This window comes from Camelus dromedarius, chromosome 23 (assembly GCF_036321535.1).
Source record: "Camelus dromedarius isolate mCamDro1 chromosome 23, mCamDro1.pat, whole genome shotgun sequence".
NCBI classification, from domain to species: Eukaryota; Metazoa; Chordata; class Mammalia; order Artiodactyla; family Camelidae; genus Camelus; species Camelus dromedarius.
This window is the reverse complement of record NC_087458.1, coordinates 7987633-8267997: the sequence shown is the minus strand read 5'-3', so window position 1 is coordinate 8267997 and position 280365 is coordinate 7987633. Positions and strand designations below refer to the sequence as shown.

General features: G+C 50.2%; 8 protein-coding genes across 22 annotated transcripts; 4 read left to right on the top strand and 4 right to left on the bottom strand.

Moving 5' to 3' along the window:
- Positions 1-17086: 17086 nt before the first annotated feature.
- ETV3L (ETS variant transcription factor 3 like) lies at positions 17087-23416 on the top strand. Its single transcript, XM_064478143.1, has 5 exons — positions 17087-17147; positions 17224-17461; positions 17711-17900; positions 18338-18458; positions 21754-23416. The coding sequence occupies exons 1-5, from the start codon at positions 17087-17089 to the stop codon at positions 22230-22232; spliced, it is 1089 nt and encodes a 362-aa protein (XP_064334213.1). The 3' UTR covers positions 22233-23416.
- A 20411-nt stretch (positions 23417-43827) lies between these two features.
- ARHGEF11 (Rho guanine nucleotide exchange factor 11) lies at positions 43828-140509 on the top strand. Of its 9 annotated transcripts, none has more exons than XM_031436031.2 (43): positions 43829-45374; positions 92039-92071; positions 93384-93398; positions 93729-93817; positions 94788-94886; positions 97893-97942; positions 98702-98759; positions 99330-99508; positions 100350-100421; positions 105510-105629; positions 107452-107497; positions 108097-108173; positions 109331-109468; positions 112047-112121; positions 112341-112442; positions 113506-113604; positions 114786-114828; positions 115976-116072; positions 116236-116358; positions 118861-118884; positions 120030-120174; positions 120449-120545; positions 121332-121361; positions 124231-124357; positions 127097-127276; positions 127365-127412; positions 127636-127823; positions 128136-128282; positions 128568-128647; positions 128755-128880; positions 129443-129560; positions 130446-130624; positions 131195-131270; positions 131602-131769; positions 132610-132700; positions 133442-133567; positions 134020-134081; positions 135057-135275; positions 135610-135972; positions 137033-137128; positions 138076-138323; positions 138562-138751; positions 139324-140509. In XM_031436031.2, exons 1-43 carry the CDS (start codon positions 45343-45345, stop codon positions 139380-139382), a joined length of 4734 nt encoding a protein of 1577 aa, XP_031291891.1. In that variant the 5' UTR covers positions 43829-45342; the 3' UTR covers positions 139383-140509. The 9 variants fall into 9 exon arrangements, with proteins under 9 accessions (XP_031291896.1, XP_031291891.1, XP_031291890.1 ...); XM_031436030.2 differs by having other exon boundaries at positions 120446-120545; XM_031436036.2 differs by lacking the exon at positions 137033-137128 and having other exon boundaries at positions 43828-45374; positions 120446-120545.
- Positions 140510-142175: 1666 nt separating this feature from the next.
- On the bottom strand, positions 142176-153521 carry LRRC71 (leucine rich repeat containing 71). Its single transcript, XM_031436051.2, has 15 exons — positions 153213-153521; positions 149704-149850; positions 149255-149380; positions 149073-149148; positions 148802-148879; positions 147200-147268; positions 146831-146990; positions 146664-146747; positions 146495-146584; positions 145689-145838; positions 145397-145490; positions 144956-145044; positions 143163-143277; positions 142647-142768; positions 142176-142380 (listed from the first exon to the last, which is right to left on the bottom strand). The coding sequence occupies exons 1-15, from the start codon at positions 153373-153375 to the stop codon at positions 142261-142263; spliced, it is 1683 nt and encodes a 560-aa protein (XP_031291911.2). The 5' UTR covers positions 153376-153521; the 3' UTR covers positions 142176-142260.
- A 994-nt stretch (positions 153522-154515) lies between these two features.
- PEAR1 (platelet endothelial aggregation receptor 1) lies at positions 154516-175279 on the bottom strand. 3 transcript variants are annotated; one of them, XM_064477868.1, is made up of 25 exons: positions 175157-175279; positions 168047-168150; positions 167304-167418; positions 165516-165691; positions 164735-164839; positions 164268-164371; positions 163353-163445; positions 162831-163074; positions 162002-162122; positions 161666-161802; positions 161357-161569; positions 160888-161062; positions 160681-160801; positions 159797-159960; positions 159603-159705; positions 159327-159473; positions 158983-159108; positions 157920-158048; positions 157676-157804; positions 157273-157485; positions 156974-157062; positions 156733-156868; positions 156493-156567; positions 156162-156410; positions 154516-155699 (listed from the first exon to the last, which is right to left on the bottom strand). In XM_064477868.1, exons 4-25 carry the CDS (start codon positions 165614-165616, stop codon positions 155548-155550), a joined length of 3126 nt encoding a protein of 1041 aa, XP_064333938.1. In that variant the 5' UTR covers positions 165617-165691; positions 167304-167418; positions 168047-168150; positions 175157-175279; the 3' UTR covers positions 154516-155547. The 3 variants fall into 3 exon arrangements, with proteins under 3 accessions (XP_064333938.1, XP_031291907.1, XP_064333939.1); XM_031436047.2 differs by having other exon boundaries at positions 165516-165675; XM_064477869.1 differs by having other exon boundaries at positions 165516-165625.
- Positions 175280-186353: 11074 nt separating this feature from the next.
- NTRK1 (neurotrophic receptor tyrosine kinase 1) lies at positions 186354-204283 on the bottom strand. Its single transcript, XM_031436053.2, has 17 exons — positions 204072-204283; positions 200840-200914; positions 200473-200544; positions 198796-198864; positions 197947-198092; positions 197564-197706; positions 195149-195281; positions 193486-193812; positions 193032-193049; positions 192808-192860; positions 192431-192533; positions 191782-191928; positions 191342-191472; positions 190966-191138; positions 188435-188675; positions 187917-188075; positions 186354-186608 (listed from the first exon to the last, which is right to left on the bottom strand). Exons 1-17 carry the CDS (start codon positions 204281-204283, stop codon positions 186423-186425), a joined length of 2388 nt encoding a protein of 795 aa, XP_031291913.2. The 3' UTR covers positions 186354-186422.
- Positions 204284-206192: 1909 nt separating this feature from the next.
- Positions 206193-222196, top strand: INSRR (insulin receptor related receptor). The gene is made up of 22 exons (XM_031436052.2): positions 206193-206676; positions 210083-210634; positions 211998-212301; positions 212396-212538; positions 212764-212908; positions 213790-214004; positions 214285-214411; positions 215790-216028; positions 216241-216408; positions 216500-216695; positions 216900-216941; positions 217019-217239; positions 217472-217608; positions 217698-217860; positions 218058-218163; positions 218829-218881; positions 219059-219288; positions 219782-219892; positions 220026-220185; positions 220489-220618; positions 220747-220881; positions 221134-222196. The coding sequence occupies exons 1-22, from the start codon at positions 206592-206594 to the stop codon at positions 221375-221377; spliced, it is 3906 nt and encodes a 1301-aa protein (XP_031291912.2). The 5' UTR covers positions 206193-206591; the 3' UTR covers positions 221378-222196.
- A 17442-nt stretch (positions 222197-239638) lies between these two features.
- Positions 239639-260587, top strand: SH2D2A (SH2 domain containing 2A). 5 transcript variants are annotated; one of them, XR_010377495.1, is made up of 10 exons: positions 239641-239783; positions 240115-240312; positions 240388-240548; positions 241343-241527; positions 242264-242353; positions 242607-242775; positions 245713-245862; positions 246069-246368; positions 248068-248463; positions 260525-260587. XR_010377495.1 is itself a non-coding variant. In XM_064477867.1 (9 exons), exons 1-9 carry the CDS (start codon positions 239750-239752, stop codon positions 248233-248235), a joined length of 1455 nt encoding a protein of 484 aa, XP_064333937.1. In that variant the 5' UTR covers positions 239641-239749; the 3' UTR covers positions 248236-252183. The 5 variants fall into 5 exon arrangements, 2 of the variants coding, with proteins under 2 accessions (XP_010997739.2, XP_064333937.1); XR_010377496.1 differs by lacking the exon at positions 260525-260587 and adding an exon at positions 254450-255229; XR_010377494.1 differs by lacking the exon at positions 260525-260587 and adding an exon at positions 251226-252183.
- On the bottom strand, positions 253843-274865 carry PRCC (proline rich mitotic checkpoint control factor). Its single transcript, XM_010999438.3, has 7 exons — positions 274123-274865; positions 265130-265177; positions 262287-262853; positions 259850-259945; positions 257870-258013; positions 255751-255816; positions 253843-254287 (listed from the first exon to the last, which is right to left on the bottom strand). The coding sequence occupies exons 1-7, from the start codon at positions 274588-274590 to the stop codon at positions 254201-254203; spliced, it is 1476 nt and encodes a 491-aa protein (XP_010997740.2). The 5' UTR covers positions 274591-274865; the 3' UTR covers positions 253843-254200.
- Between the last annotated feature and the right edge of the window lie 5500 nt (positions 274866-280365).

The window sequence follows — 280365 nt, the reverse complement described above, 5'->3', positions numbered from 1 at the left end:
ATCTTATCCTTCAGAATTCAACTCAGATGTTATTGCCTCCAGGGGCCTTTCCTGGGCACCTGTCTGTGTTCTGCTGCCTGCGTTTACCTCTGTACCACCACCCTCACACACTCTTGTCAGTGCTCTGCTGGTCTGGGTTTCACAGGATGGTCCAGAAGCCGAGGGCTGGTGCAGGGGTCGGCTGTTTCTCTTCAACGCCCAGCACACTGCCTGGAGCCTGAAGGTGCTTGATGAATGTTGGATAAACAAATAAGAAATCTGTGAAGGAGGTTTGATTGTTGGGATAGAAGATGCCAGTGATAATGAAGACAGGAGGAGGACTGCTGTCCCAAGCATCCCCCACTCCACCACCCCTGCCCCACAGCACAGCTTCTGCTCCCCTCCTCTCTCAGGAGCTGGGTGTGTTGACTCCCTGAGGAAGGAAGATAAACTGGAGCTGGCTCTAATCCCATAGTCCCACCCCTGCCATTTTACTGGCTGTGGGTCCTTGGGCAGATTATGGAAACTCTCTATGCCTCTATTTCCCTATGCTACAGGATTGTTGTGAGGATTCAATGATGCATATAAAGCATTTAGTGTGCAAAACCCTTTCCTAAACGAAGTGACCAAGCTATGTTCGCCTGCACTCTTTCTGCACAGGGCCTGTGCCTTTACATCACTTCCGCTGGTGCCTCTCAAGAGGAGATAAAATACTATGATCCCTGTTTCACAGAGGAGAAAAATGAGGCCCAAAAAGAGGGTACAGCTCAGTGGTAGAGTGCCTGCCTAGCATGCACAAGATCTTGGGTTCAATCCCCAGTACCTCCATTAAAAATAAATAAATAAATAAATAAATAAATAAATAAATAAATAAATAAATAAATAAATAAATAAATAAATAAATAAATAAATAAATGAAAACCTAGTTGCCTCCTGACCTGCCCTACTGATTCAAACCCATCTCCTGACTCTGAATTCCATATTTTCCCCACTCATGGTCTTGGATCTCTGAGGCAAGGGTGAAGACACTTCTTCCTCCCAGCCTCTGAGAATCAGGCACACAGAGTTAGGGGCAGTGCAGGGGACCCCAACCTTAACATTCCTCCAGGAGTCAGGCCTTGTGTCCCAGCCTGGAGTGCAGGAGGAAAGCCAGCACCTGAGGCAGCCCTAGAGGAGGGGGACTTAGCTCCGAACCAACAGGCTCCTGGGGCTGGGCTGTGAGGACTGACCAAAGAGGGATGAAGAGCAAAGATTAAAGCCTTCCCAGAGTGCCAGCGAGCCTCACCCTGACTCCCAGGACCCGGGTGGAGGGGAGGAGGAGCCCCACATCTCCAACCCTGGGCTCCAGGACCTGGGGATCTGGCCTAGGCTGACAATGGGGAGGGTACAGCGCAACAATGGGCTGAGATGGGAGGCGAAGGTTTAGAGCCAAGAGGCAGGAGGCCTCTGCTCCAGCCTCACTGACCCTTGCCTCGTTGTCAGCTGTTTGCTCCACCCCTGCTTCTGCCCAAAGACTGCTCTAGCAGAACAGTCAGTGCCTCCCAGTCTTGGTCCCAAAGAGCCAAGGGCCAGCGAGGGAGGCAGTCTCTGGCCTCTCACCCGGAGTCCTACAGGGACCTGACCAGGGAGGGAAGGAACAAGAGAAAAGGATGGAGGCAGAGTTCAGGCTTGAAAACACGATTCTGGCTGCAGGGCTCTTTGTTCCAGCATGTCTTTAAGACTTCCTCCTGTGTGTTTTTTTCCCCCAAAATTCCTCAAAGGGCAATTGAAACAGGCAGAGGGTGGGGAATCAGCCATAATCTGGTGTTTTGAGATGTAAGAGTCTTCTTTGTAATGACTTTTGACCTCCAGGCAAGTAACTGGAAGGAAAAGGGAGGGGAAACTGAGGTATGTATTGTAGGTCTATCTTCAGAACCTGTTACCTGTGATAACAGGTAGAGGAAGTTTGCTTTTGTTCCTCCACTCCTGGCCCAGCTGGGGAAAATCTTTATCTGCACCTGTTGAAATTTTGGTCTTCTGCTGACCAACCCCCATGCTGAGGATGACAGAGAGCATATCTGCACATTCTTGCCACTGGCTGTAACTTCCTTGATCCACAAAATTGCCCTCTGTGGATTATTATTACTATTATTAGCCCCATTTTGCAGATGAAGAAAACAAAGGTCAACACAGCTGGTGAGTAACCAAACCAGGACTCACCCAGAGTTTCTGACTCCAAAGTCCACGTTTTTTTCTCAAACACCTCCCTGCCTCTCAGTGATAACACACAGGGGCTGGAAGGAAGAGGCCGGGAATTGTGTTGCTTTAAAGAGACCTGTGATTTCTCTACGGGAACCTTGCGGAATCATTGCCGGTGTGAGCTCCCCTAGAACGACCTCCAGGCCAGAGAGGGAGAGGCACACATGCATTCAGTCCGTCATCTCATTCCTGAAACTAACATGGCAGAACACGTGCCCGGAGACACCCCGGTCCCTGCTCCCTAGAGACTCACAGGGACTCAGTTCACCGGGGGAAACAAGACAACATGATGAACTGAAATGAAAGTCAGATTGTGGCTAGGTGACAAGAGTCTTTCATTGCTTCAGCATCATTTCCTGAGTGCCTGCTAGATGGCAGGCTTTCTCTTGGGGTTTCACAGTCAAATAAAGACACTCCTCACCCCCACAGGAGCCTCCAGCCCGAAGATGGGTAATGAGGAGGCTCCGGCTCCCACTCCAAGGCTCTCCCCGCAATGCCACAGCCTTTCCCTTCATGCCATAGAGAGCTGGGATTTTCCTGGTTATCAGAGGATTTTCAACACTGACTTAGGCAGGCAGGAAGTCAAGTGCCTGCACAATACTGGATGAGTTCTCACTCTCCTCTAAGCTCCTTCTGAAAAAAAAGGAAAAAAAAAAAAAAAACAGAGCCCCAAGACTTCTTCTAAACACATGCATCCCAGATGGATGGGTGCCCTTCTGGTCAGCACTCATACCACCACCTTTGGATCAGCAGGAATCAGGGTCCCCATCCCATCTCCTGCCCCTAGAGTCCAGCTCAGCCAGCGACTAGCACATAAGGAGTGCCCATAGGTGGAGTAGGTGTAGGGAGGTTGTACTGCCAATAACAGGGAAGCAGGAGGCACAGCTCCCTCCTCAGTTGGGTCAGGCTGATGAGGGAAGAATTAGTCCCTGAAAACCTAGTTCTAGTCCTTAGAGAACTCCTACCTGATGGAGGGAGGGGTACCACTTACCTGCACTTGCCTTCAGGACACAAATGTGGGCAGCTGCTAGCCAACTGGCTTGGGCTGTGGCCCCCAGTGAGGGGGAAAGGGTGTTGGGGTGGGGAAGATGGAGAGAGAGAGGGAGGCATCAACCTGGAAGGGCTGTTGAGAGTAGATCAGTTTGGGAAGGGAGGAGAGGGGATGGGTGAGGGAAGACAAGACGAAGAGGGAATCCTGGGCGGGGTGGCAGCCTGAACACAGGTCGGGAGCCGGGAGGGGCAGGGGGTGATACTTTAGGGGACAGGGTGCAGAGGCAGAGGTGGAAGGCAGATCTAGAGATGAATTCCCAAGGAGGTGGAGGGACTGAAGCAAGTGGCTGGGGGCTGCAGCAGGGGTGGGCAGGGGAGCTGGGCTGAGAGCAGGGAGCGCCCCCCACCAACCTCCTGCCCGGGGTATTGATCTGCTAGATTACTCAATTTCACCCATATTGATCAGGTAATTGCTTTATCTCGGGTCTCATTTGAGCTCTGCATTCTCCTGGCTTCCCCTTCTCTCTCCCTCGTGTTTTTCCTAACAGCCTGACACATGGCCTTAACACAGAAAAAAAAAAAAAATATATATATATATATATATATATATATATATATATATATATATATATATATATATATATATATATATATATATAAAGGTTTGATTAGCCTGCCCCAGGTTGTTGCTTGGGGTGGGGGACAAGGGTAGACAGAGGCAGGTGAGATCAGCCTCCCCTCGGGACCCCTAAGTTCTCTCTCAAGAAATTCTTCCTGGCTCCACATGGTAGAAATGTCTGCCCATCCCAGGTTGTCTGAAGTCCAGGAAAGAGCTAGGGGAAATAGACCCCATAGGCCTTGGCCTCAATCTGTCTCTTCTCTCCACCCCACCCATCCTGCTCCCCTAACTGCAAGACCTAGAGTCCCCCAGATCCTCATCCAGGCTCTTGGACATCCCTTCACTAAGTCTTCAGAGTCTTGCCTCTGTCTCTCTGGCTGCTCATAACTACGCGCCCTGCCAGTCTGTCCCGTGTCCTCTCTGTAGCCCAACGCATGTGTCCTTCCTGCCCATCTTCCTCATGTTCCCACACTCTCCCCGTCCTTGTCTCAGGGCTCAGGCCACCCACCTGGCCTCCAGCTGGAGAAAGGAAAACTAGGGAAGGAGACAGCCACACCCCCAGCGAGTCCACAGACTGAGGGAGATGATACAGTTCCCCTAGGGAGCCCCTCATCTGAGAAGCAGCAGCTCCTGGCTTCCTGAAGTCTCCAGTCGGAGAGGAGGGACAAGACCCACACAAAAGACAAAAAGACATGACCCAGAGGGGAGTAACTACTGTAAGATCCTGGACAAGATTCATCTCTCTCACCATCTTCCAACGCTCAGCCCCAGATCAGCTCACAGACCAGCTGGGCAGAGGGGCCGCGGACGCTGAGATTGTCATTTTCCAGCAGTAGCACCTCAAATCTGAGCGCAGAGTACGAGGAGCCAAGGGGACACGTCCACCTGCAGCCAGGTCCCTCCCTCTAATGCAGGCTCTGGGTCCTGGAACCCTGGGATTCCCTGCACAAGTGGCTGGAGCGATGTCCAGGCATGCGTGGGCCCCGTCCCGGGCGCGCCTCCTGGGCATGGGCAGAGGGAGCAGCTGTCCACGTGCACTCCTGCACAGGCACCTGCGAATGTCAACAACAGGCCGGCAGTGCGAGGATTCTTAGCACTGGAGCTCTTTTTCCAAAAAGCTCCACTGAGACTATGTGCCAGGCACTGGGGTAGGAACTGGGGATTTCACGGTGAACACGACAGATGAGGCTCAGACTCTCCCCATGGAGTGTGGCGATATTAGGACTTTATAAGCCAGCTCTCCCTCAAATAGTCCCCTGACCCTCTACCTGACTCATGCACATCACCCAGGGCCTTGCAGGCTCACAACTGCCCCTTTGAGGAAGGGAGCCCCTGGGGCAGAAACAGCAAAGGATTCAAAGCAGGGCATTGGCACACACTGCGCTGGGATGGGGGGGGTCCCATTTCTGAGCCCCACACACTCATCCCCACCCAGGGAGGAGCCGGAGGAAGCAGTGGTGCTGTGCAGGAAGGTGGAAGCCCTGACAGGGCCCATCTGGCTACATCCTATGGGACAAGCTCATCCTACCTGAGCTGACAGGCACCTTGATTCTGCCAAGTTCCTCCACAGAGCCCAACACAACTCTTCACCAGAGCTTCCCAGAGCAGAAGACCGCCAATCCTTTTTCCCTCCTGTCTTAGTTCCCAGAGTTACAGCTCTGTGCTCTGGGAAAGTTCCTCCTTGAGTCTAACTAGCATGCTTCCTACTGCTTCCACAGTCTTTTTTTCCCCTCTGGTCCCCCTTCCATTCAAACCCCTTGACTTTCTCTCATCCTTCCTTCCCGGATACTTGCACTGCCATTCACTTTGGCCTCGTTGTGTTCAGGCTTGGAAGATGCGTGACCACCTGCCCTGGTTTGTCTGAGGCTCTCCTAGTTTTAGAACTGGAAGTCCCATGTTTGGGGAGACCTCTCTGTCCCAGGGACATGGGGCACCCTACCTGGAAGGTAGGATACTGGATGTGGCCCAGCTCAAGAAGACAGATGGGAGCAGGATTTGGATGCAGATACTAAGAGGCCACCAACATTTTCCCATATGTACACAAAGACAGACACAGAAACAACCACACACATAAACACACACACACACAGGTACACACACACACACAGACATCCCCAGTCTCCAAAACAAAAACACACCCAGAAGCAGACGCCCACAGAAACACAGACATGCACACTCAGATTCACGCAGAGACAAACCCAGCCTCACACACCCACGTTCCCAGAGGCAGGTGTGTGTGGACACAGAGACACACACACAGTACGCAGACGACACACAGGGGAAACACAAAAACTGACAAACACCTACGCACAAAAACACACGGTCATAGAGACCGACATCCGCAGAGACACACACTCATTTTACGACTCCTCAGAGACACACAGACACATTCAGACACCCACACAGAGGCACAAAGGAGACCCAAGAGCACAAAGCCACCTTCACCTGTGCCCACGGGCTGAGCCTATCAGCAAATTCCAGAGCCTTTCCCTGTTCCGCCTTGGAAATGCCCACAGGGTTTGGGAGGTGGGCCCAGCTCCTCCTCACCCCCAGAGGAGAAGGTGGGCCCAGCCTGAAGGTCTCAGTGGACCCCGGGCCTGAGCCTCACAGAACCAGAGAACACACACCCCACCCCACTGAAGACACCTCCTGCTTGGGCCCCTTCCTACCCGGTGCCAGGGCTGGGGACAGTTCCGCAAGCAGCCTCTCTGGAGAGGGGGTCGGGAGTGGGAAGCCCTGGCTCCCCCTCTTGGGGTCGGGCGGCGGGGGTGGAGAAGTGTGAGTGAAATAGGTTTATTACTGGGAGTCTGTTGCCTCGATTGGTATCGATCCCCACATGTCACCTTCCATTGCCACTAATGGGACATGAAGAGTCGCCACCGCCACCACAGCCCCCGGCTGCACACACTCACCCGCGGCTCCCCTCCCCCGCCCCCCCCCCCACCCCGCCCCGTCCCAAAGCTGCATCCCGGGCTGCCTCAGCCTCGCCTCCTCCTGCATCCCCAGCCTCTCCCCTTCCCTCCACCTCAACTCCTCCTCTTCCTCTCCTTCTGCCTCTTCTTTGTCTCCCTGAGTCTGAGTCCAGAAGCTTACCCGGCACCTCCTTTCCTTTCCCTTTTCTTTACAGCCACCTGGGGAACTTACCCTTCTATTCAGTGCCCCTTTCCCCTCCCCTCCCTTTCTTTCTTCTTCCTCTGAGTCAAGTCTCAGTCACCACCACTCCCCTGATGGGGGTGCATTGGGCCCCACCCAGTCTTGGGGAGCAGATGTGGATTCAAGAGAATGGGCCAGTGGGAACGACCCCTCTTTCACCAACAGCTGCCAAGGGGTGCTTATCAAGGGATGTTCTCACACCTGGGCTGGCCAGACAGACCCTCCTGGAATCAGCCAAGTCCCCCACCTGCACTCCAGGGCCGCCACGCCCCCAGGCCGGATGCTGGCCGGAAGAGCAAGGAGAGAGGAGGGAAAAGGAGCCTTCTTTTCCTTCTTCCGGCTCCTCGGGAGGAGATGAACCACCTCCTCACCTCCACCCCGCCCAGCAACCCCTGCATCCTCTGCAGTGTCTTCCCAGGGTCTGACCCCATCCCTGCGCCTCCGTCCGGCCCATGTTAACGTCAGATGGTGACAGAGGCACAAGAGAGACCTGAGAGGACCCATTCAGGGTGGTGAGGGCTTGATACAAAGTATGTCAGGCAGTGTCCATGGGCTGGGAGTTTAGCCTATCGTGCTGGTTACTCAAGTATGAAAAAAAGTCACTAACTAGAACAGGAAGCGTCTACTTGAGGGTCAAAGAGAGCATCCTTTGCTCTGCTGCATGACAGCACTCTACGGGCACAGACTCAGGGGGCTGGCAGGGGAGCTGAGGAGAGCGGCTCCTCCCAGCCCCGTCCTGGGCCCCACTCAGCCCTGAGACTCCTCCAAGTGGGCCCTGGAGACACCCAGAGCCAGCTCTAAGCCCCACAGTGGGAAGGGCTGCCTCCTGCTGACTCCTGTCTCCAGGCAGGGATGGGGTCTCCACCCCACCTCACTTGACCCCATCACTGTGTCAGCATTATTTAGGAGGCTGGATCAGGCCAGGTGCACTTACTAGATACGAAGTTGGGGGGCTGAAGCAGTTTGAAATGTGTTGCGGCTGCCTGTTGCAAGTCACAGTGGTTGGATTGTCTAGAGTGTGGGGAGCTGGTTGAGGGAACTTTTGGTTTACTCACTTGGCAATCCTTGGTAGAGCAGCCCCCATGTGCAGGCACTGTGCCAGGCACTGGATGCTCTCAGAGATGCTCCAAAGAGCAAAGGAATGGGCTGGATTTGGTCAGAGGACCCCCTCTCCAAAGGGCACTAGGCCATTTGCCTGTGTCTTGGAGAAGAAACAGAGGCCCAGTGTCCCACTCCAGGAGCCAATGTCTGTGCCAAGTGCCCAGCTTCCTAATCCTACACCCAGCCTCCTCTGCAAAGGCCCACAACCAAAATGTGAATTGGACAGAAGGGGCGGGGGCCCGTGGGGTGCTGCTTTGATCAGGTTTACGGGAATATGAGAGGAAGTGGGTAAGGAGAGCATGTGGAGCAGCAGAAGAGGTGAAACCCTAATCGTCTCAGAAGCAGCTGCTCTGGTTCTCGCAAGGGCTTGCAGTTAGCAATGTGAGGGACTTTCCTGGGAGCTGGGACGGTGGCAGGAAGTGGGAAAGCAGAAGGGCCGTGAGCCTTCTTCCCTGGAGGCCCATCACAGGTTGCCCTCCCAGGAGAGCCCGTGGAGGCAGCCGGTGGGCTGAGGGACCCAGGGAGTCTAGGCCTATGGAGCTCGTCCCAGGGCTCCGGCTTCAGATCCTGTTATGGCCTGCTCTTCAAATGAGGCCCTCATGGGGGAGGGCGGGGGGAAGTTTCCTCCTCCCTGCAATCCTCTCCTTGGCCTTCCTGCTCTGAACTCAAATGGTCCTGAGTTAAATGAGGGAGATAGGATGCAGTGAAGGTGAGCGTGGGGCAGGGCCAGCTCCTCAGGTGAGAAAACACAGTGACACCAGTGACACCTAAGAGAAATACCTGGGGTAACATGTCCTGGCGCTAACTTCAGTCTTCCTGCGTGTAGCTCTCTGTCCTCTATGGAGATCAAGTTTGCCTGAACGTGGCTAACATTCCTCCTTTCTCCCTGCATCCAACTCCTGGGAACAGTGTTCTGGACCATCCCTCCCTTTGTAGCCTCCTTCCTCTCCGCCCTCACTGGGCTCAGAGCCCTGTCTTCCTGCCTCCCCTGCAACAAGGACCCTCTCTCTGTGGCCCCTAGCCTGTCTCTTCCATCAGTCAGCCTGTCTCTCTCACCTTTCCATCATGTTAGCTTCGGTTGATTTAACCAGAAAACAACCCCCAGAATTTAATTCCATGGCCCTCCATTCCCATCTCGATCAGCTCAGGGCTGGGAGGGGCTGTGTAATGATGGGGGAGACGGGGGAGTGAGAGAAACTTGGCCTCCCAGAGTCAGAGAGGGAAAAAAAAAGAAAATCATATTGATTCCCCAGTGACAGCCATCAATCTTTTCCTCCCCGCTAGGGATTGGGGAGATTGGACGCAGACCCGACAGGCTCCAGGCTCCCTTGTTCCCCAGGACTTTAAAAACAGAGGCTTTGTTCTTGGACATCCACCCTCCTCTAGTTTCCCCTGAGGTCAGTTACCTGAATCCTCCATGTCCTCCCCAGTGTGTTCTGGAATCCTGCCGCTTTATGTTGTTCCTGCTGTTTCTTTAGCAGGGTATCTGATGCCCCTGCAGTCACTGTCTCCTGTCTGGTTTATGTTAGTTGTAAGTTCTTCTTGCTGTCTAACTTTGAGTTATGTTTATAAAGAAAAAGAAAATTCTATTTTCTAGAACTCTAGAACCCTAAGAGGAAAGAGACATAATAAGAAGTGCTTTAAAAACCTTAGAGAAAAGGTGATTGGGTAAATGATTAATATTAGTTTGGTACTTGAGACTAAGAGGAAAGTTACAAATTGTGAGGGTTCAACACCTGTATGTGAGCAGAGGTGGGGCCTGGGACTCAGAGGAAAAGACAGGGAGCAAGTGAGGTGTGTTAAGAGTCGGAGACTGTGAAGGTGGGATTCTTTTCCAGGCCCAGATTCTATCTGCACAGGACGTTCCATGAGAGAAGGGCTGACTCACTGTGGGAAGGGTAGACAGCTGGAAGGACTTCCTGGCCATTCAGCATCTCTTTCCCTAAAACTGAAGCAGAGGTAGCCCTCTCACGGGTCTCCCTGTTGGCCAGATGTGTTAGGAGCCATCTGCCCCAAGGGTAGGCTCTGGATGCAAAGGACCCAGTGACAGACACTCCCTCACCACCCCCTACAGAGGTGGAGGGGGCACAGGTCCGTGGTGCCACCGGCCCCCAAAGGGTTAATGCTATTGTCTGAAAACCACATCACCTCCCCTGGGAGCTTGGAGATCCCACTCTCATTTGAAGTAACCCTAACTCAGCGTGTGATGAGCGAGGGGTCGCCTGGCGAGGAGCGCGCCAGAAGGAGCCGCTGGACGGAGCCCGGACCGGCTGCCGCTCAGAGGTAAGGGGCTCTGGTGGCAGGTTTGCGGCCGGAGCTGGACAAGGGGACGGCCCTTCTCCGCCCCTGCCCCCACCTCAGCTGTGGAGCCAGTTATGGGGCAACTGGGAAGGGGAGAAGAAAGGAGGCACAGGCACCAGGTGAAGATGTGAGTCCAAGGGCCACACTGAAGCCCTCTGTGCGGTGGCTGGGCTCTTCCACCCAGGTGAGGGAAACCTCGTAAAGACAGTAGGTCTGATGTGGCAGTAGGCTCTTCTCCCAGATGGGGCACAGCTGGGGTCAGATGTTGGCTCACTGGGGCAGACAAGACTCCTGGGACATACCGGGTCAAGTCGGGCTCCAGGGACTGAATGAATGGTGGTCTCAGCTAACCCTACACACTGTGGTCTGTACCTGCCAGGAGTTCTGCATCTCAGTGAGCTCACTGCTGCCATCCGTGTGGCCAAGACTGAAGGGCAGTGGGTGAGGACTGACGCTGACAGTGTGGGCATCACAGCGCGGGCATGAGAAAGAGCAAGGGTGGTCCCAGGGAGGGCGGAGTTCAGGTTGTGCTCCCATCTGAGTCAGGCTGGGATGAAGTGACATCTCTGATGGGGTAAGGGGATTCTGCCCTGCCCACCTGCTTCCCTCGCTTCCTCAGACTCCTGGCTTCTTCCCAAAGAATTAGGTCCAAGAAGCCTGGAATCTGAGAGATTGGTTGTCCCTTATCAGGAGCAGCTGTGTGACGCTGGGGGCCGACGTGAGCTATGTGAGGCTGCAGAGGCACACAAGGTGATGCTCCTATGACAGAGAAGTCCTGCTCCTCTCCCCAACCCCTTCCCAGTGCACAGGAGGAGAAGGACTGGGAAGAGAGTGGTGCCGCTGCCACGTCACCCCCACCCCCTTTCTGGCTCTGCTCAAAGGACCAGGGCACATGGATGGAGTCGCAGGTTGGGACTGGGGCTTAGTGGAAGTTGAAGTCAGGGTTCACGTCAAGATTAGGGATGAGCGCAAGGGTTGAGGTGGAGGCTGGAAGTGGACACGGCACTGAGGGCTGGGGACTAAGTCAGGAGGCGCCAGAGGCCCCCAGTGGGTGAGAATACCCCGGAGGCCTGCTACCCTCTGCATTCCTGGTATCTGTTACACAGCCCCATGCAGGCCTGCCAGCTCATCCCAGCTCAGCATTTGGCCGAGAGCTTTCACTTCCTCTGGCTGGCCTGGCTCCTCAGCGCCTACCGGAGGGGATTTCTTGTCCCCTGGGTTGGGGGGGACACTGGGGGTGTCCAGGCAGGGGCATCCCCTGGGGCCCAGCTGATGGGAATGAGATGAAAGAAACCAACCCTGAGAGTGCCGCTGGGGGAGAGGGCAAGGGGCCCTGGGGGAGGGGGGAAGGGGAGGAGGGAGAAGGTGGGAAAAGGGGAAGGGGGGCTTTAAGAGCCAGGGCTGGGAAGCTGGGGGGCCTGGGTTCGGTTTCCAGCTCTGAAGCGTGGATGAGAGACAGGCGGGCAGGAGAAAGACAGAAAGAGATAAGGAACAGAAAGTGACAAGGAGAGACAGTAAAAGTCTGTGCAACAGAGGACAGGCCATGTGAGAGGTGACCCGGCCTGGGGGAGGCAGGACAGACAGACCCCATGATTCACAGACACCAGTTGTAAAGCCAGAGATGGAGAGACTGAGAGAAACTGAAACATAAAAGGGTGGACAACCGGGAGAAGTCAAAGTGGATGGAGCTGGGGAAGTAAGAGAGAGAAGGCTGATGGGCAGCAAGTGGAAAGAAGGAGGAAGAATGAGCCTTGAGAGGGGAAAGGGTAGAAACCATAATGAACGGGAAACGAGCTGAAGATTAAAGGTCAAACAAAGTGAAACAGAGACTTGGAGAAGCAAGACCAAGGGAGGGGTGGATATGGGCTGGAAGCTGGTCTCCTGACACCCCAATTCCCATCCTCCAGCCCCTGGGTCCCCCAGGGATCTGTGACTTTCCCCGTGACTTTCAGCTGCCCTTCCTGACAGGTCTGGGAGTGGAGCACGGGGGTGTCTGGGTTTGGATTCCTACTCCACGGAGTTACACAAACCTTTTAAATCCCACGGCCCCCAGGTACGCAGAGACAAGAGTCAGAGGCATGTCTGCAAGAGTCTGGGGTGGGGTGGGGGGGATGGTAAAGATCTGACACCCAGTGGGAGGACCTGGCAATGGGAGCAGGTTGAGAGGGAGCCTGGGCAGGAGGAAGGAGGGTGGACCCTGCTGGGGCAGCGGCAGGGAGGGAGGAGCCTCTCCCAGGTGTGGGCTGATGGCAGGAAGGGCTGGGGCAGCAGGACAGAAAGATGGGGATCAGCTGGCCAGCCTCCCAGCCAGGGAGCATCAAGAAGTGGTCCTCTCTGCCCTGGGTTCTCTGGGTTTGGCAGAAGGAGGGACAAGATGCCCTTGGTGTCTCAGTGAAGAAGGACATCTATCCCTGCCCCTCCCCCAAGTTCCTCCAGGAGAAAGGTGTTGGCTTTGCCCTTCCCAGGCCCCTGCCGCACTTGCCCTCCCACCTAAGCCGCTTTGGCTAATAGCATTAGGGAGGTTTCAGGACTAACCACTCTCCACTTGGGGCTGAGATCAAGGGGAGAGACCAGAGGCTTCTAATCAGATTGGGGATTTGGCGGAGGCGTAGGGGATGCACAGTTTACTCAAAGCTAACAAGCAGAAAATACCCCCCAACCCCCGCCAGAGACCACCATCTCTGTGTTCCCCTCTGAGCCAACTTCTCCACTCCGGTCTTTCAGTCTCCAGGGCCAGGCCGTATCTGGACCTCACCTATTCCACAGCACCTGATTTCCATGAGGCCATTTCTCTCTCGTGTGTTCTCTGATTCATTCTCTTCCTCGATGACTCTCTTGCCCTCCCTTTCAGCTGCCTTTGTATTTGTAAACAGTCCTGTTTTCCCACTGCAATCAAGCAGTCACTGAGAAGACGTGGTAGTATCCAATCAATCAGATTACAAGGGCAAGCCGCCTGAGCCGCTTAGAAGGACAAACAACAAAAGTGATTTTGATGCAAGTTCCTACTTTGCATAGATGCAGTCTTGATCTTGAACTCTGACTTCTTTTTTTCCTGGGTGTGTTCCTGTCTTTCGGATCCTCTCTGTATTCCACTCTGTCCATCTGACTGTCCTCTGGCTTCCTGTCTCCCCACACCCTCTCCATCCTTGTCATTTTTTTGGCCAAGAGCCCACCTCTTAGGTTTAGACTGGAGCGCCTCCTTCAGGACCCAGGGCCTCCTGCCAGCCTCACCTCTGCTTCCAAGTTTCATCCTCAACTTTTCTGCCCTGATTGACTGATTATAGCTCAGGGCCCGGAGTCAGACAGACCTGTTTCCATCCGGCTCTACCACTTGCCCTGGGATCTTATGCAAGTCTCCTAATCTTTTGAACCTCAATTTCCTCAGCTTGCAAAACGGAGATAATGATACCCACCACCACGAAGGGTTATTGTGAAGATTCAGTGAGGCAACATAAGGAAAAATAAATGTCAAGCACAATGCTGGGTGCATGATAGGGGCCCAACTCTTCTTAAAGAAACTCTTTAAAAGGTAAAATCCGCTCTGGACATTTCCTTTGGCTCCAAGCCCTAGCTTAAGGCTTACTCTCTACTTTATCATCATTATCTCTATTGCTTTTTTAAAATAATGACCTAAAACCTACATGTGTTGTAATGAGCGCTTGTGTTGGCCAAGGGGATTAATCATATTATTAGTAATCAGAATGATGGTACTGATGACAATAATAATTGCTCGCTGCTGTAACCCTCCAAGAAACACAAAGTGCTTAAGAGCAGGCTCCCTGATCATTCAAGATTGGGTTATGATCCTATGTGATTTATGGTTCTCAGTAATTGTCCTCTTCGGCCACTGCGCTGATCCTGCGGCGGGGGCCAGAGGGGCTGTGCAGAGCCTGTGAGAGCCGCCCACAGCACAAGTGGGGGGTATTGGGGGGGGGGCTAGGAGATGGCGGGAGTGCGACAGAGTGGGGCCACCTCCCCCAGCCTTGGGAGCGTCTCCAGCAGCATGTGGGTTACAATGATGCACAAGGAATTACGGTGAAACACCGAGAGCAGTTCTTGGACGTGAAGGTAGAACTGAAACCTGCTTCTCTCTGAGGGTTCCCCACAGCCAGCTGGGGGGCTCCAGCAGAAAAGGATGGAATTGAGGCCAGACATTAGGCAGGACTTACCAGCAGTGAGGATTTCCACATTTAGAACCAGCAAGCTCCTCAGAGACTTGAGGATGCAGGAGGGACTCTCACAAACATGGGAGAGGTTAGGGAGGAGGCTGCGGCACTCAGGAAACCTGAAGCTTGACCCACTTTGGTTTTGTATTTTGGTTTTTTTTTTTCTTTTGATGGTCAGAGGGAGGGTGTTAGTAGCTGACCTAGGTGGCTCAATATTATAAATCTTGAATTAAGGTCTTGCTTTCACTTAAGAGCTGTGTGACCTTAGAGAAGTTACTCAACCCCTCTGAGCTCCATCTCGTCTGATACTTCCTGTGAGGTTCAGGGTGTGCCAATTCCTCAGCACAGAGCAGGGTGCCCTGAGTGTCTGCTCCACAGTAGGTTTATCATTCTCTTCTTGCTAGATCCTAAATCTACCCTGAGGGCTCAAACCCCCAGACCAGGAAACATCACCAGATCCAGCAGGCACCTCCGCCCTAGGAATTCTATCAGATTCCACCAAAAAAAAGTCCTCCTTTGAAATCTCACCTCTGCACCCCCTACTTCCCAACCCATTTTCATGAAATGAGGGGGAAGAGATCCCAATCGGTTCGAGATTAGACAAAGGAGGAACTTCCCAACGGAAGGAGCAGGAAAGGAGGATGGGAGGGGAGTAGGGGCATCTGCTTCAGGGGAGGAAAGGCAGGGGAGAAGGTCCCAGAATACCAGCTATCGGTTTAGAGACAGGTGGGTGGGTGGGAAGACCTATTCATCCCGATTCAGAGTGGGCACAGACCTGCTCACAGCCCCATCTGCCTTAATTTCCAGAGATGCTCTCTGCTCAGGTCAGACACGGGTACCTCCAGGCACACCTGCCCACGACAGGCTGTCAGTTTGTCGGCCTGGAACTGAATGTTCCCTGAAAGAAGGAGAGAAAGAGACCCAGTGACCTCTTGGTGTTGGGGTGGAGAGGCAGGGACAGGATGCTTTGACTTTCTAACCCTCACAGCTCCTTTATGCTGTTTCCTTGGGGTTCTTCCCACTCAAAGTACAATCCCCGGACCTGCAGCATTGGCATCACCTAGGAGCTTGTTAGAAATGCAGAATCTCAGGTTCCACCAAGTCCCACTGCCTTAGAATCTGCATTTTAAAGAGATCCTCAGGTGATTCTTATGCACGTTAGAGTTTGAGAAGCGCTGCTGTAGATGACTTGTTTTAAGTCCTAAGGCAGCAAGGTATGCGAAAGTGCTCGATTAGGAGTGGGGGATGGGGCTGATACATCGAGTGTCAAGTCACTTTCCCTCTGTGAGCCGCATCTGGAAAGTGAGGAGACGCCTCCAGATAAGCCCTCACACGCCTCCAGACCTGGCCCCTAATGAGTTCTGGGTGAGAACAGCCCTCGCCTCCCACCAACTACCTCAGTGATGGAGACTCAGAGCCCGGTGGTGGAGCCAGTCCCCTGTTTACATGTAGACCTAACCGCCCCGGTGACGCCCCCGTGCCCCAGCCCAACCCCAGGAGCAGGCCCCACGCGTCTCCCATCACTCCTCCGTCATCCTCCCTCCTATCGCTTCATCTTCCACTAGCGACAGGGGAAGCCAGCCCTTGGCACCAGGCTCAGTTCCACCTGGAAGGCTTTGGGAGTTAGACGTTTCCTCCCCTGCCCCTGCCTGCGTCAGGCAGGTTTATCTTCTTGGCGCTCGCTGCCTGCTCTTCTCCCCATCTCACTGCCCGCCCCTACGCCTCCCTCGTCAAACTGGGAACCAGCAAGATTCCATCCTCCTTGCCCATGGTTCTTTCATTCAACAGATATTTTCAGAGCACCTGTGAGTACAAGGCCCTGGGCTCAGATGGGACTTGAGGAGCCAGCAATGACTAAGACAGCCAGGGCTCCTGACCACAGGGAGCTGACCCCCTGAGGGGGTGACAGATATTAAACACGTAGTGACACCCTTGATAAATTCATTACCATTCATTGATTCTACCAACAATCATTTCTTAGACACCCAAGATATGGCCGGCACTCTGCAAGGCCCTGGAGACTCCTCGGTGAAAAAACAGACAAAAATCCCTGCTCCTCTCAAATGTAAAATCAGTCTAAATTCTATAAAGGTATGGGTTTGTGTAACTGCCTCTTCCTCCCGCTCAAGGTTTAGAAAGAGCCACCGATTAATTACATTTTCTCTTGTCTTCTTGGGAAAAACCCCAATCCTGTTAAGCCCTGAGAAGAGATCTCATTCTCTGTCTAAATCCCCCAGCGGGGGCAGGACCTAGGACCCTTTGCATACCTATCCATCTATATAAGCCACTCAGCCCCAAGCCTCAGGTCCTGGGTCAGCCCCTGGCCAGTGAGGAGGTCCCCAGCGGAGGCTGGGCAGGGCCTGGCCGTGGGGGAGCTTCCTACCTGACTCCACTTCCCTGACTCAGTGTCCCTTTCCTCCCCTAGGCTCTTCCTTCTTCTCTCTTTCCTTCCTCTTTCACCTCCTTCTCCCCTGCCCTCCTAAGAGGTGACATTTCCTCCCAAGGCCCAGACACAGCCCTGGCACCCCCGGCGTGGACCATGCACTGCAGCTGCTTGGCCGAGGGCATCCCTGCCATTGCCAGCAACTCCTGGATCTCAGGTGAGCCTCTGCCAGTGTCCCCTCCACGCTCCAGCGGCACCCCGCAGTGCGGCTCTCACTCCCCTCTCCGCCCCAGGCCTGGCCTTCCCTGACTGGGCCTACAAAGCCGAGTCGTCCCCGGGCTCCCGGCAGATCCAGCTGTGGCACTTCATCCTGGAGCTGCTGCAGAAGGAGGAGTTCCGCCATGTCATCGCCTGGCAGCAGGGAGAGTACGGGGAATTTGTCATCAAGGATCCAGATGAGGTAGCCCGCCTCTGGGGCCGCAGGAAGTGCAAACCACAGATGAATTACGACAAGCTGAGCCGGGCCCTCAGGTGAGAGGAGGCAGCCAACATGGCCAGAGAGGGCAGAGTTCAAAGAAAAGAGCTGTGGTTTCTGGCACCCCTGTAGGATTCCTGCCCTTCCAAGGCTTACGAAACGCTCTGGAGTGTGGTCAGGTGTCTCGTGGTCATCCGGGAACCGCTCGGGGTTAGCCTTACTGGCCAAGGGAGGGGGACTGTGGCTGAGTGACTGTGTTCCCTGCCGCTGGGCCAACCCTCTGTTCCTAACCTTGGAATCTCCAGATATTACTACAATAAGAGGATCCTGCACAAGACCAAAGGCAAACGATTCACATACAAGTTCAACTTCAGCAAGCTCATCGTAGTCAACTACCCTCTGTGGGAGGTGCGAGGACCGCCATCCCCCAACTTGCTGCTGGGGGCGCCTGCTCTGTTTCGACCAGCTCTGGTGCCCATGGGTGTGCACAGTGAGGTAGGTGTGAAGGCAGCCCCTGGCCCCAGGACTCCACTAGGCCTGGGTCTCTGTCCAGGAAGCCCCCAGCCCTCTTCTCTGCCTCGGGGACCCATCAGCTTTCAATGTTCTTCTTCCCCTGCAACCTAGTCCCTGAGTGCCCCAGGGGCGGGTTGACACTCTAAATCACCCCTACATGTTTAACAGTCCATATGGTACAGCACCTGTCTATGACAGAGGGCAACTTCTTCCAGGCCAGACATGACTCCTTTAGTGTCAGATGACAGGGATGGGGTGGGGGTCTCACGGGAGGGTCCAGGACATGTGCACAGTGGTAATTTAACAATCATTATGAGAGTATTTCATTGTTTGAAGGACTGGTCATTAAAACAATGTGTACTCATACATGTCAGGAAGGGCTCATTCCACCCCCTCGCCTGCTTCTCCTCACCCCCCAGCTCCTGCACAGCATGCTGTTCACCCATCGCGCCATGGCGGAGCAGCTGGCTGGACAGCAGACCCCTCAAGGGCCACCAGAGGCCTCTGGGGACAAGAAGGGGAACAGCAGCAGTATACACCGTGAGTGCCTGGGACCAGGGAATCTTAAGCAGAGGAGGGGAGGACCCTCTTGACTGAGCACATGGCTCAGTCAAGGGATGATATGTCATGTATTCATTCAACAAACATTTATTGCACACCAGCTATTTACTAGGTGTGAGGGTTCAGAGATGAAAGATGGCCCTCAAGATGCTCAGAGACCAGTGCAGAGCAGAGATGGGAGGATGACCAGTGAATGACTGGTGCTGAGACTCAGGGAAGCACAAGGTGTCAGGGAAATGCAGCAAAGCTGGGGCTTCCCGGAGAGGCTACAACTGAGCAGGTGAAGAAGGTGGAGAAAGATGCTGGCCAGAGGGAACTGCATTCGTAAAAGAAAAGGCTGTGAGTGAGTGTGGTGAATCTGCAGATCTGCTGGCAGCTTGCACAATCAGAGTAAGGTATGTGATGGCAGTGGGGACAAGGAGGTGGGTGAGAGACAAGGCTGGCCAGGCAAGCAGGCATCTGGTTATGGAGGGCCCCGGGAGCCACACTGAGTGGGGTGGACTTCATCCTCTGGGCAGGAGGGACCATGGAGGGAGAGGCAGGCCCAGATGTTCATTTTACAAAGATGACTCGGGTTGTATGTAGAGTTTGGGGTGGAGGAGGTGTAGAGCTGGTGTTGGGAGGCTTTTGAAGATAATCTAGGTAGAGGACAATGGGGCCAGAACAAAGGCAAGGGCCGTGGGTAAGAAAGATGCCCAATTGAAGACAGATTGGGAAGATAAAGTTCACTCATTCATTCCCTTGTTCACTCATTTCTTCTTTCAACAGATAGTTCATAGGCTCCCATTGAATGTGCCAGACCCTGTCCTAGGGCCGGGGGTGCCTTGATAGAGCTTGTAGGCAAGAGCGGTTTGCGGACTTCAGTTAATGATCCAACAAATAGACAAGTAATTTTAACTGTGCTAACTGCTGCAGAGAAGTTCAGGGTGCAGAGAGCATCTGGGAAGAATTCCTGGACAAAGTGATATTTGAGCTGAGACCCAAAACATAAATAGGTGTCAGCTTAGTTCAGAGGGAAGGAGGAGAGCTTGGCAAGCAGTGAGAACAAGGTGTGCAAAGGTCCTGGGGCAGGAAAGGAACTAGGAGCAGGCCAGTGTAGCAGCACATGGTGACAGAGGTGGAAATGCAGGCAGAGAATAGTTCTTCCAGGGCTATAAGCTGGGATGAGGCAAAATTAGATCTTCTGTGAAAAAGATCACAGAGACACTTGATGAACCCAAGGCTCTTCAGCAGAGGCCCAAGACCTATTCCTCTGCTCCAGGCAATGTCATGAAATAAAGAGCCTTGGCCTTAGCCCCACCCCAGTGCAGCTGGGGGCCCAGAGGTCCCAGCTCCCAGAGAATACCGGGCGCCTGGCTCTGGGCCCTGATGAGTGCAGCCGAGGCTGTGGGCGTGGGGCGGCCCAGGGCCTGCTGGGACTCGCAAGGCCACAGCTCTGGCAGCCTGGAGCAAGACAGCACCTGACAGCCCTCCCTGTTCTTCTACCTTCACCCACCCCTTTCCAGCTCTGGGAATGCCTTGGGCACAGAGCTTCTCTCTTTGGGAAACTATGAGGGGAAAAAAAAAAAGTGTTCCCTGGCGAGCCCCAGCTTGGAGAGAGTTATTTGCACCTCCCTGCCCTGCACTGCCTGTGCTCGGGCCCTGAGGCACACGGAGCAGGTTTAGGTCACCAGAAGGCTAGTAGCAGCCACATGCCCCACTTCTGGACTGCGATTCCAGGAGGCCGTGCCAGCCCCTCACTTCGCCTTCACTCAGGGCGCCGCTCTGAGAGAGGAAGCTGCCTCTGGGCAGAAGAGGAGCCAGGATTACCAACCCAGGGTCAGGAAGCCACAGCGCTGGAGCTGGCGGGGGCGGGGAGAGGCAGGAGGACTCTTTATCTTTCTTTCTTTCTTTCTTTCATTTTTGATAGGAGGTGTTAATTAGTTTCTTATTTACGTATATATTTTAATGGAGGTACTTGGGATTGGATCCAGGACCTCCTGCGTGCTAAGCGTGTAATCTACCACCGAGCTAGACCCTCCCCTCCGCCTCCACCAGCAGCAGGAAAATTCTTAGAACGACCTTCTCCACATGCTTACTTGGTGTGGGTCTGTGAGAGGAGACACTGTCTTGACCTCCGGGGCCCCCAGGGACACAACCTTCCTAGGGAAAAACAGCAGCCTTCACCTCATCTGAGGATCCAAGGAAAAGGACAGTGACCCACAAGAGGGGACACTCTGGCAAGGGTAGCCACACTTTTTCTTATGAAGGATTTTTTTTTAATTATTTTCCCCTTTCATAGATCTGACATCAGAAATATTGTTCCTACCAAATAAACTGGATGCATAATTAACAACTAAATTGTTTTTCCAGTTTTTACTAACTATAGCCCCACTGATGTCATCACATTGGGTTCATACATGGCCTCGCTAAGAAAAATGTGAAACTAGAATGAGGTTTTTGAAATAGAGTAAGGGGTGTGAAGGTCTGTATAATCATCCCCAGAGACCCCAAACTAAGGGGCCCTATTGTAAGGGCCTGAGGAAAGAGGGCAGATTTGGGAGGAATGGAAGGAGGGAGGGCTTCTTGGAGGAAGAGGGCTATAGGCCAGAGCCAGCCAGAGAAGGGGAAGGGTGGGGCTCACCCTGCTCGAGCTGGCCTCACAGCTCTGCGGGCTCTTTCTTACCGATGATGCGGCTTGATCTTAACTAGGAGAGGGGATTTTTTTGGATGAAGAAATTGAGGCCTGAGAATTTAAACCAGTTTTGACCCAACTGGGATAGAACCAGAGCCCTTCACTACAGGAACAAGGAGAGTGACGACTAGATCCATTGAGTTGTGGCCAAGAGCATCTTCCTTCCTTCACCCAATGCTTTTTTATTGAGAACTTAATATGCACCAGGCTGGGTTGGATCCCAGTATCCAGAAAAAAACAGCCTCAGCGCCTGCCCCACAGTGTTGGGGACACAGATGTGAAGTAGTCACACAAATGACTCCTGATTCCCGCTGAGGACGGGCCCTGGAGGGGAGGTACTGGGAGGGACGAAGGGGTACCTAGGGGCTCTCACCCAGGCTGGGGAGGCTTGTGAGGCTGCCCAGGGAAAAGACATTTACAATGAGATCTGAGGCAAAGGGAAAAGGAAGGCACATGGGGAGAGAAAGTTTCAAGCAGGAGCAAAAAGAAGTGGGAAATGGAAAGAGAAAGGGGGCATGTGGAGCGGTGGGCACTCACTGACCCTTTCTTGCGTTCTCGCTCTCTTTCTCTCTCTCTCTCTCTCTCTCTCTCTCTCTCCAGGACCTGGCTCTGCTCCAGCCCCTTGCCGGCTTGGCCCTTGCTGCCATTTGGGGAGCCCCCAAAACGAGCTGCCCAGTTTTGCCTCCTTCACCCCTTCCCTGCCACCTCCTATCCCATCTGACTGGCCCCGACTCTCAGGACCCTTCCTGCCCCCTCTCCCCCCGGAACCACACTTCCCTGGGTCCCCCACGCCAGACACCTTGATCCCAGGACCCCTGTGCCCCTCAGTGGCCGGACATTTTCCGGGGCTTCCTCTGTTGGCCGGGCTGGCACAGGGGGCTGGGGAGAGGCTCCGGCTCTTGTCCCTGAGGCCTGAGCGGCTGGAGGTCAAGCCCGATCCCACACTGGGGGCAAAAGGGAACCTGGAGCCCAGGGAGGGCTTCTCCTCAGAGAGGCAGGGCCCCAAAGCTAGAGAGGAAAGCCCTGTGTCCCCCAGTCTGGAGAATTTCAAAGCAGTGTGGCCCTTGGATCCTCCTTAACTGGGGAGGAAGATGTCAAGCAGGGGTCCCGGAACTCCACCTCTCCTCTTGTCTACCTCCCTTTTGGCTTTGCAACTTCCCCTGGCTGGAAACAGCTTTAAACTGCAGGAGGACTTGAAGGGGTGGAGTTGGACCCAAGGGGTGAGGGGCATTGCAGGCAAGGAGCATTTGTGGGGATGGGGAGAACTGAGCCAGGGTGCCCTTGCCCATCAAACTGCCAATCAGATTAAGGAGACACTCGTCTCAACTTTTTTTTGAAGGGGATGAGAATGAGGTTTCGATCATCTGAAGGACCCCATGCCTGCCCACATAAGGGGGCAAATTGAGTCTAAGCTGGGGAGGGGTCAAGAGTTGTTTTGTTCCCTGAGTCTCAGGGCAACTCCTTTCTTCTCTGGGCCCCAAGTCTCTCATCCAGGCTAAGATCTCCCAACTCTCTCCTGCCCTTCCATGTACCTCTCTCCGGCCCCTCTGATTTCTGTGACGCTGGGAGCTCCTGTCCCCTCCTTTCCCCAAGAACCAAGGCAAATGGGGTCAGGAGGGACTGGCCTCCTCAGCTCTGTAACACCCCACTGCAATGCCCTTGGCAAACTGCCCTCTTGGCTGACCATGCCCTGCTGCATTCCTGCTGCCCTCTGATCTGATGTGGAGCTAAAAGCCACCCAGGATTCCTGATGGGAAAGAGTTGGGGGTGGGGGTTGGGGAGGAGACGGCTCTGACACCTGGAGCAGCAGTGGGAATCAAGCCAGCCAGTCTCCTCCCTTCTGCTGCCGTGTCTCCCAGAGAGAAAGGCTGAAACCCTAGCTGGAGTTGCCGCGTTGCCACCTGGGGCCAGGGGGAAACTAGCCTCGAGGAAAAAACAGAGCAGGGGTCTTTACAGAATGACCCTCCGATCCCTGCCCAGGACCTCTGAGCAGAGCTCTTCTTTTTTTTTTTTTTTTTTTTTAACTTTTTTTTATTGAGTTATAGTCATTTTGCAATGTTGTGTCAAATGAGCAGAGTTCTTAAGGGGCTGGGGATGCAGGGGGGCATTGGACCCCTATGTGCCCTCTACCCAACCCCTCTTCCCTTCAGTGGTTCATGATTGCTGTGACCCCGACTTTTCAGGCAATGAAAAATGCTTTGTGGTCATTTTTCCAAAATATCTTTTTGGGAGTTGGTGAACCCAGGAGAATAAAAGCTCCACTCCAGATGACATAAATTTCCAGGCTGGGCTCTCTGTGTTTTAGACAACAGATTCAAGCACAGCAGAGTTTCTCAAACTCGGCACTATTGACATTTTGGGCTACAAAATTCTTTATTGTGTGAGGAGCTGTCTTATGCATTCCAGGATATTCAGTGCATCCTTGGTCTCTAGATACCAGTTGCACCCTCCCCCAACCTCCTCTTCTAGACCTTGTGAAATGTCCCCCCGCGGGGGGAAGAAATCGTCCCTGGTTGAGAATCACTTAAGAATGGCTTGAGCAAGTCCAGATGTTCAGGCAAAGAGGGGACCTAGGCTCCACCAATGCAGAGAGAACTGTAGGCTTTCACACTGCAGGAGTGCCCCCTGGTGGCCAGAGTCATCACCAGCGATCAAAAGCGCTCAGAGCTCCAGACCAGGCTGGGTGGGTAGAGCCCAAAGGTGGGGGGGGGGGGGGGGGGGGGGCGGGCGCTGTTTGAGGTGAAGGGCAATGGGCACCTTGGAGTCTTCTGAGGGAAGGAAGGGAGTTGCAGGATCAAAATATTTCATGAGAACCCTCCTATTTCAAACCCCATTTGCAAATAATGGACTGTTCACCTAAGGATTCTGAGGTTGAATGGGAAAATGGCAGATTGTCAGTTCCTCTGGTACAACTGGGTGCAGCCATCAGCCTTAAACATCACACGCTCTGGTCCTCTGTGGTTGTCAGCCTCCCCCCGAAGAGCACAGAGCAGAGAATCAGCCTTCTTCCAGGCAGGGTGGAAACCAGGACAAGACACAGCCAAGTGAGCTCACCAACCACCCCTGCTCCTAGGCCCTGGGCTCTGTCACACCAAAGGCAGGGACAGAAGCACTTGTGGGTTCAAGCAGACTTTTAGACTCCCACGCTTCATGAATCTTAGAGACATTAGAGGCCAGAAGGGGCCTTTGAGATCATCAAGTTCAACCCCCTAATTTTACAGGCCCGGAGAGAGGAAGGGACTTGTTCGAAATCATGCATGTAGAAGAGCCCAAATTGAGAAGAGACATTTCCTAATCATCAGTTAAGGTTCTTTCCATCTCGCTGGAACCACTTTGATACAGACTTGAAGAGGGACTTAAAATTCCTTAGAAATAAGAGGATATTATTGAGATTGAGAGGGAAATCTTTAAACTTATTCCAGGGGGATTTTTAATTAGACCAAAGCAGCAAACATTGTCCTTTCTGTGTGCATTTTGGCACCGGTTACACATCTGTGCCGTCCTCTAATTGTCTGACGTGCATTAATATTGTGTCCCCGTAAAGCTGGTGTTCTCAGGGCGGTGCCACACACACTTGTTAATTGGAAGATGTTTTGTCACTAGAACACTTGATTAGCCTTTGGAGGAGGCCTCAGGATTTCAAAACAATAACAAAAGCAAAGTATTTACCGTCCGAAACTGTTTCTGGCAGTGAGGAGAACCCCTACCTTCTCTCTCTTTTTTTTCCCCTAATGAGAACCCTGATCAAGAGGGGAGAACAAATTCAAGTACTATATGTGTTTTACGTGCACACACACACACGAACACACACACACACATATATACTTCAACAAACATTTCTTAAATGCCTACCATGTGCCAAACACTCTGCTGCCAGGTTCTGAGGTGCCCTTAAGACACTTTCATCTGAGAAATGGGTGGCAGGAGTCAGTGCCTCATGTGGCAGGTGGATGGCTGGCACAGGAGATGAGGGTGGGGTGGTGGTGCCCAGGCTTGGCAGTCACAGCAGGCGAATGAGTACCAAGTACTTGTGAGGCAAGGTTTCCGCATACATGCTCGACACCTAATTTAAACATAAGTTTTGTTTAGTAATCAGCCTACTTGAAAATACCTCTTAAGAAGTCTTTCTAATCCTCAAACACAGAGAGCCAGGCAATCTGTGCTGATTGTTTATAAAGTTATCAAAACAGATATACCATCTGTATAATGCAGGGAACTATATTCAACTTCTTGTAATAACATATAATAGAAAAGAATCTGAAAAGAAAAAATATATATGTATATATATATATGTATAACTGAATCACTTTGCTGTACACCTGAAACTAACATTGTAAATCAACTACACTTCATCAAAAACCTTAAAAAAAAAAGATACACAATTCTGTGATCGCTTTTTTAATCAAACAGTACTCCATAAACACTTCCCTATGCATTTGTTTTATTTTTAATACCTTTATTGTGGTGTGGTTCCTGTAAACTACACATATTTCAGATGTACAGTTTGATGCGTTTTGATAGATGTACACATCCCTATGAATTTATAGTTAATGTTGATCATCTTAACCAGGACAGACTATTCTGTCCTGTTGATAAGGCATATATTTAACCATTACCCTTTTGATTATTTTTTGTGATTTGCTTTGTAAATAAAATAATTTCAAAGCCTTTGTCCATAGTTATCTTTTTTTTTACCTTTCCTTGAGATTCATTCCCAGGAGTGAAATAACTAGGTCAAAAATTATGACATTTTAATGGTTTTAGATACATATTGCTTAATTGTCCTCCAAAAGGATTACAATATTTCAAAAAGCACATTTACACACTACTTACTGTAAGAGCTTTACATACATCAGCTCATCCAGTACCCACTTTAGGAAGTAGGCACTATTATCATCCCATTTTACAGATGAGGACACTGAGGCATAGAGAGATAAAACAACCTGCTTAAAGCCACTTTCCTGGCAAGTGTCAGAGCCAGGTTCAAACCCAAGCAGTCGGGCTCCATAGTCCTGCCTCAGGTGCTGGCCTATGATGCCAACAGCCAAGGACATGCTCTCCTGGGCCCTCAGCAGCTGGGACCTCTCCCCACCTCTCCTGACTCTTATTAAGAGTAAACTATTGTCTTTAGTATGTGGTAGGGGAAACTGACCATTTTTATGCTTGTGTGCTATTTACAACTTTGGACTCTTCTGCTTTAAACCTGGGAACAAAGGCTACCTCGCTAATACAATATTTAAAAGATAGTTTTAATTCATATTATGGCCCGCTAAGTTTGAAAGGGGGAAATAAGAATGGGTGAAGAAAGAGGAAGCCAAAAAGAGAGTTTTCAGAAGGTTTTGAGGAAAGGGGAGAAGAAAGTGCTCTGGGCACCAGACTGAACATCACTTACTTCATTTAGAGTTAATTACTTATTACAGTTATATTTACTTATAAAAGTAATTTATCTGGTCACTTGACTGAGAGCTATTAACTCCACTTGAAATGTTAATACTATAGCTAATTAATACTGTTTATCATTCCTTCATTGCTTCATCCTTAACCTTCCAGAGGCACTGCAGCAGTCACCTGGAGGGTTCAGCCAGAGGAAAGCAAGCAATGGGTGAGATACGGTCTTTGGACTTTTGCATCCAAATGGAATGAGACCTAAATAGCACAGTTACCATGGACCATTTTGGGAAACTTGGAAAGGAAGCCAGAGATATCATCAGTGTAACCCATCTGTGTTTTAGTTGAGGGTTCAAAGGTCCCCAAGAATAAGCTATCCTGGGTCACTGGGAACAGCACATCCTGTGTATCAATCCTATGTAATCAACCCCATTCACTTTTCCTAGCCTCAATTTGTCATGGGCTGATGGAGGAAATCCCACCACACAGGACATGACGTTACCATGAAACTGTCCTGTCCAGTCTCATCCGGGTCCTCACAAGTCTTTTGCTGATCCCAGGCCAGCTCTCCGCATCTGCTCTAAACCTGTTCTTACCTCTGTTTTCTCCCTTCCTCTCGCAGTCTACTTCACTTCCCACTAGGGCTTCCCTCCTCTGCCCTGGTCCCTTTTTCCAGTCCTAGAAGTGGATTGTCTTCCCCATGATGTAACCCTCACACCTGTACCAAACAAGGAAGGTCAGGCAGGTGTCAAATCTCGTGCCAACTCCAATTAATTGACTGGGGCCACAATTACGAAGCACTTAGTTGAGAAAGATTCCAAGGTTGTGTTGGGGCATAGGAAGGGGAGTGGCACCATGTTTTTCCCGTGACTTCCATATTACCATATCCGCAACCACATTTTGGCCCTTATCTTATTCAGCCTCTCCCCTGCATGCAACATTGTTGACAATGCTTTGTTCCATTAGTTGCTAAGATCCACCCTCTCCCAGCTTTCCTATCCCTGAGCCTGTTGCTTTCAGACTCCTTTTCCGATCTTCCCTCTGCACCCCCACCTTCAACGTTCTCCAGAACAATGGCCATAGCTTCCTCGATGGTTTCAGTTTTTATTTTCTTGCCTTGCCTTAAACACCACCACATCTGCACGGGTGGCACTGACCTCTGACTCAAGCTTCAGATTCCTTGGTCCAGGTGCCCACTGAGCATCTCTGCCTGGCGGTCCCACAGGCAGCTCAAACATATTATGTCCCACATGGAATACTTTGTTTCAACACCCAGTGTTGCTCCGCAGGCCCCTTCCTCTCGGTTTCGAGCTTTAGTTAATGACACCACAATATATCCAATCTCACCCAATTCATCCAATTTCAAGTAGAAACTAGCATGCCAGGCCATGCTGTCTTCTCACCTCCTACACCCAGTCAGTCACCAAATCCTACCAGTTTCCCCTCCTAAACATTTTTTGAATCTGATCTTTTCTGAACAACTCTACGCTGACCTACTTTAGGTTGTCAGTAGCCTCTTAGAGAATCTAAGCTTGTCCCTTTCCAATCCACAGTCCACACTGCCAGGCTGTTCTGTTTAAAATGCCAGTCTGATCATGTGACTTAAAAGCCTTCGGTGGCTCCCCTAAAAGAAAAAAAGGTCTCTGTACCCCCAGTGATGGTAATTTATTTTGTATCATAACCTCATTTAAGTAGATATCGGCATAAAACTAGGTATAAATATATACTTAGGGCACATAAAACTATAAAAGCAATGGCTATTTACCAATTAAATAGAAACGAAACTATAAAGCCAATACGTTTCTAAATAATAACATTAATTTATTGTGACAGATGATGTTTGCTGAAACTAATTACTGCACAAAATGTGATCGTGGAACTGATCCCCCCAGAGCAGGGTCTCTGGAGTTTGGCAGGCGTGTGATGACTCACGGCTCCCACCGCTTTTCTCTATTGGAACTTGTGCTCACCCTTTGTTCACTCAGCCTGCTGGGAGGACATTTGGCCTCCTGGAGGCACAAACGCATCATTTACATACTGAGTCCTCCTCTGTTCTCTTCGCATTAGCTGAGACAATTAAAGCAGCGCTACTTGGTGCCAACTCATCACAAAGACAAAGGCAAATAAATGCAGACACTGAAATCATCTGGTAACGTAGCTTATAAAACGCCACCCAGATGATCCAAAACAGGATTGTCTCCCTTGTTTTTTATATCATCATTAAAAGTGAGACACAGAAGTTAACCTTCCCACAGAAATTCCACTGACTTCATGAAGAACCAAGTCCAAGTTCCATTTAGCACAGGATCCAGGAACTCAGCACTGCACCCGCCCAAACACTCAGAGATGCCTCTGCAGCCACCTCCCACCACCCACGTGACATCCTGGTGGTCCCCAACCACTTGCGCCTCTGCTGGGCTCTGGGTGCCTGCTCCTCCCACTGACTGAAAGGTCCTGTCTTGCCCACTGCTTAAGCGAACTCCTCCCCTATCCTTTAGGATTTCCCTCAGAAGCTCATCTAGAACTCCTCAGCACGGTCAGTCAGGGCCCCACCCATCTGTACAGTGTCGCCACCTAAGCAAGACCTGGCTGTGGCCCCGGGAAACAATGGCTCCATGTTGCAGTGGAGGGAAACTCTCCCTGTGGCTGGGCTGTAGAACCTGCTTCAGTGATCACTTGGGACCTTGGAAATGTCATTTCATCACCTTGAACCTCAGCTGTTCCAACTATGAAACAAGGACAATATGGATAAACTGGCAAAGGTGCAAAATTACAAGGATATTCGGTGCAGCATGGTCTCAAAAGCAAAATCTTGGAAGCAACCAGAATGTCCACCTTGTACTGGTTGAACAGATGATGGTACATTCATACGATGGAACACTACGGATGGACAAAAAGAAACGGAAGCACTTTGTGAACCAATGTTGAAATACCTCTAAGATTTGTTTCAAGAGAAAAAGCAGGTTCATAGTAGTGTGCATGGGATGTTACCATTTGTCTCAAAATGGGGAAAATACATATTCATGTTTACTTGATTATGCATTTGTGAAAAATTAATGAACAGAAACCTCAATTAAATACAGCAGGGAGACCAGGAGGGGGAGTCCTCTTCCCTGGAAAGAACTTAGCCAACAAAAACTATGGACTTTTTGCTTACTAAAGCCCTTCCAACTTCCTTCTCCCCTCTGTAGAAAGTGGCAGGGTGGTTTGCACATGGTTCACCAAGGTTGCGGACCCCAAATCACAATTCTTTGTTGATCCCAAATAAATCCATCTTTGCTGGAAAAATATCTGGCAGTCTATTTGTTTTAGGTCAACCCACTTAAGTATCTGGAAAAATAAACAAGAACTAATAATAGAGGTTACCTACTGGGGAGAAGGAAATGCGTGGATGGGAGAACAGATGTAAAAATAGATTTTTCACTGCCAATATTTTGTACTTGTGATCTTTTTTTGTACTTGAGATTTTTAAGCTACAAGACCATATCACTTATATAAAAATTAAATAAATTTTAAAGTAAATAATATCACCTGCCGTAACTACATCACAGGATCACGTAGGAAGATCGAATAAAAATTGTAAAGACCCAGAATTGCCAAAGCAGTCCTGAGGAAAATGAACAAAGCTGGAGACATAGCCCTCCCAGCCTTCAGACAATACTACAGAGCTACAGTAATCAAAATAGCACGGTACTGGCAGATTAAACAGACACATGGCTTAAAGGAACAGAAGAGGGAACCCCAAATAAACCCACACACCTGTCAACTAATCTTCGACAAAGGCGGCAAGGATATACGATGGAGAAAAGATACCCTCTTCAGCAAGTCGTGTTGGGAAAGCTGGATAGTCTCATGTAAATCAATGAAGTTAGAACACTCCCTCACATCATACAAAAAAGTAAACTGAAAATGGCTTAAAGACTTAAATATAAGACATAAACCATGAAACTCCTAGAAAAGAACAGGCAAAACATTCTCTCACATAAAGCATAGCAATGTTTTCTTAGTTCAGTCCTCCAAGGCATTAGAAATAAAAGCAAAAATAAATAAATGGGACCTAATCAAACTTACAAGCTTTTGCACAGTAAAGGAAACCATAAACAAATGATGGGACAAACTACAGACTGGGATAAAATATTTGCAACTGATGCAACTGACAAGGGCTTAATTTCCAAAATATACAAATAGCTCATACACTCAGTATCAAAAAATACAAAAAACGACCCAATCAAAAAATGGGCAGAAAACCTAAAGACAATTCTCCAAACAAGACATCCAGATGGCCAACAGGCACATGAAAAGATGTTCAACATTGCTAATTACCAGAGAAATGCAAATCAAAACTACAATGAGGTATCACCTCACATCAGTGAGAACGGCCATCACCAAAAAGTCTACAGATAATAAATGCTGGAGAGGGTGTGGAGAAAAGGGAACCCTCTGTTGGTGGGAATATAAATTGGTGCAGCCACTATGGAGAACAGTATGGAGGTTACTTCAAAAACTAAAAATAAAGTTACCATATGATTGGTCCAGCAATCCTACTCCTAGGTGTATATCTGGAAGAAAACACTAATTCAAAAAGGCACATGAACCCCAATGTTCATAGAAGCACTATTTACAATAGTCAAGACATGGAGTGTCACCAACAGAGGAATGGATAAAGAAGATGTGATATATATATACAATGAGCTGGCCATAAAAAAGAATGAAATAATGCCATTTACAGCAACATGGATGGACCTAGAGCTTATCATCCTGAGTGAAATAAGTCAGACATATATGTCATATGATATCACTTATATGTGGAATCTAAAATAATGATACAAATAAACTTATTTACAAAACAGAAGCAAACTCACAGACATAGAAAACAATCCTATGTTTACCAAAGGGAAAAGGGGTCGGGGGGGAGAGATAAATGAGGAGTTTGGGATTAATAAATACACACTATTGCACATAAAATAGATAAACAACAAGGTTCTACTGTATAGCACAGGGAACTATATTCAATACCTTGTAATAACCTATAATGGAAAAGAATTTGAAAACAGTATATATATATATTTTTTCTTATATTTTATATCAATCACTTTGCTATACACCTAAAACTAACACAACACTGAAAATCAACTAACCTCCCTCTTTCTTCCCCTGGTAACCACAAGTTTGTTTTCTGTGTCTATGAGTCTATTTCTGTTTTGTAAATAAGTTCATTTACTCTGATGTGTTTCAAAGTGGTTCTTCTTACCCCCACTGACTCCCCACCCTCTGCCAGCAACACAAGGGAATTTTTTTTCCGGTATTCATTGTGAGGACCCAATAGACCTCCTAGAGGAAAAACTCACAGAAACGGGTGCCCCTCGCCCACCCCGTGACTGGGTCTCCCTGGAGTTTTTAACTTTTAGACTTGTCCACACTGAGCCTCCAGCAATGTGTCAATTACAGGTCAGGTTTTCCTACCCCAGCGCTGGTTCCCATGGAGGTCTCTGTTCATGGGTTTCTGCTCTGGTAAGATGTGATTCTCTGTATCAGCCTATCTGTTTCTCCAGTTTGGGAGAGCAGTAGTTTGTCCTGGGACCTCACTTACATGGTGGATTTAAGAATTGTTGATTTTGCATTTTGTTTGGATTTTACTTTTTATTAGGATGGAGTGGTGACTTCTAAGTTCCTCACATGCCAGACTGGAAACCAGAACTCAACCCTCTTTTAAAATTTTTCATAAAACAAGAGTGAGAAGAGATATGGTGGGGAACACCTGAGGTAAGTGGGGAGATTTACAACAGTTGCTACAGAGAAGAGAAGAGTTGATATATCTCAGAGGTTCACAGGATCAAAGGAATTCACGGTAAGAGACCATGGATTTGTACTGGTGTTAAATTCCATGGCTGGGTGACTCTCCAGTAGTCCTCAGCAGCACAGATGTAGGCTCAGAAATGGAGGACAGATGTGCTGCTGCTTGCTTAAAGTTTACAAAAGAGCAATGGATTTGGGAATATTGACGAGTGAGTTACTGGTGTGATAGATCATAGATCTAATCCAACAGACTGGAGAAATTGGAGGGATGGTAGGGTAGAAATTTGTAGCCATGGATATTGGACTTAAAGTGAAGAATCACGTGATGATAAGGCCCATGACACAGCCATAAGACCAAGTGGATGATGTAAGTAAAAGGAATTAGACATAAGGTCAAAGCACATAAAGAACTCAAACATTGGATTGCTATTGATTTTGACCCTGAAACTGCAAGATGATGGTAGCATCCACAAGACATAGAAAAACTATGAGCAAGAGTCTAGAATCTTAGACGTGACCAGTTCCTTGTATGTCAATTCCTCATGTAATAAATACGAGGACATGGTCATGTAGCTAGGTGGTAAGAGTCTTAAAGAGGATGGAAGAGTTATGATCATCTCTCTGGGCTTCCATTTTCTCTTCTGGGAAAAAATTGGGGGGAGTATTAAATTGGGTCATCTCTGGGAAATTTCACAGCTCTAAAAATCTACAACCCCCCGTCTAGAGGATGACAGTCTAGAGGTTGCTCTCAACCCTCTGGTATGGTACTCCTTACCTTTGCTGCCCACACTCTGCTAGGACTCCTGCATATCAGTGCTCAGCTGTTCTGCACTCCTCAGTCAAGACCATGTGTTTCCCTGTGGGCTGAGCTCTACCACCTAAATTCCATAGACTCAACCTGGGTGCTTCTCATTGTCTGTGAGTCTAGTTCTGGCTTACCTAGCTTGGTCCATCTAATTAGCACATAGGAGCTCTATTAACTATCCGTCTTTGTACCCATAGCCTCCATATCTGTCATTCACTCAGCTCCGCTCAGATAACTGGTTCTCTGATGACTCCTTTCTGTTTCTCACTGCCACCACCATCATGAAGACATGTAACACCCAAAAGGAAAACTCTGTGCTACCAAGGGCCTCTCCCTCTCCTATCTAAGAACCCCAGGACTGCCTCTAGATTGATTAGACTTGCCCCTTTCAGCCAATCCCCTTTTTTACCCCATTTAATTTCTACTCCTCCATCGTCACTCATTTTAGAACTGAATTTTTGCTTGCCCCATACATTCATTTTAGGACTTCCAGTTCTGCCTAACCTTCACCCTGTCCCACAACCCACCCCTCCAGCCTTTCATTTCGATCCTTAATTCTAACCTACTTTTCAGAAAAGTCCAGGTCTCTCCCCTTCTTGGAGTCTTTACGATCTTGATAGAGAATCTCTCCAGTCTAACTGCTATGTGCTTGCCAGCTGTGAGGATTAGTGAGGCATCAGAATAATCTAGCAGCCATGCTGGGCTCCCCCTGCAGCTGTCACGCATGCTTCCAGATACCAGCAAGCAGGGAGCCCACCCTGCCAGCAAAGAGCTGCAGGCTGCAGCAGCTCCTTGTGACAGCCCTCTCAACATGCAGATGGGAAAGGTCATTACGTGTGCAAGTCCTTGCGCAGGACTCCCCAAAAGCGTTGGTGAAACTCACTCAAGTGTATAAAGAAATGGTCATCAGAATATCTGGGTCTTGACTCATGCCACTTTACATACTGCTGCTAGAATTAAACAGCATTTAACCTTTTCCTTCTCCATCATATAGTCTTGCTGGCTCTCTGCTGTCCTATATTAAAATTAAAATAACTTTTAAAACATGTTAGATGCTTTTATTATTAGATTAATACAGATTATTGCAGAAAACTTGGAAGAATCAGAGGAGTATAAAAAAGATAGAAATCAACTGTGTGATATTGTGATTTATAATAACAAATGCATATTTGATCTCTGCCCAATTTCTGGCACAGAGCTCCTAAAACTCTTGAAATTTCAGTAAGTGTGCGTTTTGTTATGTTAAAGAGGTGACTTTGGGACTCACACCTAAGGATGGGGGCTGGTTGTCAGTGGGGCAAATCATATGATTAGAGGGCTGGAACTTTCAGGCTCCCCATTTGGCTCCCACCACCTCCAGGGAGGGGAGAGTGATCAGAGATGATTGAGCTCAATCGCCAAAGGCCAGTGACTTAATCAATTATGTCTATGTAATGAAGCCTCCATAAAAACCCTAAAGACCAGAGTTTGGAGAGCCTCTGGGTTGGTGAACACGTGGAGGTTTGGGGAGCATGGCGTTCAGAGAGCATGGAAGCTCCAAGGCCCTTCCCACATACCTTGCCCTATGCATCTCTTAAGTCTGGCTCTTATCTAGTAAGTAAATTGTTTCCCTGAGTTCAGTGAGCTGCTCTAGCAAATTAATAGAACCCAAGCAAGGGGTCATGGGAATCTCTGATTTCTAGCCAGAAGCACAGGTGACAGCCCAGACTTGGGCAATTTGCATCTAAAGTGAAGGACGGTCTTCTGAGACTAAGCCTTAACCTGCGGAATCTGACTCTATCTCCAGGTAGATAGTATCAGAATTGAATTGAATTATGGGACATCCGACTGGTATTAGATGATTACTTGGTGTGTGGAACTCCCACCCCAAATTGGAATTGGGTGAAGAAAGATAACCAGTTATTCCATCACCTAGAAATAATATTAATATTTTGGACAGTCATGTGTGTGTAGAAATATTTTTCTGTTTCTTGTGTTGTTTTACAAAATTAGGATACCTAATAATATTCCAGGATATAGCTGGTGTGTAATTCAATTAACTGCTTCATATCCTCAGGCATTTTTCCAATTGTTCTTTACTGTAAACAATGCTGCTGCAATGAATATCCTTGAGGAATTACTGGATCAAAAGATATGAGCATTACAATGGAATATCACTCAGTCATTAAAAAGAGGGAAATTCTGCCATTTGTGACAGCATGGATGAAACTCGAGGGAATTATGCTAAGTGAAATAAATCAGATAGAGAAAGACAAAAACTGGATGATCCCATTTATATATGGAATCTAAAAACATTGAAGTCATAGAAACAGAGAGTAGAATGGTGGTTATCAGGAGCTGGGAGGGTGGGAGAAATGGACAGATGTTGGTCAAAGGGTACAAATTTTCAGATATAAGATACATACATTCCAAGGATCTAATGTATAGCATCATGACCGTAGTGAACAACAGTGTATCACATACTAGAACAATTCTACGAGAATAGAGCTTTTACATTCTTACCATAACAATAAAATGGTAATTGTGTGAGTTAAAGATTGGGTTAACTGACCTTGTTGTGGTAAACATTTCACTATATATACATGTATCACACTATGTATGTATGTATTGTAGGCATCACATACAAGTCATGACATTGTACACCTTAAATTTACACAATTTATATATGTAAATTATATCTCAATAAAGTTGAGGAAAAAAACATATGTCCACTTTAAGGCTTTTTTATTCATTCTACCAAATTGTCCCCCAAAAAGTGAAAATTTATTTTTAGTTGATTCACTCAATGAGAGTTTTTATTTCATGGAAATCTTCTTGTCCATAATAGATAATTTCATTTTTCTAATGCTTTGCCAAGTTGATATTTTTAGGTAAACAGAATCTTATTTTAATGTGTACCCCTCTTTAGGAGTTGTACATTTTTCATGTGCTTATTGGTCTACCCTATCTCAACTAAACTCATTAGTCCAGCCTCACAGCATTATTCCACTGCACCCATCCACCTTACCAACCTCACTTCTCATGACTTCCCATCAATCTATATGCCACAAAAGCCAAGCTCATCTGATTGCACAAAGCTTGAACTCTTCATGTACATGAATAACTAACATGTAATAGTCAGCTGCACAGTGCTTTATAAGTATTAACTCATTTAATCTGCTTAACAACCTTATAAAGAATGTATTATTATTATATGCCTTTTAAAATGTGGATGCAGGCATACCTGAATGAATTCACATTCCTAAGGTCACACGCTTGAATCTTGAATCTTGAAGGATCCAAAATTCAAACCCAGAGAGTTGGCTCAAGGGCCCGCATCAGGCTGAAAAGTCTCCCTTCTAAAATGGTAGCATGACAAGCCTTCCTTTAAAACTTAATTCTACCAATGAGAAAACATTTCAAATTTTAAATACAGAGTTGGGGTTTAAGTTTGAAAATCAAGGGCAAGCCAGAATTTCCACTTCTGGCCCAGAAGGAACAACAGGGACTAAATTCAGTGATGTACACCTGAAACTAACATTGTAAATCAACTACACTTCAATAAAAAAGAAAGAAAAGAAAAGAAAAATACGCTGGATACAATTAACAGCAAAATAGACACAGCAGAAGAAAAGTTTAATGGAATTATAGAATAGCAATAGAACCATCCAAAATGAACATGAAGCCAAAAAAAGACTGAAAAAATGTAATCAGCCAGCTGCAACATATCTCAGCAGTCTATCCCAGGTCCATTCATGTTGCTGCAAATGGCATTATTTTATTTTTTATGGCTGAGTAGTATTCCATTCCACATCTTTATCCAGTCATCTATTGATGGATATTTAGGTTGTTTTCATTATAAATATTATATTATATTTAGTTATAAATATATTTATTTATATTATAAATATATTATAATATTATAAATAGTGCTGTTGTGAACATTGGTGTGCATATCTCTTTTTGAATTATATTTTTCTCCAGATATATGCCCAAGAGTGGGACTGCTGGATCATACAGTAAGTTTACTTTTAGTTTTTTAAAGGAACCTCCATACTGTTCTCCATGGTGGCTGCACCAATTTACATTCCCACCAACAGTGTAGGAGGGTTCCTTTTTTAAATGCTCTTCAGCATTTATCGTTTGTGGACTTTTTAATGTTGGCCATTCTGACTGGTATGAGGTGATACCTCACTGTAGTTTTGATTTGTATTTCTCTAACAATTAGCGATGCTGAGCATTTTTTCATGTGCCTGTTGGCCATCTGGATGTCTTCTTTGGAGAGACGTCTATTTAGGTCTTCTGCCCTTTTTTTATTGGGTTGCTTGGGTTTTTTTTATTTGTTTGTTTGTTTTTTGATATTAAGCTATATGAGCTGTTTGTATATTTTGGAAATTAGTCCCTTGTCAGTTGCATCATTTACAAATATTTTCTCCCATTCTGTAGATTGTCTTTTCATTTTGTGGATGGTATCCTTAGCTGTGCAAAAGCTTTTAAGTTTAATTAGGTCCTGTTTGTTTATTTTTGCTTTTATTTCCATTACTCTAGGAGCTTGTTTGAAAAAAAATGCTGCTGTGATTTATGTCAAAGAGAGTTCTACCTATGTTTTCCTCTAAGAGTTTTATAGTATCTGGTCTTACATTTAGGTCTTTAATCCATTTTGAGTTTATTTTAATGCAACATCTATTCTTGATTAAAAACTCAGCACTAGGAATAGAAAGGAAAGTCCACAACCTGTTAGGAGAGCATCTATAAAAAACGTACAGATAACATCATATGTAATGGTGAAAAAAACAATGCTTTACCTCCTAAGATCAGAAACAAAACATGGATGCCTGCTCTTATCAGTGCTATCAAATTGCACAGGAGTTTCTAGCTAGCACAACAAGACAAGAAGAAATAAAAAGAAGGCATATCAGAAAGGAAGGAGTAAACTTGTCCTTATCAGACAACATGATCATTTACACAGAAAAATCTGATGTAATCTACAAAATATCTATTAGAATTAATAAGTAAGATTGCAGGATAGAGGATCAATACACAAAAATAACCGTATTTCTATGTACCTGCAGTAAACAATCAAAAATTTAAATTTAAAAAATGCCATTCAGCAATAAATTGATAGACTCAACAACGTAAATGAATCTGAAAATAATTGTGCTGAGTGAAAAGACTTATATCAAAAACTTCACTTTCACTTGTATAAAATTTCACTTATATAAAATTCTAGAAAATGCAAACTAATCTATAGGGGAAAAAAGCAGATCCAAGATTGGCCAGGGACTAGGCCGGGCCAGGGAGTCCAATTGGAAGCAATGGGAAGGAAGAATTAGAAAGGAGCAAAAGTAAGCTTTGACATAGTAAATACGTTTATTATTTTGATTGTGGTGATTGTTTCACATGTGTCAAAACTTATCAAGTTGTACATTTTAAATATGTGTAATTTAGTGTCTGCCAATAAAATTTTTAAAGGACTTTCTTGGTTTGTTTTTAAAGCAGGCTTTGGGCAGTTTTTGTTGGGGGGTGGTTTTGGGGTTGGGGGGATTTGGTTTTTTCTTTCTTTTTTTTTTTTTTTTTTTGTTAATTATATTCCTCTTGGTATCTCACCTTTTCCGTATCTCACATTTGATCCTGGGTACTTTTTCTTATTGGGAGGAAAAAAAAATAACCCACATACACAGCCAACTTCCGAAAATATTAGCCTTCCTCCTAAAACTGGTTTTCTTTCACACATTTTCCTTTACAATTTATCTTGGCACCTTCCCTGTTATTCAATTCATCTCAGCTACTAGGGGTGTTGATGGGAGGGAGCTGGTTTCTAAGGTAACAACAGATGGAAGCAGGTACCAGCTTGGGAGGCTGGAGTACACACCTGAGAGGTGATGCTGATGCCGCAGACCACGCAGAACTCCCCTCAGTGGGAGTTAAGGTGAGAAGTCCTTTCTCCACTGAACGCCTTGAGATCCTCAAAAGTGATGAGGGAGCAAATTTCTGGGGGTGATATCTCAGAGACACAGACAGGGGAGCCAAAGAAGTGATGCCCAAAGGTAAAATCTGCTGGTCACTGAACCATGGGAAAAATAACTCTCCGGAGGGCTGAGGGGTTAAACCACTGAACTCTACTTCCAGCTCTACCCTCCCCAGTTTCTTTTCAATAAGCCCTGCACCCCTTTTGTCTTTCTGATAAGGTTTTGCCTATGCATTGTTCTTTGGTTTTGTTTTTTCACACTAGTGAGTGGCTGGCATAGTGCCTATGACATAAAGGCCATGTAGTTGACAGGTAAGCACAGACTCTGGGACCAGACTGCCTGGGTTCTTGGTTCTGTGACCCTGAGCAAGTGATTTTCACCTCTCTGAGCCTGTTTCTCATCTGAAAACAAGGATAATAATAACCACCTCAAAAGGTTGCTGAGACGATCTAATGATTAACACTTGCAGTTTGTTTAGAACAGTATTTACTTACTAAGCACTATGTATGTTTTGGGTATTATTATTTCTTCATATTAAAGTTTTATTGGGAATTCAATAGGTTGAATGATCAGAATATTCTGAGTGACAATGAAATGACGTCTACAACAGATTTAATGTTGGTTATTCTGGGTACCCAGAAGTATCCTAGAGAAATCTAAATCAGTTAAGAAATAAACCATAAAATTTCCTCACCCTTAGGACTCAACAATACCTTAATTAAGCAAGCCTCTGCACATCATCTTTCCAATTGATAAAGGTTGAAGAGAGATAAAAGATCTCCAATAAACACTGTCCCTCCAGTGGTGACTTTAATTGGCTAGTCCTGCTCCTAACAGCAGCCCAGTAGAAGGACTGAAACCTGGAGTCTGGCTCTCTAGAAGATACACCTGGTTTGGGCTGAGAATGTCTGCACATGAATGACAAGTTGCTTTTCTAGAACTCACCCTGTGAACCATTCAAATTTCTCCATCGCAGCTCTCCCTCAGCTATTCAATTAAATATTAAGTTTCCAGAGACCCTCTCAGCAAATAAAAGTTCTCTCCTTTGCTTCTCATGGTGGGAAAAATGTGTTACAGCTCGGTGTTACAGCTCAGTTGTGACAGCAACCTGGATCTGGGCGAGAGACCAAGCAGCACTCGGAGAGTTGGAGAACTCAGGTTTACTACGCCAGTGGCCCCAAAAGAGTTAACACTTCAAGCTCTGGACCCTGTAGGTTTACACAGGCCTTTCAGAGGCTGCCAGTTTTACACTTTGCAACATTATATGCAAATAAAGTATAACAGAAGTTGACCAACCACGAATAAGCTTTGTAGAAATAGACCAATCAGGAGTGAGAGAAATAACCAATCAGGAGTGAGCTCCATGCAAATGAAGTACCACACATGGACCAGCCAGAAATTAGGGAAGTGGACCAATCAGAAGTGAGAGTAATAACCAATCAGGAGTGAAGGAAATAACCAATCAGAAATGAACTCAGGGAACCAATAGACTTTTAGGTGTAAGTTAGCCACTTCAGAGGCAAAAAGTGAGATAGAGCCTCTGAGGCAGGGAACCAGACGGTGCTGGGAGGAGAGCAGCAGCCCTGCCTACGGGTCCTGCTGGTCTTTTTATGGGGCTTCCCGCCTCACTCACACCTAAAAATGAGAAGGTATGAATTCAAATCTCAATCTATCAAACTAATTTCATGCAAATTAATTTCATGCAAATCACCTAAAACCTCTCTGTGCCATAGTTTCCTTAAGTGTAAACAAGCTTACCAGAACGAATGAACAGAACAATGAATGCCCTACCTATCCCAAAGAATGCTGGGCGGAGGAGGGTGTTCATTTATGAAGAGTTCTTGGAAAAAAGTTAAAAGGACTCTGTTGATTCAAGATATCACTCTTCTTAACTGGTTTATCCTGATTTTCCTCCTATGCTTGACCTTACTTATTAATTCTTACAACCTGCAACAGCAGGTCCCAAAGCTAGGAAGGGATCCAGCCCCAAACAAACCCAGTTCTTTGGGTTCCTAGTCTAGCGCTCTTTTCATTAACCAGCAGCTGCTATCAGGTTCCTACAACCTAGTCTATCTTGGGCACAATCTAATTTTTTTTTTTTTTTTAACCCCTGAACTGAGACTGGCAGTTCACTTAAATGGCCAGCTAATTTCAGGGAGGTCTGTCCTGCTAAAGCCACCCTCATCCCCATAGTCTTCAAAGTGGAGTGTATAAAGAGATGCACTGCTGTGCAAGATGAAAATATTTAAGAACGCATTCACAATAGCATTTAACTATATAGTGAAAATAACTATTTAAGCTTTATTAATACTTATTCGAACACGCGGACTGACCAATCACTCTCACCGGGTCATTACTTCAGAAGTCATCTGTCATGTGCAGTATGTGAGATGTTTCCAGGAACCAACGGTAATGCCACACACAGTTCAGACATTCAGTTTCTTTATAATGTATGCCACCCGCTGGATAAAAATAAGCTTCTTAATTGCTACAAACTTTATAATTCTTAGTAAAGACAGGGAGAATGAGCGTGAAATTTTTTTCTTCTGCAGAGATTCACTGGTTATGTCCTGGGAAAGGCCTAAATAGAGATATTGAACGTAACAGGGATACATGTTTTTATTTTACAAGGCTTGCTAGAGTATACTATCTAGCACCTATTTTCAAACACAGAAGCAAACAACAAAAATCCACTTAATCTGTCCCTTTAAGGTGAAGATGACAGTCTATTAATGAGTGAGGAAGTTGTTGCTTTTCCAAAGAAATTCATACTTATGAAGAAAGCATTTTGAAAACGCCTGACTGGAAATGGTTCCAAAATTATTTTTTTAATTACCAAAAACAACGTGTTTTATGTACAAAACTTTACACTTGAAAAACTAAGAAATAAGATTTTACAATCTGTCTTAAAGATCTAAATGAGGCTTCCAAGGGGGTTTGAACCCATTTTTTTAAAAACATAAAATCTAAAATCTTCCAGTCATTCAAGAAGGATTGATTGACTTAAGATGCAGATTTACTAGTTGAATTTCAGTTAAAAGCCTTTGCATCACGGTGCATGGGATTGGAAAATGAGTATCATAGTTTAATAAGTACAACCAAGGATGCACTCCTGCTGCTTGAACCTACCTCTTTGACAAGTATCTTTTCCAGTTATGACAGCCATTAACTTTCACTAAAAAGTATGATTTTAACATGTACTTCATCTTTATCTCAGTCTTTTTATATTTCTACACTAGGGCATGTCTTATATAGTATGTAATAAAATACATGTAAATAACTGTTTAAAAATATTACACGGATTGAGAAAGAATGAGAGGAAAAATGTTTGGTGACCACTGGTCTATCACCACAGAGGAAGTGTCCACTTTTGAGAACATCATTTTTTGTAGGTAGTATAGGAAGGAAGTAAACAACAAGGTCAGTAACAATTTGAACTGTGGTGCCTCAGATTCCCCACAGACCACTTGTCTTTGGGGGTTCTGGCCTAGGGGTTGGTAGAGATGGGGTGGAAGGTCTTTATTTACCAACTGTTACCTGGTATAATTCAGAGGAAGCTCCTGGTTCATTCTGAGTCCTCAGCGGATGCTTATTAGTTTATTTTTCCTCCTGCTATTTGCAAACTCATCCCTTCTAACACTCCTGGGGTCACTCAGCTTCCTCTATGACTGCTTAGGGATGTGTGTGGGTAAACATACATATACAAGTATTTTCCCCAAGAACAATCAAGGTGGTGTGGAAGGGAGAGAAATATGCAAACACACTACTGCCCGCAGGACATTTTACAAAAGCTTTTACCTAGGCGAGAAGACGAAGTTCACTTCCCAGTCCTAATGAAAAGGTTCCTTTTATCTTAATTATTTTTAACCATAACGCTTGGGACCTTCTGACTAATGTCATATTACTTGGAAAGACTTAGAAACTGTGATTCTGTGAGAGGGGGGTTATGAAAATAGAGCTGTCCTTGAAAGGCTTTTCCATCGAGTTCAAAAACACCTTACACAGCCTAGTATTAAGATGCCCAAAACAACCAAAGGGGGAGAGGAGAAGGGTCTCTTCCCCCAATGTTCGTGAGGAGGGCCACAGAAACGGGAGGAAACTGTTGAAAGGGCTCCTGGCACCCGCGACAAATTTTTGAAAAATGAGAAAAAAGGTGGAGCGAGGGTGAGCAGTGGCGGTGGGAAAGCAGGGGTGATGATGGTGAACGCAAAAACCGGCACACGTGGGGCGGGGGTCTGGGGGCGCTGGGCACCGCAGCAGGGGGTGAAGGGGGGAAGAAACAAAGGTTGGGTCTTGAGCGCAGGGCAGTAAAAGAGGGAAGGGCACCCAAGGGAAAACGGCGAGAAGGCGGCAGTGGTGGTGACGGCGGCGGAGGCGGCGCGCGGTGCCTCGCGTGGTCCGGGCCGGGGTCGCCGGCGGGCCAGGCCGGGAAAAGCCGGGGATCCGGTTAAACCCGGGACCGACTAGGCCGCACCGAGAGGCCGAGCCGGGACTGTGGGGCCGCGGAGGGGACCGGCCGAGGAGCGGCGGCGAGGGGTCGCGGCGGGATAGAGCGCGCAGGGAGGCCTGGAAAGAGGCCGGCGGGGCGGGAGCCGCGGCCGCGGGACCCGAGGAAGGGAAAGGCGGTCGGCTTCCCGCCCCCGCCCCCCGGCCGCGGCGTGAGGGGAAAGGCCGGCGGGCAGCGCCGGGAGGAGGAGGAGCCTGCGGCCCCGCCCCCGCCGGAGCGAGGGAAGGAGAAAGGCTCGCGGGGAAGAAGGAAGAGGAGGAGGAGGGAGGGCAGCGCGGGGAGGGGGCGGCCGGCCGGGCCTGCGCCCGAGCGAGCGGCGAGCCGGGGGGGAAGGGGCCCGGAAGGAGGCGAGCGCGGCCGCGACGCCGGGAGCCGGACGCCCGCCCGTGCCGGCCTGCCGCCGCCGCCTTCCCTGCCTGCGCCGGAGCCTGGACCCCCGCGGCCACCGAGGCCGGAGCGCGGCGGTCGGGCGTGGGGCGAGCGGGCGAGCGGGGCCGGGAGCTGGAGGCCGTCGGCGCTCCTGCGCGAGGCTCGGTGGGCTCCTGCCTGCGAGATTAGGCGAGGGGCGGAAAGGGAGGAAAAAGGCCGAGAGAGAGAAGCCAGGCGATCGGATTGTCCGGGAGGCTGGTGTGGAGGAATATCCCACCCCGAACTCAAATCCACAATAATAATCCAAACTATTAATAATAAGGGAGCAGATTTTCTGGCCAGGCTAGAGGGAGAGCTGGGGGAACGGGAGGAAGCGAAATCTCCGTTTCATGGAGGCTGAGGCAAGAGAAATTTTCGGAGCCTGGATGTGGAGAAGCAAAACAGAACTAACTCAGGAAATTGTCTTTCAGAAAAAGGCCGAACCTAGGCTGGGAATCAGGCTGGGGTAGGTGGAGAAACCTGCAAGTTTAAAGGAAAAGGAGAGAATATTTTCAGAGATTTTTCTCTGGTTTGTGGTATTGCTACCATTTTAAAGGTAAAAAGCATTGCATTTCAGGTGTTCTTTGATTTTTTTTTTCTTTTTTGGTGCAATTGGCTCATTTAAAAATTTCAAAACCTTTAATGTAAAAGCTTTTTTTTTTTAAAGGAAATTCGTAATTTTGGTTCCCAGGGTTGCACTGGACTTGGAAGGAGTGCAGTTGTGTACATACTATTGTATGGTTCTATTTATTTTTTTTTAACTGTTTAAATCAGCTGAAAGATTTTTTTCCAAGTGCCAATTTGGATTTATTCCTCTTTTTTTTTTTTTGGTCCCTCAATATATCTGTTGTCGTTTTAAGCATTGGAGACCAGAGAATTATTTTCCCCCCTTTGGAGCTTGAGGCTCTCTTGCCAACAGAAGGACAGCTGGGAAAACTGGATTAAAAGGATGGTTTTTATCTGTATTTTGCAGTTGAGACTGATATTTTGAAGGCACATTCTTTCTGATTCATTTTTTTTAAGCCCATAGCGCTAACCTTGAAGAGATTTGTGGTTGGGTTTTTGGTTTCTAAGAAGGTCATAGTTTTTTCTCTCTCTTTTTTTTTTTTTTTTCTAAGAGAGGGGAGGGGAAAGGGGGGCTAAGAAAGGAGACCATGTTAACTGGTAGAAGTAGAATGGAGCTTCAGTTACCAGGATCCTGAGAGCTGGAGGAAAAAGGATTCAACCTTCAAGTTGGGAGGCCCTCCTCTTACCTTTCTTAAAAATTGCAAGCAATTCAGTCCTGATCAAGACATCAAGACTACAGGATTCTGGAACCGTGGAGACACTGAGAAACCATGAGTGTAAGGTTACCCCAGAGCATAGACAGGTAGGTTTGCTAATAATGTGGTCTTTCAACACTTACTTAAGGAAAGACTGGGAGGGAAGGTGTTGCATTTTGATAAAAGGATGCAGAAGAAGGGGCTGACTGGGCTCTGGAATCTGGTAGGGTAGAAGCATTGGTCTTTGGGGACTGTCTGGGCATGTGTGTTTATGTTCCCTCTGTGTGTGTCCATGTTCAGAACCGATCCTCTGATTCAGTGTTTTTAAAATATAAGCAGTAGACACTGGTGCCAGCAGTGGGGAAAGGGGGAAATGCTTCCAGCTGCCTTTGACTTTTGCCAGGCCAGAGGCTGAATTTGAGTCCCTAACTTGCCAGCCTAGGGGTGGGAGGCGGGCACAAGCCTGGTCACGTGAGCCCCCAAGGGTGGATTGGTACTGGCTTTAGGTGTTGGAGCTGCTGGGGGAAGGGCCCTGGCAGGGGCGTGGGCCTCCACGGGGCTGGTTGTTGTGGAATGGTGGGGCTTGGTGATGGCGTGGATCCCATTTCTAGAATGAGGAGGATGTTCTTGGCCTGAATGATGGGACAGAAACACCCTTTGTACCCATACAGGTCTGGATTTTTACCAGTGGCTGCTAATGGCCCTCAAATGCATAGGTCACACTAGAATTTCTTCCTCTCCAAGCTTAGGGTTTAAATTGAAATCTGCCAACAAGCTGATGCTCTAGGTTTAATCTTACAAGCCGTTTTTAATAAGCTTGACTCTGCAAAATGGGCCTTGCCTCTGCCTAGAGCTGGAAGGAGTTGTTTTGGGCTCTTAGGCCTGATGAGCAGAGGCAGTGGCCCTTAGAGTCTGAGCACAGGATGTCCCTCCCATCCCCCACCCCCCACCCCGAAGAGTCTGCCCAGCCTCCTCATCTCCTGCAACACTGCAGTTTACAACTTTGTAAGGTGTCTGCCTTTTCCTTTCCTCCCCTTCTCCTCCTCAGCCCTTTCTCCTTGAGAATCTTGAGAGAGGGTTGTTTTGTAGGTGCTGCATACTTCCTAAATGGATGGACCTGGGGAAAAAATTAACTGGAGAGATAGGGAGGAATATTTGCAAGGGAGCAATTGCTTTCTCCTTGTCCAGTTAACCTTTGATTTTCCATGCTAATAATAATTTCTTTTAGGCTGTGGAATGTGGCCTAAAATGCATATAATCTCTCTCTCTCCCAAACACTAATCTCTCTATTGCCTCCGAATCCCATTTAGATTAGTTCAGCAGTCCCCAGACGGGGACCTGACTTGGCAGTGGAGAGAAGGCAGACGGCCACAAAGGACAGAAAGTGTTTGTGGCGGGTTGAAACCTCCACCCCTTCCCCTTTTTGTTGGCTGCTCTTTGGTTTGACTCTTCTAAAGGAAGAACTGAGGCTTGTCAAGGCAAGGAGCTGAAATGGTTACACGGCTGCCCTTCTTCTCTTTTCATCCTCTTGGAATTTGGGAATTTGTGCACTTGCCTTTTGGAGATTTGAGGGTGAACTATTTCTTGGAATTCAGGGGTGCGAGAAGATGGAGGCCCAGGTGTTGGGTGGTGCAAGAACAAGGCGATAAGGGTTCTGGGCTGGTGTGAGATGCTCCTCTGGGAGTTTGCATGTCCTCAGTCTTCTCAGGATTTGTACAGCATGGTTCATTTTTCAGAGTGCGTTCATAGGAACATATCTCACTTGAGCCTCACAGTATTTCCATGAGGCAGACATATCAGGGGTTATTATTCCCATTTTACAGAAGGGGTAATTGAGGCTTAGAGAGGAGACCTGCTAGCCCAAGGCCATCCTCCCTGACTAGTGGCAGAATCTGGACCCCAACACAGGTCTTCTGATTCTGAAGCCATGGCTCTGCTCTTTTTGTTGCCCCACCCTGTCTAAGTGGGTTTGTGTACTGGACCTGTGGAATTGGATGGGGGGCACTGTTTCATTCTCTCCTTCTGGGAGGAAGGTACGATGCTCTTCAGCATTCCCTTGCACTCTTCTTTTTAACTGTCTTGGGGCTCGCACCTGTAATTTCTGTGGTTAAAGGACCCTCTTCTTCTGTGGGATGATGCAACTTTGCAGAGTGAGCGCACTCCTCACCTCTACCCCCACCCCGATTCTCTCCCCTGTTAGAGGGTCAGTTCCGGGGCCTGGGACCCCTTCAAAGTATCTCCAGTTAGCTTCATTCTATGGGACCTTTGACATCTCAGGTTCAAGACCATGTGGATTTGAAATAATCCACAATTTTACACTATAGTAGAGGAATGGAGTGACAGGAAGTGCCTCAGATTATGGATGGAGTCAGGGATTCTCTTTTAGTTTATCCATTTGCTTTGCAGAGAGCCTAGTGTAAGGTGCTGAGCTCCGAGAGTGTTTTAGAAAATTTAAGTATACGCTTCTGGCTTACAAAGAGCATGCAGACTACTTGGGAAGCTAGGAAAGGTGTAAGACTCCTGAAGACCACGTAGAAGCAACACTGGACCAGGAGCTCTGTAGAGGCAGGGGCTGGGTTGGGTTTGCTCAGTTATATCCTGCGTGCTTAGCTTAGTGCCTTGCATGGAGTGAGTGCTGAATATTTGACAAATTGGTGTTGGAATGAATGAACATGTCAGCACATATAAATTCTTCCATTTCAGATTTTCTTTACATTTGTTAATTTCAAATGTAGTCAAAGCAAGGTCGATTAAAGAAGGCTTCCTGGGTGATGCGTATTTTCTTGGAGATAAGCAACACGATGGAGGGCCATGTCTATGGAAAGGGATTGTGGCTTAAAGTATAGAAGACTTTGGGATATTTATTCAGCAGTCTTCAGTCCCCTCTTGGGGAGTGACTCCTGGGTCCAAAGAAACATGTAGTATTTGCAACTAATCTTTATCTTGTAGTATTAATCTGTTGTTACTGGAAGATGGGCTTAAATTGTAGCTGTGTTCCCTTCGGTCTTTGTCCATGGACGATTTGTTGCCTGTTAATGTATGTTCTTCTCAAAAGTTTCTAAAAATGAGTTTGATATGGCAAGCAGAGATAATGATACTGAATTACATTTATAGGAATGATAATGAGTCTTGCTAAGCCATCTATATCCATTTGCCTAGTTCCCCATGGCAAATATTTTTGAGATGGCCAGATGGGTTAGGAGTTTGCATCCACAAAATAGCTTTTCTCTGGGCAGAGTTAGAGAAAACTCATGTGAGGACCAAAGCAGATGGAGAAGTACTAGATTTAAGCCGAAAGTTCTTGGTTTGATCCCTGGCATTCCCCTTAACTATGTGACCTTGGGCAAATCACATGCCTGCTGTGGTTTCCTCATATGTAAAGCAGTAGCTCATTTATATGAAATGCTTTCTGGTTCACAGACATTGTCACATAATATGTCATTTGAGGATTATAACATTTATTGCATCTTTCTCACAGTGCCGTTGAAAGGAGCAAATCCAATAAGATAAAATATTTCAAATTGCTTTTTAAATTGTAAAAGTCTGTATAAATTTTAGATGATAAACTCATGGATTTGATTTAGCTTCATGCACTGCTTTCTGAACTAGCCCAAAACAAATCACGAGTGACTAAAAGATCTTTCCATTGCTTTGAAGAATTTAACCAGAGTGAACGGGCTTTTTTGTTGCAGAAGTGCAGGGGTTAGAAAGAAGGAATACTTTTCCAGTGGTCAGGGTTGGGTGATAATACTAGAATATGGGAAAAGGATGATTATGGAAGCTCCTTCCCAGGAATTTTGGTGAGTGGGAGGGGCTTGAGCTACCTTGGCTTCCTTAGATGGGGACAGAAAGGGTTTGTTTTATGATCTCTGGCTGTTCCTTGTTTTAGAAGCATATGACTCTCCTAATTCAAAATAAACCCGGACCCAGCAACTGTTCCTTATCAGGGATCTGAGACTGAATGTAACTTTTCCCCAGTCTGTAGCCTTTTTTTCTAGAAGAGGCAGAATCTCACATGAGATGTATGGAGGAAGCGGCAGGAAGAGGCAGAGGAGAGCGGGAGACAGTAGATAGGCCTGTCCTAGGAGAGAGCCTTCACGTGGAGGGGAAAGTCTGTAGAGATGAGAAGCTGGTAGCCTTGGCTGAGGGGACTGGGCTTGTCTGAGGAGGGGGTGGGGACCCCCAGAACTCTTCCCACCTCAGGTCCCCATCCCGCTTCAGGTCCTTACTGAGCCTGAGACCAAGAAATCCCCAGACATTCAGCTGAGTTTCTACGTAGTTTAGAAGGTTGGCCTCCCAGAACAGTGACAGGGATCCAGAGCTACAAATAGTAAGTCCCCTGAAAGGCTGAGTCTTCTCCACAACGTGCCCTTGTGCTCTCTGGGCGGAAGAGAAGGGATGGCAGTAGATTCGCAGATGGAATATTAGGCTAAGCTTACCTTCAGACACTCAGAAACATTTCTGAAAGAGCACCCTTTGATTAACAAATCTATTTCACCTTTTTTTTTTTAATAGTCAGAATACTGTCAGAGTCCCTGTCATTCCATGTAGGAGAGTAGACAAAATATGTGAAAAGTTAAAATGACAATATGAGTTCATCAGAAATAAAGAAGATTCTGTGAAGGGCACATGGCTAATCCCCAAATTAATATAAAGACAAAGGAGTTCTGGAAGCTCATAACCTCCATGGAATAGAGTTTGGAAACTTTTGGATAGGGTCCCTTACTGCTTTAAAGACCTGGGATTCTGCTGTATGTGAAAGGGCTTTGTTAACACTGACATTCCATAAAACATAAGAGGAATGATTTTAAGCTATATTGATTGCATCTGCTTCACATCTTCATAGTGATACTGCCTTCAAAAATCCATGTTACTGGTTTGTTATTTTAAAAACTTACTTTCAAGATTTATCACATGGCTTGGAAACACTTCACCCCCACGGACTGTGCGTTCTTCCTTCTTTTCTTAATCACTAGATTGGGAAGAGACCCAAGCATAGACCTGCTAGTGGCATCCAAGGTCACTCCTTTGCCCCAAGAGTGGGGAAGCAGGACTAAAGGCTTTGCAGATTCTGGTCTCAAAAGAAAAAAGTAATCATTGCTTTATTAAAAATTGTGTTAGTTCTCCTGCGAGAGGAGGTTTGCAGTTCTGAAGGAAGAACACCAGCATCTGAGTAAATAAATGTGTGAATTAGGGTAGCTAACCTCTAAGATTTGATTCCTCCTAGCTGTTACGTTCTTTGAGCCTCTGAAAACACGATGCCTATGTCCTTTCTTTCAGTGAGCCAGGACTTTTTTCAGGAATCCTATCTGCCTTCCTGAAAACCAGTAAAAACGAAACTTTGAAATAGCTGGGGGACAGAGCTGTCTGATGAACTGGGAGAGGAAAGTGGAAGAAGTGCAGGGATGTGGAAGCCTGGGGAGGGACTGGGAAATCTGTGGCCCCCAGCTGAATTGGAGTAGGATTTGGAAGGTGTATTCAAGGCCTGGAGGAACACCTAGATTTGTGGGACCAAAACAATTGGACAGTTTTCAGGGAAAAATCACAGAAGTCTTAAGTCTTAGGGGATCATCTTCCCTGTCCTCTCGACTCCAAATAGGGCATCTCTGGAGCTGGTTATGACAGTTGAGGGACTTCCATTTTCAGGAATCCCTTGTGGTTCCGTGAATTGAATAGTTGGAAATTCTTTTGCATACCAAACTTTCCTTTTCTACACGTTAAGTGTATCTTAGAGTCTTTTACTTTATCCTAAAGTCACTAGTATCGCTCCATCATCTTTATTGACTTCTTCATGATTCTCCCCGTTCTAAAGAATAGCAAAATAAGACATAAATGTGTGAGAAAGGGGCTTTGAAAAGTTAGAGTGAAGTGCCTTCAGTCTTGATTGCCAGCACTTTCTCCTCCAGCGTTTAAAGCTACCATAAAATGGTGCGATGGGATCTAAGTCACCGGTCATGGCCTGGCATCAGATCATAGATGGAACTGGACCAATCTGGCAACCTTCCAGATGATGAACCGTGATCTGTGGCTCTTGCAATCAGTCGGTTGGATGGCAAATATTTATCAAATAGCTGCATGCGCAGCTCAGTTCTTAGTGGTCTAGTAGATAATTTGCAAGAATGTGGAGCTTACATTCTTGTTGGGAAATGTAATTAATGAAACAACACAAAACAATAAAAAAAAAAATAGTTCATTATAGCTGAATCTTGATGTATGCCAAAAAGGTACATTCAGAGAAGAGTAGAAAGTTGGGGCTAGTGAGAATAGCCAGGGGAGGGGTAGTTAGAAATTATTTGGGTCAAAGAAAGAGAGGAGGCCATTTCCTACAAGGGGAACATCAGCACAGGTTCTGGGACAGACCAAGCATGGGGTGGTCTTCGTAGACCAGAGGGAAATTAGGTGGTCAGAGTGCGTATGGTGAGAGGGTGGGGGGATAAATATGTTCAGACTGGATGTAGTAGGCAAAAGGGAACCAGTGAGATTTGTGTTAATATATGATGGTAAAAGGAGTGTTTAAAGAAAGAATTCTGATATTAATATGTAGATGGGAAGAGAGAAAAAGATGATGTGGGAACAAAGAAGAGGGTCAGGATTTGAAAGACATTTTGGAAGGAAGATCAGCAAGGTATGTATGTTAAGGCTGAATCAGGTTTGCTTCCCGAGTTTTGGAGACTGGCCCACTGGAGGGGTAGTTCTGTTGCTAGAGAGAAAAGAACCATCATTAAAAGTCAGTTCGTCTCCCATTGGTACCCCGCAGTTTACTGAACACAGCATATCAAGTGATACTTAAACCTTGCTAAGGCCCTTAGGTTAGGCCATTTCTACCAAATAGTTTTATTAGAGTTCTTCACTGCAGTCTTTTAAAGGGAGATCCCTTAGGAAATTGGGTCATGATTTGAGGACATTCACATATATTTGATAGATCCTGATTAATTAATCATACCCCTCCCACTCAGCAGGCCACACTCCAGGGATAAAGGGAAATCTGTGCGGAACCCATCCTAGGAGCATAATGATAAAGAGTATAGGACTTGAAGCTAGAAGAGCTTTTTATGAGCCCCAGCTCGGCCTCTGACAGCTGTGTTGTGCGATCAGGGTGATTTGTGTAAAAGCATTATGTGAATCCTATAGTGCCAAATACATGGTGAGTGCTGTTGAGGCATTTGGTTTGGCAAGGACCCCAGATTGGCCTGAACTCTCCTCAGCTGCCACTAGAAGACCTGTGCTTGGGTGCTCAGGCCTCTGCTGATTCTCAACTAAGGACTGACAGGCGTCGCTCTGGGAGCATATGGAACCGACACAGGACAGTAGTAGTTAAAAATCAGGTGTGAAAGATCTTGTCCTAAGGCCATCCTTCTTTGCTGGAAACCCACGGTGTCTTTCCTTTCCAGCCCAGACTCCCCAGCTTGGGCTCTGTGTCTCATTCCTTCAGGCCAGCCCACATCTCACTAACTGTAGGTCTTATTACTGTCTCCCACCATCCCGCTTCGAGCAGACCAGCCTGTTGCCGAGGCCCACATCGTGCCGTACCTTTATGTGACTGCTCTCTTTCTCTCCCCAGCTCCCGCTAGTCTTATTTCCTTCAGGGAGATCTTTTCTGGTTAATGTCATCAAACTCTTTAGTACGTTTATATTATTCAGCATTCTTTTTGCACCTCCATATTCCAATTGGACTCTTATTATCTTTTGTTTGTATAAAATAATGTATGTAAAAGTTCTACAGAATCTCTCGCACATGGTGAACTATTAGAAATAAATGTTGGTGTTCTTCCATTCTTTGCATGTTTTACGTTGGTTATTGTGTCTCATCCTGTTTCTCAGGGTTCAAAAATGATGTCTCTTCATTTTTCTAGATTGTCTTCTAGTGCCCGGTTGAGTTCTATATGATGTACACTCCTACCTGCAGTTACCTGGCTTCAACTGTAGTTCATTCTTGACATTTCTAATTCCCTCCGTGCCTACCCGAGGGATTTCAAGAAAGCAGCTCTCATCATTGCTGCCAGAAACAGAAACCAAGGATTTGCCTCGTTCTTATTGGGTGCTAGGTCTTGGGCACTTGGCATTTCTTCTAGGGACAGAGCAGCCTTGTTGGGGTTGCTTGCCTTCAGCTTCTCCCAGTTCTCGGGGGTTTTCCCCATTGGCGGCCTGGTTTCCGGGCTGCTGTCCCTGCAGGGGTCTGACAGGCATGGGGCCCGCCCTGCTATTGTCCTGCCTGCCCCAGGCTGGCCCCATTCATTTCCCAGAGCACAGCCCTCAGAAGCTTCCCTCCAAGAGACTGCTACTGCAGAGAAAGGCCACTGTTGTTCTGGGGGGAGGTGGCTGGAGAGAGTGTAGTAAATAGCTTTGTGAATGGGACCTTGTATGAGGCTAAAACCGAAGACCCTTTTCTCCTCAGAGCCCTAGGGATGGGGGCAAAAAACCACTAGGGCGTCAGCGTCTTCACAGGAACAGGGTCTGAGGTTTAGGAATATTCACGCGATCCCTCAAATTGGGGGATTGGTCCCTTTAACAAATCTTCACTGGCTGTTGCCCCTCCAGCCACCAGGATTCAGCATGAAGTCGCTTACCCTGCCCTCTAGGAGCCTGTGGTTTTGCTGGGGGAGACACAGGTAAGTAGGAGTCGTGTGGTAGCACCTGAACTCTTCCTTGATGTAGCCGAAGTACATGGGAGGGACAATAGAGAAGCTTTCCTGGAGGAAGTGACCTTTAATCGAGGCCTGAAAATGAGAACCAGGCTTGCAGGAGGGAAAGTCCAGGCAGGAGCAACAGCGTGGACAGAAGACAGAAGGCAAGGAAGGGCATGGTGTGGTGGAAACCGAAAGTGGCTGTGGTCTGTAGTGAGACCTTAGCACAATTCATTAAATGAACCGGGAGAATAGGAGCTAGAGCCGGGGGGCCATGTCATCCTCCTCGTTAGGGGTTTTGGACTCTATCCTGAGGGCAGTGGAGGACCACTGCAAGACAAGGAGGGAGTGACATGGTCAGATATGCTTTTAGAAAAACAGGATCACCCCGGCTGCAGTGTGGCTATTTAAATTGAAAGAATGAAAGAGTAGGGAGAGGGAAGACAAATCAGGAACCCATCATAGAAAGTCCACCAGGGCAGGAGGTGAGGGTGGCCTCCACTAGGGAGGTGACAATGGGATGGAGGAAAATGAAGGATTAGAAACTAAGTAGTTGATTATGTGGAGGGAGGGGAGTAAAGGGGAGTGTGGGGCACTGGGCTGCTGGGTGGTGCTATTCAATTAAAAGGGGGAACCCACGAGGAAGAGCATGATTGAGGGAAGGAGTCCCTTTTGGACATGATGAGTTTGAAGTGCCTGTGGCAGATCCCAGGGAAGACGTTGAGCAGGCAGGCAGCTGGTTATACAGGTACTGGGATAGACAATCACATTTGTGGGTCGTCGATACCTAGACAGGATGGTGGAAGTGTGAGACTGTCCAGGGACAGGGCATAGAGTGGGAGCGCCTTGGACAGAATGGGAGGGGCACTGCATTCAAAGGTGAGGCAAAGAAAGAGGATCCCACACAGGAGACTGGTAGGGAGTGGCAGAAAAACAGGAGCCAGGGCAGTGTGGAATCTCAGAAATGAAGGGAGGGAGTGGTCAACGGTGTCAAATGCTCCCAAGAGGCAAAGGATGGAAAGGATACAGAAGTGTCTGGTTTTAGTAACTGGAGGATTTTCATGGCCTTGGGGGGTTGGAGGAAGAGCCAGTTTGCAGTGGGTTTAAGAGGGAAGAGGAGGTGAGGAAAGTCTGGTCAATGCTTTTATGAAGTTTGGTCAGAAAGAAGAGAAAAAAATGTAACTCCTTTATGAAGTTTGGTCAGAAAAAAGAGGAGAAGAAATGTAGCTCCCCATCAGTAGAACTGTGAGTTTATTTTTTCAAGGTGGGACTAGGTTGCCTTAAGTCAGCGGTTACAACCTTGGGCATACATCAGAATCATAATTGCCATGGGAGAGGGAGTGGGGAGATGTGACATAGGATTAAAGGAAAGGTTAGAGCCAAGAGAAGTCAGTTTTTAAAGGAGGGGAGGACACAATTGACAGGGAAAGGACGATGGAAGTTTTAGGACCAAGATAAGAGTGCAATAATGGTGGTGCTCCTTTGTACTTCTGTGGTACGATATGCAGTTTCTAAAGCATTTTTGATCTGTTACCACGTTGAGATAATCCAGGCAAGTATTTGCATCCCCATATCATAGATGGGGAAACCTGCTCAGGGAGGCTTTAGTGTTTTACCTAAGGTTTGTAAACTAGTGAGTGATGGAATTGGGATTTAAGAAAAATCTGTCCCTACTGAGCCCTAGTCTAGTTCTGTTTCCATTTTCCTGTCCCCCTGGCCAGCCTTAGTGGTAAAAACATGTAAGTCTTGTGAGGGAGCCAGACATCAGGTTTGTTTGACACCAGTGAAAGGTGCCCTCCGGGAGAAGAGATTAGTAAATCAGGGATCAAGCCTCTTCAGTTTTTAATCTCTTCCCTATAAGATCTCCTGTAGGACCTGAGGCTTGCATTCACTACCCAAGAGGAAGAGAACCTCCCTCCCTCTCTGCCTTCTGGTTGGTTAATGATGGGGAAAGAGTGGCACTCTGAGGCCAGGTAAGTTTAGTGACATTGGCAAGAATAAAATCTCAGAAGTGACTCAGCACTCTTCCGCTAAGCCGTGCGGCACCTGTAAGCTACTCAGGGGCCTTATCTTTGTGTACCCGGTGGTGCCTAGGACTGTGTAGCGGATGGGTGCTCAATAAAGTTTTACTAAATGAATGGGTACAGTTTTTTAATTAACAGCTTTATTGAGATATAATTCACATACCATAAAATTCACCACTTTAGAGCATACAGTTCAGTAGTTTTTAGTATATTCACAGAGTTGTGCAACCATCTGTACTATCTAACTCTCGAAAATTTTCATCACCCCAAAAGAAACCTTGTACCTGTTGGCAGTCACCCCGCATTGCCCCTTCCTCCCAGCCCCAGGCAACCATGAATCTACTTTCTGTCTCTATAAGTTTGCCTCTTCTGGTTATCTCCTATACATGGAATCATGCAATATGTGGCCTTTTGTGCCTGACTTCTTTCACTTAGCATGATACTTTTCAAGGTTCATTAATGTTGTAGCATGTATCAGTACTTTATTCCTTTTTATGGTCAAATAATATTCCATTGTATGGATATACTGCCTTCTGTTTATCCATTCATCAGTTGATGGGCATTTGGTTTGTTTCCATTGCTCGGCTATTATGAATAATGCTGCTATGGACATTTGTGTACAATTTTTTGTATGGATATATGTTTTCTTATATATTTAGGGTGGGAATTGCTGGATCATATGGTATCTCTGTGTTTAGCATTTTGAGGAACTGCCAAGCTGTTTTCTAAAGTGGTTGCACTGTTTTACATTCCCACCAGCAAACTGTGAGAATCCAGTTTTTCCACATCTTCACCAATGCTTGTTTTGTTGTCTGCCTTTTTGATTATAGCCATTTTAGTAGGGGTAAAGTGGTATCTCGTGATTTTGATTTGCATCCCCTTAATGACTAATGATGCTGAGCATCTTTTCTTGTGCTTATTGGCAATTTGCATATCTTTAGAGAAATGTCTATTCAGATCCTTTGCTCATATTTTTATTTGTCTTTTTATTGTTGAGAAATGGATACAGTTTTAAGCTAAGGCACTTAAACTCTCTAGGTCCTAGTTTCATTGGTCATAAAATGGGAAAGTTGGATTTGATCTCTGAGATCCATCCAACTCTAATGTTATTGAATCTGTGGAACTCTGGTCACTCCTTTAAGATTCTACGCATCACCATGTTGCTGTACAGCTTAGTTGTTAGGACTAAGACTTTTGTGTCAAATAGACCTGGGTTTCCTATTACTCAATCTCTCTAAGCCTCAGTTTCTCCCTTTGGAAACTAAGGAAGAGTATCTCTCTCATAGAGTTCTTGAAAAGATGAAGTAAAAATAATGCATGTGAAGTGCTTAGCAAAGTACCTGACATAGTTAAGAGTTCAACAAATGCTAGCTGTGATTATTATCTCATTATTACCTCATATCTTGTCGTCTCCAGATGGATGAGCCAAGTCTCCATTCCTGGTGTGACTTACCTGTCCTGATCATTGAGGCTTTGCACAGATCAGTATTGTTCAAGTTATCCATTGCTGTGTAACAAACCACCCCGAATAGTGACTTAACATAATACTAATTATTTATTTTGCTCACAATTCTGGGGGTTGAGCTCAGCAGTTGTTCTCAATTGGGATCTCTCACGCAGGTGCAGGTATACAGGGGCAGACCTGGCCTGGGTTTCAAAGGCTTCTTCACTGTAGCCTCTGTGTTGGGAAGACTCAGCTGGGAGCTCCCCCTCTCTCTTCTCTTTTCTCTCCTCTCTCTCTTCTCTCTCTCTCTCGGGAATCTCCAGATTGTCTTTCCACATGGTGGGGTCAGGGTAGCTGGACTCCTTACAGGGTGGCTGAAGTTTCCCAGGCCGAGCATCCCAAGACATTTGCAGAAGCTGCATCACCCTTTATGAGCTGGCCTTTGAGGTCACATTGTGTCACTTTGGCCTTACTCTTATTAGTTGAGGGAGTCACAAAGGCCTGGCCAGGATCAGGGAGGGGATATGGACTCCACTTCCTAATGGGAAGTGGCAAGGCTCTGGAAGAGCATGAAGGCTGGGAAATATTGTTGCGGTTGCTTTTGGAAAATTCAACTTGCCACAGTTACTTAGATTTTTATGGTTCATTTTTGGCCCTCTTCTCCTTCAAATACCAGTTGAAAACTTACTTTCTAATGAAGTCTTACCTGATTAACTCCTTGATTCAGGTTTCTTCCCTTTTTTTGCCTCTCACCACGTAGATCCCTGTTGATTTTTATATGACACCTGCTTATCTTTTCCTGTGGCTCTTTCATCTGTAATACTCCCATGCTGCCTACAGCTAGGCTCTGTACTCTTTAAATAGTAGTGTCAGCTAGTGCCCTGAAATAGTAAACTAAAACCGCCAATAAGGGTTTTTCCAATAAGTTTAATCACCTAGTGTTCAAATGTTGACTGGTTCTCCCTTAGGTAATGGTTCCAGCAATTTTTTAGATTTACCAATCCCTAACCCTAATCCATCTGGCACTTTAGGGAAACCCAAGTCCTACACCCTTCCGTTCTCTCACATGATATTACATCCAGCCATAAAAGCTCATGGAAGTAAGGGTGAATGGGGGAGATGCACAATAACTATTAGCATTGGTCCAGCACATCACTGTGTGTTTGGAAAGTGCTTTAGCAGTCATTCTGATTTTTCTTATTGCAATTACTGTTCTCCTTTACAAATGAGAAGACTGAGGCTCACAAGAGTTGAGGCTTGAAATCACAGCTGTGGTGAACCTAGGTCCCCTGGCTCTAAATCCTGGGCTCCCCTCCTTGCTTGAGAAGGGCATCTGGTTTGCTCCAGTTTAACATTCTTAATCACCCAGAGCTCCAGGAAGTCTCACAGCACTGATCTCAGAAACCTCTTTCCACCTCCTAGTCTTTGCTGAAGAAGGTAAACCCGGATGAAATCATCTTCTGCCTTTCTCACCCTGCCTTTTCTGTAACAGTCATCCAGTGATCTGGGGCTCTGAGCTTTGTTTTCCTCCTATGGTGTTGCCTCTGCCACTTTGAGTCTTTACACCAGAGATTGAGTTGTTTGGGAGCCCTGTGAGCTTGGTTACTTTGGAAAAGGACATTCCCAACTGGGGAACGTGCGCGCGCGCGCATGCGTGTTCCGGTCTGAGAAATAATGCTCAATAGGGTAGGAAGCACAGAATGAGCAAAAGGATGGGAGCGTAGCTAGAGAAGGTAGAGAAAAGAACCTTCCGAGTTCTCTTGTCTCCAGCTGAGAAGAGTTCAGTCAGATGCAGAACTGATGCTCTCTCTGCATCTGACCCTGCTGGTGACCTGCCACTGCCTCCAAATTGATACTTATGTCATCAGGGGCCCTTCCGTGAGAGTCAGCTTCATTTCATTTCCTGCCTTGGTGATCAAATGCTTGGGGAGTTTTATTAGGGTGCTGTTGGAAGAAGTAGGACACAAACCAGGCAAAGAATAAGAACCACTTAATACAATAATCTTGGCAGTACCAGGCATTTACACAGTGCTTTTACTCCTCAAGCACTTTCCGTCTGTGGTTGGGCTTTAACCTTACTGTATACTTGTGAGGAAGAGCCTAGGGCATGAGGAGGGCGGCATCTCTCTTCAGTTGACTTAGCTTCTCTTTCCTCCTCTCCCTCCCTGGAGCTGGGTTCCCCCAGAACACATTGTTTTGATAGCTCTTTGCAGCTTTTGGAATCACCCTGCTTCTGATACAACTTAGCTTCTCCGTCTTTCCCATGAATGGGGTGCCTTCCCTCCCTGGTGGTAATTATCAGGGGAGCCGGCTCATCTGCGTGGCCACCCTGTCTGTCATCATCAATCTCATGAAGAGCCTTTTCTATGAAAGCTATGAGATTAGAAAATAAATTGGCTGAGGCAGAAGGATTAGCGACTCAGAGGCTAGGAACCCACAGCTTCAGGAAGGCATGGAGCGGGGGCAGCGAGGAGGGAAGGATGAGAGAACTAGCTGGCAGCGTGAATCCTACTGGAATCTGAGGTACTTCCTCCCTCTCTACCGACTTATCCCCTGTCGCTTCTGGCTCCCACTGTCTCTACCTGCATCTACTCCTGCACTGTAGTATGTGCTCCTCTCTCTTCTGGATGCCTTGGGGAAGATAATGGAGAAAAGTGGTCCCTGACTTTAGGGAACCTAAAGGCTTGTTGGGAAGGCACCTGCAAAAGACCTAAGAGCCTTTAAGTAGCATAGGGTTCTATTGGAAGGGTAGCCTGAAGGCGCCACAGCCCACACCCGGGGCGGTTATGTCAGCTTGGGAGAGAGAAGCAGTCTCCTGCTCTCTGATTTTACTTTCAGGTCTTGTTTGGCAATTAATTGACTTCAACAAGAAAGGTTTATTGATCCACAGTTGATATGCCAGCCCTGTGCTTGAGGTTATGGGTATTTAATATTCATAAGCAGATACTTAACCTGCGATATGTATTCAAAAATATGAAATTAATAAAGGAATAGTCACTCAAGATGCCAGAGAAGTGACATATCTGACACAGCTTTTAAAAGAGTTTCTCTGGTATTAAGAATAGACTAGGAGTCCGAGAGAAAAGCAGGAAGGACTGTTAAACTATTGCAGTAATCTAGGCAGGAGATGATGGGCGTAATTACTGAGCTAAATCTCTGTTTTTACTATGGCACGGGTACAGGCATCTTTTTCCCCCTTAACAAAACACACTGTGCTTTTATTTTTTAATTGAGGCAAAATTCACAGAATATAAAATTAACTATTTAAAATGTGCAGTTCAGTGGCATTAAGTCCATTCGCAGCATTGTAAAACCATCACCTCCATCTAGTTCCCAAACATTTCATCTCCCCAAAGGGAAACCCGTACCGATTAGCAGTCATCCCCCATTGTCCACTCTCCTACCCCTACAGATGTCTTAAACTTGGGAACAGGATAGGTTTCCATGGGGTTTTGTTCCATTCCCCCGTATATCTTATCTTTAATATATCTTTATTGATCAGAGATGAAAGGGGAATTGTTAGAAATGTACCCTAAAGTCTACATATTAATATATTAGGTGTAAAATACATAGCAGGCTGGGCATCTCCCATACCTGCAGACAAGATTTTTGAGGATTAGTGAATTGGCTGATTTAATTGCTACTTTGTCAAACCTTCATGACTTCACAGTCCACAGCCGTTTATTTGTATCGTAATCATCCCTTGTGTTTGTGCATTACTTTGCAGTTTTACAGTTTGAGTGTTTTCACATACATATTTTTTGTAGCAGCTTTATTGAAATATAATTCACATGCCATAAAATTCACCCTTGAGGTGTGCAGCCATCACCAGTCTAATTTCAGACATTTTCATCACCCCAGAAAGAAACTTCATACCATGAGCAGTCACTTGCCATTCCCCTCTCCCACAGCCTCAAGCAACCACTAATCTACTTTCTGTCTCTGTAGATTTGCCTATTCTGGACGTGCTAGACAAATGGAATCATACAGTATTTGTTCTTTTGTGTCTGGCTTATTTCACTTAGTATATTTTCATATTTCATCTATGTTGTAGCATGTATCAGACTTATTCCTGTTTATGTCTGAATAATATTCTATTTTGTACCATCTTCTGTTTATCTGTTCATCTGCTGATGGACACTTGGGTTGATTCTACATTTTGCCAATTTATGAATAATACTGCTGTTAACATTGGCGTACAGGTGTATGTTTGAGTCCCTGTTTGCAGCTCTCTAGGGTATATACCTTACAGGAGAATGACCAGATCATATGATAGCTCTGTGTTTAGCGTTTTGAGGAGCTGCCAAACTGTTTTCCAAAGTGGCTGCACCGTTTTACATTCCTACCAGCAATCTATGAGGGTTTCTATTTCTCCACAACCTCTCCAACTCTTGTCTTTATTTGTGTTTTTTATTAAAGTGGGTGTAAAGTAGTATCTCATTGTTTTGATTTGCATTTCCTTAATGACAAGTGATGTTGAGCATCTTTTCATGTGCTTCTTGGTCATTGTATATCTTCTTTCGAGAAAGGTCTTAGGTTAAACCAATCTTGCATTCGGGCAGTAAATCCCACTTGGTCATGGTATATAATCCTTTTTACATGTTGCTGGATTCAGTACACTAGTATTTTGGTGATAATTTTTGTGCATATAGTCTTATTTAATCTTTAGAACAACGCTATGAGATTAGGGTTCTCATGAAAAACAAGCATAAATTAAGCAGTTGGCTGGTGACTGCGCAGTGTCAGGACTAGAACAGAAATGCACGACTTTTGAATTTAGTCTAATGTTATTTCCACTGCTTCACTTTGTGCCTCTTTTTAGCATAGATAACCAACAGTTGGTTTCATTTATTTGGGTTGTTTTCCTTTTTTGAAATCCTATTATTATTGCTGAGATTTAAAACTCTCATAACATGGCCACACAATCAAGACTTAATATTAGATGCATTTTGAATGATAATGAAATTTATATCCTTTATGGTTATTAATTTGATTTTAAATGTGCCATTGTCACTGTCTCTTTTTTGAATGAGGAGCATTACAGAGAAAGGACATACATGTGATTCTTCTTTCTTTTTTTAGTGCTCAGCATTTGCTGTGCCCAAATCAATACTTAATAATGGCTTTAGGATTGAAAGGATGCATCTCTATAATGCTCACCTGAAGGCATCTGAGAACAGAGTATTCTACTGGCCTGAAATCCCAGTGTCCTTCTCTTGAACAGCTCACTTCTACCTGAACTGTGCACCCCATCACACCTGTCTCTCTGGCTCCTTCCTAAATAGCAGCTGGTTCATCAGAGACTGTAATTGCTGAGAATTTACTGACAGAATCTCGGCATTAAATCTTTGACTTTTTCCACCTTTTCTTAGGTGTGCATAGGCCAGCTATAACACATTTCACATTGAGGTATAGCATTTAGAGACCCAGAAAAGCTCTTTGGGACAGCTCTGGAGAGTGATTGGGAAGCACATGGGCAGACATTTACCTGTAAGTGTATAACATTGGTGGATATGTATGAATGCTTTTGAATTCTCATTGTCTACATGTAAACTCAATTGCTTTATCCATGTCAGCATTGTAATTTATCCTTGCTGTCTGTGAACTCCTTAGCTCCTGCTGTAGTTTAAAATATGGGGGAAAAACATTTATTTTAATGTTAGTCAAAGCCCACCATCCCTAAGAATATATGTTCTACAAAACAAAACCACATATTAAATTATAAACCTGGGGAGAGGGTATAGCTCAAGTGGTAGAGCTCATACTCAGCATGCATGAGGTCCTGGGTTCAATCCCCAGCACCTCCTCTAAAAATAAATAAATAAACCTAACCCCCCAGATTTTTTTAAATTATAAAGGCAAATGAAAATGTTTTTTGGATTATATGTTTTTGCTGATTATTTGTGCCGCCTCTCCATTAATGTAGGTATCTGGCACTTGCCTGTGAATTAATTAATTAAATAATCATTTGTATGTGCAGACAGACAGAATGCAAGAATATATGTCCACGTTGTGATTTTCTCCTGTTTAAATCCAAAGCCTTTGCCTTGTTTTATGATCTAGCAGCACTCTGCCCTTGCTAATAAACAGAATGTCTTGGGACAGACTTGTGTTACTAGTTAAAAGAGTCTGCCTGCATCTCTGTAATTGAGAAGGGCAATGTTTAGTTAGTAGTGTGGACCCAGAATATTTTTCCCCGTAATGCATTTTTTTCTTTTAATAGTTTTATTATGGTATATTTGATCTACAATCAGTGTATATACATTTAAAGTATATAATTTGATGCACTTTGACATTGTGTACATCTGTGACACTATCCCCTCAATCAAGATAAGGAACATACCCATCACCCCAAAAAGTTTCCTCATGCCCTTTGCAATCTCTCCCTCTCTCTTCTCTTCTTTCCCATCCCCAGGAAACTGTCCTTGGGGACTTCCTTTCCATCACTGAGACCATTTCACATTTTTATAATTCTGTGTAAGTGGAATTAAACCCTATGTCCTTTTTTCTTGTCTGACTTCTTTCACTCAGCACAATTATTTGAGGTTAATCCATGTTGTATGTATCAGTGTCATTCTTTTTTTATTGCTGAGTTGTATTCCATTTTATGGATAATGTGTATATCCATTCTCCTGTTGGTGGACATTTGGGCTACCACAAATGAAGCTGCTATGAACATTTATGTACAAGTCTTTGTGTGGACACATGTTTTCATTTTTCTTAGGTAAACCCTAGGAGAGGAATGGCTGGGTCATATGGTAAAGTGTATGTTTAACATTATAAGAAATTGCCAAATTGTTTTCCAAAGTGGGTTTACAATTTTACATCCCCACGAACAATGTAATAAACTTCCAGTTGTTCTACATTTTGGCCAACACTTGGTATGGTCAGTCTTTTTAATTTTAACCATATTAGTGTGTGTGTAGTAAATCTTATTGTGGCTTTAATTTGCATATCCCTGATGACTCATGATGCTGAACATTTTTTCTGTGCCTGTTTGCCATGAGCACGTCCCCTTTGTTGAAGTATTTGTTCAGGTCTTTTGTCCATTTTTTAATTGGGCATAATTGCTTAGTATTAACTCAGTTATTAAATTATAAGCGTTCTTTGTGTATTCCAGATACAATTTCTCTGTCAGATTATTTTTGCAACTATTTTCTCCCAGTGAGGTGCCTTTTCATTTTTGTAACAATGTCTTTTAAAACTTGTTTCAAATTTGCATGCAGTAAAACACAGTGTCTTTTGAAGAGCGAAAGTTCTTAATTTTGATGAAATCCAATAAATCATTTTTTCTTTTATAGTCTGCACTCTTTGTATTTATTAAATAAATCTTTGCCAAATTCAAAGTAGGATTTTTCTCCTATGTTTTCTCCTAGTTTTATGGTTCTAGCTCTTACATTAGATCTGTACCTTATGTATAGTCACTTCTTGTATAGGGTGTGAAGGATTGAGAGTATTTGTCTATTTTGGTTTAATGGGATGTCCAGTTGTCCTAACACCATTTATTGAAAAGAGAATTCTTTCCTCATTGAATTGCATTGGTACTTTTGCTGAAAATCAGTTGATCATATATATGTGGTCTGGACTCTACTTTGTTCCATTTATCTGTGCCAGTGACATACTGATTTGGTTATTGTAACTTTATAAGTCTTGAAATCAAATAATGCAAGTTTTCTAGCGTTGTTCTTTTGTTTTCAGAATTGGTTTATTTATTCTAGGTCCTTTTCATTTTCATATAAATTTTAAAATCAGTTTGTAAATTTTTACAAAAATACCTTTTGGGGTTACAGTTGAGATTGTGTTGAATCCATGGATCAGTTTGGAGAGAGTTGATACCTTAATAATACACAGTCTTCTGATCTATGAACACTGTATGTTTCTCCATTTATTTAAGTCTTTAATTTCTTTAAGCAGTTTTTTTAGTTTTTACTGTACAGGTCTTACACATCTTCTGTCAGATTTATCCCTAAATATTTCATATTTTGATGATGTTTTAAATGGTAGTTTTTAAATACTGATTTTCAGTAATTTTTTATCAGTATGTGTAGATACAATTAATTTTTGAATATTTACCTTGTATTCTTCTACCTTGCTAAGCACACTTAATGGTTCTCATAGCTTTTTTGGTAATTCTCTAAGGTTTTAGAATTAGAGTGCCTGAGTCTGTCATGCTGATTGTAAATAATGAGTTTTACCTCTTCATTTCCAATCTGTGTATTTTTTGAGTTTTGGAGAAACTTCAGGATTTTAGAACTTTTGCTAGACATGTGCAGCAGATGTTGGATTCTCCCTCACTAGGAACTCTTTAAAAACAAAAAGAAAGAAGACTATTAAATCCTTCTACCCATCCCTTTATTCATTCAGTGAACATTTAGTATCCACTGTGTGTCAGTCACTATCTAGTGACTAACGGAAGAGACAGACATATAAACAAGCAATTTTAATTTAACAGTAAGTACAGTAAGTGCTGTAATAGGTACGATGCAGAGTACGTTGGGAGCTGAGGGGCAGGGTGAGGGGAGAGAATGAAATGATCTCTGCAGGCCCTGCTGCCCTGGATGGGTGTGATCGACAAAGGAACACTCAGGGATTATTGATTGGAAAGTGTTTGCACTACACCATTCAGAGAAATTCTCTATCCTCCCCATCCTGAGTGTTCATTGCAGTCGGCCCCCTGTATCCATCGGTTTTGTATCCATGGATTCAACCATCCGCAGATCAAAAATATTCAGAGAAAATAAAAATTCCAGGAAGTTCCAAAAAGCAAAACTTGAATTTGCTGTGCACCAGCAACTATTTACATGGCATATACATTGTATTAGGTATTATAAGTAATGTAAAGATGATTTAAAGTATATGGGAGGATGTTGGGGGTTATATGCAAACATGATATCAGGGGCGTGAGCATCTGTGGATTTTAGTATCTGCGGGGGAAGGTGGGTGGGAGGTCTTGGAATTAATCCTCCACAGATACTGAGGTACAACTGTATTTACTTTATTATTACTGAGAGTCTGAAAGGACTATGTCTTTATCTCTACTTCTTTTTCTCTTTCCTAACTTTTAAAAAATCTTACATGATACGGCAACAGCCTTTGCTTCTAGCCTTAAATCTCACTGACCAGAGGCCAAGAGCAATGGGAACAGAGATATTTGATATCATGTTATTCTTAATTCTAAATTATATGGCTGTTCTCTTAAGAACCCTATGAGTTCAGTATTATTGTCCCCATTTCTGCAGTTTTGTTCTGTTTTTTATAAAGCACTTTAACACATAGCCTGTTATTTTTTTATTCTCATATCCAGCCTGAGGTCTTTACATTTCTCCTGTCATGTACGTTGAGGGGAAAGCATGCGTCTGACTTTGTAGCCTCAGCATATTTCCCAGAATCTGGTGAGTGGGAGGTGCTAAATAGACATTAACGTGTGTGTATTGGTATAATTTCTCTTTAGCCTAGTTGTCATGCTTGGTGTTCCTCTAAATAACGTAGGATCATTCCCATTTTACAGATCAGGAGATTTCTCCAGGCCACCAGAGAGTAAGTGATTGTAGGTGCTTTTTTTTTTTTTTTTTTTTAGTAGAGAGTTTAGTATTTTATTGGTTTGTAAAATAGTATAATTTAAGAAACACTAATCTAGAGCATCACTTCCTTTTAGAGGTGAGGAATCTTGCTTGCTATCGTAGAGGAATAGCTTAAAACAGCAATCTTAGAAGTAGCTACATTTCACTGACTGTTTATCAGCCATGTACCAGGCCTGTAACAGGTGCTGTGGGCACATGACCCCATTCAGCCCACACAAGCCCGTGTGGCGTAGGCCTTATGTGTGAGCGGCTAGGTTGGTCGTGGCCGTGACAAACATATTTGCTACTGACCCAACTCTAAGAACCTGATCTGAGACTTTTCCTTTGTTGTTTCATTAGTGACTGAAGACTTAGAGTTATCCACAGTCACTTGTCTGAAACCTCGGTAGTCATGACCTCACTCTTCCCATCACCCTGTTGCAAAAGGAGTCTCTCACTTTCCTGAATTGAGAATTCCCAGAGGGCAAGGACCAACATAAGAAAGTGACTGGCACATGGTAACAATTGAGTAAACATTCTTGACCCAGTGAGTGAGTATATGCAGCTCACCGTGGGAAACAAGCCCATTGGACCAGTGTGCTAAGAATCTGGTGGCCAGTTTTCCATCCTAATGCTTCTTCCTCTTTCAGGGGTAAGAAGAGCTGAGCTGTATCTACCTGTGCTGCATGTGTTAAGGCCCTCTGTGACCTTATGATCACTAACAGACATGCCCTACACATTACAGAGTGCTAGAGTACATGTGTGACAGCAGACCTCCAGGCTGTAAGAACAGATAAGGCGGTCCCTGCCTCAGGTAACTTCAGTGCACGGTGAGGCAGTGATGGGGATATGCACTGTGAGCCAGGGGCCCAGAGTAAACATCACTGACCCAGTCAGGGGAGTGAAGAGAGGTTAATAAAAACTAACACGGTGTTTGCTATGTACCAGTCACAGTTCTAAGCAGTTTGCACATACTAACTCCTATAATCCTCCTATCAGCCCGGCGAGTTAGATACTGTTAGTGTCCCCATTTCACACTGAAGATAATGAGGTGTAGAGAGTTAAGGTCACGCAGCTGGTAACCAGTGGGACGGGCACGGCTCTAGAGTCTGCGGTCTTAACCCCGTGCCATTCAGTCTCTTCTAAGTCCTGAAGTAGAGGGAAAAAATTGAGACATACAAATGTTTGTATCAAATTGACAGCATTTACTGTTTAATTGGCTGTGTGGTTAGAGAGAAAGAAGAGTCGAGATGTGTGTGAATGCTGATTGAGGAGCTCACAAGTAGAAATAGGAAAGTGAAGAAGAAAATGCCTGAGGACTCTCGCTATTTCAGTGAGGTAAGAGGCAAGACAGTCTAATGAGAGAGAGAGCGTGCTTTAAATATGGAACTTGAGGAGAGCCATAAATGTTTGGAGTAGTGATGGAGAGGGTGTGGAAAGAGAATTGACCAAGGCTAATAGCGCCCTGATGGGAGGCACTGAAGGCCTGACAAAGACTGGAGACCTGGGATCTGCGCACTGGCTTGCGTGGCAGTGTGGTTTCCCCCAGCAGAGTTCACCTAACTGGTGGTAGGAGCAGAGGCTGCAGATGGGAGTTTGCTGCAGTGCTGGTTTGCTGGACAGACCTGATGGAGGGTTAGGGGTATAAAGAAATCAGGACCGCTACCTTAGGTGGTCAGCCACAAAAGAGAAGCCAAGAGGGGACTGACACCTGGAAGGAAGATAGAAGAGTCTGGTGAGGTCACTTACCGGTGGAAGAGCAGATGTGGCAGGACTGCGTGTGAGTGAGAGCGAGGGGGTTGGAGTTTGTGTCTTTGAAGGTGCAAGTATTCTGAGCAATGTTGGGATCCAGAGTGTGTAGTTCTGGGAGTGAGTGGTGGAGGTGAAAATCATAGGGATTAAAGGATTCAAAGAAAATATATTCAAGGAATTCAAAGTGGGTTGTAAGAGACTCATAAACAGAAATTTGCTATACAGAAGAAGAGATGCTATAAATGAGGAGGGAGGGTGTGAGCAGCTGTGCTGGGGAAGAAGGAGGGAAATGCTTCAACAAGGTATTAATATGTTTGATCTGAAACCTGAGGAAGGAACAGGAGTTTGCTACGCATTCAAGGAACAGGAGTTTGCTAGGCATTCAAGGAACAGGAGTTTGCTAGGCATTCAAGGAACAGGAGTTTGTTAGGCATTCAAGGAGTAAGCATGGCAAAGCTTGTCTGTGCTACTTAAAGAAAGACAGGGAAAACCAAAATGCCTTTGAAATAAACTCACCTATTGAACAAGGCTCTTGATGTGTGTGGGTTGGGATGGGAGATGCAAGGAGTTGGGAATCAACCCAAGTACAGATGGTGGAAGGGAAATGGAATTCAGCCCTAGAAATAAACCAGGTTTCTCCAGGGTAGAGCAACCATGGCCAACGGTCCAGGCATGTAGTCAGTTATAGGTGTTCAAGACTAGACAACAGAGCATAAGATGAAGACTCCACATGAATATTAGTCTGTCATCTCCATGAACCCACTCCTATATCACTGCCCCATCAGCCCCTCAAAACAGCACCCTTGTCTAAAGACCTTCAGTAACTTTGCACCAGACGAGGAAGGAGAATCTGACTTGTGTCTTATTTTACTTTTTTCCATGAAACCTAGCAGTGCTTCTTCATACTCACTAGACACTCAATAAATTTTGTTGAATGAATGAATAGAAAATGATGATGATGGTGATAATGATGACGATAGTAACTAAAGCTTATATAGCATTTACTGTATACCAAGCACTGTTCTAAATATTGTTTAATACTCAAGAGCAATGAAGTAGGTTCTCCTTTTATCCAGATTCAACATAGATGACTTGGCAATATCATAGATGATATTAAACTAATATCTAGAGAGAGAAACTTTTTCTTTGATAGATGAGGGATAGATAATCTGTCTGGAATATGAGGAAAGTAGTCATATGAGAGTTCTAGGAAAGAACTTTTCTTCCAGTCAGTAAAACCCGGAAAGTGTGACGGAGGGTGGCTATTTGTTTTTTGTTTATTTTGGGGTGTTTTTTTTTTTACAGCTTTATTGAGATACACTTTGCATACCATAAAATTCACCCTTTAAAGTATACAGTTAAGTGGTTTTTTAGTGTATTCACAGAGTTGTAAGACCATCACCACAGTCTAATTTTAGAATTTTTCAGTATCCTCAAAAGCACCCCCGTATTCACTAGCAGTCATTCCCTTCTCCTCCTTCCCATCCTTCACCCCAGCTCCAGGAAGCCATGAATCTACTTTCTGTCTGTATGAATTTACCCAATCTGAACATTTCACAAAAATGGAGTCATACAACATGAGGTCTTTGTGACTGGTCCCTTTTCACTTAGCATGTTTTCAAGGTTCATCTGTGTTGCAGCATGTATCAGTGCTTCATTCCTTTTTTATTGCTGGCTAGTATCTCACTACCTTTGTTTTTGTTAATATACCACCTTTGTTTATCTGTTTGTTTATCTGTTTTGTTAATATACTAGTCTTGTTTATCTGTTCATCAGTTGATGGACATTTAGGTTGTTTCCCTTTTTTGGCTTTTATGAATACTGCTGCAATGAACGTTCATGTACAACTTGTGTGTAAACACATGTTTTCAGTTCTCTTGGTTATATACACATAGAAGTGGAATTGCTGGGTCCTGTGATATTTCTGTGTTTAATATTTTGAGGAGCTGCCAAATGGTTTACCAAAGTGGCTGCACTGTTTTGCATTCTCACCAGCAATATCTGAGGGTTCCAATTTCCCCACATCCTCACCAACACTTGTTATTTAGAATTGTTTTGGTCCTGGCCATCCTGCTGGGTATGAAGTGGTATCTCATTGTGGTTTTGATGTGCATTTCCCTAATGACTAATGATATTGAACATTTTTTCATGTGCTTATTGGCCATTTGTATATCTTCTTCAGAGAAGTCTATTAACATCTTTTGCCCATTTTTAAAATTGGGTTGCTTGGGTTTTTATTGTTGAATTGTAAGAGTTGTTTTTTAAAATACATTCCGGTTACAAGTCCCTTATCAGATATATGATTTTGCAAGTATTTTCTCCCATTGTGTAGATTGCCGTTTTACTTTCTTGGTGTCCTTTGAAGCACAAAAGTTTTTAATTTTGATGAAGACAAGTTTATGTTTTTTTCTTTTGTCACATATGCTTTCAGCTTTATATCTAAGAAACCATTGCCTAATTCAGGATCACAAAGATTTACTCCTGTTTTCTTCTAAGAGTGTTATAGTTTTAGCTCCTGTGTTTCAGTCAGTGATCCATTCTGTGTTAATTTTTGTGTTTGATGTGAGGTAGAGGTCCAACTTCATTCTTTTGCATATGGATTTCCAGTTGTTCCAGCATCGTTTATTGAAAAGACTGTTCTTTCATCTTTGAATTGTTGTGGCATCCTTTTCAAAAACCAGTCAACTGTAAATGTGCAGATTATTTCTGGATTCTCTATTTTGTTCAAGATTGTTTTAGCTATTTATTTTCATATGAATTTTAGGATCGGCTTGTCAATTTCTGCCAAAAAAAAAGAAAAGAAAAAAGCCTGGGATTTTGATAGAGGTTTTATCCAATCTATACATCAATTTGTGGAGTGTTGCCATTTTAACAATTTTAAATCTTGTAACCCACGAATGTGGGTATCTTTCCACTTAATTTCTTTTCTTTCAATGATGTTTTATAGTTTTCACTATATAAGTTTTCCACTTCTTTTGTTAAATTTATTCCTAAGTATTTTATTTTTTTGCTGCTATTAAAACAGGATTGTTTTCTTAATTTCATTTTTGTATTGTTCATTGCTAGTGTATAGAGTTTTTTTCTATATCAACCTTGTTCCTATGACCAGTTATTAGTTCTAATAGTTTTTTGTGGATTCTGTAGGATTGTCTATATACAGGATCATGTCATCTGTGAAGGGATGTGGTTTTACTTCTTCCTTACCAATCTGGATGCCTTTTATTTCTTTTTCTTACCTAATTGTCCTGGCGAGAACCCCTAGTTCAGTGTTGAAAAGAAGTGGGGAGAAAAGACATCCTTGTCTTGTGCCTGATCTTAGTTCTTGATCAGTCATTCACCTTTGAGTATGATGTTAGCTGTGGGTTATTTATTTGCTTTTGAGGGAAGAGTGAGATAGAATTTGATAGGTACTCCAGGCAGCAAGTTCATGTTGAGAGAAGGCAAGAGAGGTTCAGAATGAGATTCAGCCACTGAATTTTGAACTAGGGGGGTGGGGTGCTTTTATAACGGAACGAAGTGGCTCAGAGCTGGACTACTTAGTGTGTTGAGGACTTTGCAGTCAGGTAGACTAGCTTTACCCTCTGTAGAAGTTTTCTCCCAGCTAGCTTAGACTAGCTAATTAATTGCGTTGATAAGGAGTCCCCGTGTGTTTAGGTCAAATCATGGTTCACTTGAGTTTAGAAGCAAGGAGAAATAAAAGAAGGGTGTTTAACCCTTTTGGCTACCCTTTTAGAGCTTGTACAGTACCACTGACCTCAGGATTGCTGTTCTTGGAGAGCCCCATCTTCTGATTAAGATCTTTGTTACTCAGTTCTGTATACATTTGGCCCTTAAACTTCTCTTTTTATACATTGCACAAACTTAAGTCTCTTTTGCCTGTGTCTCCTAACTCAAGATTTTAAATTTCCCGAGGACAAGAATCATGCCTATGCCTTAATATATGCCTCAAATGTTTAAATCACGTCTGTGTACCCATAAATAGTCATTAACTATTGAGAAAGGTAAATGTGATCATAAATACAGAGATTTCTGAATCATTTGCGAAACGTATAAATCCATATTGTACTTGATAAGCAGACTTTTAGTAGAGATGAAAGAGATCACCTGAAAGTCATGATTTTAAAGCGTAATATGGAAACACTTCAGGTTTTAAACGTGTGCAGGAGTGTTAGTTCTACACTGCCCTTAGATTTTATTTCAGTCCATTCTTACTTACCTACAGGTGACGTACCAGGCAATCCGACTTTTCCCCTCCTGTGGACTTGGTCTTTACTAACTCCCACTCCTGAGTGCAGCCTGTGACTCAGCAACAGCTAAGAGGAAAAGCCTTTGAAAGCAAAGCTGAGCCCTGCCTTTTGTTCCTCTCCCCACCTTGTGAAGGAATGAAGCAGGACTTGGGAGAGTAGCTGCCTTTGCATCTCTCTCAGAGGTGTAGCCAGGGGCTCCAAGTATAGAGTGAGAGGCGCTGGGTAGTTGAATAAAGGCTGAGATAGAGATGCTGAACCCATTTTTCCAGCTTCTTCCAGTGTTATCTCCAAAATGGCCAACACCCCTACACAGTGTGCAAATACGTCCCAAGGCCTTGGTGTAATTGAAAGCTCACCAGCCTGGGACGGGAGCCCTGGCTTCTAGTTCTCACCTTGCCATCAGAGGACGCTGAAAAATTACTTAAAGGCCATCTTACTCAGCATAGACTGCCATAACAAATACCATAGACTGGGTGGCGTAAGCAACAGAAATTGTTTTTGCTCACAGTTCTGGAGGCTGGAAGTCTGAGACCAGGTTGCCACCATGGTTGGGCTCTGGTGAGGGATCGCTCCCTGGCTTGCAGACAGCCGCCATCTCACTGTGTGGCCTTTCCTCGGTGTGTGCCCACGGGGGCAGGGGCAAGTCTCTGGTGTCTTTTCTCATAGGGCACAAATGCCATCAGGAGGGCCCCACCCTCATGACCTCATTCAACCCTCTTTACCTCCCAAAGGAGCATGTCTAAGTACCATTACATTGATTATTACAACTTCAACATAATGACTTGGTGGGGAATGCAAACATTCAGTCCGTAACAAAAGCTCTGATCCTCAGTTTCTTTGTCTATGAAATGAGGATGTTGATTCTTTGTAGCTCTTAACGTTTTTCCTTTGTAGCTCTTAACGTTTTTCATTCAGTGAGAAGTGCACTTGCATTATTTTCTATTTTAAGTTCTATGTAATGGTCCCCTACGTTCTCTTAGGCAGCTGAGAATTGAATCGGTTTAGATGTAAATGAAGTTAGGTTTATTCTTTAGTATTTTTTGAGCATCTGCGCATCTCCTTTATGCCAGGAACTATGGTACACACTGAGGCTATAGCAATGAACAAAAGAGACCAAGATCCTTGCCTTCCTGGAGCTTACATTCTAGGTGGTTTAAATAAGAAATAAAATGATAGTATGTTAGGTAATAATTTCTAAAGAGACAAAATGGGAAGTATCAGGAATGTGGAGTTGCAGTTTTAGATACGGTGGTCAGAGAAGACCAGCTTAGCTGTATTTGAGTCAAGGGGGGAGAGAGCGTGTTTAATTTTGCATGGCCAGACTGGGGACTGAGACCCTGCAAGGGAAGCTCCTTAATCCAGAAATCCTACAGCAAACCTGGTTCTTGCTTGCCAACGGCCCACTTCTCTCTCCTAACCATTCTCCCCACCACCCCGTCATCCTGTTTTGTGCCAGACACTCTGTACTAATTAATGATTTCACAGCCCTTTTATATATCTCAACCCAAAGTCTGTAATAAGAAGTTCCATTTAACACCCCTGCTGTCAGAGTCTAGGAGAAGCTGGCTGGCTTAGAATCTGTACTAACTCTTGAGATGGTCGAATGTTTAAATAGTTCTGTAACTCCCTTCTCTCCCCTTTTGAATGCTTTTTTCTTTTGCCCTAATTTCCCCTCTCCTTTCTCCTCATCTTTCCATGTAGCCCTCCATCCCAAATCGTTTTCTTCTGTCATTCTCTTTCTTTACTCTCCCTTTTCTGTTGTAACTTCCCTACTTCCTCCGCGTCTTGCTTTGTTCATCTCACATCTGCATTTATTCCATCTCTGACTCTTGCCTTCTGCCCTGTATTCCTTTCGTTCCTTTCCATCCTCGCACCTTCTGTGCCGGATGATGTATGTGGAGAACAGGGCTAACACAGGTGAGGAGCGCTCTCCTTTCCCAGAGAGTAAGCCACATCTTGGCCTCTCTCCTGTCTTCCCTTAACTGCTGCCTCGGCACACAGAACCTCTTAGGGGAGAGATTCTAACACAAGTTGGTTTTAAAGGGCTGCTAATCTCGTCCAGCATGGCCCTGCAGGAACCCTGTCCTCACTAGGCCTGCGGCGTAGGGCTCATGCTACAGATCTTGGGTTGCCACTTCATCCTCTGGCTCAGGCCCTTGGCACATTTACAGTTAGTGAATTATGGGGATGGTATCACGTATCAGGCAAATCATTAAAGGTTCAGCATGATCCAGGGAAGGGGGTGCCAGCAGGCGGTGAAACCATTCATCAGTCACTGCCATCTTCTCACTGCCTTTCTGACCTGACCCCTGTCCAAGTGTCCGGAAAGTCAGAGCCTCTTGACCAACCCTGGTGTTTTCAAGAACCAGAGTGCTGAGTCCCATTCCAGAGCAGCCTTCTGCACCAGAGAGCAAGCAGGATTAGAGAGGAGTCCTCTTCTTGCCCTCAGAACCCTTTTTTTCTAAGCCCTGGAAAGAGTGAGAAAGAAACCAGATTCTACCATATCTACCCTGTGATTATAGTGCTTATCTTGATGGGATACATCCTTGCTCCCGCCTCCCGCCCTCAGTCCTATTCTGTTGTCAAACCAGAATCAGCCTCAGGATTGGAAGGAATCTTGGCAGTCATCTAATTAATCCGACCCTCTGACTCTTAGCCCATGTGGTTGTGTGGCTCCATCTTGAATGTCTCTAGTTTTTCTTTGTCTGGTCAAAGCAGAGCAGTCATCAGAGCTAAACTGAGCAAATCCACCATTTAAGCAACAGACAGTGACGCTGGAAGAAAGAGGGAAGGTATTGCTTAAAGCATCCTCGTGCTGGGAGTTTGAGATAATCAGACCATCAGTCCCATGTTTCCGGATAGAAGAGCAGCATATTTAGAAAAGAGGGCAAGGTCCGGCCTTCCTTCCAAGCCAAGATCAGGAGGAGCTGTGGGAGGGATAGATTTCCTACAGGACCCCTCCAGGACCTTGGAGTTGAAGAGTTAGAGTTCTGGGTCCATTTGGCCTTCTAGATGTCATCTTTTCCCCGTTTCATCTCCAGCCAAGATTGTTCTCTGTCTGGAGAAATAGGAGAGATTGAGGTTGCTGTTTCCTATTCCACAAGATCCTTCCATTTTCACATTTGAAGGGGTCTCACCCACAGAACTCCCTCCAGGCGTCATCTTTGTGGGAAATGAGGGATGGAATGAGGGGAGGGGCCGCAAGAATGCTTCTCTTTCTGTGAAAAGTTACTTTCAGTTCTTGCTGCCATTCAGCATTAGTTATATCCATGAGATAGCTTCTTTCCCCCCTCACCCCACCCTTCTTCAGTTTCCTGGAAATGGAGCAGGGCTGGAAGAGAGGAAGGATGGAAATTCCCATTGCATCTCTCTCCACTGGGCAGTGGTTGAGATGGAGTTTGTGTGCGGGGGATGGGAGAGGTAGGGAGATGGAGTCAGCCCTGGAGGGAGAGGCCAGGAGACTGCTGAGCCGATGGGATGGGCCTAATTACTCCTCTGCCTTGAGCTTGCCTGTAATTGTGGTTTCTGGGAGCCAGCGCGTCCTGGAAATCTGCTGGAACAGCAGAGATTTGGGGTTTCCGCCTGGGATGGAGTTGAATTTTCCACTTGGAACAGCTTGCCCAGCACCCATTTTTAGTTGGGGGGCAGGGTGAATCCCAAAAGCTCTAAAGGGGTGATTAGGATAGCTTTCCTTTTGAAACTGAATGAGAGGTTGTATTCCCTGAAATTCTGGGCATCTTTGAAAAGCTGAGAGGGGTGGCAGGTAGCCGGATCTGGTGAAGAGTTGTGCACTGAAACTTAGGAGAGCAGCTCTCTTCCTGACCTTGGGTAAGGGACTTAATGCCTCTAGACCTTGGTTTCCCTGCCTGTCAGGGAACATCTGATTTGAGCATCTGTCTGTTTTGAACATCTGTCTGTTTTACAGGGCTCTTCCTAAATACTAGATGAGGAAATGCTAGATTAATATAAGGGAACAAACTCAGGTCCCTTTTCCCATAGTGGTGATAATAGTAGTAGCTAATACACATTTTGAGTATTTATTGTGTGCCCTGTGCTAAATGCTTGAGTGAATGGCACCATTTAATCTCATAACAATCCAGTGAAGTAGTTACTAACCTCTGCTACAGATGGGAAAACCTGAGGCCAAGATGAAATATCTTGCCTGAGGTCCCAGAGCCAGTGTCGTTGTCAGGATTACCACCCTAGGGATCTGATTGCAGAGCCTGTGCATTTGCCCAGCAGATGTGTAAATGGTGATCTGCATTGTGTTTTACACTCATGCCAGGAAAAACCCAGAGCCAGACAGGCTTAGTGAGGACTGGCTACAGACTTGGTTAGGGGATCTGAGTTCCAGTCCTGGCAGAAGCTGTCACTAACCCTGGGACCTCAGGCGAGTCCTTTGCCTTTTCTAAACTGCAGCTTCCTCATCTATAAAAGAGATATGTTCAGAGTTGTTCTGAGGAGCAAATGAAATTCTGCATAGCACTACACCTGCCACCCTGCAGATGCTTTATAAATGTTAGCAGAATCTAAGTTCCTGTGTGAGTTAATATGCAGACAATCTCTGTCATCTTTAATTTGTGATCTGAGATTTCAAGGGGACACTGAAGTAAGTTAAGGATGGATCTATGGCAAAGTAAAATACATGGTGAGGACTGTCTCTAACTAGAGGGCAAGATGTTAGCAGAGAAAGGATTCTGAAGTTAAACTGGTTGGGTTCAAATACCAGTTCCATCCCACTCACTGGATGCGTGAAATTTAAACAGGTTACTTAACCTCTCTGTGCCTCAGCTTCCTACTATACTATAAAACCACCACAAGAGTAGTACCAGTTCGGGGAGTGGTTGTGAGGATTAAATAAAATAAATAAGAATGACTAATATTTATTGATTATCATTACTGAGACCAGGCCGTGGCCTAAGCATTTTATTGTTACGTGTTTTAGGTAGTTCAGTCCTAACAACAATTCCATGAGATGGGTACTATTACGATCCCCATTTTAAGAAAGAGGAGGTTGAGACACAGGGAGGTTAAGTAACTTGTCTGAGGTCACATTGCTAATAAGTGGCAGGACCAGCATTTGTATCTGGAAGAGGGGCTCAGGAGTCTACACTCTTAATCATATGTCTTATGTCAGTAAGTGCTTCAGAAACATGCTAGCTCTCATCATTATAGTCATCATTGGAATCCCATCCGTCAGTTACTTCACACTCAGCATTTACTAAGAGCACACACTTAGCACTGTGCTGGTTATTGTGTGCTCCATCAACAAAGAATGTTACAGGAGTTCTGCTCTTAACTTTATTGTCTGTTTGGAGGGAAACATGATCAATATGGATGAAATAATTTGAAAACAGTCAAGTGCTAAGTGATACACTGTGGACTCAAAATGCAACAGAAATTAATTTAGTAACTAAAGAGGTCATTGGAGAAGTTGCACTATTTAAGAAAGCCTCCTAGATAAGGTAGTACTTGGGTTCAGCCATGGAAAATGGGGCCGAAGTGCAAGGGTGAGCTATTTGGAGCACTGGAGTTTGGGAAGAGTTAGAATTTCAAGGTTGGTCATTCACCATTCAGCCCATCTTCACTGAGTATATAATGTGTGTCCGAGTAAGACCATTACTGTGTGCTCAGCTGCCATTGTTTCTCTCCTGGTCAATCCAGATTGGATTCCTAAAGATTATGTTTTGGAGACAGGCAATTTCCAAGTTGAAATACTGTTATTGCCCTGCTCCAGGTGGCCCCTTGTTGACATAAAACCTCATTATAATATGATTTGTGCCTGGGTAGAAGAAGAGTATTTTTTCCAGGTACCTGGAAAGGAGCTGCAGGGACCATCTGGTTCATCCATTCCTCTCCCCATCACTCCCCTCTGCACATTGCAAGTGCACACACATACACACACACAAACGCCACCACACTCTTTGCTTATAAGGAAAATAAGGCATAAAACTAAGATTATAACGCAGAGCTTCAAAGCCCTAAGACACTTTATTTAAACTACCCTGTACTGCCTGATAGTAAACTCTGAGTCAAATCGAGCACTCTTAAGATGTAACTGCATAGGGCAGATTCTTCTCATTTCTGTTTACCTACAGAGAAGGTTATAGTTCCATCTCCCAGCACCAACAACTTTTGTCTTCTTAATATCTTTTTCACTGCTGTGCAGCTGCTGACCCCTGCCCCCATGTGAAAGATTTAATTCTGTGAGAGAAGGTATAAGAGTCAGCAGCACTTGCTGGAAGTGGTAGCAGCCATTGCTCTAAAAGCCCTTGTCTTCCCACAAAATGGCCTGGCTTCTCCCCCGACAGTGAAGGCAGGAGCTGGTGCCCTCTCTTTACACATGTGTAAGCTAGATCTACAGACTCAGGAAGTACCCAGCTAGGCAGAGTCAATGGAGCATTCTTTTGGTTTGTGGCCTGCCCATTCTGCCCCCTATCAGGCAGGCATATATCTCGGCTGGTTGCTTGGAGTGGTCTTAGGCCAAGTTTATGTTTTAATAACAGTGGCTTGTCCAGCAGTCCCAGTGCCATCAGTCAACATGAGGGGAGGGAGTAAGGGTCAGAGAGGTCCAAAGTGGATCACTTGGTGATGAAACTGCGATGAGAGCTACAGGGATCTGGTTACTAGGGAAGATGATTCAGATTTTCTTTGGCTGGCCTTCTGTCGGCTTCCTAACCAACTACATCTGTAAAGCATCCTTTGTAGAGCTCAGGTTATTGGTTGGGGGGCTCAGGTCAGGTGGCTGGAGATGCAGATGCTGAAGAAATACAAAAATAGAAGGCAGTATTTTATTAGACAAAACACCAAATACTGGAGTTCCCTTTTAAAGTAATATGGAGGCAAAGATAATATGTGTTTATAGCACAAGTCAAATGCTTAAGGGCTAGCAGGATGCGAAGAATAGGAGTAGTCTTCATCAGAGAGTTAACTGAAGAAAGCTTCCAGGAGGAGGGCATTTCCGGGCAATTTTTAGAAGGATGGAGCAGGAATTTGTAGGGAGCCTGTTGCAGGCTGGAGAAGAAACTCCCTCACCACCCTTCGTCTCTCCACTTGCGAGGGCTTCCTGAAGTCACTAGCTGAGAATGCTGGAGCGTAGGGACACTCAGCCAGTGGTGTTCTGGGTCCCCTCCGCCATTACAGTTGGTAGCTTAGATGCTGTGACTAGATTTGCAACTGCATGCAGTTACCTCAGCTGAAGAAAAATGTCCCACCTCCCTGAGGTAGGAAAGGGATTGCCAAGAAGAGCAGACGCCCTACTGTCAACTCATGTCAACTCAGGTTACCTCCATGAGTTACTCATTTTCTGGTTTAACCTCAGCTGTGTTAAAATCAAAGACTTTCTTCTGCCACCAAGCACTTCTTTGTCGATGCTGGTATGAACTCAGGGAAATGAAACCACTAATTTAAAATCCGCCTTCACAAATCAGAAAGGTGAATATTCTGAGCCAAATGACAAACGTTTTTAAAAGCAAAATGGAAACTTCTTGGATTGGCCATTATTCTGGATTATTTGCTCTACAGTTTGTCCTTTATTTGTGCTGATAATCAAATTTGACCTGATTAACAATTCTGTTTATACAGAGTATAAAGCAGGATATGCCTTCAGGAGGATTTACTTCAGAACACATTTACTTACTTTTCCAGAAAAACTTTGGATAAAACAAGATATACCAGTAGACTGATTTGGGTTTACAAATAAGTTAGTTATCACAGCGCCTGGTGAGAAGTACAAGGTGTGGTCTTCCCATGTTGTCAACACGAAAGCTGAAACTTAGAGATGTTGTGTGTCACGCAGTGGGCGTGATGTAGGCAGGGAAGAAACCCCGTTCCACAGATGGAGGCCCTTTCCACTCCACCCTCCTAAGCCTTGGGCCCTGTGACAGATGCTTATTTATCTTAGGCTTTGCTTCATATTCCTCTGCTTTTGTTAAAACTGGAAAATGAATAAAAATATCCTTAGCCGTCTTGTGGGCCTCACCGGTGCAGACCCTGAAGTGCTTCTGCATTATTGTTGCTGAGGGTGTCTACCCTTTTTCCCTAGTCAGATGAATTTAGTTCTACCTGAGCCCCCTCTGGGTACAAAGACCTGATACGCCAAAGAAACACTGTGAAGGACAAAGGATCCTGCAGTGTTAGCACAAGAAAGCACGTGAGATAATGTGGACCAGCCCCTTCCTTGCAGGATGATGAAGTCAGGGTGCTGAGAAGGGAAGCCTGCACTTTGGTCAGGCCAACTTAAACTCATGCCCTGGCTCTACCATTTAATAGCTTTGTGTCCTTGGGCAAATTATTTAACTCTCTGAATCTCATATTCTTTGTTACGGAAAATAACAGTGTCTACCTCACCAGGTTATTGTGAGAATTAAATGAATGCCTGTAACATATTAGGCGCTTATTCTATATAATTTTCTTCTCCTTTTTCAAGGGTGTTCAAAAAACTAGGGGCAGAGTTGGTCTAGAACCCAGATGTCTAGACTGTCAGTCCTCCCCTCTCCCCACCTCGGCCTGCCTGCCCTCTCCCTGCTGCTGTGGCAGCCTCGGTGATTTCCCTTCCTATGTGCACCCCACCCCCAGCTGGATCTTCCTGAAACTTGCTCTGATTACTGCGTCTGGAGTTACACAGCTAGTGAACAGCAGCGTTAGCACCAGTGTCCAGGCCTCCTGGTCTCCTCCTGCTGTCCTGAAGCACATTATTTTCATCCAAGGTAACAGTTTGATGGAGGATACTTAGAAAGAAGCAAATGGGTATGGACTAAATATACTAGTTAGCAGTAGGTTGTTTGCTACGGAGATCTGTGAGATGGTTGCATCTGTATTGGATAACTCAGAATGTGTTTATTTTGTGTTGCGAGACAGCATATGATGGCTTCGACAGTAGGTACTCATTATGTTTGACTGAGGGTTGTATAAATAACAAGAATAGCTGTCATTTTTTGAGCGTTGCAGTGCACCAGGCGTCGTGCTAGAGACTTCACTTACGTTACACCAGTTCTTACAACAGCCCTGCAGGATAGAGAGCTGGTGTTCCAATTTTGTAGATGAGAAAACTGAGGTTCATAGAAAGCAATTTTCCCTGTGCCACACAAATGATCAGAGACAGCCAGGATGCAAACGCAGTCCATCTAACTCCACAGTCCACCACACCACTCCACAATATCAGTTTGAATGCCTGGGGATAGCCCAGGCGTTGAGCTTTTTCTGAGGGATGTGTGACAAGTTAGAGAAATCAGATGTGCGTTTATACCTGTGCTGGTAGAGCCTGGGAGACTAGTGGGGTGTCGGGTTCTGAGTGAAGAGAAGGGTGCAGAGCCAGGGTCGTGTGGAGTTCTTCTCTGCTAAGCACTGCAGATGGCCCCCCTCAGAGCAGGGCTCAGTGCTTCCTCCCTGGGGATACAGAGATGATTTGGCATGCCTTCAGGAGCTCAGAGTCCAGCAAACAAGGAAGGTCGGCATCCGTGTAGGAGGTGCTTTGGCAGAAATGTGTACCAGGTGCTCTGGGAAACAAGAAAAGCTGTTGGGAGAAGTGACTCTGAGCTGGCTCCTCGTTTCCTTCTGGTCTAAAAGGCAGGAGGCCCTGCCATGGGAGTGAGAGAAGGCACAGTCTGCTCCAGCTGTGGCCAGAGGTGGCCAGACCAGCACCGTCCAATAGGAATAGAATGCAAGCCAGGTGTGTAGTTGAAAATTGCCTAGTAGCCATTAAAAATAGTAAAGAAACAGGTGCATTAATTTTAATGTATATTTCATTTAACTCAGTGTGTTCACACTATAGTTATTTCAAAATGTAATCAATATAAAAAGTTATTAATATTTTACATTCCTTTTTTTCTGTATATTTCTCTGAAATCTTGTGTGTATTTTGTACTTGACAGTATCTCAGTTCAAACTAGCCACATTTCTGGTGCGCCGTAGCCGCACGTGACTCACGGCCACCCTTGCCCTTTCATACCAGCAGCAGGGCTCTCATCCAGGTGCACATCATCTCTGCCCCACCTGGTCTCTGGGCCTCCAGCCTTCCCTCTTCTCATCCACTCTGGTTACCACAGTCAGACCTGTCTTTTTAAAGGCTAGATCTGATCCTCTTACTCCTTCTAGAAAACCTTCAACAGCTCCCCTCTGTCAAGAATAAAATCCATAACCTGCCCTAAGCTTTTCCTTCTGTCCTTATTCTTCCTAACATTGATAGGTTGTTTTAGTTTCCAAGCCTCTGATATTCCTTATTTCATTTAATTCTCACAGCAGCTCTGTGAGATAGGTAGAGCAGGGCAGGTGAATTATCCACAGTTTTTAGGTGGAGAAACTGAGACTCAGAGAGTTTAAGAGAGTTTCTTAAGGTCCACCAGCTATCCAATGGCAGAATCAAGATGGGAACCCATGTCTTTTCAGTTTTCTCTCTTGTCTGGCCCTTCCCTCTCTTCTCCCCTGTGTTGCATTGACAGCCTCACCAGGGTTGCTCTGTTCTCTGCCTCCTTCTGCACCTCAACTTATGTTATTTCCTCTCCCTAGAATGTCCTTGCACAACAAAGCTTCCCATCAGATTTCTGTCCTTCCTCTCAAGCTCTGGCTAAAGTCTGTCTCCTCTCCGGTTCCTCCTTTGGTCATCCCCTCAACCAAACCCACTTTGTAGTTACCAACACATTTTAACATGCAGTTCCTTGTTTGGTGGATGCTTTGCTGCTTTGTGTATAGAATTGAATTCTAGAAATCTGGGAGATGGAAGACTTTAGGAGCTTAAACAGCTCTTACAGCCAGGTTGGTGTCACTCCCTGATGTGAGTCCATGGAGAGGCTAACACCTTCCCACTGCATTTGGTCTTTGTTATAACTGTGAAACTCTGAATTTAACCCTAATGTACATGCATTGTGAGGTCACTCAGAATTATTCCTTTTGATGATAAGTGTGTGCTTACAATATTTTGATGTCTATAGAATTCTTTTGCATTAGTTACCTAATTTCATTTTTCAACATATATTTATTGGATGTCTACCATGTACTGTGTTCTGGAGCTGCTGTGTGCTCAAAAAAATAAGAGACAATGAAGCTTATCATAAAATGAGGAAAGTAGGCATTAAACAATAAAAAAAAAACACCCCAAATAATTAGTTACTATTGCGTTAGGTGCTACAAAGGAAAATTTCAGGGGAAATCCAGCTTACTGGGTGTCAGAGAAGGCGTCACTGAGGAAGAGGCGTTTACACCGAACTCTGAAGAATGAGTGAGTGGGTCTGGCCGAGGTGGAGAGAAGGCCCCTGGGGTTGGAAGAGAGAGCAAAGGTGGTGGTGACAAGAGGTGAGGACTTCACAGAGGACCTGCTAGGCCATGCTAAGGATTTGAAACTTTATACAAACTTCATACAAAGTGGGAAACCTCTGAAGGGTGGCATATGTTCCAGTTTATCTTTTTAAGAAGTCATTCTGTGCATAGAGAATGGATGGATTCTAGAGGAGAGGAGGCTGGAGTCGATGTGAGGAGACCAGTTGTTCTAGGTGACAGATGATGGTGTCTTACACCAGTGTGGGATGGGAAGGGGCAAAAGTAGGTAGGTTCCAAAAATAACGGTAGGTAATATCAATAAGATTTGAGAAGGTGTCAACGTTAACTCTCTGGCATGGGTGACTGTGTGGCACTGTTTCCTGAGGAGGAACTATTTGCTCAGGATCCAGGGTTAGGTTTGGGCTGGGGAGAGTGATATCAGTTTGAACATTTTAGCTTGGAGGTGTTGGTGAAGGTGATTTGATCCGCCCAGTCATCCTTTGAGGAAAATGGAATTATCCACATTTGTCATTAAGAAACAGGCTCGGAGAGCTCAGGTGACCTGCCTGAGACTACAGCAGGACAAGGCTGAGCCTGGGCCCGTTCCCTACCCCTAAAGCTGTGCGTTCCAAACCTACCACATGGGCTGCGTGTGAATATTAAATGTTGAACCAGGCTAGCCAACCCAGTCCAATGCCAGTTCGCTGCCTCCCTCCCCCTCACTCACCTGTCTGCCAAGTTGCTCTGATCTTCGAACAAGTCCTAAAATCTCTTGTTCTCCAAGAGACCTTCATGGAAGTAGAAAGGAGAGCTTTCCTGGCCCTGCCCTACCTAGAATTCAAACACATCAGGGGTCATTCTTGTTTTTCCATTTGTTGTTCACTCACTCATTCTTGTCCATTTCCCCTCATCTCTGACACCTATTGAGTGTGGGTCACCTAATCGGGACCTGGACAAGACTTCAGAAAACACAATAAAGCCATTTGCATAGGACTTTATACTTACAAAGAGCTTAAATACCACCCCTTTGATCCTCACCTCAGCTCTGGGAGGAAGAAAGGACATGTGCTTTCCTTCAGCAGACATTTTGGAGCAGGTGCCAACCATGCACCAGACACTGTGCTGGACCTCGGCTGGCGATACGAGGATGAGTAAGATGACATCCCTGTTCTCAGCGGGTCTGACGGGGAAAACTGGTGATAGACTCAGATGTTAAGGGTCTTGTTCTGAGAGGTCTTCAGAGTTATGGTCCTGAATAAGGACTCACTTGGGCTGTTTGGTAAAACAGATAGAGCATCCACACCATGGACCTGCTGAGCTGGACCCCCGGGGTTGGAGCCCCAGGTGGTTCCTGTGTTGCCCTACAGCTAGTAAGTGATCCACTTGAGATGGGAGCCTTTCCTGGCTGCTTTGCCAGAGACTCTTCCACCCCATTTTTCTGCCCTCTGCTTTTACAGATGAAAGAATTGGCACACATAGAAGTCGAGTGGGTGGTGGCCCAAGGGCCCACCATGAATTAGAGACAGAACTGGGATTAGCACCTGAATGTCCCTGATTTCCAAACCCAGCCCTTTTATGCAACACCATGTAAAGTGTTAGCTTTGCGCTCTGGTTCTAATTGAAATTGCTTTTATTTGATCTGTACCCTTCTCTCTCTCTCTCTCTCTCTCTCTCTCTCTCTCTCTCTCTCTCTCTCTCTCTCTCTCTCTAAATGTCTTCAATTATGTAAGCTCTTAGGGAACATTTGTGTCGTATTCTGTTGGCAACGGTTGTCTGCAAACAGGCCTCTTTCCTTTACCATAGCAATGTGCAGGCCTCAGAGGCCTCAGACCATACGGGAAATTCTACCCAGAGGCAGAATCCTTGGAAAGTTAGGGTGCCAGGAGGCTGCTTAAAGCTCCACCCTGGTAGATAAGGGAAACCAGACCAGTAAGACTGGGTCAGGGTTCAGTGAGTGTGGACTTTATCTAGAACTAAGGTCCTGGCAGGGCGGCTCTTTCCTGATTCACTGCTCCTGGCTTTGGGGAGGGATTCAAGAACATTACTTTACCCCAGACTCAGAAACCTTAGGTCAGCCTATGTATAGTGTGCTTTTTATATCTGTCTAGCATGTGTTATATACTTTTTAATTTTTTAATTTTTAATATATATTTTTATATATACATATTACATATATATTATGTATCTGTATCTCAAGTATGTGTCATATATATGACATGTGAGTGCACGTGAGCTGTATAATTATACATGTATGTGCAGTGTGTGTATGTGTGTATGTAAAAAAAACAGAAAATCCAGTAAAGACCAGTTAGATCTACATATGGACACAGGTCATATAACTTTTTGTTTGGGAGCATTGACCTTAAGGTCAGACCAACTTTATTCACATTTTAACTCCACTTACTTAACCTCTCTGTTCACTCATCCGAAAATGGGGATGTACTACCTACCTTACCAGGCTCTTGTGATGGTTAAATAAGATAATGTATGTCAAATGTTTAGTAGGGTACCTGGTAGGGAGTAAGAACTTAAAATCTATTATCACAGAGCAGGGATATTCTAGGCCGTTTCCTCATTTACACATGGGTGGTGGGGCAGGGATTAAGATGAGGAGACCAGGAATCTCCCAGTGAAGGGGCTGATACCACCCAGCTTAAGCCAGTTGTCATTGTGTGAGGCTAAAGCCCCAGTGATGCCAAAACTTCTGCTTTTTCAAGAGAAACCAGAAACCTGTATTTTTTAATGTCAAATGGCCTGATTTTCAAAATTTTTAACAACTAATTTTAAATATGCGTATATACACACAAACGTACCATAGGGCAACAGGAGGGCTATGTGGGCTGGTTACCACTCTTCAGCTGTGCTGTCTGGAAGGTCACCAGACCTTTCCGTGCTTCATCACACACCCTCTTGGTGAGGAGGCTGTTTTCCCCGTGTATTTGCAGAGTGCCTACTCTGTGCCTGGTGCTGGAGAGCACACGGGAGGGACACGCTGTAACCTTGCTTTCTGGCAGAGGGGCAGGACCAACACACCAGAAGATAGGGAGCAGCGTAGGAGGGAGGAACATTTGTGTCAGAATGTAGGCTACATTGTAAAGAAAAGGATGAGGAAACAGAAGATTTCTGTGAACTAATACGGATTTTTGAGGGTATATTAAATGAAAAAAGGCAAAGGGTAAGAAGTATAGGATACTACATGTTGTGTTGGCAAGAAAGGAAAATGAGAATATTTATATGTGTTTGCTTAGTTTTTACAATAAGAAACAGAAAGAAAACCAAAAATCAGTGAAAGTGATTTGGGAAGGAGTGAGATGAAGGGCTAGGGACACTTCTGAATGTACCTCTAAAAATTGCATTTTGAGTTTTCAGCCATTTAATGTTTAACAAATTCAAAAAATAAGATTAAAGAAGCCTGAAAAAAGCAAATTCTAAAATTAAGTACAAATATAAAAAAGAAACCTAAATGCATTTCAAATTGATAACATAAAAAAGAATCCAAGTAACTTTCACACACAATACTGTGCATACCTGTAGTCTAAGGACAAAAAGAATTGCAAGGAACTTTATTTAGTGAGTGCGTTGTTGCCAGTGTTGTTGGTGTAGTAACTCTGGAAACCATCTGGTTGTGTTATAGAAGAGAGCAAATGAGTAAATGTATTGCTATTGTTTGCGAACAGGATTCTCATTATGGGAAAAGGAAGGTAAAATATGGAATTGGGAAAGAGGAGGAATAACCCTGTAGTGTAGTAGTCAAAGAGAGAGATTTCATGGTGAACTCACAATTTCTTACTGTTTCCTGGCTCTATCTATTGAAAGGACCTAGAAGCAGTGATGCTTAGCAGCAATGAGCACCTACCACCTAAATCTTGTTTCTAAATACTAAAAGGGACCTGGACTCCTTAGAGAAATGTTTGAGTCCAGGTCTGGCATAGGAAAAGTACAGGGTGAGCCTGGAGTATTTTTTTTGTGCCAGAAAGCAAGGATGCACTCAAAGACAGATGGTGACACTTTAAAAGGACACAGGAGCTGGCTTGTAGAAACTCCCACCAGAGATTGGGAGAACTTCAACATTTTTTTTAAACAATAATGGACTATAATGCTTTCTTTGCATTGGGGGAGGGGGAATTCATGAGTTCATAGCACTACTCCAGAAAAGGGATAAAATGACCTTCTTCACAAGACTGCCTGCTAATAGATGTAGAAGGAATGATGCAATTAGCAGAGGGCCATCTTGCAACCACCACTGCAGTAAGTGGTTCAGGCAAGGGTCACCAACGGATAGTAAAACTATGGGTGAGAAGCTGTTGGACAACAGGGTATTCATACTGTCTCCGCACAGATTTCCCACTAATTCAAATGGGAAGATATGCTTTTACCACTGAGAAATCTTAGGAGCACCATCTTACCAAGGTAATCAAACCCAGCGTCATGAGAAATGGGCAAGCTGTACAACATCACTTGTATAATATTCTTTTTATATTTTTATTTTTATTAATTTTTTAAATTGAGACATAGTTTTATTTATTTATTTTTATTGAGGTATAGTTCCCTCCTTGTGCTGTACAGTAGGACTTTGTTGTTTATCTATTTTATATATAATAGTCTGTATCTCCAAGTCCTGAACTCCCAATTTATCCCTCCCCATCCCCTTTCCCCCTATAGTATTCTTCTAAAATGAAAATAAATAAAAAATCTGAATCTAATCCTGAGGAGACAGACAAATCTATAGCAGGCCATTCAATAGGACAGTTAGCCTGAACTCTTCTACATGGCAGTGCTAAGAGAGACCAAGAAAAGTGGGTGGGGCAGGGGGACAGTATTCTAGAGTAAATGAATCTGAAAGAACCATGAATAAATGCAATTTGAGATCTATGATTGGATCCTGGATTGAGGCAGTTGGGGAACAGCTACATAGCCGGTTAATGAAACAATTGGGGAAATTTGAATATGGACTATATATTAGATAATATTATTGTATCAGCATTAAACTCACTGGCTGTGCTGATGGCATTGTGGTTATATTCCAAGGGTTTTGGGGACATACACTGAAGTATTTGGGAGGTAAAATGTCATGATGTCTGCAATTTTCAAATGGGGAAAAAAAAGTGTATAATCATAGAAAGATAAAGCAAATGTGACAAATGTTAATTGGTAGGTCTAGATGAAGGATATATAGGTATTGATCATGCTGCTCCTTCAACTTTAATATAGGTTTGACATTTTCCCAAAAAAATGTTGGGGTAAAAGAAATGCAAGCTGTAGGGAGGGCTTCGTGGAATCAATGCCATTTGACCAGAACCTTGAAAAAGGAGTAAGAGAGGGATAGAGAGAAGGGATAGAGGCCATCATAGGGCCGAGGTGAGAATGAGCGCAGCATCTCTTGGGTTCCAGCAGAGGTGGGAAACAGTGAGCAAGTAATAAGAGTGAATCTGAAAAGGTACTTGGACCCACTTGATGAAAGGCCTTTAATACCAGATAATTGTGTGCACATCTGCTCGTATAGATAGTAAGAAGGGAAATCATAGGTTCTTGATCAGGGAGGGCTCAAAGAAATAGTGTTTAGGAAAGTTAGTCTGAAGGGACTGGAGAGTGGAAATGAGGTTTTTTTCAGACATCCAGACTTGAGGCGATGAACGTGTGGCTGAAAGTGAAGGATATCAACAGTAATATAAAGGAAGGAGCCACTCTGGGAAAACATAAAAGGACTTACCAGTCTCCATAACTGACTGGGTGTACGTGGGGGTTACTGGGAAGCTGGGTCAGAAAGTCTGTCTCAGTGATGCCATTTAGGGGGAACTTCTCTACTCCTGGGCCTTCTCCATACCCATCAGGTTTATTTAGGCTGATTGGAATCTGATCCTGCTGCCAAATTTTGACGGGAATTCATCAGGAAGAGGGAGAGCCCACCACTGAAGTCTTTTTTTACCTGATAATCCCTATTTCATGCCAAACTATCTTCTTCTGTCATTGCTGTCTTCCTTTGTTTTCTCAGATTTTAACCTTGCCATGGTCTTCTTCCCAAATCTCTGTTCAGACTCAGGCTCAAACCCCAGCTGACCCAAAAGCCCATCAGTTGTTTCCATCCACCAGATCTGCTGATACAGGTGTTTCTTCCACCTCTGATTCAGTCATAGTTTTTCCTCCTTTAAGCTCTTAAGGAGAAAAACAATTTTTTTGCCTCTGTTCCAATTATACTTCTGTTGTAATCCCCCTCGTCCTCCACTGTCCCTGGTGTAGCCTGTGATTTTTTTTTTTTAAGAAGAACTTTCAGTGGCTGCTGAAATGATCCCTGTCCGTGCCCCTAACAGTCCTCTTCAGCCAAGTGCATGAACCTTGGGCTTCATGTGCCTTCAGCTATGTTCACAACCCAGCTCAAATGCAAAACCAAACCAGGGTAAGTTACCAGGCCATTCCTTCTAGGCTTTACTATGGGCATAGGAAAACAGTTTCCTGCAGGGTCAAACAGAGCAAGGCAAGGGGGAGGCCCGTGCTGTTCCGAGATAAAATGGGCTTTCTCCCAAAGTGGTGAGGAGGGAGGAGTTGAAGCCCATCCTGGGTAACCCAGTGGTAGGGTGTTGTGGATCTGACCAAAGGCGGTAAATGAGCAGCTGGAATACAAGACCTTCAAAGTCCATTCTGAGAACCCCTCACCAATTGGGGGGCATGCAGCTGTTGCCCCTCAGTGTTTATACTAAAGTCCTGTGTATTTACCTCATCCAATACCTTCAAGTGACTGTCTCATTCATTTTTATATCTGCTAGTGCCTGGCATAGTACCTAGAGGAGCACTGTCCAGTAGAGCTTTCTGCGGTGATGGAAATGATTTATTCCACGCTGTCAAGTGGTAGCCACTAGTCATAGTACAACTGAGAAATTGGATTTAAAATTTTGTTTTAAATTTAAATAGCCACCTGTGTCTAGGAGCTATTGTAATTAGATGGCACACGTCTAGGTTCTAGAATTTTTTTTTCCATTTTATTGAAATGTTATTTCAGTACTGCCTAAGTTTAAGATGCATAACATAGTGACTTGACATACATATACTGCAAAGTGATTACCACAGTAAATTTAGTTATCTTCCATAGATTCTAGAACATTTATTAAATGATGAACTAAGTTAAATCTTTACCTTAGATGGGGGGGGTGGGCAGGGCATGATGGAATAGGGTGATTTGAAGAAAGTCAGAAGTTGTAGCTTCTGGAAGTTTACCTTCTCGTCTGGCTGATAGATGCAAAAGTAGGGAGCAGAGTAGGAAGGGCACTAGGAAGAAGGAACAATATGGGCGAAGACAGGAGCCGGAACCCATAGCAAGTGAAAGGAGAACAGTGAAGAGCGAAGACCAAGAAGAGGACAGAGCACTTATGTGTCAGGCGCAGGGGATGCTGATCAGCAAGACCTCCCTGACTCCGTGGACCTTACAGCCTCGTCTGTACAGCCCTGCAGACAAGCGGACCAGCAGGTCCATTGGGTATTCACAGTGCAGTAAGGAGAGGTACCAGGAGCTGGGGAAGACTCTGGAGGGGCGCTGAACCATAGGGCATCAGGCAGTACTCCATGTTCGTTGCCATGGCTAATGGCCTCAGCCTTTCTCCCGAGTACCATGGGGACACTCTAAAAGGTTTTAAGCGGCAAAATGGCACAGGTAAATTTGCATTTAGTAAGATCACTCTACTGCATTGTGGCCAGTTTCTGCCCCGGGTCCTTCTTAGCTCAGTTGTGGGTTTTGTTTGGAACCAACCATCTCCAGTGCCTTGTCTGGTTTATGTCTTGTTTTGTTTTTCTTCCTTTCTTCCTCCTTTCCTGCCTCGCTCTCTCCTGGGCCCCACGCTCTCTTGTTCCTTGATGTCCTTCTCTCTCTGATCCAAAGATCAGCCAGTAAAAAGCAGTCTCACCTGTCCAGGTAAGTGGGGCACCAGGGTGAGGGGGGAAGAAGACCCCCTCTTTTAAATTTAGAAGTTAATTATTTGTATTGTATTGTATTTATTATTTGAATAGTTAGCACCTTCACATGACTCAGAATTTAAATGGTACGAACCAAATTATAATGAAGATTCCAACTCCATCCTTTTGCCCCAAGCACAGTTTTCTTCCTCAGGGGCAACCAGTGCTATATGTTTCTTCTGTACCCTTCTTGGTATTTTATATTTTGGGTATATGTAAACAAATAGGAAAACATATATAAATAACTAATTTCCTCTCTCTTACTGTCTGCGTAAGTCTGCATCTTGCTTTTTTCTCTCAGCAGTGTGTCTTGGAGACCATTCTTTATTGCACATAAAGAGCCTCCTCATTCTTTTATACGGCTGAGTACTGTGTCATCATGTTGCTCTAGTGCAGTGTATTTAACCAGTCACCCACTGTGAACACTTAGATCCTTTGCAGTGTTTTGCCACCGCACGCAGGGTTTCCATGCAGAATCCTCTACATGGTCATTTGCTACAGATGTGAATAGGGGATGCCCTTTCGAGGGGCAGCGACTGTTGTTAGGAACAGGCAAATTGTACACTGTTCTAAAAAGGAGAGGCATAGCAACGATCTGAGCTTCTCCTTTTCCTGCAGGAGTCCTATTAAAGAGGCGAGCAGGCGATAAGCCTTCTGGTTTGGTGATCTGTGGTACCTTGAGGTTTTAGGGTTTTCATAGTTTCTCCCCCCCCCCCCCCCCCGGTTTCATTTTTATTATGTTGATCATAGGCACTACATGTAAAATAGTGTCAGATGACATTGCCCAACAAATGATGCTTCCTAGGGAGGGTTTTAATAGTTTCTAAGCAGGGTGCCTTAAGCTGGCTGCAGGACTGGGACTGAACATGGATTTGGAATCCTGCCACCAAACAGACCAGAATCCTGTTCTCCCATGGTACACACAAAATAAATGGAGTTTCTGAGACTCGGGCCATCGTTGTACCTCTCCTTTCTAGAGAAGTCTACAAGTAGCCAGTCACCCAAGAGGTTAGTACCAAAGACGCAGTTACCCTGGTAGAGACAATGGTTTTGGAGAGGGACGAAGAGACAAAGCTAAAGTGAGGGAGAGTGTCTGCTCCAGCCACCGCAGTCCTCTGCCGTGTGCGTGCGGGCGTCCGTGTTGTTGACCCACCCATCCTTGCCTTGCAGTCTCCCCTTCCTGCAAACCCATCGCCTGAAACTAACTAGCTGTTTTTTCCTGTCTTTTTCTCGCATTCATTTTCTCTGCTGCCTCCGTTCTGTTCCATCAGCCCCATTGCAGCCTGGTAAGACCCAACAAGCGTGTGTTATTTGTGCACACCCTGTTCTTGCTATTGTCTCTTTGTCTCCTGACTCCAGGAAGGGCTATTTCCCTTCACGCCTTGCTGGGTAATAAAGAGATCGTGCTTTCCCTGCCAGCCTAGGATTCCAAATAGGTGGTGTTGCCAGTGGTATAGACATGGCTGATCTCCCACCAAGACTGAGCCGGTTACAGGGCAAGAGGGTCGGTCTAGTTACCTAAGACTGAGGGCCCCTTTTGACAGAGCTTCCTTCTGCTACAAGACTGTTCCCTCCCTGCCCAGTTCATTGATGTGCTTTTCTTACTCCTTCCCCAGGTTAAGTAGCCTGTCTTTGGGAGATTCAGCACCTGAACGCAAGTCCCCTTCCCACCACCGCCAACCCTCTGACACCTCTGAGACAACAGGTAACCTTCTTGGGGCACGAGCACACAGACAGAGGTGTTCACCCATACAGACAGATCTCTTGGTCTTTATATTGAGCTCATACTGTGTACTAGGCAATGTGTTATATGTTTATTCAAATTGCCTTATTCAGACTTTTTATCAACTGGAGAAAGTAGATTTCATTATCCCTATTTTACAGATGAGGAAGCTGAGGCACAGAGGGGTTCAGAACTTTGCCAAGTAAGCAGACTAGTAGGAGTCAAAACTAGGTCCTAAACCAGTTGGGTTTTAACTCTAGAACTCGAGATTCATCCATTACAGAAAGCAGTCCCGCACACCCGCACCGGTGCCCGATGCCTGGTACACACGGATGGAGACAGTGGGGAGTTACATGGTCTGTCATGCTTTTTCCTACGTACTGTATATGGTTGTACATGTGGAAAGGGGAGTTTTCTCTTGTCATTTTTCCTTCCCTGGATTTGGCAAGGGGCCAGCCCTGAGTCACCCTGCACGAGTTACCCAGCTCCGCAGAGAGTCAACAAGCACTGGTGTCCCACCTGCTGTATGCATTGGACTAATTTGATGGAAAACTTCCAGTCTCACTTAGGCTTCAATCCCAGGGCTGCTGCTCTGCAATGTGAGTCTTCAGCCTGGAGTGGGCCCTGCCCCTTCTTTGGCCAGTCTCACCCAAACAGGCCTAAAGAGATAGACATGCACAAGAGAGACAAACATCTCATCACCTCAGAGAAGGGAATTTCTCGCATGGAATACAAAGTAGGTTACAGGTTTTTTGTCAGTCACTGAGGAAGCCATACGCTGAAGTAGTGTGTTTGGACAGGATAAGTCTGAAGGATCTGGTTAGCCTGGAAAGGCTTTCTAGAGGGAGGAACGCACGAGGGCTTTCCTGGATTGGTCTTGGCCTGTGTGCACTAACCTTCCAGTGGCAGCTCCTACCAAACCCCCTTCTTTCTCCTTCTCACCCCTCACCAGGTCTTGTTCAACGCTGTGTCATCATCCAGAAGGACCAGCATGGCTTCGGCTTCACAGTCAGCGGGGACCGCATCGTTCTGGTGCAGTCTGTGCGGCCCGGTGAGTGTTGCGTCCCTCCTGTCTGGACAGTTCTTACAGAGCCACTGTGTATGTGACAGTGCCTATGACTTGGAGAACTTGTATGTGCTTTCTCTGGAGGGCTGGGCGTCCTGGGGCATGAAAGAATTACTCTGGAACTGGTTCCCTGGGAGCATCTGGGGAAGTCTCCACAATGCTGAGCCTCCGGGCAGAATTTCTAGGGATCACACTCCATGCTCGTTTCCCCTGTTGGGAAGTGTGAAAATGGCAGAATAGCCCTCAGGCCATCAGGTAGGTGCCAGGTCGCCCTCCAGGGCAGCTCTTCACCCTGGGTCAGAGGGTGCCTGGAGGAATCCAAGACCCACTACTCACCTTCATGTGGCCTTGCGCGGTGCGCGGATGGTCACTGTGCTGCAGCAGGTCACAGTGGAGATGGGCACGCTGGCCCACATGTGTTTGTAGATGCAGTAACATTAAATAATAAATGACCGAAAGATAAATGATGTGTGTTGGACAGTTCATGGGAGGAAAGGGTATTTGGAAGTTTGTGTTTGGCTAGTTTGTGGTTTGAAGCATAGTCATTCCCCTTGTGATCAGTTTGGGAAAACCTTCTTAGAAGAAGTAGGATTTCAGGAGTACTTTGACTGTAAGCAAATTAATCAGGTATCCAATTATGTGTGAAAGCTTCAGATATTTCAAAGCACTGTCACATGCCAGGTGGTAGAATCATTGTTGTTAAGTGGCCCAGGCTGAAGATGATCAGGAAGGAGATGGGAGTGGGGGAGAGTATGAAGCAAGTATCCCCTAAAGGAGTGAACTTCAGGATAGCAAATGGGACTGGGCACATCGTAGGCTTAAAGAAGAATACAAGGAAAGAGATGGCGAGCAGGCCAGCGTTTTCCCACTAAATACCGTGCAAAATGGGAAGGAAATATACTTTACATAATTTGGGGGAAATATTTGGGATTTATTTATGGGGAAAGTGAAAAGAGAATTTCAAATTTATGACCAAAATGGGGTGTGTGGATCATACGAGGGTATAAATAATTACAGTTTCTTATGTTTGGGAGTTAACCTTTATCAGAGGGAGGATTGTTTTTCATATCCGAAGGTAGAGCTCTGAAAAGATACTTTTATTATTTGCTTCCGTATTGTCTCAAGGTTCCTGGGCTTGGGCGAGGCAGAGCTAGTGGGACGGCCTCTGCAGTCTGTTTGATACGGGGATCCCCTTGGGTGAAGTGGGAGTTCTGCAGTCCTCCCAGTTTTCCTCCTCTTCGGCCTGAGCAGAGTCAGACCCAGACAGGAAAGAACAAAAGGATGGCTTGCAGTAAAATATGAGTTTGGGAAAATATGTGTATGTATGTGTATTTTGGGCAGGAGAGAGGAAGAGACTTCATTTGGATTGGCATTGAAATCACAAGAGTAAAGAGAAATTACAAAGCAGTTGCTATTATCTTTTCCAGATTTTAGATTTCTCAGTTTCTCAAAGTGTAGCCTGTGTTCTACCAACATCAGAATCACCTCGGCACTGGGATGATTGAGATCCTCATTCCTGGGCCCAACCCCAGGAGCACTGTATCACTTTCTGGCAAGGGGCGAAGGAATATGTTTTTTAACAAATTCTCCTGATGAATCTCATGCTTACTGAAGTCTAGAACTTCTGCTCTAATTCCTTTAATCAGAAGAGTTTTTTTTTAATCACTAAGTTATTAGAAGTTACCTCATGTATTTCATACATTCAGGTAAGGGAGCTCTTTCCTCTCCACCTTTAGTTTCTAGATGACATTGTAAGAGTTTCAAGCTACTTGCACGTACTCTTCCATAAATAGCACACTTTACATGAGGGTAGTCTTGATCCCAATGCTGAAAAGCCAAATTGGAATGTAGTCATCACTGTAATTTCTCTTTTTAGACTAGAAACATCTAGATGTGCTTTGTGGGAGTTTTGTTTTGATCAGATGAATGCAACTTACAGATTTAATGATCATCTTGGGGCAAATTTACAAAAACTATAATTTTTATGCTTCTCATGAATTTGTTTTAACATTAGTGTGTCTTATGCTTCCTGGGTATAACTTAAACTAGGACTGTAACTCATCTAAAACTACATTTGGCCCTCCATATCCGTGGGATTTTTATCCGTGAATGCCACATGCGTGGATTCAACCAACTGTAGTTCACTGAATCCGCAGATACAAAACCCACGGATATATACTACGCCATTCTAAATAAGGAACTTGAGCATCTGCAAATTTTGGTATCTGTGGGAGGTCCTGGAACCATTCCCCAGTGGATACCCAGGGACAGCTCCACATGGTGGTCAAAACCACTGCAGCTCCAACTGAGTGATAACATGTAACAATTGAGGCACATTCTGGGCTCCCCTCAGTCACCGTATCGGAAGCTCTTCAATCTGGTCCATTTTCAAAGGAGAAACTGTAAATAGTCTAAAACAATTTTTAACAGAAAATAAAGCAGTTATTATTATCATCTTTAATGATATGACCCTCCAGAATATCTTTATGAACCTCTCAGGGCTTAGGGACCACAGTTTGAAAACTCCCATTGTAGTCCTTTTCTCCATATTCCTCTTAAAAATGATTACTATTTTAACAATTACATTTAATATAGTGAACTCATTCTTCCTACCGGATAGCAGAAATAACTCTTATTTGACCTTGGAACACATCTAGATACATGCAAATAACATACACATACTCTCCCCGGAGCCTGGCCCTGCCTCTCTGCCACCTTGGCCTGGCTCTCTGAAGAGAAGTCTGGCTTCTGAGCCAGGTGGAGAAAAGAGCAAGAGATGTGACCTTATATATTACACGGTCCACTCTAGCCCGAAGGTGGTTGTGTCACTGGAGCAGAATGAGATGTACACCCAGCATTTGCGTACTTAACACAGAGTGTTGAGCAAAAATTTGAGAGGGGAGGTGATCCGACAGGGTCTTTGGTGTAGATTCAGCAACTTCTGGGAGAGGTTGCTGAGCTCTGCTGACCAGGCCTTCTCCTTCCTCACAGGAGGCGCAGCCATGAAAGCCGGTGTGAAAGAGGGTGACCGGATCATCAAAGTGAGTGGCCTTCTCCCTCCACCCCCCAGAGGGCGCCCCTTGGCCCATCCTGCACACTTCTGTTTTGATGCCAGCTGTCAGTCAGCCACTGAGTAGGGGGATGGTACTGTGAGAGCAAGTAGTATAAGGTGACAGAGTATAAGCTAAAATAGCCGGGTTCCGTATTCCAAGCCCTTCTTGACTCTGACCAACTCTATAACAAGTTTTACTATTCCCGTTTCACAAATGACAAAAAATGGGAGGGAGAGATGGAGACTAGTGAACGGTCCCCCGCCTTCGGAGTCTCACGTTGATGGTCTCCCCTCCACACAATGCTAACTTGACGCCCTTGTTAGTTCTGAACTACTGTAACCTGCCTCCCCCGTTCATTCAGAGTCCTAGAAGCATCAGGGAAACCTCAGATGAGGAGACTTCTCGGCCCTCCAGTGAGGAGGAAGCACACTGGGTCGGCTGACATGTGTACAGGCTAATGGTTGAAAAAGTATTTACCAAAAATAAATAGCTGAGTGAATGAATGAACTGTTGAACGAATGAAGCTGCAAGTCTTCTCCCTGAAAACATACAGGCTAGCTGGGAAGACAGAACACGTGGCAGATGTGAACAGGAGCCAATTCCTAATGTGAATTTGAGTAAGCAGGTGACCAGAGGTAGCTAAAGAACATCGGGAAGTGCTCCCTAGGGGAGTGGCATTTGACCTAGTAGAAGGATCCCCAAGGTTTCCACCACCATTACTCAATAATGTCATTTGTCCCCCAACAGGTGAATGGCACCATGGTCACCGATAGGTCACATCTGGAGGTGGTGAAGCTTATCAAATGTGAGTTGGAGAGAGCTGAAAGTGAAAGAAAGTAGGGGAGCAGATGGGCTGGGAGGACGGAGGGGAGTGGGCCTGTTGACCCAAGAGACTTCCTTTGTAGATGTGGGAGGCAGCCAAAGTCACATCTTCAATCTTGGCATGACCATTTTAGACTGTCCCAGTTCCCTGCTGTCATTTCAAGTGGAGACCCTGTTAGTCTCTCATCAGGCATCTTTATTTTTCTACAGATCTTTGCACTGCCATTTAGATCATATTCTACTAAGACTGGTCTCACTCAAATACCGTTCACTCCCCTCTCCCAGTCCCAGGAAACAAGGGAGCAGGCAGCTCCCAGATAGTTATGGGTGGGATGTTGGTTGAGATCTCTACATGAGGAAAGAGAAGGAAGGAATCTTTGTGTTGATGCAGGAAAGGACAGAATTAGAGAATGGGCAGGGCATTAAGAGTGAAGAGAAATTTATCTGCAGAATTACAAGCTTGATGAAAGAAGGGAGAACCCCTTCCTTGTAGCTTGACGCCTGCTGTCCAGAGCAGTACCACTTGAGCAAGCCTCTCTTTGTCTTCCTCCAGCTGGTGCTTATGTTGCACTGACCCTCCTGGGCTCTTCGCCTTCATCCATTGGTGTCTCTGGATCCCAGCAGGACCCAGCCCCAGCAGGAACTCCCCGAGTCACTCCTGTGATCCCACCACCACCGCCTCCTCCACCTCTGCCACCTCCACAGCGCATCACAGGACCCAAACCTCTACAGGTGATAGTCCTCCTGCTCCTCTCCTCATTCTGGTATCCCTTTGAAGAGCCCCCTATGGGGGTGAAAGCAGGTTAAATTGAATGGCATGCTGGTAGGAAGAGACAAGCCAAAGAGCTCATATGAAGGCCATCAAAAAGTGGAGCAAAATGAGAGCTACATTAAAGAGTGTGCCTACCTTGGTGTCCTCTTTCCGTGTAAGTGCATGTGCAGATTTATCAGACAGCAGCATGCAGTGTGTTTCCTAAATGTGTGGAAGACTCTAAGGAGGCCCTTTGAGAATGACCCTCCCCATCGGGGAGAGGGCGCACACTTCCAGGCATGGTTCAGAGACATCTGTAAGGACTGTTGCCATTCATTGGTAGAAGGATATGGAACAAGTCAAGGAGTAGGGGAAAGGCTTCCTGGGGGGAAAAGCTGCTTGGAGGAATAAAATACGGAGCCCAGACTGCAACGGGAGAGAGTCGGGAAAGGACAAGAACAGTAGCGAGAGAAGCAAGGACCAGGGAAAACCTGTGTAGAAGTTAAAGCTGGACAAGGAGCAGATAGGAAATAGGGAACAGGATTTGCTGGTCAGAAAGGACGGACCAGCAAGTCTTGGGAGAGTTTAGAAAGCAGTTTGATACCAGAGGTGATAACAGGCAAGGTTTCAGGAAGTTTGGGGATGAAATCAAAATAAGATTTTATGTTTACTGAATTCTAGTGAGACAGTGTTAAACAAAATGTTCTTATGACCCAGGTTCTACTCTCATAGCTTTCCTTGCCCAGGAATCAGCAGGTAGAAGAGAATAAAATTATTGAGCTGGTCCCCATTGCTCACTACTGTCATATTTTCCATTCTTAGGATCCTGAATTTCAAAAACATGCCACCCAGATCCTCAGGAACATGCTGAGGCAGGAGGAAAAAGAGTTACAGGTAAGGACACTGCTGAGGATAGACTGGTTGTTACCTTAATGGAATAATACTTTATTAGAGCAATCTGCCAATATGTACACTTAATTTGCAGGTCATATCCTATCACAGTAAAACCTTGAAAAGTCACAGGACCCCTAATGAATTGTGATAGGCCAACAGGATTTATGAAAGCAGAATTTGACTGATAGACTGAATAGGGTAATAGAGCTCATGGATAGTAGGTTAGAATGCTGAATTCATAGACAAAAGTGATGAGACAGGTAGGATAAAGTGAGGGAACGTTAGAACTGAGGAAAATCAGTTGGAATTGATCTTGGAAGTTTCTGGAAAGGGAACGCTAAGAGGGAAGGTGGGGGTGGTAGGTGAATGCTGCGCCTGGCTGATTGAGATGGGGGCAGTGTTGGTGGAGGGGATGCAGAGAGATTTCCAGGCCTGGGGAATGAGGTGCAGAGAGAACAAGAAGGTTAATTTGGCTGGAGTGGAGTAACTAGATTCTTAAAACAGCCATGGCTTGCAGCAAGCTCCTTCTCACCCCTTCATTTCAATTCACCAAATTTCTGTAAGTGCCCAGTGTATGTAAAGCCTTGTTTTAGTTCCTGTGGTATACAGAGATTAAAAAGATTAGACAGTTCTTGCCCTCAGCATGTTTACAATCTAATGAGGAAAATTCATATTACAGTAAGAAAGAGAGTGGGAGGAACAAAGAGCTTGCAATAAGAGAATTAAAGAAGAGAACAATTAATGGGGGATGTGGGGAAACTTCACTGGGAGGACTATGTTTCAGCTGGGCGTTGAAGCATTGGACTTCAGTAGGCAAAAGAGATGGGGAAGGGAATGTTAGTGAATGGACAGCACAGGTCAGTGGCACAGAGACATGAAAATACCCTCATTTATTTAACAAACATTGAGTTCCTGCTGTGTGCTGGGTACCGTATGCGTCTTGCAGGAGAGGCAGGGACTGGTGATAGGGACAAAGGTTGGAATGGTTATAAAGATAAATGAGAGATGAACTTTTCTTTTAAGGAATTTATAATCCAGTAGAATATCAATGGATGAGTGAAGAAATAGTCCTATTATATTATAATAAGTGCTGATACTTGTATTTTGACAAATGTTATAGAATAATTCAGACATTGTGGTACTGGTATAAGAATAGACCTATAGAATTTAGAGTCCGGAAATTAACCCATGCATCTATGGTCAGTTGGTTTCTGACAAGGTGTCAACATAGTTCAGTGGAGAAAGAATAGTCTTTTCAACAAATGGTTCTGGGACACCTGTGTATCTCTGTGCAAAGAATGAATTTGGACTCTTACCTCACACAATATACAAAAGTTAACTAAAAATGGATCAAAACTTAAATGTAAGAGCTAAATTTATTTTTAAAAACTATAAAACTCTAGAAGAAAACAAGCAAGTAAATCTTTGACCTTGGATTAGGCAGTGTCATTCTTAGATATGACACTAAAAGCTCAAACAACCAAAAAAAGAAATTAGACTTCATCAAAATTAAAGGCTTTTGTGTATCAAAGGACACTGTCAAGAAAGTTAAAAGACAGCCACAGAATAGGAGAAAATATTTACAGCTCATATATCTGATTAGGGTCTAATACCAGAATATGCAATGAATGCTTAAAACTCGATGCAATTTAAAAATTGGCAAAGGATTTGAATGGACAGTCCAATAAAGAAGACATACAAGTGGCCAGTAAGCACATGAAAAGGTATTCGGCATCATTAGTCATTAGGGAGAGGCTAACCAAAACTATCAGACCAAAACTATGAGATACCACTTCACACCCTCCAGATGGTTAACGCCAAAATAAGAGTTGCTGGTGAAGTGGGGGAGGGTATAGCTCAAGTGGAACAGTGCGTGCTTGGCATGCACGAGGTCCTGGGTTCAGTCCTCAGTATCTCCTCTAAAAATAAATAGATAAACCAACCTAATTACCTCCCCTCAAAAACAGCAGCAACAACAAAAAACCAGTTACGGTGAGAATGTGGAGAAATCAGAGGAATACCTGTTTATATTTTGTCTACATATTCACAACCCTAATCTATTCCCACCATTGATGGTGAAAATATAAAATAGTGCAGCCAGTTTGGCAGTTCTTCAAAATATTAAACACAGAAATACAATCCCATCAGTTCCACTCCTAAGTCTATACCCGAGAGTACAAAACACAAAACCTGTACATGAACATTCATAATAGCATTGATCGATAGCATAATAGCCAACAAGTGGAACCAGCCTAAATTTCCATCAACTGATGAACAGATAAACAAAATATGTTGTATCCATAAAATGGGATATTATTCAGCCATAAAAAGGAATGAAGTACTGATATATGCTTTAACGTGGAAGAACCCTGAAAACGTACCAAGTGAAAGAAGCCAGAGAGAAAAGGCCATATTGTGTATGATTCCATTTATGTGAAAGTCCAGAATAGGTAAAAACATTAAGACAGAAAGTAAATTAGTGGTTGCTGGGGGAGAGGGAGAAATTGAGAGTGGCTGCTTTCTTGTTGGGTTGATGGAAATGTTCTGGAATTAGATAGTGAGAATAGCTGTACAACTCTGAATATACTGAAAATCACTGAATTATATTCTTCAAAATGGTAAAGTTTGTGTTATGTGAACTATATGTCAATAATAATTTTTAAAATGTTTGTAAACACCATTAAAGCTCAAAAGAAGGAATAATGAACTATGCAGTGATCAGAGAAGGCTTCCATGAGATGACACTTGAGTTAGGTTTAGTCTGTTTCACTCTGGAAAGTGCTTTGGGCCTTCAGTACCATGATAAGCTTGGAGTTTATTCTAAAGACGGCAGGAATTGATCAAAGGATTTGAGTAGGGAAGTGATCGTACCTTCAAATCAGTGTTCTTTAGAAAAGTGTGTTAAATGGATTGACAAATGAGGAAACCATCCAGAAGGCTGTTGCAGTTGATAGAAATGATGACAGATTTAACAAGAACAGTAGGAGTAAGAACAGAAAGACAGGGATGGCAATGGGAGACAACTGGAAGAGGGAGATGAAGGAGAAAAAAGAAGAGATGGCCCCAAGTTTGGGTGCCGGGATAGATGGTGATGCCTTTGATGGAGGGAGATGGAGGAGAGGAGCAGGGTTTAGGGGAAAGAAATGAAGGTCAGCTTTGGATGTACTGAGTTTAAGGTGCCCATGGGATGTTCAGATTAAAAGACCATCCACCAGGCACATGGAGATAATAAGGATGAACCCCAGGAGAAAAGACTGGGTTGGAATAGAGATTCAGGTATCCTGAGCATAAAGGTGGTAGTTGGAATTGGGGACTAGATGATATCACCAAGGGCGCCAGTGCAGGGAAGCAGAGAGAGCTGCGGGCAGAGTTTTGGGACTTCTGTGCTTCCCTAGCACACTGTACCAACCTCTGACGTCATGCCAGTTGCTGTTATATTTAAATTTTAATTATTTATTTGTCCTCCTCTGTTGGACTTGGTTCCTCAAAGACAGGGACCGTGTCTACATTGCGTATTCCTCCTGCCCAGCTGGCGTGGGGCCTGGAGTATTCAGCTCTCTGTAAACATCTGTGAAACTGAAGGCTCACCTAGATTTAAGGGAGGAGACAGGGATAAAGCTATAGCTGCGGGGAGGGGTGTGAGGCGACCCAAGACAAGTCGAGTTAAGAAGTCAAAAGAGGACAGTGTTTCAAGGAGGTGGGTATTTAAAGAGGTCTGAAGAGATAAGGACTAAGAGACCATTGGATTCAGCCATTAGGTCATTTCGCTCTTTGCAAGAGTGAAGTGCTGGGAGGAACTGGACTGTGTATTGGAAGGCTAAGAAGTCTGGTTTCTACATGTAGACTGCTGTGTGGAATCACGTGGCTGTGAAAGGAAGGAGAAAAGACAGAGGCAGTGGCTTGAGGAACCATCAGAGTTGATGGAAAGGGTTTTGGTGGAGTGGTTTGTTTTTAAGATGAGAAACTTGGGCATTTTTGAAGGATGAGGGAAAGGAGCCATTAGAAAGACATGTGAGCAATGCCCAAGAAGAGCCCAAGGTATTAACCTTGTAAAAGATTTAGACAGAATTTGTCTTCTGAGGCCGAAGGAAAGGATGGCTGCAGGCGCTTTGAAACAGAGTAAAGTTGGGAAAGTTCTTACCGGGTGATACTATCTGCAGAGAATAAGAGAATGGTTGGGGGCTTGATGGGCGTGGAGAAGATGAAGCAGTATGAGGAATTTGTGGAAGAGGTGATCAGGTAGCAGGGAGGCCCCCGCTGAGCTTAAGAACTATGTGTACCCAATGTCTTTATTTAATTATCTGTCCAGCCAGCTTTACTGAGCATTTCCTTTTGTAGTAAATCTTAATAGCTGCCATGGATTCAGTCAAGTAAGTACGCACCAGACCTTCTGCTAAAGCACCTTACATACATGATCTCATTCAGATCGTGCAGCCGTCCCAGGAGGCAGGTCCCGCCATCTCCATTTCATCAGTGAGGACGTAGTAAAGCTTGCCCAGGTCTCCACAGCTAGGAAGTGGAGGGGCCGGAATTCAGAGCCAGGCCTCCCTGACTGCAAAGCCCAAGCTCTAAAGGCGCATGCTGTGCTCTGCTGTGTGCTGCAAGGATGCTAGATCATTGTCAGAGCGGTTCCCACTGCAGGGCTGGGCACAGGGATACGGGCTTCCCTGGTCTGCACTTCTTCCTCTCATCTGCTGTGATTCTCACGCTGTGTGTGTGTGTGTTTCCTCCTTGGCACTTTTTGTGTGTGCTGGTCTGGCCAGTCACTTAAATGTCTGTCCCTTGAGCAGCAGTCAAGGAAGACCTCATTTAGGATGTTTGCCTTAAGAACAGGTCAGATTAGGACGGGCCTTTGTATTGTGTCTTCTTTCCCCAGTCGCTTCATGTGTTTTGTTTCTCACCATTTTTACCTCTTTCTGCTCCTCAGTGATGGTGAAATAACGTGCGTCTCCTAGGAGGCAGAGATCTCCTTTCTCTCCTCTTTGTTTTGGGATAACTGCCTACTCTCCCCACTGGTGAGACGTCTGTTCTCTACTAACCACTCCTCTGCCTTTTCCCTTCCTCCCTGTCCTCCTCGCCCCTCACCAGCGTATCTGTGAGGTGTATAGCCGGAACCCCGCCAGCCTGCTGGAAGAGCAGATCGAAGGCGCCCGGCGGCGAGTCACTCAGTTACAGCTGAAGATCCAGCAGGAGACTGGTGGCTTAGTGGTGAGTGATGGAAGCGTAGCTCTAGGAAGGGCAGCATGCACGTGGACTGAGGGAGAAATGAGGGAGAAGGCCAGAACAAAGGCTTCCTGAGTCACACAGGACCCCGGGGCTGAGCTAGGGCGTGGTTAGTGTTCTACAAAGAAACAGGTCAGCAGTCCTTTATTTGGCGCCACAGAAACTGAACGCTGTCCTGCCACTTGGGACCCCATAAGGAGGAATAGCCTATTTCTTGTCCTCCAGCAGCTTACAGTTGCAATGGAGACAAATAAATGTGGAATAAATCAGACTGTTGGCCTTAATCTCCTAATTATCCATTACTCTCTGGGTGGTTTCCTCGTAGGAGATATATCTTCCTGCACTGATTTTACTCAGTACTCATCTGGTGGCTTTCCCACCACCTCTCCCTCTGGTAATGGGTCTTATCACAGATATATGAGCACTTTTAAAAATCAGCCTAAGTAAAGGCTCCCCAGGCAGTTGAGAGGGCTCTGTACCAGCAGCTCACCACACTGTGAGGAAATCCCAGAGAGGAGACACTTCTTCATCTGTTCTAGTCAGGGACTTGACTCTTAGTCAAGACTTTTCTTCGTCAGGCCTTAATTCTTTGGGTAGATAAGAAGTAACTCTCCCAGAACTTCAAGATCTCCAAGAATAACATTTGCCAAAGCTGATAGAAATTATTGGTGGATTATCTACTTTCTTTTTTTAGAACATTCAGATCAAAAAAGTCTGGGAAGGGGGAGGGTATAGCTCAGTGGTAGAGTGCCTGCTTAGCATGCACGAGGTCCTGGGTTCAATCCTCAGTACCTCCGTTAAAATAAATAAATAAATAATTAAACCTCCACCCCTCCCCCACCAAAAAAAACAAGCCTGGGAAACAGGCTAATCAAATTTAAACTGTTTTATTGTCTGAAGGACTTCTCGGTATCACTTGGTTGATAGGATCTCAGGTTCTGGACTTAAGACCATCTGGATTCACATCCCAGCTATAGTGCGCACCAGCTTTAAGTCTCTTGGGCAAGTTACTTAACCCTTGGGAGCCTTGGTGTCCTCATTTATGAAATGGAGATACAGCAGGATCTGCCTGATAGTGTTACTGTCAGAATTAAAGGATGCCCTCAGCAAAGGGGCCAGTGCATGTTTGCCACCGCCGCCTCTGTGTTCATGTGCTCTGTGAGTGGTGAGTCTGAAACACTCAGCTTGGAGTCTGGAGGTCTGAGCGCCAACCCTGGCTTTAAAATGGTTTACCTGCTGTGTAGCTTGGGCAAGTTACTGAAGATCACTGGGCTTCTGTTCCTCATTTATAACGTGGGAGTACCATACCTGCCTCGGAGTTGTTAAAAAACTAAATGAGACAGAAAACAGTGCTTCATAAACAGTCAGGCACTAGTGACACAATTCCCTCTACAGTGGCTGGTCAGCCCCCGGCCAGCACCTGTCAGTCCTCAGAGATCTTCAGAGGCAGAGGTTCCCATCTGCCCTCAGTCACCTGTCTGAGTCTGTCATACCCCTTGATAGTTAGGAAGTTCCTTCTGTGTCCAGTCCCACTAAGGCTTTGAGGTCCAGGGTGAGAAATCGAGTTTTTAGAATTTTACTAATGGTAAAGCTCCCCTCCCACCATTAGGGGTCACCCTTCTCCTCAAACTGTCCAAATGAAGTGATAGCTCTTCTAACTGGGCATTTTTAAGGCAATGAAGCAGAAGAGAGCACTAACTGTCAGCAGATGTTACCTGCTGAGACTGAGGGAAGGGTTGATTGGAGGAAAACAGTAGGGGGGAGAGGTTCACAGAATTGGCCCACCCTCCGGACCTTTCTTTTTTAGGACATACTTCCACTATATGGTGATACCAGCCAGAGATCATCAGAAGGTGAGTGCCCTCATCACCTGTTTTGTCCCTGGCCCATCTCTAGTCCATGTTTCTTATCTATTGTCCCCTCCTCTTGGGGCAGATTTGGAGTGGGGGGAATATATCATCCCTGCCTCTGAGAAATAGGGTAATGAGAGAAAGCAGTACTAGTGACAGGGAAATTGGATACAATGTATTCAGTAGAAATGAGTGGATAACCAGTAGCCCTGGAGAGGTAAGTGCCAGGGAGACACTAGGATGATGGTGGTCCAGACAGCAGTGGGGCTACCAGCCCAGGCAGCTAGGAGCTCAAGAAATGCCGTCTTAAGAGGAAGTGGATGGGCCAGAGGAGGCTTGGGGTGAGCTGAGGGTGGGACTTATTGCGAGATAGAACTTGGAACATTATTTTAGGAGGCGACGCGGCCTGGGCACAGGTGTACAGGTGGGTAAAATCCAGGTATAGTGGGCCTCAGGGGTTGTGAAAGAGAGGAAGCCAAAGGGAAACTGGGAAAGAAAGGAAGGTGGCAGCTTCGCTTCCTGCCCTAGGCACAGGTTCCCAGAATAAAGGCTCTTTCCCCCAGGCCACAGCTGCTTCCTTGTGAAAACTGTTTTCTTCTCAGGTCGATTCTCTCTGGATTCCCAGGAGGGGGACAGTGGCTTGGACTCCGGCACAGAACGCTTTCCTTCCCTCAGCGAGGTGAGTGCCAGCCAGGGAGACTCCATTTAAAACCATGCCTCCAGTGTCCCTTCTCTACGCTCCTAAAGGTTCTCTGCTCACCATTTGCACCAAGGCCCCTGGCCCGTCATCTGCGGCACTCTGCTATAGCTCCAGTTTCAGTCAAGGGTTTCAGTCACTCTGCTCTGGGTTCCAAAAAGGGGGTTTCAAATGCATTCTACATGCAGGACCATCAAATCTGGCTTTTTTATTATAGCCAACTCTTACATGAAGAATAGGGTGGAGAGAGAGGCCGTGTCATTAACTGTAGCAAGCCTTTTTTGAGTATAAGGGAGCAGAGACAAAAATCCTCTGCAACAGTGGCTGGACCAAAACCACATTGCTCGCTGGCTGTGAACATCATCTTAGAGTGAAACAATGAGCCAGGCCTAATCAGAAGTGGCAGTCTCTCTTTGTCACAGATCTTTCTGCAGTTTGAAGAGCTTGTTTTGTCTGAAGTGGTCAAGAGAACTTCAGGCTTTGGCTTCAGAGGCTGTCTTCTAGGTATTTTCAGTCTGCATATGTTAATTGCTGATTTAAACTTACAGTAGAAAAATAAGAGTGAGTGAAAGAAGTAATAATGATGTTAGGAAAATATTAACTTAACCAGGTTAATTACATATGTGAATAATTAATTGAAAACATGTTTAAAACCTAAGTTTAAATAATAGTTGAAATTCTATTTCTTTACTTCTGTCTGTTCGTGGGAAGACGATGAATATATGTGGAAGGATCAGTAGGTTGGAAAGACACCAGGAAGGGGGAGGAGGATCCTAAATAATCCCCAGCTGACATCCTCCTGCAGACTCAACATCTGGAAGCAGTGCGGCCCACTGATGAAGGCTGCGGGCAGTGGGTTGAGACTGTCTGCGTTGCATGCAGAGAGTACCACTGTACCAGCTAGACCTCCAGCAAGTCCTGTAACCTCTCCAAGTCTTAGTTCCCTTGTGTGAGGAGTGGGGGGAGTAATAGCGTCTGCCTCAAAGGGCTGCTGTGAGCACTAAATGAGGTAATACGTAACCAAGGGCTTAGTGTAATGCCAAGCACAGAGTAAGTACGGGATTTTTATGAGCTGATGAGCTGAACCCCAAGGAGATTCTGGATGAGTGTCCTTCTCACAGAATTCTCCGTTCTTCTAGTCACTGATGAATCGGAACTCGGTACTGTCAGACCCCGGGCTGGACAGTCCTCGAACCTCCCCTGTGATCATGGCCCGGACGGTTCAGCACCACAGGCGGCAGGGCTCGGACGCACCAGTTCTCCCCAGCAGTGACCAGGTGAGTGATGGGGCCAGCCTGCAGTTCGCCTTTCCCTCTTTTCATGGCCTTGAATCATCAGGCTAAAGTCCTGTTTTGAGATAGGCCCCACCAGAGAACAAATAGTAAGGGGAGGGCATGGTAGAAGCAGATGCAGGAAAGTGAGGCTGTCTCAGCTTCTGTGTGAAGAGTCAGTGGATACATCCCTAGGGAGGCAATGTCTAAGGACCTTTCTTTTAATGTCTGTATGGAATAGGAAGCAGTATTGTTCAGTGTTCCTCCAGAATGCTAATTCTCAATCTTCTCGTTCTTTAGTCCCTTTCTTAAGCAAAACCTTATCACTTGGCACCCTAATATAGAAAACAAAAGCTCAGCTACCTGGGACCTTTCCTATTCAGCCTTCCCTTCCCTCTCAGGGGCACTTCCCTGGAGCCCTCAGGTTCTACAAAATCTGATTCGAGGGGGAGGGTATAGCTCAATGGTGAAGTGCATGCTTAGCATGCACAAGGTCCCGGTTTGAAACCCCAGTACCTCCATTAAAATATATACATACATATATATCTCACATGTGTTAAATTGCCTAGTGCACCAGCTGCTGTGCTAAATCCTTTAGGGAAAAATGTCATTTAATTCTCACCATCAGGAAAGGAGATAGGCATTAGAACCTTCATTCGGTGAGAAAATTGAGGCGAAGAAAGGCTAAGGGACCATTCAGGGACTCAGCTTGCTAATGGCAGTATCAGACTACAACTTAATTTTCCTGATTTTCCTGAGCCCCAAGCAGGGCTGCCCACTGTCCTGGCTGCTGTTTGACACCCCCCACCCCCCCACCCCCTCATAGCACTACAGAACCAAGGTCGGGCTGCCGAGTGAGGTCAGGGGCACATTGTGTTCTGAAGAGAGGTTTTCCCTTAGGTGGCTAATAGGAGCAGGTGTGGAGTAATTGGAGTCCTTTTCCTGCTCTGAATTTGTTCCAACTTCTGAAAAATATTTAAATTGCTATTTTTTATTTTTATTTTTTTTTTTACTTTTTTTATTGAGTGATAGTCATTTTACATTGTTGTGTCAAATTTAAATTGCTATTTTTGAGTGATAAGAGCAAATACAGTATAGTTCCAGTTTCTTAATAATAATCTATGTTAGTAAGAGCAGAGTTGGAAATCTAAACTATTCATGAAACTGTCAGCAGCTGGGGGTGGCATCATAGGGAACTCTCACTTTGTTAGGTAATTCTGCAGTATTTGTTGGGTTTTTTTATGATAAGCATGTTCTGCTTTTGCAATCAGAAAAACTATGTATTTGTAAAAAAAAAAATTTTTTAAACAAATCCTCTCTGCAAATAAGCAAAAACTTAGTGCTTTCAGGTTTCACTAGAGAGCCAAGTAGAGCCGGAAGTGGTCATCCAACACCCCTTGGGGATCCTGGATCCCATGGGATTCAGGGACTAGGGTGTTGGAGGAGAGGAGGATAGGAGTTGAGGATGTGTTCGAGAAATACAGATCCAGCACATCGGGCCTGACTGCAATTTTGAACATGCCATTCAGTCTCTCTGGGCCTCACTTTTTTCATTTATAAGTGAGTGCTGGACTCTGACCGCTGAGCTGCCTTCCGGGTCTCCCATGTTCTGTACTCGATCATTCTGAGCATACAGTCTGTAAATACCCAGAAGAACAAAAATGAGTGAGGAGTGTCAGGGAGGAACTGTCAGGAAAAGCCCCTGAAGAAGGTGGAGTAAGAGGGTGTCTCAGGCCTGGGAAAAAGTACTTACGAGTAATGCCTGCCCTAAGTAGGTTCCAGAACACAGCCCTTGTTGGGGAATCACTGAAAATGAGGTTGATCAAATTGAGTGAAAGGTGTAGTTGGTAGAAAAACTTTGAAAGCTCAAGGAAGCTTTAGGGGAAAGGTTTGTCCAGTGAAGTATCTGAAAAGTTTATACAGTGTGAAATCTCTCAACATGCCTAATCGATGGCATAAGGGGAATAGAGAGAAAAGCCAAGCTAAGAAGTTTGGATTTCAGACAGGTAATGGGGATCCACCATGGATTCTTGAGCAGACAGGGGAAGTGGTGACAATAGAGTGGGAGAAGGATCAGCTCCATCCCCTTTCGCTCAAGGAGGCAGAGCTGGACTACAGCAGAGGTCAGGGGCAGGGGTCGGGGCAGAGGTCAGGGGCACGCAGTAACTGTCGAGGAGCACTGTGGAAGGCCTAGATTGGGAGGGTGTGTGTTTGGGGTGGGGGCACTGCGGGAGGAGCCCAGCAGTCCAGCAGGAGCTCTAGGTCCTTACTTGCAGGCTGCCACTCCCTCCTCAGATCTTTCACAAACAGGAAGAGAGCACTTTCTCTCACTTCCCATCTTCATACGTCATGTGACAGGCTGCTCTGCGTCTGCCCTGCCCCACCCAGAAGCAGTTGCCTTCCTGCAAGTGGAAATCATCTTTTCTCTTCTCTGAGATTTGGGGGTGGTAGTGAGATGCCAGTGTCTACCAGGCCTGTGTGGCTTTCCTCGCTAGCGCTGACTCGTTACCAAACAGACTTCACTGATTGGCCTGGACCCCTACCCTCTAACCGCTCATCTCTACAACTTGACTCTCTCCCCTAGGGTGTAGATCAAAGCCCAAAGCCTTTAATTATTGGCCCAGAGGAAGATTATGACCCGGGTTATTTCAACAACGAGGTAACGGTTTCCTGATTTTTTCCTTTCATCATTCTCTGTCGCACCAGCTGCTCCAGACTAGAAGCGGTTGGACTGGCACCAGCTGTGCGGGAGCGCGGGGGAGGGGGCCGCGCTTAGCAGCCCTGGAGGGCGGAAGGCATGGGAGCTCAGCTGGGACAGGCGGTGCTGCTGTGCCCTTCCTCTGTGCCCCCCAGCCCTTCCCGTCCTTCTGCCTTCCAGAGCGACATCATATTCCAGGATTTTGAGAAACTTAAGTCACGGCCAGCTCACCTGGGGGTTTTTCTACGGTACATCTTCTCACAGGCAGACCCCAGCCCCCTGGTAAGTCACAAGTGTCTGCCTTGATTGAGTGCCTGCTTGTGCTTGGCCCTTGTCCCTGCTCTCTGGATGTCTTAGGTCAGGTCCATGGGTGCACTTAGGCATCTCAAGGACAGAGAGAAAACAGAGAAAAAGATGCAACCTAGGTGGAAGGGATGCTTCGCTGCTGACTACATAGATAGCTCAGGGAGGAGCAGGAAAAGCTAGGCCAAGAAAGCTGTCATTCTGGGTCAGCTTGGAGGAGATGGTCTTTCTAGGTTTTTTGAATGAAAGTGGATACAGACTGACTGTGTGGAGTTGTTACTACAAGAAAGCTTGGCAGAGGAGCAAGGTGATAAAAAGTCTTCAATCTGAAGGTGATGACAAGAAAGACAGTGAGGGGATGGAGGTCAGGGTACCCTGCAACACTGTCGGAGCCCGCAGGCTTACGAGTTTCTGTCATTCTGCTCGGCTGCTTAGAAAGAAAGGGAGATGAAAGGAGAGAGGCTGCTGTTGTGTTTTTCAGCATAAACTTCTTGCCCGAAGCATGCACTGCTCTTTCTCCTTTCTGGCGATACCACTGTTAAAAGCCAGAGTCAGCGTCCATTAGCTATTCATTGAACACCTGTGTATAAGTCCCAAGTGCTGGTGTCTCAGAAGCATTCCTGAAGACCAGGAACAGTGCAAGAGAAATAAAACACAAACCTTTAAAAACAGCAGATAAGCAGTACAAGACAAAATGCCAGATGTGGAGACGGTGCAGAGCTGGGGAGTGATTGTGTTGGCGGGGGTGGGTGCATGCGCAAAGGGGTGAGGATTATCTATCACAGGTTCCTGAAACGCTCTAAGCCAGGTTTCTCAGCCTCAGCGCCACTCACGCTTTGAGCCGTAGAATTCTTCATTGTGGGGGCTGTCAGGTGCATCACAGGGTCTTTAGCTGCATCACTGGACTCCACCCACTAGATGCCAGTAGCACCTCTGCAGATGTAACAATAAAAAACATCTCCAGACATTGCTGGTTGTCCCCCGGAGGGCACAGCCTTTCCGGGTTGAGAATCTCCGCTCTAACCCATTTTCTCTCTCCTAGCTTTTTTACTTGTGTGCAGAAGTCTATCAGCAGACAAACCCCAAGGATTCCCGAAGCTTGGGAAAAGACATCTGGAATATCTTCCTAGAGAAAAATGCGGTAAGGCAATCAGAAATTGGATTACAATTTTATTATATTGTTTGGACCACTCAGAGGCAGAGGGAGAACTAAGCAAGACATTCAGGCCAGATGGAGACAAGTTCTTACAGAGGATTCCTGGATTCTGTACTTAGCTGCGCTCTCTCAAGATTGATATCCTCTCTTATAGCTCCTTTGTTCCACATGTAGCAGGGTAGACTGCACGTTGCCTCTCTCTGATGTGTCTGGAGAAAGAACTTGGCACCAAATCCTAACCACTCTCCCCTGGATCAGTGTCCTGGTTCCCTTCAGCCCTCCTTGCTTTGCCCATCCCTGGGACAAAGAAATGGAGGCCCAGAGGCATCAGACGATAGAAATCCGTGGGCCATGACATGAGGCCAGATTTCTGAAGCTCAGCATGACTTGCTGTCACTGTCCAAAGGCAGCATTCAGAGGGAGGGCACCCTAGAGAACCTGGGGCCGGTTAGCACACTGCATCTGGACGTGGTTCCCAAGGATGTGTCCGGGATCCGGTGGCAACAGCACCTTGGCCTGCAGAGGGCAGTTCCCATCTCAGACTCCAATCTAATCAACTAAACTAATTCCAAAATGACTTTACTCATCTGGCAATCAGCTGCGAGGACTAATGAGATTGGGAAAGAAATTGGTTTTCCTCAGGATTTTCATTTTTGCCCCCTTCAGTGGGTCTTAAGTAAGGAGGCTGGAGCCACCAGTTGTTCCCTGTCGGTGGTTGTGGAACCAGCCCAGGATCCAGCTGTCAGGTACTCGTAAAGCCAAAGCCAGGCACGGCGCTCACTGGAGGACTTGGTGACGTAAGGCCAGCTTTCCCATGGGAGTCGAGGCGAGGGGAAGCCCATCAAATCGCCTCACAAGGATTTCTCCCTTGCTGCCGAATTGGCACCGGTTCACTTTTTGGAACCTTTCCATTCCACGCACCCTGATGTCCTTGAAATAAGAGTGGGGAAAACTGCATGTACCAGCCTCCGAATACAGTCCCAGCTTGCCTTGTAGCCTCAGATTCCATTCTCAAAATCCCCAACCTAGATTCAGTTGGAGAGCAGTGAGTGGAGGCTGGGGTAGCTGCAGGGGAAAGGGGAAAGGCGGTGTTCCAGAGCCCTCCTCGCCTCTGCACAGTACCTCCCACGTCCTCACCACTTCTGCCCTGCTCTTCTGTTTTTCAGCCTCTGAGAGTGAAGGTCCCGGAGATGCTACAGGCCGAAATTGGTAAGTTGGCTCCTTGGTCAGTTAGTCTCCTCTTGGTGCTCATCTTGCGTGGGGCCCTCAGGAGGCTCTAGGGAACAGAGAACATAGTCCCTGCCTTGGGCAGCCGTCCTCTGATCGGGGGAAATAGGGACAGTTCCTCCAGGACCCCTCACTGTAGCTTATGGACAAGCCCAGGCGGGACAGACTCTGCCTCTCCCTTGTCACGGGAGACACGACTTCGGAGGCAGGGGCTCATTTCTACCGATATTCTGTATGACCTCTCTGGGCCTTGGTTGGCTCATCTGTACAAAGAGAAGATGGGATTCCTAAGTCTGGTGACCAGCAGGATCCCTTGGAGACTGCTGCTTTAAAAATTCAGAAACCAGGGCCTCACTCCACCCCATCTGCAGAGTCAGAATCTCTGGAGTGTTTTTGTTCTTCTGCTTTTGTTTGTGTAAGCTCCTTACCTAATACACAGTGGGGACCCAGTGAGCCCGGTGACTGCTCTGCTCCCTTCTCATTCTCAAGTCATGAAAGTAGAAAGAAGAGCTGAGGGTGGCGGTCAAGAGGATGTCAGTCTGGGAGGCTGGTCACAGGAACTTCCTAGAGGTTAGACGTTCAAAGCTGCCTTCGAAAAGAGGTGCTTCACAGGCCTGGATGACAGGGAGGAAAGCTGAAGGGCACAGGGCTTGCTCCAAAGCAGAGTGAGGGGCAACCAGGGACTTGGCCTCCGCTGAGTGAAGCTAGACGCAGGGACAGGAGAGACACCTTGCAGTTTCTGATGGGGAGTGCTTGCCTTTTTCAGCCTTGTGAGCTGGGCCTGGGGTGATGGAGGGGGATGAGCCTCTTAGTTTGCATTTGATGTCCGAGGGCAGCATCTGGACACATCCAGAGAGGGGCCTTACTCTTTCCCCACTTAATGGAGCATAGAACGTCCCGAAAATGTTTTTGTCCTTGGTTTGGACTTGGACATCAGGATTCCAGTCCTGAATTCAGGAATGACCTGGTAGATCCAGGCCTCCTCCACTTCCTTTGGCTGACAGGAGGGCAGGGAGCCAGCCGCCCCTCCCGTGGCCACAGGGAGCTAGGCTTTGAGATGCTCAGCAGTTGTAACCTCCGCCTCCCCGACATCCCTCCCCTTTCTGTCTTCCCTCGGCTCCCACCACAGACCTGCGCCTGCGGAGCGGTGAGGACATCCGCGCTGTTCTCTGTGAGGCTCAGGAGGCGGCCATGCCGGAGATCCAGGAGCAGATCCACGACTACAGGTTGCCCAGAGCCCCACCCTCCTGCTCTGTCTCCCCTCTGCCTCCTCGCCCTTTGTCTTTCCCCCATGGTGTGTATGTCTACGTTATGTGTGTACGTACGTGTGCCTCACTCTGTCAAGCATTGATGTACATTTGTTTCTTTCTCTGTGTCTCTCTGGCTCAGAACAAAGCGCACCCTGGGGCTGGGCAGCCTGTATGGTGAGAATGACCTGCTGGACCTGGATGGGGACCCTCTCCGTGAGCGCCAAGTGGCCGAGAAGCAGCTGGCTGCCCTAGGAGATATCCTGTAAGTCTCCAGTCCCACTCCCACCCCTTGAACATGCTGAACAGATTGACATAGTTTGTGGGTCTGTTTCCCAGCCTTTCCCCCTCTTCCACTTCTTGCCTGGTTTTCCTCCTCGAAAGATGGGGAGAGTCTGGCCCTCCTGCTGCATTTCTCAGGCTGGGGCTGCAAGAATTTCAAGGGAGTTGCAGAGCCCGGGGCTCCTGACAGTAATTTGATTGTTATGACAAACCACTGGCTCTAGCAACGCTGTGAGCTTTCTGCCTCCCCTGCCTAGCCTCTTCCTGACCGTTCTCCCTTCCCGCCGCTAAGATCGTATCTGATGCTGACGGTGAGAGCCATGCTGTGTGTCACCAGTGGATGCCGTTCCTTCAGGAGACAAATAGAATGGACTGGTGAAAACTGAACCATTTTTAACTAATCACATCAGAGGACTAACCTAACTGAACTTCTTGAGAAGCTTCTGGCACAACTGCTGGCATTGCCTTTTTCCAGTCCTGTTTTTCTAAATTTTCCCAGGCACCTGGGATGACTCTGTGTTTTGTGGGAACCCTTCCAGATGTAGAGGTAGATTTTCACCCCAGCATTGCTTCTCCAAACAGTAGTTGTGTGACCTTGAACAAGCCATTTCATCTGCCTTGGTCTCATCTACAATAACAAAAGTTGGGCTCGACACTCTCTGTAGTCTCCACTAATGCTGGTTTTTCAATCCAGCACATATTTATGGTGTCCCCTCTGGTGCTGAGCACTGTACTAGGCTCCTTGGGTACATTAGTGAACAAACACCGATGCTTATGGAGCTTATGTTATCTTGGGAAGAGAAAGCAGTATATAATAAATGAGTGAATTTTATCATTCCTTGGAAAATACTAAGTGCTGGCAAGGAGGGAAATAGAGCAGGCCGAGGAGGGTCAGGAGCACGTGAGCCAGTGGGTTGCAATTTTAAATAAATAGAGTCTCATTGAGAAAGTCACATTTGGACAGCTGAGAAAGAGGGGGGTAGTGGTCATCCTTGGGAACATCTTGGGGGAAGAGCACCCCAGGCAGAGGGAACAGCCAGGGCAAAGTAAGAATGTGCTTTGAGAAGCAGTGGGAGACCAGTGGGGCCAGAGCAGGGTGACGGCAGAGAGCAGGAGGACCAGCCTCACAGAGCCCGTGACTGACTGTTGTTTTTTCTCTCAGCGCATGAGGAGGCATTGGAGCCTTGACAGACTCGTGTGGTGGAAGCTGGTGGGAGAGCAAGAGAGGGTTCCAGACAGGGAGGTCAGTTGCAGGAATCCATGCAGCAGGGGCTCGGACCAGAGCAGTGGCCATGGAGGTTGTGGAAAGAGGCCACCTCTAGGTATTTTTTGACAATAAAGCCAACAAGGGGATTTTCTAAAAATTGATGTATACAATGTGAGAGAAAGAAAAATGAAAGACGACTCCATAGTTTTTACCTGAATGACTAAAAGGACAAAAGTGCCATCAGTCGAGTTAGGAACAACTGTGTGTGGAGCAGTTTGTGGTAGAAAATAAGGGGCTCAGTTTCAGTCGTGTCAGAATCTAAGATCTTCTGTAGACGTCAAACTGGAGATTCGAGTAGGCAGCTGCATATATGAATCTGGCATTTGATAAGAGTTCCAATTTGGGACTGAGACTAGATGAGGTCACGCAGGGAGGGCACGGTCTTTGAAAACAACCCTCCCACTCAGCCAAGCCCTAAATCTTTCTGGGCCTTAGTTTCCCTAGTGGTCAGATGGCTGTAATCACCCCAACCACTCCAGGGATGGAGGCAAAACCTGACCGAGCCTATTCTGAGATCATAGGCACCACAGTGCTATACAGGATTATTATTGACAGCATAGACACTGCTTATAATGGCTTCTATGTAAAGGAATGAAGCTTCAGCCTCGTTAAATGGAGGTATAGTACGTACTCATGGATTATTCTAAGTGTAAATATTATACATGTAAATAGCTTGGAATGCTGCTTGGCCCATAGTGAACATGCAAATATGAATCGCTGCTCCCATTTACCTCTTTTCTTTTAAATAGGTTCCTCTGAATCAGGTCTCAAGGAGTGATCTCTGCTCTCTCACTTTTCCTTTTGCCTCAGTGTCAGCCCAGCCCAGCCCTTCTAATTTAGTTCTAGGTGAACACAAGGAGGAACCTTGTCCTCCATAATAACTTCAGAAGCTGAAACAGATACCAAGCAAGAAGCTCTGTTTGCCACATTCCACTTGCTTTTAGCTAGAAGGACATCATCTTCATCGTCCTCATCCTTGTCATCTCTCTGTGTGAACTGACTCCCTCAAGGAAGTGAGAGCCCTCACCTCCTGAGCCCCAAGCTGGCTCCAGAGCTGAGACCAAGAGTCTGAGTCTGACCTTTTATCATCCTCTTCCCTCCTCCCTCCCCGCCACCCCCCCTTTTCTGAGAGAGAACTTACCCTCCTCCCAGTCTCCACACGGCAGACGAGCCTCTGCCTTTGCAATCTGAGTCATCTGTTCTTTCTTTTTGTTCCAGGTCCAAATACGAGGAAGACAGGAGGTGAGTGAGTCTGTGGTGTGGTTTCAAGGTGGGCAGGAATGGGGTTGAGCTACTGGGCTTTGCATCTCTGCCCACCACGGGGGAGTCCCCAGTGTCATAGGATCATGGTCTGTCCAAGTTTAGTTCCCAAGTGTCTATGTAACCATAAAGAAAGGGGGTCGTGAGGTCCAGGCCCTGATGCTTGGGGACCACTGCCTGGGACATGGGTCTCCTCAGTGAGAAGACACCAAGCCACCAGCATTCCCAGCATTCCCGTTCCTGAGCTCCTCTCCACCCACATTAGCCCTGTGTCTGCCTCCCTGCTTCTTTCTCTTAAGCCACCTAGAGAAGTAGCAGTGACAGAATCAGCCTGTGTTAGCAGCACCTACAGAGGGAGCTGGGGTCCTACATGTTTCCTCTCTTGGCACATTCTTCTTTTTTTTTTTGCAGCCTATATGCATCTCTGTTTCTCAGCAGCCAGTGTTCAGATGAGTATGCATTCTTTGAGCATACACACACTTAATAAGGGAGAGAAGATGGGGTTAGAAGTCTGTTTCAGAGGAGAGGAAAGCCAGGGCCAAAGCATTTGCTTCATTGAATCCACAAAGTGGATAATCTGTCTGCTGAATTAAGAGCCAAATACATTTTTAAACACAGAGCTCTGGACAGTTTCATCTGTGGCAGTTGGAAGGTACCTGAGAGATCCTCTCCTCTTTTCCTCCCTGTACTGGGGCTGGGAGGTGGCAAACGCAGCTTACCTGTACTTACAGGGACGAACCAGTTGACATTTCTCCCCATCCCTTTGCCACCCCACCCCCCATGTATTATCTGTGGGCCTCAGCGGTCCTCCAGGCCTGCCCGTGGCTTGTCTGCTTGTTTTGGGGAACTGACATGTCCTTCCAGTGACCACTGTCCCCTGGTTAGGAAGAGCTCTCTGTAGGAAAAGAATATGGTTTTTCCGGGGAGTCGTGCCAGCCAAGGCTTTCGCCGGCTTCTGCCTGCTGTCCCATTTGAGTATTCCTGGCCTCCCTGAATGCCCTGGCCCTTCCCCACCCCACTGGGTGGCGGTGAGGAGACCCGGTGGAGCAGAGTTCTGGCCCTTCCTCCGGCTGGCAGGGACGTAACTCGCGCTTTCTGATTCACTGCCCTGGGTTCCTCCCTTACAGCGCCCCCATGGACTTCGCCCTCAATACCTACATGAGCCATGCGGGGATCCGTCTTCGAGAGCCACGACCTTCCAACACGACCGAGAAGGCCCAGTCTGCTCCTGACAAGGACAAGTGGCTTCCCTTCTTCCCAAAGACCAAAAAGGTGACAGAGCTTCCCTGAAAAGTCATCCTTTGGTGCAGTTACCTGCTTGTGCTGCTGCCTTTGGACGTGGAGTCGTTGAGAATCCCCAGACTAGAGCAGCTGTCCCTTCCTCCAGTCTCAGGCCAGAAGCAAATGTGCCAGTTTAGGGGACAAGCATGAGTGTGCTTTCCAGTTACTTGTTTAGGGACAGTCTTAGGGTCAGTCGCAGGGTGATTAGTGACCCAGGCTGGGTACTGGGACCTTCCTCAAACCCTAGTGTCTCTTGTTTCAGCAGAGCAGTAATTCCAAGAAAGAAAAGGATGCCTTGGAGGACAAGAAGCGAAACCCCATCCTCAAGTACATCGGGAAGCCCAAAAGCTCCTCCCAGAGCAGTGAGTATTTCAGGAACAACCACCTTGGGCAGGGGTTCGGCCCCTTCACAGGCCAGTATGTTGGCGGAGGGTCTTCCTGTGCTTTTGAGAGCCACAGGCCCAAACTCTGAGACTGCAGCTTCCTCTCAGTGCTAAAGCATCTCCCCTTGCCACACTCAGTGCCAGCTCAGGTGGTACAGATAAATTCTTCAGAGCCAAGGAGGCTGTGCCAGTCCCTGGGTCTAGGAACTCAGAGCCAGTCATAGATACTAAACAGCCTTTCAGAGGAGTATTTCCGCCTTGGTACGATTGCTCTGTTGACAGCCAATGCCCCCTTCACCCCAATGCTTGGTATTTGTATATCTGAGGGCCTGTGTGTTGAGAGCAATTATGGGCCCTTGATGGAGGGTTTGAGTTACTGTTAAGCAGAACTAGATGGAAAGGGGGCAGGTTTATGACCCAGAGGCTCCCCTCATGCCATCAGTAACCCACACCTGCCTTGATCCTGTCACCAATCTCTTCCCAGCTGTGTTTCATCTGTTTGGAAGTTGCTGCTGGCCCTCCCAGTTGTTACCTCAAGACCCCAGGATTAGTCTTGGGAATCTGGGAAGGGCCTTGGAGTGGGCCTGCTGCCTTTCCTGAGATTGCTGCCTTGGGGGACGGGGGGCAGGAGGGGACTCAGCTAGATCAGCCCTGATTTTTACCACTACCTTTCATTTTCCAGCTTGATGTAATTTTTATTTTGACTCTTGAAACATTGATTTGACTTTTCATGGTTTACTTTTGTTTTTGTTTGTTTTCTTTTAGCATTTCATATTCCCTTGTCCCCTGTGGAAGGTAAAAGGACCATTTTCTTTGGGTTTTTCTTTGCATTAGCATTGAGTTTCCATTTCCCAAGTCCTGTCTGCCCTTCTTCCCTCTCCTTCTTCACCTCCTCCTGTCCTGGCTCCTTCCCTTTCCTCACTCCATTCCTCTTACATGTTCCTCCATGCTGCTAAAGCTCTGTGTGACACACACCCCTGCCCAGGGTCTCCCACCCTCACGCTGGGTGCCGGCAGAGGCCAGCCTTCTAGGCCCTCTGAGACTGTTCCACAGCCCAAGGCCTTTCTCTTCCCTTCTGTCACCTCTCCGTGGGTGAGGCTCCCAAAGCCCAAGGCTCTCTGTAAATGAGGGAAACCTTCGCATGTTGAAATGTCCTGCCCAGGTTCCTCAGGTTTTTGTTTTCAATGGAAATAATGACAAAGATCCCCATTTTTGAAGGTTATTTGGGGGTTTCTTTGGTAAATAATGGGTCTCTAACAATTTTTCTTTGGGGTATTTTAATTTCTCTCATCTTCTTTGCTTGAGCCCTTCACTACAGTACCTCCCATCTCTTTTGACTCTTAACTTTGCCAGCACAGTCACTGCTTCAGTTGAAAAGAACAACCCTAACGTATGTACATTAGAGGACCTAATATCTTCTAGAATCCATGAATAAAAGTAAATACATCTAATACACACTACCCCAAAGAAAGTCAGAACCTAGAACTGAGCAGGTTCATTTCCCATCAGTGAGGTCCCCAGGCATACAATTAAGTGATTAATATTTTCTAGGTTCTATCATAAACCCAGGGGAGAGATAGCAGTGAGATGCGATCAGGAAATTAATCTGTTGCTGTAATTCATTTTACATAAAGTAACAATTTAAAATAATCTTCAAAAATTTTTTTCAAGTTAAATTCCTAGGCTTGTTACGATATTTTAAACAATAAAAATAAAGAATTATTGGAGGGAAATCTATATAAAACAACGGAAAAAATAAAAGAATGGCCTTGAAATCCAGGCCCTTAGTTCTTAACACATACTTCCGCCTGTCTGCCCTGCCCGAGGCAGGCGTGAGGCAAGCAGCAGCCCTGCCCAGGCTGCTGGCCTTGTGTCAGCCCGAGAGTAGACAGGAACACCCAGGGTGGAACTGCCAATCCCAAGAGCAGGATAAGGGTGCTGGGTAGTCACCGCCTCTTTGAGGTGGATCTTTCTATTGTAATTTCACGACTTGATTTGATGTTCTCAAGTTCTCAGGACATCAGGCAAATCTGTATCTATATCTGAAGACCAAACACCCACCAAAGCTAGAAAGCCTCAGTATTGAGAGCTTTGCCGTTTAGGATCAACAGCTATTGCCCTTGTTTCTTAGTGAAAGTGTTTGATTGTTAGTAACAGTGTATAATTCACTTTTATTTATTTAGTTTCATTGGAGCCTCAAGGAGAGCAAAGGCTACTGGTGAAAACTTTATTCTTTTTCAAAATGTGTTTCTTTCTACCTGTTTTTTCCCCCTGTTCCTCTGGGTTATTCAGTTATACCAAATCTCAGGGCCACACCTGCTTCTTGTCACAGCTAGGGTGTAACTATGTCCCAGGAACAACTGGGCATTTTCCAGGTGGCCCATGTCAGAGGGAACAGTAGGCTCCGCCTGGGGTGTTCCCAGACTCCCGCATCATCACCCAGCCAGGGATGCACAGGGCCATGGCTGCACAGCTGACCCTGGCTCCTGCAGTTGCCTCAAGGCCCAGATGCACATTCAGTCTGGGACAGGTAGATCTGACCCTGATCTCCAAAATGGGAGTGATGGTAACAACCTCTACTTCTAACACATACACACAGCCACCTGATTTGCAGTTTTAGAAAAACATTACCTGTCTAAAGGATGTGAGCCTTGAAGAAGCCAACTAAATGTTTCTCTGTTTCCTCTGGCTTGGAGATTTTCTCATGAATCTCCCGTTTAGAGACAGAGAGATTTGTAAGTTTGTGTTTGTTAATATTAGAATCTCTGGTTAGTGTGGTTAGGACCAGGGCCTGGTGCCCAGGGGTATTTTGCCTTCCTTCCCCGTCCCTCTTACCCTCCCTGTTGGCCCAGGCAGAGCAGCATCTCTAGCCCAGCTCCTGTGCTGATATCCTGGACCTGGAGCTGAGCTAATCGACTTTGAAGATGGGAGCCACTGAGCCCCTGGGCCTGAGCCTTCTTCTCCAGGGTCTCAACATGGCATCATCACCTGTGACTTTTTACTCTCTAACCTGCCCTTTCTGTTTCTTTGAACAAGAACAGCTCTCTTTTGTCTTAGCTTTGAAAAGCGTCTCCAATTTGAATGTCAGAGAGTGACATCTCTCCTCTGTTTCTTCTAAGACCCCCCTCACTGGTAATGAAGGGTGATTCTTTGATGATAGAGGCAGGGGTGGGGGTAGAAAGAACAGGAAGGAGAGTCAAGTTAAAAACAGAAATAGTGAACTCCAAAAGTAGTACAAATTTGAAAAATACTTGGTCTAATTTGGCAACATGACCAAATTCCAGGTAGTTGTGTTTTTGGTTTTCCTGGCTATTTTTTTTATGTATATATGGCTCTTGGGGAAAACCTGGTCAGGATTTTCAAGCATGAGAGTCATTGTAATAAAGAATGTGAGAGCCAGAAGAGATATCCACAGCAAATGTACTCCCAAACCCTCTCATTTTGCATCTGAGGGAAGAGTAGACCCAGAAAGGTGGGGGGACTGCCCGTGCCCTGCTGTGTAGTAGGGGAGCCAGGGCTCGACCCTGTCTCCCAACCCTCAGCCCCACGCTGTTCTCATCCATGCTTGCTCATCGCTGTCTTCTGGGCTAGAGGGGAGCGAGGGCCCTAAGAAGTCGTCCCCGAACAGGAAGCAGAGTGTCTCTCATTATCTTTCTGCTTCCAGTCAAACCAGGCAACGTGAGGAACATCATTCAGCACTTTGAGAACAATCAGCAGTACGACGCCCCAGAGCCTGGGACGCAGCGACTCTCCACAGGGAGCTTTCCCGAGGACCTGCTGGAGAGTGACAGGTAGCAGTGGCTGGACGGGGCCTGCCAGCTGCCCATGGAGGGAAGCGTGGGCTTGGAGCTTTGGAGCTAGGGTTTGATGCCAGCTACTTTACCCCCACCCCCACCCCCAGACTATAAGGCTCCCTCAACCTTCCCACCCAGGTATCTTCAGAAGAAGACATACTATATGTAGGTGATCAGGCCAGCCAAGGAGCGAGCAGGGCCCCTGACCTTCCAGTCTAAGAACCATATGCCTTTAAGCTTTCCTTTGGATTCACTCCCTAGTTACTCCAACGTCCCCACCCCAAGAATGAGCTAGACTATGTTATAAAGCAGCTAGTCGGAAAACCCTGAAGGACAAGGCTAGAGAAGACTACAGAGGGCCAAAGGGAAATCCTGGGAAGTAAGGAAGTCAGGCTAAAGCCGGTCTTCGGTGCCCATGAAGAAGCGAGCTAGAGATGAGATTCTGCTGGGTGCTTCAGAGGCAGACAATATAACCTGGGCATCTGATGTCCATCCTGGCAAAGAGATACAAAGGCCATTGATTCAAAACACGCTGCTCTTCTCCTTTCAAGAAGGAAAAGGGGAATTGAGGCTGTGGCATCTCTCATGTTCTCCATCTCTGGCCAGGTTCTAAGAGGAACCCTTCTTTGACATTGAAACATACTCTTGGACTTGTTCTTGATTGTGGCATGACAGCCATCAAGTCCTGTCTAAAATTCTACAGCCAGCACTTAAAGTGAAAACTGCCTGTAGTCAGAAACATCCTTGCAAATTCCTTAAGTCCCACCTGGTACAGTAAATGTGGCCTTATGTATACAAAAGTAGTTCTTGTGTGCACTCGCGTCTGATTGCTGCTGAGCTGGACTAAAGGCAGACACAAGTCAGTGTGTAGCAGCCCGGACAGGCAAAGCATTTCACCCCTGAAATAACTAGTTACCAAACTAGAAGTCAAACAGTCCTGTCTGTATGCACGGTTACTCCTTTCTGTTTATACTAAGCCTTTATAGGCTTAATATATATTAAAAGATTTTGCCATAGTGAGAATTAACAAAGGTTTAGGGAAGATAAAGGTTAGATTTGTGTGGGGGTGGGAGGTTAAGTTCTAATATTACTGGGTAAATTAAATACACAGATGATATGATTGCTGGGGTAGACATGATCCTACAGATGTGCAAACATACAATTATAAGATATCAACATTTGGAGAAAATATTTGACACCATTTGCAAACTTGTATTCTTGAAGTTGTTCAGTAAATTTGCCCTAAGACATTCATTAGGATCCTAAGTCTACTCTCAGCAGAAGCATTTGGATTTGATGATTATAAGCTCGCCGACAGTGTTAGGAGAAATGGCGTCAGCGGCAGGGAGGGTCAGAGGTTGTGGGAGAAATTAACCAAGGGTAACAGGCCCCCGAATCTAGATGGCAGTACTCTAGGCATTTTTGGTCAGAGGTGGGTTCTAAGCCTCCTTCCTTGGTGAGAGTGTTACTCACTTCTGGGTCCTTGAGAGAAGGTGCTTAGCCCTGCGGCCCTAGTAGCCTCATTGCACGAGGTTTGTTGCTCTGTGATGTGCCATGGGCACTGGGAAGGTGTTTTGAGTTAGCGTGTGTTGGAAATGTGCGAGCAGACTCTAGGGGGTGAGTTCAGTAGGTCATTAGCTGGCAGTGTAGTTTCTGACCCTGCAGACAAACCCTCAGGACCCAGGGGGAGCTGCATTTAGATCCTCCCGCAGTTCAGAGAGACTTGATGAATGGAGACCAAGCCATTTGGCTCCTTCGCTGCAGCAACCTGCTGTGCTATTAAGAGCCCTCCAGACTCTCCAGGCCTTCTGTGGTCCTAGAGGCAGAGCAGGATGCAGATTAGTAATAATGTCAGCAAAGATCCAGCCCAGCAGGGCCACGGGGGGGAGCCACCATCCTGGGGCAGCTAGGGGTCAGAGACGCCAGCTGTCAGAGTGCTGATGCACTGCAGGACTCAAAAAAGAGCGACTCCGAGTCGTCAGCACCTCATCAAGCCCCACAGACACTCAGTGGCCAAGCATGACAGGCCAGGGAGCAGGTTCCTGCCCATCGGTAAACAGGCCCCTGTAAGCACCCTCCCAAGCTGCCCTTCTCCCAAGAGGGGACTGGAAGCCTAGGAAGGATGCTGTCAGGATAAGAATGGAAGAAATCCACATCACAGCTGGAGGGCTGGGAATCCAACAGCAGATAGGATTTTCTGACAGGGAGAAAGCTAAAATGATGTGTGGACATAGCGCCCTGCTTCCCTCTTAGAAGATGTTGTAAAAGGAGAGCTCCACCTCAGGCAGAGTCTAGGACTGGAGCTGACCTGATCCAAAGCAGAGGGCAAGGTGGACTGGCCACGAGACAGCCCGGGGTCAGGGAGAATGGGGCCCGGTAGTCGCTGGAGTTTGGCGTCCACAGCTCTCCTGACAGGCACTCGGGGTCTTTGGTATTTGGACCCCCCACAAGTCTGATTCTGTTAGTCCCAGATTTCACCCTCCTGTTAGGATCCCTTCCTGACCAGTCATGAGGAAGGTGAGAGGCTCTGTCCGTCAAGCTGGGCTGGGGAGAGGGAGGAATCCAGAGCAGCAGAAGTGGCTTGTCTCTGAGCAGCATCTGCCGCCGGCTGTTTGGGTCCTCTGGGTTTGGTGTTTGGGGAGGAGAGCCTGCAGCACTGACGCACCCTTAATATGGGGCTGCAGGTAAAAGCTGGCCAGATGTAAGACCCCAAGGTCTCCTGCCCTTTCCCCTCAGTTCGCGCTCAGAAATCCGCCTGGGCCGCTCTGAGAGCCTGAAGGGCCGGGAGGAGATGAAGCGGTCCCGGAAGGCGGAGAATGTACCCCGCTCCCGCAGTGATGTGGACATGGACGCTGCTGCCGAGGCTGCCCGCCTCCACCAGTCAGCCTCGTCTTCTGCCTCCAGCCTCTCCACCAGGTGAGCGGGGCTCGAGGGGCTCAGCGCACTGATGTCCCGGGACCAGGCTGGGGCAGAGGGTTGCTGAGAGTTGACATTCTCTTCACAGGTCTCTTGAGAACCCAACCCCTCCCTTCACCCCCAAAATGGGCCGCAGGTGAGTAATGGGTGAGATGGTGCCTCTGTTAGGTATCCGTGTCCCAGCCATGCTCAGCTGCACCCCCCCCACCTTCCAGCGGCTGGTTGGTTGGGCAGCTCCCCTTCATGGCCCGCTGGTTTCCCATGGGCCTGGGGCAAGCAGGTTGGGCAGGAGAGGGAAAGACAAACACCGTGTTTGAGTTCTTCCTTTGAGTGATGCCAAGCTGCCTGTTTTCCCCCAGGAGCATTGAGTCCCCCAACTTGGGGTTCTGCACAGATGCCCTCCTCCCCCACCTCCTGGAAGATGATCTGGGCCAGCTGTCTGACCTGGAGCCAGAGCCAGATGCCCAAAACTGGCAGCATACAGTGGGCAAGGATGTGGTGGCTGGGCTAAGCCAGAGGGAGATTGACCGGCAGGAGGTCATTAACGGTGAGCACCGGCTCCACCTCCCCCGCTTGCACTCTGCCTTGTGTAGGAACGGGTGGAGAGCACCTCAGATGCAAAGGGTGGTAGAGAGAAAATAAGGTGGGGCCCTGGGGGCGGGACCAGTCCGAGTTGCAGCTCCTGTAAGGGCCACCTCAGTTCTGGCTCCTGGGGAGAGAAAAGTTGACACGCTATCTGAAACCAGCACTCAGTTCCCCCAAAAGTACAGTAGTTTGGGGGTCACAGTAGTGATTCCAGATCCTTGCTGATCGATCTCCTCCACGTCTTTCTGCCCTCCTTGACACTACCCCGGCTCAGAGCTGTTTGTGACAGAGGCTTCCCATCTGCGCACACTCCGGGTCCTGGACCTGATCTTCTACCAGCGAATGAAGAAGGAGGGCCTGCTGCCCCGGGAAGAGCTGGCTCGGCTCTTCCCCAACCTGCCCGAGCTCATCGAGATCCACAGTGAGGAGCCACCCTGCCTTCCATCCTCCCTTCCTGACCCCGTCCCCGGCCAGCCTTCAGGTTTCTGATCCAGTTTTGCCCACATGCCAGGCGCCCCGAGCAGATAGCCCTCACCAGTCCTCTCTGGCGGGAGAACCTGCTGTTCAGCCTGAAGCCAGCACTACAGCTCCCCACTGGGTGAAATGACTTTCAGACCCTTCCCCGTGGTCAGATCCCTCCTCTTGTCTCAAAGGGCCTGGCAGCATGGCTCAACCCCAGGCACTTCTGTCTTTTCTCCTTCTCCAGATTCCTGGTGTGAAGCCATGAAGAGGCTCCGGGAGGAGGGCCCCATCATCAAAGAAATCAGTGACCTCATGTTGGCTCGGGTATGGCTGCCCAGGGCCATAGGATGTGGCGGCGGAGGAGGTGGGGGGGAGCTGGCCTGGGCAGCGGTGTGAGCCCTGAGCCATATGCTGTCCGTTCTGCCCCTCAGTTCGACGGCCCTGCCCGGGAGGAGCTCCAGCAGGTGGCCGCGCAGTTCTGCTCCTACCAATCCATAGCCCTGGAGCTGATCAAGACCAGGCAGCGCAAGGAGAGCCGGTTCCAGCTCTTCATGCAGGTGTGTCCTCAGCCTCCCCTCAGCGCCACTAAGAGCAGCCAGATCGGTCACAGCTTGGTAAAGCTGAGGGGAGAGTTAACCGGTTCACCCAGGCTCTCCCGAACTCCCCTCCTGGCCCCCAGCTCCAGGCACCTTGACCCCTCCTCTCTACCAAGGAGGGTAACCCAGCAACTACCTGCACCATCCACATCCTCCCTCACGCCCCCTCTTCAGAAACACTGACACATACCCACTCTCAAGACAAGATGCGACTAGCCGTCAAAAAACCCGCTGACCTGCTAGTGCCTGTATGTGCTTAGATGGATCTCAGTTTCCTTATCTATGAAGGGGGAATAACACCTGCTCTATGTGGCTTGTTTGACTGTTTCCCTTTCCTGGGCTGTTGTCTCCCTTCCCCCACCAACCTTTGCCTAAATACGTAAGCAAGAAGCTGCCACCACCATTGCTGAGTGACCCTCTGGGAATAGGACCTATTTGGCATTTGCACACTCCCCGGGTCCTGAGCCCATAAGCCAGCTCCTCCCCCAGCTTGACATCTTCCTCTGTGCCTCCTTCCATCTAGGAGGCCGAGAGCCACCCTCAGTGCCGGCGGCTGCAGCTTAGAGACCTTATCATCTCCGAGATGCAGCGGCTCACCAAGTACCCGCTGCTGCTGGAGAGCATCATCAAGCACACGGAGGGTAGGGCTCGCACACAGCTGGCGGGGGGGGCTGCAGCCCACAGCGCACACCCTTCTTCTGGCACTGCCCTGCTTTGTGACCTTAGCAAGTCACTTGATCTCTCTGGTCTTCGGGGTCTCCATCTTTGAGTTGTTATCAGTCTCAAAGAAGATAACAATTGTAAATACGCATTGGCAAAAATAAGGTGCTCAGGAGCAGGAGGAGGTAAGGGCTGCCTCACCTGAGTGGGGCTTTTTTGTGCAGATGAGAGGAACGCATCTGAGAGGACACAGGTTGACACACGGGGGCACCTTGGCTTCTCCAGTGATCATGGTCCCACACCAGAGGCCATGTTTGGACTGTAGCCCTGTTCATCCCCGCTGCTGCACAGAGATAGATGTGCAGTGCACAAAAGATAGAGCTGTGCACGGCTACTCTGGAGGCATAGGGGGGCCATGCTCAATAGGGGGTCTCGCCCCAGGTGGTCCCTGACCCTGGGATCCTGAGCACCTTTCACGACCCTCAAATCTGGGACGTTGGAGTCAGGGTGTAGAAGTGGAAGAATCACAACCTGTTTTGACCAGGTGTCCCCAGAGGGAGGCAGCATCATTGCCATCACCCACAGTCCCTGTTCCTGTCCCCCACACCTGTAGAGCTGGCGGTGGGCTAGGCAGGAAGTCCTGGGAGCTATCAGTGTCTTCAAAGCAGTGGTCTGAAATTCAAGGACCCTCAGTATAAGCTAACCTTACACGTAAGGTCCAAGTTTGGCAAGGATGGCGTATCTACACCCATATCTGCTGGTTTGCCACAGGCCAGTCACCCTGGCTGTAAGTAGCCAGGCATTATCGGGCTCTGACAGACGTCTCAGGCTGGAGCCCCTAACCACTTCTCTACCCCAATTGGTAGGTGGCTCCTCTGAGCACGAGAAACTCTGCCGGGCCCGGGATCAGTGCCGGGAAATTCTCAAGTATGTGAATGAAGCAGTGAAGCAGACAGAGAACCGGCACCGTTTGGAGGGCTACCAGAAACGCCTGGACACCACCTCCCTGGAGAGGGCCAGCAACCCCCTGGCGGCGGAGTTCAAGGTAGGAGGCCGAGGCTGCAGCGCCAGCAGCCCCACACACACGTACGTGCTTTGTGGGCATCCTTAGGAGCAGAACTCTGGTCAGGACCTAGCGAGTGTTGGGGGCAGGAGACACGGGCCTGTCTGTGATCGAGTGGCCTGATGGGGCCCTGGAATACATACTGCCCCAGTTACTACTGCCACCCCATCCCCAGATAGACAAGGGTGGACAGCCCTGCCAACAAAGGCTAAATGTTAGAACTTAGCTTGAGAGAGCGGGGGATGGGAGTGAGGACTCAAGATAAAGACAAAGGTCATTTGGGAGGAAATAAAGCTGCACGGATGGGCTGGTGAAGCAGAGAGTGGTCAACGGAGGTGGAGAGACCCCAGCCAGAGCCATTGGTTTATCCCTCAGCACAGCACATGGCGCGTGACTTCATAGTTGTCTTTTTACTAGTCTGCGTCCCCCACAAGAGTGTGAGGACAAGGACTGTTCTTTGTTGACTGCTGATCCCAGCAGCTTAGCACAATGACCGGCACAGAGTAGGTTCTCAGATACTTGTTGAATAAATGGATGGTATCCCCTTAACAGAGCCTGGATCTTACAACCAGGAAGATGATCCATGAGGGGCCCCTGACCTGGAGGATCAGCAAGGATAAGACCTTGGGTAAGTGCCAGGGGGCTGGGGCTGAGAGGGAGCCTGGGGGACTTCCCCGGGGCTCTTCTTCTCTGGATCATAAACCCTGGAACCTGGTGCTCAAACGGGGCAGTAAGGTGGCCACCAGGGAGGCAGCTTGAAACATGACTGGGCGTGAGAGTTCAAGGCTCCTTAAGCACAGCATGGGGAAGGAGTACCAGAAACAAAGGAGTCAGAGGTCATCAGTTTCAAGGGCTTCCTAGACCCCGGGGATGGGCATCCAACAGCCTCTGGTACCGCGTGTGCCAATGAGGTATGAGTGGGCAATGGGGCACCCCTCACAAGCACAACACCCCTCCAGACCTCCACGTGCTGCTGCTGGAGGACCTCCTCGTGCTGCTGCAGAAACAGGACGAGAAGCTGCTGCTGAAGTGCCACAGCAAGACGGCTGTGGGAGCCGCGGACAGCAAGCAGACCTTCAGCCCCGTGCTCAAGCTCAATGCCGTGCTTGTCCGCTCTGTGGCCACAGGTACCCTTGAGGAGCCGGTCCCAGCTGGACCAGGCCCCAGGGCATGATCCCTGTTACTCGTGTCCAGTGAGCTCTGGGTGAGGCAGGGCCGATCTGGGGCCATACAGAACTTACCAGCCCACCTGTGTCCCTCCCCTCCTCCCCTGCCCCATCTAAGCAGGAGGATGTGGTCCAACGTGGGGGAGGGTGATAGGTAGGATGGGGACTAAGAGGAAGATAGACAACGTGGTGCAGGCATGATGGGATGTGGGCACCTAGGGTGGGCTGAGGATGTGTAAACAGGACTGGGAAGAACGAGATCAGGCAGAGAAGAGTCAGACAAGCCTTCCTGCTGCAAGAGTGACGGGCAGAGCCCGCTTGCAGAAGACGGAAGCACCCACAGTCCAGAACCCAGCGCAGTGCTCAGAGCGCTTCAGGGAGAAGCGGAGGGTGTACATGAAGGGCTCGGAGTAAGAGCCAGATGACCAAACTCTCTGGGCTTGCTTTCTTCATCTGTAACGTGGCAGGTGATACCAGCCTCGGGGGGAGATGGAAAGGGGTGACGGGTGACATAGTTTTATAAACCCTAAGCACCATACACCTGTCAGCCCTCACTGTTGGGAAAATGGGAGGTAATAGGGGTGCCTGTGAAGATGACATTAGGGGGCCCAGAATTGCCTCTGTCCTTTTTGTTAGTGGGTCCCGAGTGGTTCTGAAGATCCAAGTCTGTCTCGTGTTTCATCTTTCATCTTGTGTGTTAAGGGTCAGGGTGTCACGTCCACGCTCTGTCGCCCTGGCCCAGGCTGCAGTCACCCCTCCACCACCCACAGCACAGACTGTTCTACTTTCTCTCTTGCACAGATAAGCGGGCCTTCTTCATCATCTGTACCTCTGAGCTGGGCCCACCCCAGATCTATGAGCTGGTGGCATTGACATCATCAGACAAGAACACGTGAGAATTGCTTGAGGGGTCCTATGTAATTGCCGTCCCCTTGGGACCAGGGTGGTGTGTATGAGGGCGTGGACAGTGAGGCCAGGGTGGGGCCCCAGAGCAGTCACGGGACAGAGCACTGGCAGGGCAGCAGGAGATAAGATAGGCATAGAGAAGCTTACAGGGTCGCCATCCCCGACCCCAGAAACCAGCCTCGACAGCGAGAAGGGGATCCCAGCCATCTTCCAGCCACTTATCTGGCCCCACACCCTTCCGCTTGGGTTCCTCTTCCCTTCTCCCATCAAGTGTTTTAAATGCCTGCATTCTTCAAAGATGCTTGCCTCCAGGACCCTCATCCCCACCCAGGGCATCCACCCACCCACATTCCTGAAATTGGCCAGCCAGAGGTGATGTGGCGTCATGGCAGGAGACTGACAGTTTCTCAGACTCGGGGTTTTCATCTATAAAATGTGGATATTGTTACCACTTGAGAGTTACTTTGAGCAAGAGAACAGATATAGAAGGCTTAGCACAGAGCGTAACAGAGGGTTGGTGTCAGTAATCGGGAGCTGCAAGTCATATAACCCGAGGGAGCAGCCAGGCAGGACTGTGGGGGAGGTGGGGCTCCGCCGGGCGGAGGGCCTTCAGGGCAGGGTGTGGAGAGGGGCTTCACAGCTCTGGAGCAGTGGGGTTGGCAGGGGGAGATGCTGTGTGCTTTGGTCCTCTTCTCACCACCAGTCCTCTGTTCCTGCTGAGCAACAGATGGATGGAGCTCCTAGAGGAGGCCGTGCGGAATGCCACCAGGCACCCTGTAGCTGCCCCCACGTCCGTCCACCCTCCGCCCCCGGGCCCCCAGGAGCCAGCCCACCAGAGCCCCACACCCAGCAGGTGCTTACCCTCCAGGCCCCCTCGCCATCCCCACTCCAAGCCACTTGTTTGCTGCTTCTAAGCCCATCACCCCGGGGATGGGCCGCCTCAGCTGACAAATGTTAGCAGGCAGTTGGAGGAAGTACCCCCACCCCTCTGCCTCCTGTCCCTGTCTGCTTGCCCCCCACCATCCCCCACCCAGCTGGAATGGAGGCTGTGCCTGAAGTGGGGTGGGGAGTATAGAACTGGGACCAGGAGAAGCTTGGCCGGCACCCAGCCTCCTCTCCAGGTTGCCAGCCAGACGGCAGGTGCTGAAGTCTAAACCCCTCCCTTCTTGGACCCTCGTCCATCACGACCCTTTCTAACTCAGGAGGCCAGAGTGGAATTTCATGACGTGGCCACCGCCTAGCTGGCAGAGAGCCTTAACTCCCAGCAGGCGATCCTCTCTCACCCTTGGCTGTTTCTTCCCCCAGGGTAGGACTGGATGACTCAGAGGTGTTCCACAGTGGACCAGAGCCTGAGGTGCTGCCTGGAGGTGAGTCCCCAAACTGTCCTTGTGGGAGCCCAACCCAGGCCATTTTTGGTAGCACAGATACGGAGGTGGTCAGGTGTGCATGTAGGGGTGTTAGGAGAGAGCCATCAGGGTCAGAGGTGTGAAGTTTTGATAAGAACAGAAGAAACGGGGTGAGGAAGAGAGAGCCTGGAAGAACAAGGGGAACAGACTCAAGCGAGTGCAGACCAGCTCACCTGAACAGGGATCCCAACCCGGGTATTTAGCAGGGGAGGAAGAGAGGGGCCGTCGGGTAGAGTCCAGGGGCCTCTGCTTCCTCCTGCCGAGGGTTCCTTATGGAGAACAAGTTGCACCGAGAGGCTGGAGCACAGGCACCACCAGGGTCGGGGCATGGAACTCAAGGGCTGAAAACGCAACACTGGGATGGGATCAGCCCGGGCGAGAGGGCCCCAAACAGAATTCTCATTGAGTTTTTATGTGAAATCACATAAGGTCTTGGGTTTAGAAAGAAATCTCCCCGGAGGGGCAGGGCAGAGGCTCTCTGGCTGTGTCCCTTTTCTGTTTCCTTCTGCTTGGAATGCTCTTCCTCCAAACTCCCACACCCCCTTCAAGTCTCTGTGCCGATGTTGCTTTGCACTGACAGGCCTTCTTTGACACTCAGTTTAAGGCCAGCAGTCCTGATCCCATACCCTGCTCTATAGTTTCTTCTTTCCTGTAGAACTTCTCACCTTCTAATTTATTTAGGTAACTTACATATTTATTTTATTTTTCTCTGTGTCGGTCCACTAGAATTTAAGGTCCACAGGGCGGGGATCTTTGTGTTATTTACTGATGTTCGCCAGGAGCCTGGACAGTGCCTGGCCATGGTAGGTGCTCAGTAAACATCATGGAATAAATCAGCCAATGTTCTCGGCCTCTGGAACCCAAAGCTGGGCCTGGGATCAGCCTGTACATGCCTTCCCTCTTTCCCTGCCTTACACTAGCCTCCATCCAAAACAGGCACTGGGCCCCAGCAGAGGGTCAAAGGGGAGCACACAGTCCCACTAAAGGATCCCGAGCAGGAGGGCAGCACAGAGGAAGAGGAGCTGGGTGCCCTGCCTCACCCTTCTGCCTCCCTGGACGGAGAGAACAGGGGCAGCAGGTCAAGGAACCCCATCCTCCTGCCCCTCCCAGCACCTCTGTTCATGGAAGGACTTGCGGATGCAGCCCTGGAAGATGGTGAGTGCCCCGTGGAGCCTGCCATCAGCCCCCAGTGCCTCAGTAGCATGGCCAGACATCTTCACCCTCTCCCTGCGCAAAGGTCTCCGTGTTGTTCTTGGGAGAGGTGGATGCAGAGAGACACTCGTCACTCCTGTCCCATTTGCCCCCCATCCTACCCCCATCCCCAGCTGGTTGGCCAGAGTCCTCCAGCTCCACTCAGTGACTGAAGAGGTAGTCTCACCAGGTTGGGGGGTGGGAGGAGCAGCGACACTTCTACCACCCCTGCCCCGTCCCACCCCGGGCACGGTGTGCAGTCCTGTGTGGCGGAAGCCATCGCCCTGTTTCCCTCCAGTGGAGAACCTGCGGCACCTGATTGTTTGGAGCCTGCTGCCAGGTCAGCCCACCGACCCGCAGGCCGCTGGGGAGCCCGAGGACGACCTGACACCTACACCTTCTGTCGTCAGCATCACTTCTCACCCCTGGGACCCAGGCTCCCCAGGGCGAGCACCGACTGCAGGTGAAGGGGACTCCACCCAGCTCTCAGGGCCAGAGCGGGGCCAGCCAGGGCAGGAGGATGTGGCTCTCTGTTCTCTGGAGCACCTGCCCCCAAGGACCAGAAATTCTGGAATCTGGGAGTCTCCCGAGCTGGACAGGAATCCAGAGGAAGAAGCTTCAAGCACAGAGACAACAGGAAGTTACAAAGTTGTGAGAAAAGGTAAAATAAGTTGGGGTGTCCAATGGGGGGACAATTATCCAGTTTTGCTAGGGCAGTGGCAAGTCTTCCAAAGGGCTACTTCCTTCCCCACCTTTATTCTGGATACCGTGTGTTCAGAGGGTCGCACCGGATCCTGGGGGACAGACAGTCCACGTTGATATCATGCAAAGGCTCAGGGGTAAGACAGCTGAGGTGCAGAGCCCTAGCTCCGTCACTTAATGTCCATGTGACCTTAGACAAAATTCTGAATTATCTCTGGACTTCATTCTACAACATGAGAATATTACCTACTGCCTGGCTCAAATTAACTGTCAGCAGAAGTTTCTGCTAGCATTCTTCACTGCTTTTCCAGAACTAAGGGAAAAACATGGCTCTTCTTAGGAGCCTCACTCCCAGAAAGATGAGGGCAAATAGTCACCCAGATAGCAGTGATGAAGGTTTGAGGGTGCAGAATGGGATGGCCATGAGACTAGAGGCGGAGCCAAGAGGAGGGGCTGCAGAGCAAGGCTGGGAAGACATGTGGAGAGCTGAGTAGGCTGGTAGGGAGTGCCCCCAGCTTGTGGAATAGCTGGACGGCTCTAAGACAAGAAAAGCCAAGACTGGCTGGGATGGGGACAGGTTTGTCTGGCCAGAGCTCAGGGCAGGGAGGGAAGAATAAGCTGAAGAGGGGGAAGGCTGTCTGAGGTGTGCGGCCCAAAAGATGGAAGGCTTACCAGGGGTGGGAGGGGGTCACCTTTCCTCCCCAAGTGCCCAGCTCTGCCTCCTTTTCCAGGAGCATTTTTCTTTCAAACTGCCCAAGGTCTGCGCTCTCTCCTGGGTTTCTGGGACCTGCCCTTCCTTCTGTCTCCTCTGGTGAATTGGTGAATTGGCAGAATGGTTCTCTGCAGCTCCCTGGGGTGTCATCATGTGTGATCTCGTGTTCACTTTGTTCTTCCCTTTTTCTTTCTCCACCCCCACTCCCCTACCCCCAACCTTCCTTCTCTCTCTCCTTCCTACTCTCTCTCCCTTCCCTTTCCTTCTCTTTCGGTCTCTGCTCTCCCTGGTGGTGGTGTCGGTGCAGCCGAGGTGGCAGGCAGCAAAGTTGTCCCTGCACTACCAGAGAGTGGCCAGTCAGAGCCTGAGCCACCTGAAGTGGAAGGCGGAGCAAAGGCTGCGGGTAATGAACGTCTCCTTGGAGCCAGAGACAGGCCAGGGCGGAATGCGGGCCCATGGGGGCAGAGCCGGGCCTCAGGCGGTAGACCCCTGCCTGGGTCTCCTGGACACACACCCCCGTACACACTCCCTCAACTGCCTGGAATGGGTGAGGGGTAGGACGTGGGCCTAAAGACGGGGCCACAGACCCTGTGCCAGCCCCTTGTCGAGAGCCACACGAGCCCCCTTCAGAGCAGTGGGGTTAAGCAGCCTGTGCTTGGTCAGGAGAGGGAGTGGGCAAGCCTGGCCCAGTGCTCAGGGCCCAGCATCCTGAGCCCGACGTTCTGAGCCACCACTTCCCCCACACCAGCCACCATTCAGTGTCACTGTGGCAAAGGGCTTACATGGCCTCCCTCCCAGGTTCCTGGCTATTTAGCTGTGCTTAGTGCCCTGTCAGGGATCCTCCACGTCCTTCCTCCAGCTGTCCCTGGCTCCACTCTTATGAGTCAAGGCATCTCTTGGATCATGAACTAGTTGGCATGTGGGGCAGGGGCTGTGTTGAATCTCATCAGCAGAGCCTAAGATGAGGCAGAATGAAGGAGGCCCCGCCCACTCCTCTTCAGAAGGGCCTAACACCAGCCCACCCCCCTTTACCCTTCCTTCAAGGAATGGGAGCCACTCCCCTGATTCCCAGAGGAAACCCAACCACCCTGCCCCTTCTCTCTTAACTTCCACCACTGAGCATCTTCCCCTGGTGTGGGCCAGGCTGGGCAGAGTTGCTGCCTAGAAGGCTCTCTGGAGGGGAAAGGCTTTTAGGAGGCTGATGGGCAGCGTGAGGCCAGCCTGTTCTGAGCTCGTCTGCAGGACAGCGTCCCTGGCCCTGTCAGGCGGCATGGGGAACACTGGGGGAGCGGAGATGGCTTAGACTCCTCCTGTGTTGGCCTCCTAATCTCTTTGTCTTGCTGGGAACAGGGAACTGCTTTTACGTCAGCATGCCAGCAGGACCCCCAGACTCAAGCACCGACCCCTCAGGGGCACACACCAGCCCATCCCAGCCTGACGGCCTCCCTGCCTGGCACACGGAGCCTCGGCCCCTGCTACAGGGAGGCAGTGGAGGTCACAGATGTCCCGGCCGCTCTCCCCCCAGCCTGGCCCTCAGGGACGTGGGCACGATCTTCCGCACCATCGAGCAACTCACCCTCAAGCTCAACAGGCTCAAGGTGAGGGAGATGAGGCTTTGGGTCCCTGGAGGCCTTCCATCGCCCCGAGACCCATCACCCCCACGAGGGAGCTGCACAGTGTGTCTCTGCGGGAGCCCTAGATCCTGGCCTGGGGCCCTACGCTCAGCCCACCCAGCCATCCTCAAGCACAGGCCCATCCCTCCAGGCTTGGGAGATAAGAAGGTGTGCCCCTTCCCCAGGGGCCTCACGAACAGATGTCCCCCTGCAACTCTTCCAGGACATGGAGCTGGCCCACAGAGAGCTGCTCAGGTCCCTCGGGGGAGAGTCGTCTGGTGGCACCACACCTGTGGGTAGTTTCCACACAGAGGCGGCTAGAGGGATAGACAGCTCCCTGTCCCCTCCAGCCAAGGAGTCCCCAGCCTCTGAATCCCGGGACAGCAACGAACTGCGGCCCTGCCCTGAGAATGGTGAGTGAAGCCCCACGGGCTTGGTGTGGGGTGCAGGGAGAAGGCCTGCAGCTTGTGAGGGAATGTCACACGGTGTGAGGAGAGAGAAGCGAGTTCTGGAGGGAGTCTCATTTCCTCCCTGAGTATAATCCCTCAGCTTCAGAAAGAGGTCATTTTAGGGAAGCCCCACAGAAGCTCCCCTGAAAATTCCCCTCAGAACTGAACCCTCTTTTTCCTCAAGTTACGGAGATAGCAGACCAGGGGAAGCCTAGTCTCGGGTCTGAAACCTGTTCTTAATAAGTGGTCCAGAAGCAGGCAGAGTGGGCCAGGGCCATGGCTGTGTTCTAGTTCAGGAAGACAGTCCCATACCTCCCTGTGGGCTTTGGGGGCTGGCGAAACAGAAGTGGGGTTCAGTGGGCAGCCCTTTCCAGGTCCCACAAGGAACTCTAGGGTTTCTGGAGGAGGAAAATGCCTTGTCACAGAGGGATGGGGCTTAAGAGCTGCTCTCAGGAGCTCGAGGACTTTCTCGGTGAAACCCGGAGCAGGGTCCTCTCAGAAGCCGCTCCTCACTGCCATCCCTGCGTCCTCCGCAGGCCCCAACACCCCACTGGAAGACGGCGCGGCAGACGCAGCCACGTCCCCAGGACCATAGCTGTCCGAACCACCGAATCCTCTGTGTCCCCACTCCTCCTCTAGGGACTGGCCTGAGGCAGGGCATGGGGTGAGGAGACCCCAAACCTCCTCCCCGTAGTAGAGGCGGGGTTGAGGAGACGGCTCCAGCCCCCCAGCCAAGACCCGAGGTTGGGGAGATCCGCATGTTGCCTGGTCTGTTCAGATTGGAGTCAAGTTTCAGTGTCTTTTCCCCGCCCTTCAGCCTAACCCTTCAAGGCCTGTCTCCTAAGCATGCTGACTGCATCTGAAAGGCCCCCCTGGTCCCAAGAACATGCCCGTGCCTGTCTGCGAGGGTGCCCTCCGTGCACGAGGGCAGGGAGGTGGCTCCAGTGTAAATGCACTTTCTTCCTCCACCCCTTTCTCCACAGGACCCCAAGGCTGAGGTGGGTGCCTCCACCTCTCTCTTTGTCACTTTGGTTTCCTATAAATATGTATGTATTGTATGTGCATCTTTGCTATTGTAAATAACTTTGACCATTTTTGTTTCTGATCCTGGTGTGCTGGAGGCAGTTACAGAGGGACTGCTAAGGGGAGAGGAGATTCGTCTGTATCTCCTTGTTAGCAGCCCAGCTCGAGGATCAGGGCCCAAAGTGGAGCCAGCCCTGAGCACCCCAGTCCCCTGTGGGCGAGGCGGCCTCCAGGCTGTGGCCCATCTGGCCCCGGAGCCCAGCCTCTGCTGCTCGGTGCTGAGCCACTCCCTCCCTCCGAGGGCTTCTCATCTTCAGGGGAACTTCTTGCCTCACCTGTGTCCCCCCTTCCCCACCCTCTCCTTGTAGAAAACCAGTGTATCAGGTACGGAGCTGAAAACTGGGCCCCAGGAGGTGGGGGTAGGGGGTTTGAATGCTGGAGCCCCTAAACTAACCTAGGACCATCCCCAGGGGCCACTGCAGCATTGGCCCTTCTTACCACGTCCACTCCACTCCCCACTGACTAATAGAATATACACACTGTGCTAGGTGTATATATACATATATATATATAAATATATATATAATATATAAAATATAGATATGGAAATGACTTTTGCTGTTAAAATAATGTATACTCTTTTATTTTCTTCCTTTCATGGTTAAGATTTTTTTTTAAGAAAAGTTAAATATTCTTCAACTGTGGTGGTGTGTGTGTGATTCTTGGAACCGCTGTGATCAAAGATACCGTGGTTGTTCCCTCTGAGGCTGGTGAGAATTGGACAGAGGGAACAGAAGGCAGCCCCCAGACCCAGGCCTTGCCAGATTCGCTCCCAAAACTCCAGATGTGCTTTGCTTACTGGACTGTAGCTGGGCAAACTGACACAGCCCCCGTGACCAAAACACGAAAAGTCACTGAGCTCACTTAGTGTAAATACACACACAAAGGGGCAGTAGCAGCAGGGTCAACAGGCCTCCCGAGCTGCCCTCAGTGAGCTTCAGGACTAAAGGCAGCAGGCAGGGGAGGGTCATCTCAGAGGCCTGGCCAGTTGCTCTCTGTCGTTGGCCCTCTGTGTCCTCCCGCAGGCTCTGACGACCCCTGGAAGTGCCCGGCAGACATGGCCAGATCTCCAGGACTGTAACCATCTAAACCTCCTCTGTCTCTTTGCTGTCGTGGTTGGACTAAGGGAAAAATTCTCTTTTCCCCCAACTGTCTGACATTATCCCTCCTAAACGCAGCATAATGCCGACCTCAGGAGCCTACAGTCTAGTTGAGCCTCAGAATTAATAGACGTCGTTCTTACCTGATAAGTGTAGGGATGAGGACAAGGACGGTGAGGATTCGCAGAAGCTTTAGAAGGACTCAGGCAGGGATAACTGGAGAGGCTGGGGTGACTGATCATCACCGAGCCCCTGCACGTGCTCAGTGCTGGGAAGGCAGCTGATCTGTCTTCCCTGCAGAAGCTCAACAGCCGGCCGCCGAGAGGCTGAGCAGCCCAGGCGGTCAGAGGCAGAGAGAGGACCGTGAGAGCCACGGAGACTTGCGGAGGGGGAGTTCTGGGCAGGGAGAGCAAGTGACCAAGTGAATTGGGGTGCTTTTTGGGAAGCTCCCTGTGGAGTGGACATCAGCTCCCCAGAATCCAGCGCTGTGCTGTCTGTGCAGTCAGGTCACCTCAGTATCTCAGTGGAGGCAGTGCTGAAGGATGAAGAGTCAGGGTTCCCAGCTCTCCTAACTCCTCTGGCCCCTACACCATCTGGGTGGTCCTGGTTTCAGGTCGCTGACAGCAGCAGACAGTATTATTAGGGTTCATGTTTAGTGTTTGGCCTTTGCTGCATAGATGTTGAGAGACTTGGCACCCTTTCCACAGCAGCCCGCTAGCTCTGTACATTTTCATAAGCTGAGCCCTTGCCTCTCCTCCAAACCAGGCCAGACACCTGGGCCAGACAGAGCAGCAGAAGTGGGAGGGGCCCGGGAGGTTGGAATGATGGAGCCCATCCCTCTGCCCCACCCGCTCTTCCACTCCTCTTTTGCCTGTCCGTTACTGTCCCAAGTCTTTCCCTTCTGCCTCTGAGACCAGACAGTGCAAACCCTGGCGTATCACATGTCCTCTAAGGAGCACAGGGGGCGGGTGACTCCTGCCTGGGCTGGCAAGAACTCTGCCCTGAGGAGGCAGGAGAGCAACCCCCCTGACTGGCTGCTGCCAGAGGCTAAGGTCACCCGCTGCAGAACCGTAAAGCAATTTGACCATTTCTGGCCATGTATCATGAACAGGCTCAAAGTCCAGATGTTCGTAGTAGTTCTGGGACAAAGTTTTCAGACAACCTCAGGGAAAAAGTACATCAATAGAGTTTATTAATGATCCGAGATCTCCCCATGGAGGTCCAGTCCACACGTGGAAAGGAGATGCTTCCATGGCCCAGAATCTCCAGGAAGAAGGTGGGGGCCTGGGGCTAGGTGGAGGCAGTGGTGGCTGCCTCCTCCCTGTGCTTGGCCTTACTGTTGGGGTCGCTGGTCAGCGTCAGCTTCTGGATCATGAGGTACGCAGGACATTGTGGGGAGAAGCAGTTTTTCTGAAGGAGGAAAAGGAAGGCTGACAGCTAACAAAAGTGATAAAGATTAATTGTCTGGGGAGAAAAAAACGTCCTGGGACAGGGCAGGTTAGTGCTGAAGCACATGGAGAAAAGGCAAAAGGAGTGTGACTTCCAATCTTACAGCAAGAGGGGCGGAGGTTATGTTGTGATGAAAAGAATAAGGGAAACTACTGTCCTCTGTCTTGGCAATGGGGACACAGAAGCCCCTGCAGCAGCTGCAGCAGGCGAGGGTGCTGGGGACTCACCTCCAGGCACAGCCACAGCGGTCCCACAGGGCCCTTGGATGCTGTCTTGGACTTGAAGAACTGTGCCTGATACTGCACCGTGGCGAGGAAGGCCTCCAGCCCCACCTCCGTGATGCGGTTTCCTTGTGGAGGCAGATGAGGTGGCCTCTTAACACCACCCACCTCCTCCTCGCTCCCACCCTCACGGGGCACCTCTGCAACCCCCTCACTCCGCACTGGCCCCCCAGCTCACTTGCCCTGATCTGGCCCTTCACCCCAGCTCTCCTCTATTTCTCTGATGCCTCCTTCGTCTGACTTCCCTCAGCCTTTTGATCATCTCATTCCCCTCATTACTCTCCAGATGCCTGACCCAGAGCCCAGCTGCCCCGCACCCCAAAGCCCCATTTGACATCATGGTGCCCAGACATGGGAGAGCCAGGTTCTGCTCCGTGGATCCCGGGCAGGGACACCCGCGTGACCACGTGGGGCCTGGCTGGCCTCGGAGGGCGGGGGTGGGGGGGGGGTTGGCAGACGTACTGAGAAGGTTGAGGTGGGAAAGGACCTTGTTTCCAGGCATGAAAACTTTCCCATCTCGGTGCTCCACGGGTTCCAGGAGAGGGTTGACCATCTCAGTAGCTTCTAAGGCAGAATACTAATTGCAGCAGAGGAGAGGGGAGCTGGTCAACAAGCCAGTCATTCATTTATTCAACATACATGTTTTGAGGGCCGGCTACAGTCCAGGCTTTGTCCCAGGTGCTGGGGATACAAAGGTAAATAAGCCCATGCCCTCAAGGTGCAGCTGTGGGGGGGGGGGGGTGTAGCCAGAGAGCAAGGTGGTAATGTGGCACGGGGTCAGAGCTGGCAGAGGGATGCTCGGTACTGGGGAGTGCGGGGGACGGACAGCTAGCCAGTCTCGGGAGCCAGGAGCAGCCTCCTGGAGGAGGTGGCCTATAAGCTGAAGTCTGAATAGTAGGTGGGTGGCTGTTATCAGACGAAGATGTGGGGAAAGGTGTCAGCGGTGCAAAGGCTTGAAATAGTGTGTCAGCATTCCAGTTTGCTATTTCCTAAACAGTGAGAGCAAGGAGGGCAGTGGACTGGAGGGGATGATGCTAAAGGCAGGATGGGAAGAAAGTGGAACAATGCTGGTGAGAAGCAGCAGCCTGGCTCAAGCCCAGGGCAGGGACAGAGAAAACTGGCCCTGAGTGGCCATCCCCACCCGCTTTCTCCACCTGACTTTTCTCTTTTGTAAGATCTTGTCTTGGGTACCAGAGAAGACTCCTAAAGGGGGGGCGGGGGGGGGGCGCGGTCCTAGGGTGGGGGAGTCCTGCTGACAGAATGCAGGCATACTCGGAGATATCGCAGGTTTGGTTCCAGACTGCCACAATAAAGCTGATCACATGAGTTTTTTTGTTTCCAGGTGCATATAAAAGTTATGTTTACACTATACCGCAGCCTATTAAGTGTGCAAAAGCATTATGTCTAAAAAGAGCAATGTATATACCTTGATTTTAAAACATTGCAAAAAAAAAAGAAAGAAAGAAAAGCTAACCACCGTCTGAGCCTTCAGGGAATCGCAGCAGTAACATCAAAGATCACTGATCACAGATCACCGTAACAAACAATAATAATGAAAACCTTTAAAATATTGAGAGCATGATCAAAATGTGACCCAGAGACATGAAGTGAGCAAATGCTGAAGGAAAAAAAGGGCACGGAGAGACTTGCTTGATGCAAGGTTCCCATAAACCTTCAATTTGTGAAAAACGCAATATCCAAGAAGTGCAATACAACAAAGTCTGCCTATATACAGAGACAGACCCTCGGGCAGCCGACTCCACCAGCAGCTGGAGGGCTGGGAAGCCGGGGGCTATGGAGTCGGAAGTCCAGGAAGGTTTCCAAAGCAAGGAACAAGTTGGTCCAAGTTGAAAGAGGGCAAAGGACAGAGTCTCAAGTTGCGGGCTCCCAGGGTGGGGGCAGTACCATGACTGTGAAAACGCCCCACCTTCCTGGGGAGCTGTCAGAAGAGACAGGAGAATGTGCTTTATTCCCTGAGCAACTGTACAAGCAAGTGTGGATGCAGTGGTGATGAACCAATGGCCTTTTGGGGAGCAGACTCAGTTGTGGCAGAGGATCGAAAGTGTGGGCTCCTAATATGCAAGGAGAAGTAGTAGGGGAGAGGGCACTGAGCTCTGTTACCCCCAGCAAGCCCAGGTTGGGATGGGGAGGGGGCAGAAGTGAGGACACGTGCGAGTTGAAGTGGCTGCTGCCACAGTACAGGGCTGCCTGGACCCCAGGGACGTGCTCCCCACCCCACTTGTCCTGCAGCCTACCTCTGATTCCTGGAGGATGCTGCGCTTCTCTTTGCTCCCAGTCTTGGGTCCTTTTCCCTTGCTTACTTTCTGTTCAGGGATGGTTACCTCTGGAGTAGGAAGAGGAGCCAGAATACACAGTGCAGAGCTCGGCACCACCCAGTTTCCCTAGAGGGAACGGGCTGGAGCGAGGAAGGGGATTCCTCAAACTTTGGGTTTGGGTGCAACAGAAACAGAGCTGGAGGGGGTCCCTAGCTAGGTAGGCCTTGAGGGCAGGGCCACAGGGGTCCAGCCGAGGGAAACAAGGTGTGGAATGTGGCGGGTCGGGATGTGGAGCCGGCTGGGGCTTCCCGCAGCACTTCATCATCAGACTTGCTCACGGCAGGCCTCCTGCATCCTGCCTGGGGCTCCTTCCTCCTCCTCCGCACTGAGCGGGTGCCGCAGAGGGGTGCTAGCACTTACTCCCCTTGCCTGCCTTTGTGGAGTCTTCTTTCTTCGGGGTTCCTTGTATGGGGGACTGCCCAGACCCTGTCTTCTCCTCTTTCTTCACCACTTCCTGTGGAGGATATAAGAGAGATGAGAGTCCTACCTCCCTGGAGGATGGGGAGCAGGTATAGGAAGGGGTCAGCATCAGGACCCTGGGCCGGAGATGGACCTTCGAAGGCCTTCATCCGCCATCCCACCTGTGCATGGGAAGCTTCCTCCCCTGTTCCTCCTGTGCCCGGGGTTCTGTTGTTGCCCACAGCACACCTACCCCCGACTTCTCCTTTTTCTTGCCCAGGCCCCTGGGGGTCTTCGTTGTCTGTGTCTTGTCTGTCTTGTCCATCAGTGCAAAACTGCTGACCCCCATCAGCTGATTCTTCTCACGTTCTGTTTTGGAGTCCCCATGTCGAGAGCTGGAGGGCTGCATTCACAAATGGGAGGGGATGGAGGACGAAGCCAGCACCCCTTCCTCAGTGAGGGTTGAGGGGAAGCCCCACATCTGGGCGGCAGTCATACTGGCAGCACTCCCACTCCCATCTCCCTCCCTCAATGCTGACGTAATTTGTTTGGGACACCTCTAGGGCAGGTGCTGTTGGAAAGAAATGGCAGAGGGACCTGGGGGTAGGGGTGGGGGTGTGGCATTCAGACTCTTACATTGAGGGAGAAAAGAGCAGCTAACATTTTTTAACTAAGTGTCAAGCACTGTTCCTCATGCATTAGATGAATTAATTCATTTAATCCTCTCAACAATCCGGTGAGATAGGTACAGTTATCCCCAATTTACAAATCAGGAAACTGAGGCCCCAGAGGTTAAGTCACATGCCCAAGGTTCCAAGTTGTTTTGTAGAAGAGCCGGGTTTCCAGTCCCTGCAGTCTAAATCTGGTCCTTTTCCCCAGCCAATACCCTCCACCGTCCGTGGAGCGGTTCTGCAGTTAGAGCCCAAACGTTAGATTTGTGTAGAGGTCAGAGAGAAAAACAGCCAAGGCAGAGGGAGAGAGGACGGATGAGGACACGGCCAGCTTCCTGAAAAGCAGCCGGCCTGGGAAGTGGTGCGGGATGCTCCGGGCGCTCCTCACCGATCGCGATCGCTCCTGCGACCCTTTCTCCAGCAGGAGGCGCCGGCGCTGCACCACCTCGGCGTGCGTCAGCTCGAAGGGGCGCAGGACCTGGGGCCAGGCGACACCTTGTGATCAGACGCCCCGGGAACCGGGTCGCTCCCGGGACCCGCCCAGGCGGCACGCCCACCTCGGCCAGCTTCCGGGCGCCCTTGTCCTGGATGCGGTTGTGGGCCAGGGACAGCCAGCACAGGGAGCGGTTCAGCCGGAGGCCCTGCGGAGGCGGGGAGGGGCTCGTGAGCCGGCTGGACCGGGGCCGCCGCTGCTGGCCTGGGTCCCTACCCGCCGCGCACGCACGTCGGCGATGTAGCCCGCGCCCTCGTCCCCGATGTGGTTGAAGGCCAGGTTGAGCGACATCAGGGTGCGGTTGCAGCTATGCAGCGTGGCCAGAGCCTGGCCCAGGAGCTGCGCCCCGTAGTCGTCGATGTTGTTGTTCCGCAGAGACAGGTGCGCGATCCTGGGCAGCAGGAGGGAGAGCGCGGGCCGCTGGAAACACGGGGACCTGGGCGTTCGCCGGAACATCGGAAAACTTGGGGGCAGGGGGAGGGCCACTCGGTCTGAGGGTGAAGAGGCAGGAATTGAGGGTCCTTGGGGAGGTGCTAGAGGGGCAAAGAAGGGTGGGAACTAAGGACAGTCCCACAGAAAGGGTGTGAGGGAGAGTCTCACGTGCTGTCCACTGCCATAAGCTTGTGATAGGACTGCTCCGGCAACGGGTTCGCCTCCAGAGACACGTTCCTAGGGGTGGAGGAGGTCTGAGACCCAGGAGGCACCCCTGAGGTCAGATGAGGGAAGGGGACAAAGATGAAGGGTGGGGCTCTGGGGAGCAGCTTGGAAAGAGAAGCAAAGGATACTCCTCTCCCATTTAGGAAATTACATGTAAAAGTTCTCCAGGCTACAAATCCGGAAGTGTGCCATGTGAAGGGGCCACTCCCCAGAATTAGTGACCTGTGGTAAGCAGGCCTCTAAGATGACCCTCGTGATCCCTACTTCCTGGTATCCACGGCCCTGTGTAATCCTCTCTCCTTGAGTGTGGCTGGGCTAGCGGCTCACTTCTAGTGAATGGCATCCGACAAAAATGATGGGAAGTCACTTCCAAGTTCAGGTTATGAAAAGGCTGTGGCTTCCCACTTGGGTGCTCTCTGGCACCAGCTGCCTATGGAGAGGCTCTCGAGTGGAGATAGTGCAGCCAATCAACAGTTACATAAGTGAGCTTGGAAGCAGATGCTCCAGCCCCAGTCAAAATGATGGCAGCCCCAGCCAACAGCCTTACTGCAACCTCACCTGCCCCCAGCCAGAGGTGCTCCCCTAACCTAGACCCGGATTTATCTCACAGTAACTGTGAGATAATGTTTGTTGTCTTAGCCACTATATTTTGATGTAATTTGTTACACAGCAGTAAGTACCTAATACATGGCTCTTCCACAAGGCAGTGGCTTTTCCAACACTACTGAGCAAATGGAGGTCTTTTTCCAAGTCACAACAAAAACTGAATAGCTAGAATTTCTCTATTTAAAAAATTTCTCCCATGATTTATTGTATTTGCCCAACCTTTCAGGCTGGCTCATCTTGCATCTAAACTTGATTGCATTCATTTTAAATTGTTTTCATTATGTTGATCTGACCTATTTTTACATATTAAGATGGATTCTGTAGTTCTTTTCTGCTGGCTAAATTGTTTTCATTTCCTGTGATGGAATAAAATATGTGTTTCATGGTGTTCTATACGAAGAGCACCAAGGACCTCCAGCTGAAGAAGGCAAAGTCCCTCAAGAAGCATCCACAGGTCGAAGACTGCAGGCCAGTGAGGGTGCGTTCTGTGAAGCAGGAGAGGGCAAGGGTGCTGGGGGAACCTCAGCAAGGGCCACAGCAGTCCCCACACTGCCCTGACTTTATTCCTAAATCCTCCCTCCCTCACTGGACTGCCAGTCCTATAGGATAAGAACCAGTCCCTAGTACACCGTCAGGCCCCAGGCAGTGAGGAATCTCCAGGGAGAGAGTGGGTGTCTGTGGGACTGATGAAGAGGAGAGGGGATAAGGCCCCAAAGGTGGGCTCTTTAGGCACCTGTATAGGCAGGAAAGGGGAACCCACTGCTTGTCAGATGGGAGCTTCAAAACTCAACAGACACTAGCATAGCAGCACCTTCTCCCTACAGAGATGCCCACCCAGGCCACCACATCCTACTGCCTCCCCAGAGTGCTCCCCTCTGACCACCCAGCCAGCCAGGCCACCCAGGTGGCCTCCACCCTTGCCTGTTCCCCTCCACTGACCTGAGCGTGGATGAGCAGAGAGGCAGGAGGGCGATGAACATGGTCAGGGTCTTATCAGTCAGCCCCACCTTCCACAGGCTGGAGTTGGTGAGAAGCACAGAAGTGCAGCTGGAGCATCACCTCCTTTCCACGTAGTCCTCTCCAGCTGCTCTCACACCCCGGCCCCACCCTTCCTCATCCCTGCCTCCCCAATCCCCAGGCTCTTCCACACCCCTTGAGTTCTTTCTCCCAGGTCACCAAGAGCCCTTCCCCCACCGCCAAGCCCCCTCACTTAATGGCCTGCAGCTGGCTGAGAGAGGGCAGACACTTAGAGAAGATACCCAGGATCTGCTCCTCAAGCTTCCAGCCTGTTGGGGGAAAAGGGGGAAGACGCCTCAGGCCAAGGAGAGGGGTGGGGTGGGGTGGGGTAAGGGACTGCAGATGAGAGGAACAGTCGGGGCGGGGGTGCCTCACCGCGGATGTAGATTTCTGTCAAGGAGTTGTCTTCGTGATCCAGCTCCACCTGGATGGTGGGCCGGAAGAACACATATTTGCTCTCTAAGCTGTTGAGGCTGCAGGATCTCGACAGCAGCTGATCCTCTAGAAGGCAGGAGTGCGAGGAGACGGGATAAGAAAGGAGGGGGCAGGGCCACCGCCCCAGGTCCCACGCCCGGCCGGCCCACGGGTGCCCAAGAGGCCGGGATGGCTCCCACGGAGTGACAGGATGGGAGGGCTCTGCCAGTCCCGCGTCTGCGAGGATTTGGAAAGGGAGACGGGAGACTCCTCCATTTCCCCACCCGCCCCCTTGAATCCACCTCCGCACTCACACACACACTGCCCTGCTCCCCCGCCATTCAGCCCACCGTGAGGTGGGAGGCTGAGGATGAAAGCAGTGGTCCCCAGGGGACTCCACTGTCACTCACCTACGGTGGTCTTTGACGACACGGAGGAGGAGTCGGAGGGCGAGTGCGGGTAGGGCCGGATGACCACTTTGGGGAACTTCGTGTAGCCCGACCGCGTGCAGAGTTCGGTGAAGTCTGTCTCCAGGACGCCGGTGCACTGGTACTCCTCTGCGGGGGCGGAGAGGAGAGCGAGCGCGAGAAGCGCCGCGCAGAGGCCGCGGGCTGTAGCCGAAGGCCGCCACCAGAGGGCAGCAGAGACCACAGGGCGCCCCAACGGGCCCGGCGCCCCGCCCACCATGGAATCCGCGACCCGCGGCCGGACCCCGGGCTTCGGGCCTCAAGGCAGGCAAGGGCTCCGCCTCCGAGGCAGGCATCCTTACAGACATTTTTAACGTGTAAGATGCGTTGTAGAGACCTATACTGAAAATACTTGAAAGGAAACAGTGGGAAACCAAGACCTGAGAGAAAGGGGACTAAAGGGCATAGAATGTAGACCGTGAGGGCGCCTCTTCTATGTGCCGCTTCCACTCTCGCTCTCCGCTCCCTTGGGGGGCCTCCGCCTCCATAGGGTGTCCCCAGCCCCGCCTCCTCTCCTGTTCCTTCCTTGCTGGGACTGTGCAGGGTCACACGAAGAAAGAAATCCCAGGCCTGGTACAAGCAAAGGAAGGAACCCAGGAGGACGTCTCCCCCCATATCCCAACCCCAACCCCACCCCCATACACGGAGGCCCAACAGAGCGACAGGCTTTCATTTCTTTAGCAAACACTTATATAGCACTTACCCTGTGCCACGCTGTTCCAAATGTTTTGGAAATATTAACTCATTCAAGACTTTTATTAATTCCGACAGATGCCCACCACTTCCTATCCTGAGGTGTCTGAGTTCCTAGACACCCCTGCTCTCTCCTGCTCCTGGTTCCTGGAGAGGCCAAGGGGTGTCCCTGGTAAAGGGGAGAGCCTGGAGGCAAGTCTGCTCATGGTGCCAGGCTGCTCGTCCAGCGCTGGGCAACATCACCCAGGCCACAGGCAACAGGTGCTGCAGAGGCTGTGCCCGGGGCGGAGGGGTGGGGGGGAGGCGGGTACCGAGAGGACCTGTGCTTAGCACATGTGGGGGCAAGATGCAGAGAGGTTTGAGGATTCTGGTGGCAAAGGGGTGAGAGACACGTTTCTTCTGCACCCAGCCATCAGGGGGAACACAGACATCCAGGAGACATTAGCTGAATGGACAAGGCAGATGAGAGGAGGCACGGGGAGGCTAGGGCTAGGGCTAGCCCCTTGTACAGCTGACTCCTGCACACTGCTTCCCGGGCTCTGGTTAATCCTTTCTTACTTCCTTCACTCACACCATTTCCCCCTGAACAGAGATTCTCAAAATTTAACATTCGTCTGTGAGAATCACGTGGAGAGCCAGTTAAAACAGTTTCCTGGGCTCTGTCCCTCCTAAATTCTGATTCCACAGGCTGGGTGGAGTTCATGAATCTGCAATTCTAACAAGCTCATAGATGATGCCAAAGATGGTCTAAGGAGGGCTCGGTGTGAGCGGCTGCTCTAGAACAGCACTGCTGACAGAACATGATGGGATGATGGAAACGGTCCACATCTGGGCTTTAGCTAGTAGTGACCTGGTAGATGGCACAGCTCTAAAAGGGCCTTGCTCCTGCTCTCCTCCCCTGCCCTCTGCTCCCTCCTCATGCTCACTGATGACCTTGCCTAGTAGTTTCTTGAGAAATAGAAGCCACCGGATGGGATTTCCTACAAATCTATAAATCTTCCTACATCTGCCATCACTCTCTGCCCCATTTGAGCCCTGCCGCAGCACACAATGGCACCGGCTGGGGCTGCTGGGGCCTCTGTGTTGCCCTGTCCAGGGTCCCTGTGCAGCTATCACTCCCATTCTCTCCGACCTCACTGCCCAAGGGCAGATTAGGCTTCCCTGCCAGGTCCTCCTCCAAGATCTTTAAGGCTGAGCCCCTTCCGGTCTCTGGTTACACTCCCTCCCTCCCTAGGGGAATCTCATTTCCGGGGCTTAAACGCACCCAGACATCAGCAGCTCTCAAATTCACATCCCTGGTCCTAACCTCTTTTTGGTGCTCCAGACCCTTGTGTCCCATTACCCAGCTAACATCACCCCTTGGGGGGTCTTCTCTTACATGACCTTCCTTCAGGCCTGCCTATCTCCATGGACAGCACACTGATCCACCCCGTGCCCATGACAGAAACATTCTTGCTACCTCCCTCACTTTCCACCCCATTCAATACTTCACCAATTCTTTTTCTACACCTGAAGTATTTTTCCAGGGAGCCTAACCCTTTCTCCCTCACTATCTTATTCCAACTATCACTGTCCCTCACCTGGGCTATTGAAATGCCTCCTGACTCGTCCCTCTGCCTCCATTCTCTCCCCCTGCCACTCCTTTCTCCACACAGCAGCCAGAGTGGGGTGTGTGTGTGTGTGTGTGTGATGTAACTGGGTTCTTATCTATCAGAGATTTTATACTGTCTTGTCTTTCCTTCTGGAAAACGCTGTTTCTCTAGTTCCCACCCCCAGCCACCAGCAGTCACAAGGAGGTGGCTCCAGACCAAGGTCTGACAATCAGAGCCTTTTCTCATGTAGTTTTTCCATGAGAACAGAGACAGCAAGTTTCTGTCCCTCTTCCATGGCAAGGGTGGTGGATTTGAATCAAGAAGCCTTCCAATAAATTCCCTTTTTTGGATTAGTTTGGGTTGGGGTTCTAGCACTTGCAAAATAAGAGCCACACTCATACTCTTCCAATGGTTTTCTTTTCCTGGAGAATGTAAATTCCATTCCAGCTGGACTATGACCTTCTTGTTCTCTCTGTATTGGACCTGGCCACAGAGCAGGCATCCAAAAAAGTAATTGTTGAATAAATGAATGCCTACCTATAAACTCAAATCGGAGTCACCCCCTGGTAGTGCCCCCTGGGTCCTCCCGTCACTTCCTGGACCTTCTTCTCTCATACAAATTACCACATCTTATTGTATCTGTCAGCATCCCAAACCAGAGTGTGGGTTCTTTAAGATCAAGTTCAATTGAAACATCTGCCAAGCTGTTTCAGAAACTGTGCTGAGAGTAAAACTGTGATTCATATCCCAGAATGGAGCAGGGCACTTGGCGCACAGTGGGTGCACAATGTTTGCTTGTTGAGTGAATAAGTGAATTTGCAGTTTATAAAATACTTTCTCACCATCAACTCCATTGTTTCCCGCAGTCGGCAGGGCAGGACTCCTTACTACAAAGAAGTGCCTAATATAACGTGCACACCTAATAATGGTTACCACTTGGAACACTCTTACCATGAGCCAGGAGCTAGTTGCATTTACGTACTGAACTTCAGCCAGTGCCACCCTTTCCACATAGCAGTCCTTAGCACCAGAAATTCTATTATTATTCCCTGGCTCATCTGTCTCGCCCACCAGTGCCTGGCCCAACGCGGCTAACCAAGAGTGGCTGGTGGGAGCACGCAGAGCTGAAGCCTAGAGGCCTGAACCCCAACCCCGCCACCAGCCTACCAGGATTTTTGGGCTCTTCCTCGCACACTGGCGGCAGGGCGGTCGCCGGCTTCTCCTTGGTCCCGCGATCCCCCTTCTTGGTCACTGCACCAGACGACTTCTGGATCCCGGGACGCGGGGTCCTGGGTGAGGCTGAGGTTGGTGCTCTCGCCTCGGCGGACATGCTGGTGGCTTCCGCAGAGACTCTGTGGACTCTCACGCGGGCGAAGAGGCAGGATGGGACTCTGTGGGGCTCGCCTGGAGGTGGCTGAATCAAGGGTCTCTAGTCCGCGTCCACTAACGGGACCCGGCTGTCGTGGCGTTGCCTCGGCGTCCCTCTCCACGACAACCGCGCGAGGTGGGCGGGCCCGTGGGCAAGAGGCAACCGCAGAGCGCGCGGGAGGCCGACAGGGGGCACCACAGAGTCATCAGGGGGCGGGGATTGGGGCGGTACTCCGGAGGGCGGAGCCGCGGAGCTAGGGCAGGGGAGGCGGGTCCGGGGTGGAGAGGGCAGGATTGGGTGGCCCGGGGTCATAGGGGCAGGGGAGCCCTGGAAGGCGGGACCCTGCGGACCCTTTGCGAAGGGAAAAGCCCTAAGGCGGCCCAGGACCTGGGCGGAGCCGTGGCGGGGGCAGAAGAGCGGATCGCGGCCTGGATCGGAGGGAAGGGGCGGGGCTAGGGCAAGACTGGGACGGAGAGGCGGGGCTAGGGGGCGGGCAAGGCGCCATCCAAAGTCATTCGGGAAACTGAGCCCAGGAAAGTCAGCAGCTGACACTGCTTATTAGGGATAGCTGCAATCGAAGAATCTAGGAAAGCTGTCCTGGTGGGGACAGATCCACTCTCCGGGGTCCCCCTCCAATCCTGTGAGAAGAGGGCTCCTGATGGAAAAGACCCAGAGAGACCCACCGAGTAGGCGACTTGACCTGGCTCTGGGTGTATAATCTCGACCCCCTCTATTTAGCCTCCTGGGGTCTGGGGGCTTAGTTGATCCGCTAACGAGTTAAGAAGGCGGGTCACGCTTCCCAGGAATCTTGGATTCAAAGTCCTCAGGTGGTCTAGATCCTGCCAGGCCCCATCTGAGTATCCCTGCTCTCCTCTGCCTTCCTGGCTCCAGCCTCCCCACTCCACTCAGTTCCGTCCCCCACCGCCACTCCCAGACCTTCCTCCCCGCCTTTGCGTCTTTGTGCTGTTCCCCTGTACAGATGCCACCCTTTGGGGAAGGCTCCCACCTAGGCAGTCTTTTAGCTCAGAGCAGCAGTTTGCCCAATGATCCTAGCACTTGCCAGCACTTACAACTGGTATTTTTAAATCACTCGGCCACTCAGCCTTTGGAGGAACATTTATTGAGTGCCTACTATGTGCCAAGGGACTCCAATGTTGAACATAAACACAAGATTCCTGCTTTCAGGGAACTTACAGTCTGGCGGGGAGACAGAGATTAATCAAATAATCACATTAAAAAGCAACACATTACAGAGGTGCCCGGCACCCTGTAAGCCTTCTGCAGGTATCTGGTGCATGAACACATCTGTGATCAGTGCTATGAAAGAGAGGAGGGGATGTGACGGACAAGCAGAAGTAAACAAGTGAGTGGGAGAGGAAGAGCATTCCAGATGTGCAAAGTCCCTGTGGTAGGAAGAAGTGTGGCTGATAGGAGGACCTAGAGGCCAGTGTGGCTGGAGCAGAGTGACATGGAACACAGTTCAAGGGAGACTGAAGAGACAGATAAGCCGGGCCAGCAAAGCCTTTAAGGCCTTTGACAGTTTTGACTGTGACCCAGGAGCCATGGGGCACCCATGAAGACTTTCAGGCAGGGGTAAGCTAGCCAGCTTGTATTTTGAGCAGTTGGTTGGAAGGAGTACCAGGTGAATGCAGGGAGGCCAGTTAGGCTATTTCTAGAGTTAGCTGGGTTAGCCCCAGGACAGGATCTGTGCCTGGTACCCTTCTGAAACCACACACACACACACACACACACACACACACACACACACACACTCACAGAGCCTAGCCTGGGAGTGCACAGAAAATTTACTCAATATACATTTTTTACATCAATCTGAAATCAGAGGTATCCAGCAACATTCAACCCACCAGTTTATGTACATGGGGCCCTGGGGGCCTTGGGGAGCAGCTGGTTGGGGAAAAGGAACACAGACTTCCAGCTGACCAGTGTTTCCCACGATAGAACCTGGGAGCCAGGCTCCCGTCTCCTCTCCACTCGCATCCTCTATTAAACATGTTCCTGTTCACCACCTGCCAGTCTTCTCCCTGCTCCTGGCAGGGTACAATGGGCTCTGTCCTCAGCCTTTGGCAGCAAAGAACAGGTGTGCTGACCTCTGCACACCATCTTGGCTCCTCAACGGTCCTGGTGCCGAAGCGGGGGAGACGGAGGATGCCGTACTGGAGGCAAGTCATAGTGTCCAGGGATGTGGCTGTTCTTGGGTGAGTCATAGTGGCCGGGAGGCAGGCCCGGAGGCAGGGGGTGCTGGGAGCTCACAGAGTCTCGGTCTGGAGACAGGGAGGGGAGAAGATGAGAGGGAGGTGGATCCTCCCCTTCCCACCACTCTCCTCCCCTCTCCAGCCTCTTCTGCCCAAAGATGGCTGGATGGTGCCTGGCTTTAGGCCAGTTTGTGCAGCTCCTCAGCTGCCAGTGGGGGAGGCCACCTAGACCTGCCCACCTCACATGATATGAGAACACTTTGTCACCTGCCTGGTTTCCAGCTTTTCTGGGTACCAGCTCCACAACTCAGGTGCTGGAAAACCACTGTTTTAAACCCTCAGCCCTGTGAGGTAGGTACCAGCCCTCTTCACAGGCTTGAAGGGGTGTGACTTCCCAAACTTCAGCCCTGGTGTGAACCCAAGTCTGACCCCAATGCCACCTCCATAGTCTTTCCCTGTGTCCCTTCTCTTTTTCCATCTCCCTTGTCCCAGGTCTCTCTAGCCCCTATCCCATGGAGAAGGAGGGCTCACCATGGGTCAGAGGGCTGGGCTGCTCGTAGGTGCCACTGTCTCTCTGTGGTTGGGGGTGTCGCCGCCTCTGGCTGTCCGGGAGCTGAGGAGGCTGCCTGGCAGGAGACCCCAAGGGAGGGCCTTTCATCTCCACGTAGCTGCTCTCCCGGGGGCTCCCTAGCAGGCTGGGCAGGTCCCGGATGGTGGCATAGGGGTTCTCGCTGCTCAGGGAAGCCACGCTGGCCCCCAGCCCCTCTTCAGAGATGGGCCCTAAGGATAGGGAATGAAGTCAGGCTTGATGGAGGCTCCTAAACCCCAGCCCAGCCCCGTCCCTTGCCCCCTGTTCCCACACCTTTATTATAGAACGGGCCTGGGCCATTACTGTTGCTGTAGCTACAGCTGTAGCTTCGGTCCAGGCGGCTGCTACCTAAGGAGGAGGAAGCAATGTGCAATCAGACCCCTGGTCCCCTCCCCAGGGTCCCCCCTCCTCTAGATCTGGCGTCCAGAACCTCCTTCTGCAGACATACAGCACTCCGCATGCTAAACTGCACACATCCACCCTCCCCAGCTGCCTGAGCCTCCAGGCTCCTACCCCTGTCCAGAGGTGCTGGAAGGGGCTCCCGGCAGTGCTTCCAGTCAGCAGGCAGAGTGGCGTGGGTGTCGTGCCCATGGGCTCCAACTGGCCGCTCCTGGGCCTGGAGGCTGGCAAAGAGCTGACTGCCTGGAACCTGATGCGGAGGTGTGGGACAGGAATGTGCAAGGCTGGAGCTTTCCAGAGAACCAGGGCTGCGGCCCCAGTGCATCCACAGTGCATCCCCGCCCCCAGCACTGACCTTGTTTGGGGGTGGCGGGTTAGGTGAGCACTGTGACAGGGTGTGATAGCTGGGGTTGGAGTAGTAGTGACTGAAGCTGGAAGGGACATCTGCACAGGCAAGACACAGCGCAGGGCGACCTGCCCAGTTGGAGACAGACCTGGGCCCAGGCCGCACCCTCTCTGACCTCCCTTCCTCTCTCCAACTCCCCACTTCCCATCTCCCAGATCCAGGGAGGGACGCAGGAGCCCCGCACCCCATCTGCCCTGTGCCCAAGACACAGCCATTCATGTGTGTCCCCCGGCCCTAGGCCAGCTTACCTGGCATGACGTACTCAGAGCCGTCCAGTCGCCCACTGCTGTAGGCCACCGCCAGATGCTGGTGCTCCTTGCCTTTTTGCCAATGGCGGTAACCAATGAACAGTGCCACCAGGGCCACCACCAGGGAGCCCAGCACTGCGATGCCAATCACTGCCCCCAATGAGTTATAGGCCACCGGAGAGGTAGGCATCATAGTGAACGGCTCCTGGCTTCCTACGTGGGATGGGGTGGTCACTCAGGTCAGCATCTTGGCTCTGTTGGTGAGCTTGGGATGCATGTATGAAAGAGGCCCCAGTAGGGAGGCAGGGTGGTACAAGGGGACTAGGTCCTAGCAGAGACCTGAGCAGGTACTGTATCGTGGTTCCCTGAGGACAGTGGTGGGGGTGGGGGTTAGAGAACTCACCAATCCTGCAGGGGGCACCGCTGTGCCCTGGCGGACACACACAGGCCCCAGTCTCTGGGTGGCACCTCTCTCCAGAACCACACTGGCATGGTTGGGAGCAATTGGCACCAAACATCCCTGGAGAACAGCCTAGGAGAGAGCCGAGGAGACAGGCGGGCATCAGAGGGGCCAGGAAACGGCTGTCCCTCCTTGGACTAGGGCTGACTTGAGGGGCAGGGGCATGGAGTTCCCTTTCTGTTGGTACCTTCTGAGCAGAGATGTCCAGTCCAGCCTGGGGGACAGAAACAACTCCCATCCTGGGGGTGGCAGGTCCCGCCATGGCGACACTGGCAGAGCTGGGCACATTTGGCTCCCCAGTGTCCTAGAGGACACGCTGCGGGAGACAAGGTTGGAGCCTGTCTAGCAGGCAGGACCAGCCCCTCCTGGGTAAATTCTCAGCCCCCAGTATCACTGAAATCTTCCACTTAGCTCTGGTCTCCCCAGGGACACCAAGGCCTCGAACCATAAGTACACACCGATGACTCAAAATCACTCATCGGCAGCCCTGTCTCTGGCCTGAATTCCAGACCCATGTGCCCAGCTGCCCACTTAACTTCTGCACTTGGCTATCTAACAGCCTTTCAGAGTAACCTGGCCAGGGCCGGACAACCAAAGGCTTCCAAACTGCACTACATTGCTTAGCTCTGGGCTTTTTTTTTTTTAAACTTAAGAGAGAAGTGAATATCCAAACTACTTAAGGCATAATTTTTGTGTACCTGACACTAGCGAATAATCTAAAAGTAGTGAACTGAATCTATGCAAAAACTCTTCTCCAGGATCACTTCCTTCTACCCTGCCCACCTTTTTCATGGTAACAGCTTCTCATTTCCCCTTTCCAAAGGGGAAATGTTTTACAACTAATCTTTTCCATGATTTTCTTATATTTATGTGGGAAAGAGGCCATGTATAAATAAACAAAAATAAATTGGCCACGTGAAAGAAAAGAAAAGAACATGTCCAAAACTGAACTTAGGGTTCCTTCTCTCCCTGCGCCCCACCCCCCAACAAACACTGCTCCTTTCAGGCCTCCCATGGAGAAGGGGAGGGGATTTTTTTCCTGGCCTGTTCATTGCTGCATCCTGACACCTAGAACAGTACCCAAGATGTAGGCGATTCCCAATAAGTATTTGTTTATATTATTTGCATAAATGGCTGACTTGAGGTGGGTTCAGAGGTTTTTATACCCAGGAGCAGGGGAAAGGACGCCTCTGGCCCTCAGCCCACCCCCGGGCATGCGCATGCGCTCAGACACACAAGCCACCACATACGTTGGGAGCAGTCAGAGCCTGTCCAGCCGGCCAGGCAGTAGCAGGTCCCATTCGAGGGATGGCAGGAGGAGTGGTTGGCACACTTGCAGGGCACACAGCGTTTGCCATAGCGGCCGGGCTGACAGGCTAGAGGGAAGGGGCTCATGGTGACTGGGGGCAGGGGCCAACCCTCAGTCAGCCTTTGACCCCCTACTGTCTCCCTCCCTCCTTCCCACTGCGGTAACTGGCCCAAAAATGGAGTCAGCACAAGAGACCAAGATGGGTAGAGTGGGGGCTTCTGGCACCAGACACTGACTGCACTGAACACTCTTGCTGGTGGGTGGGGGGTGGGGAAAGAGCCTCACATCTCTGGCAGGAGGGGCCTCGGAACCCAGGTGCACACACACAACTGCCATTCTCACGGCTGCAGGTGCCCCCATTCTTGCAGGTGCAGGTGTTGCTACAGCTGGCTCCCCAGAGGCCCTCAGGGCAGGGCAGGTGGCAGCGGGTACCTGTGAGAGAGAGGGGTAGAATGAGCCTGGCCTGTGCTCCTCCTTCCATAGGGGTTCTTCTGGACCCATTTCCTGTGGGATGCAGCCCCCAACTCCCAGTAAGCCCTCCTGGACACCCAGAATGCTCACCCATCCAGCCAGCCTGGCACTGGCAGCGTCCATGAACAGGGTCGCAGCCATCAGAATGGTCACAGTCACAGTGACTGGCACAGCCTTCACCAAACTGCCCCTTCTTGGAGAAGGAGTGGAGGGCAGGACAGGTGAGTCCGCTGGGGGGTACTTTGTCCTCCCCTCCCCCAGATCAGCAGGTAGTGTGCACTTACTGGGCAGGGGAGCTGGCAGTGGGTCCCGTGCCACCCAGGAGTACAGGTACAGGCTCCAGTTTGGGGGCTGCAGGCTGCCTCGTGGGCACACTGGCAGCTGGCATTGCAACCGAAGCCCCAGGTTCCAGGTGGGCAGGGCACAGAGCAGTTACCACGCTGCCAACCTGGAAGAGGGGACCTGCAGGTCAGCCTGCAAGCTCCCTCCTTGAGCAAGCACACACTGTTCATTGGCTGTGCCTGGCTCCGAGCTCTGAGCTGGGGGTGGGGGTGCTCATGGCCCCTTAGGAGACAAGCATATAAACTGTTAGATGTTGGACAGAAGGCTGAATGACTCCTGGGGATGCACCACCCCTTCTGGTTCTTGATTACCTCTTCTGCAAAATGAATGGGGTTAGCAGCAAACACAAATGCCCCATCAGGTAACTAAATGTGTTCTCCGGCTCAGGGATAAGACAACAGGAAGGAGCCAGGACTGAAAACTGGACGTTTGTTACATATGATAGAAAGCTAGTCAAACAAAACAGATCTGTGTCAGAATCTAGCCTAAAGGTTGCCAACGTGCCATCCCTGGTAGCTCTGAGGCCCTTGCCGGCACTGCCATTGTGCTATTCTGTATGACTGAGGATGAGGAATATTCAGCCAAGAGATGCCTCTGGCTGGGCCTTTACGGGGCGAGTGGGATTTTTATGGTTGAAGAAAAGCAAAGTGAATATTTCAGGAAGGAAGTAGCTTGGCTACTTTCCCGCCATCCAGCTGCTGCCCAGTGGCTCCGCCCTGACCCCGCAGCCTCTCCCCTACCTTGGGCCTGCCTCTACCCTTGGCCTTTCCCTTCTTCCCATGGCCCCGCCCCCAAATCGCCCTTCCCGGAGACCCCACCCCGTTACCTTCCTTGCAGACGCAGGTGCCGTCGATGGGCGAGCAGGCGATGGCATTTTCACAGGAGCAGCGTGCAGAGCAGTTGACTCCATAAGTGTCAGAGGGGCAGAGGCTAGCGCAGTGCCGGCCCTGAAAGCGGGTGGGCGCACTAGTGAGAGGGGCCGGCGGGATCCCCGGCCTCTCTCCCCTGCCCCGCGCGGAGAGGCGCGCCTCACCGTGTAGCCGGGCGCGCACCGGCAGAGGCCGCTGTCGGGCTGGCAGACGCCACCGTGCAGGCAGAGGCAGTGCTCCTGGCAGCCAGGCCCGTGCGTGTCCTGCGGGCAGCTCTCGTTGCAGTGGAGGCCCGCCCAGCCCGGCAGGCACGAGCACTCCCCGCTCATCGGGTGGCAGCTGCGGGCAGAGACGGGGGCGCGGCGCGGTCTGAGCCGAGGTCCGCAGGCCGATCTCCCCGCCCCCTCCGCATGGTGGGAGCCGGGCATCGCCGAATTAGAAACATAAGGGAGGCCAGGTGCCGTTCCGAGAGCGGTCCCTCCCCTTCTCCGAGGCCCCTCCTCTTTCCCTTCTGTGACATCTGTCTGGCCCTTGAATATGTCCCTGATCGTTTTCGTGACGCCAGTGGCTTCAGCACCGAAGGCCTCTCCCACCGGCCCCCTGACCCCTTGACCACAGTGTCCCGCGGCCTACCTGAGGCTGTGCTCCGGGTCGCAGGTGCAGGGCGCCTGGCAGCTGAGGCCGTATAGGCCGTCGGGGCAAAGGCGTTCGGCGCAGCGATCCCCGGTGAAGCCGTGTTCGCACAGACACGCGCCGTTGGCCGGGAAACAGCGGGCGCCGGGGGCACAGTCGCACGTCTCAGCACAGTCCTGCCCGAATCGGCCCACGGGGCACTCCTCACTGCACCTGGGCGCCTAGCGGGAGTGAGCCTGACCGCGCGCGCCCACCTCCTCCTGGCCCGGCCCCCAGTAGCTCCTGCCCGCCCCCACCAACGCCACTCACCGATCCCCGGTGTAGCCCGGAGCGCAGCGGCACTGCCCAGTGAATCGGTCGCAGAGGCCTCCGTTGTGACAGCGACATTCCTGGGAGCAGTTGGGTCCATGGAAGCCCTCTGGGCAGGGCAGGGAGCAGATGGTGCCCTGTGGAGGGTGAGACGTTGACAAAGCCCCAGGTGCCCAGCCCCCTCCCCATGACCACAGGAGCCCTCAATACCCCTCTACCCCAAATCCTGAAACCTCTCCAGGGGCCACAGAGCCCACCCACCGCACTCATACCCTCCTCCCATCCCTGTAGAGAACCACCCACAGAATTCATACCCACAGGCCCCACCCTTCTTACCATCCAGCCAGGTGGGCAGCTGCAGGAGCCTTGAGAGTTCTGGAAAACACCCTCATTGTGGCAAGGAGGGGTACTGGGGCAGGAGAAGCCAACAGTGCCCTGTAAACAGGACACCTCACAGCTGTTGGGCAGAGGGTGGAGGTCTGTGTGTAAACAAGGAGTACCTGCCTCCCCTTTGCCTCCAACGGCTGGCCAACCACACACAGACCCTCCCCAGTAAGAAGGCCTGACCCTAGGACTCAGTGAGTCACCCTGCCCTTCTAGTCTTCCCTGTTGGGTACTGCAGGACCGAAACAGCAGTGACACCCAGCCCCATCAGGATACACTGAAGTGCCCTGGGTGGCATTATCTCCTCTTCACATGCCCTCTGCTCCACTTGGGCCTTTGCTGGTCCCTCTGGGGGAACACCTCTGTCTTCCGTGGTTTTCTATCATGATGGCTCACCTCCGGAGCCCCTCCATGAAGCTCCTTGATCTCCAACTAGATGAACATTCTCCCTCCTGTGACTCCCGAGCTCTCCCTGCACCTAGCCGTACAACAGGGCTTTCTGTGTCCCTGTCGCAGCCCCACTTTGTGACATGCTTTCACACGCGTGCTAGCTCATGTTATCTTCATGGCAACCCTTCTAGGTGGACAACACTGCTCCCATTTCACAGACAACATACAAGCTGAGGATTTGCTTGAGCTTGCTCAACCAGCGAAAAGCAAAGCTGGGACCAAGATCTTGGCCTCCTGACTCCATCCCCACGTTTGAGCTCCTGTATCCCCATGCTTGCCTGTACATCTTGTGTCTGCAACCCCCATAGTGTGTGTTCCTCCCGTTAGGTACCTGGGCCCAGTTCGGTCTGGGGGGCAGAGGCAGGCTCCAGTCTGAGGGTCACAGGGTGCCCCATGGCACTGGCAGCTGAACTGGCAGGCAGGGCCATAGTGGCCAGGGGAGCAAGGCTGAAGGCAGTGCGGGGGCTGCAGGCCAGAGGGACAGGAGCATGCCCCACTCTTGGGGTCACAGGAGCTGCTGTTGCCGCAGTTACAGGGCCTGTCACACTGTTGCCCCCACACTCCTGGGGCACAGTCTGCAGGATGGGGAGGGGAGAAGAGGGTTACCAGGGGTCTTACCCTTCCCCAGCCTCCAGCTAGTCCTTGTCTCTGTCTCCCAGCCCTGACATGCACCCCCGTCTGGCTCTGGCCTATCCCCTGTACCATATCTCTGGAATAGGCAGCTGCAGTGGGGCTCTGATGGGTAGTTGCCCTGGGGTCCTAAACACGTGTGCCCTGGTAGGAAGAGTGTGCCCAAGGGTCCTGCATCCCTGAAGGCACAAGAGGCTACGCCCTGCAGTCACCAGCCACTCACCACTGGAGCAGTCGTCGCCCCGCCAGTCTTGTGCACATTGGCACTGGTTGGGAGCCACGCAGCGACCATGGACACACTCCTGAGCACAAAGCGCTGGGGCAGAGGTGGGGGTGGGGTGAGAAGATGCTTCCATCCCTGCCCTTCCCATGTTTTATCCCCGAAGCCTAACCCAGCTTCCTTCCACACCTGGAGTTCACTAAGGAGCAATTCTGCCTCTAAGATGCAGAAAGACTGAGAGTAAGCAACTCAAGTCAGAGCTTGTCTAGACCTCAGGATTCTGGGCTCCCCAGCTCCCTTCTGTGAAATTCTTAAAGCACTTTGTTGGGGAAATAGGGGAGGGGTGTTCCTCATGTAGGGACTAGACAAGTATGCTGTCCAGAGAGAGGGTAGGGGTCGGGTGCAGGGTCGGGGGCATGCGTCAGGCTGGGCAGGAGTCTCTGTAGGGGCTGGTGATGGTCCAGGGCTAAGGGGAGGGGAGAGAGCGACAGAGTAGCTCCACTTTAGGGGTTTCAGGGTGCCGGGGGAGGGCGACAGGAGAGACTGGACAGCAACAAGTCAAGACAGATAGCAACAGAGAGATAGGACAGGAAGAGTCAGAGAGAGAGCTGGACACTGAGGCCTGAGACACAGTGACAGAGAGAAGAACAGCCTAGAGACAGAAAGAGAACTCTGGACAGATAGAGGTGCAGAGACAGGGACTGCTGAGGGACATCCAGAAGGGGTGGGAGAGACATGGGGCCCCTAGAGACAGGTTTGAAGGGGCAACAAGACCCAGGGAGGGAGAAGGCAGAGGAGTACCCCACCCTGCTGGAGGCAGGGAGGGACTAGAAGGGTGGGCTAGGCCCCTTCCATTCCACGGCCCCGCCCCCGCCCCGCCCCGCCCCGCCCCGCCCCCTGGCCCTGCCCAGGACTCACGAACACAAGCCCCACTGCTGCTCTCATAGAATCCTCGGCAGCACTGCCGGCGCCTTCGGTGCTCCATCTTCACCACCTGGCGGTACACGGTCCGGTAGACAACCCTGGGGGAGACCTGGAAGGTGGCCCTCCATCCTCCCTGCTGAGGCCCCCGGCTTCCCCCCCTTCCCACAGTGTGGCACTAGGGGAGGCCTGGGGCCCTGCCCAACACTCTGGGCTGGGGGAGCCTAGAAAGAACGTTCCGTCCTTGCCCTCCACCCAGCCACACACATACACACCATACACCACGCCCACACCCCCCAAAACACACCCCGACACACACACCATGCCTTGAGTACCTTGAGATCGGATGCTTCTTCTAAACTGTAAAGTTTCTAAGAAAAGGACGAGGGTACAGAGGGCCAGGGCCTTGGCCAAGGCAGCTACCTAAGGAGCCCGTCCGCCCAAGGAGAGGGCTGGGCACTCACGTGGGCTGGGGACAGATGTGTGGGTTCTCCCAGGGTCGGTCGCAGGGCTCGGAGGGGAGCAGGCTGAAGGGGCGCAAGTGAGACTCCTTGGTGGTGGTGGTGAAGCTGTAAGACAGGGAACAGGGTCAGGGGACCAGGGCAGCAAGGGGCCAGAGCTGGCACAGGGAAGTGGGGGCATGAGGGCTTGGCCACAGAGGGGAATATTTAGGCTTGCTCCCCAAGCCTAGGATAGACCCCCATCCTGTCCTCCTTCAATCTGGAGGGATCCTCTCAGAGTTGTAATATTCCTGGGACGCCCCCCATCAGAGCCTCTTTCTCACCATGTGGGACCACAGCCTTCCATCTACTACCTGCCCTCCTCATCCCTATAAGGGGAGACTAAGCTAGAACTGATTTCTGGGCCCAACTGATGGAGACGGGTTAAAGCACCTGTGACCAAATTTTGCCCTGGGCTTTGTTCCTCCACCCTGTCCCCCTTGCTTTCCCTGGGCCAGCCCCTCTGCTTGCTCCACAGTGAATAGATCCTACCCTGTGCTTGGTCCTGCAGCAAGGACCAAGGGACGGTGGTAAAGAAAGGACAAAGTCGGAGCTGGGTTGAAGACTGAGACAAGGCCAGAAATGGGGATGGAGTCAGAGGCAACCCAAGGAAGGGAGCAGAGAGAGTAGAAGCAGGAGTAGGAGGGAGGTGAGGGCTGGAGAGGGAGGGAGGCAAGGGAGGGAACCGGTAAGAGGAGCCCCAGTGGGGAGGATGGGGAGCTGAGGGCTTGGAGCTCTCTCTCACCTTTCCCAGACGCTACAGGTGTTGGGGTCCTTGGGGTTGAGGGTTCCAGCCAGCCCCAGGCCCAGGGCCAGGAAAAGGAGGGAGCACAGACGTGGTGACATTGCGGAGGCCTGTGATAGGGCCAGGTGCAGGGCAGGTGAAGGGCACTGCAGCCACAAACCTGGAAGACCAAATCTCTGCAGAGACAGGGCAGGGGTGGCAGAAGAGATGAGGCTGCTGCCTCTGGTCCTCTGGCCCATGCTCCCTGGCTCCAGGTCTTCTCCCCAGCAAGGTGGTACATGGCCATGCCCCTGAGCCTTTCTCACACTGTTTCCTCCATCTGGACGTCCTCACCGATTCTTCACCTTGAGTACTCACCTCTCAAGGTCTAGCTCAAGTGTCCCCGTCCTTCCCTGCCCTGCTCCCCAACCCCCATTGGCAGACTGCCCCCACCCATCCTTTCTGGGACCCCCAGCACCAGTCATCCACATACCACTCTTCTGTGCCTGTTCCCTGACCATGTCCCATAGAGGCAGGGACCTATGCATGAATCTCCAGCTCCCAGCCCAGCCCCTACCCCAGGGCCCTTTGGTATTACACCAAGGTGTGAAAGTGGAGCCCTTGAAGGGAAGTTACGAGGGAAGCTGACTTGGGCTCAGTTAAAGGAAGAACTCTCTAACAGTCAAAGCAGTCCTGTAATGGAATCAGCGACCTCGGTGGGTGGGAGCGGAGTGAGCTCCCTATCACTGGATGTATGCAGGCAGAGGCCCAAACCACCCTGATGCAGCTGGGGCTTCCTGCTCTATGGGGTGGGTGTAGGGCTGGGTCCAGGTGGCCTTGAAGGAGGGGCTGCCAGCCCAAAGCAAATCCTTCCCAACCATGTGCCCTGAAACAGCTCGTACTGACTCCCAAGAGCCAATCGTGACTTCTCTTCCCTACTCCTTATTCAGTGTTGTCACATTAGTAGCTTGAAACCAAGCGTGGGGATATTATTTACACCGTGGAAATCGGCAAACACCACAAACCAGAGCCACACCACCACCACCATCAAAGCCGGTTGTTAAAGACTTGCCAGCACACCATTGCACTCAATTCTAGGCGCCATCGCCGGGAGGTCCCCAATCTGGCCTCAGGCTTAAGGAGAAGCCCCCACCTCCCTCTGACCACCCCCCAGCCATCTGGAAATGGGCCCCTCCCCCCTCCTCCATCCCTGGCCTCACCCTGTGGGTGGGAGGCAGGTCAGGACCTCAAAGAAGTCTGTTCTGGCTCCTGAGCTCAGGAGCAGCTGAGCCCCTCCAGTGCCCGCCCCCGCGGCCGGTTTCAGATTCTCTGTTCTGTGTTCCTAAATCTCGCCCTGGCTCCCTCCTCTATGCCTCCCTGAGGCGCCTACATCTGCTTGTAATTTTCCCAGAGAAGAGAGAAAGGTCGTGGTAGTTGGCCCCCTACCCCCCTGAGTATCTCTGGAATGCCTGCTGCCGGGCCCCACCCCAGGCCCCCACCCACACACTCCCAGGGTCCCCATGGCCGCTCTCAGATCCCCTAGGGGCAATGCTCAGAGGGATGCTCCCTAATTTAAACCCATCCCCCCAGCGTTGTGTCCCACCAGTAGACCCTCCAGCAGTCTGCTCACCACCCTCTGAGTGCTGGGCTGGCCCACCTCTCCTTCCCAGGGTCCCTCCCACCCACTGCAAACTTCAACCCACCCCTCTCCAGGCTTGCAAAGCAGTGATGGCTGCCTAGATTCTGGGCCAAATCTCCACCTATAGTCTTGTGTTCCTCCCATCCATCCTCCGACTCCAGGTAACTCACCAGGCCTCTACGGCATCCTGGAGCCTGAGAAACTCAGGTGAGCTGAGGGAAGGGCCCCAGGGCCTGGAGGGGTCAGAGAGTGTCCTGGGGGATCCCAGATCTCAGGATATGGAGCCTGAAAACAGGAAATAGAGCCTGGCTAGATTGTGTGTACTCGGGGAGGGTAGCAGGGGGTCTGGAGGGGCTTCATCTTCCCACCCACCCCTGAACACAGAAGGTAGGAGGGAGAGCGGGGAAGGGTCAGAACCCTCTTTCCTGTGGTTTGACTCCTGAGCTGAGCACTGCGGCTCACCCTGAGGGGGTGAGGGAGGAACCCAGCCTGTCCCCAGGGAGCCAGGCCACAGTCAGGAGTGTCCTCAGGATGATCCCCACGGTCTGTCCCAGCGCACCACCTCCACGGCATCCCCCGCACGTCCCCCATCCCCCTTCCCGACAGAGTTGGCTCTTTCTCCCAATGTCCCAAAACTATGCTTTCTGCCCCAGCCCTGCTCTGGCCACCTTCCCAGGCCCAGTGACCACCTCCAGGGTTCGCCCTGTCTGGTCCCACCTGACCTCCCCATTCCCCTCAAGTGTGCTTGGCAGCAGGGCCACGGGCAGCAAGGCCCGAGCCATCCACACATCTCCACTTCTTCATCCCTCAGTCTTGTCCACACTCCCGTCTTCCTGGAGCCCCCTCTGTGGCCCTGGCATGGAGGTCCTGTCCTCAGATTGGATCTCAGTTGGTCTGGATCCAGGGTCATCACCTTGTCCTTGGGTGAACCTCATCTCCAGCCACTCAGGGACCCCCAGGCTTCTGCTGGCCTGGATCTGTCCCCAGAACTCCAGGATCCAGTGAGGTGAACAAAACCTGGAACAGGAAAGCCTGGAGTGAGGCACAGCAGGGAGGGGCTGCCAGCCCAAAGCAAGTACTGCCTCTCATCTGCATCAGCCCCCTCCCACCAGCCACCTCCTCTTAACCAAATTCTAGAAGAAATGGTTCACAGAGGGGCTTTGAGAGGGATCTTGAGGTGGGCAAGGAGCTCAAGGATGGCCTGACCCTAATCCAAGGGGCTTGACTCTAATAAATAGCGGGGTGGGGAGATTCTGTTTTCCCAAAGGGCCTCAGGGTAGGACTGGAGTGCAGAGGAGTCCTCAGCTAGTCTGTGGTGGGGCTGGAAGCCAGGGTTGGGTGGGTGAGATCAGTGGGTGGTCCACAGGGAGGGGACAGAGGAGATGGGGAACCTGGCAGGGAGAGGCAGGGTTTGGCCTGACCAGACTTGGTCCCTGAGCTCGGAGCCCCAGCCTGGCCCCCCAGGCTTGTTCCCATCAGAGCCTTTGTCCCTGAGGGGCTAGGGAACCCAAAGCCCTGGCCCACCCTCCCCAGCACCCCCAGCCCCAGCAGCATTAGGGCCCCTTCAAGAGTTGAAATCAGACAACCACTGGCCTCCCACCCAACCCAGGGGCCACTGTAGGCTTGCTTCTCCTCCTTCCCATCCAGATGCCGCCTCTCTTTTCCCTGCTCAGCCCCTTTCCTCACTGCATCTCTGGACTGAGGGACCCACACACCTTCCCTCACAATAAGAATAATCATCTGACCCCATGTATCATTTATGAGGCTGGCACAGGCCGAGTGCTGAATGATTTACATGGATCATCTCATGTAAAGCTTATGTCAACGCACTGTGGTATATATCATTATTCATTTTACAGATGAGGAAACAGACAAGCGGGGGGGTAAGTCCCCTGCTGAAGGCCACACAGCCAGTGATCTCAGAGCTGGGATCCAAACCCAGACCAGCAGAGCCCTCCCTGAGATTCCAGGAAAAGCCTGAGCCCAGGCGGGAATCCCAGGGGCTTTGCATCTCTTTTTAATAGCCTCAGTTATGGGGAAAGGGGAGCCTGGCAGGGGGCTGGACAGGCGAAGGGGATGGGGGTGGGGGCCAACGCAAGAACTTGATCAGAGGCGTGGGAACCGGCATGTGTTTACAGTCAAGAATGAACTGACACTTCACTCTCCTCCACCTCGAGATGCAAAGCAGCTGGGCTCCTGGCCAGGCAAACCCCCACCCCTCCCCGTTAGTCCCCAGTCCCGCCTACACAGCCCCCAGCATCCCTGCCCTCTCCACTTCCAAGCCCACACAGGGCCCAACCCAGCTCTTCTGTTCAGCCTGATTCCCTCTGGTAGGGAGCCCCCCTACCCTGCACTCCAGCCCCTCCTAGGAGAAGGGAGATGAGTCTGGGGCCTCTGGGTGGGGAGTAGTGCTCCTAGTGGACAGAAGATGGTCCATTTCTACCAAAGGCAGAGAGCAAGAGTGGGGATAAGGGAAGTGAGACAGCAAGAGGGACTTCCCCGCCAGCTCCCTTCCAGCCTCTCTTCTGTGGGAGGTGGTGTAGCAAAGGATACCCTCTGAGCTCTGTGTCCCCTCCCACCCCCTGGGTGTGAATCCCAGTTCTCAGTTCCCTCATCCCTAAAATGGGGATGGTAATAGTACTTCCCTGTATAGGGTTGTTATGCAGATGAATAAATGAGTTAAATACAGATAAAGTGCTTAGAGACCCTTGTAATAAGCTCAGTGAACGTCAGCTGTCTCCATGACAGCATCCTCAGTCCCACTCCTGCACCCCGCTCGGCCCCTTCCCCACTCCCCTTGACACCGTCATACCCTTTGAGTATTAATTCCAGGAAATACTGTTTCTTTCTTTCTTTTTTTTTCCTGAAGAACCCCCAGGATGATCCGGGAATGGGAATGGGGCCTTAGATGCTGACAGAGAGAAAGGAAGTGGGGAGGGGAGGGGACCCGGCTCCCCCGAGAACTTGATCCCCCAGAACGATGGGCTGCCCGCCAGGTACATCTTCAAGCCAAAGGCGGTTGATGAGGCAGGACGCCTGAATTCTGCTTCCCCTAGCTCTCAGCCTGAGCACCAACTCCAGATCCTTGCTTGGTTCCACTGGCCCCTCCTCTCTCCTCTGTCTCTCTCTGTCTCTCTTCTCTTTCCATCTTGGAGTCCAAAGTTTCTAGTCCTTACAAGCTGTATGAATTCAGGCATCTCACTTGAGCCCAGTGAGCCTCCATTTCCTCATCTGTAAAATGGGAGAATAACTCCCCACATCTCCCAGGATTCACTGGGGTTGGAACTGCTGGTTCCAGTGACCATCCTGGAACAGAACCTCAGACCAGAGGCTGCTCAGTGGACATGTATTGATGCAGAAATAGAATCCCCCAAGTTCTAGACTCTCTGCCTATCTCTTTTGGTCTTTTGTCTTGTTCTTCATCAGAAACTCTCTGCTTTGTCTTTTTTTTTTTCCTTCCTCCATCGGTTTGTTGATCTCTATCTGCCTCTCTCCCTCCTTTTCTATATTAAGGCTACCATGTACGGTTGTACAGTACGTTCACTGCACTAGGGGATCCACCTTCTGGTATGGAGTGGAAGCTGAACTCCAGCCACAATCCACAAACCAGGCCCTGTGTCTTAGCTTGGTGCCAAGATTGCCTCGCCCTGTAGTTCTCTTTTCTTTCTGGATCTCCCCTGTGTCTGTGTCTGTTCTCTGTGCCCTCTCATAACCTCTCTTTGCCATGGAGACACGATCACTTAGTCCTTCCCCCTCAGCAGTGAGATCCCAGTCCAAAGATTCCCCCCCTCCACACACACACACAGGGATGCCCTCTGGCCCAGCTCTGCCAGCAGCCTAGACTGCTCCACACGCCACTCAGTCCACATGTGTACACCCTCGTACACGCATGCAAGGAGCCCCTCCTACGTCCAGCCAAGCCAGGCCTTTGGCACGCCAGGCATGTCTGCCGGATGGAGGGACAGGAAGCCTGTGTGAGCTCCAGCGGCTGGGCGGGAAGGGGGCAGGGGTGAGGGGCCGGCCTTGTGTTCTCTGTGGCTCAGGAAACAGAAGCTAGAGGGTCCTCAGCCTGACCTGTTTACTCATCAGGAAATAGGGAAAATGCAGGGATTCTGATTCACCAAACATCCATCGCATGCCTACTGGAGGCTGGAGCCTGTCCCGACCCTCGCCACCACCTGTTGCTGTAGTGAGTGTTATCCCCATTTCACAGGAGAGGCCATGGAGGATCTCAAGTAAACTGACTTGCCCAAGGGCCAACTGGTCGTCACAGGCAACAGCACGATTAGAATCTGCTTCAGAGAGCAAAGCAGTGGGTTGGGGGAGTAACCCCTGGGGTGACACAGGCCAGGGAACGGCTCCCCCACAGCTCCTCCTGCTCATCACCACCCCCAGATACCCTCAGAAAGTGAGGCTCTGCTCTGACCACTGCCTCTCTCTAATGCCTCTGTAGCTCCCCACACCACCGGAAAGGGCGCCCAGGGGCCAGGTGTCCAGCCTCTGCTCCTGCTCCTGTGCTCACATCACCCTGGACAGCCAACTGCCCTCGCATGCCTCCCACCACACAGCCACCTCGGCTGAGGCCACTCCTGGAATGCCCAGGTCCTACCCATCCTTCCAGGCCGGCCTCTTCCAGGAAGCCACCTCCACACCTCACCCTCCCTGCCCTCAGGCCTCCCTCCAGGCTCTTAGCACAGTCACCGTGGCCCAAAGAAGCCCTGGGTTGTTCTCCCCCATTTCTGCCCTGAGGCCAGCTCCAAACTGGACATGGATTAGTCCCCAGAGATCCAAATTCCAGCCAAAGACACCAGTGTCCCTCCTCTGGGGGAAGGTGAGACTAACCCAGGTCAAGCCAGGAGATCACAGCCTCTGGAACACCTCAAGTCTGACGGACTGAGGAGGTAATGGGCACCCCACCCTGTAACTGCCTGCCAGCTTGTGAGTCTGGTTTCCCCAGCAGGGTGGGACAGCCTCCAATTCCATTCCCATCCAACCCTCTCGTGGTGGGCTGGTTGCCCCCTGGGGGTTCCCTCACGGCTCCCATCCCACTATCTTTGTATTTATTAAGGTCTGTCTTCGCTACTGGAGCTACTGGAGCTCCGTGTGGTCAGGTCACTCTTCTGCCTGCCTCGCTGTGTCCCCAGCACTGGCCGGCACCTGCACACACACACCCAACGTGCTTGGCACCCAGCGGGCAGTAACTAAATATTGTGTGGAATGGATGGACTGATAATCCCTGACATCCTTTCCAACTTTCAATTCTTACTTTGTGGGGAACAGGGGAGAGGGAGAAATGTTTGGAGGCTGTGACTTGTCCCCAGCTTACCAGATAGCAGGACTAGGCCGTCTTTCTAGGGCCCTCAAGACACAACATTGGTAAGTGGATGGGAGGTGGAGTTCAGAAAGAACTTTTCAATGTTACAAAGTGAAAGGCGGCTCCAGACCTGCCCTCCTGACCTCTGGCAGGAATTCCTCAGGGCTGGGCTCCGAGTTCCTATGGGCTGAGTGCTCAGGAGTGCAAGGCATTGAGTCACCTGGGGAGGAGAGGGTGTCCTCACATCCGGATCCGTCTGGCCCAGGGACTATGCCCCTTACTATCCATCCACACACCTCCTCCTAAACAAAGGGACTAGGTACTAGATGCCACTACATGGTGGGGGGGTGAAAGGCAGAGGCAGGAGAGGGCGCACAAGGACTCCATGGCCCAACACCCACCCATGTGCTGTTTCTGGAGACCTGCATCTTGCCATGTGTGGGTGCTGTAGTACCAATGACCACCCTGTGTTAAATTGTGAGCTGCGTCCTTTCTTTTCATTCTCTCAGCAGTCCTAGAAAGTAGGTGCTATTATGCAGCCCGTTTTGTAGATGAAGAAATCCCAGAGAGGTTAAGTAATTTGCCCAAGGTCACACAGCCAACCAACGGCTGAGCAGGATTTGGACCAGGTCCATCAAGCTCCAAAATCTGAGCTGCCCCTTTTGGGTCCTTCTAACCCTATGATTTCTCTTTGGTCTTCGGACTCTGTCTCTCTTTGTTCCTTCTCTGGGTTTCTCTGCTCTGTTTTTCCAAGTCTGTCTCTTGTTTCCCTCTGGGGCTTATTGTTTCCAGGAGTCCCTATGCCACTGCCTGTGTTTTTGCATCTGTTGGTCTCTGTCTCTGTTTCCATATTTCTGTCTCTCTACATCTCTGTCTTTGTCTTTCTCTCTCTTCTTGTTTGTCTTTTGCTCCTCCTGCTGGCTTCTCCCCTATAGGTTAGGTGCCAGGAGTGGTACCAACACCCTCCCCAGAGCTAGGATGGGCCCCGAGGCCCCTCGTGCATCCCGGGAGACCTCTCTTTCAAGGCTCCCCAGGCTACTGGAAGAAGAAGCTCGGAGAGCTCCACCGGGGAAGCCCCACCTGGCCCGAGTCCCCGCTCCAGTGGTGTGTGTTGGTGGGGGAGGCAGACAGCAGCCCAGCGACCTCTATCTCTGTCCAGGTTTCCGAACAGTGGATGGGGCTGCCTGGAGAGCTGGTTTCCTCTTCTGGGAAAGTCTGATAGGGAATGTGGTGGCAGGGGGCAGGCAATGGGTAGTGGAGAAACAGATGTCAACCCTTGGCTTCACCTCCTGGTGAAGAGAGAAAGAGACCAGTGGACCCAGCTCCCAGGTGGCAGGGTGGGTAGCCCCCACTGCAGTGACAAGTATAGTGGGGAGACTCTGAGAAGCCTTAGAAGAGGAAGAGGCAGCAGCAGGGAACAGATGGTGGAGAGAGGAGAGCTGCCCCGACATTCTGGCTCCCATGTGCACACACACAGGTACATATCATGGCTTGGGATGGGGGGGGATTCAGAGACCTGCTCCCCGACCCCCCAGGCCCAGCTTAAGCCAAGGTTGAAAGCTGATCCTTTGCCCAATCCTGCCTGCAGCCAAGCCTGGGAGCCTGGGAAACTCGGGCCAGCACAAGCTGTTCCCATCCCTGGGGAATGGGGTCACAACCCAGCCCCGGGAGAGGCCACTCATAAAAGGCCAGAACAGGACAGCTGAGAGTCCACTACTGGAGGCTGGCGATGGGGTGGGCGGGGTGAGGGACGGCTGCACTGGGGCCCGGGCTCCTGGGGCTCCACATCCTCGCTCCCTGTCACACGTATCAGCCCACCGGGCTTTCTGAGGATCCAAATGCCTGAGACCTTAGGCCAACTTCCTAGTCCTCAAAACCAGCAAAGCTATGAAGCTCTGAGTGCCGGGGACCTGCAAGCCTGGGTCCCTTCCCTACATCCTTCTCAAAAGTTTCTCCTGGTGGGGAGAGGGGCAACACTAGAATGAACACTAACCAGGCACCACTCCAAGCAGGAGACATGTTTTGGCTCATCTAAGTCTCACAACAACCCCACGAGGTAGGCACTATATCGTATTATTCCCGTTTTAGAAATGAGAGACTGAGACACAGAGGTGGTGTCTCTTGACCAAGGTCCTACAGCTTATAAGGGGAAGAATCGAGATTCGAACCTGGGCAGCCTTGACTCCAATGTGGATGCTCGGTTTTTTTTTAGTCTTGATAATAATATTTTAAGTAATCTAGTATATTTAATATGCAATTTTAGCATGAACTCAATATAAAGTTATTACTGGGATTTTTTTTTAATTGACGTCTAGTCAGTTTACAATGTTGTATCAATTTCTGGTGTACAGTTGTGGTGCTCTTAACACTCCACATCCTTTCAGCCAACTAGAGGGTCTGGTACCCACTTCTCTCTCCAGCCCTGAGAGGGGGCCATGGGGTGGTGGCTACAGCTGGATGCATGAAGTCCCATACTAGAGGCTGGGAAGCAGCCTCATTTGCATGTCATTTACATACTGTTTTATTATGGATGTCAACCCCCAATCCCCTTTGGTCCCTCTCCACTGCCCAATCCCCTTCAGGTGTCTCTGATGGGCTCTCTTTTTCCCCACTCCCCACCCAGGGGTTTTCCTGTCCAGGAGACCTCAGAATCTGCACGCCCTTCCCAAGGCAGAGTGGTCGCGGGATCAGGGACGCGCAGTCACTCACCTGCCTTGGGACCCTATCTCTCGTCCGTCGGGGATGGGGACCGCCGGGGTTGGCCCGAGGAGGATAGGGCGGAGGTCCCTGTGTGGAGTCCTGGCCCGACTGCGGGAGCGGCGGGGAGGCCGAACGTTGTGGATCGCAGGGCGGGGAGGGGCGCGGAGAGGCGGGGGGCAGGAAGGGGGTGGGAACTCGGGTCCTCGCCAAGGCAGGAAGTTTTGACAAGGAAACCGGGAGCCGGGGGAGGGGAGCTCCACAGTGCCCGGGAGGGAAGCTATGTAGGGGTGGGACCAGGGAGGCCGAGCGGCGGGACCGACCCCGGCAGCCTGGACCGGGAGATGGGGTGAGCAGGGGAGAAGAGCAGGGGCCCCGGGTCCAAGTCCCTCCTCGGTTCTTCACCAGCTGTGCGGCCTCGGGCTACTCCACCTCTGAGGCATCAGCTTCCCTATCTGCAAAGTGGGGTGGTGGAGGGCAGTGAGGTCGTCTGCATCGGGCACCTTCCCAGTGCGGCCCAACAACCGTGATCTTATTAAAACCTAACCCGAGGACCGACCGGCCACATCCCTGTCTGGAAGAGGCGGACCTGGGAAAGGCCTCTCCACTTCCCTAGCCGCCCAAAAGCACACTGAGTGAGGGTGTGATCCTGGGAAGCAGTGTTCCACGGAGTCTCCGCCTCTGCCCGCCGGATTGGTCCTAAGCCCGGGAGCTTCGATGCACCGCGGCGCCGCAGCCTTTGCGCTGACCCAGCCCGAGCCGGGCGCCACCTCGCGGCCAGCTCCCGCCTCCCCACAGCCTGCACACTCGACCTGGGAGAATGTTTCACTCCGGAGGTCGACAACCTGTACCCGACCCTTCTGAGGGCACCCGTCACTTCTCAGTCTATGAGGGGACAGAGGCAATTTTTATAACAACTATCATTTGATTTCATCATCGTTAGCCCTTTAGGTATTTGCGTCATTTAATCCTTAACTCGAGATCGGTTCTATTCACATGGTGATGTTCACCGAAGTAGGACACCAGTAAGTGGCAGAAGCAGGATTAGAACTGAGGTCTATGGTCTGTCTAATCTCTGGGCTCCCTCTACAAGTCACCGCCCGCGACAGAAAAAGCTATGATAGCTCAGAAAGAGCAAGGCAAATACATCCCTCCTTGGTGACTTTAAAAATTCAAATTTATCGAGGTATAATTGCCATAGTATTAAAAAATGTACCCACTTAAAAGTGTACAGTTCAATAAGAGGGTGTTTTTTTTTAGATTTTTCAATTATGGTAAAATATACATAACAAATTTTACTGTATTAATCATTTTAAATGTACAGTTCAGTGGCATAAAGTACATTCATATTGTGCAAACAACACCACCATTCAACTCTGTAACTTTTTCATCATCCCCACCTGGAACTCTGCACCCAATAAACTATAACTCCCCATTCCTCCTCCCCAAGCCCTGATAACCTCTATTCTACTTTCTGCCTCTGAGTTTGACTACTCTAGGTACCTCATACAAATGGAATCATAAAGTATTTGTCTTTACAATATGTGTCTGGCTTATTCACTTAGTTTTGTGTCTTAGTTTGATGAGTTTTGACAAATGTGTCCATCTGTCTAACCACCACCTTACTCAAAATTAAAAAGTCCCAAACTCCCCTTGTGTCCCTTTGCAGATAATGCCCACCCCACAACTCCATCCTCACACCCTAGCCTCAGCCCTATGAAATCTCTGATCTGCTTTCTGTCACTGTAGTTTTTGTTCTAGAGTTTCATATAAATGGACCTACAATATGTACTTGTCTGGCTTCTTTCAGTTACCATAAGGCTTCTCGATAGTTCCTTGCTTGTATCACTGTTTTTCCATTGTATGGAGATATCACAATTTGTCTACACCAATTGATGGGCACTGTTGGGTTTTTTTTTTTTTCCAGTTTCAGGCTACTGTGATAAAGCTACTATGAACATTCTTGGGTGTCTGTTTTCATTTATCTTTGTAGCTACTTAGAAGAGGGATTGCTGGGTTAGAACAGTTTTGAATTATTCATGTATTCTGGCTTAAAATCCTTTGTCAAAAATACGTATTGAGAATATTCTCTGAGAGACAAGCGAATTTAATTTGGTACTTGGAGAAGTGGAAGGTGAAGGGATAGGGCATGGATTGGATGGTGCGCTCTCTTTGGGGAAGGAAAAAAAGGAGATGGTTGGACGTTGCTTTTTCTGACTCCGGTGTCACCAAAAGTCTCCAGCAGGGGGCAGCAGAAACCAGAGTACAGAGCCATCCGGAGGCCAAAGACCATAGAGTTGTATCATGTCAGAGGCCAGAGAGGCCTTGAAAGGCCTCTGATCCGTCACCTGCAAGGGGCAAGTGGGGAGACTAACGAGCAGAGGGGTGGTTCATGCGCTTCTCCCTCCTTCACCTGGTTTACTTGATCTCATCCTTTCATATTCAGCTCAAGTGCCCTTTCTCTGGCAGCCTTTCCAGCCTCTGCCTTTCCCTCCCCCTCCTACTCCTGCATATGAAAGTTTAACTTGCCTCTCTCTTTAGACTCTCAGTTCTTCAGGGACTGGAGCCAGGTTGAAATCATCTTCGTGATCCCAGCGCCTGGCACGAAGTAAGTGCTCAATAAACGTTGGAATGAATGGCTGCCCCCCTGTGCAATGCTCTTCTAAGTCGCTGGACCCCAACTCTGCCTCCTGGGCCCAGCCTTGTAGCTAGAATGTTGGACATTCCCGGTTTCCTCCCTGGAAAGTCCTCATTCATCATTTTATTCAACAGCTCTCGTTTTGTTTTTACCTGGTGTTGGGCTGCACTCCTCAGGCCTGCAAGCCTTGTACTTGCCCAGCCTCGAGACCAAAGAAAGAGCCTAGAGTCAGGGACAGAGACATCCATGGTTTAATAGATGGAGAGTCTTACACATCTGAAGCAAGGCCCTGGAGCGACACCCCACGGTGAACAGCAGGCCTCGGGCAAGACACCCTAGCAGTCTTCACTAGGAGCAGAGAGGGTGGGGAGGTTACCAGTCATAGAGGGAACTGATGTCAGGTTGGCTCATCAGTTACCAGGGAAACCAGCAGACGGGCCTGTCCCTTTGATAAACTATCACAGTGGTGATAGTTCTGATCTAAAGATTAGAATCATCACTAGCTGGGGCTGGGAGCAAGTACGTAGGCTTTTACTGACTAGGCTCTACGATTAAGAGGGAAGGTCAGTCAGATGAATAGGGTGTAGGCGGACCAGGGACTGGTTGAGCAGGGGATGTACCGAGAGTAAAAGAACAGCCATCTTGGGTGGCCTGATCATACACCTGGTGCCCAGGATGCAGAGGAAATGGCATCATGGTGATGTTGATGGCAACCACTAACTTTTCTTACAAACCCTACTGATTACTGGGCATTCTTTTAAGACCTTTATATTTAATAACTTATTTAGGGTAAAAGTAAAAGTCTCCTGCCTTCAAAGAGCTCACATGCTAATCGGGGAAAGAGTCAATTATTCATTCATTCATGAATAAAGATTTGTTGAGTACCTCTTATGTGCAAGCATAGGGGCTAAAGCTATGAACAGAATAGACAAAAGCCTCTGCCTAAATATGAAAGGTGAAAAATGAAGCCTATGTTCTAGTAGTAGTGCTGGGGAAGAGAGGATAAGCAAATGGAATCAGTAGAGTCGTGACGCATTAGACAATGATACACACTATCATAAAAAATAGAGAAAAACAGCACAGGGAAGAGTGATAACGCTGGGCGTGCAGTTGTGGGAAAGGTGGTCAGGGAAGGCCTCACTGCAAAGGTATCCTCCCGGTGAAGCCCTAAGTGAAGTGAAAGAGGGAGCCACACAGATTTCTGGGGGAAGAGCATTCCAGGCAGGGGAAGGGCAAGTATAGAGGCCTGGAGGCCAGAGCACATGCTGTGGTCAAAGACTAGCGAGGAGACTAGAACCGAGTGAATGACAGGGAGCACGGTGGGAGGTGTTAAGGACAGAGGTGCACTGGGGGTCAGATCTGCAGGGCCTTGTAGGCTGCGGTAAGGCTGTTGGAGTTTGTTCTGCATGAGATGGGGAGCAGCTAGAGGATTTGGGATGGAAGAGAGACATAATCCAACTCAAGTTTTAGAAGGATGACTGTCGTGTTGAGAATAGGCTGTAGGGAACATGGGTGGAAGCAGGGAGACCGGGGAGGAGGCTCTGACACTGATCCAGGGGAGCAGTGTGATGGCCTGGACCCGAAGAGGTGCTGAGGAGTGCTGCGCTCAGAGCACAGTAGCAAGTGCTAACGGAGGGACGCTAGGGGGCAGAGTGAGGGTGCCTCTTCCCTCCAGGATGGGAAGAGGCTGCTGGGGAGTCCCAGAAGGAATTGGAAAGCCTTGAAGGGGTTGGAAAGGGCTGGAGAAGACTCCCTGATCGCACTTGGAAAGAGTGGCTGGGGGTTGAGCACAGAGCTGGTCTCACCATCTCCTGGATACACAACTCGCCTCAGCAGGTTGGATGTCTGTGCACACCCCACACGCCACTCCCTGTCTCAGCCACTGCCCCACAGGGGTGAGCTCCAGAACACACACACACACACACACACACACACACACACACACACACACACACACACACAGGGAGGGAGCGGCCTCTGCACCGCACAGCCAACAGCAGGGGTAGGAACCGAAAGGACCCCTGAGGTGCTCTCAGGAAAGCCCAGAAAGAGAAGGGATGGCTCGTTCTTGCTGCTCTCCTGCCTCTCCACCCAACCTTGTCATAAATGCTGGGCAGTGATGCTGATGACAAAGGTGAGGATGACCCGCTCATCAGGAGTATGACCCGCTCATCAGGAGTGTGCCCCGCTGACCCCTCCCTTACCCTACTGGGGATTAGTGGGGGGGGGGCTGAAATACAAGCTATGACTCCCGTTGCCTGCCTTCCAGCCTGACCCCCCCTCCCTATTTCAGGCTCCCAGGTCCCTGCCCCTGGGTAGTCTCCGGCCTGAATCTGCCCAAAGACTCCCATCCCCTCTGCTCCCTTTCCCAGCCCTGCCTGCAGACTGCCTGCCAGTCTGCCTGGCACTCAAGCTCCTGTCCCTCACCCCCTCCACTCTAGCTGTAATCACAGCTCAGCCCAGATGCCCCCCCCTCCTGTGAATAATTGGGGCTGATTTAGGGGCTATCAGGGGAGGGGGGGGGCTAATGGAGTTCGTGGGGGGCCGCCCTGGTGATGAGGGGAAGGTTGAGAGGCAATTAGCAGGCCTGACAGCCTCGGGAATCACCTAATGCACCCGTCTGCCCGCAGTAAGGGCTGGTGAAGGGTTTAGGGGTGGGTGGGTGGCCTGCCCCACCCCCACCCCCAGAGGTGGACTTGGACTTGAGAAGGAATCTTGGCCCTGCCTCAGCAGGAGGTTGGGGGACAGATAGCAGGAGGGACATTCAGAAAAACAAGGGCAAGGACAGTGGGGGGAGCACTATGAGGAGGAAGGGAGGGTGACATGAGTCAGGAGCTCCTGGTCCTCCATAGCCCCCCACTTCCCAACACACACACACACACACACACACACATACACACGGAGTGCCCCAGCTGAATGCTATCCCTCGCTGGGGACCAGCTCCTGATTAATACCAACATTAGCCCTGAACACGCTCCCCTCCTGGCCTCCCTGTCATTAATTACCTCCTCTCCCAGCCCAGCAGAGGAGAAGCCAGCTCCTCCGGGGCAAAAGGAACCGAGTTTGACCCCCTGCCCAAGAAGCCATTCCTGCCCCCCTCCTCCCTGCTTCCGAAGGATAAGAGAAGAGAGGAAGGAAGGAATTGGCGGAAGGGAGGGAAGGAAGGGAGGGAGGTTGTGTCCTTCAGTCCCCAGCAACCCCACATCACCCTCTTGGAGGTTCTCACCCTTTGGACTCTTAATGCAGCCTGAGTTCCATCCCCACCCCTGCAGATGGTCAGCCAGGAGCTGAAAAACTGCTGGCTGAAAGAGGGGCCCCCTGGACAAGGTGGACCATCAGATCCCTGAGCCCCTTCCCCTGCCTACATCACTTCTGATTTCAGGTAAGGAACAAGACTGCACAGGCACATGCAGAGAGCCAAGTTTCCACAAATCTGCACCCAGGGGCTGCCACCTACAAACACAAAACCAGATATACTGGGACCAAAGTCACCCTGAGGGTAGGAAGTGGGCAACGCACTCCACTACGAGGCACCGCCCACCATCACACACAGACTCACACCAGGAACATTCAGTCAGCTGCTTGGAGAAGGGCAGGTAGGATGTCACAGAACATCCGAGTGTCAACGGAGAGGCTCTGCCTCAGCTGAGTGTGTGTAACCCTCGGGAGGAGGGATCCCTTCTCTCTCTCACTCACACACACACACACACACACACACACACACACAAACACACCCCTTAAAGCAAAGGGAAGTGAACTAAAACCAACCCGTCTACCCCAGCTGTCTGGCCCACCCCACAGTCTGCCCCTTATCCCCGACACCAAGCCCTAAGCCCTCTCTCAGCCCCTCTGCCTCTCCAGAGCCCTTGCCTTCTAAATTGTGTCTTTACATGTCTTCCTTTAAGAAAACCCAGGCAGCCCAGCTCCCACTCAGGGATCTAGGACGGAAGCTCCATGAGATTTTTCTGAGCCCCTCCCAACACCCCCGTGAGCCCCGTTATAAGACCAAGCGAGCCTGAGACCCGACAATCGATATCCCTCAAAGATGAAGATGCTAATAACTTTATCCCCTCTTGTCCTCCAACTCTCGCCTGCATTAGCTCTGACCACAGGCCCCAGGCAGCTGGGACCTGCAGTAGGCCAGCCTGGAGCTGAGTAACCCCTTCAGATCCAGGTGGGAGGCAGGAGAGTAGACAGCAGGAAGGACTTCCTGACAGTCAGGAGTGAAGGGTTTAGGGGTGGGTGGGTGGCCTGCCCCATCCCCACCCCCACAGGTGGACTTGGACTTGAGGAGGACAGGGATAAAGGACAGGAGCCCTCAGAAGCAGGCTTCCCACTCCTGGATGTATGCACTGGAGACCTGACTCAGAGTCTATGAGGATTTGTGACCTCAGAGGCACCCTACAGGGGGGCCAAGATCAGAGGAGGTGAGCCTGGAAAGGCGTTCCCAGTGGGGGAGATCAGGGAGTCAGGGGACAGAAGTTGATGAAAGTGGTCAGTTGGGGGCGCTCTGGCCCTGCCCTCCCTGCAGCATCCAGGGCTCTTTCTCCACCAGGGCCAGTAGGGGCAAACCAGACACCCGCAGCCCACGGGGTTACAGAGGGAGAGGGGAGCCCTCTTCTCCCTCACACACTCCACAGCCAGGCCCGACCTCTCTGAAGCTGCTGAAGCTGGGGGGCGTGGTCGGAATCAGGGGACAAGGGCTTCTCTTCTGTGAGTGCTGTCCCCCCAAAACACTCTTCCTGCCGGCCTGTCCTGCCCCACCCCAAAGACCAGGGCCAGGCCCGGGACTAGGATGCTCAAAGCCTGTGATAAGATAGAGAGAGAAGGTGAAAAAGGAGAGGGGAGAGTGGGAAAGAGGAAGGAAAGCAGCAAACACACAGCACCTACCACAGGCCAGGCCCCGTCAGAAGAGCTTTACACATGAGGCTTGTTTAACCTGATAAGGACCTTAAGAGGTTAGTGCTATTCTTATCCGCATTTTGTAGAGGAGGACACTAAGGCACAGAAAGGCTGAGTAACTTGTTCAACATCACATAGCTGGTAGGTGCAGAACCAGGCACTCTGGCTGCAGAGTCTAGAAGCTTCACCTCCAGGGAATCTAGCCCTGGAAGAAGAAGGGACCCAGCAGAGCAGAAGGTGGGCTGAAGAGTTTTTTGGTCCAAGGGCTTGACTAGAGGCAGGGCTCAGAGTAAAACCCACGGCCCTGGGGCTCTGTCGTGCATCTCGAGCCCTCTGCTTTTTGCTCCGTGCCCTATGCACACACCTCTTCTCTGCACTGACCCGGCTGTCCCCTCTCTCCGTCTCCTTGTCCCTCTTTGCCTCCGTGGGCTCCTCCTGCATCCCTGGTCCTGTCTCGTCTGTGTCTCTCCTGGCTCCAGGTCTCTCTCCCTCTCACTGCCCCAAAGCCAGAGCTGCTCAAACTTTCCATCTTAGCACTGGAGTCATCAGAGCTGGGGTGGGGGTGAGGGGACAGAGAGAGGCAGTCTGGGAGGGGACTGATGCTTGGAGCCGTGGAATCACTTCCCTCTCCCCTGTGGGGTGGACTGCCTGGTGGTAGACAGAAAGTTGGGATTTCTTGGTCCTGGCTCCCCCTGGGGCTGTCAGTCCCTCTCTCATTGGGCAGCCTGTCCAAGGCCACTTTAGGAATTGGGCAAGACAGGATTTCTCCAGCTGATACTTGGAGAGCCCAGGACCTATGGAAACTGGAATTTTCTCTAGGATCTCTCTTCAGCTTGAGGGTTCAAGGGGACACAGGACAGGACATTCTCCACCCAGACTGGTCCAGCAATCTGCCTGCACTGTTCCTGGAAACCTTAACAGATGCTCTGCTCTCCTGTCGGGAATCCAGCCCCCGAGGGAGCAGGCAGGAAGGAGGCAGAGGCTGGTTAGGGTGGCTGAGGGGTCTGGCTTGGAAGGCTTGGACCCCTGGGTTCTGTAGAGAGCCTATCCCCTGCCCCGGGCCCCCAGGGAGCCACATGGGCTTCTGCACCACTGATTCCTTCTCTCCAGAGCCCTATGGAGGAGCTGACAGAAGCTTCATTAGAGAGGGGAGTTCTGGGTTCTTTCACTCAATGCTTTCTTGCAGTACCCACCATCTCTTCTAAGTCTCTGTTTCCCAACCAAGACAGCCATCTCCGAGAGGGAGGGGTAGATGGAGCGACCCAAGCCAGGTCTGGGGAACCCAGATGTCCGATCCCTACGGCCTTAGGTGGCTGTCCTTGTCCCAGCTCCCCATGGGGTCTTCAGGGTCCCATTCCACTGATACCCCTCAGGCGTTCGTCTCAGCTCGTGCTCAGCCCCTGGTGTGTGTGGGAGGGTGTCGGGGGGGGCGGGCAGTTAATGGACTTGGCACAGCCAGCAGGTAGTTAACAGGGAGGGGGCACGTGCCACAGCGAGGAGGAGGGGAGCACCAATGACAATGGAATCCAACAGTTATGAGTTGGGGGGCAGTGCTGTGTGTGTGTACATGTTTGCACGTACGTGCCTGGTTGTGTGGGGTCGGCCGGTGTGCCTGTCAGTGTGCTCATCTGTGTGTCCATCAGTGAAGGGGAAGGAGGCCATGAAGCTGGCAGTGTGGGTTCGAGCCCCCAACTCACCACCCAGGGCAAGGCCCCAGACCCCGATTGCCTGAAGGGGTCAAAGCAACTGGCTTCAGCTTCTGTTCCCAGATCGAGGAAAGCTATCCAGTTCCCTCTCCCGTGCTGTCCCAGAATTTCCCGTTTGCTGTCCTGACCTGGTTCCCAGAACCCCTCACCTCACCTGCCCAGCTTTTCCAGCAATACCTCCAGCTGCGGTTTTAAGAGCCTCTGATGCCCTAATGCTCTGCACCTTGGAAATGCTCCACAGCAGGTCCCTTCTGCTACCTGACCTCCATCCTCTCTGCTGCAGTGATGCTTTGGCTTAATGTGGGCCAAACCCCAGGCCCCCTGTGTATCTACCCACAGTCTCCAAGGCTGGAAGTGTGTCCCACCTTCCTCCTCGGCCCTGAAGGGAGGCTCAAGAAAATGCCCCCCAGGGGGCCATGCTGTCCTCCAGGACACCGTATGATTCAGCTGCTTGTCCCACCTGTGTCTGTTTACACCGCTCATCTGCGCCTCTGTCTCTCCATCTGTATCCATCCATCTGTGTGTCTCTGTCTTTCTCCTCTGTTTGCACCCTCTCTTCAGTCTTGTCTGTAGGTCCTGTTCCCCCCACCACCACCACGTTTCTCTCTCTGCACCTGTCTGGGCTCACCTGTTAGTGAACCGGTCTCTCCCAGCATGTTCCCACCCCTTCTCCTCCTAATCACTTCTGCTTTAAGCCCTCCCCACCCCTGGGGTGGTATAGCGGCAGCTTCACCCATCCCAGGGCATGAGAGGAGGGCCTGTGGACTTGGCCCTCAGGGACCAGACTCCCCTTCATCAATCAGCCTGCAGCGCTGGGTCAGACCTCCATTAGCACTAAGCAGCATGGACAAGAGGCAGACACCATCGGGCTAGGCCTAGGGGTGATAAGACCCAGATTGAATCACCGTGGCGGGGGAGCTGGGCACCCAGGGACATGAGACAGCCACGCCATTAGCCCTGAGGAGCCATGGGGAGCATGGGTTATTGCAGGAGCTGGGCAGGTGATTGGAAGTGATGGGGCTAAGGGTGGGGGAAATGTGCTCCTCCTTGGCTCCAGGATGAGGAAGATGGGGCAGGGCCCAGGTCCTGGGATGGGGGACCTCACCCAGCCTCAGAGCTAGAAGAAGCCTCAAGACGCTCAGTTAGGCCGGTGGTGTTCCAAGGGACAGAGGAGAAGGGAGAGCCTGCCTCATCCCTCGGGCAGAATGGGATGGGGAGATGGCTTTGTCCTTAGGAAATGGCCACCTTGCTCAGGACCTGGCCTCCAGATGCTGATCTCAAAGCACTTAGAGCCAAGAAGATGGATAGAGGGGAAGGAACAAGGGGTCCTGCCTCCCTCAGCCATTCCCTTATCCTGCTCCTTCCCTGTCCCTGCCACATGTCCACACACACACACACACATCATGCACACATGCAACCTCTCCCCCTCCCTCAACCATTTGTCCTACTGTGTGCTTGCTCTGTTCTAGGTACATCAGCACAAGGAAGACTCATCCCACTAACGCTCCTATCCTGTCCACCACAACATCTAACTTCCATCCCTCCCACTGCATCACCAGCCTTCCTGAACAAGAAATAGACAGGAAATTACGGTCTGAAGGTCTGGGAAGTCTGACCTGAGACTGCCTCACCATTAGGCGAACAAGATGACCATAGTACTAGGAGGCAAACCATGGCCACAAGGTGGAGGCGATAGCTGCATGGAGTAGGGTGGTAGCCGAGGGTAACCAGAGAGGGGTGGGATCCCAGAGAGTCATCCCCAACCTGAGTCCCAGTCTCCCCTCCCAGAACGACGCCATCCCAAGAACTGGCAAGAGACACAGCCAAGGGATAATAAATATAATTGCTATGATGGAACCCCGCCTAGAGAAGCAGTAATGTCCTCCACACTCAGGCCCTACCTGTCCCCTCCTGCATGCTGAGGGTGAGTTAGATGCTTTGAGATCACCCTAGGGCTGCTGGGAGCCATGGGGGATGCTGTGGGCAGGCCGCAGTATTCCCGCTACCCAGCCCCAGCCCCCGGGCCAGCCTCCTAGCCCAGGACGTCCAGGTATACAGGAGGCGCCTGGACCAGGGCTTGGAGCCGAGCATGCACATCCTTGATGCTGTGGCGTTGCTGGGGCTCCCGCTGCCAGCAGCCCCGCATAATGGCGTAGACCTCTGGTGGACAGGCACGCGGCCGCTCCAGCTCACGTCCCTGCGTGATGCACTCGATCGCCTGGGGCCACAAGAGGGAAAGAGAAGAGGGTACACTGGGCAGGAGGCAAGATGGTGAGGCCAGGCTCAGTCAGCACTGCCCCTGCCTCACTGAGGCTCCCAAAGATTACACAACATGTCTGGGCCTCGTGGCTACTAATAATCTGAAAGGATGCAGTGAATCCCAAGATTCCTCTCCACTCTGACACTGAGCAGTGGGAAGGATTAAGGCTAGATAGACCTAGGAAGGTTGGGCTGGAGTAGGATTGCTTCCCAAAGGGCTGGAATCAGACCCTCAGAAGACTTGCCAGGTGGGCTGAAGAAGGGGAGGGGTCAAGGCATTTGCCAAATCCATCAGCTTAGAATTGAGGGTTGAATGGAAAAAGGGAAGGGTCTTCTATCTCTCAGTCCCAGAGGGCACAAAGAAAATAGAGCAGCATTGCAGGCAAAGGCCTTGAAAAATGGCTGACTTGCATTTTAAGGTAGAGGGCAAGCCCACTTCTTTTTCTCTTCAGTAGGTACCACTCTGTGGAGACCTAGCTCCTCTGAAAAGAAACTGCAGCGTGAAGGATCAAAGTTAGACTCCAGGAAGGACTGCTAGTACAGCTCAGAGATCCAAAGAAGGAGAGATGGTGGCAGGGAGATGTTTGAAGGGGCCTGGAGCCTCTTCCCCCCTTCATCCCTCCCGCCCCATTAGAGGACTTGGGTTATGGGCGGCACTAATTCCATTCCTTCTCTCAGTGCTTGAGAAAATTAAAATCTATAACCCTCTCCCCCACCCCACCAGCCTCCAGGGAGCAGACTGCATTAGAAGGAGAAATGGAAACTGACAGCTGCGAGCCAAGGAGGGGGTTGGGGGAGCTGCTCTGGAAGACGGAACACCTGGGGCCTGCTCTGGCCGTGTCCAGCCAGGAGGGCAGAGGGAGGGGGCAGGACTGTCCCTCTTACAGTCTAACCTCTAGCCTTCCTGCTGCAGTGTCAGGCCCTCTTGTGCTGTGTTCCTTTTCCCCTGCCCCTCCCTTCCATCCTGATAATGCCTATTAGGTCTATAAAATGCAGCTATAGATGGGGGTCTGGGCTCCATTTATAAAGTGCTTTGAGATTCCCCCAGGAGCCAGTTAGAATAGGAGAGAGAAGACGGTGAGAAAAGAACAGGGTTGGGGTGGAGAGAGCAGTGTCAGCAGGATGCTGGATGGGTGCCAGGCTGGCAGTGGGATGAGGGGCTGAAGGGGACAGAATTCCCTGAAAAGGGGACTCGAAGAGGAAGGGAAGGGGTGGCAGGCAAGGAAGGGGGTGGTCGGCAGGGAGTGAGCCACGGGGCAGGGCTGACCTCGGTGTTGGAGAGCTGGTACCAGGGTTGCTTGCCGTAGGTGAAAATCTCCCAGAGCACCACGCCGAAGCTCCACACGTCGCTCTCGGTGGTGAACTTGCGGTAGAGGATGCTCTCGGGCGGCATCCAGCGGATGGGCAGCATGGTGCGGCCTCCCACCTGCAGGCGGGCGGGCGCTGCGTCACCTCCAGGGGGCGCCCGCCCCCGACAGCCTCTCCTGGCGCAGACCTGCCCCCAGCCCCATCATCAAAAATAAATTGAAGTGGCTCTCCTGCCCAGAGCTGAGGGAAAAACCGATGGTGCCGTTTCTGTCCGGGATAGTGGAGACAGACCCTCCTCCACTGGGGGCCGAGGAGGTAGGAGGAGGCTTACAAACCAGAGCCAGAGAGTCTCAGACCCCGCACCGCCCGAGGAAGAGGAGGGCGTGCCCAGCAAGGGATGGCTCTCGGAGGGGCGCTCGGCATCAGCGTGCTTATAGTTTGGTTGCTGGGGGAGGGGTTGGGACCAAAGATCCTTACGCGGTAATAGTCGGTGCTGTAGATATCCCTGCTCATGCCGAAATCGCCGATCTTGACCACTAGTCCCTGACCCACCAGACAGTTGCGCGTGGCCAGGTCCCGATGCACGAAGTGCAGACCCGCCAAGTACACCATCCCCGCAGCGACCTGGCTAGCCACGGCCAGCAGCTGCCCCAAGCCCAGGGGACCTGGAGCCACGTCCTCCCCGCCAGCCAACAGCTTGGCATCAGGCCCGTGGGACCTTCGAGAAAGAGTGAGGGAGAAGGGGTGGGCTGAGAGGAGACAACCCCCAGGAGCCCGAGGAAGGGGAGCCCTGGGAGCTGGGGGGGTGGGGGGGGGGACTCCAGGAATGCAGGAAGGGAAGGACAGGGGAGGCAGCTGTCTGGAAGGGCTGGGATGGGGCTGCCGGTGTGCTCACCTCCAGAGCTTCCACTAGGGCCTACCCTTTGCACATTCATGCCCCCCTCACACCAGCCCCCTTGAATTCCAACACTAGCATCTAGCTGCCCACCGGCCGCTACATCTCTTGCCCAGTTGCACCTCTGACTCAGCCCTTGCCAAGATGCTCAACATCTTCCCCCAAGCCTGCCCCTGCCTCAGTGAAGGGAACCTCCCTCACTCAGGCTGTGATCCCAAAACCTAGGAGGTCTTGATTCCTGTCTCTCTCACCTTTGCCCTCAATATCCAGCCATTGCCATGGGGTCCTCCTTCCTTCCAAAGGTTTCCAGGACGCCCCTTCCTCTCCACAAACACCACTCCAGACCAGTCCCAGATGATTCATCTCCATTCCCCAAATACTCCTTCTTCTGAGCCTTTGCCTGAGCTGATGGCTTTGTCAGTACTGCCCTTTCCTACTGACCAACTTTCTCCTCATCCATTTAGTTAAGCTTCCCTGACGTGCCAAGCACCAGGGCCACAGTGAATGGTAGGATGCAGATAAACGGGTTACAGCAGCACAGTGTAAGGGGCACCTGATGGGCACTCAGGGTAGGGGTGGAAGAAGTCAGGGTAGGCCTCCCGGAGGAAGAGACATCTAAACTGAGACTCAAGCCCTTAGGAAGGGTGGTGGGTAAGCCACTTGAAGGGATCAGGGACAGGGGTGGGTGAAGTGGCTGGGAGGGAAGCCCAGTGTGCCAGGCAGAGGTGAAGGCTCAGAGGCAAGGAGGAACGGATGGCCCCTCCTAGGGGAAACTCCATGTCTAAGAGTTTTCATGATCCTTTGGTTTCCCTGTGCTCCTTTGGTTTCCCTGTGCTCTGTTCACCATATAAAGCTGCTTTTCCCACGTCCTGAGCCCCAGATGGCAGCTTGTCCTGGCTTGCATCCCGGTACCTAGCACGGGGCCCACCAGGTGTCTGGTCAGCAAGAAGAAGGGCTTCTCTCTGGCCTCCTCTTGACTTGGGTTGCTCTGAGCCAGTCCACCTCCACTCTTAACCTCAGGTCTGGCCTCACCTCCCTCCTGCTCCACATCCTCCATTGGCTCCTCCCCATCCTCAAGATAAGCTCAGACTGGGGTCTCTCCCGGCTAAATTCTGCGGCCGGATGACACAGATGACCTATCACTCCCAAGGGGATGTTTGGGGGCCAAATCACGACCATCAACTGGATAAACACACTTATCCAGAAACTCAGTCCTCTGTTGTCCTTCTCACTGGTGGGGAAACTGAGGCCAGAGAGGAAAGCCACTTGGCAAAGAAGGCTTAGCTAATAAGTCACAGATGATTCCAAACTCTGGCCCTTTCCCTGCCTCACGCTGCCTCATCCTCCAGGGGGCCCATCTCATCGGAGAAGAACTCAAGGAAAAGAACAAGTGACCATCACAGTCAGGGGTTTAGAGCAGGGCTCTGCCTGGAGTCACATTCCCCTGGACCACTTGCTACCTTTGTGCCCTTAGGTCAGTCACTTAACCTCTCTAAGCCTCCTCTGTGAAATAGGTACATTTCTTGAAGTTGCTAAAATTATCAGTACAAATTAGTAAACGTAGAGTTGTTCTGTCCAAAGCCAAAGAAATGAATTTTGGGTAAGTGTCTTCAAGTATAAATTTCCATATATGCTTGGAGACTATGACAAATAAATATGAATTTATATTATTTTACAGATACATATGTATAAGCACATACAGTCATAATAAGAATGAATTATAAAATATATAACACAGAGCCTGGAACACAAAGTGCCTGATAAGTATCTGTTATCGCTGTGATTGTAGTTATTTAAACGGCCACCTCGCCAGGCCTGGCTTCTGCGTGCCACACACAGGTACGTACACACTCCTTGCAAATCCCCCTCCCCGGCCCCATCCTGAAGGGCCAGCTCTTGACTTCTGCTATTGCAGCCTCCCTGACCATTGCCAGTCTGTCCTCTGCACGGACTCTCCCCACATTCACACATCTGCCTCAGAGCTCCTGGGGAACAGGAGCCTTACCCTCCTTCTCTTTCTTGATGTCCTCCCACAGTTCAGCAGACAAACAAGGATGTGCAACTAGGGTAGGGACGAGGGGCCAGGGCCAGCACCAGGGCCAGACCCTCGTACCGGAGGAAGCGGTTGAGGTCACCATGCCGCATGTACTCAAAGACCATGAGCAGAGGGCGGCCCTCGGTGCAGACACCGAAGAAGCGCACGATGTGCTGGTGCTGCAGCATGGTGAGCAGCTCGGCCTCCCGCTGGAAGTCCTGCCGAGCACTCTCAGATGCCTCCTTCAGCGCCTGGATGGTAGGGGTGGGGACGGGACTGGGTGGGGGCCCAGCCTCAGCCTCCCCACATCCAAGTTGGCCCCCCCACCCACCCTTGAGTCCTGAACCTCACCAGACCCTGGCCTCCCACCCTCAGCCTGAGCATCCCATCCTGGAATGATGGTGCTCTGGGAGGTGGGCCCAAGGCCAATGGTACCTCATGGCCAAGGTCTTACCTTGACGGCCACTAGCATCTTGTCCTGCTCAGGCAGCAGGTTGTGGCACTCGGCAAGGAAGACCTTCCCAAAGGCGCCCTCGCCCAGCTCCCACTTGAGGACGATATCTCGTCGCTTGATGTGACGGACACCTGGGGAGGGGCTGGCAGGATCAGACAAGAACCCCAGTCTTGGGAAGAAGGGAGTAGGGGCGAGGACAGGACTGTCCAGCAGGGCTGCGCTCTGCACAAGGGTGCCAGGAAAGGGGGAGGACGGGGACTGAAACTGAGCCTTCACTCTACCAAGCCCCATGATGTGATGTGGTCACGGGTTGGGGGGGGGTGGGAGGGAAGGCTTGTTCAGGCCTAGGGTGGGCAAAGGTGATGACACAGGGGCATCTTCACACACACGCACACACAATTAGCTCGTCCCGACCCTTGACCCAACATATAGCCCCTCACAGGCGTCACTGAAGTATTGTGGGTTCTCAATGATGTGGCCTTGGAGCCCAGAGCCTTTGCCCTCGGTGGGAGACAAGGAGCTGCCACCCAAAGTCATGAAATGCAGGGACATGGCCAGTCCATCCTCTGGAGCCAGCACAGCGGGGCCTGAGGAGGAGACACAGTCACATGGAGGGATCACAGCCCAGGCACTCACCTTGGCTCCTGCCAGGTTTCAGGGTGCCAGGTGACACCAACTTATGACTTGCAGAGGAGGAACAGAAGAGCTAGGCAGCAAGACAGCAGGCAGGGGGAAGGGGAGGCACTGTGGCCATTCTCTGTCTGGCTCCTGTCCAACCCCAGGCCCCATGGGCCACCAGAGAACTCCCCCACCGTCCCCCAGCAGAGCTCAGACCTCCCAGACCCACTTAGTGTTTGACTACAATCCAGCCACCAATTAGCAGCTGCTACCTCTGAAACTACCCCAACCCCAGCCCCAACACACACTCACAAGCCCCACAGCCAGGCCTTCAGAGATCCCCAACACACACCGGCTAGAACTCCATGTGTACACAGGCCCCCACACAGAGGACAGAGTCAGGAAGAGTCAGTAGGAAACAAAGCTAGTGGGACAGACCCACGGACAGCCCCTCTGTAGCCCCCCACTCACGGTTGATCCCAAACTTGTTCCTCCGTCCACATTTGTTGAGCACAAGGAACATCGTAGAAAGGAAGAGACAGGCAAAGACAGCCAGGCCCACAGCCATCGAGACCTGGGTGTGGTGGGGTGGTTAGATCTGGGGGTTCTCCTGCATTCTCAGAGCCCCACCACAGCAAACTGTTTCTCCATCCTGCACAGATGCCCAGAGCCAGGCCCCCAGACCTGCCTCCTCCTCCTCTGGGGCCCAGGGCCGTGGCCGTGAGGGTCGCTGACTGAGCTCAGGCCAGACTCTAGTGTTCTCCGTGCTCTGACCAGAAATAACATGCAGCCTCTAGCCCAGCCACCTGGTCCCAAGCCCTGGACAAGTTTCCACTTCCCATGCTCACCCCAAAAGGTGTTTCATCCTTCTCCACTGGGTCTCCAGACGTGCTGTTGGTGTCTGTGGGGACACAGGGCAGGAAGGATTTGCCTTGGCACACACTGTGTCTCCTCCACCAACGCCCCACTCTGGTCCCAGCAGACCCCTCAGGGATCAGGTTAACTGTCCCCTCTGCCCCAGCTGCAGCTCCAGGGACCAGACAGAACCTGCCCTCCAGCCTGGGCTACTCACCCACTGGCGAGAAGGAGACTGCAGCAGGAGGGAGGAGAGAAAGCGATCAGATCGGGGAAAAGAGCATTGAGCCCCCTTCCCTCTCTGGGACTCATCCCTTCTTGGGGTGGGGGTAGGATGGGGAAGTGGAGCTGCTGGACCATCGAGGGAAGATGCACACGGCCCTTTTCCAGCTGGCCCATGGATGCCCTGGTCCCTGGCTCTCTCTTCAGCCAGCCCAAGTGAATGGAGGAGCTCAGGGGTTCAGGACTCCCGGGGCTTGAGGGAGGCAGGGGCAAGGAGGCCAGTGCAGAGCTGGACACCAGAACTTCAGGCTCCTTTTTGTCCAGGACCAGGCACGCCAACTTCTGAAGTCAGGATCACAGCAGGAAGTGGGCCAGGCTTCCTGGACACCTGGATCTGTACCCAGGTGGAGCCCAGGGAGCAGGGGCAGGGTTCAGGGTGGCCCTCACACCGGGGATGGGGTCCTCAGGGTTGAACTCAAAAGGGTTGTCCATGAAGGCGGCCATGACGGAGGCGGCGGCCTGGCCCAGGGGGTTGGTAGCCAGCAGCGTGTAGTTGCCGTTGTTGACGTGGGTGGGCTGGTTGAGGCGCAGGCAGCCGTGCCGCACGGTCTCGTTGGCGGCCGGCTCCAGGAACTCGGTGAAGATGAAGCTGGTCTCATTGAGCACGGAGCCGTTGAAGAGCCAGCGCAGAGAGGGCGCGGGCTGCCCATCCACCGTGAAGGGGATGCACCAGTGGTGCTGCTCCACTGCTGTGTGCAGATGCACGCTGGCTGGGACTGCGGGCCAGAGTGAGGGACGGCGGGAAGTCAGGGGGAAGACCTGACAAGTCCAGGGTGGGGTGGGGGTGTGGCCGGAAATCAGGGGGCGGGCCTAAGAGAAACTGGTAGGGGCCCTAAGAAATTCACAAGGAGGGACGTTTTGAAGAAAGTTGACAGTAAATCTTAAATAAATCAGGCAGCAGGTGTATAAAATCCAGAAGCTTAAAGAACGTAAGCGGTGGGTTTAAAGTAAATAAGAAACAGTCCTAGAGAAGTAGGGTACCAGCTTATGGAAATTAGACATGGAGTCTTTCCGATGAGGGAGCTAGAAAAATTAAGCGTAAACAAGTTTAAGAAGATCGGGGGGGGGGGGGGGGGGCTGAACATCAAGCAAGCCAAAAAAAAAGAAAAAAACCCAGAAAAGTTTTTGAAAAAGTTGTGGGTTTGAAATAGACCTAACCTGAAAGAAGCAAAAGCCCCTCCATAATAGAAAAAAATTTTTTAAATATATAAACATATACAACTGATCCTGGAATTCTAGCACTCATACAGTGGAATAATATCCAGCAGTGAACTGAATGAACTAATAGTTACTCCCGTTAACATGGATGAATCTTACAAATATAATGTTGAGCAGAAAAAACACACAAAATAATATACAAGGTATGATTCCACTTATATAATGCACAGATGGGTGAAACCAAACTATATTGATAGGGAAGCATATGTGTGTAAAATTATTTTTAAAAGCAAGGAAATGATTATCACAAAAGCCAGAATGTGGTGAAGGAGGAGGATGGGGTTCTGAATGGGGAGAGGAAGGGAGTGTCTTCTGAAGTGCTGGTAAGAATAATTATTGTTTAAAGTGTGTATGTTTTATGTACATATCTATGTGTTTTGTTCCACAATAAAAGAAGAAAAATTATGTAACGTAGACGGTTTTAAATAATTTGTTGGCAGGCCTAGAGAAATTAGGCAGTGGGCCCTAAAAAGGAACTCAGATGGGGAATTTCTTCTTTTAAAACTAGGATGTAGGGTGAAAGTCCTATGGAGGGATGGATGTGAAGAAATACAGTGGAGCAGTGAGAACGGGCAGCCAGCTGGCGTTGAGGGCCTCAGGTAGCAAGACTTGGGCAGGGGGCCAAAAAGAAATCCATCTCAGTCCCTCTGGCCTTGACAAGCCCCCAGGACTTCCCTCAAAGGATCAGGTTTTCATGGGAATCTGGAAACAGCTGGGAGGGAGCAGCTGTGGAGACACACATCCCACCCCTTTCCTCCAGCCCCCCCACCCTCACATCCTCTTTTCAGGGAAGAAGGGATGGGGGTGGCTGCAGGGGCAGTCAGTGGGACTCACAGGAGACGTTGACCTGGACAGAGACTTCAGCCCGGCCCACGTCATTCTCCGCCCAGCATGTCACGTTCTTCCTGTTGAGGTCACTGGTGACATTGGCCAGGGTTAGTCCCAAGGACGGCAGACTCCCAGATTGCTGGGTCAAGGAAGAGAGGGGAAAATCAAGAAGACCTTCAGCTGGCTTCATGCTGGAGGCAGGGGGTCTGGAGCTGATGTCTTTGGGGAGCCCCTCTGGCTCCAGATGGAAAAGAGGGGAGGGCTGGGGAGGGAGGAAAAGGAGTTGTGGGAGAGAATACAGCAGAAAACGGCTCCTTTAGAGCCTGTTTGCAGACTCTCCCGGATCACTTATTTAATGATCTGAAAAATCTAGAACATAATCAATAACCCCAAAATTGGCGTAAAACCACCCATCTGAACCGCTAAATAGATGTCACAAATCCCAAGCACCAAATACACACAACCAATTGGAAAACTAACTAGGACCTCACCACCTGCTCATTCTTATTTTACACATAGTTCTAAGAAATCTAGTCTCAGCCCAAGGAAGATCAGAAACAAAGAGATGGCGCTGATGACAGGGCAGCAGTTGGAAGCAACAGCAGCCGCATGATGACTGCCTTTGGCAGATGAAAAAAGAGAGTGAAGTTAGACTAGGTGACTTGATTTAGAATCATCAAAAGATTGAATCAGATTCAGATTCTCTTCCTAAGACACCTCAGACATGTGGAAATTGTACGACCTTAAGACAATTCTTAATCTTGCTGAACCAAGATTTTCTTATTTTGTAAGCTGAAAAGGTAGACAAAAATAACTGGACATTTTAGAAAGCTATTTTCATAAAATGATGGAAATTAATGAAGCAGCGGACAAATCTGATTTATCTGGAAATTTTGTAAATGCGGACTCCCTTAAATAAATGCCAAGGAAGTGAAGTTTCCCTGGGCTTCCACTGGAATGAGTTCAAAGATTCCAGAGGAGTTCTCCAGCCTCTTGTGCAAGCTCTGGGTTCCAGCCACCCCAAAGGGAAGCCCTGTCTAAGCTTCTCTCTCAGCTGCCCCATCTCCTCCAAGTCACCCTGGGGCATGGGGTCCCATTAACTCTTCCCTTAGAGATGCTCTGCCACCCTTCACTCTCCTGAGGGTGACCAGCCTCCCCTCTCCTCCGTTTAAACCAGTAAGGGTGTGGCTTTTCTATAGAAATTCTCCAGAAAACGGAAGTGGTAACAAACATGGAAATCTCCCAAAGAGAAAAGTAAAACCTGGAATTTGCTAAAACAGATAAATGATCCAAGGTCCCTCCACAGATGGTCATGGCCGGCCTCTTGCTTCTGCCTTGTCCAATTTCCATCACTCACTTTGATCTCTGGGAGAGGAGGAACCACTCAGTGACTGATGGTCCCTCCATCATGTCTGGTTCCCTGCTCAGGGCTCCAGGGGTTCCTCCTTCAATATTCTTCCAGGGACCACCAGCAACTCTGGAGTTGACTCCCTTCTCAAAGCAAGGGACTCCAAACTGAACACCACACCCCTGTTTTCACTGGCCCAGCTCCTCCCGGGGGCTGAACCCTGTGTGTTCACCCACATAGGGCCAGCTTTGTCGGGAGCACAGTCCACTGTTGGCCCCTGTTGACCTTGTCAGTGAGACCTCTTGAGTCACTTATGGCTACTCTCAGCTGCCCATCACCAGCCTGAGGACAAAGGGCAAGATGTGGGAAGGGGCCCAAAAATACAGATCTGGAGACAAGAGATAGAGGCCAGAGAGTGCCCAGAAGCAGGCAGGACATCAGAAGATCTTCATGGCCACCTCCTCAGTTGATAGTTAAGAAAACCAAAGTGCAGGTAGACTGAGAGATTTTTCCAAAAGTCACTCCAAGAATTAATTAATGAGAGAGCTGGAACCAGACCTGTGCCACCTTTACTGATTATGCTCATCACCCACCTAAGAGGATGTTGCTTCCAGAACCTCTAGAAAATGACCAGAAGGCCCTCAGGAACTGGCCTGGGTGCAGGACCACAAATATTGTGCCCTCTCCCTGGTTCTCAGTTTCCTTATCTAGAAAAGAGGTGGATGGAAGAGATGGTCTGTTGGCTTCTCCCTGCTCAGCTCCAATATGTGAGGGCTCTGTGACTCTCTCTTGTAGCCAGCAGTGTGTTCCCAGAGTAGGGGCCTAAGTCCTGGCAGATCAGTGGATCAGCAGAGCCTGGGGTCCTCGCTGGGCCAGGGCCTGCCCTGAGGGCATGTGTGTGCCTGCGGCTGCCCGACACCCAGGTACCATGGATCTAAACCATCTCTGTCCATCCCTCACTCTCTGTGTGCTTCTTACTAGTTGTCTCTCTTTCCCTGTCTCTGTCCCCTGTGCCCTGCCCAGGCCTCGAATCAGGAAGGGGGCACGAGGGCGGGGGGGGGGGGGCTTCTCACCATCACTGTGGCTGACTCCTCCAGCTCCGTGAGGACCCAGCCAGCCTGCTCCAGGCCCTGCCCCTCCACCTGGCACTGCAGCAACACGTCGTCCCCCACGTCCACGGAGGCATTGGGCATCTGGACCTTCAGCGTGGGCGCACCTGCTCGGCCAGGATGCCCAAGGGGTGTTAGAGCCGGGAGTGGCCTCAGAGCCCTGCCAGAGGGCAACGCTTCTTCCCCCACCCTCCTTGGTGATTCTGCCTCAACCTTCAGTTTCCCCCAGCTCTTACCAATGTCTGCTCCCCTGCCCCACTTCAGGGCTCATCCCTGAGCCCCGCTGTGCCCTCTCCCCAAACACGTCGCTCTCTTCCCCAGCCCCTCACACCACCTCCAGGACCTACCGCAGCTTGTGTTGGACATGAGGGCAAGGGGCCCCTGCCCAGGACACTGCAGCTTCTGCTCCCGCACTCCGCCCAGCCCCTCCTCCTCCCAGCGCTGCAGCCAGAGCAGGGCACAGGAACAGCGCAGAGGGTTCCCCGACAGGACTCTGGTGGGTGCAGGGGACACCGAGAGAGTCAGGGGCAGGGCCGGTGTGGAGGGAGTACTACAGCAAGAAGGAATGCATTAGACAGCAGGGTGAAGGAGTGGGGACCCAGGAGAAGGTCCTCTCATGGACCTCAGTAACAAGACATTGTTAAAAGAAACAGAATGCAGAAAGTCAAAGATAGCTGTGGGCTACATGGAACTCCCTCACCCTGGGCTCCCCAGGGTGACTAGCCAGGTACAGGCTCCGAGCAGGGAGACAAGACCTTCCAGAGTGACCCAGAGGCCTTAGGTGCCCACCAGGCACACACAGACCTCTGCTTTCCCACCAGTCCCACGAGCATGGTGTGCTAGGAATGGGGGCCGATGTGCCCATGCGCACAGGCCAAGAGAACCGTGCCAGCCCCCAGCCTCCTGAGAACACACAGAATCAGTCATCCAGGCCAGCTCTCCACCAACACCCCCCAGGGTAATAACCCCCTCAACGGGTGGGCCTGCAGTCTCTGCTGTGAGGGGGTTGGTTCACAGGCATGTATCGTCCCTCATCTCAGCTCACAGCCAAACACACAGTCCCCAGTGGGAAGCCCACAGTTCCGCAGAGACACGGTGACATGCCTTCACACAGAGGCGCAAGTGCCTGTGGGCACACACATCGCACAGTCACACACATACTTGCTGCTCTTGCCCCTGGAAGCCCCCACACTCACAGTTCCTGTAAGGAGAGGCCCTGGACAGTTTTCCAGGAGAGAGACTCCAGAGCATTGAAGGAGAGGTTCCTGTGGGGGGTTGAGACAGAGCAGACAGACCCTGTGAGTGACCCGACCTCGCTCTGACCCAGTGTGAGGGAGGGGAGGAGCCAAGAGGAAGCTGACATCTGCCGAACCCCCCAAACCCTGGCAACTAGAATTAGCCCGAGGAGGCATTGGGTGGGGGGGCTGGGGAGCCTCTTTGAGTTCCACTCTTCTCCCTGGGACAACAAGGGTTAACCCCACTTAACCCCCTCCCCAGACCCCAGAGCAGGGGCTCTGAGGGAACAGCCGCTCCCCCTCCCCCACCCTTGGCCCCAGCTGGCAAAGTGCTGAGGCCCCAGCTGGGGGCAGAGGCTCCATCTGTGCTCCCTGCCCACAGAGCCCAGGACGGGGCCAGAGAAGCAGGGGCAGCCTGGGCTCCCACACTCCCTGGCCCCCTACTGAATGCCAAGGATCTCAGAGTCCTTCCCCGGGTCCCCTTCCCTCTCCTCCTTCCTCCCCCTCCTCAGGGACTAAGGAAAGTTGGCTGGAAGGGACCCCATGTCCCCGGCCCCCTAGTTGTAGAGACAAAGAAAGCGAGTTCAGGGAGGGGCCGGCTCCAGGCCACACAGGAAGCTGGTTTAGATCCTCAGTAGTCTGTGTCCTGCACCAGGCTGCCACTCCAGCGACCCTCTGCCTCTGAGGGGCCTTCCCCGACCCCTCACCTGTCCCAGTTGTCCTCCAGTTTGTGGGGGCTGAGTTGGAGAGTGGCCACCACACAGGATAAGAAAGACTACCCACTTCGGTGCCAGACAGAGCTGAGTGCGGTTCTGACCCGCCACTTACAGCTGTGTGGCCTCAGCCCAGATATATAACCTCTCTGATTCCCAGAATCCTCAGCTATAAAATGGGGATGACTCTGTCTCTCTCACCAGGTTGATTATGAAGATTCACTGACATAAGTCTTGTGAGGCGTTACGGAATACACATTTTTAGCCCCAGTGAGTCAGTGAGGTAACATCTTATTTTATTGCCGTTAAATCACAGCACACAATAGAGTTTGGGTACCCAGTACAACTCCGTAAGTGACAGGCTCCCACCACAATTCCTATCTCTCCGCCTGCCCGTGGGGGGGAGGATGAGCTGAACTCCTGTCCTCAGAAGACCAGGGAGGGGCTGCGAGGGACTCTAAGGGTCTCTCCTTTGGAGATTTCTCCTGCCCACCCTTGACCCTCCCCATCTTTGACAGGAGGGGGAGCTGTGACTCCCAAGTGGCAGATTGGATACGCCAGCTCCCAGGCTACCAGGGGCCAGGATGGGAGATGGAGTCCTGGCCAGAGCCTGGAGTCCTGCTCCTGATTCATGCTCCCTTTGGCTGGGTGTGGATCTGAACCCCGGGAAGGAAAATGAGGCAGTGTCCCTGTAGCACGAAGCATGGAAGGGAGACGGGAAGCAGGACCTTCTAGCTGGCCAGGGTGGGAGTTGAGAGCACTGCCAACCCTGAAGGAGCTGAGAGAAGGCCCAGGAGGATGGGTGCAACGACTTCCCTGACCAGGCTGGGGCCTTCCTCAAAAGGGTCCCCCGGGGAGAGCCAAGCCCATTAGCCATCCAGCCTAGGTGTCCTCCCACCCCCTCTGCCCAGCCCCGGCCACTCACAGGCGATGGAGCCGAGGAGTGTAATGGAAGGCATCTGGCGCCACGAAACGGAGACCGCTCTTCACGATGGTGCTGGGGAGGGTGCAGCGGGATCAGCGCCCAGGGCCGTGGCTGCCCTGGGCCCTGGCTCTCTGCCCAGGCCAGCCCCCCGGTCCCCAGGGCCTAGCCCTCGACCCCTCCCCATCCCCCTCCTGGCTTCCTCAGCCACCCCGGACCCCAAAGACTCCTGAGCTCTCCAAAGTCCTCCAGCCCCTCAGTCCTCAGCCTCTCAGGATCTCCCAGGCCCCTAGTGCCCTTGAGCCCTCCCCAACCCTCAGGTCCCCCAGGTTCTGTGAGCCCCACACCCACACAGTCCCCAGCCCCTCACAGATTTCTCAGCTCCCCCAGGCCCCTCAGGTCACTGAGCTTCAGATGCTGCAGCTGCTGCTGGTTCTCGATGTAGCTGTGGGGAGAGGGGACAGGAGTCATAGGGGCCCAGGCCCTGACTCGAGTTCCCCACACCCACCTCCCTTTCTTACAATCACACGCCCACATGCATGAATGCACAGTCCTATGCACACATGCACTTGTACACACCCAACCATGCAGAGACCTGTTTACACGTGTACACACGCACAGGCAGGCACACAAACACATGTATCCACATACGCACAAGGACACACTGCCTCACACGCGGTCATACAGCCACATGCAGGCATGCATCCTCACACCATCACACATGCACACTCTCACACTCAGGCACGCACACACACACAGAGGTGTAAACATAGACACAGAGATGCACCTCCTGACACACATCCGCGCATGCATAATGAGCCCACAGGTGTGCACATGCGCGTCTCACACTCTCCCACGTGGACACACATAGCCACGCAGCCCTTATGCACACACACACCGGTGTGAAAAGGAGTGGGCATATGCACATTCAGAAACACACAAAAGTCCACATGCAGTTTGGTGTTCTGCTTTTATACACAGAGCCTCTCCTGCACACGCTCAACAATGGGGGGTCATGCCGAAACACTTGCTTCCACAAGGGCCTATGCTCAGCGCTGCCACTGCCCCACCCAGCACAAAGGAACCCCTGGCCATGTAAATCTGTGCTCCCAAACATGCTTGCCCAGGGACCTCTGTCTGGGCTCACCTATACTGCTGCACACACACACACACACACACACATACACCACCCTCTCCCCCTCAAAGCCTTGGGCCCCTCCCCACACTCAAGCAGCAACCCCTCGTCTCCCCCTCCCCCGCCATCTTTCAGCAGAGCAAGTGACAGGCATAGGCTGTCAGTCAGGGACCCCTTGAACCCCTTCCTACACAGGAGGGACCCAGGAAGGAGGAGAGGGGCAATGAGAGGAGGGAGTCAGAATTGGGGGCAGTGAAGAGGCAGTGACTGGCTGACTTACACAGTGAGAGAGCAATAGAAGGCTCAGGGGGGCGACGGGGGAGCAGGGGTGGTCAGAAAAACAAAGAGCGAAACAGAGACTCCTAGGAAGAGGAACTGACAGGAGGAGACTAGTAGAGAGAGACAGAGACAGACAAGGAGAAAGATAAGGAAAGGGAGACAGAGAGACAGATAGGTAAGGACAGAAAGCAAGATAGGGAGAAGAGAAAGAAAGAAGTAAAAACAGGCAGGTAGAGAGGGGGGATTTCTGATGCCCTGGGCCCTGCCCAGCTTCCAGATCCAGCACGCCAGGGAGTTCCTGAGACATCAGCTGCCCTGCAGTGGCACGTCAGGGCCCCCCCGCCCCCCCCCCCCAAACACACAGGGGCCCCTGACTCACTGCTTCTACCCTGACTTTCCTCAACTTGTGGGAACCAGGACCAGCCTGAGCGACCCATGCCCCGACCCCTTCTCAGCCTTGGCCCCGCAGGACAGCAGGGTACGAGGTCCTCAGTCCCCTGAGGCCTAGAGAGTAAACACCAGTGACTCTGAGGCAGAGCAGGTCCCTGTGCCACCCCCCACCACCCCGCCAGCCCCTGCCAAGTGGGCTTAGAGCTGCAGGGACCCCAGGAGGGGGTGAGAACGTCGTGTGACCGGGTGTGTGCAAACTGTCAGGCAGCGTGCTCAAAGCTGCCTCATTTGTTTGGATTCCATAATCAATCTTTCTATTCGAGTCCATTATCTCCTCGTTAGCTCTGCAGGGGAGGGGGGGTTAACTGCTGCCCCACCCAGAGGGACAGCTCAGCTCACCACTCTGCATGCCTCCCAGTCCCCAGCCCCAGTCTGCCCATGCTCCACCCCCTACCCCACCGGACTGGACCCACTGGGGGCTTGGAAGTGAATCAGGAAAAGACAGCACTGATGGGGAGCATTCAGGAGCCTGGGTCCTGCTTTGAATGCCCAGAGTGCTGAGTGCACAGGACTGGAGGTGGCAGCCTGGATCTCAGGCCCCCTCCCATCATGCAAACACCTAGGTCCAGACCAAAGCCAGGCCATCTCCTCTCTTCATGGTCTCTCTAGCGCCATTAGAGAGCAAGACTGAGTATCTTCCCATTAAGCACCATGAGCTATCCGAGTAACTCAGTGCCAATTATCGCAGGCTGCTCAAGAAACTTCCAGACATCAATGGCCCCTGTCTAAGACACCTTCCAGCCCGTCACCGCATGAGGCCAGGGCTCCTTGTCCACTCTCTAACCCCAGGCTGCAGGAGGAAGATATTCTAGCGCTTCCTCTCTTCTTCTAGAAGTCTTGCTGGCCCCACCAGCCACATAGAATACTCAGATATTTTCTAGCCATCACCATGTGATGCTTGAGTACCTCTAGGCCAGTTATTACAGACTACTCCCATGGGTTCACCAGCTGTTAAAAAGTACTTGAGCATTTTGTAACCAATTACTGCAGGATGTCAGAGTACTGCAAATGCTGGAGATTCCTCCCAGTTTTGAGTTGGGAAGGGAGGACAGTCTCTCAGCAAGGGCCCTGACTCCTTGCTCAGAGTAAGAAGATAAGGATGGTGATGGAGATGGGGGTGGGGAGAGGGAAGCTAGGAGGGGGTCTCATTTCCTACATGCAAATCAAGAGGTGGTGGGGACAAGAGATGGGGGGAAATGGGGAGAAGAGAGCTCAATCACCAAGTTATGGCTCCTCGCCACCTCCCACCTATTCCAGTTCAATCCTCAGTTCCAGGGGGAGGAGTTGGCGTTGCCTGGTCATGACAAGAAACCCAAAGGGGCTGTTTTCTCCTTGCAGAGGGGAAATGGTAAGGGTGCCAAACCAGGGATGGGGGGAGCGGAATTTTCTGCAGCTAACTACCCCCTTCATGGAGCAGAGGGTGGGCTTCTGGCTAAGCTCCAGAAAGCGGTTTCTAGAAGGCTAGGCTCTCTCAGATCTGGTCCACGGAGAGCCTCCCTTGCTGGAGTCTCCGAAGCTAGCGCTGCAGCTGCCCTGAGTCCTAGGCGACGTCCAGGCAGTACCTGCGGAGGCTGCCAGGGCAGTGGAGGAAAGCTGAGGCACAGCCGAGGGCCGCGCAGTGTATCAGCCTCCCGCCGCGCCCGCCCCTCCTGACCCAGCAGGCAGGCTGCAAGTCCGCGCCCACGGGGCACGGTTATGCCCACCAATCCTCGCGCCCCCTCGCCCGCCAGACACTCACAGCTCCGTCAGGTTCTCGGCGCCCGGCAGGTGGCGGAGGCTATCTAGGGTCCCCGCCCGGGTGCAGCGCAGCCCAGAAGGGCCGTGGGGGCAGCAGACATCGGGGCAGGATGCGGCGCCCGCAGATGCCAGCATCAGCCAGGCCAGCAGGCTGCCAGGTCCCGCAGCCCGGCCGTGCCCGCCGAGCTGCCAGCGCCGTCCGCCTCGCAGCATCGCGGCGGCGCCCGCCTCGCCCCGGCCGGGCCGCCGTCTGTGCGCTTCTAGCCGCCGCCGCCGGGCCTCCCCCGACATGTGCGCGGGGCGGTGTTAAAGACCCAGCCGCCAGGAAAGGGCGGAGCCAGCGGCCCCCGCCCGGCCCCGCCCCGCCCCCTCTGGCTCCAATCCTTCCCCCTCCTCTTCAAAGCCCCCAACCCTTCCCCATCCATCTCAGGCCCACCCCCACCCCCCCACGGACCAGCCTTCTCCCCAAGGGTCCCCCCAGCACTAGGAGATGCGGCCACAGAGGTGTCTGCTGGGGTTGGGTGAGGGTACTGGGAAGTTGATACATTATTTTTCCCAGCCTAAAGCAGCTGCTTTTAGGGGGGAGGGAAGACGACTGAGCTTGGGAAATGTTGCCCTCCAGGTCATCCAAGCCAGCCCCTAGCCTCAGATCTCACTCCTTATAGTGTGCGTGCCTGATGGAGTGTGTATGTCATTTGGGATAAATTAGATAAAACACTCTCTAAACCCTAGAAAGAAATGGGAAGGGGCCCCGAAAAGACCAAACGCAGGACCTGGGGACGGAAAACACAGAAGAGACAGAGAAAGGAAAGGTGTCGTCCCCAAAGAGCCGGAGAATGTAGACTGGGGAGCCGAGACTCCTATTTCCATGAGAGGCCACAGGGTGGCGCTAGAAGCCTGCACGCAAAGGTGTGAGCTCGGCGGGTGCTGGGTGGGTAGGGGCGCGCTCTGCAGCCCCCACTGCACGGCGCCTCGCGACCCAGCGTCAGCCTCTGACCCCAGCCAGCCAGTACTGGCCCCCAGGACAGGTAGGGCCAAGCTGGACTGAGTTGGCATCGATCGTGCCTCTGACAAGAGCATCGATTTCTGCACGGAGAAATTAATAGATCTTCTCTTAGCTCCTCGGACGCGGGAGCCGCCCGCGGGCGGAGTTGAGGACCCGTCGATCCTAGAAGGCTGCACACCCAGAAAGCCTCGGGTCCCCAGCACCCTCCAGAGGACAGATCCCAGTCCCTCCACCCCGCGGGCCTCAGATCGGGGAAAGGAGGAGGAAGGGGGGTCCTGGAGGAGGGACTCTTGGAAGCGGGAGGGCAGAAAAGGGCCCCCAAGGAGCCAGCGAAGGAAGCCTTCGGAGAGGAGAGTTCTCTCCGCCAGGGACCTTGCACGGACCGTCCCTCAAGACAGAGACAGAGACAGACAGACCGACCAACTGAGCAGCCTGAATTCAAGAAGGTGACCGGAGAGAGGCAGGGACCTCTTGCCCTCTCCACAAGGATTTTGTTTGGAACCAAGGGACTTGGCTGGGACAGAGCCTTGCGCCCGAAAGAGGACGCGGTGGCCTCCTGGGAAGTTGAGAGGGGCTCCGAGAGGTGAAGGGCTTGACTAGTCCAGAGACAATTCGCATTCCCGCCAGGTTTCAAGCTCACCGGGTCGCGGCTGCCAGAAGTTACCCTGCAGGTGTCAAGTCACCGGGTGGCAGAACCTAGAACCGTCCCTCCCCAGGGAACTGGCTGCTCGATGCCGCTCCGGCCAACGATGCAGCCCCACTTAAGAGAAGTCCGCAGAGACGGGGGAGGGGGGACCCAAGGGAGCCACAGCGGGGTTGGGGGGGAGCTCTGTTCTTGGCCTACCATCCCCCTGTATTTTGGCCTTATTTCCCCAACAGACCTGTCTTCCCTTCAGTTGTCAGGCTAAATATTTTGGCTTGGCGGGAGGGGAGGAGAGAACCGAGAGGTCCCACTCAGCAAACCAATCCTTTTGGTCTGGGGCGGGGAGGCGGGCGCTGGGCGCGGCCCCTTTGTGCCACCCGGGAGACACCGCGGCCAGCAGCGCGGCCAGCGGGGGCGAGGGAGCCAAGCGCGCCCGGAGGGATCCGGGGAGACTCTCACCGGCGAGTCCCCCGCGCGCCGGCACCCTCGCTGTTCCCGGGGCTTCTGCTCCACCCTCGGGGTTGACTGGCCTATTGCACTGCCTTTCGCTCTGCACCGTGTGTGACCTTCTCCCTCTGGAAGCTTCCCTGAGTCTCTCCCTGTTGCTGTCTGCATCTCTGTCCCCATCTCTCACTCTCTCGAGTCACACTAAGTCTATCTCCAGCAGCCTGTGATGGTCTGTGTCTCTCTGGCTCCATTCCTTTTCTCTGTCTCCTTCCATCTCTGTGTGGGATTCGTTGTCGCTCTGCCCCTACCCTTTCCCTTCCCTCTGAAGCCTGCGTCTCTGTGTCCCTTAGGGCCTGCCAGACCCTTCTCTTCCCCAGAGCCATCTGGAGGAGGGCCAGGACTGGGCACAAGGCAGGACCAGGATAATGACAGTGCCCAGTCTGTGGCCATGGGTAGCCTGCCTGCTTGTGATCCTCTTCTCCTTGGGATTTGGCCTGGACACGCCAGAGGGTGAGTCCCCAGCACTGCCTCCTGGAACCCCATCTTCCTCTCAGAGGACTGGGAGACCAAAAAATGGAGCTTCCAGCTAGAACACTTCTATTTACCTGCTGCGGCGACATGAAGACTGACTGGGGTTAGCTCTCAGAAGAACTTCCCACCAGGAGGAGCAGTTGGTTTCCCACATAGGGGTGTTTTCATCTCAGTTCCCTGGGAATTGAGAAGGACCTTGAAACAGAGGGATGGACAGGTAGATGTCCTCCATTCCTGCTTGTGAGCCAGTGATCCCAGTACAGCCTGAATGAGAACCAAAATCGGCAGGGTGGGGAAGCCTTAGAGGTAATTTCTAGAGTCACTGAATGGGAAGGGGGCCAGGATGGGAAGGGTAGTTGAGAACCAGGCACCATTAAGTAACTGAACCCATTGTGCCAACAGGAAACTGAAGCTCAGAGAATTAAAAGGTCAAGCTAGACTAGGGTCTTGAGCTCCTGCCTCCGGGCCCTGTCCCATGTCCCCCACTTTTAGGGCCCATCCACTGGGATGGGGGCTGCTTTTATTCATCCCCAGGCTAAACATTTCCCATGTGTAGGATTTTGAGGGGGTGGGATTATGTAGACTAAGTGGCCCTCATGGGGGTGCTGGGGGCTTGGCAAGGAGAGAAAAAAATGAAGGTGGAAGATTCAACAGGGGAAGGATTAAGAGATGTCCCCTTCCCCATACCCACTGTTCCCTGCCAGACTGAGGAAGCTCAGGAATCCAGCACTCCGTGTCTGCCTGTGGGGTCCTGTGATGCCCTCAGACTGGGGCTTCCTTGGGCAGGGCAGAGTCTCCCCTTCCCATGCAGACAGAGGGGTGATGAGACTGGGTTGGGGTACAGGGTCCCCTGAGGAGTTCTAGGCACAGAGACAGTGCCTGCAAGGCATGGCCCACCCCCCTGCACCCCTTCCCTCCTCCATACTGTGCCAGGACAAGGCATAGCAGATGCCAGCCAGGAGCACGGTTGTCAGGACAAGAGCACATCCCTGGAGGGGGGGGGTGTTTGGAGAGGGGACCCAGATGTCCCATTCCCAGTGCAGCTCAGCACAGGGCCATGTCCTGAGGGGAGGCAGGCAGGGGTTAACCTGTGAAGATCGTAGATTTGTTTTCCAAGTGACTCCCATCAGGGGAGCCCTAGAGAGGCCAGGGCACAACGGGAAGCGGCATGTGGGCTCCTGAGAGAACCCCCACCCGCCTGCAGAGCCTGATTGGCCTTTGCCTGTAGGGACTAGAAGTGTTTTCTCGTTCTCCCTCTCTTTTGTGCGTGTGCATGTGTACCTGCATGTGCTCACACACACACACACACACACATGCATGCACAGAGTTGCTGGGCAGAGCCAGAGCCAAGAACAGGGACAATTAATGACAAATGGAAGAAGGTGTAAAATAAGCCCCAGGGAGCCAGCCTTGCCTGCCCACTGCCCATTTTAGCCATCAGGGAATGGGCCTGCATATCTGTGGTGTGTTGCCCAAGGGCTAGGTGGGAAGGGAGAGAGTAGAGGCTGGAGAGGTTAGCAGGACTTGAAGGCAAGCTGAAGAATTCAGACTCGAATCTTCCACAGTGGGGAGCTGTGGAAGATATCCCTGGGGACAAGTGAGTGCAGGGACTAGGTATCCTGCCCATTAGGAGAGTGGTCCTGGGTGCCTTGGGGAAAGAAAGGGAAGGGGGCTGGGACCCTGAGATCTGAAGAAGCCAGACATACCCAGGTCCCCAAGGGAGGAGAGACTTGGGATTCAGATGTACATCAATTCAACCCACAATTCCTGAGTGCCCAGTATTGCCCTGACCTGGGCACCAACGGAAGATGCTGACTACTAAAAAGGACCTCAGCTTCAGGAGAGTCCCTCCCGGCAGCGGGTGACAGAGATATAGAGAGCAATGTTGGGTCAACACCCCGGGTGTTCTGACGTGGGTGCTGGACTAAGTTGTGTGGAGCTTGAAGGGGGAGTGGTTAACTCAGGGTCAGAGGGTCAGGGAAGGGGGGCTTGACCCAAGGTTTTCAGGACAAGAAGTGAGGATGTCACCAGGCCCAAGGAATCCTTCTGAGGCTGGAGGAATTAGTGGGGTCCAGTCAAAACCCTAGAACGTCAGCTGAGGGATTTAAACTTAATCTTTTGGCAAGGGGGAGCCATGAAATGCCCCTTCTAGAGTAAACAAATGCAAGGATCAGGCTTCTGGCTTTCTTAGGCTTGGGAGAGAAGTGGAGTGTATGAAGCTCAGACTACAGTCACATAATTTCTTTCTTTCTTTCTTTCTTTCTTTCTTTCTTTCTTTCTTTCTTTCTTTCTTTCTTTCTTTCTTTCTTTCTTTCTTTCTTTCTTTCTTTCTTTCTTTCTTTCTTTCTTTCCTTCTTTCATCAAATATTTATTGAGCACCAGTTTTATGCCAGGCACTATACCAAGCACCAAGGATACAGCAATGAATTACACAAAGATCCCTGCCCTTGGAGCTTACAATAAACAAAATAAATAAGTGTTTATATATTAGCCAGCATTTAGCATTTGGAGAAAAATTAAGTAGGAAGTGGTGTAGGGAGTGTTGCAATTTTAAATAGAATGGTCAAAGAAGTCCTCATGGAGAAGGTGACATTTGAGCAAAGACTTAAAGGAGGTGAAGAAGCCATTGAGGGGGGAAGAGTGTACTAACCAGAGGGAACAGAAGGTGCAAAGACCCCAAAGCAGAAACTTGGCTGGTTTGTTTGAGGAACCGCGAAGTGGTCAGTGTGCCTGAAGGAGAGGGAGAAAGTGGAGGACTTCAGAGAGATGCAGACGTCCTGTAGGCTGTATAAAGGACTTTGGCTTTTCATCAGTGAGATAGAGGCCACTGGGGGGTTTGAACAGTGGAGGACCATGATCCAGCTTGTGTTTTGTGTTTCTACTCTGGCTATGGAGTGGAGGATAGAACTGAGGGGGGACAGACAGAGTGGAATTGGAGAGACCGTTTAGGAAACTATTGTTTTAAATCCATGAGAAGATGATGATGAAAAAGCCGTGAAGGTGGTGATGAGCAGTTGGGTCCCAGATATATTTTAAAGGTAGACTCACAGGGTGTGGGGGTGAGAGAAGGAAAGGAGTCATGGACGGTTTTTGCTTTGGAGACTGTCTGCAAGAATGAAGTTGCAATCAATCAAGAAGGGAATACGGGTTTGGGAGAGAAGGTCAGGAGCTCACTTTTGCCCACTTTGGCTCATCTGGTAGAGATCCTCCAAGCTGCCGGTGAGGCCTCTGAGGCCCAGGGAGGAGGTAGCCCCACACCCACAGCAGGGCCCAGCTCCCTCTCCATGTCCCCTCCCAGGGTGGTCCCCTCCTCCAAAGCTGCCAGGGAGGAATGGGGTACCGGGCCCAAGCTGTAATGACAGTTGCCTGCCACTTGTGCCCACAGTGTGCCCCAGCCTGGACATCCGCTCAGATGTGGCGGAGCTGCGGCGGCTGGAAAACTGCAGCGTGGTGGAGGGCCACCTGCAGATCCTGCTCATGTTCACGGCCACTGGCGAAGACTTCCGTGGCCTCAGCTTCCCCCGCCTCACTCAGGTCACCGACTACCTGCTGCTCTTCCGCGTCTACGGCCTGGAGAGCCTGCGTGACCTCTTCCCCAACCTGGCAGTCATCCGGGGCACCCGCCTCTTCCTGGGCTACGCACTGGTCATCTTCGAGATGCCACACCTGCGGGATGTGGGGCTGCCGGCGCTGGGGGCTGTGCTGCGTGGGGCCGCGCGCGTGGAGAAAAACCAGGAGCTCTGCCACCTCTCCACTATTGACTGGGGCCTGCTGCAGCCTTCGCCAGGCGCCAACCACATCGTGGGCAACAAGCTGGGCGAAGAGTGTGCCGACGTGTGCCCCGGCGTGCTGGGTGCCAGCGGCGAGCCCTGTGCCAGGACCACCTTCAGTGGGCACACCGACTACAGGTGCTGGACCTCCAGCCACTGCCAGAGAGGTGGGCCCTGGCACCGAACACAACTAAGGGGCACAGGGAGGGCAGGGTCAGATGGGGCTGGGTAACCATAGAATGGTTGTGGGTCAGTAATTTGCCGGCATTGTTTATTTTAATCCTCGTTTATCCTATGGGGCAGCGGTTAAGAACAAAGCCAGCTGGCCTGGGTTTGAATCTCAGCTCTGCTACCTACTGGCTATGCTCATTTAGCCTGTCTGGGCCTCAGTTTCCTCATCTGTAAAACAGTCGTAGGGTTGTGATGATAAGTGAGCTGTTCTCTAAAGCAGCAGAGCAGTGCTTGGGCCATGGTAGCAGTTCCATGTTCCTGACAAAGGCGGCCACAGCAAGGGCCACCCAGAGAAGGTGAGCAGTCTTGAAATTGGGAGGTTGGGAGCTGAGTGGGAGAAGAAAGGAGGAGGCGACAGATGTTGGACAGGTGAGGACAAATTTGCGAGATGGGATCTTCTTTAGGAAGTAAGGTGCATGGAGAGGAAACAGAAGGAGGGGGTGGAGAAAAAGGAGAGTGGAACACGGAGGGGATGGATGCAGGAGGAAGTGAGAGTTACAGTGGAGGGGAAGAAGACCTTTCAGAGGCTGGGAGGAGATCTGGGGTCCCCAAGATGGGGGTCTGTCCACGCAACTTCTGGAGGTCAGCTCCCCCGACCCCAGTGCCTCAGCATCAGGGCAGAAGAGTAACCAGATCCCTGTTGTATCCACTGGGCCCCACCTCCCCGATGTCTCCCTGTTGGCTGTAAACACAGCTGCTGCATGCCCTCTCTTGTGTGTAGTGTCAACATGCCCTGGTTGACCCCTGCTCCCACAGACATACAGCTGCCACTGTGCGGAGTTGCCAGGCCATTGGCCCTCAGCTCCAAGCCCATCCACAGCTGCTTGGAGCCACCTCCTGCCCAGGGCAGAGAGCTGAAGAGGGAGGAGGTATGGGCGGGGGCATGGGTCAAATGACCAGGAACGGCTCCTCCTTCCACACCCTCCCAGGCCCAGGTTGCCCTGGGCCTAGCTCCTCAGGAGAAGCTGGCTGGTTCACCCTGGCACCATGCCCAGCAAAGATCTGGGCACCAGGCCTAGACAGGACAGCAGGCTGGGGAGCAGCAGCACTGATGGACAAGGTCACTGCTCTGTCTGAGTTCTGACACCCCTGACTAGGCACTGTGGGCAATGGGGAGCCAGAGAGGGGCCACAGTCCTTATCTTCAAGAGCCTCTGTCTGAGGGAAACAGAGTGGGCAGCCAGTGTCATCTGAACTGGAGGGATCTGGGTGCAGACTGAGACGGCTATCCCAGGAAGAGGCGGGTGGGGCCAGGACCAAGGAGGCATGAGTCAGGTCTAACACAGCACTCTGCCCACAGTATGCCCCTGTCCCCGTGGACTGGCCTGCACAGCTAGAGGTGAGTGCTGCCACACTGAATGCCTGGGAGGCTGCAGCCGGCCAGAAGACCCCCGTGCCTGCGTCGCCTGCCGTCACCTCTACTTCCAGGGCGCCTGCCACCGGGCCTGCCCTCCAGGCACATACCAGCATGAGTCCTGGCGCTGCGTCACGACTGAGCGCTGTGCCAGCCTGCACTCTGTGCCCGGCCGTACCTCCACCTTTGGCATCCACCAGGGAAGCTGCCTGGCCCAGTGCCCTCCAGGCTTCACCCGTAATAGTAGCAGGTGAGTGTTGGGTGGGTGGGGGGCACCCTTGGAGCAGTGAGGAGGCCCACACTGGTCCAGGGCTCATGTCACACCCTCTGCTTGCCCCTACTAGCATATTCTGCCACAAGTGTGAGGGGCTCTGCCCCAAAGAGTGCAAAGTGGGCACCAAGACCATTGACTCCATCCAGTCAGCACAGGATCTGGTGGGCTGCACCCACGTGGAGGGGAGCCTCATCCTCAATCTTCGCCAAGGCTGTTAGTACCTTCCTCAGGGCCACACCTCTCCTCCTGGCCACACCCTTCCTCCTGGACACACCATTCCCACTTGTAATGAATGGCCTAGCTAAAGAACTATGTTCCATCACCCTGGGTCTCAACCTTGAGGGTCCCCTTCCCTGGGCCCCCAATCAGCCCCCCACCCACACCCTATGGAACCATCACTTCCTGCTCTTGCTCCAGCCCTGTCTTCCTCATCCCCAGATAACCTGGAGCTGGAGCTGCAGCACAGCCTGGGGCTGGTAGAGACCATCACTGGCTTCCTCAAAATCAAGCACTCCTTTGCCCTCGTGTCCCTGGGATTTTTCAAGAACCTCAAGCTAATCCGAGGAGACACCATGGTGGATGGGTAAGGGGTCAGAAACGGGGCTCTGACCAGCCCCCTCTATCACATCTCCTCCCCAACACTCCCAAAAGTGTGGTAAAAACCATGGGCTCTGAAACCAGCTCTACTACTTAGAAGCTGTGTGGCTTTGGGTAGGTTGTTTAACTTCTATGGTCCTCCGCTTTCTCAACTGTAAAATGGGATCAATATAACACTACTTATTTTTTAAGACTGTTGTGAATATGACATAAGTCATTATGTATAAAGTACTTAAAACAGTACCTGAAACACAGTATATATTACTACACAGAATTATGGCTACATATAACTCCATTTGGATTGGCTATAATTTTTCTCATCTGATTCTCTCAGCAGCAGAGCAAGACTGCCTGGGTTTGAAACCCATTCCTGCCACTACCAGTCAAAACCTACCCCTAATGTAGCCAGGATTTTTCAAAATAAACAGAATGCCTTAAATTATTACCCAGCCAAGTGGTTTCTCACGTCTCCTGGCACAATGCCATGTACCCCTAGGGGTGCCCCACTCCAACTGGAGAGACACAGGCTCAGGCTGAGTCCCATTCCTCCCTGTGTTCCTACAGCCAGGACAGAGCCTGGCACATAGCAGGTGCTCAGTCCATGTGAGATGATGGAAGGAGGGAGGCAGAAAAACTGTTGACCCCATTTCATTGATGAGGAAAACACACAAAGTGTGGATGACTTGCTAGACCGCAGACTCCTAGTCAGTGGCACAGAGTGGGTGTGTACAAATGACCCATGTGTGCTGAGTGCCCCTCCTCCCCTCTGCCCCTAGTGCAGCCCCTACAGGAGGAGCCCATAAAGCACCCCCTTCCTCCCCTTGCTCCTACCTGCTGTGCAGAGCAAGGTTCCCTGGCCTCCCCCAGGAACTACACTCTGTACGTGCTGGACAACCAGAACCTACAGCAGCTAGGGTCCTGGGTGGCTGCAGGACTCACAATTCCTGTGGGCAAGATCTACTTCGCCTTCAACCCACGCCTCTGCTTGGAGCACATCTACCGCTTAGAGGAGGTGACTGGCACGAAAGGACGGCAAAACAAGGCTGAGATCAACCCCCGCACCAACGGAGACCGAGCTGCCTGTGAGGCCCGACACCCCCAACCTCAGAGCAAGCGGGGGGGGGGCACCCTCGCAATGACAGATTCGACCCCAAGAAACACTCAGATGCACACGCACGCTGAAACACACCTGACACGCACTGGGTGGGAGGGGACGCTTGTAGGGGACAACGTGATAAATTCTCTTTAGAGGCCAAGCTGTGGGTGGAATGTCTTGAGGTCAGGGTGGGAGCTTGAGAATAAGCAGTTCAAGCAGGTGACAAACATGGTCGAGAGCAGGTATTTGCCCTTCGCCCTGCCCAGGCCAAACACGCACCCTTCGCTTCGTGTCCAACGTGACGGAGGCCAACCGCATCTTGCTGCGCTGGGAACGCTACGAGCCGCTGGAGGCTCGCGACCTTCTAAGCTTCATCGTGTACTACAAGGAGTCGTGAGTGGCGGGGGTGGGGCCAGAGTGGGGGCGGGACCAGGGCGAGGGCAGGGTCAGAGCCCGACCTGGACAACTTGTTTAAGGGCAGGCAGGTGAGGGCAGAGCGTCACTGGGATGTGGAGAGAAAGCAAGCCAGGACCCCCACGTCGCACTCCCTTGTAGGGTCCACGTCTGGCGCTCTCCCCTCACCTTCATCCCTTGTGCCTCAATTTCACCTCACCCAGAAACAAGGAGAGGACAATCAGGATTTCTGAGAGCCTAGGAGAGGCGCCCTGCTGGGAAGGCTTGGATAATTAAACTTCAATTCACTATGCTAATGTTTTGTACTGACCACACGCTCCTGCCCCAGCAGCGGTTTGGGAGGTATCCACTAATTTGGCCAGTTTTATGCACATCTTTGCCAGCATTTCATTAAAGCCTGAAGAAGGGAGAGAGCAGAGACAGCAAAGGACCAATGCTCTTTTCTTTGGAGAGAGTGTACTGACCATAGCAGAAGGGATAGTGATTAGACCACGGGAAGGACTTCTCCAAAAGCACGGCTAGGGATCAAAAACAGAAATCCTTAGAGGAGAGAGATTTGGGAGGGCAGACTGGGAGGACAGGATTGAGAATTACCCTTCATGATAGACAGACGATGGGAGCCACCTGCCTTGGAATCATTTCCTGTGAATTAACATTGAGAGATCTTAGTCGCCCACTAGCACAGGGCCTGGCCTGGGAGGAAGGGAGGGAAGTCAATGGCCCTCCCTTTTCAAATGGCCAAGGTTCTCCTAGGCCTCAGTGGAAGGTGAAGGTCTCTACCATGAGGGGCTGGAGAGTTTGCTAAATACAGACTTCTGGGCCCCACCCCTCACAGATTCTTGTTCCGTTAGTCTTGAGCAGGGCCCATGAACCTGCATTTCTAACAAGCTGCCAGGTAATGCTGAATCTTCTGGTCCATGGACCACATGTTGAGGGAGCACAAATACGGACTGCAGTTAAATCCCTTCCTCCTCCACTGCCCCTGGGCTCATGCAGCTCACAGTTCTGTACAACTATATACAGCTGCCTTTGGGCTCAAAGGGCAGAGAATCTTAGAGGTCTGAACTTCAGGAAACTCCTCTAACATCTGCCTGGCAGTACAGCTGTGGCTGTGCTCCTTAGAGATACATACTGTGAATCCTGGCTCAATTCCAGCTCTGAGCAGACCCTCTCAGAGTGTGTCATGCCCTCAAGGCCCCTGCCCCAAAGGGCAGACCCACACAGACTTCTGAATGCCCTCGTGCATACCGAAAGAAAAATGACAATGACAGTCTTGGAGTGATTCAGAGAGGAGGGAGGGTTGCTAGAGACAGGTTGGGGCTGGGCTGCCCCTCATCTCCAGGGGTGGGATGTTCAGCCCATTCCAGAATGCCACAGAGCACGTAGGTCCAGATGCCTGTGGGACCCAGAGCTGGAACCTGCTGGATGTGGAGCTGCCCCTAAGCCGCACCCAGGAACCAGGGGTGACCCTAGCCCCCCTCAAGCCCTGGACACAGTACGCAGTGTTTGTGCGGGCCATCACACTGACCACTGCGGAGGACAGCCCCCACCAAGGAGCCCAGAGCCCCATCATCTACCTCCAAACCCTGCCTGCAGGTAGGCTAAAGCCTTTGAAGGGGGTGGGAGCTAGATGCTTGGGTCCTAGTGAGAATGGGGGAACTCAAGCACCAGAAATAAAGAATCTGGGTCACTGAAAACCTGGCCTGTAGAGGCTGAAAGGCCAGATCTCAGAGAGAGGGACCCATTACCAGACAATATTTGAAAGGGGGATCTGCGGCTCCTCAGTTGTACCCTACTCACACCCCCAGCCCCTACGGTGCCCCAGGATGTCATCTCCACGTCCAACTCATCCTCCCACCTGCTGGTGCGCTGGAAGCCACCCACCCAGCGCAACGGCAACATCACCTACTACCTGGTGCTGTGGCAACGTCTGGCAGAGGACAGCGACCTCTACATCAATGACTACTGCCACCGCGGTGCGCAAGGAGGAGGCGCGGGTGGGACGGGTTGGGGCTGGGCCGTGGGCGCTGTCAGTCGTAACTACTTCTTTCCCGGCCGCCGCGGCAGGCTTGCGGCTACCCACCAGCAACAATGACCCCCGCTTCGACCGCGAAGACGGGGAACTCGAGGCCGACAAGGAGCCTGGCTGCTGCTCTTGCCAACACCCACCTCCTGGGCAGGTCCTGCCACCGCTGGAGGCTCAGGAGGCCTCGTTCCAGAAGAAATTTGAAAACTTTCTACACAACGCCATCACCATCCCCAAGTGCGTCTCCCCGCAGGCAAGCCAGGAGGGGTGTGGGGGAGGAGAGCTGGTGGGCGGGGTCTGTGGGGGCGGGTCTTGTTGAGCGGGTAGGGGGTTTGTGGGCGGGGCCTGGGTGGCGAGTGGGTTTGGAGGTGGTGAGCCGTTGCACAGGACATAAGGGCGCGTTCCGGGCGGGCCTGACCGGGACTTCCCTGGTCTCCCCAGGTCCCCTTGGAAGGTAACGTCCATCAATAAGAGCCCTCAAAGGTGAGCAGGGACGGAGCAGGAACTGAGGGGCGCGGCTCCCCGGGCGGCGCCATGGCTCTGACTTGCTCCCTCCTTAGGGACTCAGGGAGGTACCGCCGGGCAGCAGGGGCCCTACGACTTGAGGGGAACAGCTCAGATTTTGAGATCCAGGAGGATAAAGTTCCCCGGGAGCGAGCGGTGCTTAGGGGCCTGCGCCACTTCACGGAATACCGGATCGACATCCATGCCTGCAACCACGCAGCGCACACCGTGGGCTGCAGCGCTGCCACCTTCGTCTTTGCGCGCACCATGCCCCACAGTAGGTGATCCCCTCAGCTCTACCCACCCTACACCGACCCCAAGGACCCTATCCAATTAGTGCTCCAACTAGCAAGTCTGACCTCCCGATAACCTCAGGCCTGGCTCTGCTCGTTCTCCCAGTCCCCCAATCCCAGAGTTTCCCCAAACCTCCCAGTTTAACCCCTTTGGGCTTGAACATGAAGGTGAGAGGAAGTACTTGTGACCAAGCTGCCTGGTTCCCACTCCTGCAGGAGAGGCCGATGGTATCCCTGGGAAGGTAGCCTGGGAGGCAGCCAGCAAGAGTAGTGTCCTCCTGCGCTGGCTTGAGCCGCCAGACCCCAATGGACTCATCCTTAAGTATGAAATAAAGTACCGCCGCTTGGGAGAGGTAGGTACCCCAGGAGACACCCTAGCCTAGCTTGGCCCCAATCTGTGCCTCCATCCTCTTCCCAGCCAGCTGTTCTGTGTTGCCCTCAGGAGGCCACAGTGCTGTGTGTGTCCCGCTTGCGATATGCCAAGTTTGGGGGCGTCCACCTGGCCCTGCTGCCTCCTGGAAACTACTCTGCCAGAGTTCGGGCAACCTCACTGGCTGGTAACGGCTCCTGGACAGACAGTGTCGCTTTCTACGTCCCTGGCCCAGGTATGCAGAGCCTCTGTCCAAGACCTGTGCTCCCAAACAGCCTCACCTGAGTCCCCGGCCACATCTCCCATTGTGGAAACCACAGCCCCTCCCCTATACCTCCCTCATCCTCGTCTCCCATTGTGGAAAGAGAAGTGTCCTCTACCCTCTGACTTCTCCATCTTTGATCTGACCCTCTGCTGCCCTCTGGCCATCAGAGGAGGAAGATTCCGGGGGACTGCACATCCTTCTCACTGTCACCCCCGTGGGACTCATGCTGCTCATCATTCTTGCTGCCCTCGGTTTCTTCTATGGCAAGAAGAGGTGATGACAAGTCCCACTGGTTCCCAACCCCTTCCTGTCCCTGAGCCCTCATCATAAGGTCAGTGCAATCAGAGTGTAGTTGGTGAGACAATGGAAAGGACTTCCTTAGAAGCAGTAACTCTTCCCCTGGGGGCAGCGTGGAGGAGACACACCTTTCAGTTAGGGTAACCAACTAGTCCATGTTTGCCTGGGACTTTCCTGATTTTAGGAGCAAAAGTCCCACATCCTGGGAAACCCCTCAGTTTGGGCACACCAGACACTCTTGGCTTGAGAACTAACGAAACTGGTCCTATCATAGCAGGGGAAGAGGCAGGAGATGTCAGGATGTGTCCTGGGATTCTTGATGTCAGATCTCCCTGGAGCTGACTGCAAGAGGGAACTGGGGGCAAGAGTTCAATTAGCTGGGTTCTGAGGCCCAGCTGAGGAGATGCGAGCTCCTCTACCCCTGTCCTCCCTATATCCACCCTGTCAGACCCCAGATCCCAGGGCTAGGACCAAGACTAGTTTAGAAAGTGCTTGGGATTCCCCAGGGGTCTCCCTGATCAGGCTAGGTGTATGGTCAGTAACTTCCCTCCTCCTTGCGTTGCCCCTCTTCCTTGTCTTCTGACATTGCTCCTTCCTTCCTGAGGACACTTCCGGCCTGACCCCTTCACCTCTCATTGCAGAAACAGTACCCTGTATGCCTCTGTGAATCCAGAGTACTTCAATGCCTCTCATAGTAGGTCTGGGGGTGGCTGGACAGGTGGTGTGGGACAGAGAGACGGGAGGGGAGAAGAGGCAGATTTCCAGACCATCTTGGAGAAGGCAGCCTTGGTACTTAAACCCTTCAGAAGAGGAGTGGGGGAGGTGTGGCAGAGAGCCGTATGCTTGCCTTGTGACCCCCACCTCCTCTCAGTGTACATCCCTGACGAGTGGGAGGTTCCTCGGGAGCAGATCTCCATAATCCGAGAACTAGGCCAGGGCTCTTTCGGGATGGTATACGAGGGGCTGGCACAAGGACTTGAGGTTGGAGAGGAGTCCACGCCCGTGGCCCTGAAGACCGTGAATGAGCTGGCCAGCCCACGAGAACGCATTGAGTTCCTCAAGGAAGCCTCTGTGATGAAGGCATTCAAGTGTCACCATGTGGTAAGGGAAGGTCAAGGACATTGTCAGGGTCAAGTTAGGGTGAAAGTCATGTGGTAAGAAGGGTGAGGTCAGTGATAAGGTCAGGGCACCATCAAGGTCAGCGTTGGAACTGTGGTTAGGATCCTAATTGGGGTAAAGGTCATAGTTGGGGTTAAAGTCAAAACAGGGTCATGATAAGGCCATGGTAGAATCATGGCTAGGGCTGAGATCAGCCATGGCTGAGGGTCAATATTGAGTGTTCAGATCATTACTAGGATCACGACTGGGATCAAGGTCAAAGTTGAGCCAATCATGAAGATTGGGACGATAGATACAATCAATGTCACGGGTTAAGGCCAGGGTCATTGTTAGATCAAGCTAGGGTTGTGGTTATGATTGGAGTTAGGAAGGTTGGTGTCTGGGTCAAGGTTGTGGTCACAGCAGGACAAGGTTTTGGCCGGGTGGGTCAAGGGGAGCTAGGTGGACCTGCAACCAGGCTCTTTGTCCATCCCAGGTACGTCTCCTGGGTGTGGTGTCTCAGGGCCAGCCAACTCTGGTCATCATGGAGTTAATGACCCGAGGAGACCTCAAGAGCCATCTTCGATCTTTGCGGCCCGAGGCAGAGGTGGGGACCAGGAAGACCCAGGGTCAAGCGGCTGGGGAGTTAGAGAAGATTTGGGCACAGTCGTGGGGGTGATCCCCTGGGCAGGAGTCCAGCCTCAAGACCCCTTCTTCATCAGCCCCCTCTCTTGCTCTAGAACAACCCTGGGCTCCCACGGCCAGCACTGGGAGATATGATCCAGATGGCTGGTGAGATTGCGGATGGCATGGCGTACCTCGCTGCCAACAAGTTTGTGCACAGAGACCTTGCAGCCCGAAACTGCATGGTGTCCCAGGACTTCACCGTTAAGATCGGTGGTACAGAGGGTGCCAGGAGGGTGGGGGCAGCCTGAATAGAGCAACTGCCCCTAAGCTAGGCACAAGGAGACCCAGTCCTGGCCCATAGCTCTGTCCCTGATAGCCCCCCCCCCACACTGGATCCCAGTCTCCTCATCTGAGGGCAGAAGGACTTGAATGGGACGATCCCTGAGGTCCTTTGAGCCCTCACTTTCCAGGATTCTTGGAGACTATGGAGGTGGAGAGGGTTGGGAGAGGTATTCCTGGGGCAGGACCTGGCATGTGGCTCTGCTGCCCCAAACTCCGTCCACCTTCACTTTCCAGACTTCGGGATGACTCGAGACGTATATGAGACAGACTATTACCGCAAGGGCGGGAAGGGGCTGCTGCCCGTGCGCTGGATGGCCCCCGAGTCCCTCAAAGATGGAATCTTCACCACCCACTCGGATGTCTGGTGGGACCTGGCTGGGGCAGAGGGCTCAGGGGATGTGGTGGCAGGGTCTTGGGAGAGGCCTGGGTGCACTCCCTAGTGCTGCGCAGCATGAAAGTTGCTGGACTCAGGCCCTCCTCGGTGTCCTCCAGGTCCTTTGGCGTGGTGCTCTGGGAGATTGTGACCCTGGCCGAACAACCCTACCAGGGACTATCCAATGAGCAGGTTCTCAAGTTCGTCATGGATGGCGGGGTCCTAGAGGAGCAGAAGAGCTGTCCCATTCAGCTGTGAGTCACTGAAGTCTAGGGCTTCCTCACCCCTGCCCTGCCTACACCTGCCCCGCCCCCGGTGATTCTGTTCCCTCTCCTCTGATGCTTTTATTTACAGTGATCCCCAGCTCTGAGCCCTCCAACTCTAAATTCCCACTCCAACCTCCATTTAGTCTCCTGTGACCCACTCCCCAACTCACACTGATGGACCCTTTCAGTGCAGGAGGCAGGAGGTGTGCACCCTCTGACGCTGTCCCCCACCCTCACCAGGCAGGAGCTGATGCACCGCTGCTGGCAGCAGAACCCACGCCTGCGCCCAACCTTCACCCACATCCTGGACAGCATACAGGAGGAGCTGCGGCCCTCCTTCCGCCTCCTTTCCTTCTATCACAGCCCGCAGTGCCGAGGGGCCCGGGCTTCCCTGCTGCCCACAGATGCAGAGCCCGACTCCCCGCCAACCCCAAAAGGGGTTTCCTCAGACTTCAGCCCCCTGAACGGGGGTCCAGGGCACTGAGGGGCAGCCCACTCCTTGACTGACTGGCCTCCCACGGGCAGAGAGGAAGGGACTTGACCTTTGCAGCCGTGGGATGTTGAGGCATTCACACTCCCACCCCGTGCTGGGATGGGGCAGGGGGTGGCCGAGGGGGATGCAGAGAGCAGGAGCAGGAAAGATTGGGGGCGATGGGAGACCAGAGCAGAGTCATGGTAGGAAAGATTTTCTCAGGAATCTGAGTTCTCCACAACAAAGTAAACAAGGCCACAGCTGGAGGAGTGGCGATCAGACTATGGACCAGACGTTCTGCCCTCCGAGTGAGAGCCTGCTCAGGAGTGTGGGAAACTCTGCCCTCAGCTCTGGGGCTCCTGTGGACATCTGGGACCAGCAACACACTTGAAACCAGATGAGCAAACGGAATCAGGCCTGGAACCCTCTCTGCTGTTGTTTGGGATGCTGGGGGTGGGTGTCCACGTGACCACTCTTAGTGCTGCATTTCACCTCTTCCCCACTGCCCCGTGCAGCAGGGGCTGAAGGGAGAACCCAGGGACCTGGGTGAGTGGGTTCCCAGCCTGGCCTGTAGGCCTGCCCCAACCCCTTCCTCTCCTTTGCCACACCCAGGGACCCCCAAGCTTGGTGCTCTCCGTCCTCTTCTCCAGGGCCATCCCTCGGTGCAGACTCACCTCTTCTTCCAGTCCCTTCCCCTCAATCTCTCTCCTACCCTTGGATTATTAAGGCTTTAAGAGCCTTGCTTCCTCCCTGCCCTCCCCCCTGCCCCCCACCCCCTGCGTCTCATGGGAAGACTGAAGAAGGCACAATAAAGGCCGAGGTCTGTTTGTACCCTGGTCCCTAGCAGCCCATTATCTCTCCATCTATATGGTGTTAACACTGGATGAACTTCCTCCCTCCCTCCTTGGGGACTTGAGGTGGTGACCCTGAGGCAGTGATATAGGATTAATACACTGCTGTCAAACACCACCTCCATGAGGACCTGAGCAGCCAGGGTTGCCATGGCAGTGAAGCTGGACAATCCTTCTATTATCGGCTGCTCAGGCGGCCAGAAGTGGTTGAGCCCGGCGGGGAACCTTTGTATCTGGTCTCTCAGCCTCACCAACCCGTCCCCCACACCTCGTCTTTAGGTCATCCTTCAATGTTTCCACTGGGCAGACGTTTCCTGGGGTATTGCAGAACAGACTTGAAGTGGGCAGAACATGGGGGTGGGGGAAGGGCTCCAATGACATCACCAGTCCCCGCTGGATGCCCCCCAGCCAAAGCAGGGGGCATGAATCAGAGTAGAGTCTATGTGTCTGGCTCCCTACTGTTATTCCATCCCGCAAGCAGAGATGCCCTGAAGGCATGTTGAAGGAGCACATGGGAGTCTGTTTCCAGACTCCTATGCCAGTGCCATCAGGGCATTTGAAGGGGAGGAGCTGCAGATGAATGACTTGAAACCTTGATGAAGGGGGTGGCAGCAGAAGGGGCTGGGCCTGTCTCAAAGGCTTTTTAGCATCCTATACCAGCGTTTGCTTCATCCTAGTCATCAGGGCCAGAACTCCCATGCTGCCCCACACAGGGGGTCAGGGGAGGTTTGTACTTCTAAGCATGCTTGCTCATTCTGGCAGCTGTCCTGAAAATCACTGCTCCTTAACACAGGACCGGAGTGCAGTGGGCATGAATCTGTGTAAGGCCATCTCTGCAATAACAATTGCAGCTCATACACACTATCCCGACAGGGTCAGGGTGGGCAGCAAAGACCACCTGCCCCACCGCATCTCTGCCCTGCCTGTCATTGGTGCTTAAGGCAACAGTGACCCCTAATGGTTGCCAGTGGAACCACAGCTTAGGGAGAAAAGACGGGAGGTTGGTCTCTCCTCCATGTGTTGCCTGTCTCAGGCTGCCAGTGAGTACAAGGGAGTAGAAACTCCACACAAAAGCCCTTGATCTGAGACCTGCACACTTGCACAGAGCACACAGGCACACCTGCCTTTTCACTGGCCCAGCGGGCAGCACTGAGGTCAAGTCGTCTCCCCACCACCCATGCACCCTAAACTTCAAAGGGCAGGATGCTGCATGCTTAGAAAGTGCCAGGCATCTGGATGTGGAGGGGCTTGAGGAAAGGATTGGGAGTCGAAGAAAAGAGGGCTTCCAAAAATGCTGTCTGTGCTTCACCTCCAAAGATGAGCAGGTGGTGACTGGCCAAAAGATCTTTTTGGAGAAGGCTATAGAGACGAGAAGACAAACTCTACTGCCATCCATGTCCTAGAATAGAAGTGGATTTAACATGATAGCAAGAAAGATGGGGTTAGACTTCAGAGGGGACTTTCCAACTACACGGGGAAGCTTTGGGGTGAGAAGTATCTCCTCTCTCAGGGACAGCTAGAGACAGAAAATAGGTTGGCCCTGGGGAGGGAGAGTGATGGGCAACTACCCCAGAGCCAGAAGGATGAATGCAGTGACTAAAAGAGAGTTCAGAAACACCCTTCTTGATTTTTTTCCTCTCCTCCAGATTCAGACAGAACTCTGGAAAAAATAATCTGCAGCTGGCTAGGAAGGGAAGGGAATGGAGTGGAGACAGATTAGCATAAAAGAATTACATGTTTACCATCCATCCCCTTAGAAATGTTATGTCCTCTTGACAAGTCCCCCAGATGGACGAAGGGACGCTGGAGGCTGTGGGTCTCATGTTCCACCCACACCAAGCTCAGGATCATCTGATGCATCTTTGTGGAGTGGGACGTTGGAGTCCTTCATGGTGAGAGGCCCAGAGGCCTGGGGCAGGACGGTTGATATGGTTGGAGGTCAGGTGAGCTGTGCCACTGGGCCAGGCCTCTGTGGAGGCAGGACCAATCTGGGTGCTCACAGCTCCTCTTCCTCTAGGCTCTGGGTACAAAGCAGAAGGCTGCAGCCAAGGTAGTTTCTGGCTGTCACCATGCAGAAGGAAGAGCAGGGTACGAGGACATGAGAGGTTGGCATCCTGCGCCTACTCTTGGGTCAGCCCATAATACCATGCTCCCTTCGAGTCCCAGGGAGCTTGGATCACAGGGCACCAAGTCTTAGATGCCCAGGCAGGGGGCAACTATGGAGTAGAAACTTGGACCTTCCCCTTGGCCTGGTATCAACAAAGCTGTGGAAGCCCCTCCCCTGGTCCAAAAGTTGTCTGCTTCTCCAACTTTCAGCTGGGGTGAAGGACAAAGGAGATGCTAATCACGGCCACTGCCCCACAGCAAAAGTCTTCCTCCTTCCAGCCAGAGATGTCACTGCACAACCCCTCAGGCCATCAGCGTCTCCCCCAGGGGTGAAAGGGGAGTTTGGGTTTCCTCTCATCCCTGCAAGGCCGATGGGCAGTGTGCGGGCACCTCCCGCCCACGCCTTATCTTGGCCCAGGAGTCAGAGGGCCTGAACACCTGGGTGTTCTGGTTGCCTTCCATGAACAGGAGCCCCTCTGGCTCATTCATTTAAAGGGATCACTAGTGAGTGGACACTAGCGTGGCACTATCTGTCCCTGGAGAGAGTGAGGAAAGTGACATTGAACATGGGCCAAATCAGGAATCCAGGCTGGCAGGGCTGGGATGGTGTCAGAAGGGACGGCATTTGGTGAGCTCCTGGGCACATCAGGGGATCCAGATCAGGTGCTCGTATACCCCTGATGCCTGGCTGAAGGAAGGGTCTCAAAAGGGCCACCCAGCTAAAAGTTTTGATGCTGTTGCTGCGGAAAGGAGGACAAAGGGCTATGGGGCTGGAGTTCAGAGCGGGTGTGGTGAGGGGTGAGGTGACCACTGGCCCGGAATATCTGCGTTACCCAGACTCAGGGGCACTTGCCCTTCTCCAAAGCTGGGAAATGTCACCCCTGCCCAAGACGGTGACTGCCAGAGTAGATACTCCAGCCCCGCCTCCTCATGCGGTCCCTGGGAAGGCAGGACCTCTGAAGAGTTTGGTGTCTTGGACTGAGAGGGCCAGGAGCTCCTCTTCCATCTTCAATCCCACCACAGAAGGGGAGAGGGGAGAGATGGGGACCCCGGTGAGCAGGGTGGGAGGGGGGAAGAGGGAGGCACTCCCAAGATAAAGATGTCAACTGAAATCCTAGGACAAAGAAGTGGGGGCTTATTCAGGGGCACAAGATATTCCTTCCTGTGTCTCCCCACCCCCACCCCCCGTGGCTGCAGCTCTCAATCACCAAGGCCATTGTCAGATGTCAGACAGAAGGAGGACAGGAAAGGACGCAGATGCTAGGGAGGCAGCGAGGAAGGAGCAACAGGCAAGGAGGGGTGTGGGAGAGAGACCCAGAGAGGCAGGGAGATAGGAATTCAGAACCTCTACACACACGCACTGGAAGCTCTGAGGACACCCCACCCTGCCCCTTGGCCCTCTGTGGGTCCGGCCCCCATCCTTCCCCACTTGTGAGCATCCACAGGGAAACTCTGTGCTTGGTCATTTCTGGAGGTGAAAAGGGGCATGTCCTGAGGGAGCAGAGGACCACTCAGCTTCCCACCCTCTCAGGATGGGTCAAGTTGATCCCCAAGCAGAACTGGACAGGAGACGGGAAGTGGGCAGGGGTGCAGGGGGAGAGAAGGGAATGCTGAATGATGCACAGACTAGGGTGGTGGCAGGGAAGACGTCTGAGACTAGGCAGAAGGATTCACATTACTATTTTCTTTTCTTTTTTGTGGGGAGGGGATTAGATTGATTGATTAACTGATTTGTTTTTTTAATGGAGGTACTGGGGATTGAACCCAGGACCTCATGCATCCTAAGAGACCTCATGCATGCTAAGCACGCACTCTACCACTGAGCTATACCCTCCCCTGAGAAGGGTTCTCAAGCAAATGAGACAGAGGCCCCTTCCTCTCTGAGAGGCAGAAAAAGAAAAGTGTGGACAAAAAGACAGAGGTTGGCAGCTGGGTCAGGGAAGATGTAGAAATGGAGGAGAGGGGTCCAGCCAGCTTCATTTCTCCAAATAGCAGTTGGAGTAGAACCTGAAGCAGGAAGAACGGAGGTGGGACTGTACAAAGACTTCTGGGGGGCAGGGGATGGGGTGGGAGGCCCAGGTGCAAAGGAGGCAGGGGTGGCCTCTTTTGGAAGCAGAATTGCCTGTGGGAGAGCCCTCCATGAGGGAAGGCCAAGGGCCGAAATAAGATAAGGCTGCCAAATGCTTTGTAAGCTACACAGCGCTGTACAAATGATTGTTGTGTTATCTAATTGTGATATCACTTAACAAGATGCTGCAGAAGGACATTTAGTGCCATGGAAAGATGGCCGTGACAAACTGCAGAGTGAAAAAAGCGAGTTGCAAATAATATAAATGCCATTTTTTGCCTCTACACGTACAAACTCAGAAAAATACCTGGAAGTGTCAATATGTGTCTGGGAGACAGGACGGGGGGCGATTTACAGCTTCTTTTTGCTTATCTGTATTTTCTCTCTGTGTTTTTTAAAGAACATATATTATTTATACAGAGAAAAACAAGCAGTTTGTTTTGAAAGGAATGAGACTTCTTCCCAGCCGGCCGAGGTCCCCAGGCTCAGGAAGGGTGAGGTCAGAGCCAGATCTGTGTCGGGCTGGGCACATTGGGGTCTGACCCGTACATATTCTCCATGCTCTGGGCTGAGCCAGAGTCAGTTTTCGTGAGTTTAAGATTGGCGGCATGTTTTTGTAACCCCGTGATGTTTCCAGCTGGAAAGATGCAAAACAGGGGGAGGTAGAGAAAAGCAGAGATTCCTGGCAACCCTGGGCCAACCCAAAGGGAGGCCCACAGCCCTCTGCTTGCAGTGTCTTTGGGGCCAATTTCCCCACCCAACTCGGCAGAATCAAACTCTACCTATAGTGGCTCCTAGGGCTGGTGGGATCCTGGGTTCCCACACCACCTCATTCCTCAGCCAGATCTACTTACCACCCCAACACCCAAATGTGGTTTCCTTTTTTACCTCTTCCCCTACCTTCTCCTCCGGGTCTGAGTGTGGACCATCATACCCCTGGAGGCCTCCTCCCACATTCTTCCCCACTGAACTGCCACCTCCTCTCTTTCCCAGCCTGAAAATACCCTCCTCCTTCCTAGGAGCCCCTCCCCAAAAGCTGCTCTTCCCCACCTGCTCAGAATAGTATATGATACTCATAAGTCCTTATGCTGGCAAAGAGCTTTCTATTCCCAAAGTGTACAGAAAATCCACCTTAGAGAGGATGGCATCAGTGAGCTGAGAGGCAAAATGACTTGCCTAAGACCACAGAGCCAGTTCCTGGAGGTCCAGCCCCTTCCACCAGCTACCCAGCCTCCAGGGCTGAGAGTAAACTGATTTGCCCTCGCTTGTCCTTCAGTCCCTTCTTTATCTCTAAATGGCATCTTCTCTGGCATGTAAACCTTCCACTTCTAGCTGCAACCTGCCTTTCCAGCATCATGATCTGCCCCAGCCCAAAACAAACACCATGTTTTAATCAGTCTAGACTCTTCCCTATCCACCAGCTAGCACCGTGCCCATCACCTGACCTGTGCTCTCCTGGACTTGCCTCCACATCTGCCCCATCCTCTGCCACACCTTTGGTCTCTGAGGCTCCCCTGTCATCCCCTTTCTGAACACCATCCACAGGGCACTGAGTACCTGCTGCCATATATAACCATGGTGTTAGTGTCAGGAGTCCCCCTAGGAAAACTGAAACCACATGAGGTGTTTCCACAGAGAGTATTGAATATAAGGGGTTGGCTTTACTGGTGTGGGAGGGCTGAAAAAGCAAACAGGGAACACTAAGTAACACAGAGAAAACTGCAGGAGAAAGCCCCCACCCCTAGGTTGGGAGAACAAGTGGGTGAAGTCGGGGTTCTCCAAGTCTAGAACCTCAGGGGAGGGATCCACCAGAGGTGGGAGCCAAAGGTGGGAGCCAGATCTTGGAGGAGACAGTGCTGCTTGCCCAGCTGATGCTGGGGCAACATTAGAAGGAAGCAAACCAAAAGAGGCAAGTCCTCCTCTCTCTCCCTGCAGCCGACCTCCCTGGTGGCAGAAACTAGTAAGAGCCCACTGGCAAAATACGCTCCGCAAAACGTAGTTTGCAGAGTCTCAGCCCCAGCCTCACAGAGCAGAGGACAGAAGGGAGGGGCTCGAGCTGAGTGACAGCAGGTGAGGGACCAGCACCCATGATGATCATTATTTACTATGATTATTACACCTAAAGTGTATGGAGCTTGACATACACTCGACATACACTCGACATACACTCTAACATAAAGAATAATCTGGTGGGCTTCATTCTCCCCCCAAAACTAATGAATGACAAAGCTGAGATTCAAAGTCAGATCGGTCCACACTTTTTCCACTATATTCTGTTGCCTACAAGGTGCCCCACACCAGGCTAAAAGGACTCTAGAGAGGGGTGGGCATAAGTCCTTATGGGCAGGGATGGCAGCCTGTACAATTTGGCTGCAGCTCCAAACCGCCTGGAGCACATAGTGATTGCAGAACCCCAGCTTACAGCAGATCTTGCCTTGGGTGAAGGAGCCACAAAGATGGACAAAAGCCAGACTCTGTCCTCGCAGAGCACACTGTCTCCTGGGTGAGAAGGCATGCAGAGAGATCACTGCAGTGCACGGTGACAGCCCCATAGAGCCGTACAAGAACCAGGGCTCTGAGAGCAATGTAAATAAAGCTCAGATCTCATCATTTCCCTGCTGAAAGCCCCTCAGTGGCCCCCCAGTGCGGACCAGCTAAAGACAAATCTACCAGGCAAGCTGACCTCTCAAGCTCCCTGCCCCTCACACCTCTGCCATCCCCAGAGGGCACTGCTGCTGTAAGCCTCCACATTTTCACTCACTTCGCTCCTTTAACCCAGAGCATCCTCCACTCTCTCCACCCTTCCCTTCCCATGTATCCTGAGGATCACGTGCTCACCCTCAAAACCAGCTCTCTCAAACCACCACCTCCTCTCTGAATCCTTTCTTGACTTTGCTCCCCGTGCAAACTTACCCTGGGCAGAATGGACCACTCCATCCTACACCCATCCTGAATCCCAGGCTTCTAGACTAGTGCCCGTCCTTCTGAACTATCTGGGTTTTTTTACTTATGTAGCTCCCCTGCCCTCGGTGTCTTATTTATCTTTGTAACCCTTGAAATGATCACACGCTCCAGCACATAACAGATTTTTAATAGATGCTCGAAGAATTCGTGACAACATATCAGCCGGGGCAGAGAGTGCAGAAAGGAAAAAATACTGCCTTTGGGGCCAGACCTGAACTGAGTCTTAGTTAAACGTACTCACTAGTTTGCTTGAGCAAGTTATAAGTAATTTACTGCTCCTGGTCTCAGTTTGACGCATCTGTCAAGTGGAAAGTCCACTGCACACCTCACAGATCGATGCCTGACCCCAGACATCTTCTGGGCTACCTGCCTTCTTCATCCCCAAGGGCTGCATCCAGGAAGTCTGCAGCCCCGACTGCAATGACTTCTTCTCAGTGATAAAGTCTACATTCTGGACATGCTGGAGGAGAGTGGGAACCCTAAATCTCCCCGGCCCCACTAGACCTTGAATTCCAGCCCCGAGAGTCTATGAGATCCTGGACTCCTTTGAACATCTTCCTGTGCTGACCCCCAAGCCCCGGTGATACCCCCATCTTCACGGGTCCCTCAGGACATCTGGAGCTTCCTCTGGTTGTCAGTGTCCCTGGAGATCACAAGGGCCCTCTACACTCTTCCACTGGTCTCCCTCCCTGATTTCCTCCAAGCAGTCCTGGAACGTGGCTCCTGAGTCACCAAGAGCCCTCTCTGCAGTCTCTCCGGAATCCCAGGATCCCGCCCCCTCCAAGCATTGCCAGCTCTAACCCGGCAACATCTGGACACGCGGCCAGCGGCCCAGCACAGGGACTCCAGCTGCTGCAGGATTCCTTTCACTGCAGCCCTGTCTCTGCTGTGCAGCCAGCTCTTTGCTGAGTTGTGCTTCACTCTAACAGCAAATTCAGCCTTAAGAAACTTCTGGCAGCACACACATTCCCAAAGCACCCACAGCAGTGGGGAGAAGCAAGAGAGAAGTGGGAATGGCAAACTGATCTGACCCAGTATGCTCTTCATGTGGCCCCAAGTCTTTGCCCAGACTCCCCCTGGGCCTGGGACGCCCTCTCCACCCATGACTTCTTATCAAGGCCCAGCCCAGAGAGGCTCCCACACTGCACTCACCTCTGAGCCTCCTCCCTTCATCACCCCAGATAGAGGCGAGCTCTCTCCCCTGAGGTCCGGGAGGACAAACACAACTCTGGGCACCACTGCTTTTCCTCTGTGGTCCTAGCTGTCTTAAGACGTGAGCTCCTCGAGGGGAGAGGACAGATTGGACGGACATTCAGTGTATGGACTGAACTGTGTCCCCTCAAAATTCATACGTTGAAGCCCTAACCCCCAATGTGACTATATTTGAAGACAGGGCATTGAAAGAAGTAATTAAAGTTAAATGAGGTCATAAAGGCAGAGCCCTAATCCAATAGGATCTGTGTCCTTAAAAGAAGAGGAGGACACATCAGAGATTTTTCCACATGAGCACAAGGGAAAGGCCACGTGAGGACACAGCAAGAAGTCCACCCCCTGCAGGACAGGGAGAGAGGCTTCACCGGAAGCAACCCTGCTGGCACCTCGATCTTGGACTTCCAGCCTCCAGACCAATGAGAAATAAATTTCTATTGTTTATGCCACCCAGTCTGTGGTTTTGGTTATGGCTCAAGCAGACTAATACATTTGGGAACTCAGGGAAAGGGTTCTGGGAGGGGAACACCAGCAGACAAGCCGTCTCACACATTTTCTTGAGCCCTTCCCGTTATCAGCCCAGCAGCTCACAGGGCTTGGGGGAGGGACCAGACACCAGCTGCTACAAACCTCGCCAGAGCAGAGACCTGAGGTCTGACCCTCCGCCTGGGCCCTGAGGGGACAGTGGTTAAACGTTCCAATCACAATGCTAGGAACTTACAGGAAAGAAAGGAACAAAATACCTGCGCTCCTCCTACGGATCAGACAGACCCTCTGCCGGGCTCAGCCCCGATTTGCTGATGGACTCTCACAACCACCCTTCCAGAGAGGTGTTCCTCCACGTTCCAGGCGTGGAATGTCTCCAGGCAACCGAAGCTGGGAGAGATCAAGTAACTTGCTCACGCTGACCTTGGCACAGAGAAGGAGGGGGATGAAAATACAGGTAAGGGCAAGAAACAGCCGCAGCCTCAGAGAGGCTAAGGCTCTTCCAAGCGAATTTACCTGATGAAACGTTGAGGCACACAGGAGATTTCGGTGGCCCCAAACCTGGTCTGCATTTGTCAGAAGCGTACTGGGTCTAAGAGAATCCTCCCCTTGCCAGGGCTGCTGGCCTGGGCCCAGGCCTCCAGACAAAGAGACTGAGTGATTCCATTTTAAAGGTGAAAAATGCTTCTGTTGCAATTATCACACAGTGTATCAAAGCGGCGGCGGGCGCGGTTTCCAGAAGTGGGGGGAGGGGAGGGGATGTGCAAAGCGGAATTCCAGCCACACAGAGTGGAGCCCTGGCATTTGACAGGGCTGCACTCAGCCACTACCTGGTGATGAACTAAACGGCAGGTTTGGAGAAGATGGCAATCATGTGTTGGAGTACCAATCTCCGGACTTGCAGCTCTCCTGTTTGATTCTTTTCAGATAGAAAAGGATATGAATGGAGGGCAGGGTGGGTACTTAACACCCAGCAGTGCTCACTCACACAGTGTCCTCCTATGCAGAGGGGTGGAGAGAGAGAAAGAGAGAGAGAGAGAGAGAGAGAGAGAGAGGGTCCATCCCCAGGGACTTTCCTGTCCAAAAGGCAGAATTCCAAGGTGGGGATGACCAGGATTCTGGAACTCTCTACAGAAGCTAGGCTGGGTAGACAGACTTTTGGGCTGTCTGAGAGGCCACTGAAGCACCTCCACACCTCTCCTTTCTGTGTTTTCTCTTTGTTTCCATCTTCCCCAACACCTTTCAGGCCTGCTCTGCCCCACCCCAGGCCTGGGACAGCTGTCCCTACTTCCAAGGAAAGAAAGTCACAGGAGGTTGTAACTGAACCAGTGCCGGTGTGACCGGGTGTGGCTGGTGTGAAAGGCTTACAAGGGAGCCGTGCTCGCCCCACACGCATGTGGCTCTCAGGTGAGGTCCGCCATCCGCAGACAGGCAGCTCTCCGGGTGCCTGGCCCTGTGACTGTCATGATGCTCCAGGCCTTTGCACCCTTGTTCCCCCTGTTTCGGACACTCTTCAGACCTTGACAGGCTGGCTCCTTCTCATCTGGCCAGTGTCTGTCACCTCAGCGGGGGGCCGTCCCAAGCAACATCCACTCTTCATCTAACACCCTGCTTTATCATCTTATTACACGTATCAGGATCTGAAACTGCCTTCTCATTTGTTCACACGTTTCTTTTTCTCTCTCGCACCAGAATGAAGGTTCCCAGAGGACAAGGGCCAAACACGGGTCCCTCCTGCTGCATTCTCAGTGCCTAGGTTGCCCGACAAATCCTGAGAGGGCTCAAGTCTGTTGAACTAGCCAGCTGGATGGACCTCCATTTCTTTCTTTCTTTCTTTCTTTCTTTCTTTCTTTCTTCCTTCCTTCCTTCCTTCCTTTCTTCCTTCCTTCCTTTCTTTCTTTCTTTCTTTCTTTCTTTCTTTCTTTCTTTCTTTCTTTCTTTCTTTCTTTCTTTCTTTCTTTCTTTCTTTCTTTCTTTCTTTCTTTCTTTCTTTCTTTCTTTTTTTTTTCCGGTTAGTGGAAATACTAGGGATTGAACCCAGGATCTCGTGCATGCTAAGCATGCACTTTACCACTGAGCTATATATAGTTCACTACCCACCCCCATAGCTACATCCGCCCATTTCTTATTATTACAATAAATTAAATGACAGTACCCAAATACAGCAGCCTTTTCCATATGACAAAGCATCACGTGAGTCACAGCTCGTTTTCTACATACAACAGCTTAGTCTGGGTTATCCCCACTTTACATATGAGGCAACTGAGGCTCAGAGGGCCTACAGAATTTGTCCCAGGTCACAGGGCTGGTAGGTGGTGGAGCAGGGGCTCAAACAGACCCAACTTCTATTCTCACTCCACAGTCACAGAACTCACGCCTCTTCCTCTGACACCCTCATCCACGTAGGTGCCCACAGCAGGCACAGGTGTGCATGTGGAAGAAAGTCTGCACCGAGCCAGGGGCTGGCCTGTGACTGTGTGAGGAGACACACGTGGAACCGCATGAGAGTGGCATATGCAGGGGACTGTTGCACTAGTGTGAGGAGACGGGGAGGTGACAACAAGGAGACACCTCTGCCCGGAGGGCCGTTTTTAATTCTTTAAAAGCTTTCTCTTCTCCTTTTTAAAATCTTCTCAAAGATGTTATTGAATATCTCTGACACGCCAGCATTCTTCCAGGCCCTGGGAATTCAACATAAATCAGAGAAGATTTTCACCTTGGAGTGGAAAAGAATGAAGAAAAGAAACTCAGAAACTTCTCTTTTCTGCCATTGATTCATTGTTTCCTTTTTTCCCCCCCATTTCTGCTACCCAGGTATGTGGGGATCTTTCCTGCAGCTTTGGTCCTATAAGAGATCTTCTGCCAGCTTTCAGTTGGTATTCTGTGAGAATTGTTCCACACGTAGATGTATTTTTGATGAGTTTGTTGGTGGGGAGGTAAGCCCCACGCCCTCCTACTCTGCCATCGTGATCTCCTCTACTTGAATAGCTGTTTACTCAAGGAAATCAGATGCTCTTTGAGCCCATATACTAATTAAAAACTAAGCAATTGATCTAATTAATCAGTGTCAACACTAACATTACGTTTACATATTACATTTGCAAAAGGCCTTATACTTTTCCAAAAAAAAATTGTGAATATAATTATTAAGTATATTATTTTAAGGAGGAAGTTTTTTTATACCTTCAGAAGAACAAGGAAGAACTTGACTAGGCCTGGCTCATGACAGATTCATGTACTAATTCATGTACTAATTCATAATAAAGCTGTGATTTAAAACCCAGCCAGGCACATGCAGACCCATGGGGAAAAGGGGCTGTTGAGGTCAGGGCCCAAAGGTGTCCATTTCAGTTCTCAGTCCCTCACTTTCAGTGTGCTTCTTTTGTTACCTGCTGGTTTTCAATAAGAAGTAAGAGGCACTAAAAGGTTAATATGCCGTGGGTACTTCTCTTCACCCAGATATGAACTCCAAAAGAACAGGTTGCTGAGTTTTTATTTACCGTTGCATGTCTAGCCCCTAGCGTGTTTGGTGTCCTCCAGGCAGAGAATACGTGTTGACCAAACAGACACAGTAAGAGTCACTATAAAGTAATGCCTTAGGTCCTGTAAACGCCGACAGCTGTTAAGGGAAAAGGCACTATGTGAAATCTGAAATATCACGGCTCCTTTCGGTAGCATCATGGGAGTGTGTCACGATCGCTTGTGATGTCAGCAAAGCACATTCTGCTGGATTGAAAAACTACATTCAAAAATACTATATTTGAAAAACTACATTCAAAGATACTATGGTTCTGCAAATGAGTCCATGTTTTGGGTTGAAATTGCAGCAAAGCACAAGTTACTAAAAGGGAAGAGTTTTAACTGGTGGTTAGAAAAGTTTCCTGGATTCCAGTTTTGTTTTGTTTTTTAAGTGGAAGTACTGGGAATTGCACCCAGGACCTCGTGCATGGTAAGCGTGCCTTCTGCCACTGAGCTATACCTACCTCGCGAATTCTTGTTTCCTAGAGTTTGAATATTTTGGTCTTTACAGGAAAATTCTATAGAGAGCGTTTTTGTTCTAGTGCTAGATAAAGGCTTGGAAAGTCTGCTCCTTTTCTGCTCTCCTCGAGTGTCTTTAACGTGAAACCATTCAGTGGGAAAGCAGCAGAGCAGGGCGCTCCTAACTCCTTGGCGTCTGTACTGGCTAGTAGTTAAGATCACACGATCTGAAGCCAGACCACCTGGTTCTAATGTCCACTTCCTGACTGTGTGACCCTGGGCAAGTCACTCAACCTTCCCAAGTCTCAGCTTCCCTGTCTGTGAAGTGGGGGTGATAATCAGAGTGTCTCCTTTGTGGGTCTGTTATAAGGGTAAACAAGTCCATGCTTGTAAAGCACTCAGCGTGGCACTTGCTCATGGCAAACACTCAGGACTTGGTGGCTATAATCTTTCCCCACCCCCATACCTAGAGGTCCCAAGTTGGAAACCCCAGGTTTCAGACTAATGTTCTCATTATGTGACTGAAGCTAAGTCTCTTGATCCTGATCTCAGTTTTCTCACCTATAAAATGGTGCCAGGTAATCCTCAAATAAGGCAAAGTTATTTGGCAGTTATTTACCAAATAATAACTGATCATCCAAGGTAATGATGGGCTACTGGTAAAGTCTAGGCACAGGGCAGGGTGGTTAAAAACACACACACAGAGATATCAGTTTTGTTCCCTGAATTCAGATGGTTGGAATGAAAAAGTAAAGATATTTGTGTAATCCACAGTGTGTATTCTCCTTACTATATTGAATCTCCTCAGATTCCCTCCATTACCACCTCCTTTCCAAAAACCCTGGTCTGGAACTTGCTGTACAGGACAAGATGTTGTACCTTGTATTTCCCAGCACTAAGAGAGAGGCACAGCATTTATTTGGCCTCTTCGGATTTGGAGACCAGGTGTGCTATACTTGAGAATATCATTTCAAACTAGTTGTGAGGTGACCCAGAAGGTTACCAGGTCCAAGTGAGTCCCAGAGCTAGAAAAGACCCCTGCAGCAGGTCCAGACTGTAAACAAGCTGTCCCACCTCTTGGGCCTTGTGGTCCAGCATGTCCGGTGGTGCTGGAAGTACCTGTGTTGGCTAAGGATGCTATGTGGAGTTTGGAAAGCTCTCATAGGGGAACTGCAGCACACAACCTGGGCTTCTGGAACAAAGTCATGCTCTCTCTAGCAGAGAATTACATCTGAAAAATAACTCCTGGTCCGCTATTGGGACCTCACAGAGACTGAGAGCCTGAACAATGGGCGCCAAGTGACCATTCAACCTGAGCTATGCATCGTAACTGGGATGCCCTGAAGAGATGCCCAGATCTACAGTGTAATTTGCATAGGTAAGAAACAAGCTTTTGATGTGCAAGCTGCTGAGATTTTGGTGTTCTTTGTTACCTCAGCATAACTTAGCTTATGCTAACTTATGTTCCACTTCCAAACCACATGAAGGAGAGGTGCTCAAGAGAATCACTGACCGTCATGGAAGGAGGGTTTGCAGAAGAGGACATGGGCATCGTGCTCCCAAGCTGATGTCTGCTGAGCTCACCGTGCTTTCAGTGAAAAGCATGGTGAGGGAGATCATTCATCATCCATTCACTCAACAAATTATTATCAAGCACCTACGACATGCCAGGAACAGTTCCAGGGGCCCAGGAAACAGCGATGGATGAGAGAATTGATACTACAAGTGTCCCCTAGCATTTGGGAGGCTTTTATGACCAAGGAATTTTTACCTGAAAATTTCTGAATGGGGGAGGATTAATGGAGTAACCTGTGAGAAGAAGGAATATGGTGTAGTGGACCCAGAAAGAAAGAGGATGGGCAGCTTCACCTTCCCACAGATCTAGGAAGGGGGAGACCCAGCAGTCTCCATGGCTTCAAGAAAGGTCAAAAGCAAGAGTTGCAGGATTTCTTTGATGGCCAGGAGAAGTGATGCTTCACTCAAAGAGGGTGGGAGCTGTTGGCTGGGCTGAGGGAGACCCAGTAGCCTTCCCTCTGAGAGGGTCTTGGGTAATGGACGCAGACAGCAGAGCTGAGCAGTGCCTCAGGAAAGCAGAGGCCACCACCATTCATGGGCTGAGCAAGCTGAGACCTCTTCACGCCAACAGGTGACTAGTGACGGAAGATATAAGACACGAGTCTTATGCAGCAGATGCTACGGTAGTCCCCCATGACCCCTGCCTCCTGGCATTCATGCCCTTGAGGAATCCTTCCCCATGAGCGTGGGTGGGACCTGTGACTTGCTTCTAACCAATGAAATGTGGCAAAGATATAAGTAATTACGTGCATGTGATCACATAAGATTGCAGCGCCCATCTTGCTAGAGGCTTTCTCTCTGACTTGAAGAAGTAAGCAGCTATGTTGGAAAGCTCATGTGGCTAGCAGCTGGGAACAGCCTCCAGACAACAGCCAGTAAGATACCAGAGATCCTAGTCCTACAGCCACGTGGCAATGAATCCCGTCAACAACCTGAGCAAACTTAGGAGAGGATTCTTCTCCAGACACGTCTCCGGATGAGAACACAGCCTGGCAGTCACTTTGATTGCAGTCTTGTGAGTCTCAGAGCAGGGGACCCAGCTAAGCTGTGAAATTACACGTGTGTGTTGTTTCAAACTGCTAAGTTGTGGCAATTTGTGACACAGCAACAGATACCGAATATGAAGACCCTCTGTCTCCTCTTCTCCCAGTCCTGCCTCAGCTCCAGCAGGGAGACGAGCAGACCACACCCTCTCCTGACTCCAGCCCCTCAACCATGGGCCAGGGGAACAGGGTGGGAGAGGGGAGAGAGGAAAACAAGTTTAAATCAGATATACGATTGGATATTGGAGTTTTAAACTCTTCATGCGTGAACATGAGTGAAAATTAGAGTATCTGCTTAAGATGCTGTTACAGGGTAAGAAAGAGGGCAGAGCTTGGTTGCAGGTAGAGACTGCAGAAAAATAAAACCATGTCAGATTTGAACTCCACTGAGTTGAGACTACTCAATACGTTGGTTACATCATTGATTTTTGAGGAGGGCCAGCTCCACCTATAACTTACTGTGAATGCTGGGCAAGCGACTTTTCTCTCTGGGTCTGGATAAAATGAGCAGTTTGGAGAAGATCTTTAAGGCACTTCTCAGTCTCATTTCCAACCTCTGGGGGCTGGGATCAAGGAAAAGGCAACAGTTTTTAAGGAAGTGGAGAGGGATCAGGCAGCTAAGGGGTGGGAGGAGGTGAGGTCCTGGGGTGTGGGTATGGCTGGGCCAGCAGTGACTGCTGGGGAGTGTGTTTTGGGATTCCAAAGTTCTTCCTGGGTGCAAGGCAGCGTGTGCTCCAGCCCTGGCACCCTCCGGCTGCATAAACCACCACTGGCAGCCCCCAAGGCAGCGGACTCTCCAGGCACACACTCCCCTGCTCCACCCTATTTCCCTCTTCCATGCCTGTACACAGGCTTGTCCTCTTCTAGAAACATCTCTCCTACCTTCTTCAACCCTACTCATCCTCTACAACTCAGCTCCCTCTCCTCTTCTGACATCCCAACCCCCTCTACACGCCCGCACGGCTAGATTAGGAGCCTTTGAGGTGGGCTCCCGTAGCACCAGCCCACACCACTAACTTGCCACAACCTTGTGTAAGTATCTGTTAGAAAGTCGTTTCCCTTTCTTTTCATCTTGAGACAAGATTCTTTTTCTCTCTGGGCTCTCAGCACCAAGAATGGTGCCTGGCACAGAATCAAGGACTGTTGGCCTAAATCACAGTGAAATTAGTAAAAGAAGACCTGATTTCTAGTCCCAACCCTGCCATGAACATCAGGGACAATGAAAGACGCTTGCCAAGGTACTTCATTCCTCTGAGCTTCAGTTTACCCTTCTGGAAAATGGCGATAATGTTCTCTGTCTCCTTCTCATTTGTGAGGATCACATGACAGAGAAATGGGATAGGTCCTATGGGGTGGCAGGAGATAAGCACTTCACAAGTTTAAGACATCAGCACTAAAGTTACTGACAACAACCACTAGTAGTCTTACTGCTAAAAACGACCTGCTTAGTTGGAGGAAATTCTCCCTTCCTTTCTCTGGGATTGCCTGGTTTTGCCCTAACCCAGCTCCATGATGCGCTTAAGGATGAAGCCAAGCTCTCTCCTCCCTGCGCCCTGGTCTCACAGATTTCATAAGAGCTCAGACAGTCCTTCAAAAGTCTGACCCGCTTTCTTCCTGTTGCAGTTCTGTCCCCTCCACCTTGCGTGTCCTAAGAACAAATCTCTGAGGAGCCTGAAGTCCGATCACTTTACAAGGTTTATCCTTCCGAGGTTGACATCCCCACTGCCTCTGCTCAGAGACAGAGAGAGAGAGACAAAGATTGAGGGAGAGAAAGGGAAATCCCAGTCTGGAGTGAGGGCGTGGAGAAAGAATCAGGAAGGATGGAGATAAGATAGCAGTAACGGCTTCCCAACACCCAGACACAGAATGACACAAATACTCACCACACCGCCACCACCTTCAGCTGCCTGGCTTCCGGGGGAGGGACAATTGTCTTACGGCTTTCCATGACGTGAGTCCTCTGCGAAGTCTAGGGCTGTGGGTGAGGCGACATTTCCTGCCCCCGGGGGCAGGGGTGAGAGGAGAGATGAGTTGCTGAGTGTGCACACCTTTGAGAGCCCATACACACAGCCTGCTCTGGGGGCTCCTTTCCTAAGCTGCCCCCATGGAGTTCCCCCTGGCCCAGATATGCCCCCAAGGTAAGTGTGAAGTTGGAGAATGTGGGTGGGAGGGAACATCGAGACCCCCATCACACCCCCACCCGCCTTCCCGCTCGCTCCCCCAGGCCTGAGCTCCCATTTCAGGGGTGAGAGGCCCCACCCCAAGCCAGAGCTGGCAAGGCGGCCCACAGCTCCTTCTCCTCCTCTGGGGCTCCAGGTCCACGCAGCCCCAAGGATAAAGGTGGCAGGGTCTGCTGAGCGCTTCTTAGAGACGAGCAAGGAGACAGCAGGATGACGAAGCAGGGTGGGAGGCAGAGGATCCTAGCCCAGAAGAGGGACCTGCCCTGAGGAGATCTGCCTCCCTTCCCAGATTTAGGGACTTCCGGGCCACCAGATGACCAGTTGACTTTCCAGCTCTCCTTCCTGAGGCCCGGTTTCTCTGACAAGCCCCTCTGCCACCTCAGCCCCTCTTGTCTCCTTGGCTCCTCACTCCTCCTCCCTGAGAAATCGTCTCTGCTGTCCCTCCTGCATTTCTCCTGCCATGACTGTCTGGTCCTCCAGGTCCCTGGTGAGAGGCCTGGAGGAGGGGTGGGTGGCGGGGAGAGAGGCAGGCCTTCACTGAGAAACCTCTCTGTGCAAGCAGGGAGTCCAGAAGCCCCCGCCCTGAACTTCAGCACCTTCCTGCCCGTGGGCTTGAATCCCAGGAGCTGCCAGGACCTGAACTTGCTTCCGGGACCCAGACTCCAGGCTCCAAAGGCTGAGGAGGCTCAGTCCACCCCCAGGGTCCTGGCTGTCCACGCTGTGGTAAGTGGGAACCGGGAGGTACAACTCCTTCATCTGCCCCACCCTCCCACGGGTGAGGACTTGCAGATGGACAAAGGCCAAAGCAGGAATGAGGTGGGGTTGCCAACATGGCCAGGGGCACAGAGGGAGGGAAAGGAGATCAGGAGCTCCTCCTTCAGTTGCTGAACGACCCACTCACTGCTCCTATGTCCCTGGGAAGCTAAGGGTCCACAGGTGACCAAGGTACGGTGACTTGAGTCCCAGAAGCAAGCTTCTGCATTTCTGTCTGTGGCCTTCATCTGCCCAGAGCAGCCCTGTCTCAGTCCTTCTCACCCACCCAGTCATTAGGAAGCTCTCCCAACAAACCAGCTGAATTCCTCCAACTGTAGGGTGAGCCCTCCCTCATTCTGGCCTCTGGAGTGACCTCCTGCATCACCTCCCTTCATGGCTCAGGCCAGGGAGTTTCTGTCTATCTGGAAGGCCTCATTCCCATTTAAGCGCAGCTTAACAGCTCCCTATTCCTGAATCAAAGGCCCAGGGACTCAGAGGGAAGTGGAAGGAAATTCCCTGGAAACAAAAACAGCTGGAGTTGAAGCAAGAGATTAAAGTTCGACTTTGGGAAGGACTTTCTGGGTAATTATATCCTAAAATAAGCAAGTGAGATGGCAGAGGGGGGTGGGGAGCTTCTTCCACATGTCCAGGAGGGGCTAGATGTAGGGATGTGAAGCTGGCTCCGAGGCAGCTGACTTGAAGTCAGGAGAAGGACTACTAATCATGGCTACTTCTCCCTCCTTGAACTCTCTCTCCCTATCTAGGCACCTCCCCAGACCCTGGGGGCTGCCTGCAGCCCAAAGGGCGTTGGGAAGGCTGAGGAGGTACCTAGGGAAGGAGGCCTGTCCCTGCAGGCTGAGACTCGAGCTTGGTTCCAGAAGACCCAGGCCCGTGAGCTCCTGCAGCACGGGGCAGCCCCCGCCTGGTTCCACGGCTTCATCACCCGGAGGTGAGTCACAGGGGAAGAAACAGGCTCAGAGAAGGGCAGGGGCCAGTCCTGGGTCCTGCGGCCAGTTAAGAGTAGATTGAGACTACAAGCCCAGGCTATGACTCCTGGAGGTTTCAAGTCTATTCTCTGAGGCAGATCTCCTGGGGGAGATCATTGGAGAAGGTCTAGCGCAAACCCCCCACCCTGTGCTTCAGTTTCCCCCCTCTAGGCTCAACTTCCCTCCTGTCTCTTAGGCCTCTGGTGCTCACAGTTTCCACCTCTGTCTCCATCTCTCTTGTCCTCCATCTCTCCTTCCACCTTTACCTCTGGTTTTCACCAGCCTGCTCCTTTCTTCCCTCCCTTGAAGTTCCTCCTTCCATCTCAGCTTCCCTTCTCCTGTATCTGTGTTCACCTCCTCCATTCAGCTTATGACTTCTGAAATCCAGAAGTCTATTACGGTCCCAGTTGCTGAAGCCGCAGAACTGCCTCCCCCCCAACCCACCACCCCAGGCTATTTTTCCAGAATGCAGCCAGAAGGATCCAGGACTGGGAGTCTCCTGAGTGGGACCCCTGGTCCTTGTCCCTGCCCAGTCTCTGCAGTGGAGTGCAGTGCCCACATCCTCTCTCCCACCTCCACCCTTCTCTAGCCACTTCAGCCTGCTTAATTAAGGTATATGGGTCCCCCATGAGAGCCAATGAGACGGGGGTGAGAATGGAAATCAGAGCAGCCTTCCCGTGTCTTCTCCATTACTCACAGAGAGGCCGAGAGGCTGCTGGAGACGAAGCCTCAGGGATGCTACTTGGTGCGTTTCAGCGAGAGCGCTGTGACCTTTGTGCTGACTTACAGGTGAGGGGAGGGGCGATGCGCTGGGGGGCAAGGGGGCGGGGCTTTGGGTTAATCGGAGGGCAGGACTTGGTGCTGAAGGACCTGTGAGGGGCAGAACTTCATGCTGATCCCCAGCAGAGGCAGGGGCTCTACGCTCAGCCCCTAAGCTAATGAGGGTAGGAGACCCTTACGCGGGGCTGGTAGGGGTCACTACTCGTACTGACGTCCTGGCTGGGAAGAGGGAACAGGTCTGATCCTGACTGGTGCCCTCCAGGGGCCGGACTTGCTGCCGCCACTTCCTGCTGGCCCAGCTCCGGGACGGGCGCCACGTGGTGCTGGGCGAGGACAGCGCCCACGCGCGGCTGCAGGACCTGCTGCGGCACTACACGGCGTGCCCGCTCAGCCCCTACCGGGAGACGCTCACCGAGCCCCTTGCCCGTCAGGTACGCCGCCCCTACACCCCGCCCTGGCACTGACCTGACTCCAGAGACCCAGGCTAGTGCCCCTCCCCACACAGAGTTCAGGCCGCAGGACCGCAACACCAGGCACTTTCTCACTCCACGGACGACCCAGTCAGACCTCCCGGGCTTACACATCTCCGCAGCAAGCCCTTACAGAAAGATGAGTTGGGGAAGGGGTCCTTGAAAGACCAGCCCAGCCACACAAAGACTGGAAGGGCTGGGAGTGGCCAGCTAGGCAGACAGGTCATTTGTTTTTTTAATTTAGAGATACTTACTGAGGACCTAGCATATACCAAGTGCTGGCAGGCCCTGGAAATAGAGCTATGGACAAGACAGAAGGTGTCAAACCCACAAAGCTTGCTCACCAGCCGCAGAGACAAATAATAGGAACCAAGTGTGAGTGTGTGATAAGAGGAAATACAGAGTGGGGTGCTATTTAGCTCCCTTGGTGGGGAGCCGGGTCAGAGAGTGCCTCCCTGAGGAAGTTCAGGCAGTTCTGAGGGACAATCATGTGTCAGGCATTGGTCTGGGCACTGGGAAATGCTATTTCAAAAGAATAAACAAAACTGACCCAAATATCCCTACCTATGTGGAGCTTACATTCTAGGGAGAAGAGACAGACAACGCATGAGCAATACAGATAACAAACAGAAACTACAGAAACAGGGAGTGACAGGATTGGGGCTATTTTACATAGGGATGTCAGGGAAGGCTACTCTGGTAAGGGGACATTTGAACAGAGGCCAAAGTAAGGGAGGGGGTCATGCAGACAACTAGAGGAAAAGCATCCTAGGTAGAGGGCACAGCAGGTGCAAAGACCCTGAGGTAGGAGCATCCCTGGTGAGATGAGATGAGAAAGCTACTACAGGTAGAGGTAGGAGATAAGATCAGAGGATTGAAGGAAGGGGGCCCTGTAGACTCTTGTTTGATTTGGGATTTTATTCTGTGTGAGGTGGGATGACACTGGACAGTTAAAAACTAAAGAGTGACATGACCTTGTAAGTTTGGGAGGAACATGGGTGACCAGATGGAGACCACTACAATACTTCAGGAGATAAGATGGAAGCCTGGACCAGGCTGGTAGAGGTGGAAGGGTGAGGAGGTGGAATGCTGGATCTGTTTGGAAGGTGGAGCTGATAGGGTTCTTACAGGATTGGATGAGGAGTGTGAAAAGATGGAGTTGTTGACTGAAATGGGGAAGGCTATCAGAGGACCAAGTCTGGGGAGGCAGGGGTTCAGTTTTGACATTCATGGTTTGAGATATCCATTCAATATCTAAATGGAGATGTCAAGTAGGCAGTGGGACTATATGGATCTGGAGTTTAGGACAGAAGTCTCAGCTGGAGAGAAACATTTGGGAGCCATCAGCATGCAGATCAATTGAGTCTAAAGCCCTCAGGAGGGATGAAATCTCACTCAGGAATAAGTGTAAATGGAAAAGAAAAGAATTCCAGCATTTTTAGAGTTTGCAGAAATGGAGGGGAACCTACAAAGAAAACTGAAAAGGAGCAGCCAGAGAGAGAGGAGACAAACCAAGAGGATGATGCCCTAGATGCCAAGCAAAGAAAATGCATCAAGGAAGAGCAGGTGCCAGCAGGTCCAGAATTGACTATTGGATTTGGCCAACAGAAGGTCACTGATGACCTGGGCTAGAATAGTTTCTTGGAACTTAGTGAGTGTCAGTTCAAAGAAGTATTCTCTGTGGGACTGTTCCTATGTGGCAACTCTTGTGCAGAGTTTTGTGAGGAGTAGGTAGAGACTTGAAGATTCCCAAGCAGTGGCAATGGGTTTTAGCAAAGTCTGGAGGTGAGGGGAGCCAGCTGCAGCTGAGAGAGATGAAGGCAGATCTGTCAGAGACCAAGCTCTATGGCCAGGGCTCAGAAGGTTGGGTGACTTAAGTTCTCTGGAGTTTGTGCTTTATCCTGGAGCAACAGGCAGCCACGGACGATGGCTAGGGGAACTTCTGCAGCTCACTCTGATCGAGGAGTGGAGATGGGTTGGCAGGGAAAGATAATACAGGGGGAGGAATTAGGAGGCCTGGACCAGAGTGGTGGCTGTGAGCATGGAGAGAGGTGTGCAGATCTAAATATATTTAGGCAGTGGAAGGAGCAGGGGATGTGAGGAGGAAGGGAGAGGAGGTCCAGGATGACTCCTAAGGCACTACTTCAGCAGGTTGTTGGAGGTACTGCTTTGTATTCATAAAGGGAATGCTGAGAAATCTTAGGGGGTTGGGGGAGGGAAAAAGAATTCTAATTTGGATCCATGAAGTCTGCAGTGCCTGTACACCCCCAGATGGAGACATACGCTTGGTGGATTGCAGACGCAAGAGAAAAGCCCTATGGTCTGAGCCTCCTAAAATTAATGGACATGCGGAGAACATTTGTGAACCCCGGGACAAATGCGGAGGGAAAAGCACACCTAACACAGGGAGGAAACTTCCCTCTGTGAGGACAGCTCCTCTCCCCTGAGGCAGTAACTATGTCCCTAAAATATCTAGCTTATAGCTGCGTAAAGTTGTCCTCTGGCACCTGCAGAAATACACACAGACACAGCAGTCTTGGAGATCTCTCCCCATGCTGAAAATTTTTAGGCTAAAGACTTCTAAAGCATTGTTGCAGTTTTACAACCACAGGCACAAATGGTGACTGGCCTGGCCCTGTGTTCCTGATGAAGTTAAGTTTAATACTAGATGTGGCCTGTGACCGGAGCAACTGCCCCACCTCCTTGTTTCCCTGCCGCCTCCACCCCTCTTCCTCATCCAGGAACCCAGTGTGGGCCAAATTTCTGTGCCCTGCCCTGCCCCCACATCCTCCACCTGGACCAGATTACTTTGTCCTCCGGGATTACCTGCCCAGTCCCACCCGTCATCCCTCCTGCACCAAGTCCCTGAGGCTTACTCCCCCCTCAACCCTCCTGCAGACTCCTGAGCCCGCGGGACTGTCCCTAAGGACTGAAGAATCAGACTCTGGAAGTAAAAGCCAGAACTCACAACCTCAGTATAGCCCAATCCTCAAAAAGGAGCAGAGCGCATCCGCCATGCAGAAAGAAGGGGCTGGGGAGCCACAGGAGGTATTGGGCGGGTGGCGCTGAGGGAGGAGGTAGGGCCTGAGGGAAGAGCGGGGTCGAAAAGGAGGGCGCAGCCTGGGGCCAGTGGGGAGGCGGGAAGCCTACAGGGGACCGATGCTCAGGCTGGGCTAGGGCTCCAGCTTTGGCCCTGCCTGGGTTGTTCTGACGCACTCTCCTCCCTTCTCCGCCTTCTCTCCTGGCCCTCCCAGCCGTCCAGGCCCAGGCCTCCCATGCCCGCCAAACTTCAGCTGCCCTATGAAGTCTACACAAGCTCCGCTTCGAGACCCCACCCAACCCCGCCCCCCAAGCCTTCCATCCCCATCTACCACGAACCTGATGAACCCATAGACTTCTATGCCATGGGCCGTGGCAGCCCCGGGGAAACCCCCAGCAACATTTATGCCGAGGTGGAGGTGAAAGTGCCTGATTCAGGGGGTGAGAGCCTGCCGCGCATCCTCAGGCACGAAATCCTACGGAAGTGCATGTCCAGACCCGTCCCAGGAAGCCAGGTAAATGGGGATACAGGGAAGAGTTAGACCACGAGGAGGCCTTCCTGAAAGCTAGACTGGGGAGGGTGGAGAAGATGTTGAGACTGGATGCCTGGGTTTAAGTGAAGGAAGGTCTGAGGTCTCACCTGAGATGGGAAGGACAGAGGTCCAGGCTGCCAGCAACCCTTTTCCAGCTCAAGAGATTGCTCCTTCTCCTCTGCCTGGAGTTCCTGGGACCTGACTCCCCTTTGTCAAGTCCCCATCCCCTCCACTTCTCGGAGAAAACAGAGGTCCCTCACAGGGCCCCCCCAGCCTTCCCCTACCTGAGCCTGTGTCCCTCTCACCCATCTTGTGCCTGGAATCTTGGCTCCACGCCTCCTCTGCTGCCCAGTCTGAACTTGGGCCTCTCCTGCTCTGGCTCCTTCCCCTCAGCCTTCAGGGGCCCTGCCTTCCTGAAGAAGAGCACTTGGAGTCCCTTGTGTCACCCAAGATGAGCTCAGGGGAGGGGGCACCTGCACGTTTTCTCCTTCCACACACTCCCCGTCTCCTCCTTCCATCCCCCACACCTGCCCACTCTTCTCACTGATCAGTTCAAGTCAGTGTCTTGTTTCCTGAGCTGTGTTAGACCCACCAGCTGCTCCCACCCTCTCCCTCTGCTTCTGCCCCGCCTCCCAGGCCCTCCTTCACCCTCCCCCACTGTGGGGCGCCCCAGGGTCCACCTCGGCAGCCCTGGTGCCTGCTTACACTTAGGCAGGCTCCTGCCGCCTGCTGCCATCCTAGAGCTGGTGTCACCAGTCCATATTTCCATCCAAAGTTTTCTCCAGGCTTCTGCCCCGCTCCCCGGTGTCCCACAGCCTCTTGACCTCAGTGCAGCCAGCGCTCTCACTGTACTCCCCCCTACCCGAATTCTCTCTCTGTATTCCCTATCTGGTCTCATACCACTCCAGCCACACAACTATTCAAGCCAGAATCCTCAGACTCCTTTGACACCTCCCTCCTCTTCACCCTCACTCCTTGATAAGCCACTGATTCCTGCTGAGTCTCTTCCTAAATACATTTTTTCTTTCCCAGTTTCAGCCCCCATCATCTCTCATCTTGCCACTTCTGATCACTCTGCCCTAAGAAAGTCAGAAAGGTCTTTCTAAAACAGCTACCTGGCCCATGAGGCCCTCTGTACTTGGGGGGACCACCTCCTCAGCTGTACCACCGGCTGCTCGCATCCTTCCAGAACTTTTCACATTTCTTCAGACACACCAAGTGGTTTCTAGCCTCCTGAGGGTTTGCATACGCCAGTCCCTCTGCCTGTACACTTCCTGAAAGTGCACACTACCCCTGCCCAGCAACCTGCTAATCATCCTTCCAGACCAGCTTGCCCTTCTCCTCTCTGCAGAGACTTCCCTGACCTGACTGCAGAGGCCATCCACACAGAGGCTTTATACACACCTGTCATGCCACTGATCACGGACACCTGTCTTCCCTCTTCCCCAGCAGAGTGTGAGGGGCTGGGACTTACTCATCTCTGTTTCCAGAGCACTCAGCACATTGCCTGGCACGGAGCAGGTGCTCAAGAAATGTTTGTTGAATGAATGAGAAAGGTTTAGACCTCCTCTCTGCAGGCCAGTGACTGTTAAGATCAGACTGTCTTATCCATTGAGGCTGCAGGTAGGCCTAAGAGGCAGAGGGTAGAGGGTGTGATCTGGGACCATTCTTCTCTTTACAGAATCCAGGTGGCCAGCAACTGCATTCTGAGAACTTTGCGGCTGAACAAAGCCTTTCCGTGCCCCACCAGCCCCTACCCCGCTGGGGGCACACCCTCCCCCACAACTTTTCTAGACAGGTGCTTCAGGACAGAGAACAGGCCTGGCTCCCCCCGGGGCCTCCTCAGTAGCTTGTGAGTCTGAGCTGGGGGAGGATAACTTGGAACAGTGGATCAAGAGACCTTCACACACACCCAGGCGCCCTCCTCAGGAAATGCGGATGGAACAAACTGTAGGTGATCAAAGCTGGCAAGGACCTCAACCATCATCTATTGCAAAGATGGCAAAAAGGTGTCACCTTGCATGCCAACTCCAATCCATTGGTTGTGGCTTCCTAGAGCGCTGCGCTGGAAAGGATGGTAAGGTCATATTTGAACTCAGCAGAAAAGAACACCTGATAAACTGATTGATTAGCGATGTCTGCCATGGGTGAGAGAAGGAGGAATAGAAGCATCTACTTTGCCCTCACTGATTAAGTCCAACCCCCTCACTGTGCAGATAAGGAAACAAAACCAGAGAGGGATAGTGGCTTAGCCAAGGTCAAGGACTAGAACCCAAGCTTCCTGATTCCTCTGTATAGTCCTCTGTTCCATACCCCACATCCACAGGAATGTCAGGGATTTCCTCAGATAAGAAATCTGGCTGCTGTCCAGAGTTCCACCTCATGGGGGCCTGGGTGCTGGTTCCTGTCCTCCAGATCTCAGCTTAGACCTGTTCCCCTGACTGGTCTGGGACCCCACAAAGAGCCTGGAGGTCAGAGGAGCAAGTGTGGAGTTAGCTTCCTTTTAGGGACACACCCACTGGCTCTCTCCCAAGAGTCCTTAAGAATCCAATGGCTCAGTGCTTGGCCATCTTCTAAAACAGTGGGCTAGGAGGGCCCTGCTGCATCCCACTGCCCTGGTTTCTCCTCCAGGAGTCTGATTTCCTTGGCCCTCTGAGCCTTTGAGTCTGGGCCCTGTTCCAAAGCTGCTGTTGTCTGAGGAATGGTTTGGCGAGAACAGATGTTAGAACTTGTTTGTTGATTCTTGTCTGGCTAATAAATCATCGCCAACCACCTCCCCCAACAGGGATTCAAGTGCTCTAGGCTCCTTCTGTCTCCGTCTCTGACTCTCTCTCCCATACTGTGGAAGGAAAGTGGTTGAATGGCCACTGCAGGGAGGGGAGAAGGGCCAGGCATTGAGAGACACTTGGGTAAGTGTCACAGATCTGGGGGCTGGGCGCCGGGAGACACCAAAGCAAGGGACAAAGACCTCTCTCTGCAAAGTATTCCCTCCCTAGTGGAGGTGGGCTGGGCAGCTATCCAGGGGCAGAGGGGTGGCTATATCACCTGGGGGATGCCAGGAAAGAAAGAGGGCAGGGAGGGAAGTGGTTGAAAGTTAGCCCCCTGCACCTCCTTCCCCGACTCCCCTGCCAAGCCCTGCAGGACTGGGGGAGGGGGGTAGGGAGTCTATGTGTATGAGCCCCTTAGGAGGATGGGGAGCCCACCCACAGTGGCTCCAAGGCACTCTCTTGTGTCTTCCCAGCCTTTTGGGCTCAGTCCTTCTCTGTCTCCCTCATGAGGCTTCCTCTCTCTGCCCCACTGTGGCCAAGCTCCATGCTCTGGGCTTCAAGTGCCTAGAAGAATCTCCCTTAGATCTTATTTTTATCTCAGACTGGAAGCTCCCTGAGGCAGGGAAGTGTCTGTCCTTGGGTTGCGCTCAGGGCTCAGAGCAGAGACTCCCCCAGGAGCCTCTCAGGGGCTTCTGAGCACTCCTGGGGTCCCATCTGGGCAGCCTCTTCTTACTCATTCCCGTGAGAGCTCAGCCAAGACAATCAGGGCCCATCGGGGTCCCCCTTCCTGCCAAGGGGCCCTGGGTACTTGCCTGAATCACGGAAGTCCCCCAGACCTTCCCTGAAGATATGTTCCCTAGATGTGGGTGCTGCCACCACCACGCCACCCCCAGCCTGGTGCAGGGCCAGCTCCAGTGACTAGTGAATTCCCCTCCTTTCCACTCCAGCGCTAATCAGCTTAAGGAGAAATATGGTTGCTGAGTCAACAGAGTTGGGGTTCCATTTCCTCCTGTCTGTAGATCTGAACTCCCTCCTGAGCGAGGTGGAGTAAGATGGGGGAGGGGAGGGGAGCAGATGGCTTTGGGGAGGGTAGGCTGAAGGTGCAAGAAAGGCCTTAGATGAGACTCAGGGAGTCACCTGGTGGCTGATTCCTTGTGGCAGGGGAGGAGGAAGAAAAAGAAAAAGCTTACTGTATAGCAAGAACTAGAAATGAGAATGTCAGAAAACAGGATTTCCTTAGCCTTCAAGATAGAACAGGATGGGCAGGTGCAGGGAGGGGTCAGAAATGCCTAGTGACCCACGTGGTGTTTCTGAAGGAGCAAGGCCTCCTGGAGAGGGGCAAGCGGGACCCAAGGAACCTCTCCCTCCCTCTTCAGCTCCGCATGGCTAGGAGTGGACTCACCAGAGCGGGTGGGATCGGAATCCGGACCCCTAGATTCCCGTTGTGGCTCTTTGCTAACAAGCTGCCCAGCCTCTGACAGGGAAACTTTTTCTGTGCCACTGCTCCCTACATTCTTTTGAAATGGAGACAATGCCTTATTTGCACACAGGGCTGCTGTACAGAGCGGATGAGACCATGCAAGTGAGGGGATTGACAGAGCAGGACCGCTGAGGCTTGAAGGGACTTCAGGTCCTTTGTGACTGACTCTTTGGTTCAACCAAATAAGAACACTGAGGGCTAGACAGGGGAGGTGGCAGGGAACTGGAAGCAGTCAGGACCAGATCTTGTCATCCCAAGCCAGTGCTCCCCCTTATACTGTGGGGTCCCTCCCAGGCCAGGTAAGGCCCTGGTCCTCCCTGGGGCTCTAGCTGCAAGGTTCTCCTCACCACAACCACGGGCACCCCTGCACCGTTCTGCTGACTCCACTCCCAAGGGGAGGCCTGGGGCTGCGGTGAGACCTCAGGATGGAGAAGCTGAGTAACTAGTACAGGAAAAGGAGTCTGGCAATCGTGCTGAGCAGGTTGCTCTGCCCGGGCAGAGGCCACTCAGGCCAGGGGGCGGTGGGTGGGGGTGGCACTTCCCAGCTGACTCGGTCTCCCATGGTTATTGCATCCCTCCTGCCTCCTCTAGGCAGGGCTTTCTCTGGCTCAGTCCCCTCTTAGATCTGAGGAGAGCTGTTGCTGCCAAGCCCCTGATGCCCTTCAGAGCCTGCGAAGGCCTTGCTGCGAGTGAATGTTCCAGCTTCTCCCTCCGGTTCCAGCCCCTTCAGCACCATGGCTGACTCCAATGTCTCTTTGTATTTTTTCCTGCTCTTGTCTCCCTTATGCTGCCCCTTTCATCCTGTCAGTTCCTTCAGCTAATGCAGTAGACAGTCTTAGTAGGGTATCCTGTAACTCGGCCCAGGTGGACAGGGCAGGAGCAGAGGGGATGAGAAGCTATTAACTCCCCAACCTCAGCTATCCCAAGTCTGAAGTTCATCAGTCCCCAGGAACCCACTCAAGGAGGACTAAGGCCCCACCCTCAACTACCTCTCCAGGACTTAGAACATCTGTCTCCACCTGAAGGAAAGCTGAGCAGAGGGAGAGGGGGTGAAGAAAAGGTCAGGAGCAGACAGCAGAGCATTCCTGCATCCTTGCCACCTCCCCAGGCCCCACAGAACTTCAGCCATCCCCTCAACAGACTCTGGCTTCCTGGACAGCAAGCTCAGTACTCAGACCTGGCTGGGTCCCTGCCCAGGGGCCAGAGGCTTTGGGGTAGGAGCAATGACAGCTGCGCCATCTCTGTGCAGTTCCTAAGTCTGATTTTTGTGGACCTCGGCTTCCTTAGCTCCGCTGTCCCAATCAGTGCAGCACAGCACACTCAGACTTTGCCCCCACCCCTCCAACCACTTCCAGGGCCATTTGGATCCATTTCTGACCAAGGCCTTCACCCCCTCCTCCCTCTGTCCCTCAGCAGTTGCCGCCATGCCTATTTTAGCCAAGTTATTGTTCCTTATTCCTCCTTCCCTCTCCCTTATCCCTGTCTTCTCTTTCCTGTTCATCATCACTTGAGGCTATTGCCTCTCAAATAAAGTATGCCCATTTTCTAACTTGTCAGTATTTCTTCTGGTGACCAGGAAATTCCAATCACCAAATAAAATGTCATCTTTGGTAGGGAATAAAAAGTGGCTTTTAAAAAATGGCGTAAGACTACTTGCAGAATACCAAAGGAAGTGGGAGGCAAGAGGAAGCTTAAAAGATATCTGGCTTAACTCTCATATCCCAGAAGACACTGGGACTCTCCCTGCCCACCATGTCTTGCCTCCCAATGCACACTTCCAGCTCCATCCTGATGTAGCCCCTAAAATAAGAAAGTTAAACTGTCGAATCCCAGGAGTGTGGTAACTCAGGAGCGCAGGGCTTCATCTACAGCATAGTGGATACAAAAAGAGCATTTGACTCCTTGGGACCTCAAGACTTTTGGGCCCTGCTGAGCTACCTCACCACCTCACTTCACTGAGACACCCCAGAGGGGCAATCTCAGCCCGCAGTGCCTATGTGGATGGTGGGAGTGGTGGTGCAGGCTACTGCTCCATGCTGAAGGCTAGATGGATGCACTGACTCGGACAACTGCAGCCCAAGTGTCCCTGCGGGATGCAAGAGCCCTGTCTGGCTCCAACCCGAAGTAGGTCAGATTTCAGATAAGCGGGTGGTTTTCCTGTAAGTGATGAAACCCTCCTCTGTACTTAATGAGAAACAGACTCCTCAACTTACCCCAGCCCACAAGACCAGAAGCATGGTGAGATTCCTCACTTCTTTCTCATCCCCAAGTTCCCACCACACACTCCTTCAAACTGCCCCTCTGGCCTTAACCTTCCTCTGTCACCAGGACTATCAAACACCAAGTCCTGTTTCCCTGTTCCCTGGCAACATCTGGAGTCAGGCATCTTCATCCAGCCAACGCTCCTCTGCCTGGCATCCACAGCCTTTCTTCTTGCAGTTAAACACTCCTTTCAGTAGGAAGCCACAGCACTTAAGCCCTACTGGAGTCCCAGTACCCTCAGCAACGCATTTCAGCAGTGGTCTGAAGTAGGATTTGCATGCTGTTTTGTGACCAATATGTGGTATCTTCCATCTCTACTAGAACCTTGCCCTGAGAAGGAGGAATCACGCCACCCATCTTGTGGCTCCTGGGCATCACAATGCCCTACAGCTAACTTAAGTCCACAGACCCTGGCACCGCTCTTCCCCACTCACTCACCCACCCGACCTGCCCCTCCCTCCCTAGCAAAAAGCTAGGAGTCCAGAAGTCTCCAAAGAGATCGGTCTACCCACCAAGTTCTACGCAAAGCTTCCAAACCAATTCAGGTGGATGACAGCAAGTATAAATGTGAATCATCTTTAGGGACAGGCATTTAACCACTTTTCCATGTCCAACTCTTTCATGTCACAGAAACAATCTCCTTGACTCCCCCCGATCTTTGAAGATACTGAGATCAGCAATACTTTCAATACATGGGGTCACAGGCCCCTGTCCCATACAAAATTGTACATACAATCCCTAGAGTCTTCAATGACCATGACCCCAGCTTAGATGTTGAGTACACAGAAAAAATGCAAAGTAATCATGAGGCAGCTCATGATAGTTTGGAGGTTGCTTTACATAAGGTAAAAACTGAGATCCAGGGCCAGGATAACAAATGAGAAAAGGTCCAGAATCGAAAAGGAGACCTTACTAAAAAGTAGGAAAAGGGTCAGGACAGGCAGCATCTGTCAGACTGAATGTTTTATTTCAACAGACATCCCTGGTTTAAAAAAAAAAAAAAAAAGTGGAAGGAGGGGTTCAACATTTCATCACACCCAACAGGGAGCAAAACTCCCATCCAAGAACTCAGAGCCCCTTCTGAGGCATCACTTGAGTCTTTACTAGCTCCAAGACAGAAAGGAGCTGAATTTTCTAACTTTTGTTAAGAAAAATCTATCAAATATGTTCATTCTCGCAGAGGCGAGGGCTGGGTCCTCAGGGAAAGAGATCCTGGGCGTGGAGCAGCTGGCGTCCCGGAGATGAAGCTGGGGGCCAGGCCAGCAGGGCGGCAGGAGATCCTGGGGGCAGCTGGGTCCCAAGCCCTAGAATCCGTACTTGGCTTGGGTCTGCCGGCGGCTGAGCTTGTTCTCCGACCAGGTGTTCTTCAGTTCCAGCTCCCGCTCCTTTGCCTGTGCGAGGAAGAAGGGGCAGGGAAGAGTCATGCTGCATTTTTGTGAAACATGTTACTCTTGCCTCTGTGAGCGTCCCAATTTAAAATCTTTCTTCCAACAAAACAGTTATAAGGAAACAACAAATCCTTTGAAAGACTTTATTTTCTCTTATTCAAGCAGAAGGGAAGACTGAGAAAACAAAGGAAAATCATCTCTTTGGGGAAGCTAACAGGATTTAAGCAGAATAAAGGCTCAAGAATCCTGGTTCTAGAATTAAAACCGATGTGCTCAAGTGGGAAATGGACAAATGAGAATTTGAATTTGGTATCTGAAAGGAAGACAAATCAGCTGCCTTGGATACCTAACCAGCCAAGTGGGAAAGGACAGCCTCGAAGACACGGACAGGTCAGAACAGGACCCCAATCAACAATAACTTATTTACTGGACCCACAGTTTTGCTGCCGTGTTGAATATAGTGTTGTGGTACCCTAGAAGTTCACACTACTTTAAAGTACAAACTGAAGCTGTGAAAAATTGACTGGAAGGTACCAGAATTAATGCTTCCCCTTCTGACTGTGACAGCTTCTGGCTCTACTGCATTCTGGGAATGTACAAGCACCGCCCCAGGAAAGGGCTCCTCAACCCCACCCCAGCAAGTCACCTGATGCGGGCTCCTTTCCCTGGGAATGGGAGGAGGTAGTGCTCAGAGTCTGGGTTTAAAAAGAGAGTCTACTCTCAAATTCTTCCCTTACAAATAACAAGATAGGGGAAGGGTACAAAGACGTTCCTAAAAATGAAGGTGAAAATATAAGAACAACGAAAGCAAGTTTTGCCACTGAAATTACTAACTAGCATGTACACTCCCCGGGGAAAGGGTCAGGAAACTCTTATTGCTGTCTATATCCTTGACAGCACTTAGTATAGTAGGTCTCAAAAAGATGTGTGTTTAATGATTCAAAGAATATTTGAAAGCTGTCAAGTCTTACCAAATAAATAGCAAGACATACTCTAATTCCAAAAGACATTTTTGGATTATCTATAATTTTGAATTATTTGCTGTTGTTTCCTTCCATAGAAATGGAAAAACACAAAATTAACTTCCTCATGAAGTGGATGTTTTGCTAAAAGTTGGTGAACCAATTTTTCTATATAGTTTTTAAAGTTACCAGATAAACTTGCCACTTAAAAGAACTCTATGATAAACCATTTCACTCTCCTCTTACATTTATGTTTTGAGTATCTGAATTTTCACTTATGAGTTTATTCCAAGCACCTGTACTCGCCTTATCGGAAATGAGACTGATGCAGAGCAGGACAATTCTGAAGGACACATCCCCACCTAGCGGCCACATGGAGAACTGGGGAGGGCGCCTGCTGGGAGGTGGTGCCTGGCACAGAGGCTTCTAGCCTAGATCTCAGCCTTCAAATCCCCATGTTTACAAGGATCCTGCTTGGCAGGCCAGGGCCCTCAGCCCTCTCACCTGATGAATCAGATATGTGATCTGGTGTTTCCGCCGCTGCTGTCCTGTTGGCTGCTCTCCTTTCTTCTGCAAGGGAAGAAAACAGTCATTCACCCACTGAAAAAAAATAAGTTTCCCACTGACCCAATGGGACAGGGCTGGGGATTAAGAAACCAACTACACAGCCCAAATCCTGGACGTAGGCGGAAGTAAGCTTGGTGCTATTTTTATGTCTACATACTTACAAAATAGTTATTTTTATTAAAGCCATTAAGCAAAAAACCCAAGCTCAGAATACTTGCCTGAAATAGCCAGCTAATACCCCCATTAGACTGGAAATACTTTAAGGTCAGGGCTGTGTCTGCTATTTCTTTAAAAACCCCACCCCACCCCCAGCATCAAGCATGGGGCTCTGCCCACAGTGGACACTTGATACCAGTTTTACTGCCTGCAGTCAGTCTACAACAGCTTAAGTGCCAGGGTCCAGATGACCCTCCTCTCTCCTTACCTCCGTCCTCTCTAGATCCCCTTACAACCCCTCTGCCTATCTCCCCTTTAAGCCCTCTTCATCTCTGTCCATTTCTCCCAAGTCAGGCCAGATGTCCAGCCTATCTCCCACCTACTGCTTACCAAGCTCTCTCTCATCCATCACCTTTGGCTGAAACCCCACCTCCCTCATTCTAGTAAGTGCCAACAAACAGCTTCCCTGGAATTAAATTTTCACAATCACTTCACCTCTCCCCAATCTTCCAGCCTCCACTCATAACTGCACTGAACCCCTAACCAAACTGTGATGCAAATGATTTACTGTCAAAGTCTATATTGGTCTGCGCTTTCATTCTGCGGTTTTTCTATCCTCTGCCAGTGTTGTCTCAGACTGGAAACTTCCCAATCAGCCCCACCCAACTCCCCAAACTCCTCTCTGGAGTCTCCTCAGCACTTATGTAATCAATTTGCACTCTAATCATTTACACTCAAGTGTCCTTAAATCTTTTTTCCCAACTACACTGTAAACCCCTCAAGAATAGGAACCATACCTTTCTCTTTGTTTGAAAATCTAGCTCAATACAGCGAGATGGTGGAAAAAAACTTAGACCTGGGAAAATAGCAAACTCCCAGTTCCTTGCTGCTATTTAATGTCAATTAATATGACAGTTAAAGATGACAAACATAAAACATCCAGTTCCACTCCTGGCCCATGGTGAGCACTAACAACAGCAGCTATTACTACGTGATGATGCTTCTCGACCCACAGTTAGTAGCGCATGCTCTCCTAAGTGGTTTTTCCAGTAAACAGTGATGGATCTATGCTGATCTAACCACAATCCTTTGCTCTGTCCTGTATGACCGCCAGCATTCAGTTAAAACAAACGACTGGGGCTCAGATGGCCATCTGTGGCCACAGAACAAAGCAAAGAAAATGGGGGGAGAAGAAGGGAATAAAATGCCCGACCTTGACCTTGCTGGTGCTGGGCTTGAATGCAGGGCTTCCCCACATTTTCCCCACTGTGAAAAGCTCATAAATGTCCACATTTGCTGTACTCAGCTACTAGGTGAAGAGATGTTCATCATACTGACTGAAGCCAACTAGCACAGAGGATAGGAGTGTGGTATGGGAAATGCGAGGAATAAAAGCATCTGAAGAGACCACAGCTAGCTATAATAAATGATGGAAAGAAAGGAGAGAGGAGGGGATGCACACTCACAACCTAGGACCCCAGGATTTCTGAGACTGTTGTGCCCACATCTCAAAGATGTGCTGAGCCAGGTCCCACCTTAACAGGACGGAGAGAGGGATATGATTGTAGGGAAAGGGAAGAGCAGCTGTGGATTCTGTCCAGCCAGGGAAGGAGCCACACATATCAGAGATCTTCCTGACTGCAGGATAGGAAACTGTTCCAACCATTCAATCTCAGTAACCAGACTCCACCATCCGGATGGAGAGCAAAGTGCTGCAAAATTCTGGAAGGCAGAAGCTGTAGCTGGGAGACTTGGTGGACACGCCAGTACCAAGGGGAACAGGTGTTTGCTAACGGTGATGGGACAGTAACAGCAGGGTGTGGGGTCAGGGTGGGGAGTAGGACTGGATTTTGCTTTGGAGACTCCCAAGTTGGCCACCCAATAGCCCTTTCCCACTTACTTTGCTGAATGACTTCATGGTTTTCTCTTCTGTCAGTGACTTGGTCATCCACTGCTGGGCCCCACTAAGCTGGTCATCACCTTTGATCTCCACAAAGTTGATCTCCTCCCTCCCACGATTCCTTTTGCCCTGCAGCCGCTTAAACTGGAAAAAGGGAAAAAGAAAATGCAGGAGTGGGGAACCTGGGTAAAGGATCAGGAGATGTCGCCAAGGATCCAATTTATGGGACGGTTTCAAGGCTCCCCAGTTCCACTGCACCGTCAATTCTCTCTATGCAGTATGTCTTTTCACCCTGCCACCTACTACGCTCCCTTGATGCCAGGTGAAAGGCTACTTCTTAGAAGTTCTCCTGGACTCAGGAAAGGAAGGCTAAAAGGTATTCCCAAACATAAGTGAGTGCAGAAAATCACTGGTATGAATTTGTCCTCAGATTATGTATAAATTGGATCTGCCTAAAAGGGCTGTATACTATTTTCAAATTAAGAACTCAAGGTAAAAAAAAAAAAAACAAAAAACTAGGATTTCTCCTCTAAAAATTGGTTCTTCTAACATGTCTGTTCCTTCTCACTGATTCAGTATTACCAAATCAGCAGACCCCACATCAGAGCAGACATTCGAGAAGGAGCATGTAGTGCTGAGTAGAGAGGATGCCTCAAAAAAAGGCCTGTCAAATTTTCTAGGAGACCATTACTCTTTCCTCCTCCTCCTCCTCAAAAAAAAAAAAAAAAAAAAGCAGATCACACCACAAATCACCAGATTTGCTTAGAAGGGAGTGTGGGTGAAGGGAAACTAAATTAAAGAACACTTGGAACCTTCCGGTGAAACTCAGATTGTGGCCTGAGCATTAGCAAGGTCTCCTGGGGTCACTCTACCCACAAGAAACTGACTTCTGCCACTGGATGAGCTCTTTGCTGCTTCCTCGGCTTAGAACAAACAAGCCCTAACTACTGAACTTGACCAGAAGGATATACACAGGGAAGTGGATGGACACAGTATTAACCAGAGGCAGGAATCTACAAAGGGATAAACACCTTTCTGTGAAAAGGTGAGGAGAAAATTATTTTTTGTAAGAACTTGCATGCAAAGAGGTAGCATTCTCTATTTCTCCAATCCTCTCCTAATAGGCTATGACCTCCCTACGGATTGAATAATACTTTATCTCCTGAACACAGCCTGATGGTCTCAGGACATGGGGTTTTCCTCTTTCCTTGTGCTGAGGTTGGGGAGAAGCTCAGAGGCAGGGAATACAGTGATGTGAAACATGGGGTTATTTACTGGGCTGCTGTTCCCTCCCAAAATCCTTTAGTGTGAATGAACCCAACAGTTTGGCTAGGCATGTTACCACTCAACTGAAAGACTACATTTCCTGGCAACTAGATATGGCCATGTGACCAGGTAGATCAGACAGAAGGGGAAGTGTTCATAGGAACTTTTGGGAAATCTCCTAAAAGAGGAGGTGACTTTCTTTCTCTACTCTGCTGCCTGGTCTACAGTAATGACAGCTGTAACCTTAGCTGCTATCACGGCCCATGAAAATGACGGCAAAGTAATGATCAGAAGGGGACTGGATCCCTGATGACTTTGTGGAGCTGCCACACACCAGCCTTAGCCTGCCTACCTCTAGCCTTTTTTTTTTTTTTAACTGAAGTATAGTCAGTTTACAATGCTGTGTCAATTTCTGGTGTACAGCACATTGCTTCAGTCAAAAATGAATATACTTATATTCATTTTCATATTCTTTTTCACTGTAAGCTATTACAAGATATTGAATATAGTTCCCTGTGCTATACAATTAGCCTTCTTCTATGAAGAAAAAAATTAGCTTCCCTCATATAACCCATTATTATTTGAAGTTTCTCAATTCTATGTTGCCAAACCTAATCCTAACTAAACAGAGTTTTAAAAAAAATTTCCTTTAACTTAAAATTTGAAACCTGGTGTCTGGGGTCAAAGATGATCTCTTGTGCTTTGTTAACTTACTGCTTCGTCATCGATGAAGGACGCATCTGGGGCAATTTCCTGGGGGGAGACCAGAGCCGGGTCCTGTGCAGGATAGTAGCCACCACTGTAATAATCCTGCAGCCAAAGAGGGAAAAAAAAAAACACACCAAATGAGGGCACAGTGGACAGGGGACAATGTCCAGCCAGGAACAAAGAAAACGCTCATCAGAGACACCCCTCAAATGGTGGTGGTGACACCCACACTACAGACCCCTCAAATGGACCAGTAAAATCACAGATCCTAAGGAGCTACCCTACGACTCAAGAACACCCTCTGCACCTTTTCTGATCTGCCCCACCCAGATGGATATTTTTTAGGGAAGGGTGACAAGAAATAAAGACGTTCTCTCCTGCTTTAATTTACATCCTGCTACCTGTGGCTGCTTCCCAAGTGTGATTCCCACCCCTTACCTCTACTGTCCCTCAGCCCTGCTCCTCCTGCTCATAAGACCCCAGTAAGCTCCAGTGTGAGCAGAGGCGGGAAGGTGTGAGGCATGCCATTCCATAAAGGCCTGCCTATAACGGGCGGGGAGGTTGCAGATCTCTGACATAAAATAAACCACTGTAAGGGTTGTATGGAATTTACAAAGCTGGGAACAAACCAGGTTTGTGTTACTAGATTTTTAGTTCATGGTTTGATGATTCCCCTTACAGGTGAGCTGTCTAGATGTTGCTGTGGACCCAGAGGAAGAGGGGTGAAGGCAAGAACAATGCCCCTACTGTGGCCGAGACAGGCAGCCACAGGGCTGAGAAACTGTTTCCTCCCTGCCTACACTTTTCCCTAATTCTTCCACCTTTGCCCAAAACTACAAGAAATCCTCTTGGAACATTCACTTTATAGTGACCTATGTGACAAATAAGGTTTCATACTGACTAAATAAAAATAATACATTAAAAACCTAGAGTACCTGAAGCATTAATTTCCACTAAAAAGTATTGATAATAACATATATTTAAATTGCAGGGTCCCCTAGGGTATTTAAAGTGCTTTAATTTGCAGCAATTGCCTCAATGATGTTTGTAACTGCATATAGAAGTCTGATTGTTATTTATTAGCTGGATTTAAACTAGAGGTTTCTTAGATTTAAATAGCCTTTTTTTTTTTAAGCTAAAAAGGTCAAAACACTCTTCTTCCTCCTTCCTTCTAAGAACCTTGAGGAGAGATACACTGTCCATGATCAGTCTATAGGATACAACGAGGTTTAACAGCAAATAGTTTTCAAAGTCTGATCAGAACAGAGTCCCCTCAAAGCCCACCTACCACAGGTTCCTGTCCGTGTGGACAGGCCGTATCTACATCCCTATCCATGCGTGAAGACAGACTGTAGATAAGACTAACACTGACCATGCAAAGAGTCACAGTGGTTGAAGGAGACTGAGGTCCTGCAACCATCCCACACTGGCAGGAAAACTTCCGACAGCTGCCCAGCCACAGGACCAGCCAGCTGCCTCTGCTCCACCACCACAGCTGCTGCGAGTCCCTGAACTCCTGGGAGCTCTCTCCATCTAAGGAAACTCTGACCACTGTAAACCTATTTACAGCCTGGCCTCATTTATTCTCACTCTCTGAGGCTACACAGAACAATTTAAACTGCTCTTCCAAATAACATTTGAATAAAGTTACCATAACAATTTACTGAGCATTTGCTATGTTCCACACACCACACTAAACCAGTGTTAATCCTCCGAGCAACCCTATGAGGTTGCTATTATTATTCCCATTTTACGGCTAAGAAATCTGATACTCAGATAGGCAGAGAGGCAGTTAAGTAATTTGCCCAAACTCACACAGCTTGAGATTCAAACTCCAAACCACCCTCTCAAACCCCATTCTCTATCTCTGCCCAAACTATGGTCCCCTAGTGCCTTCTCTCCAGGGACTTGCCTCAGTCCTTTCAACTTTCCATGACTCAGTCGAGACCCCCACTTCTCCTTACTCCCTTTTGCACTCAACTCTCTGGATTCCCTCCTCTTCTCCTCAGTCCCTTCGCTCCCTGCCTTCCTGTGTTCTCAGTACTCCCACCTCCAGAAACTCTTCCCGGACCCTCTGCTACCTAGGAGTCTATGCATGGTTCTCTTACCCTCCTCACCCACACTCAGATCTCTGAGACTATAGACCACTCTCTGGAAGACTAGAGACTTCTCACCAGCTCCTACAATAAGATTTTATTTTCAGAATAAATGGATCAATTATGTGGTTCTGTCAGACTTCAAGACTTCTGGATCAATTAGATCAATAAGATTCAGCATAAAGGTAGTATGCTGTGAGGCCTGATAGGTATAGGAAAATCAAGACACCAGAAGATTCATTAATTCAGCCAAACTGACGCCACAGAGGCTTTATCACTGGCTCAAAGCTCTCCCTGAGGGCCATACGCCAACATTCCCTGGCCTGCCCTCAATGCCTCCAACCCACCTGATAATAAGCACCAGCGGCATTGGCATCGCCATACGTAGAAAACTGATTGTAGCTGTAGTCGTCCCCAGGCTTCGGCATCCAAGGGGCCCCACTTGAGCCTGCTGCCATCTTGAATTCTAGCGGGGCATTGGCTGCATCGTCCTGGAAGGCCGGCTCTGGTTCCGTGCCTGGAGGCAGCTCTTCGGGAACGGTGGGAATGGGGTAAGGGTATGGCTCAACTCCAGGCGGTTCGGCCTTCTCAGGGAGGGAGAAAAAGTTCTCAGGGGCTACTTCCTCATCGCTGTCGTCCTCCTCCTGCGTGATCTGCTTCGTCACCTGCAGGGCAGCACTCTTGGCGGCAGCCTTGATGGCAGAGGGCGACGGGGTGGTGGTTGTGGTGCCCACAACAGGGGCCAGAGAAGAGGGCTTGGTCTTAGAAGCCTGTCTGGAGGGCTTAGTGTCAGAGGAGCCATCCGAGGGTTTCCGGGAGAAGGCATGGGGCAGGAGCAACCTGTTAGTCTCTTTCACAGTCAGGTTTTTAGGTTGGGGAAGCAAGGCAGACAAACCAGTCCCCTCACTGGATCCCTGGCAAGACACATTTGGGTAAGGAGGGAAGAAAGATGACAAGTGAGATGTTATGATGCACACAACTGATACTAAGAACAAGCATTACTGGTAAGTGCTCTAGCCTAAAATCTTACCAGCCCTGTTTCCATCTTACCTCCACCCACTAAGATCATCCAAACCGGGCTTGACTCCTCCTACCTCCGGCTCTGCTGCTGTCCACTTCTCCCAACCCTCCACTGTCTGCTTCTCTCACAGTAAGATGTCATCCCATTTTCCTCAACCATCTCAACCCAGCTTCTCTGCCCTCTGCCACACAGCCTTCTCTGACTCTGTCTTTTGCAAATAGGATGTATTCAGTAAATACATCATCCTTCTTCCCCAAAAGCCCAGGGCTCTCTCTAGCTGATTGCTCAACCTCTCTCTATATCTAGAAGGTTCCTCCTAACATGGGAACTCTCTGCTTCCTTTGGATTGACACTCAAAGCCAAGAGCAAGGCTCTGTTAAAAAAAGACATTCATACATACCGCCAAAAGTCCCCTTTCCAAGGAAAACCCTACAGATGTGGGATATTCAGTTTGTTTATGCCAGAGTCAAGCATTTAACTTATCAATTTGTAAGCTAATTGGCTCAACCCATCTAGAGTTCCTCAGCCCATCCAGAGTTCCTATTACTCCTAAGAATCTCTCAGTTTCTGCTTTCTGTATGCTACAGGGTCAGCCGGGCCTAACTGTAGGGTTAAGGGAGGTATCAGTTTGAAAAGGGGGAATGGAATAAGGTCACTGTGTCACTGACCTGGAGTACTCAAGTACTTCAGTCCTCTCAGCCAAGAAATGCCCAGAATGAATAAAATAAGACTTTTGAGTCAAGCAGGCCAAGCAGAACCATTCATCCAGAAAATGGGCCTTGCCTGATGTCTGTGTTCACAGATTTGGGTCATTCCAGCCTAGTAGACCCCAGAGGCTTAGGTTCATAAAAACTAGACTGAGGTGCCAGGTGGAGCAGGCTACCTTTTAAGTATTCGATTTCTCAGATGACATCTGGGATCATGGCTACATCCCTTTGCAGTGCTGGGTCCACATTCTGCCTTAATAGCTTAGAGTTTCTCTCTCCACTCATCTCTTCCTACCATCTGGAAGACTGCTCTTTACTCCTGGGGTGCCTTCTGAGCCAGTGTCCTCCCATCTCTTTAGTTGCCAGTCCACCTCCACCAGGAAGCCATTCTGACAACAGGAGAACGACTGGCCTCAATCAGCCTCAGCATGTCAGTTTCTTCCATGAGTCCTCCCTCATCACACACTACAAATACGGACACAAATCACTCTCACCAGCTATCTTTCTAACTTCCACATGACTGCGCCCTTCGAAGACCCCCCAGCAGTGGAAGTGACACATTAACAGAGTCAGGCAAAGGGGCAACTTCAGCAGCACATACCTGAATCATGAGACAACCATCTCATAAAGGCAGAACCACTTCTGCTCTTCTTGAGACATATAATCAACTGAGGCCAGAGTGTATAAGTCACCGAGTGTGGAACAGAACAGGAAGAAACTCCTGGGAGCCAGAATAAAGGCACTGGGGCAAGGGGAAACAGCAAACAGTAGCGAGACCGTCTGATACTGTCTGTTTGAGGACGTCTGGTCTTGGTTACAGAGCAGCAGCCAAATGCAGCAGGTAAAAGCTTGGATTCCACAGTCAGACTGCCTCAGTGTGAAGCCCAGCTCTGCCCCTACTAGCTGTCTGGCCTTGGGCAAGTTCCTCAAGCTCTCATTTTCCTCATATGCAACATAGGGATGATAAAAACACTACGACTTAGGCACTACTAAGAGGATTAAATCAGTTAAACATTAGTATAGCACTTAGAACAGTGCCCAGTAAATGCTATTTAGATGTTTCTTTCCCAGGTTAAAAATGAGACAAAGAGAAGATGGATAATTTTAAAATTCAGATTTTCCCTAACCTCATTTTGATCAATCCATTTATTCTACGCTTCCTAAATGATCCTTTTACCTGAAATGTAATGGATCAAATTGAGTTCCAATTCATCTCCCTACCACGCCTGTCCCCTAGGAGAGGCAACACCAGCACGCTGAAGCCAGGGAACAGTGAGGAGAGGGTAGAGAAGCAGAAGGCCTGATGTTATCAGGAAAACAAAACGACACCCAAATGGCCAGGCCTCAAATCACTGCATTTGCTCCAAGCCTGATTTGGGAACGGCCGGGCATTGTAAATCCCATCTTTCAGGAGGCAATATGGGAAGAGAAGAAACGGCTTCTACTATGTCACAAAGCTTACCTGAAGGACAGTTTTCTTCTTTGTGGGTTCATCTTCCTCGGAATCTGACTACGAGAAAAAGAAACGGAATAATGCCTCACTGTTTAAGGACAGTGGGGGAAGCACTCATATTAAAAGAAGCACAAATGAAGGACTGGACAACAGCGGCTATCATCTTGTCTGTTCCCCACCTGAAGAGGTGCACCGCGCCAGGACCTGCCAAACAGCAGACCTTCCCTCCTGCTCTCAAACAGTGTCAGAAAATGAGGTATGCGCTGACCTCCCCCAGTCACTCATCCTCATACCCCCAGACCTGTTGCATAGCCTTCTTGGCATCAATTTCTAGTCCTTTAAATTAAGACTATTTCCTCCCATTCAGTCTTCGGTGAGGGGAAGAAAAAAAAAAAGGCTATATCCATTCTTCTTCCTATAAATCTGTCCACTAGAAGATGAATGGGATTTGGCCCACAATCTCACCCAATCTGAGCTTCACTTCTAAAACCACTTATATAGACTACATAACCACAGGGCTGGGGAGCTCCGGTGGGATTAAGTGGTGTGTTAACTACTCTTCTATGAGGCATTAAAGGTCAAAGCCATTGGAGAAATCCATTCCCTCTCCAAGTATGATCTATTGTCTGCCAGACAGAGTTGTTCGTGTCCAGGAAGAAAGCAAGCAAATGATGACTATGAGAATTTCAGGCAAGACAGGAGGTCACCTGTTACCCTCTGACTCAAAAAGACTGTTTCTAATACAGCTTTCACACTGAAAAATACCTAAACTTTCAGCTCAATACCAGTTCCTCAGCACCTTCAACCATCAGAAAGATGCAAGGCATATTTTATTTTTAAAAATTAATATCCAAACCAAGAACCTTAGAAGTTTTCTGTTTGTTCTCAGGACCCTGGTTTTGGGCATCTGTAAATAAAGGTGATTAGGGAGGAATCTAAGACCCTATTCATCTCCCAGATTCTAAAGAACTCAAATCCTCTGCCCGTCTTTCTCAACTGAACCTCGTATCTCACAAGTCCCTTTTTGGATTCATCTGCTACAAGGACCTTTTTGACGACCATTACTCAGAACCTACTCTATGCAAGACACCACCAGGCACTGCAGACAGCTACCTAACCGGTGACCTATGGCTGGATCCTGGGTACTAGGATGATACTGATCCATTCAGCCCACAGGGCATCAGGCAGGGCTTGGAGCAGGCAGAGTCCTGGCTCACTGGTTTCCACAGGCCCAGTCTGTACCATTTCTCCAGTGTGCTTCAAAGATTGTGTGTGCCATGACATGAAAAAAGTCCCTGCCTTCAAGAAACTTACAGTCCAGTGAGAAGAATGACAAGTTCCCAAACAACTGTAGCAAAGGCAGTTAAAAGATACGGGCAACAAGTGTGGTTCAAACATCCCCTGAAAGAACTGGCTGGTCCCCCATTTGTGCTTTTTCATGTAAGCCCCCCCCATCAATCCCTGACCCCGTACCTGGATCACTGCCACCAATCACTCTCCTGTCAGACCATACTCCATTCTTCCTGACTCAAAACTCCTGAAGTCTTCCTGATGACTTTCAGCTTGCTCTTTTTCATTCTGTGTCCCTACATTACTCATTTGTTTGGGGAGGCATCATACTTACACTGATGCATTTGTGCTTGCTCTGTAAACGTGCCATTTTTCATGTGTGTTTTCTTGCCTTTACTCCCACAGTAAAGGCCCTACCTTACAGTTCTATGTTACCTCACGGTAGTCAGCACACAAAGATTTTAATTAGTAACTGCTGCCAAATGTAGTATAAAAAAAAAAAAACCTGTAAGAGAAATGTCTTGGTACTTAAACATGGGGGATTAGAGAAGGGGCAGGAAGGAAAGGACAGGCATCTGCTGAGTACCTACTACGTGTCAGGTAATTTACTCACATTTTTTCATTCAATCCTGACAGTAAAATTTCAAGGGAGGCATTATTACCTCAATTTTACAGGTAAGGAAAGTAAGGCTCGGAGAGGTTAAATAATGGCTAGTAAATGGCAAAACCAGGACTTGAATCTGTTCAGCCTCTCAAGCTTTTGCAGCGACACCACGCTGAGCTGTCCGTGTACGTCCAGGTCGAGATCCGTGCTGACCAGATCCCACTAGATCCCACATGCTACAGCTGAGAGCACAAGCCACAAAATCAGAAATACACGTTTGAGTCTCAGCTTTGCCACTTATTGGCTGGGGGATCCCCAATGAGCCATTTAACTCCCCAAGCCTCAGTTGGAAATAGTACTTAGCCATGTCACAGCGATGTTCTAAAGACTGCATGAGCTACTACCCATGAAAATACATATAAACTAAAAATTTTAACAGAGTTCCAGGATTATTATTCTCTCTGGCCTGCCAAGATGTCAAACTCAACCAAAGAAAAAGCCTTACGCTCCAAACACTCCAGCATTCTCGATCTTTTCTCTCTGTTCCATGCTCCCGCTGCCTCAGGGGCTAGTGACCATCTTCCTTATCTTCTGACCATGTAGACCCTTCTCCTTCCCAGCAGACGACACAGAACCACCTCACTACGGGATGTACGGGGTTTTCACAAAGTCCCCCACTACGTGTAAACTTTAACATCTTAGGCAATACGTCCAATGGAAACGATCTAAATATAAAATGTTATCAAGTTTAAGACTATTACATTTATAAAACTGTACAAGCCTATTTTTATTTTTCAGATCCTGTGACAAACAAAAAGTGGCTACTCTGCAAGTGTAGGCAAACTGTCCTACAGCTAATAGAATTGATGGCCAGATCAGCTGGGGAAAGAAAATTCAATTTTTCTTTAAATGTCAGATTGTTTCCATTACACTTGTCAACCTAAATTTAAAGTTTAAAAGCATGCACACACACACACAGCTGTACAAAGACTTCAGGAACACATTATTTCTGGATTGAGAGGACTGCTACGGTTACTCACAATCACCCTTCTCTCTTTGAACATCTTATACTAATCTACTGAACCCTGTCTCACGATGGGCACCAAATATGACAGACTCCCTAAAACAGAACACTAAGACCCTCAAAAAATGTGCTGAGACCCTAAACCCTTGTTAAGTCATGACTATTCATCTTTGAGGGATGGGCAGAAATAAACCTTTACCTCTTAAGGCTGACAAACAGAGTTCCAAGACATTCAGTAATCTACCCAGGGTCGCAGAGGAAGTCTAGGGCATTGGGAGGGTGGAGAAATAGAATGAGAACAACCTCCTGCCCCTTGAACTAACTTCAGCCATCTAAAAAAAGTTGGAATATGGAACTCAGCAGTTCACTGTGAAAAAGAAAAGCGGTTTAGATGCCACTCAAAGCACTTATGGGCATGTGGGGACCTGAATGAAAACTAACAGAAATCAAAAGGAAATCTCAGCAAGGAATTATCTAAGTACCTCACAAAAGAAAATAAATTTCAGTTTAGAGTACCAAAAAGCAGGAGATGAGTAATCCAAATGCTAAAAGATGTGCCTGTATCTTCTAGTTATGGGCCAGGGGAGGGGAGATGCAGCTGTCCTGGGGCATTTGAAAGAAAATCAATCAATTCAGTTTCCATCAAAAATCAGCTGGAGGCGATGGGCTCAGCCTTAGCACAGTATTTAATTTAGACACATGGAGAACTTCCTTGATGGTGAGAGGTACAGGAGCAGATTGCATGTTTTTCCCTTTATCATGGTAAAATATATAAACATAAAATCGACCACTTTAACCATTTAAGTGTACAATTCAGTGGCATTAAGTACATTCGCAATATTGTATAACCATCACCACTATTTCCAGAACTTTTTCATCATCCCAAACAGAAACTTTGTACCTATTAAACAATAATTCCCCCTTCCCCTGCCCCCAGTCCCACCCCATAACCTCTACTCTACTTTCTATCTCTGAATCTACCTGTTCTAGGTACCTCATATAAATGGAATTATACAATATGTATCCTTTTGTGTCTAGCTGATTTTACTCAGCATGTCTGCAAAGCCCATCCATGTTGTAGCATGTATCAGAATTACATTCCTTTTAAAGGCTAAGTAATATTCCATTGTATGTATATACCACACTTTATCCATTCATCTGATGGACACTTGGGTTGTTGCCACCTTTTGGCTACTGCGTGTGAGCAGCACTGCTATGAACACCGATGTACAAGTATCTGAGTCCCTGTTTTCAATTCTTTTCACCTAGGAGTGAAACTGCTGCATCATACATGGTAATTCTAATTAATTTTGCGGGGATCTGCCAAACTGTTTTCCACAGGAGTATATTAAATGGACACTGTGGAGTCAACTCCTAGAGAGTGCTGAAGACCAGCAAACGGTGATCTGAGTGGGTCTGTGCCATGAGACCCAAAAAGAAGGGTGATGCTAGAGATTCGGGGGCACCCAGGGCTGGAAGAGGTATGCTGGGCCAGAACAGGCATTTTGGGGTTTGGGAGGCACAAACTGGTTGTATCTTTTAAGAAGAAAGTACTGTATTTCTTCTTGGCCTCACAAGAGCCCAAGCCTCAATGGCCACCACTGTCCTCTCTGTTCCTGCTGCCAAGAGTGACAAGACACACACACCCCGAGACTGCTGAGCAAGAACGGAAACAGACATTTTCCATTAAGCCAAGCCCAGTGGGATCTGCTAATCTATCAGAGCCTCATTCCCCATGGCAGCCTCCCTCTTATCTTCCCATGCTCTGGTTCTGACAGACTCCTGCTCCAAAAAGCAATCACTAGTTGCCAGGGCCAGGAGCCAAGAAGGAAATCAGGGCCCAAGAACAGACCTCTCCCCTCACCACCCCCACCCCACGCCTCCCAAACTCGAACCACTACCACACTCCTCTCTGCTATTTTCCCTATTAGCTAGAGTCATCAACTTTTTTTTACTCTTTGGTCTCAAATATCTTCTTACATCTGCGCTTCAGCTAGGACATCACTTTCTCTCCCACTTTTGCACTGCTCATTGTATCGCTTTCGTATTTCTGGTCGCCCAAGGCTCTTCTATCTTTTCGGTAGACACTATGATAGAAGAGAACAGAACACACCTGGGTGCAAATACGACTTCTGCTCCTCCCAAACTGTGTGATTTTAAGCACCTGTTTTCTAAACTCTACTTCCTGACCTGTAAACTAGGGGTAATACTCAGCTTACAGAGTCACTGAAGTGCCCAGCAGTGTCAGATCCCAAGCACGTGCCCCACAGACATCAGCGCGTATCTTTCCTTTCTGTCAAGGGCTAAATCTTAGCTACACTCACCACAGTCAACTCTTAATTACTTGGCTAACAGAAATGACCAAAATTAGTGAAATCTCAATCTCATAGCTTCAAATTTTCCACACCTGGGAAAACAACCTGAAAGTATAGGGAATATTAACCCAGATAACCCTAAAATGTCTATTCATGTTGGAATGCACACTGTATGATCGAAAACTTAGAGTAAACTTATTCTAGTTTTGTTGTTTTTGTATCCTAATTTTACAAGTCTAAATCTCTTAAGCCTGCAAAATCAATTAACCAATATTTGGAGGTAGCCTGGGTCAGAAAAAGAAAAGTAAAAAGGGAAAAGGAGAGGATGATTATTCATTTTATGGCTCATTCCTAATTCTTCATGAGTCAAAAGCTGACTGAACTTGACTTTGCAATACACCTGGAGAGAGAATCTGGTATTAGCCTGTCCCCTGACTGCAGCTGATTGATGGGCTCACCCAGGTCAAACCAAATGTATTCTGTCCCCTGGGAAAACATCAAGCGGGACTCAGATTATGGTTCAATCTGGGCCAATCACTAAAAGAAAGGAAATAAAACCAAGAAGGTACAGGTGGCCATCTTTCACCTGCAGCCAAGGTTAAGAAGTGGAAACCAGTCTGCAAAGAATGAATTGAATGTGCAAAGAGAAGCTGTGTGGGTCCCCAACAGATCTCCAGATCCTGATTCCAGGCCCTACCCAAGGTACCTCAGTATATTTATGATGTGTTTCCATTTAAGCTAACTTGAAGTGGTTTCTGATACTTGTAACCAATTAAATCTAACTACTCTCCAATCTGCTCTGTCTCTGTACTCCCTAAATGAATGGCACCACTACCGTCCCAGCTGCCTAAGCCGAAAGGCAGGGGTCAGCCTTGAATCCTCTCCTTCACAACATCCAATCAGTTCCCATCTTGACACTTCTACCTCCTAAACAGACCTAGAGCCTACAGCTCTCTCCATCCCCTGCTACTCCTTTAGCCAGGCTGCCATTATCTCTCACACTGTCTCTGCCAGTCTTGCTCCCTCCATGTCTTTTGCCACCCTGTGATCAAAGAATTCCTGTGATCAGAGAATTCTTGCTCAGACATTAAGGGCTCTTCACTACCCCAGAATTACGTACAAAGGCCTTGGCATGGTATCCAAGGCCCATTATCATCTGGCCTCAGCATCTTTCTCTAACCTCATCGCTCACCACTCCCCTAGCCCCACTGGTGCACTCCAGCCACTGTGCCTTATTACCTAAGGTTCATCCAAAGCACTGTCATTCTCTCTCACCTCTGGGCTTCTGTACATTCCATTCCCTCTGCCTAATGTGCTCCTCTCCACCGGCCCTTTCTCTGGCTACCTCCTCCTCAACTCCCATGTCTCTGTTAGACATCATCTTGTCCCGGAAGCCTCCCCAACCTCTGGACTGGCTTAGTGCCCTCTTGGAGTGCTCCCATGGCTCTTCCCTGACCTGACCTAAAATCTATTTCCTTCTCTGTTGGTCTCCCCCAGTAGATCACAAGCTCCTTTTGTGACAGGGTCTATCCTGTTCACTGCTGTACTCTTAGCTCCTGGCACAGAGAAACAGCTCAATATTGAATGAATGAATGAATGAATGAAGAGTTCAGAGTTAATTACCTTTACTTTAGCACCAGACCCTAAAGGGAAACTACTTAAGGAAACCTAATTCACTCCTTCAAACATTTACTGAGAGCCCAATAAGCATAAGACACAGAGCTTAGAACCATGAGGCCGTAGACCCACAACTATTTCAAAGGCAAAAGTCACCCTCACCTAATCATCTTGAACTCTTGTGGGCTACCTTTCCCAGGAATTTTATGTTCAGAGAACAAAAATACCAACTTGAACAGAAAAAAAGTGAGACACTGAACTAGCTAAGGGCTAGAATTTGGCTTTATTTTACTTACCCATGTCACTGTTCACCTCAGGAATTTAGAGAATTATACTTACAAAGAACGGATAGTTACAAGTCCTCTGAGTTTTCCACCACTTCAGTCAGCCTAAATGGAGGATTCTCCAGCCTCTACCAGCATAAATGACTCAGACCTAGAAATGAGCCTTTCCACTGTCACCGCGGAGGGAGGCAGGCTGGCTCAAAGTGCCATCTTCCCCCACGTATCACAATTAGGCCAAGAGAAAGTTTGGGGAGAAGATTATGAAAAGAGAATACAAACAAACAAAAAAACCTATTTTCCTTTCTTATTCAGGGACTTTCTTTTGTCCCAGGTTAAATCAAGGCCAAAGTAAGCTTCAACGGAGCAACAGGTTTTGGGGGGAACCTAGACTTAGAAATGACAGGCTCGGGAGAAAGAAGTGGGTAATGATATGGAAAAAAGTTTGGAACAAGGTAGTAAGGGAGACTCTGGAATTTTCTTCCATGAAGAATATTCATTTGAGTTCATTCACTCAGAAAATATTTAGGTAGTATTCAGTATGTGCAGGCATTGTTCTACCCACTAAGGATATAGCAGCGAATAAAACACACAATAAGGCCTGCCTTCATGGAGCTTGTACACTAGCAGAAGGAGAAAGACAAATAAAATATATAGTATGTTAGATAGTGGTAAAGCATTTTAGATGGTGGTGCCCTGGAGGAAAATAAAGAAGCAGGGTGAGGAGGAGTGGGTGATAGGAAGTTGCAATTTAAATAGGTCAGATAGGAAGTCCTCACTAAGAATCTGTCTTTTAAGCCAAGATTTCAAAGAGGTGAGGGAGAGAACATTAGGACATCTGTGAGATAGGACCAGCAAGCACAAAGAACAGAAATAGCCCCAGGCAGAGTCAGAAGTCTGAAGAAAAGCAAAGGCAGGAATTAGTATCTCCCAGAGGATAACCAAAGGTGAGCCAGGGATTGACCAATTAACCTTTCAGAAGAGAATGGAAAGAACTCCAGATAACTCTAAAAGATTACCTGCCCCTAGGCTGTCTCCTTTATTTCCAAAGCACTCACTCCAGGAGAGGCCTTCAATTTTTCTGCTCCACCATTCACAAAACAACAGAAGCTTGGTTGCCTCTTCTAGGACCCAAGAGTCCTAAATGTCCTAGGCTTGACAAATACCTAAACAGTGAAACTGAGGCAGAGGCCTGGAGTTCAGATAGACCCAACTCTTAATCTTCACTCTGCTCTTTACCAGATAAGATCTTACACGCTGGACACCTGTTTCTTGTCCATAAAAGTTAAAATGATTTCTCCCAGAGTTCTGTAATAATCAAAGGGCCAATGCCCGGCAAATTATCTCTGTTCAATAAATACTCAATTTCTTCCCTAACTCCCCTCAAAAACAGAATCCAGAATTCCTATCCTTGGTTCAGACCCTGATGCTTTTTAAGTTCAGAGGCAAAGGAAAAGGTTAGTCCTGATGTTCAGCAAGGGTTCAAGAATCCTGTCTCCTGTTACCTCTTCAGGTGCCAGATTTTCTGCTGTTCTCAGTAGAAGGGGAGGTGGGGACTGGTCTGCAGTGAAGATGCAACGAGGGAGAGTGGAACCAGTGTCCCTAGGCCTGGGCCTGTCAGTGCCAGGTGATGATATATGGCCCTTCTGCAGGCAAGTCTTGCTTGGGGAAACCCGCATGGACAAAATATCTTAACTCCCCAAAGTTGACAAACTTCAGTTCAATTAATCACACTGTACCAGGGACCCAGTGCTCTGGAATCAATGGATGCATTTATAGGAGGGAGTCCTGGAATCTCTACGTCTCTCCTATGGCTGAGCCCATGCCCAAACCCAGTGGAAAATTTGGGGGTGTCCTCCCTGGATACTCACATCCCCCTTATGCAGCTCCGGCGCCGCAATCTTCACCGGCTCTGTCCTCTTCTTTGGCTTGGGAAGCCCCAAGGGGGGCCCGGCACCGCCGATAGGGGGGGGCAGACTGAGGCCAGGGCCTCGGGGCGAGGGCAGCCCCAATCCCAGTCCCTCCCCAACTCCCGCCGCTTCAGCCGGGCTCACGCCTGGAGGTGGGGGGAAACCTCCCAGGCCGAAGGGCAAGGGGGGAGGAGGCTGGAGCCGGGGGTCTCCCGTGGGTGGGGGCAGCAATAGCGGTGGAGGGAAGGTTGGGGCCAGCATCTGGGGGGGCGGAGGCAGCAAGGCCGGACCCTTGGGTGCAGGGAGAGACGCGAACAAGCCCCCTAAAGTGGGCCCAGGTGTAGGGGCCGCCGCCTCCTCCTCCTCCGGCTCCGGCTCAGCCTCATCCGGCTCACTCTCATCGCTGCTGGCGTAAGCAACCAGCGACATGGCGCCTCCCGCCTTTGGGGCGCCCTTGCCGGCAGACGAGGCCTACTTGAGACCGGGGATGCCCAGAGGCCTAGTGGGCCCCGCCACTCGGCGGGGCAGGGAACCAAAAAGCCCGCCTTCTCCGTACTCTAGGGCTAGCCGCGGCAGAAGCCCATGCCCACAGTTGAGTTCCCCGAATAAGGCTTCCCTCTTCACTTAAGCTCCTAGTCCCGGGCAACTACACACAGCTAATGGCCGCCGAGTCACTCCGCCTCCTCTTCGCCTCACCAACACAAGAACTACAACTCCCAGAGAACACTTTGAACACAGCACCATTCTCCACCACAGGGAACTCAGCGCAAGGCACGGCGGGAGTTGGAGTCCAAGGAAAGATTAAGAGACGCGGAGAAAGACAGGAGGAAAACCCGCCTCTAGCGCGAGGGCTCCTGGGATGAGTAGTTTTTTTGGTTGCCTGGCAATTCCTAGGTGACTACAAGCCCCATCGGTCACCGCGGTAGTCACGGAGACGGGTAGGAGAGCATTTCGGTATTTGAAGTTCCGTAGGGTAGCTGCTTGGGCGCTAAGATTTATGGGAGATGTAGTGCCCTTAGAAACTGCAAGCGATGTCGGGAATGAGAGGGAGTCTGGGAAGGTGGCGGATTGGGGAAAATAGCTTAAAGGTAAAGTGATCTCTAAATGAACTGATGAAGCTTCGGAGGCGACTGAAACTTGGAGTTGGCCCCAAGAAGAGTCAGGGCCCGAGAGACATGTACGAAATTGGGCTGCGAGTCAGAAAGAAGCAAGACTTAACACGTAATAATAAACATCCGAGAGCTGAAATAAATGTGACGTAAGAGGGAGTAAGTGATCTCCCTCGCCTTGACCAAGGTGCACATCCAGGAGCACACCTAGCCGTTCCAGCCTGGGTCCTGATCTCTCTCTGCAGCAACCAATGAGAGAGAAAGATGGGCAGGGTCCTGGAAGGCAGAGCCTGGTACTTGAGGTTAATCCAGTCCCTTCAGTCCAGTGGGGGAAGGAGGCCAGCTACATCTCAACCCCCTACATGGATCTGAGGCATTACCTGAGTCCATCCCTATGTGCCTGTGCCTCCCAACTATCTAACTGCATATGTCCTTTGTTTTTGTCTCTGTTGGTGCCTGGTGTTTGTTGTGCCTTTGTATGTGACCTTGTTAATCGGTCTCTGTGAGTGTCCTTTATTTCCATCCATTTTTATGTGTGTCCTTTTCCAGCTTACATATGTCTGCCTGAGATTCTGCACCGTCCTTCCTTGTCCACCTGTAATTTTGTGTCCATTGCTTGTTTATCCATGTTTGCCCCTTCTGTGTGCCTGTAACTGGGTGCCCTCTACTTGTCAACTCAGTCTCTGTGTGTCCTTTACATGCTAAACAATCTCTTGTGTGGGCTCCATCTCCCTGCTCCCAGAGAGCAGAAGGTTCTGAGCTCAGCCCATAAGGTTTGGGGAGGAGGCTAAAGAAGAAGATGGAAAGGATGACGAGGAGGGTGATGATGACAGCAACAACAAAAGGACAGTGAAAGGCCCAAGCGTGAATTCTCCATTAGACAAGAGCCTTCTATGACCCCCTCCTCCCCACCTCCATGTGTCTAAATCTCACCCTGCTTTCACCAACAAACTCACATGCTGCCTTTTCCATCTATTTGCTTAAATCTGTTTGCTGCCTGCTCTGGATGCCCAGAGCATTTTTTTCTGCCTACCAATTCTTAAACGTGAATTGTGCCTAAGATCACCAGGAAAACTTAAGCTTCTTAAAAATGCAAATTTCTAAATTCCAGCCTAAGAAATTTCTCTTCAATAGATGAGGCTCTGGATATTTAAGAAACTTCTCAGTTGATTGCAAAGCAGATGCACTGAGGACCACACTGAGAAAATAGACCTTCCAGTCCAACCTCGAAGCCAGTATGCTTTGCACAGTGCTGACTTGTTTTTTGAATCTAGGTTCCCCAGCCAACTCTGGTGACTTTGTCCAGTCACTTCTCTTCTCTGAGTCTCACTTTCCTCTTTTGGAAAATGGATAGAGTATGAAGGAGCCCTGCCCTACACCTGATATTAACACACAGCAAAATGATTTAGAACCCTAAGAGAATAGGAAACTTTCAAAGGGAAATGACTATCCTTGTTCCTTACCAACACATCTTGCTGCCCTGCAGTGAAGAGACACCCCAAAAGGGCCAGGATCTGCCCTTTTTTGACAAATTCTTTTTTAAGCAGGGTTGTCTTACTATAAGGATTAATGATTTATCTTAATAGATAGATACCCTCCCCTCAAAAGATTGTTTTCATGCAAGAAATTGGTAATAGAAATTTCAGGACAGGGATGGGAAGGGAATTTATTTCTCAGGGTATACTCTTTTCTGCCTTTAGAAATTTGTAACCTGTGTATGTATTATCTATTCAAAAGTAGTAATAACAGTAATAAAGTCTCCCAGTAAAAGATAGTGAATTAAATAGACATCTAATTTGGTTCCCTCCTGAAATTCTACTAAAACTTCAATTGCAGTATTTTTTTTGAAAAGGCATTAAAGATCATTTTGAAAAGATTTAAACACACAAAGATGGGGACAGAAGAGGAGATCACATTAACATTTTGGAAGGTGGAAAGCAAAATGCACCAACGAAACGCATCGAAGAGAGCTGAAAAGCAAGCTGGCCTTGGGGAATGATGAGACTCTATCTGAACTATCTGCAAAAACCTCAGATGGCTCAGGAGTGGTTTCATCCAGAAGTGAATGAGGAGGCAAAGGAACAAAAATGAGGACTGGTTACAAGCTGGTTAAGAAACAGATCCAAAAATCCCCTCCCTCATTTCATGCTAGAGGCAGACTGCCTCTCCCCAACCCCAGAAAAAAATATTAGAAAGGTTGTTTTTTGGTTTTGTTTTTTTGTTTTCTTTTCAAGAGGTAATAAAACAGAGGGTTTCTGCTGTAGGGAAAACCAGGCACAGTCAAGGGCAGAGGTATTTTACAGAAATCAAGGGAATTAAAGTGATATGCACATGGAATACTGAGACCTCAGACCTATTTCTCCCAGAAGACTAGCCACTGACCTTTACCCTCCAGGCTAGGTATCAGAAAACATCTCCACAGGAAAATCTGTTCAGCCCAAGAGGAAAGACCTCTGGAGCCTGATATCAGGGACTCCCCCTACAAACTTCTCTACCATCAGGGTCTCAACTGACAAGCCCCAACCACATGCCCAGAGTTACAAGATGGCTTTTTTAGTCCCTCAATCTTTTTTTTATTTTTTGAAGTATAGTCAGTATTTTTTAATTTGGGGAGGATGTAATTATGTTTACTTATTTATTTATTTAGAGGAGGTACTGGGGATCAAACCCAGGACTTCATGCATGCTAAGCATGCACTCTGCCATTTGAGCTATACCCTCCCCACTTAGTCCCACATGAGCAGGCACTCTGACATGGATGATGGGGACAAAGCAAAGAGAAAGAAATAATAAATAAATATATATATATATATATACACACACACAATATAGAAATAAAAATAGAGGAAGTGCAGAGAGAAGAAAACTTCCACAACTTATCAATTTTCTCAGATAAACAAGAGAAAATATTGTATACATGAAACAAGAACAGAATACCATAAAAAAGAAACACACAGAAAATAAAATAGAGTTCTTGAGAAATAAGAATATAAGAGCATAAATAAAATTCTCACGACACAACATTGTAAAATGACTATAACTCAATAAAAAAAATGCTTTAAAAAAAAAGAACAAAAAAAAAAAATTCTCACTAGAAGAGTTGGAAGGGAAAAGTTCAGAAAATCAGAGGACCAGCCCAGAAAGTCCAATATTTGAATAATAAGAGTTCTATTAAAAAAGTGAACAGGAAAAAGAAAAAAACAAAACAAAACAAAACAGAGAGGAAATCATCAAAGGAATAATTACAGAAAATTTCCCAGAACTGAAGGATGAGAGTTTTAGATTGCAAGGACCTACCCACTTCTCAGCATACTAGATAAAAATGGACCCAACTGAGACAGAAAGGATGGGGGCAGGGCACAGCCATTCAAGGAATGACACAGCAGTTGACACCAGAATGGTGGAAGATTCAACCCCCAGTAGGCCTTGAGGCTCAAGATGGCAGGGGATTTGACTTCTAGCAGAACTTGAGCTCCATTATTTGCTCATTGTAATGTATTAGCATGATAAATAACATGCCCACAGGCACCATGACAGTTCCAAGGCTGACTAAAAAAGGTCAAAGAGTGGGCAAAGACCAAATTCCTGGGAATCCCAGCCCCTTCCTGAGGGTAGCTAGAAATGTCCTCCCACTTATTAGCATATGAAGCTACCAAGCCCATAAAAACTGGCAACACTGCCCCTCACAGCCCATTTTGCCCCCTCATCTTTGAAGACGGACCACACTCTGTCTATGGAGTGTGTATCTATTTTACTAAGCTGAGCACGCAGCTCCCATACCCTGTGGCCTTTCTCTTGCCCTCTGAAACAGCCTACACTCTGTGCACTATGTATCTCTCTAAATAAATCTACCTTTACTCAACTGTGGCTCCCTCTTGAATTCTTTCCTGCACTAAGCCAAGGACCCACACTTGGCGGGGCACAGCCCAGGGGGCTCCATCGAGACCTGGGACACAGCCCTCCTCACGCCCCACATCTGTTTTTTCTGCATCAACACCATCATGAAGTTTCAGCTCCCAAAGAAAAGAAACATCTCTCAAAATGGGTCAGGACAGAACGGCTTCAAACTTTTTAACAGCCACACTGGAAGCTAGATGACAATGGAGCAAGGGCTTCAAAATCCAGAGGGGAAAATACCAAGCCAAACTCTGAATCAAGTGGGAGGGTAGAATAAAGACATTTTCAGATGTGTAAGTTCTCCAAAATTTCTGTTCTAAGCACCTTTACTCAGAAAGCTGCTGGAGGATGTGTTCCATCCAAAAAGGGGTGATTAACCACCTAGGAAACACCTAGGACTTAGGAAACACAGTCTCCAACACAGGAAAAGTGGAAGGGAACCCCCAGGATACTGGGCAAGGGAGATTCCAGGAGGACAGCTGTGCCCCGGAGGTAGAAGGCCACCAGTCAGTCTGGATCAGGAAAGAAGGCTTGAGGAGTGATGTCAGCAAGAAGTTGAAGTTGATAGTATATCTGGTGTGTCTAAATATTTTCAGAAGAGATTGAAATGGTGGAGAATTTGTGGCTAAATTAGTGAGTAAGAACCTAGAAAACTAAATAAAAAAATTAAAACAGTTAACAACGTAGGGGCAACAAAATGTTATGCATAAAAGGAAAAGTGTGGCTCAGATATGACTGATATATGAACATTGAATATTAAGACAACAGAAATGATGATGCAACCCTTTTTGGACATTGGGAATTTGGAAACAAAAAGAGCCCTTGAGGCTGAGATGGACAGAGGAAAGAGTGAAATCTCTTCTGCATCTCTTCCACAGCTTCCCCTCAATAGATAATACCTAAAATGATAAATCAAAAAAGTAACAATAAAAGCATGTTGCTTAGAGATATGGAAGTAATCCACCAAAAATTAGTTAAAATAGTTTGAATGTTGTTATCCCTGGAGAGGGAATAGAGAGCAGTGGGAGCTAGAACCACTTTTTTCATTTAAACTTTGTAGAACTCTGCTTCTTTAAACCATGGGCGTATGTGACAGTAAAACAACAGCAACCAGCACAGGAGTGGAGTTACCATAACCCTTGATTCCTTTTTTTTTTTTTTTTTTGGCATCTCCAGGCTCCTGCCTCCTGGGGTATGAG

Coding starts and splice junctions, on each gene's coding strand:
- LRRC71 (XM_031436051.2), bottom strand. CDS start 153,375: ATGTCCGCCGAGGCGAGAGCACCAACCTCAGCCTCACCCAGGACCCCG. Junction 149,851..153,212: donor GGAAGAGCCCAAAAATCCTG/GTAGGCTGGTGG, acceptor CCGCCCCCGCAG/AGGAGTACCAGTGCACCGGC. Junction 142,381..142,646: donor CGCTGTGGCTGTGCCTGGAG/GTGAGTCCCCAG, acceptor TTCCTCCTTCAG/AAAAACTGCTTCTCCCCACA.
- NTRK1 (XM_031436053.2), bottom strand. CDS start 204,283: ATGCTGCGAGGCGGACGGCGCTGGCAGCTCGGCGGGCACGGCCGGGCT. Junction 191,473..191,781: donor ACAATACTTCAGTGACGCCT/GTGAGGGGCTAT, acceptor GCCCCTCCCCAG/GTGTCCGTCACATCAAGCGA. Junction 188,076..188,434: donor ACAGCACCGACTATTACCGC/GTAAGGATCTTT, acceptor GCCCGCCTGCAG/GTGGGAGGCCGCACCATGCT.
- ARHGEF11 (XM_031436030.2), top strand. CDS start 45,343: ATGAGTGTAAGGTTACCCCAGAGCATAGACAG. Junction 107,498..108,096: donor CAGCCAGAGATCATCAGAAG/GTGAGTGCCCTC, acceptor TTTTCTTCTCAG/GTCGATTCTCTCTGGATTCC. Junction 138,324..138,561: donor TCAAGCTCAACAGGCTCAAG/GTGAGGGAGATG, acceptor CAACTCTTCCAG/GACATGGAGCTGGCCCACAG.
- PEAR1 (XM_064477868.1), bottom strand. CDS start 165,616: ATGTCACCACGTCTGTGCTCCCTCCTTTTCCTGGCCCTGGGCCTGGGG. Junction 159,109..159,326: donor AGGCCCCTCCTGCCAGAGAT/GTGAGGCTCTTT, acceptor CCTTCCCTCTAG/CCTGTCAGCCCGGCCGCTAT. Junction 156,568..156,732: donor TCCAGCACCTCTGGACAGGG/GTAGGAGCCTGG, acceptor CCTCCTCCTTAG/GTAGCAGCCGCCTGGACCGA.
- PRCC (XM_010999438.3), bottom strand. CDS start 274,590: ATGTCGCTGGTTGCTTACGCCAGCAGCGATGAGAGTGAGCCGGATGAG. Junction 258,014..259,849: donor CCTTCATCGATGACGAAGCA/GTAAGTTAACAA, acceptor CCCTTTTTCCAG/TTTAAGCGGCTGCAGGGCAA. Junction 255,817..257,869: donor CCATGAAGTCATTCAGCAAA/GTAAGTGGGAAA, acceptor CTTCCCTTGCAG/AAGAAAGGAGAGCAGCCAAC.
- ETV3L (XM_064478143.1), top strand. CDS start 17,087: ATGCACTGCAGCTGCTTGGCCGAGGGCATCCCTGCCATTGCCAGCAAC. Junction 17,462..17,710: donor AAGCTGAGCCGGGCCCTCAG/GTGAGAGGAGGC, acceptor TGGAATCTCCAG/ATATTACTACAATAAGAGGA. Junction 17,901..18,337: donor CCATGGGTGTGCACAGTGAG/GTAGGTGTGAAG, acceptor CTCACCCCCCAG/CTCCTGCACAGCATGCTGTT.
- SH2D2A (XM_064477867.1), top strand. CDS start 239,750: ATGGAGTTCCCCCTGGCCCAGATATGCCCCCAAG. Junction 240,313..240,387: donor TCTGGTCCTCCAGGTCCCTG/GTGAGAGGCCTG, acceptor CTGTGCAAGCAG/GGAGTCCAGAAGCCCCCGCC. Junction 241,528..242,263: donor CACGGCTTCATCACCCGGAG/GTGAGTCACAGG, acceptor CATTACTCACAG/AGAGGCCGAGAGGCTGCTGG.
- INSRR (XM_031436052.2), top strand. CDS start 206,592: ATGACAGTGCCCAGTCTGTGGCCATGGGTAGCCTGCCTGCTTGTGATC. Junction 216,942..217,018: donor ATCAATAAGAGCCCTCAAAG/GTGAGCAGGGAC, acceptor CTCCCTCCTTAG/GGACTCAGGGAGGTACCGCC. Junction 220,882..221,133: donor AAGAGCTGTCCCATTCAGCT/GTGAGTCACTGA, acceptor CACCCTCACCAG/GCAGGAGCTGATGCACCGCT.